This window comes from Equus asinus, chromosome 10 (assembly GCF_041296235.1).
Source record: "Equus asinus isolate D_3611 breed Donkey chromosome 10, EquAss-T2T_v2, whole genome shotgun sequence".
Classification (NCBI taxonomy): domain Eukaryota; kingdom Metazoa; phylum Chordata; class Mammalia; order Perissodactyla; family Equidae; genus Equus; species Equus asinus.
Window position 1 is genome coordinate 10865059 of NC_091799.1, and position 231426 is coordinate 11096484.

Consider the following 231426-nt stretch of genomic DNA (forward strand, 5'->3'; position numbering starts at 1 on the left):
CAACACAGGTTTTGGGTCCCTTCCTCAGTCCTGCTGGACCCAGGACGCTGGATCATGACTTGCCTGTTTCAGAATAGGCTCATTCTGGTACAGCAACATAAAAGCCTGCACCTAAGGAATTTCATTCCATTTGTTTCTTTTTCGCAAAATGATTCTAATTGCAAAACAGTATTACAATCAACAGACCCATTTAGGAGCCACTGTTCCCCTGAGCACCAGGAGCACTGCGGCCCAGCTGTATTACAGTAGAAGATCATCTTTTTCATAGGTTCGGAACTGAAAACACTCCAGTTTTGCAATATGCAACCTAGAGGGTTGCCACTGGGAACCGAATCCAAGTTTCTCATTCTGCACCACCCGCCCCCAGTCAAAACAAATGAGGCCGGAGAGCTCCTCTGTGAGTGAAAAATCTCTAGTCTTGTCAACAAAATTCCTCCCCCCTCAACACACTCCAGTAACCTGGAACAAAACCCCTGAAACAGAGGAAAAGCAACGAAAGGAAAGATAAGCCTTCTGTCAGTTATAATGAGGAAACCCAACAAAAGGATGTGCACTGCAAACCGAACCAAATGGCGCCCAGAGGGCTGCCAGGTGTGATGGAGCTCTGATTACCCATTGTTTCCAGCAGGTCCTGTTGGAAAAGGTTAGCGCAAGGACAAAAACAGAAACTGTCGCTACTTACAAGAGACGGCTTCCCGAGCTTCTTCCACTGTCAAAGGAAAAGCACCGTGGGCCAACAACGTCTGGTCAGCAGCCAGTCGCTCAGGGCTGTCCCTGACACAAGGGGGTCGGGCAGCTGCAGGACAGCTTCCAAGAGAGGCTCTCAGCCAGAGGCCAGTGTGCCACCAGCAAGACGTCCACCTGGGACTAGGTCCCACCTGGGGTGCCAAAATTTGTCACCAAACCTTGAGTGAGTTCGCTCTCGAGTCCTGCAGCAAGCCAATCTCTGACACCAGGTATAGTGGAAGAAAGGACTTTATTGCAAAGTGCTGAGCAAAGAGAATGAGGGGCTGGGGGGTGGCTAGAGCTGTCATCCCAAACTCCTCAGAAAGCTAGAAGCAAGGGTTTTTATTTGGGGTTTTATGTAGGCAAGGGGAAGCATGCGGCCTTAGGAGCTGAAGTTGAGTCCTCCACGCAGGCGCGACTGTCTTTCATATTTCTTCATGGGTTGTATGTGCAAATTTGGGGGGTTCTGTGTATTGCTGTGTGCAGCTTATCATCCATCATTTTAGCTTCTCCATGGTCCTGCGCGATGCTCGGTCAGGCGGGGGCTGTCAGCAAGCAAGCTCCTCTCTTACCTGGGTCCCACTGCTGTTCTGCAAGGCGAGCTCAGAAACTTTGCTTACCGTGTCTCCCACCTTAACCTTGTGGGTACAGGCGTGGTTTCACCCGAATCTAGGGAAATTTCAACTCCTGTGTCCTCAGCAGCTTCCTGGGCCGCCTTCCCTGGAGTCGTTGGGCTACAACAGGATGGGGGCTCCTCTCACTGCCTGTTGAAAAGGCGCTCTCTGTGGGGTGAGAGCAGAGCCGGGCGGCCGGCAGCTGCAGTCACTCCCGCCTGGAGGTGGGGCCAGCGGCGCCTCCACGCGGGAGGCGCACGGTCAGACGGGGTCTCTGTCCAGGTGTCTGCATGAGTGACCGGCGTCCTGGGTGGGTGCGAGGAGGGTCAGGGTGGAGGTGCTGAGAGCCCCCTACCCAGCAGGCCAAGCCGCGGGCGGTCGCCATTGCTGGGCTCTTGATTCACCAACAGCCCAGAGCCGGGGCCCCAAGGAGGTCCCTGTAGGACTGAGCCCCCTCCCACCATGAAGCCCTAGCCCCAAGGGCGCGCGGCCCCGGCGCGCACGGGTTTTCTAGCCATTAAAGAGCCCCCCTCCTTTTTCTCAGTGTTGCGAGCGCTCGGTGCGCCGCGATGGAGGCGGGTCCCGGGTTGGGGATGCGGGCGGACCCCCGCCCACCCAGCACGCCCGACGCCGCCGCGGTTCCTGGCGCCGCCGGCAGGGGGCGCGCCCTGACCGGCACCCGAACCCCGACCCTGGAACAGGCTTTTTTTCCCCTTAATCTGAGAAAGGAAAGTGTGTGTTTGGGGCAAAGCGAGGAAAGAAGCCGCCTGTCGCTGCCGACTCGCTGCTCCTTCGGCTCCGGGTCCGAGCCGCCGGCAGCCCGCATGCCGCTCCCGGACGGGGCGCTCAGCCCGGGGGACGTCTGCAGGGGGGCGCGGGCGGGGTCGCGTGGGGGGGGCCACACCAACCGGACCTTCGTCTTCGACGACGGCCGATGCGCCCCCAGGTACAGTCGTGCGCCCTTTCCCACGCGGAGGGACCGCGGTTCCGGCTAGCACCACCCCCTAGGACTTCCCAATCCCCAGGACCCCCGGGCCCCGCAACCCCAAGATCCCCACTTCCCAGGTTATCCACCCCCTCCCCGGACCCAAGAGCGCCCTCCCTCCACCACCGTGGGGTGCAGGGGCGCCCCTCAGGACCAGGCCAGGAGACACTTACTCCAATGACCAGCAGGTGCCCTTAGCGCGAAGGTGGCGGGAGCGCGGCCATTTTCAGATGCGGGGCTCGGAGCATCTGCCAGGCGCGGAGAGGTGCGGACCTGGCGGGTGGGTGCAGCGTGGGCCTCCCAGCCCCACTCCGGCGGAGCCTGGCGGGGGCATCTGGGGTGCTTCCGCGTGGGGGTGGCAGTGCTGCACCTAAGTGAGGCACACGGGCAAGGGTACCCTACATAGAAGCAGGTTTTCAAGGGCAGTTCTTCCCAGGAAGAGCCCTGACTGGGGTGTAAGGGTGCAGGTGAGCTGTCAGATGAAGGGCAGGGTCCTGGTGGGTGATTTGGGGCCGGTCACTTCTCTTTGAGGGGTCTCCATTTGCCCATTTGTGTGAGGAGAGGGTCAACTGACAAGCACTTCCAGGTGGCCTGTGCAGTGTCCCGGGATGCCACTCGGCTCCTGCCCATCCAGGCGACTAGCACAGAAGGCACAGGGCTGGTGCAGGGACCGAGGAAAGGCAGAGGGTGACAGTTGGACAGGGGTTTGCCCCAGGGTCCTAGTCCTCCGGGCCCTCTCCCCTCCCCCATCAGCCCAGAGGACAGACACAGATGTCTGCCCCTTACCTGTGCCAGGAGCCAGACTCCAGGTGACCCACAGCCAGCCCCTGCCCTGTGCCACTCTCCCCAGCTGGGCGAAACCCTGCCCTCCGGGTCCCACTTAGTCTGGCTGTCCTGAGGCCAGAGAAGGGATGGACAAGCGTACCTGAAAGGCGGTGGCCTGAGTTCAGGGCCAAGGTCTGCTGCTGACCATTTCTTCTGTGGGACTTGGTTTCCCCTATGCAAAGTGTGGGCTGGAGGGCATGGACTTTAAGGGCCATTTCTGGTGAGGGACCAGGCTCAAGAGGGGAGGTTTGCAGCCACATATGGTAGGGACGGGACCGGCCTGGCAGCCGGGTTATGGGGTCCGGCTTAGGGATGAGGAGCAGGTGCTCTGCAGGTAGGCTGGCTGTCACTGCTGGTGTCCTTGGGGAGTGAAGTTAACCCTGTGAAGTAAGCACAGCTGGACATCCCTTGGGCCGCTCTGAGGGGTCAACCAGGTGACATCCATCAGGCACAGAGTAAGTGACCTCAAAAGGGCTTGTGATTTCTGTCATCTTTTGTGATCTGGCCGTTCTCTCTGCCCATCTCTTTCCTCAGCCGGTTGTCGCCCTCCCTGATGACCCATCTCCAAGTTCTCCTGCCCCACTTAACCTGCTCCAGATGAGGCGGGAGCTCTGTGTCCTCAGGGTCTGGGACCGGTGGGCTCAGTCCCCCCAAGACCTCCATCTCCCCCCTGGCACCACCCGCCCGCTGGGGACAGCCCCTCCTCCCCACCAATCGGAGCTGGCCTTGGTCCCTACACATCCGGTGTCATGCTGCAGGTCTGTCTGGAGGGGCTGACAGGGCCGAGGGGACATCAGCTCGGAGAAGGAAGACCTTTCTTGGGCCCAGCGGGGATCTGCGTCGGGGGAGTTCTGCGGGGTAGGCTTCTGCACGGGTTTCACAGCAGGGTCCACCCTGAGTCCAGCAGTCTTGGCCTTGCTCCCTCCCTGGACCTTGGCTGGGTCTCTGTCCTTTAAAGGTGCTAGATGATGTTAGCCATAGTGCCATGGTTCTGGGCGGGGGAGGGGGTGCTGCTATACCCCCCCAGGGTCTGCTCCAGCTCACATCCCCAGCCTGCCCCGCTCTGAAGCCAGGCAGTGGGGGTCCCAGGAGGGCTCCCAGCTCTCTGGGCTGCAGGAGTCTTTGCCCTGGTGCCTGACCCCCTGTTTGGACCCCATGCTTCCCCTGTGTGTCGTGGGGTTCCAGGCCCCAGCCATACTTCACAGTCACTGGGCACTGCCCTTCTTGCCCTGTTCCTTCCCCAGGTCCAGATGCCTCTGCCCTGGAAGTGACAGCTGTTGTGGGAGAGAGAGAGGGACTGGGAGGGCCCCAGCTTCCCCAGAGCTGGCCAGTGCCCGCCTCCTGCCCAGTTGCCTTCCCATCAGAGCCCCCAGCCTGGCCATTTCCGGAGCTGCCATTCCCAGAAGCCCTGCCCCCCAGGGCAGTCAAGGACCCATTGGGCCCTGATGGCGGAGGGCGCAGAGATCTGGGGCTGGCAGCCTGCCAGGGTACAGGCCTGGCTGGAGGTCCCGGCCAGCCCTCCAAGCCCATATTAGGGAGCGGTGCCTGCAGGGCAGGGCAGCAGGAAGTGGCCCAGGCCCCGTGGGAAAGGTTCTCAGGGCCTGTGGTACAGCCCAGCCCTGGCCAGCAGGAGGGACGGCTTCCTGGTCTGGGGCCTGGAGGGAACTCAGGGGTCTGCCTTTGGCCAGGGGAGTGACCACAGCAGCAGCTCGGGGACAGAGGTGAGTGAGAGGGGACCGGGATAGGGGGCCTGCTTGGAGCTCTGCTTCTGTTGCGTGCCGGCCGTGGGTGTCACCTGTGTCCTCATGCCCAGCTCTGCCACAGCCAGTGGCCACGTGGATGTCCCAACCTGTCCGAGCGTGTCTGATGAACCCCCGAAGGTGCTTAGGACAGTCCTGGTGAGACAGAGGTCATGCTGCGTTATGATGACCTCTGCTTTCCTTGAGGGTTTCGTGACTCGTAAACTCTGCCCCGAGGTTTCTCCTTCAGCTCCCGAGGACGTGGGGATTTGCAGGCTGTGCCCCAGGTGCGGGGGCCCTCGGGAAGGCGGCGCTTCTGTGCCCGCCTCCAGACAAGCCAGGGCGTCTGCCTGCACATGTCCTGGGCCCTCGTGGGTGAGGGGTGCTGATGGGGGGGTAGGGTGCGCACACCTGTGTCTTTGGACCTTGGCCCCAAGCACCTGAGGCTGGCTGTGCAGGTGCATGCGTGCACATGTGCAATTCATGGGAGAGAGCCGGGGCAGGGTGGGTGGGGCCCACCAGCCAGCCTGCATGTCTTGGGGTGCCCCCACCTTGAGTTTGGGGGAGGGCCCTGCCCCTGCCTGGTGCTGGGGTGGGGAGCAGTGTGCCTGATAGCCTCTGGGTGGAGCCCCAAGATGGGTGCTGGCCCAGGAGCAGCACCCCAATCACTCGAACGATTTTAAAGGCGCTGGGAACTCTGGGGCTGTGTGTGTGTGGATGAAGCCACCATATTCACCCAAAACCTCTTCCTCCTGTGGAACTGGGGAATGAGTGGGGACCTGGCCCCAGGAGGTGAGGCCCATACGTACTGGACACTGGCAAGTTTAAGACGCTTGCAGAGGACAGAGGCAGGACCGAGGGCCAGCTCCCTGGGCTGAGGTCCCTGGAAAGGGTTTTCTGCATGGTCTGCTTTGTTGTCTGGACCTCCCACGGGGGGCAGATTTGGGGGCTGCCATGCAGTCGCTCGGACTGTGGCCAGCCTGTCCTGCATGGGGCAATGAGGCCTGGAAGCCAGAAGATGTGCTGGTCACCCCACAGACTCAGGCCACCCCGAGGCTTGTCCAGTGCCAGCCCTGGCTGGCCTGTGATGCTGCCCCACACGTTGACAGTGACATGACCAGAGGCTCCCTGCTGGGGACTTTGGCTGGCACTTATCTCTTGGTCCGCTGCTTCTGCCACCTCCTGGCTGGTGGAGGGTGTCAGGAGCCACAGGGGACCCAGCTCTGGGCTGTTAGGTGGCCGGGAGGGTGCTGTGGGCAGGACCCAACCAGCACGTGTGACAGTGCAAGCCCCACAGGAGACTCTGTGTGGGCAGGGGCCAGCTGCCCAGCCTTCCTGTTGGCTCCACCCCTGCTGACCGGCTGGAGCTGTCTGTTGTCTGTCACACAGGGACAGAGCATGAAACCTTGTTTCTCCCGTCGGGGTCACTATGGGAAGCTGGGAGCAAGAGAGCAGGTCGGGCCCAGATCTGTGGCATCTGTGAAGACCACACAGGAGGCTGCAGGGAGGGTGGGCACTACAGCATGACGTGAGCTCCCACAGCCTCTCTCAGGGCCAGCGGCAGAGGACCCGAGGGGACCCGGTGGCCTGAAGGGGTCCCCTGTGTGCTGCCTTGGGCACCCCGACCCTGTGTATTGTGGGGGCAGTGAGGCCCAGGGAGGTCGAACAGCTCCACCGCCTGGTGACAGCCTGTTCTCCTGGCTGCTGTGTGGACACCCTGGCCACAATGGGGCTTGGGCTACCCTCTTAGGAGAGCCCCCACTGCTCACCCCCCAAGTGGGATGCTGCCTGCCCAAGTCATTGGATGTCAGGCGGCAAGTCCATGTCAGGATAGCAGGGCCCAGCACTCACCCCCTGGGTGCCTGGGACCTCGTCTGGTCCTGCCCACGGGCTGCATCCCATCCTCTGGCTGAAGCTGCCTGAGTACCCGCCCTGCTGGCTGGACACACGGTGGCTGCTCGGAGGTGCCTACTGACCACACATGGGCCTGAGCCGAGCTGCTGAGGGCAGTACTGATCCCACAGCTGGAGCCGGCGTGCAGGGATGGGGGGCCCTTGGGAGCCTACCAGGACAGACAGCCTAAGCGGGGACACAGCATCCCCTCTGTGACAGCAGGGTGTGGGGGTGGCAGCTAGAGGAGGAAGGTGTCCTGTCTGCCCCATTCCAATGGCTGCAAGAGGCACTACCATACCCCTGCTCGGCCCCCCGGGAGTGGCACCACGTCCCCGTGCTGGCCACGTCGAGCGGCTCCAAGCAGCCAACAGAGGCACTCCAGACCTTATCTGGAAACTGAGGCCTAAGTGAGGACACCATCCTGTCCACACACGGCACCTTATATCCTGCAGATCCCTCGCCCTTCAGAGCCTCGTGCCCCCAGCATCCCAGAAAATCCAGCTCCCTGGCCAGCTCTCCCGCCTGCGTCCTCTGACACCTGCCAACGCCTCCAGGCTCACCTCTATCCCCAGCACTCTAGGGCTCCCCTGTGGGCCAGGTGGGGTGAAATTCTGTGCTCGTCCGGCACCGAGGACCTCTGCCACTGATTTGAGATTCTGAGACATTTGCCAAGAGGCGCCCATGGTCTCTGTGCAGATCTCAGGCTCAGGTGGGCAGCCAGGTGCGTTAGGGACCACAGTACCCTGTGGCTTCTGCCTCCCCGTACATCCTTAGGGTGGACTCGTGGGCCCTGTGTCCATGCCGCTCCTGGGCCCCTCCCATGGGCTCGGGCCTGTGTGTGCGCAGACAGCGCGGCCGTGAAGCGTCGGTTCTGAGGACTCGGGGGTGAGCTCAGCTCAGCGATGCGCACAGCTTTCACGGTGGGACCCGATGCGCCTCAGAGATAATGATGAGTGGCCGTCCACAGCGCTGACTCGAAGCCCCTTTTCCTAGGAGAGGATGGATGTTCCCCAAAGACACCCGCCCACCTGCTCAGCAGCTGGCGAGCTTCAACAGCCCCGGCTTTTTAATTGTTGTGCAAAGGAAGCACTCAGCTTTTCTGCCGTGGTCAGCAGAGGGATTCAGCAGCTTCCGCTGGCTGGGCACCGAGCCCAGCACTGAACTGGCCCCACCCAATGAGGCTACAGCGTCTGCGGGCTCTCCTGGACCCTGGGCAGGGACGAGTGAGCATCTGCACACACACACAGACTTATGCTTGTGCACGTGAACACACACCTCCATGCACACTCACACACGTCCCCACACATACACGGACACACATGTGCACACCTATGCACATCCATGCTTGCCCGCACACACATTGCACACGTCTCCCCTCCCCAATCCCTCTGTCAAACGTGTCTCCAGGCGCCTTGGAAATTCTGAACTGAGCATGAATGATCAAAGAGTGCATCTTAGGAGAGGGACCGTTCCCTTAGCCAGCGGGGGTGTCCCTCAGTCACACTCGGGGCCCTGGATGGTCGTTGTGAGCATTAGGAGCAGTGTGGACTCCTAACAGGAACCCTGGGGGGAGAAGGAACGTTTTCCCAGGTGTGTATGTCCAGCCTGAGGAGCAGGCCCCTCCTCCCAGAGGCCCGTCCAGGGCTGGGCCTCGACGAAGGCTGAGCTTGGGGAGGCAGGCGATCCCGCGGCTTTCTCACGTCCGGTAACACGAGTCTCATACGATACAGTTTCCGCGTCTGGTGTCGTGGATGAGACTCTACCTCTCACCCCCCTGCCGCCTCCCAAACCAAGGTCGCGGTGTGCTGGCTCAGTGAGTGCGTCGTGTGTGAGCCGAGTGCCCAGGGGGCCCCCCTCACGGGGCCCTTTCAGAGCAGAGCTGTGTTTGGTCTTTTACATAAATAGGATCCTGTTGAAAGGGTTGTTTGCATTTGTAGAGATGCGTCCACACGGGTCACGTGGACCTGCTCGGTCACAGAGCGGCACTGTCCTGCATTAATGGACATCCAGCGTTGTCCTAAGGCTGTGATGGAAATCCGTGCCTGGGCCTCCCTGGGCTCAGGGTGAGGATGTCCCAGGGAGAGGCTCCGGGTCAGGGAGGCTGCTGTTATATCACGGGCTCCCGGCGGCTCCACTGGTGTCACGTGACAGACACGGACACAAAGCCCGGCTTCCACACGCTCCCCGCCCTGGACGTTCTCAGACCGCACACGGCTGTCAGCACGTGAGAACCACTCGGCTCCGTCTCCTGAGAGACCAGTGAGGCAGAAAGCCTGTTCCCATGAAGGCTCATTTGTTCATTTTCTCTTCTTTGAGCTGCTGCTCGTCCGTCCTTTGCCTCGTTTTCCGCCGGTTTGTCTTTTCCGCATGACTTTCGGGCATTCTTGCAGTGACCTGCCTATCGTGGCTGGTGTGGCTGTGTCCTCCCTGGTCACTGCTATTCTCTCCTCTTGCCAACGAGTCTTCACTTAAACAGAAGCGTCTTGCTTGATGTGGAAGCATTTGTAAGTCTGTTCCTCTACGCATTCTGGTTTTCGTGCATTGAATAAGAGGCCTTCTCGAGGCCAAACGTGATTCCCCTGTTTTCTCTTGCAGTCTCTTCCTCAGCTTGGGGCTGTGAGCTGGGGTCTTACTTTAGCTAACGGAAGGCACGCAGCCGTAGAGCAGAGCCACAGAGGTACCTGGGTTCCCGCACTGGCCCTGCCAAGGTTAGGTGAGCTCCTTCAGGCCTCGGGGCCTCCACCTCCCCACCAGCCAAGGATGCTCTGAGCATCCCGGTGGTGGCCCTCGGAGGGTGAGCTGCCTTGACCCAGCACCGCGCTACTCAAGGCCCCCCCACCACCTCCTTTCTCACGACCTAAATTTTCCTGCTGTGTGTCCTTTCTTGTGCCAAATCCTCCAGTTTCCATTGCTGTGGCTATATAAATTAGTCCTGACAGCCGGCAAGGCGAGTCCCTTCTCTCTGTTTTTATTCTCACACTCGTTTTGGCTGTTCTTGCACAATTATTCTTCGGGATGTATTTTGGAAATGATTGGTCAGGTTCTGAGAAAGTGACCGTGCATGTTGATGGGAGCTGATTACCTTTGCCCCTTTTTCTGGAGAATGGACTCCTGAGCCATGGGGAACGTGACCTCCTCCCCCTCCCGTGAGTGACAGCTTCCAGCCCATCTTTCAGGACCGACATCCGATGTCTCCCAGTGGTCCTGAGGTTTGTGGCGAGTGGAGCTCCGGGTCCTTGGCTTTGGCAGCTGCCATGAGCAGCATCTTCCCATGATGCTCGCTGCTTTGCTCCTGGTCTGCGTGACACTCTCAGATCTGGCTGCATCCTTAGATGCTCTCATTTGTTCCAGTAGTTTCTCAGTGGATTCTCTTGGGTTTTCCAGCTAAATGATTATTCCAGCTGCAAACAGAGCCCATTTCTTCCTTTCAGTGCCCGTTGTTCTCCTTTTCTTGGTCTCAGTGCACAGGTCGGACCTCCCTTCACGGCCAGCAGACCCGTGCTCCCACCTTGCGTGGGAATGCCTCCAATGTTTCACTAGAGGCAAAACCGTTTGCCTCGACTTCTTGGAGATTCCTCTTGGTGTTGTTAATCAAATTAAGAATGTTTCCCTCCATATCTAATTTATTATTGGGTTTGACTCGAGTTTTTTTTTTCTATATCTACTAACATGATCATACGGAATTTCTCCTTTAATTTCTTAGCATAATGAAGCACATTGCATCTTTTTTTAGATAAGTCCTATTCGACTTCGCGTTGTGGTGTTGTTTTAATACACTGCTGGATTCCACTTGCTAAGAGTTTATTTAGGAATTTTGCACTTAGAGTCATATGGGAGATTGCCTAGTGCCTCCATTGGCGCTGTCCATGCCTGGTTGGTGATGGGATCAGGCCAGCCTTGGGAGATGAGCAGAGTAGCTTTCATTTCTTCCTGTGCCTTGGGACCGTTTGGCAGAGGTGGCAGAACTTGGCCGTGAAACCATCGGGGCCTGGTGCCTTTGGCGGAAGAAGCAGTCTGACCACTTTACCTTCCTCAGTCCTGACTCCTTGACCACTAAGGGACAGAGAGGCAGAAATCCCTGGCCTTCAGAGGGGTTCCCCCACCGCCCAAAGGCAGCTCAGCCTGGAGGTAAACAGGACGGCTGAGCATCAGGCCGACCTGGCCTCCCATCCCGCGGCCCCTTTCTGGGCTGCGGGACCTCAGTGAAGCTCCTCAGGCTCCGTGAGCCCACGAGTCCTCATGTCACATTACGGAGAGGGAGTCCTGGCTCCATGCCGCCACCCTGCAGCCCCAGTCCCCACACTCCGCTGGGCTCTCCCTCCCCTGGAGTTGGTGGGTCAGGGCACAGGACCACGTGTGCACAGACTGCTGGGGTGGGGCTCCCATTGTGTGTACTGGGTGTGGACCTCCTTTCTCATCCTGGCCTCTCTGGCTGGGTCCCATAGATCAGCACCTGAATCCAAGCTCCCCAAAGGGACCTCCAGCTGACCGGGGAGGGCGTGATGGGGAGCTGACCATCCCAGGGACCTGATGCTTGCAGTCAGAGCCTTTGTCCACCAGAACTCGGCCAGACCGCTGGCTAACGGGCCCCAGATTAAAAACTGACATTGATTAAGCACTCGTCCGCTGGGTACTATGATGAACACCTCACACTCACCATCTCTTTACATCTTTACAATCACCCCGTAAGGACAGAAGACATCAGCATAGTCATTTACAGATATGGAAACAGACTCAGAGAGGTCAAGTGACTTTCCCCGGGCCAATCAGCATGGACTGGTAGGGCAGGGCCAAGCCACACTCGAGTCATCGGGACCCTAGGCTGCTCCCTGGACCTGGCAGTTCTGTGCCCATGGGCCCCCCAGAGTCCCCAAGAGGAGCAGGGGCTCCCCCAGCCTTGCCTGGGAGGGGGGCTGCTCTGCCCTGGCTCCAGGGGGCGGCAAGTCCCACAGGTGGGGCTCCACACTTTGTGCTGAGGGTGAGTGAGGGCTGGGGAGTTGGACGCCTGTCTCGAGTCACCAAAGCACTGAGTTCTTGTAGAAATCAGCAGTTCTTTGGTGCAGCCGTCCACACAGAAGATGAGGAGATGACAGGCGTGGTCTCGGGGGTCCCAGACTTCCTCCTGAACCTTTCAGGTCATGCAGGGAGGAGGGGGTGGGAAGGGGAGATGAGGAGGCAGAGACTGCGAGGTGGGCCCCCCGTGTCCAGACAGCTGTACCAGGGTCGTGTTCTCACCCCACCCGGACCATCTCAGCTTCTGCGGGGATAGGACCCCCCACAAACCCACATGTCCAAAAGCTCTCAGTGACACCGTCCTTCAGGCTCAGGGAGAGGCCTGTACCAGACCCTGGCAACACAGGGAGAAGCTGCACAGCCATGTCCATCCCTCCTGCCATGGGCACCTTTCCAGGAGACCCCAGGGCCCTCGGCCAGCACAACAAACAATCAGCTCCCCGTCGGCTTTTGGCTCTGCTAGGGGAACAGGGAGGATGCCAGGAGGTCTGTGGGGTGTCGGTTCAGGCCCTGTGCTCACTCGATTGTCCAGTGTCGCAGCAACACCGCAAGGGAGAAGGGGCAGTGTACCCTTGTCACCACCCCCCCCCCCAGCCACATCGCAGGGGCCCAGGCCAGGCCTCCTGACTTCTGGTGCATCCCCGTGTCCCCCTGAAGCAAACGGAGGTGTCACCTCTGAGCTCCTCCATGGGCCCTGCCAAGTCTGGGCCTCGAGACTGGGAGAGAAACCTGAAGCAGCTGGAAATGGGAGGATGGGAGCTGGCCGCACCTAGGGAGCCGGCAGTCCCTTGAGGTTCTGCCGTTGAAAGAGGCTTTCAGCAAGCAAGGGGCAAAACCAAGGAAATACAGCCCCCACCTCCGGCCATGTGCTCCCCTGCCTGCCCACTCCGCCCCACGGCCCGGCTAGCTTGTGACTCAGGAAAAACATGCAGCCACGCTGATGCAATTAGGAAAATGTTATTTCTCGAACGCTGCCAGGCCCTCGAGGCTGACCCCATGACCTGGGAAAACAGTGGGCGGCATGTTGGGCCTGTGCCTGCCACTTGCAGCTTCAGTCTGGGACGGCCCTCAAGCCGCTCCTGATGGCTCTAGGATGGGGGTGCCGACACTCGCCTGCTGCTCATCCGGGGGTGGGGGATGTGGGACGGGCCCTGGGTGGGGCCTCAGGGAATGTGCCTGCCCTTCCCGGCTTGAGGAAGAGAAGGGTTTCGTTGCACCTGTCTGCCTGCGTGGACCTCATGCCCCAGGTGAGTGGCCCTCGTTCCCAGCCTCTGGGCACAGCCTGCCCTCCCTCAATTTCCGGCGTGGGGAGCTGAGTGTGGTCAGCTGACTCCTACACTTGCTCCAGGCGAGCTGGGCTCCTCCACCCTCCTTGCTGCCCTCCTGCCGGTCACAGCGCCTTAGGGGTCGGCCCGATGGGGTGGAGACCTCCCTCTCCCCCAGCCCATTCTGCCCTCCCTGGAGCGACTTAGAAGGGGTCCAGGAGGCCCCTTTCCTGGTCCCCTGACACTAAAGGATCATAACCGTGTGCCACCCTCGTGGAGGGTGTCAGCTCTTAAAGGAGCCGGGTGAAGGCGATGCTCAGCCCAGCACAAGAATTCCTGCCTCTTCACAGGCATCCCACTGTGGGCTATCTGAGGGGCTGCAGTGATGGGTGGCCTGGGGATGGACTCACCTGGAAGGTCAGGGGGATACCAGAGGCCCAGGAGTCCAGGGCGCAGATTGGGGTCAGGAGCCCTGAGGTCTGACCTGAGTCTCCCCCTCTCGCCGATGGCCCAGACCTCCATTTTTCCATCTGTGCTGTGGACATAAGTGTCTCCAGGGCATCCAGTTAATGGATGTGCAGCTGCTCTGCTGGGTCAGGGGCCGCGTTGCTGGGACGGGGCTCAAAGGATAGTGATCCTCTGATTTGGAGGGCTGAGAGGTCCTGGCTAATGCCCAGAGGGCTTGGGGGCTGCTGCCCCAAGAAGCTGGGAACCAGGAGCCTGGAAGTTGCTCTGCTGGCCCCTGCCCCAACTTGCTGCATGTGGGGGCAGCTGCAGCCAAAACTCACCTTGATGTGGGGATGCAGGCAGGAAAGACGCAGGAGCCCAGAAGGTGAATGCTTGGACCCCAAAAGTCTGCACACCACCAAGGACCCTCCCAGTTTGCCTGGCCTGGCCCTGTCCCCCTGCTCTGGCACTGGCAGGCCCTTTAACTCAGGTGACTGGGATGAGGGTCTCTGTGGCCCCAGAGTCCTAGTGACACTCTCAAGGGCAGCTCGGGCCCAAGGGAATCCTGCCTTCCCCCACAGACGACCCCTCCCAGTGTCTGATCTGACCTGAGCTGCCCCCAGGAGGCGGCAGACAAAGGCCTCTTCTTAAGCATCCTGGTCACCCCCTGCCCCGCTCCCAGCAGCCTGAGGGTCTGAGAGGAGGCCTTTGGGCAGAGGCGGGTGTTGTGGATCCTGAGGAAGGCTGAGCAGCCAGCCCTGGCAAAGGCTGTGCGTGGGGGGAGCTGAGAGGGCTGGCATGGCCCTGGTGGGGGTCCAGGGGTGCTGTGAGTGCCTGCCCCTGAGCTGGCAGTGACAAACCTCCCCGTGCCCTGCAGGCACCTTGGAGTGAGCCTCCGCCCACCCAGCCCGCGCAGCTGGGGCGGGTGCGGCAGGTGCGGTGGCGGCCGGCTGGGCTGCGCGGGCTGCGCGGCGGGGCGGGTGGGCGGGTGGGCCAGGGGCTGGCCGTCCCCGCGCGGGCGCGGGCTGAGGGGGTGCTGGCGTGTGCCCGCAGGCAGCCGGGCGCCGGGGACGGCGTGCTCCTGGACACCGCCAGCCTCAAGATGAGCGACCTAGACTCGGAGGTGCTGCCCTTGCCGCCGCGGTACCGCTTCCGGGACCTGCTGCTGGGCGACCAGTCCTTCCAGACCGACGACAGGTAGGCGGGGCGGCCTGGGGTCCGCGCGCCGCCCCCCGAGGCTGCGCGCTGGGAGCTGTCCGCGGTGCTGAAGGCCGTCCGCGCGCCCGCGCCCTTCAACTTTCCCGGGCTGCCTTCCGGGCGGGAGAAGTTCCGCGGGGGGGATGCGGAGAATGCGAAGCGTTTTCCCGGGAGGGGCCCTGGAGGATGGGACGGGATGCTCCGTGCTGGGGAGTCTCCCCAAGACCGATTCCCGGGTCTGGTCTCCCCAGTCTGCTCCCAGCCCCCCAGACCCGCTCGCAGCTGTGTTGATTTGGGGGACAAGCCAGGGCCGGAAGCACTCTGATGGCGGAGCCCCACGGTCTGGCGGAGGCCTGGTGTCCTCCGGACTCTGGCCGTGGTCATTTATTATTAATTGAGGGACAGCGTCCTTCAAGCTCATGCCGTGGTCACTTATTGAGAGTGACAACGCTCCTTCACTTCGTATTCTCCTGGGCGGAAAAAAGCAAAATGAATTTGAGTCTTTCCGTAAAGGACTGGCAGAATGAGCCCGTGGGAATAATTCATACGCTGAGGGGGCTGGCAGGAAGCTGGGAGAAATGTTGCTTTTCTCTGCCTTTTCCCCAAATAGCTGTCTTGGGTAAACACCCAGCACTTTAGCTCCGTCAGCCTCAGGGGAGGCGTGAAGGCGAGCGCCGAGGACTCACGCAGGGCTCTGGATCCTAAACACTTTCCTTGCAGAGTATGGTGGGGGTGCGGCCGGGGCCAGTGGTATCTGTGGGCTCCTTCCCCGCCCAGCCCTGGACTGGGTGAGCGAATCTGCATTTTCCCCCAACAGTGCAATCATTCAAGTTAGCACATAAAGCACATGAGATTGAAAATTGTCAGGACACAAACTGAGCTCTCAGAATAACCCACTGCTGATGCAGCTGGGAAAAAGTCATGTTTGTGAATAAGGTCAGTACGTAGGGAATGTGTGTATGAGGAGCTGCCAAAGCTTGTGGAGAGGGATCTTAAAATCAGCCTGCTGCTGGAAACAGAACATCCTACCAGACCTCACATGACATTCGGGTGCCTTCTCCAAGTAGAATCAGGAGGGGAAATTGACCCCAAAGTCTTCATCCACGTAAAGTCGAGGATGGAGTCTGGCAGAGGGCCTTTCTAAAGGTGATCTTGTTTTATCTTGTTAGGCTGAGTCTTATAGCAATAAACAAACCCACCCAAGAACACCTGCCCAGGTAAAGAGTTTACTTCGACCCCCTGCATGAGCCGAGGTTAGGGAGGACGGGCAGGTCCTGGCATGCGTCTGTGACGGGAGGCTCTCCTGCCCTCCTGGAACTCGAGACAGGGCTGGGGGCTTCCCTCGGCTGAAGCCGTGTGCTCAGCACCTCCCAAGTCAGCACCAGCCCCTTGGTGCTCACTCCCCTGGAACTTGGCTAATTCTCGGAAACAGCACCCGGAGAGCCTTCTGATCTTGGGCAAGAAACGACGTCCGTCTCCCCGAGTGGGCCCGGGGCCTCTGGCTGCCTCGATAAATGCCAGTGACTGTGGTTGATGTAATTGGAGTGACACATCCTCAGTTGTCAGAGGTGGATAGCAAATGTCTTCGCCGTGGGCCATGGGTGGGGCGTGTGTCTGCTGGGCAGGAGCTCTCCCTGTCCCCTGGGGTGTGGGAAGCTGGCCCTGACTCCTCCACAGTGTCCCAGACCCTGTGGTTTGGGGTTTCCTGATGTGGTAAAATATACAGAACATGAGATTTAGGACATTCACGACGTCGTCTACCACCACCACTGTCCAGTCCCAGAGCACTCCATCCCCCCAGAAGGAAACCCCATGCCCATCAGCAGTCACTCCCCACTCCCCACCCCACCCCAGCTCTAGGCAACCCCCAGTCTCCGTTCTGCTCCACCTTGTTTTCGGTGGAGAGCCTCCTGTGTGCCAGGCTCAGGGGCCTTGTGGCTGTATGTGGATGGTGTTCAGAGGTGAGCTGTGTGTGCATGAATCCTTCAGAGGAAAGACCCCTGTGGCCCCATGCGTGGAGACACTGCACTGGTGTCTACAGGACTGGCCAGCCCTGGAGGATGTCAATGGGAAGGAAGGAGCTTGACCCTGCCAGGCCATTTGGGAAAGATCCCCCTTGTTGCCCCAGAGCAGAGGCATGGGGCCCGGGTGGAGGTGGGTGGCCCTCAGAGTGTCCAGGGCTCACAGGTGGGGAGGGGGCTCTGGCTTGCACTTCTCCAGCCAGTTTCTGGGTGATACTGCCACTGCACCCATGAAAGCTGGAGGGGAGCCTGTGAGGCACAGTGCTGGCTGCACGGCGTGCCCAGGGCCAAGCGGGCAGCTAGGGGTGGGGCATGGGGAGCAAGTGAGGTGGGGGCCTGGAGGGGACCATGGGGCCCGGAGGAGGTCTCTCCACTCACTGCCAGCCACATCAGTAAACACAGTGCAGGGAGCCCCATCAGAAGAGTTTCTCTTTTCTCAAAACTTCTTTGCCCAAAGGCAGCTGTGCAGCATCTACAGCAGGGCCAGTGAGTCTGGCCTGGCCCCTTTCGTGAACCCCCAGACTCTGGAATGCCGTCTCGTGCTCACAGTCTGTGCTCCCAGGTCTCCTCAGGGCAGGCAGTGCAGGGAACCCGGATGGGATTCCTGGGGGTCGTGAGATCCCCTGGGCCCCATTCATGAGGATATACACGTGGAGGCCCCGGCAGGGCTCCCAGCTGACACTCAAGCTCAGGGGGAGGAGGGGACAATGGCCTGGCTATTGGAGGCCCCCTCCTGGGTGCCTGTGACATGGGCCCCTAGAGCCCCTGTGTCCCTCCTCCCCCTCAGCCCCTCTCTCACCTCTCGAAGCCTGTGCCCCCATCACTGAGTCCCCAAGTGGAGGATGGAGGGGCGCCTGGCCTGTCAGGACCCCTCTGCATGTATGGAGGGGGGTGAGGGACAGGGAGCAGGCTCTGGGTCTGAGAGGCTGTGGGGCACAGAGAGGTTTGAGACCAAGAAGATGTGCTTGCCCCCCACTCAGGCCCCGTGTGCGCTCACGTGGGCTTGGAGTGCCCTGGGGACAGTCCCAGAACCATGAGGGGGAACCTGGGTGGGGTCCTGGGGCTGCCAGCTCACAGGCTGATGGCCTGGACAAAGTGGCTCGGCCAGGGGGCATCTCAGGTCTGGGAGATAAGCTGTGCTTGCCCTCCTTCTGCATCATGAGGGGCGGGGGGCACAGGGAGACCCCCACCACCACCAGCAGCAGAGGGCTGGCTCCCTGCCCTGCACACCCTCCACCACATTCGCCTGGATTCCTGCCGCTGGAACCTTCCCTCCTCCCTGTTCTCCACCAGTCCTGCTCACAGGCCCCAGGGCAGGCTCTGTGGGGTGAGTGGGGGTGCTGCCACCCAGCTCCTGGCAGGCAGTGAGCAGGTGGGCAGGGCTGTGGGCTTCCTGTTCTCCAGGGGAATGAAGCCATGAGCAGTGAGTCACCACGGCCTCACACACTGTGGCCTTGGCAGCGGGAGGAGGCTCGGCCCACGTGGGTGAAGGAGGCTGCACTGCTTCGACCAGTCTCTCCCGGGGGCAGCCAGGCGGGGGAGGCGAGCAGAGGCAGAGCTCGAACACCTTCCTGGGGCAGCCAGGTCCTGGAAGGACCCTCACTGCTGCCTGCAGGGCCAGGTCTCAGGGCCCCAGGGAGCAGGGCTCTCAGCAGAAGTGCACCTGGACCCTCCAAGGCCTGGGGCTCGGGGCTCCCTGCTCCATCCCAGGACAAGCTCACTGCCCCTCTGCCCCAGGATTCCAAGCCCCTCCCCATCTGGAGCTGACCCTCTCGCCTCCCTGGAATCCTGAGCACATGCATCACGGTCCTGGGGGGCAGACTCAGGGTCCGAGTACCTCCTCATGGCTCAGCTCGAGGCTGCAGGCCCTGGCGAGGCTGTGAGCCCTCCTTCCGAGGGGGTGCAATGACACCCCAGGACCCAGCCCCGCAGGGTTGCCACAGCTGGAGGCGATGTTGGGGTCGCACCCTCCCCTCACTCCCAGGCATCTGAGTGGAGGAGGGGCAGGTGGCGAGAAGCATCCTGGCCAAGGAGCATCCCGGCCGAGGCTCCAGGCTCTGGGGAGGTCGCCAGTTTGCTGGAGGAAGGACATGGAGGCCAGGCCTCCCGGGGTCAGAACGCTGCCCCGAGGGCCCCCTTCTGCTGTCTGCCTTAGATCCTCTGACAGCAGAGGAGGGAGCTTGACTTGTTTCTCTGGAGTTGAGCAACACCAAATATTGTTTCACACAACAAGCTGAGGAGTAGGAGCAGGTAGGCCACACTGTCAGGAGAATGGGGGCCCATGAGGACAGGCCCCTGCCCTGCCCTGTGGAGCGACTGTTGAAGCCATGGCCCTGGGCAGTGGGGGGGAGCTCCTCCTCAACTCTCGTCCAGCAGGGACCCTCCCACTGGGCCAGGGTGCAGGGAGGAGCAGGTGGGGCGGGCCCCCAAGGGGCTGGGGTCTCTGCAGGAGGAGTGCCCTTTCCCACTGCCCCCTGTCAGCTGAGCAGAAGTGGATCAGGTTGCCCCTGGGGACCAGGGAGTTGAGGGACAAAGCCAGGCTCCTCCCATGGGGTGAGGCCTGCCAAGAGGTGGGGGTGTCTTGGAGCAGCCCCGTTCTCGGAGCCCCTTGCCTGGGTTTGTGGATAATGGAAAGCTCCTGAGCTGGGCTGGAGGGCAGGTGCGAGGGTTAGAACCATCCCCGGGTGCACAAGTGCTGGGGCTGCCCCCTCCCCACCCAGCCCTCCATCCAGCCCATGCCTGCCCCTCAGTGCCCCACCGGGGTCTGTCCTCCTTGTCCTGGCCACCTTCCCCCACCCTCCTGCATCCTCCCTGCCCGACCCCTGAAGGCGGGAGGAGTGGCCTGGGAGGGGGCAGGATTCAGAGGGTGGGGACATCATTCTCTGCTCACTGTGCAGGACCCCAGACCTTCCTGAGGGCAAGCACTTGTGGGGGGGTCTCTCAGCTGGGAGGGGGTTCAGGGAGGACTGGGGGCTCTGGGGGTGCCTGGGGCCATGGGGGGCGATGTTGACCTCCGAGCATCCTGCAACCTTCTACCAGCCCCCTCCTGCCCACTGGCAGGCACCAAGAGGAGCAGGCAGGAGGAAGGTCGAGGCCAGCCTGACCCAGGGATGAGGATGCGGCCAGGGAAGACACCCCCGGCCGAGAGCTGGGGGGATGGTGGTGCTTTAGGGACAGGGGAGGTTAGAGAAGGAGGCAGGGAGCTGCTGGGGGTGAGGGCCGCAGAGTGTGGGGTTTGGGGAAGCGTGTCCCCCTGGTGGGGCTGTGGACCCCACAGTCTCACTGGGTCTGAGCCACGAGGCCGGCCCAAACCTTGCACATGCAGGTTTCACGTGGACTGGTGGGAGGGCGCTATCACAGTGTCCTGCGGAGGCCCAGGATGTGGCCCCCACCTGTGCCAAGCAGGCTGAAGGGGAGCTGGCTTTGGAGCAGCCGAGCCCCACTGCTCAGGCCCCTCTGCCGGCCCCCGGTCCCTGGGGTCCTTCCTGTGCGGGGTTGCTGAGCTCAGGCCTCCTGGGGCTTATAGATTTATAACTTTGCCAGCCGCCCACCCGCCCCAGGGCCTTCCTTCTGCGCTGCAGATGACTACCTGGGAGGGGCTGAGCTGGTGGCTCCACCCCAGCCATAGTCAGGGTGGGGCCAGCTGGGATCTCAGCCCCTCCCAGGCCCTTCTCCTTGCCCCGCCCTGGCTGGGGGTGTGTGTCCATGGCAAACCCACAGGCCTCAAAGGACATGGCTAGCCAGGGAAGTGGCCCAGCCTGATGGGGCCCAGGCGAGGCTGAGAGTCACCTGCCACCTTCAGCTCCACGCAGAATAGGATTGGATGGCGTCTGTGGAGGGAACGCGTCACGAGGTACCCAGGAGTGCTCAGGTCTAAAGCCAAAAGGCTCATCTCCCCTGTCAGGCCCTCCCGGGCCCAGAACAGCGCCCTGGAGCCTGGGGGTCCTCCCGGACGCTCCTCCCTGCATACAGGTGGTCACTCCTGGGGCAGCTGCTTCTGCCCCATGGACAGCTGCCCCCCTCACAGCAGCCTCTGATGGGCCACCAATGCTCCTAACTCCCTCCTCCACCCAGACCCAGAATCCCTCCGCCCACCTCAGCTCTGCCACCTGCACCCAAGGCCCTTCCCGTCCCTGCTCTGGCATGGCCTCCACGTCCTCCCGGCGCCTGTGTGCCGTCTCTGCAGTTCCTGGCTTTAAACTATCAACAGAACAGTGACGAGGACACTGGGCTCATGGAGGCTGCCAGGCTGCCTCCTCCGTGTTCCTCTAGGACTCGCCTTTCCGCTGCTGCCGGACAGAATCAAGGGAGGCCTGGGTGCTGCCAGGTTCTCTAAGATGTCCTGAGGAAGCAAAGTTCGTGTCATGGTTTCTGGTCACTTTCTGGGGCCAACTCTACTGTGAGTGGGGCCGGGGCCAGGTCTGACTCTGCTCCCCATTGTCATTTGGGGTCCCCAGCAGGGAGCAGAGGCCTGGGAGGGGATCCCTGGGTCATGGCGGGGAAAGAGAGGGGCAGCCAACCCCACTCTGGAGGCTGGGGCACCTCCTACCCCTCGCCCGTCCCTCCGAGAAAGGGTTCAGGGGACTTGGGTCACCCGCAGCCCTGGGAGGCCAGGAGTGGACAGGAAGAGCAGTGACCGGATGAGGATAGAGGGACAAGAACACGGGGGGATGGTGGCGAAGGGGGTAGTCATCTCCACACAGGCCTGTGGGCGCTGAGGCAGGTCAGCGGGGCTCTTGGACCCGTGTCTGCACGTGGCCTCACCCCTGCCGGGAGCTCGGGGCAGCTCAACCAATGTATTAGTATTTCTGTGCAGATTATGGGCCCTGGCTCCCCTGTGCCCACACCCCAGGGATATTTGGGGAGACCCTGAGATGGCGCGCCAGGCGTCCCCCAGGAGCCGTGTCCCACCCTGGGCTTGCACGTCTCAGCCCACCACGTCACCTCTATGCCTGCATCCTGGGACTTGCGTGTGTGACTCAAAATTAAATTCCTCCCGAATCAGCGCAGAGCAGACACAGATGCCCAGTGAGGGGCACCAGCATCCTCAGTGTCATAGAAACTGTGATGAGTCTCGATTCAAACTGTAATTCCCCTTCGTGGACTCTCACGGGGGTCAAGGTCATGAAGGATGCAGCCCCCCACTCTGCAGGCAAGGAACACAGCTCAGTGGGGTCACTTCCGTGAGCCCCAGCAGATGCCCACCTCAGGCCTGTTGAGAGGGCCAAGTGAGGTGACCTCACCCACCCAGCCCCTGCAGAGCCTCAGACCCTACGGAGGCCACCCTGGCCCTGCTCCCACCTGGCTAATTAGCCACCGATTCTGTCTCACCCCTGCCCGCCCCTGGCCTGCTTTGCAGAGCGATTAACCAGGGCCCGGATGGAGGGGCTGGGAGCAGGGAGAGGGACCCTAACCCTGGGTCTTCTCCGAAGCGGAGGGTGGCCAAGGCCTCCACCTGTACCCGGCAGAGACTATAATGCCCTGAGGGGCAGGGAGGCATTGGGACACAGGCAGCCACCTTGTGCAGGGCCCGCTCCCCAACACGCCAGCCCTCTCACACCCTGCTGGACTCTCTCGGCAGGAGGCGGGGCACACAGGGAGCTGTTGGGGTCCACCCGGGCTGGGCACAGTCAGGCACAGCCAGGATCCTTTCCCAGTCGGCTGACAATGGTCCTCTGACTACGTCCACACCTAATATGCGGAGCCTCTGCACGTGACCCTATATGGCGTCTCTTCCCCAAGAGCTCAAGGAGCCCAGGTGGTGCCCATGAAGTGATCAGAGAACCTGGAGGCGAGTGAGCAAGGGATCCCCAGGCTCTGGGCCTGCAGCCAGGGGCAGGGGTCCGGGAAGTGGCATAACCCAGCTTCAGGGAGACATTCCCATTGGCCCCCAACCTGTCCTTCACCGTTGGTTTGTTCCATCCAGGAATATTGTGTTGTGTCTGGTTTTTAGGATTCACAAACTCCTTTTAATCCAGAACGACTGCTACCAGATATGGCCCCCCAAGATCCCCCACCCTAATCCCCAAGACTGTGAATAGGATAAGATGTCACACCTGGGAGTACATGACATTACACAGTGTTAGGAGACGAACTGCGTCCCTCCGAAATTCTCATCCCCAGCACCTCAGAACGTGACCTTATTTGGAAATAGAGGCTTTACAGGAAATAAGTGAACGTGAGGTCATGGGGGGGCCCTGATCCAGTGTGACTGGTGTCCTCTTAAAAAGGGGAAATTTGAAGACAGGCAGGCACAGAGGGAAGACGTCCATCTGGGAGCCGAGGAGTGAGGCCTGGAGCAGACCCTCCCTCACAGCCTCAGGAGGAACCAGCCCGAGACACCTGCGTCTCAAACTTCCAGCCTCCAGAACTGGAGACAATAAGTTGCAGTCGTTTAAGCCCCACCTGTGGTACGTTGTTACCACGGCCCTAAGAAACTGATACACGTGGCAAAAGGAGTTTTCATAATTAAAGTTACCAATCCGTTGACTTTGACCGAATCATAAGGAGATTATTTATCTAAATGGGCGCAATCTAATCATGAAAACCGCCTTCAGCTGGAAGCAGAAGATGCCGTCAGAGACTCGGGGCTCTGGGGAACCTGACGCCCACTGCTGGCTTTGAAGATGAGGGGCCACATGCCGAGGAAGGAGGGTCGCCTTTAGAAGCTGAGCAGCCGACAGCCCACGACCAGCAAGACAAGGGGGACCTCAGTCCTGCAGCCGCCAGGAACTGAATCCCGCCAAGGACTGGACAGGCGCAGACGCATGTCTTCCCCTGGGCTCCAGGCAGAGCCCAGCCCGGCCAACACTGACTTGAGCCTTGTGACACAGTAAACGGGCTGCTTTAAGCCGCGAGGTCGGCAGTCATCTCACACCAGGCCTCTCGTCCCACGGAATGTTCCACCGCCTGCGTGTGACCTGCTTCCTCTTCGTGGCTTTCGGCTTGTTCGTCTGCCCCCAGTGTGCCTCGTACACTGAATTTTGGGTCTGAAGGCCTGGTGGTCCGAACTCGAAAGACCTAGGCAAGAGGACGTTTTAAGCGTCTCCATGCTGCGGCACGTCATGGTTGTCCCTCCATTGGAGATGACGAGAGGGACACCCTGGGTCAGCAATGACAGCCCCACCCTCGCACTGGGCAGTTATGCTCCCCGCTTGTCACCTCAAGGTGATCCGTCACCCTGGAGCATCAGTTCCCCTCCCCAGTGCATCGGCGATCGCAGCCCCACGGCGCGTCCTTGCTGAGCCCACACCTGCTGCAGCTGGGGACGGACATGCCGGCCCCCTCGTCCTGCCCCTCCCTCTGTGAGAATCAGCCACCTTCTATGAGCTGCGCATCTCCTTCATCAATGGGAGCTAGCCCTGTGCCCTGAAGTCTAATTCCTGCTGAAAAAGCAGGAAAGCACTCCTTCCTCTGTCTTTAATTACTAGTTTCCAAAGGAAGGCGGCGTATGACGGCAGCTGCAGACGGTGAGAACCGAGGGTGGTGGTTTTTTTCTGAATTCCTCTTTCCGGGTCTCATGTATTCATGGAGTTACATAGGTTCACCGTGTGTGGTGGGCTGACGCCCCCTCAAGATGTCCACACCCTCATCCCCGCGCCTGCGTGTGTTTCCTTAGGGGGAAAGAGAGACTTTGCAGATGCGATGAAGTTACAGATCTTGAGGTGGGGAGGTGATCCTGGATCATCTGGGTCGGCCCAGATCATCCCAGGGTCCTCAGAAGAGGGAGACCGGAGGGCCAGAGTCAGAGGAGAGGTGAGGACCGGAGCAGAGTCAGAGCGTGCGAGGTGGGGCCCGAGCCAAGGAGCACAGGGGCCTCGGGAAGCTGGAAAAGGCAGGGAACCGTTCTCCCCTGGAGCCTCCAGAAGGAGCCGGGCCTGCCCACGCTGAGATTGTAGGACTCTGACCTCAGAACCACACGAATACATCTGTGTCGTTTGAAGCCACTAAGTTCATAGTAACGTATTTAGCAACAACCGGAAGCCCATACACCGCGTCTTAACCTTCGTCCCTTCCGATGCCCAGTCGTCCCCACTTGGGCCAGTGGGACCCCTTCCAGCTGGATTCTGTACCCTTGTCTCCAAATTTTTTTTTTTACTGTGGAAAAATAAAACTCACCATCTTACCCATTTTCGAGTGCACAGTTCAGTGGCATTAAGCACATTCTCATTGTTGTTCAACCATCACCACCATCATCTCTAGGACTTTCTCACCTTCCCAGACTGAAGCTCTGTCCCCATTGAACACTCACCCCCTCCCCTCGCCCAGCCCCAGCACCACCCCACTTCCTGTCTGTATGGATTTGACTCCTCTAGGGACCCCATGTAAGTGGAGTCCTACAGGATTTGTCCTTTGTGTTGGGCTCTTTTCAGTGAGCACGATGTCCTCAAGGTCTTTCCCTGTGGTAGCACGTGTCAGGATTGCCATCCTTTCTAAGGCTGCATAATATTCCACTGTGTGGATAGACCACGTTTTGTTAATCCATTCCCGTTGATGGACACTTGGGTCGCTTCCACGTTGTGGCTGTTGTGAATAATGCTGCTATGAACGTGGGTGTCCTATGAACACGGTCTTCGAGACCTTGCTTTCAGTTCTTTGGATAAATTCCCAGGAGTGGGATTTCTGGATCCTATGGTAATTCTGTTTTTAACGTTTTGAGGAACCTCCATCCTGTTTTCCACAGCGGCAGCACCGTTTTACATTCCCACCAGCAGTGTCCGAGGGTCCCAGTTTCTTCACGTCCTCGCCCACATTTGTTGTTTTCTGTTTGGTTGATAGGAGTCATCCTGAGGGGTGTGAGGTGGGGCCACACTGTGGTTTTGATTTGCATCTCCCCGATGGTTAGTGGCGGTGAGCATCTTTCGTGTGCTTCTGGGCTCCTGGGCAGCAGCCTGCAAGGCCTCGTTTCGGTCCGAGGGTCAGTCCCAAGTCTTCCAGCAGACAAGGACAACCAGCACAGCCCCTGCCTCACCTCTCCCCACGTGGGGCTGTGGGCGAGGATCCCAGCACCCCATGGGTGCACCAGTTCAGCTTCAGAGGGTGGGAACAGGGTTGGGAGGGGCCTGCCCTGCCCCTATGGTTCCCCTGGACTCTGTTTCGGAATGTTTGGATGCCAGCCTGTGCCCCTCTCCTTGCTGGCTTCTGAGGTATTCGTCACTACTGTCACTATGTTAGTTCATCTCTCTGGGTTTGGGAGGCTCCTGGGGCAGCCCTCACACCTGCCCTCGCACCTGTGGGTGTCACACCGCCCACCCTGCAGTCGTCCCCGCTCCTGGGTCCCTCTCCAGCCCAGTCACCCCACCAGGGTTCCTGGTAGGCATGTTGTCTGGCAGGCACTCTGACACTGTCCAGAATGGATCTGGTAACCCACCCCACCTGCCCCGTTGCTCTTCCCATCCTTCCCAACTCAGGGTGTCACCAGCTACCCAGTCCCTCATCTTTGATTGGCCCTCCCCTTTCCAGTCCTCCAAGAAGTTCCACCTTCAAACACACCTTGGATTCCATCTGGTCCTCCCCTCCTCTGCCCAGCAGGCAGTCCCACTGGGCACAGATGACACCAAGTGACGACCCCTGCCCCCGAGGGCTGCTGTGGGGCAGGGATGGGCAGCGTTGGTGGGAGTGTGCTTGCTGAGAGGAGGGCCTGTATTCTTTCCTCTCCCCCCCACCGAGGAGCGAGGGACTTTAGGTTGTCTGACCCCCTGGGAGTGGGCGGTGCTGGGACACCTCAGGGCCTGGGGTTGGGGGCCTGCCCTCCCTGCCCCACCTCCCTCCGGCCCATCTGGCCTGCCCGCTGGACACTCCTCACAGTGGCCCAAGAATGGGGATCACGGAGCCTTGGGCCACTGCTCCATGCAGGAGGAGTGTCCGTCCTCTCCGCCCAGGAGACGCACCACTCGACTTGTATGCCCAGAGCGGATCATTTCCAAAATAAATCAGACCTGAGATAAAAGCAGCCAGTTGAAAATGCCCTCCCACCCCACTCCCAGACGTAACCCCCCGACTGCTGGCTGGTGGTCCTTCCGTGCACATCAGCCAATAGTGTTCATTAGATCTTACCAAAAAAAAGTGTTGGATACCCTGCCCTTGTCACCTGACTCTGATCCTGGACCTCAGACGCCATCGGGATCTGAAGACAGACTGCAATTTCCAAAACCAGGAACAGAAGAGACACAGCATTCGTGGCGGCTGGGCCAGATGCGCTGGGCCTTCCCCACTGACGGACGTGCCACGCCGGCCATTCTGAGCTCCTGTGGATGTGGCTGCCTAGAGCGTGCTGTTTGTCGCCATTGCTAGACGGATGCAAGCACCACGTTCTTCGTGAAACACAAGTTCTGAGGGTCCCGCGGCCTGAGCCCCACTCCTGAGGGGCCTCTTGTGCCTCCTGGGGCACATGGGCAAGCATCCCTGACGGCCGGCCCTTCTTCTGTGCATTGACAGACACGCGGAGGGACCTCGGCGTTGGCCCGGTGGACGGCGCCCCCGAGTTTGTGCAGGGCGCTGCCCGCGCCTGTTTTATGCACATCACAGAGTATGTCTCACTCACCAGCCAACCCAGACACTTCCCGCTCTCTGCAGCCGCTCCATGTCACTCCCAGGAAGGGCAAGGAGTGGCTGCCGTGTGCTCGGCCCTCTCCCAGGGGGCAGGCAGGGGCTTGGCCAGTACAGACACTTCCTTCCTCTGGGGCAGACACGACATGAAACGCCCCAGGGGAGATGCACATGTGAGCCTTTGCTGAGACCCTCACTGGCTTCACACGGGATGTTCGGCACTCGGAGATGTTGGGGGAGGGGCTAGGCCCGGGGCTGGTGTCCTGAGCCCCACCTTCCTCGTACAAACCTGTCTGCGCCAGGCCCTGGTGGTTTGCTGGGCCCCAAGTCGGGTAAAGGAACAGAGGCAGATGGGCAGGCTGGAGCCTGGGGTCAGGAGTCAGGTCTGGGCGAGTCAGGAGGGCCGGGAGCCCTGGCAGCTGTTGAGGGTTGGGGCCTCGTCCGTCCGTGAAACGGAAGGAACTGGACAGAAAAGCTGCACAACGTGGCAGTAGAGAGCCGAGGCTCGGCCAGCCAGTCCTGGGTGGGAGTCCTGTTGCCCTCCTTGCTGCCTCTGTCTCCTGGGGAAGCCACTTCCTCCCTCAGCGCCTCTGTCTCTCCACTTTGCAAGGCGGGCAGGAATCTGCACTGCCTTCTCCAGTTGTCTGTGTTCAGGGCGACGCTCAGAGCTCTCGGGGCAGGTCGCTGGGCGCAGACAGCGCCCCCAGTGCAGTAGCCGCTACATCCGCGGCCTGGCATCCCGTGCCCCGCGCAGAGCTGAGCCTGGCACACAGGCACTGACAAATGGGTGCCCCTTTGGGCTGCCTGATAGCTTTGGGGGCAGGAAATGGGGGGAGGGAGAACTCTGAGTGCCTGCAGGAGGGAGGACAGACAGCGACTTCCCACCTGGCCAGGGGCCTGGACCACCCAACCTGGGCAGGTACCAGGGGTGGGGGCTGGAAGGTGGGCACTGCCCTGGGCAAGTCATCCTGAGCCTCACCCATGTCCCCAGGACCCACAGGCAGGTGCTGACTTGGGCACGCGGCTGAGCACCAATGGCTCTCCCCTCTCCAGCAGCTCCTGCCTGCGGAGGTGAGTAGCCAAGAGCCACCAGCTGTCACCGCGCCACTATTCCTCCCCTCCCCCAGCGCCGTGACTGCCGCTATGATTATTACTACTACTTCCCTTATAAGGCAGCCCCTAGCAACCCTAGGGCCCTGAGAGCCCACCTCCCACATGGGGTGTCCTTTGCCCACACACGGCCTCCTGGGGTGGGGAGGGGACTGAGCCTGGACGTTCCCGCCGGCGGTGGGGGGAGCCCGGCCGCCTGCCCCCCAGCCTCCCAGCCCCCCTCGGCCGTTCCACTGCGGCGGCGGCGCGGGGAGGGCGCTGGGCGGTGCGCGGAGTTGGTAGCGCCCGGCGCCGCCCCCGCCTCCCGCCGCCGTGCGCTCCCGCAGGATGGCGCGGGCCAAGCTGCCGCGCTCGCCGTCCGAGGGCAAGGCGGGCCCGGGGGGCGCCCCGGCCGGCGCCTCGGGTCCCGAGGAGCCGCACGGGCTCAGCCCGCTGCTGCCGGCCCGCGGCGGGGGCTCCGTGGGCAGCGACGTAGGCCAGAGGTAGGGGCGAGGGCGCGGGCCCAGGGACCCCTCGCGCCGCTGCTGCCGGGAGGGGCTTTGCATCTCTGCCGCTTGCGCCCTGCACGGGTTCCGCTCGGCTGCACCTGCCGCGTTGCCTGCAGCCCCGGGAAGGGGGGGACGGCCGGAGTCTCCCCTCAGATCCCCACCACCCAAGCGCCCTGACCACCCACTGTGTCTCCAGCCAGCCTTAGGGAGCCTGTGGGACCCTCCCCCCCACTCCCTCCCGCTCTTGGAGGCTGAGCACAGTGGGCCTGCAGATAAGACTGGAGGGGAGAAAGGTAGTGGGGACCTGGGCGCTGTGCCAGGTGGCTTGGTGACCCTAGCTTGAGCCCTGTCCGGCTAGAGACCACACTCATGTTCGTTCCAGCGGCCACTTGGGGGGAGGCAGGTCCAGCATCTGTGTCCCCACTTGAGAGGTGAGCAGCGTGAAGCTCAGGGAGGTCGGGGGGCTAGCAGAAGGCTGCACAGCATTTCAGAGCTGGGACACAGTCAGGGCTGAGGCTTCCTGGGGGCTTGTGCCTGGAGCTGCTGTCAGCTAGGGTGCAGGAGGCCAGTTCCCTGGAGAGGGAGGCCCCTGGACAGGGAGGCAGTGCCGGCCCCTCTGAGCACGGGGTCGAGCGCAGCACCCCCATTTCATGGATGAGGACACTGAGGCTCGGGCTGCGGCACTTATCCTGAGCCAGCACCTTCCCTGTGCCGGGAGCCCTTCTAGATGCTGCGGGGGAAACAGAGATGAATCAGACCCACCCGGTGTGGGCACACGTCGTGGGCACAGAAACCTGCGCTTGGCAGAGAGAGGTGCAGGCTGGGCGGGGGAAAGGAGAGCGGGGGCTTCCCAGGGCGCCAGCCCTTCTGGGAGGAGCCCAGGGAGATGCACAGGGACCTTCCAGGCAGAGGGCACAGCCAGGGCTGAAGCCTGGGGAGGGGGTGCCGTGCTGTGTCGGGGTTGGGGCAGGGGCTTGGCAGAGGCTCGGCCTGGCAGATGGCAGGACCAAGGGTGCCTGGGGAGCCTCTCCCTGCCCCCTCACTTGGTCACAGGCTGTCTGGGCCCCTCGCCGCCCTCACACCCCATTTCTTGCTCCTTGAGGCACCCCCCGGGGGGAGGCAGCTGCCCAGTGGTTACTCCCATTTTCCGGAGGAGGCTGTTAAGGCTGGACGTTAAGTGCCTCTAACAGGCCCTCGTAGTGGCCCTTGAGCAGCTAATGGGCAGACCCTGGGCGGGAGGGAGGCAAGTGCTGGCCGAGGCCCTGGGGACCAGGTTCCTCTCCTTTCCATCCTTTTCCTGGACGCTATAGGGGCAGTGATTCCAGAGGCTCTGGTTACAGCCAGCCTGGCCCCTGCAAGGGATTGGCTCCCTGCTGTCCCCATTCCTGCAGGGTGGCAGGGATGGCAGGTCATAGCCAGGCTGCATCTGAGCCCCAAGTGACTCATGGGAGCTGCAGTGGCAGGGCTGCCTCCTCCAGGAAGCCCTCCCCACATGCCCACCCCTGCCACACCCTGTCCTGTGCTGACCCATCACGTGGGTGGCTTTGCTCGGTCCCCTCTGGCAGCCCCTGAGGGACAGGGTCCTTACCAGCCTCCTTTTGCAGAGCAGAGATAAGAGAGCTGCCTGCAGCTGCACAGCTGGTCTGGCAGTCCCGGGACCCGGTGCCCTGCAGCCTCCTCGCCCAAGCACTAGATGCACATTGTGGAGCTTGCTCTGGACCAGAGCAGTAGGGAGCCACAGCAGGTTCCTGAGCAAGAGGACTTGCAGGGTTTGTTCCATAGGAATGTGAGTCTGACGGAGATTCGGTGGGACAGAGCAGTGACGGGGTGCCATGTGTCAGAGGGAGCCAGCGGCCACTGTTCCCGTGGCTTCCCCCGTCCTGCATGCCTGGCTGCCTTCTGGAGCCAGCTAGAGTCAGGGCTGGCTGGACTCTGAGGCCTCCACCCTCTCCAGGGTGGCCCAGAGCCTCCTGGAAGCCTCATCATTATTGGGGAGGCAGTGAGGCAGAGGGAGTGGTCTCCACGGCCCCCGAGGGACAGGGCCACAGGGGGCTACCTGCTTCCGATGCCGTGCTGAGCCCCCACCCACACTGCAGCCCCATCTCCTGGCTGCTGTGGGCCAGCGTCCCTCCCCCCTGCCCCCTGCCTGGGCTCCCGGGCTCAGAGCTCGTGGGTCCACTCCTTCATTCTCTGTCCCGCCATCCCCCAAAGTGTGGGGTGGAAGTGGGTGGGGGATGGTTAGAAGGTGTGACCTGGGGTGGGGGTGATGAGGACCATCATTCGAGAGGTTTTGAGCGAGAGCCCAGCGAGGGAGGGGCTGGTCGTGTGATGAGCTCTCCCAGTGGGTCAGGGCTGAAGGGGGTCCCTGCATGCCCCCAACAGCCCTATGTGGCCTCGCCCACCATGGATGCTGCCACACAGCTTCATGCCTGCCTGGGGGTCCCAGTGACCCCTCCCTGTCTTCTCGCTGGGTGGCTCCCTCAGCCCTGATCTCACTCCTCAGCTGTGCAGGCCTCAGGGCAGTGAGGGAAGCCCGCACCTGCTAGCGGAGGGGGCACGCCGGTAACAGGTGCAGGCCTGGCCAAGACTTCTGGAGGCAGAGCTGTTCCCATATATGCCCTCATTAGGAGCTGGGCCTCACATCAGGGCTGGGGATCCTCACTGCAGCAGAACTCAAACCCGGCGGGGGGCGGGGGGGCGGGGCCGGTGGGCGAGTAACCAGCCGCTTCCCCCACTTCCTCTCCTGCCCCGCCCGCCCCACCCCTCCGCCCCACCCCTGCGCCTCATCCTTCCCTCCAGGTTGCACACCTGGGCTGGGACCTGAGCTGTGCCTGGAAGCCCCCACCCACCCCATCTGGGGGCTCTGTCCCCAACAGCCTGGGGCTCCTTGGGAGCAGGCCCCCCTCGCCTTCTGCAGCGGTGTCCCCGGGAGCCAGGGGCAGACCGTGTTGGGTGGGGGGCGGGGCCTGGGCAGGGCTGGGACAGGTGGTGTGGCACCTGGCTGAAGATTGGAATCAGCAGGAGTCCCAGGTGGGGGCTGCAGAGAGTGGCCGCTGGGGGCTGCCCGTACACGCAGGGCCCTAACTGAGGGCTGGCCTGGCTGCGGAGTGTCGTCATCCACTGAGGATGGCCTGGAGGGTCAGGGCTCACCTCTGCGTGCAGGGCAGGGGGGTCTGTGACTTGTGGGAGCTGGGGAGGGGAGGGGACTCCTCGCTGCCAGCAGCCCGCTTGGCCAGCGCAGGACCAGCTGTCCACTTTGCTCTGCGGGCTGAGTCTGCACGCCCACGCCGGGCTAGCCCCCTGCACCCTGAGCCCAGCAGGTAGCCCCCAGGCCCCTGACCCTCAGGGTTCTGTCTGGCCCTGCCCTACAGCTGTTCTTCCCAGGACCCCTGCCTTTAGTGCCATGTATCTGCGGTGACCTGAGGCCTGTCAGAGTTCAACTGCGCAGACACAGCCCGCTCCCCGCCCTGAGCCTCCACGCGCCCTGGGGTTCCTGGGTTCAGGAGGTGGCCCCCGGAACCCCCCACTGGGACCCTCCCTGCTGCAGATCCACAGCTTCATGCGCCCCTCTCCCGTCCAGGAACCAGGCCACTCTTCCCGTCCCCCACTCCTCTCCCCCGACAGCACCACTCACTCGCGCTCGGCGAGGTCCTGGTCCCACTGCCACGGGCTGTGTGCTGCTACTGGGCTCCTGCTACCCCCAACTCAGACCTCAGGGCAGGGCCCGGGCCAGCCAGAGGGCACCTGAGCCAGACAAACACGCAGAACCTGCCAGAAGCTCCCAGCGACTCCAGGCTCAGGCCCGGTTAAGGCACCACACCCGACCAAGACCTTGCCCACCCAGGCACCAGGAGCTGTGGGCTGGAGGCCCTGGGAGGGGAGCCTGCCCACTCAGAGGGCCCTGCACAGGCAGGCAGGCGGGCGGTGTGTGCCTGTGACCCCGCCCCTGCAGGCCCACTCCCTCTTCCCTGCCTGTGGCCCTGGTCTTCTCTGAACCTTGGTTTCCTCTTCTAGAAAATGGTTTTTGAGGATGAAAAGAGAAGCTCCCTGAAGTCCCTCTGTGGAGTAGCTGGCCCAGGGCAGGTGCATCATTAGCAAAGAGCAGACCCTCTACACCCCAACCCTGCCCAGCCCCCACACGGGCCAGTCCTCAGAGCTCCCAGCTCCGACCAGCCTCCCTTCAGTGGAGGCCACACCCACCTTGGTGTCAGCTGCCTGTGGCCAGTCTGGGGAACCCTAGGCCAGGCCGCCCAAAGGCCAGCAGGCATGTGGTTACCGGCCCAGGGGGTGCCCCTGGGGGTACCCCAAAGAGCATCAGCTCCCAGCCTCAGCCCGTCCTGACCAGCAAGCTGAGGGGCAGGGCCGAGTGCCATGGCCCGCAGAGGGCAGGGGAGCAGTGGGGAGGTCGGCAGCTTGAGGACAAGGAGCCCTGACTGTCGCATCCGTGGCCCCGTGCAGGGACTGCCCCTCACTGCCGTCAGCTTCCTGGGTGTCAAGTGGGGCCAATAGTGCTCCTTCCCACCCCGACTCAGGGCCCCAGGGCACACGTGGCGTGGGGCCAGTCCTGCTCATTGCCGCCTGCTCGCTTGGCTGACGGGGTGGCCCTGTCCCTGCGTGTGGTCATCCCAGATGAGGTCATCACCTCCTTCTGGCCCGGGCAGGGGGGTGCATGTGCCTGCACTGAGCTGCTTTCTTGAGCCCTGAAGGGGTCCAGGCCCGGTCAGCATCCTGGCCTGTGTGGCCTGCTCCCGGTCTCCTTGGACCCTGCCTGGAGCCTCCCTATGTCTGTGCCCCCTGGTCTGGGAGTCCACGCCCTCCATCTGTCCGTCTGTCTTCCACGTTGACGTGTCCACGCCGTGTCTGTCCCCAGGCTTCATGTGGAAGATTTCAGCCTGGACTCTTCCTTGTCTCAGTAAGTTCTCTGCAGGGGTGGGGCTGTAGTGGGGACAGACAAGTGTCCTCGCACCCCCTGGGGGGAGGGCGGCGCAGGCCCCGCCAGCCCAGTGGGCAAGTCCGCTGCCCAGCACCGCCTGCCTTACAGCCGGGCGAGAACGGGTGCAGTGGGGTTGGCCACCGCCTTCCTGCACCGGCAGGTGCCGCTAGGCCTGGGCGGCAGGGCTAAGCCTGGGGACAGGACAGAGGGTGTCCCCTGGGGAGGAGCCCTCGGGTAGGAGATGGGGCTATGCAGAGGCGGATACTCCACAGCCCCTACAGGAGTGGCCACAGTCCTCAGGAGTGGCCAGACGATGGGAGCCAGGACCCCACCATGGCTCCTGTGTGGGGACAGGCATGTGGTGACTGCTGGGACCCCGGTCTCAGCCCACATCGGCTGCCTGTGCAGCTCAGGCCCTCAGGTGCCAGCCTGGGCTCTTCCTGGCTTCAGTTAAGATTTAGGTCAGGCAGAGGGCAGCTTTGAGGCCAAGGGACAAGAGCCCCCTCAGAGCAGCCACACCAGTGCATTCCTGGGAAAGCGCCCCCACCTGCCTGGGATGGTGGCGTTCAGTGTGGCCACCAAGTGGGGCCTGATTATTAGTTTCAGTAATTAACGTCGTTGTCAGCAACAAGCACAGCTCACTCCGTGCTCCCAGCGGCTGCACTTCTCCATGTCGTCCCCCTGCAGCCTGTGACTCGGGGCCTGTTATTTCCCTGGCGGGAGCACAGAGCTGAAAGTCTGGGCCACACCCTGTGCTCCCGTGTCCCGAGCCCTGTGCCCCATGGTGCAGTGGGTCGTGGGTGAGATGGAGGGCACCCCCACCACCCACAGGGTGCTCCTGGCCCTGCGCTGGGCTCCCCAGGAGCGAGTCTGAGGCCCTTGGGAGGAAGCGGATGGCCTGCAGCCACCCACCTGAGGGGCCAAGGCTGCGGGTCCTGCTGCCCTAGACTTGTCACAGGTACAGCAGTCGTCCCTCGGAGGCCCAGCCAAGGGCGCCAGGACAAGGAGCCCCTCGGACATGTGTGTGGTGGACGGCCCTCTGGGGGAGGCCCAGGCCAGGGTCGTCTGTTGGCGTGAGAAGTCCCTGCCCACCTGCCTGGCCACTTAGAGCCCTCCCTTTCCTCGGTTTCCCGGGCTGCTCTGCCCCTTCCAGGTGTGAGGGATGATGGACAGAGGGGCTGTCCATGGCAGCGGGCTAACCTCGGGCAGCAGGTGGCCTGTGTAAGCTAACCTGCGGCAGTGGACGAGGAGCCAGAGGAGAGCATTGCACCCCCCACCCTACCACTCACCCCTGGAGATGGATCCAGAGCCACCCTGAGGAGGGTCCAGGAGTTGGGGGATGTGCCTGGCAGGGGTCTCTGTTGACACCCCCACAGGCTTAGTGTGGAGCCGAGGGGGGGTGGCAAGGCAGCCTCCACCGCCCCCCAGCTTGGTGCCCCCCCCACCAACAGGTCACTCCTGCCAGTCCCCTGTGCCTCCAAGCCCAGACCAGCCCCAAGGTGACCTGCCTCCCAGCCCCAGCTCCTTGCCCACCCACCCATAGGTGGAGGTGGACTGAGGGGTGGAGCGAGCCAGGTGTCTGTCCTCATCCAGGCCCCTGGCTGGTCCCAAGCTCTGCCCATTCTCAGAATAGCTGGCCTCGGCACCGGCAGTTGGGCCTGGGCCCTGTCCTTCCTTCTCGCCTGCTGGCTCTGTGGGATCCACTTGGAGCTCCCAGGCCCCTCCTGGAGAGCCACCAGCACAGTAACAGACCGAGGGAGACAGTTGGACCTCAGCCCCAGGTGCGTGGCCACGCAGGTGAGCCTGCTTATGGCCATGTGCCCAGTGCCTGGCCACCCTCCCCGCCTGGGCCCGGCTGCCTGGCCCTGCGTCTGGAGCTTCCCGGCACAGGCCATCTGTGCCAGGAATCCCTGGAAGGTCTGCTCCCCCAGCCTGCCTGTCAGCCTGCCGGTCAGAGGGAGGGCTGCAGGTCCCAGCTCCCACCTGCCCAGCTTGTCACTGGGCAGCCACCCTTGCCTGGGCAAAGTGGCTCCTTCAGCATGCCCAGACCTCCCTGCTCTGGCCTCTTGCAAAATGAACGAATGAATGAGGACAGACACATGGGATGCAGACCCTTTTGCCCTGCCCTTGCCCATGACCCAAGCCCATGTTTGTAGGCCGCTGTATGCCCAGGTCTGGGGCCACTCACCATGTGAGTTCTTGGCGCCCCAGCTCCTGGGGCTCCCCGCCCAGCCCTTCCCTGGCTCCCGAGAGCAGCTTCCTGTGAGTTTCATCACCAGCTCCACCACGAGCCTCCAGCCACAGCTGGACCGGCCATGGGGAAAAGGAGGTGGTCCCGCCAAGGGACACACCTCTGCCCAACACCTGTGGTAGGTGTCAGCCATGCACGATCTGCAGCCACACGTGTGGATTTATGGCACGGCGGGGGTGCGTGGTGGGCCCTGATGGCCAGCACTGTCTGAGCTGACAGACGCCAGGCCCCGAGCCACAGGCTGGGGCAGTCTCTCCCTTAACCCTCCACCAGAAAACGAACCTTAGCTCGATTTCACAAGGCAGGAGCCTGAGACACAGAGGACGTTTTAATTTCTCTGTAGCCACAGCACCCCTGCGAGGCACCCTCACAATGCCTGTGGCAGGCAGTTCCTGTCACTGCCTGTCCCCTGGTGAGCAGGCCCAGGCCCAGGCAGGTCAGGGGCAGGTGAGGGGCAGGGCCTCTGACTGCCAGGCCAAACTGTCCGTGACCCTGGGACTGGCTCGCTTCTACCTACGAGCTTGCTGAGCTGAGAGCACACCCTTCAACCAGGCCCAGCCTGTGCAGGGAGCCCCGGGGGCTGCAGGGGTCCAGGCAGCTCCCTGACAGGTTTGCTGTCGGCATCAGCTGGGTCTGCCCAGCGCCCCTTTGGGCCAAATTACACCCATCGCTGTAAACACATTTCAGGGTAAATGGGTAGTTTGTAATTCACTTTTTGTGGTGGTGCTAGAAGAAGTGGGCGGCCGCAGCTCATGAAAAATTAAAAGTGAAGGAGGCTTCGTGACTTCCTGGGCACTGCAGGCTCCGCTTCTCGGGGCCAAGTCTGCCGGCCCGGCAGCTCCCCCACCACCCCTCTCTCTCCCCTCCCTCTGTGGGCGGATGCTGCTGCTGAGCACGTGGGGAGGCTGTCCAGACGAGTGTCACCTGGGAGAGGGGACGAGGGTCGCTGGGCCTTCCCCCTCTGACAATTGACTCAGGCTTCCATTTCGGGGGGGCCAGGGAGAGGCCAGAGGATCTCTAAGGGAAGGCATCTGGGCATGCCTAGTCCTGGGCCAGGAGTCCTGACCCCACGGGCCCTGGGCAGGGACTTCCAGTGGGCAGCGGGGGAGGACCATGAGAGGCACATGTGCCGGGAGTAGCTGGCCTGCGACGGGGAGGGCTAGGGTTCAGGTTAGGCTTGGCATTGGAGACCCCAGGGAAGGAGCTGGGAGAATTTCCCGGGGTTTCCTAGCAGAGAAGGCAGGAGGAGCCAACCGATGCTGGCTTCCTGGTCTTTGCCTCAGTTTCCCTGCTCTGGTCTTTGGTCCCGGGAGGTGACAGCAAGAAGCAGGGGCCAGCCCTGGAGGGTGGGGCGACGGTGTGGGATAGAGCACTGGATCTGAGGGCAGGTGTCGGGGCTGAGGTCAGGCCCCGATGAGGGTTGGCCAGGCAGGACAGGGCCGGGGCTGTGCTGCCCTCACTCCTGGGGGTGGGAGGTCAGAGACGAGCCCTCCTGGGGGCCGAGTCATGGGAGATAGACGGGCAGGTGGGCGGTCAGGGACCTCTTACCTGGTGATATCCAGCTGTCCAGCAAGATGGGGCAGGGGAGGCAGAAGTGGGTGGGACCCCGAGGAGAGCCTGGAGCCTTTGGGTTGAGGGCTCTCAGTGGCAGGGAGGGCTGAGTGGGGGGCCATTCAGGTGGCCGCGGGGGAAGTGGGAATGTCTCTGGGACTTGCCGATGGGTCTGGGGTCTGACATGCGGAGAGTAGAGTGGAGCGGGGTGCCCTGCGGTCTGAGGGGGAGGCCTCCTGCGTGGGGAGGGGCAGATTCTGCTTGGTCTGGTGAGCAGCACCCCTGGAGAGATGACCCAGGGAGCGGGGGCAGAAATGCGCTGGGGGGCTCCGAGCAGAGCCAGGGTTTGGAAGCCACCTTGTGCAGCTGGGGCCAGGCGGGCGGTGAGAGGGTGCCCCCCATGCAGGGTTGGGGCAGGGGAGTCAAGGAGACTGGAGGAGAGACGAGGGGACCAGGGCGGGCGGCAGTGTTCCAGGAGGCTGAGGAGGAAGGTGCGAGGCTCGGCCACCACCCGCGTGGGCCAGGCAGGGCCCTGCTGGCCAGATTAAGGTCCGGTCGGGGGAGCGCCTGGGTGGAGGGGCACGAGTAGGGGAAACCCCTCCATTGGGGCTTTGCTGTGACCGGGCAGGAGAGTGTCAGGGAGGGTGTGTTTCTGAGCTGGGTGCTTTGGGGACCCATGTGGTCCCCCAGTAATGTGGTGGGTGCTGCGGGAGGGCATGGGCTCCACTGAGGGGCATCTGTCCCCCTGACCCCTGGGCCCAGGCCCAGCCTAGCTTGTCTGACCAACTCCCCAAAGAGACCCTTGGGGGCTTCTCCTTACCCAGCTCCAGGTGGCACCTTCAGAGGAGCGTGGGACTCAGGGGTTCAGAGATGAGCTGGGAGGGTGTGGGGAGGGCTTCAAGGAGGGAGGGGAAAGGAGTCTGTGCTGGGGTACAGTGGAGTATGCTGAGGTGCAGTGGGAGGTACAGTGGGGTGCGCTGGGGTGCTGTGAGGTGTACTGGAGTATAATGGGATGCAGTGGGGTACATTGACCTGTGGCTCTGGGTTTGGACCCTGCTGGCCAGTGGGAGGCGTGTCCTGCTGCCCTGGCCCCAGGAGTCCAGTGTGTGGCCGAGTGATTGCACTACACCAGGACCCAAGAGTGGGGGAAGGGCCCCATGCCACCACACTTCCTCCTGGGCCCTTCCTGAGCCCTGTGCCCAGCAGAGGCCCCTGGGCTCCAGCCTGGGGCAGGTCAGGGAGGGGCTGGGGCTCTGCCCAAGGCCCCTCCTGAGGGCCCCTCAGCAGGGCAGGTCCAGACAGCTGCTGCCAACACGTTGTGTCTATCACTTACTTTGCCTAAAACAGGCTTTGGGGAACGATGAATATTTTAGACGCTTTCTGGAGATGTTGGGGTGGCCAGCCCCAGGCAGAGCAGCGCCATTAAACTTTCAAGGCAAGAGCGGCGTTAATTTCTGCGTTGACGGGAGCAGGAGCCTGGTCGGGGGGGAGGAAGTCCCCGGCTCATTGCCCGGGTGTTGGAGCCAGGGGACGATGACAGGGAGGTGGGTGGAGTGGATGGCCGTGTCTGCTCCATCCGTCATGCTCCATCCATCCTGCCTGCTGTGAACACTGGAACTGTCATTCTGGTGGAATGTTAAGCTGTCGCCTGGCTAGCATGCTGGGCACAGCCGGCCACAGCAGGCCCATGTCCAAGGCAGAGGCAGCGAGGGCAGCAGCCCATGGCCCCAGGCCCCACATGACCCTGGTGACCAGATGGCCCTTCCCCATCCACCTCCCCCGTTTGACATACCCCGCCAACTCCTGCTGGGTCCACTCTGGTCTGTTCCCAGGATGCTGGGAGCCTGGCAGGAGCTCAGAGTGTCTAGGGGTTGGCTGGGGTGCAGGCCAGCCAAGGGAAGGGGAGCGGCCTTGGCTGGAGGGGCCCCACTGCTGGCCTGCGGACTGATGCAGGAAGGCTGCTTCCTTCTGGCCCATCTGCCGTGACCATCCTGCCAGCTGCAGCGAGCCTCAGGGCACAGCCACCAGGGGCCACCAGACAGAGCAACTGACCCTGGGCTTCTGGGACATTCTATATAGATAATATGGTGTGTTTTGAGCCCCACGCTATAGGCCACCCAGGGCACACAGGGTGGTTGCCTATGACAATTGGGCCTGAGAGAGTGGCGTCCAGCGAGCACCCAGATTGCCAAGTGGCTTTGGAAGGGCTGGTGAGCAGGTCTGCTGGAGACTGGGGGGCACTCCTGGCCTGAGTGGAGGCGTCAACCCGGCCGCCACCATCCGTCTGTCTGTTTGCTCGGCACCTGAGGTGCGGGAGAAGCCAGTTGGGCCGAGCCCCCGCTGGCCTGGAGCCCCCATGCACCTCTCCTGCCCCCCAGGGTCCAGGTGGAGTTCTACGTCAATGAGAACACCTTCAAGGAGCGGCTCAAGCTGTTCTTCATCAAAAACCAAAGATCCAGTGAGTGGCGCCTGCGGGGAGGGTGGGGCGCCAGGACTGAACTTCCCTGGAACGGGCAAAGCGTGTGCCCGGTGATGGCTGGTGTGGGGAAGGGCCTGCACAGAGAATGGGGCTGTGTCGGTGAGAGGTGGGCGCGGGGGCCCTCATCTCAGCTTCACACCCCCTTCCACCTAACCGGAGATGGGCCCTGGAGCCTATGGGGATGCCGCCCTCCTGCTGGACACTGGGCTGGGCTCTGGCAGTCTGGGGCACCAGCTCACCTCCTCCCCTGTGGCCCTCCGCCCTCCGGCCCTCACCCTGAGGGGCTCCCTGGCCCCCTCCATGCGGTCCCACCCTCCTCCCTGCAGGCTGCCCCCACTGGCCTTCCCAGCAGGAGCTTGACCACCTCAGACCCTTCCTGGGATGCAAGGCGGGGCGTGGAGGTTGTGCCCTTGGATCCCAGCTCATCCATTTGCTCCCCCGACCCCCACCTGTTCTGCCCCAAGGAGCAAGTGGCTCAGGGAACCCTCCGCACCCACATCTATCACGTGGGACGCAGATGGAGCCTCTCAGAGAGCAGCCCAACAGCAGCTGCCCAGGCCATGCGGAGCACCCCATCAGCCCTCTCGGGAGCGGCCCAGCCCTGGGGGGCCGAGAGGTGGAGAGAGGAGCTGTTAGCGGCAGACGATAGTGGGACCCCGGGCAGCCCAGGAGCCCTGACACTCCCCTCCCCTCCCCTCCCGCAGGCCTGAGGATCCGGCTGTTCAACTTCTCCCTGAAGCTGCTCACCTGCCTGCTGTACATTGTCCGGGTCCTGCTGGACGACCCGGCCCTGGGGATCGGATGGTGGGTGACCTGCGGAGCTGGGAGCTGAGGGGCCCTGCTGCCATCACAGAGGCTGATGGGGTCAGCATGGGGTCTGTGCCCTGCGCCCGATGCCCAGGGCCATGGGGAGTCCCTCCTTCCCTAATGTGACCCCTGTCCCAGTGTCCGCCCCCACCGAGCTGAGCCCAGGACCCTGCCCTCAGGCTCCAGCTGACCACTGGCTCGATGTAGGCAGAAGAATGGACAGTGGCTGTGTCTGCAGCTGCTCCTTGACCTGGAAAGATTTCTCCTGAGGGTCTGGGGTGCCCCCCCACTGAATGGTGCAGGGAAGGGGCTCAGCAAGGGGCTCTGTGCTCCCGTCAGCTCCTGTGGGGTGGGGACGCCCGCCCCCAGTGCTGGCAGGGTCTCCCTCTTCTTGAGGCTCAACCTGGTTCTGCCTGCCCCTCCTGGACCCCCCGGTGTCCTCTTCCTCAGTCACTTCTGTGCTGCTGTGACTTCCAGGGAAAGACGGTGGGAATAAGCTGCCTGCCGCCTTCAGGGCTGAAGTCTGGGGTGGGCCCACAAGTGAAGGAGCGGGGCCTCGTTCTTCCTCTTGCTGCATCGTCTTCCTGCTGCCCTGGCTGCTGTTAGGATGTCCCTGCCCTTTCCACTCATGGTCCTTGTGGGAAGCACAGTTTTCTTTCCTGGAAGCCAGTGGAAGCTTCTCTCTGGGCCCGTGTCTGACAAGGCTCCATGACACCATGGTGTGGTCCCCTTCTCATCGCCGTGTTGTCCCAGTGGACACCGAGCTGGGTCCACTCAGGGCTGGACTTGTCTTGAATTAAGTCTTTGGAAATACCTTTCCCATCTCCTTCACATGCTCTCTCTGGACTTCCCGATATTCCCATGTTGGATTCTGGAATGATCCTGTACATTTTTTATCCTCTCTCTCCTATTTCCCATCTTTTGCTCTTTCTGGGGAATTTCATTAGCTTTATTTTCAGCACTCTGAGTTTTTCATTTCTGCTCTCATGTTTTCTAATTTCCAAGAATTAAGATTGGTGAGGCAAATGGATGGGTGAAGGGGCTGGTGGATAGATGGGTAGATGGGTGGATAGGTGGGTAGATGACTGGGTAGATAGATGAATTATGGATAGATGGATGCATGGGTGGTGCATAATGGATGGATGGTGGGTGGGTGGATGGTAGATAAATGGATGGATGGAAGGTAGATGGAGAGATGGTGAATAGATAGATGATGGATGATGAATGGAAGGATAGATGGACAGATGGGTGAGTGGGTGATAGATAAATGGATGATGGATGGTGGTTGGACGGGTAGGTGGATGGATGGATGGGAGGATGCATGGTGGATAAGTGGATAAATGGATGGATAGATGGTATCTAAATTGATGGATGGATGGTGGACGGATAGATGGTATATAGATGGATAGATGGATGGATGGATGGATGGATGGTGGATGGGCAGGAGGACAGCCAGCCACTTCCATGGGTGTTGAGTTTATAACAACAGCCCCAATAAGGCTCAGAAGGAAGTGAAGTGGTCAGTTGAGAGAAAAGGGGGAGAAAGCTTCTCGTCACCATGGGGCTCTGTGAGAGTGAGGTCCTCTTGATCAGCGACCCTGACACTGGCTGCAATCTCAGGCAGAACTAGCATGTCTGCCATGCCCCTGCCGCCGGAGCATGCCCCAACCAGCAGCCGGGTGTCCAGGTGGCTTGAGGAGGCTTGTCATTAAGAGTGACTTAGGGACCTAAATCTTGGAGTCAGTACCTTGGAGTGAGAGCTCGGTTTTGTCTCTCAGCTCTGTCTCACGGGCATTGTCCAGCCTTGTTTGCAGCAGCTCCGGCCTCCAAGAGGCCCTGAGTGCTCCACGGTAGTGCCGTGCACAGCCCTTCCCCAGCAGCCTGCGGTCAGGCCAGGCTGCATTCCCAGCTCTCTCTTGGGCTCCACCTCTCACGTCCCGGAGTGGGTGTGTCCTCATCCAGCCTGCCGGCCCCTCCTCCATTAGAGACTCTCTCTGGGGGTCTGCAGGGCGGGGCAGGCTGCCTCTTCACCCAAGGGTTGGAGCACAGATGCAGTCTAAGATGGGGGGTTGGCCCTGGGTAGGTGCACCCCACACTCCCTGAGCCCATGGCAATCCTGGGAAGGGTCCCTTCAGGGGCCGCGCTGGGAAGGGCGGCCGGGCCAGCTCCGTCTCTCCACAGCTGGGGCTGCCCAAAGCAGAATTACACCTTCAATGAATCATCCTCCGAGATCAATTGGTAAGTTCACTGCCCAACTGGAAGACCTTTCCCTGGCCCCACTCCCGCTCAGAGGCCCAGGGCCAGAGTAGGGTGAGGTTGATCTTGTCCAGCCCGACCCCGGGCCCAGGCTGAGCAGTGGGCAGCGCTGGAGATATCCCTGCAAAGTACCTTGAGGGCCCACAGAGCAAATTAAGACTTACAAGTGTCACTGAAAGCCGGCCTGACCCACCCACCATGTCTTCCCTCCTGGCAGTGGGCAGCCCCTGCCCCTGCCTCTGGTGGGGGCAGTGCTCAGTCGCTGCTTCCCCAACTCTTGATGCTCTGAGCCAAGGAAAGCGGGCGCCCTGGTCAAGCAGTGGGAGTGACCCAGAGCGACTGGGGACTCCCCGTCCAGAGGTTGGGATGTGTCCCCAGGGGCTTGGCCACCTCCTGGTGGAGGAGCTTCCACCTTCCAGCCTCACACGCTTTATCCCCAACACCCAGAGCCCCCGTGTTTTCAGCCGAGGAGGGACTGCCCCCTCTCAGCCCTCGTCCTGCACCCACACCCCCTTGGCACTCCCTGCCCTGCCCTGCACAGCTGCCACCCTCCGTTCTTCCAACCACCAGACTGGCCAGAGGCTGAGTCTCGCCTCTCCATTCCCCTGCATCTCTCCTCCCTGTTCCTTTCCCCTCACGGTAGCCCTGCCCGTTTAGGGGTGAGGAGCTCAGGTTAGGAACACCCAGAGTGGGGCTGGTCAGCACCTCCCCAGCAGCCCCACACGTAGAAGCCCCGTCCCCAGAAGCCCGGGTGAGAAGGGGAGGCTGCCTGGGCCTCAGGCTGCCCTTGTCTGAGCATGTCCAGGGTGAAGAGGCCTCTGAGCCTGCGGCCCTGCCCCACGGCAGGCACCTCCCAGGGCGGCCCTACTGACCTTCTTTCTGGGGACCCCCTCCTTCCCTCCACATTCTCCTCCCCTCCGAGGGCAGGGTAGTACTCTCGGTCCAAAGGAGGAGGGGCTTAGGGTCAGCGGAGGCCCCCAGAGGTGGCTGGGGTACGCCCCCCAAAGCTCACCTCCCTCTCTCCCAGGGCGCCCATCCTGTGGGTGGAGAGGAAGATGGCTCTGTGGGCGATTCAGGTGAGTGGGTGGGTGGGCGGCCCTCTCCACCCCCTCCCCTGGCGCCACTCAGAGGCTCCTGTCCCTGCCCACTCCCAGGTCATCGTGGCCATAATAAGTTTCCTGGAGACGATGCTGCTCATTTACCTCAGCTACAAAGTGAGTGCCCGCCTCCCACCCCGACCCCTCCCCTCCGTCCGTCCCTCCTCCAGCCCCCAGCCCCATCCCCTCACCCCAGGGTTGGTCTGTCTTTCTCCCCCTCCCCTCCCCCACCCCCAGGGCAACGTCTGGGAGCAGATCTTCCGCGTCTCCTTCGTGCTGGAGATGATCAACACGCTGCCCTTCATCATCACGGTGGGTGAAGCTGCTGGCTGAGGAACGGGCCGCCCAAGCCCCCAGCCCCCTGACCCGTCTTCTCTGCAGATATTCTGGGCGCCACTGCGGAACCTGTTCATCCCCGTGTTTCTGAACTGCTGGCTGGCCAAGCACGCCCTGGAGAACATGATCGTAAGCCCCACCGCATGCCGGCCCCCCAGCCCTCCCGCCTCGCCTCTGGGCGGCCCCCCAGGACCCCCGGGGCCAAGGCTTGCCACATCCCGGCCCTGGCCAGGCAGAGCCAGCCAGCTCCACTCGGTGCCCCAGGAGGCCGGGTGACAAGTGGAAACACATAATCTGTCACCGTGAATGCCCAACTCCAGCCCTCACGTCCCCTCCCTGAGCTGCACTGAAGCTCAGTAGTGACACAGAAGGAGATCCACCCAGAGCTTTCTTGATCCTGGAGATGGGGGAGGCGGGGAGTGCAAGGTGAGAGCAAATAGGGGCCACGGAAACCAGGACCACATGGCCCAGGGCCACAGGCACACTGGGGCCACGGGCAGACCCTCTGCTAAGCATCTAGGCGAGGTCCCTGTCGCAGAACGTCAGCAGGCAGCGTGACCGCCCCCTCTAAGCCCAGGCTCACACCCCATCCTACTTGTAAAGTGAGGGTACGGTGCTGAGGTCACGGCCTCTGACCTGTGCCCAGGGCCCTCCAGTCCTGGGCCCTTAGCCCTCACCCGCCGTGGTGGAGGCAGGATGGTCTCCTGAGAATGAGAGTGGAGGTCGGGGTGACTGGCCATGGGGCCCTGTGGCTGTCCCCCAGGATGGAGCCGCGGCCGCACCCCTCGCCTCTCCCTTCCTTTACTCACATGTGTATTTGGGACATGTGGCCACAGAGGGGCCCTGGGCTCTGGGGCGGGTCCCCGGCTCTGCCGCTGACAGCGCCCATGTCCCGCAGAACGACTTCCACCGCGCCATCCTGCGGACGCAGTCGGCCATGTTCAACCAGGTGCTCATCCTCTTCTGCACCCTGCTATGCCTGGTCTTCACGGGGTGAGTGCCACCGCCCACTGGGAGGCCCCTCGTGGATCCAGAGGTCCTGCCAGGTGGCTGGCAGACCTCTCCTTGGGCAGAGCCAGGCCCTGGCATCTAAGACGTCAGGAAGGCCTCGGCCCTGGGGTGGCGGATGGCAGCCTGGCCAGGACCGAGGACCAGGAGGCAGCTGGGAGCCCATGTTCCCAGACAGCAGCAGATCCAAGTCCGGCTCCTCTGGGGCCTGGGGAGACCCAAGTCTGACTTCCTGGTTGGTGCCTTGGGAGGCAGGTCTGAGGTAGTGGACTGGCCCCTGGCCCAGTGGGGACCCTTCGGTTTGGGGCTCGGCTGAGAGCAAGGTCTGGGAGCAGTCAGTGGGAAAGGTGGGGGCTCCTGGAGCCAAGAGCCCCCCATGCTTCTGCATCGGCCCCCTTTCCCACAGAGGTGCTGGCCTGGCCGGGTCCTGGTGAGACTGGTTACCACCTCCTATCCCCCGGGCAGGGATGCAGGGCAGGCACCAAGGATGGGGAGGGAAGGAGGACCACATGCTTCCTGCCTTCCCTTCCCACTCCCCTGACACACACAGACCTCAGCAGAGCAGGCGGGGCGTCCATGGGGTGGAAACCTCGAGGGCAACTCACCAGCTCCCTCCAAGCAGCCAGCGCGCCCACCTGTCCACCCCAGGGGAGGGTCCCTGAGCACTGCTGTGTGCTGCCCCATGGCGTGTGCTGTGGGCCCCCAGGCCCTGCCGTCAGCACCTCCCAGTCTGGGGATGGGAACACCGGACCCCAGGTGGGAAACAGGACCATCCAACTCTGTGCCGGGCAGGAGGCTGAGTGTGCCCTGTCTGACCTCCTGGGTGAGGATGAGGCCTTGGGGGCGGGTGGCATGCAGGGGTTCACAGCCTGGGGGCCACACCTGCTCCCCCTGACTCCCAGGCCCACACTCAATCCACACAGCTCTGTGTCCTTGCTCCCAGTGAATTTTTCAGGAGCCTCGAAAGAGCCAGGGAGCAGGAGGGAAAGTCGGGGGAGATCTGAGTGCTGGGTGTCCTGGCTCTGGCAGGCCACAGGCGGGATCCACTAGGGACCTCCTAGGGGTCCACTAGGAGCCCCAGTGGGCCAAGCTGCTCACACCCCCTACTCCTGGCCAGGACTCAGGCCCAGGTTGTGGGGGTCCCCCGTCAGTGATGGGGCCCCCAGGCTCGGCCTGTGTCTCTGGGTGACCCGGCAATGCTCCATCTCCGGGTGAAGAGGTCCCCTAGGCAGGCAGAGCTGTGAGATGGCTGAGGCCCCACCCACAGCCCCTGATCCCCCGGATTCCAGGACCTGTGGCATCCAGCACCTGGAGCGAGCCGGTGAGAACCTGTCCCTCCTGACATCCTTCTACTTCTGCATCGTCACCTTCTCCACCGTGGGCTACGGCGATGTCACGCCCAAGATCTGGCCGTCCCAGCTGCTGGTGGTCATCATGATCTGTGTGGCCCTCGTGGTGCTCCCGCTGCAGGTGAGCCCTGCCCCCCATTCTGGCCTTTGGCCCCAAGCCCAGCAGGGAGGCGGCCACCCGGACCAGGCAGGAGAGAGAGGGGTGACACTGATTCATGGTGGGCCCTGCCAGGGGCCTGCTGGGCAGTCTGTGGCCAGTGAGGCCCGGGGCCATCAGGACAGTGAGCAAGGGACAGTAGTCTCGGGGTGCCACGTGCCAGCTCCCTTTCTGGACCTGGAGATGGCGCAGTGTATGAGCAGAGGGGCTGTTGGGGTGGTCGGTGCCCCATTTCCCCCCATGCAGGGGTGGGGCTGGCCGTCAGGAGCCCTCAGCCGGTGCAGCAGCAGCTGTCAGGACCACATGGGGCACACCGGCCTGCTGCTTCCCTGTCCCCTGTCACCTCGGTTGAGCCGAGGTGGGGCAGTGTGGGACCAGAGCCCAGCCCAGCACCACCTGTGTTAGGTGTGAAAGGTGGAGGCCTGGAGAGGGGACCACCTGGCTTCAGGCACTGCTCCCCCAACCCTGCCCTGGGCTCGGCCCTGTCGGGGAGGGGAAGCAGGGGAACACCCTCCCCTAGGGACCCACACAGCAGCTGTCAGCTGCTCCAGGAGCTGTGGGGGAGGGCACAGCACACCTTCAGTCAGGAGGAAAAGGCCTGGAGAGGGGACTGGGGGGGGGCGGGCACTGGTGGGGAGCCAGATGCCAAGGTGGACACTCAGGATGTGGAGGGCACCCAACTGCCGCCATGATGGGGCCAGTGCACACAGGGGGACCTCTGCTGACCCTGAGCTAACGCCCTGGCCCTCAGCCCCCACCACAACCAGCACCCCCTCCTCCCTGCTTCCACCCTTGTCCAGAGCACAGCCCCCCTGCGCAAGGCCTGCCATGTGCCAGGGACCCACACGGGGCCGAGAGCCCTGACAGCAGCCTCGCCCCCACCCCTGTGCTCGCCAGAACTTCCCTTCCTGGACCTGCGTCAGCAGTGGCCTCCTCCGCAGGCTCCATCCGAAGCCTGGTCCTCCCCACACTCCATCCCGCCCCATGGCCACCTCTCCCTCATACCCGCTGGCAGAACCCCCTCGGGCCACAGAGCCCCGGCCACCTTCAGAATCTCAGTTCAAATTATATTAGATTTTTATACAATTGTGTTTTCTAAATCGTACTTTTAATATTCTTTAGATTGTTAAGGTTTTAAGTTTATATTTTCAAAATTATGTTTTGTATTATATTTTAAGTTATATTTTAATTATATAATTATAAATTATGAACATACTTGTTTTGAATTATAATTGAATTATTCATATTTATTTTTATTTTTTAAGTTTAAAATTATACTTTTACATTACTATTCCGAACTCTTTCAAGCATGCAGAGAAAGTCTGTCCCGCTCAGGAAATACGTCAGGAGAGAAAATGGTCAGTCCTGCAGCCTCCCCCTTCCCATGGGAGGGGCTGGGGCTGTTGTCCAGTCCGTGTGCCTGGGGGACACAGATTCGTCAAGGGTGGTTTCAACTTAAATGGTGCAAGGCGCCCAGGCTCCCTGCCTGATGGCGTCTGGACCCCTCCCGCCCCCATCTCCAGCTGAGGCTGTGCTCCTGTTCCGCTGCTGGGGAGCCAGGCACTCAGGCCCGACACGGGTGAGAAGGAGACCTGCAGGGCCTGGCTTCGGGGGAGCACATGCATCCCCTCCAAGGCCGGAGTGAGTGGTGGGGACGAAGGACGCAGCTGAGTCACTGTTGGGGCAGCTTCCTGCCCCCTCATTAACTTGGGAAGGCTGGCTGTCTCGTCAGTGACAGAAAGGGCTGGTCCCAATTACCTTCCGGTATTCTTCCACTCGACTGCATCCCCCCGTTAGCACCCCTAGAGAGGAGACAAGGAAGTGCCCGCTGTAAATGTCCCTCCCAGAAGGTAGTTGTGATGACAGCTGACAGCATCCTCCTGGCTCAGGGCTGAGTGTCCTCACACATCAGTGGTAGCTTCCTGGGACCACCACAACGAAGTACCACAAACCAAGGGCTTAAAACAATAGAAATTTACTCTCCCAGTCTGGAGGCCAGGGTCTGAAATTGAGGGGTAGGCAGGGCCAGCTCCTCCTGGAGCCTCTGAGGGAGCGTCTGCTCCTTGCCTCCCTCCAGCTTCTGGTGGTGCCGGTGGTCCTGGGCATCCCTGGCTTGTGGCTGCATCGCTCCAATCTCAGCCTCCTCCATCAGGGGGCTTATTCCTGTGTGTCTCTGTGTCCTCTCCTCTCCTTGCAAGGACACCAGTCATTGGATTTAGGGTCCGCCCTAATCCCATCTGACCTTATCTTAACTAATTACATCTGCAAAGACCCTATTTCCAAATAAGGTCATGTCCGGAAGTTCCGGGTGGACATGAGTTTTAGGGGGCCTACTACTAACAGTCAGATCATCTACCTCTCACCGCAGCCCTGGGGGGGAGGCACCATCATGCCATTTTGCAGATGAGGGGCCTCAGCTCAGAGTCATACAGCTGGGACAGGTGAGGCTGAAGCCCACGGTGTCTGCCTTCAGAATCCCACCCTGCACGGCCTCAGGGATCACCTTGGGGTCTCAGACCCCTCCCAGCTATGGAGCCAGTCCTGTGCCGCAGAGCCACGGGGTCTTGTCATGGGAACCCAATAGGTGCTGGATAGATTCGTTTCAGCAAAATTACACGGCACGGGTGGGCACCACAGAGGGTAGCTGCTGCTGTTCGTTTTAAACCGTGTTAAATAATGAATGGCCTCAATGCTTGAGACAGAAACAGTTGGCGACTTTCACAGGGTCTGGCTCCCACCTACAGACGTGGAGTCAGACTGCAGCGAGAGACTGGCGAGTCAGCACCCCGGACAGCTCCCCGGAGCCCTGGCAGCAGGCCCTGTGACGTAACGCCCACTTTTACATATCTGTCGTTTTCTAATTTAAAAGGAGTTCCGACATCCAAAGCTCATATCCAGGAAGTGTAGGCCGGGGCGGGCAGCGTCCCCAGACCTCGAATCACCCACACCCTTGACGTTGGCTAGTAACCAGGAGCACGGGAAGTGTTCCTTCCACGCCCAGAGTCTGTTTTCCTAATTCTGTGGCTTGAGAACATCAGTAGGCTAAGATACTTCCAGGCTTCTCCAAAATGGGTCTCCGGTGCTGATGAGAGACGCAAGGTCTCATAGTTACCTGGATGTCCAGAGTGCAGACCTCGCCATCCACTAACAGTCGTTTGGCTGCCTGAGGCGGGAGCTGGACGTGCCGCGTCTCCCGCTATCCCACCCGCCAGCCGGGACGTCCCCATGTGGCCTCTCGCGTGGCCTGTGCCGCGCACACTGCGTTCTTCCGAGTCGCGGTCGGGATGTGGTTCCATCCTTGCCAGACCTCCTTGGTCCTGCTCCGGCCTCTGCCCGGGCTGCCCCCTCCTCTCTTCGTCCCCTGCTCTGTGCTGCCTGGGGCTCCACGTCTGCTGCTTCCACGAGGGAAAGGACCCCCCTGAAGTCGCCGTCACCCCACTGCTGGCCCCGCCCCAGGCCACCTGGCACTCACCTGCTCTTACCTGCAGTTTGAGGAGCTCGTCTACCTGTGGATGGAGCGGCAGAAGTCAGGGGGCAACTACAGCCGCCACCGGGCCCAGACGGAGAAGCACGTGATCCTGTGCGTCAGCTCGCTCAAGATCGACCTGCTCATGGACTTCCTCAACGAGTTCTACGCCCACCCCCGGCTCCAGGTGAGGCCCGCCCACGGCCCCGCCCCGGCTCCAGGGGAGGCCCCGCCCACGGTCCACCTCCAGGGGAGGCCCCGCCCACACCCCGCCCCTGCTCCGGGGGAGGCCCCGCCCACAGCCCCCACTCCTCCCGGCATTGTCCTGAGCGCTCTGGGCCCGGTTTCCCCACCTGTGCGGTGGAGCGTGGCAGCCACGTGGTTTCCTACACTGTAGAGATGGGTCCGTGGGGGTCCCACCTTTCCCTCCCGTCAGATACGCCGTCACTGGGGTCCGGAGAGGCAGTGGGTGTGACACCCCAAGAAGGCAGGGCCGGGTGAGCTCACCACGGGGCTGACTCTGGCCTGCCTGCAGGACTATTACGTGGTCATCCTGTGCCCCACCGAGATGGACGTCCAGGTCCGCAGGGTCTTGCAGATCCCACTGTGGTCCCAGCGGGTCATCTACCTCCAGGGCTCAGCGCTCAAGGACCAGGACCTCATGCGGGCCAAGTGAGGGGGCCTGCAGGCTGCAGGGGAGGCCTTAGCCCTGGGGGCGGGGGTGTGGTCCTGAGCCGGTCCAGCAGTGGCCTTGAGGGTGGGCGGGGTGCAGCGGGCCATCGGAGTGGCAGCAGCTCCAGCCCTGTGCCCACCACCGCCTGGGCGATTCAGACCCTGCACTGACCTGGCTGCGGAGCCGTCCGGGCAGGCCCAGCCTGGGTCAGCCTCCAGGACGTCCTCCCACCCCTGCTGTCTGGGGGATGTTCTTTGTCAGGTTCCAGGAGGGGCTCCGAGTAGATCAGGGTGGGACCATCGCTGCACAGTGTCGGGTGGGAAGACACGGGCTGTGGGTGGGTTTTCTTTTAAAGACAAGCTGACAGAGTGATTTGAGGTAAGAAGACTGTTGGCAGATGGAACTTTCCAGAATGTGCTGGTGCACACTCTGGGACACCCCACGAGCCTTGCCCCACCGCTGACGCGGTCACGATTTCATTCTAGGAACCTGAGGCATCCTTTGTGGTGAAATGTGGGTTGTGGAGAGGCTGGGGAGAGGCAGGAGACCCAGCCACCCACCTCCTGAGCCCTGGGCCCCAACATCTCGCCCATAAAATTGGGGACAGGAATCAAGTCCCCTGTCGGAGGCGGCTCTGACCAAGGGGTGCAGCCTCTCTTGTGATCCGCTCCCCTGGGGAGACGCAGTGGCCGGGAGGAACAAGGCGGGCATGCTGGGTGACCTGAGGGGACAGTTTCTCCAACACGCCGTCTGCGGCCAGGACTCTCGGGGGATGGGAGGGGAGTGGAACTGGTCGTGGGTCCCCAGACCTCGGGCCATCTGTCCCAGGGGGACAGGCCAGCAGGTACAGTCCACATCTCTGCCATCAAGTGCTCCCCTCCCTCCCGCACCCCAGCGCCGCCGGGGTTAACGGGGCACAGAGGATGGGCCCCACAGTGGTCAGGGCCCCAGTGCTAGGTCATTAGCGCAGACCGAGGTGGAGCTTGACAGGGCCCCCCTTCTGGCCCCTGCCCCGAGCCCCCGACGGCAAAGACGGAGCGTGGACGGGTCCAGGCAGTGCTGAGCCCCGTGCTTTGCAGGATGGACAACGGGGAGGCCTGCTTCATCCTCAGCAGCCGGAACGAGGTGGATCGCACGGCGGCAGTGAGTGCCCCACCCCACCCAGCCCCGCGTAGGGCCCACTGCTGCCACCCACCACGTACCCACCTGCAGCCAGAGCTGGAGGACACCTGAGGGCAGAGAGCCGCCCTGCAGCACTGACCACACCCCCCCTACCCCCAGGACCACCAGACCATCCTGCGTGCCTGGGCAGTGAAGGACTTTGCCCCCAACTGCCCCCTCTACGTCCAGATCCTCAAGCCCGAGAACAAGTTTCACGTCAAGTTTGCAGGTACATGCATTTTGGGGAGTCACGTGTGTGCACACAGGCGAGTGTGCACCTCTGAGGGCTGAGGCGGGAGACTGGAGCTGCATGCACCAGGAGCACGCAGGGGCGAGGCGGGGGACAGCTGAGCTCCGTCCTCACCAAGGGGGATGGAGGCAGAGCCCACACAGGTCTGGCCGTTGGATGCCGGTCCTGCACCTGGGGGCCCCGGGGTCAGTGAGGACAGGAGCCGAGGGCAGGGGAGGGGCAGGTACATATGATGAGCACTCTATGGGCATGCACCAGCTGAGACCTGGGGGTCAGGTGAGCAGGCCCCATGCTGGGCATCCTGGGGGACAGGTGAGCAGGCCCCAGCCAGCTCTGGAGCTATCAGTCAAGCTGCAAGACAAGCACAGAAATGCCAAGAGAATGAAGAGGTTCCCGGGGTGGGTGCTGGTCAGGGCTGAGCAGGAGTTCATGGAACAGACACGGGGGCTTCTATGAAGGGTGCCAGGCAAGGGGGCGTCTGCTGTAAAGACGGCAGGGAGGCCAGCGGGTGACCCCTGACCCTCCTGCCTGCAGACCACGTGGTGTGTGAGGAGGAGTGCAAGTATGCCATGCTGGCCCTGAACTGCATCTGCCCGGCCACGTCCACCCTCATCACCCTGCTGGTGCACACGTCCCGCGGCCAGTGAGTGCCCGCCCCCATGGGACTGCCACCCAACCACGTGGTGCCCACCATGCACCATACCTGGGAGACCAGGCAGGGGGTGCGGAAGGTGGCGAGGAGACCTGGGAGGGGATACATGTAGCTGGCAAAGGTCCCGCCCGGGTATGGGGGTGAGCCCAGGGGAAATGGCAGGGATGCCACGGACGGGTCACGGGCTCTGGACGCAGCTGAGGATGTCAGGCTCATTCTGGCAGCAGTAGGTGCCGGGGAGCTCTGAGCAGCCCAGTGAGGGGTGGGAGCCAGGAGGGGCGGCCAGGGGGCTGCTGGGAGTTGCAGACAGGGCCCACATAGAGCAAGGGCTGGGTGGGGGATGGGGAGAGCCCTGGGTCTTGAGCACAGTGACCAGGCTGCTGGGGCTCGGTTTGGGGAGAAGGTGCATTTGGTTTGCGGCACCTGGGCCTGGGGCCCCGGGCAGAGCCCGAGGCAAGAAGCGGCCCTGGAACAGAGGAGGGACCAGGCAGGGGAGCAGGGGACTGGCCCAGGGTTCCTGGGAGGACCCACAGGCTGCTGAGGCCAGTCTTGACTCCAAACATTTTGGCATCCCCTAAAAATCAGACCATTGTGTTTATAGCTTTTTAAAACTGTCCTTTTTAAAAGGCTCGGGCAGACGGGGAGGTGTCTGGGGTCAAGCTGGCCATGCTGGTGTCCACCCACCACTGTCAGAAGCCATTCTGTGGGGGGGGGGGAGGGGGATTGGCAGCCCTGAGCAGGCGGGAGGGGCGGCTGGCCAAGGGGACGACCCGCCCCCCCCAGGGAAGGCCAGGAGTCGCCGGAGCAGTGGCAGCGCATGTACGGACGCTGCTCGGGCAACGAGGTGTACCACATCCGCATGGGCGACAGCAAGTTCTTCCGCGAATACGAGGGCAAGAGCTTCACCTACGCTGCCTTCCATGCGCACAAGAAGTATGTGGCCCGGGCAGGCGGGCGGGCCCGGGGCTTGTCCATCCTCCCTCCGGTCAGCTCAGGGCGGGTGGAAGGCTGGGCGGGGCGGCGTGGACAGGCAGGGAAAGCCGCAGGGTTTCACATAGAGTCCACGTTTGGATCCGGGTCCATCCACACCGCCGTGAGACCCGCCACATGGCCCCTCCTGTCTGAGGCTCCCGTGAGGCTGACCTTGGGTCTTTGGGTGAAGTGCAAAGGGGTCCCGACACCCATGAGGGGAAAGCTCGACTGAGGGCCGGACCCCAAATGGGGTCCCTGAATCATCAGCATACTAGGAGCCCAGGAGGGGGACTCTGGGGCCCGTTGGTTGTTCAGAGGCAGAGCGGAAAGCGAGGGTCCTGAGGGTGTGGGGTGACGGCCCCGTGAAGCTGCCCGTGCCCCGTCCGCCCAGGTACGGCGTGTGCCTCATCGGGCTGAAGCGGGAGGAGAACAAGAGCATCCTGCTGAACCCGGGGCCCCGGCACATCCTGGCTGCCTCCGACACCTGCTTCTACATCAACATCACCAAGGAGGAGAACTCGGCCTTCATCTTCAAGCAGGAGGAGAAGCAGAAGAGGAAGGGCTTCTCGGGGCAGGGCCTATACGAGGGGTCCTCCCGCCTGCCCGTGCACAGCATCATCGCCTCCATGGGTGAGGCCCGTCGGAGGCGGGTGGGACGTGCTCCTGGCCATGGTGGTGGGGGGGGGGGGGGGGTGGGAACCCTGCCAGCGCTGGGCTCAGGTAGGGAGGGGCCGGAGACCAGCTCTTCTGGGCCTGCAGGGTGACCTCGGGCAAGTCACGTCTCTCTGGCCTCAGTTCTCACACCTGTCCGGTGGGTGTATCCCTGCCTTCCTGTGGGGACTTTGTCGGCATCGGTGTCCAAGTGCCTGCTGGTGTGAGGCTGCCCTGGGTCAGGGGTCACTCTGTCCACCTCCAGTCCAGAACCAGCCACCCAGGAAAGCCTAGGGAGGGGCTGCCAGCCAAGTCCAGGCACTCTGTTCCAGGGACAGTGGCCATGGACCTCCAGAACACAGAGTGCCGGCCGCCACAGAGCAGCAGGGGCAGTGGGGGTGGAAAGCTGGCACTGCCCACAGAGAATGGCTCGAGTAGCCGGCGGCCCAGCATCGCACCTGTCCTGGAGCTGGCCGACAGCTCGGCCCTGCTGCCCTGTGACCTGCTGAGTGACCAGTCGGAGGACGAGATGACGCCGTCAGACGATGAGGGGCTGTCCGTGGTGGAGTGAGTGCTGCCTTCAGGGGACAGAAGCTTGCAACTTCGGGCAGGGAGAGGAAATGGGTCGCTGGACAGAGAAGGAGGGGCTGGTGGCTGTGGCCGCATGGGGGAAGGAAATGTCCCATGAGAGCAAGGTGCCCAGGGAGAGGTGGGCCTGGCCAGCGTTGGCGCTGTGCCCTGATGGGTGGCTGCCCTTGGGCTTGCCCCATTCTCTGAATCGTGGCTCCCAGGCAGCTTTATAGGAGACCTTGTGTGGCAAGTGAATCTTCTGGGGACCCCAACAGGCAGACACAAAAGCCAGGCTGTGCCCGCCCACCCCCTTGTCCTCCTCGGCCTCATGCCTTGGTACCACGGCCCGCTCGGTCGGGGTGGCTGTCCTCTGAGCATGGTCTGCAGAGGTCACAGATAAGGAGGCCTGAGGTGAAGTGCAGGGTAGGCCTGCAGACCACTGGCCCATCTGAGCTGTCATCTTGCCCCAGGTTTGGGCCCAGGTCTCCCCACTGCAATTATGAGATGGGAGACACCTCAGTCTGTTCTGGCCAGGAGAGACAAGCAGCACCTGACGACAGGGCCACGGCCAGCCTCCGGCCTGTGCAACGTGTTCTTCCCAGCTGGGCTGTCACCGCCACCACTCCCGGCTCCTGACCTTTGCCTCTGGGTCGGAATAAACATGTTTTACAGATAGACCAGCTCCTGAGATCCCCGGGGACAGGCCAGGGGTCCTGGACACCATGGGGCAGGTGGCAGGGCTGGCCTCTGAGGCCATGTCCCTTGAGCCAACTGGAGACAGAGCAGAAGGCCAGCCCCTCCCCAGGCTGCCCGGGCCAAGGCCATGGCAGGGTGGCCAGCCCCTGCGTGGCGTGCACTGGGTGGGACACCTGCAGGGGACAGCCCGCTGGGGAGACCAGTGTGGCCCAGCGGAGGGAGTAGAGGAGCGGCCGAGGGCCAGTATCTGCCCACTGACTGGGGTGCTGGGGGCCTCAAGGAGGGGGTGACTGGGGGAGCCCCTCAGGGTTATACTTCCAGGCCTTGTGTAAGCTCGTGTATGAGTGTTGGGGAGGGTATGCATGTGTATGTTTTGTGTGTCTGTTGTGTGTGCACTTGCATGTTGCATGAAATCTCACCCCAGACCCCCAGGGAAAAGACAGCAGTCCCGGACACAGCCCTCCTTCCCGCCCCACCCCGGGGTGGCTGGGGCTGATCACGGGGTCCTGGGACTTCCTGGGTGGGAAGGGGAGCAGCATCGAGGGACGCCCCCCCCCACGCATGGCTGGTGGGCAGGGCTGGGTCTGTGGGGTTTGGCGCCCCCGTGTGGCCGCCCGGGGTGGGCTCTGCAGCACACACTTGGTCCCGGATGCGGGGCTGGGGACGACCACGGTGCTGAGGGCTCCTGTGCACCCCTAGGTACGTGAAGGGCTACCCCCCCAACTCGCCCTACATCGGCAGCTCACCCACCCTGTGTCACCTCCTGCCCGTGAAAGCCCCCTTCTGCTGCCTGCGGCTGGACAAGGTGAGTGGCGTCCAGCAGCGCTCCGCGTGACTTTGCGTTCCCACACGATTGCAAACTTATGGGACGCTGAGAACATGGGGATGAAACCCCGGAGCCTCTACCCAGACCCAGACGGTTCCATCCCCCTCTGTTGGAAGCGTGTTTTTCTGAACCGTGCAGAGCAGGTGGGACCCCCGGCCCCTCCTGCACCAGTGTTTCCTGAGAACGAGGACGACACTCTTGTGACCACAGTTCACGCGCCAAAATCAGGACACGGTGTCCGTCCGACCCACGGGCCACCCTCAAAATGCGCTGACTGTCCCCATCGCGCAGTTGTCTTCATGGCTTTCCCGTCAGGAGCAGTCCCAGTTACACTCTGCATTTAGCGGTCATGTCTTCATCTCCCTCAATCTGGAGCATTCCTCGGCCCACCCTCGGGCCTCTTGGGTTTGCAGATGTTTTCTCATAAGAAGACTGAGCTTGTGCATTTGGGGCTGGAATGCCCGCAGGGGACGTGTGTCCCTCTCGGAGGCGTCCTTGGGGTGCAGCTTTGATCACATGGTGCAGTGGCGCCCCCCAGGTTTCTCCGCTGTGGAAACTACGCAGTCTCTGCCTTTCTTATTAAGCCGACCGGGGGAGACGTGGGGACTCGGTCCACCCAACTCCCACCCGCTTGTCCCAGCGTCAGGTGGGGCCTTTCTGTTTCCAAATTCCCTTTGCATGTGTTAGCAGCCTGCTGGGGGAATTGCTTCCCCTCCTCCCGCGTGGACGGTTTTCTTCATTTATGTCTATCAGCGTGCAGCCCGGATCCTTGTTGTGCAGAGGGTTATACCCATTACTTGTTATGCAGTATCGTCATCTGTTACAGATGATTATTGATTTTGATGCTTGAACCTTCCCGGTTCTGCTGGTGGGGGCCCTGCCGGCTGGCTTCCGGGTCCTCCCATGAACACTTCATGTTTTCACACCCACGATGTTCCCACCCATGTAGTACTTGCTGCACTCCGGTCCTGGGACCAACCACTTCTCCAAGGAACCCTGGTTCTCTTTAGTGGAGAATGATGTTTAGAAACCAAAATCTGGGCGCTGGGCATGCTCAGTGCTGGGGCGTCCCTGCGTCTGGGCCTCTCCGCGGACCGAGCTAGGAAACGTGCTTACACACACATGACATATGTCTGTTCATTTCCACATCTGCTAAAACCACATGTTCACACGGACGACTCCCTGCCCTGCCTGATACGGCTGTCGCCACCGCGGCCCCGCTCGCCGCTGTGCTCTGTGGGGAGGGCTCACACGGAGCAGCGCGTGTGGGCGAGGACAGGGGTCTGGTGGCACGTGGAGCTCCCGTGGGGCTCGTGCGGGCCATGAAAGGACGAGGCCGAGCGCCTGATGACCAGGTGTCCCAGGCACCGTCTGGTGAGCTGGCGTCCCCGAGGCCCCCGTCACCGGCGGCCGGCCGTGGCAACATCAACCCCTCCCCACAGGGCTGCAAGCACAACAGCTACGAGGACGCCAAGGCTTACGGCTTCAAGAACAAGCTCATCATCGTCTCGGCGGAGACAGCAGGCAACGGGCTCTACAACTTCATTGTGCCACTGCGGGCCTACTACCGCTCCCGCAAGGAGCTCAACCCCATCGTGCTGCTGCTGGACAACAAGTGAGCCCCCCAGGCTGTGCAGCCAGCGTCCGAGAGGAGGCGGGCACCCCACCACCACCACCACCAAGTCCCAGTCAGCACCGCCTGGGCCTGCAGTCTTAGCCTGGGACCACGAGTCTGCAGACCCCACCAGGGTGGAGGGAGGCCACAGAGGGTTCGCCCCACCCTGCCCACCCTGGGCCCCTGACCTGCCTGGGTCTGCCTCCCACCTTTGAGGCGGGGGGACTGGGAACCGCCCTGGGCCCTGGGCCTGGTCCTTTCCCCCTAGAAAGCCCATCCCTTGCTCCCCACTTGCAGCTGCCCCCAGCTCCTCCCTGGCTCCAGCTCCTGTGCCCTCTGGCCCTTGGTAGCAGCTGTGAGCCCTCTGGGAGGCCTTCCCCCCAGCACCTTCACCTCTGGAGGCCAGGGTCCAGCCTTGGCTATCTGACCTGGGCAATTCCCACCCCTGGGGCCTTGGGTTCCCCTTGGGTAAAATAAAGAGCTGCCCGTTGTCCTCTAAGGCTCCCAGACCTGTGCTGTGGTCCTGGGGGAGCCCTGCTCTGCCCAGCCTGCTCACCCAGGGCAGGCCCGGACTGGGTGTGGAGGGGGGCGGCAGAGCAGGACAGGCACCACCAGGGCCTGCTGTCTCCACAGGCCTGACCACCACTTCCTGGAGGCCATCTGCTGCTTCCCCATGGTCTACTACATGGAGGGCTCCGTGGACAAGTAAGGCCAGGCCGCCACTGCCTCCTGCAGAGCCTGGAGTGGGTGGGGCACCTGCCCATCTCTTAGCAGGACCCCTGTCCTCTCCCCTCCTCCTCCAAAATATCCTCCTCCCAGGGTGTGGGGAGGCCAGGAGGTCACAGACGGCCCCCACTGAGGGCTAGGGAGGGCAAGGTGCACCCACAGGGAGTTCCCGGGACCCCCAGCCTGGCCCAGGGAGCCTGGCCACGTGGCTCTCCCCGGCAGCCTGGACAGCCTGCTGCAGAGCGGCATCATCTACGCCGACAACCTGGTGGTGGTGGACAAGGAGAGCACCATGAGTGCCGAGGAGGACTACATGGCCGACGCCAAGACCATCGTCAACGTGCAGACCATGTTCCGGTGAGGGCCATAGCGGGGGTGGCCTCTGGGCTCAAACCCAGTCCTGAGCCAGCCCCTCGGCCATGGGGGGCCCTCTGTGACACCCCTCCCCACAACATGAGCATGGGACCCGCCCTGAGCCTGCTCCTCATGTCTGTGACCAGGGGACCCACCCTGAGACCCAAGATCAGTGACCAGGGGACACCCCCCAAAGCCCCCCCCATCAGTGACCACAGGACCCTCCCATACCCCCCTACATCAGTGATCATGGAACACCCCCCAGAGTCCCCCCACATCAGTGACCAGCGGACACTCCCGAGCCCCCACATCAGTGACCACAGGACCCCCCCCATGCCCCCCCTACATCAGTGATCATGGAACACCCCCCAGAGTCCCCACATCAGTGACCACGGGACCCCCCCCATAGCCCCCACATCAGTGATCATGGAACACCCCCCAGAGTCCCCACTCAGTGACCTGGGGCCCGCCCTGAGCGCCCCCTCCCCCCCCAGGCTCTTCCCCAGCCTCAGCATCACCACGGAGCTCACTCACCCGTCCAACATGCGGTTCATGCAGTTCCGCGCCAAGGACAGCTACTCTCTGGCTCTTTCTAAATTGGAAAAGGTGAGCGACCCCCGTCCAGCCTCCTGAGCTGTGGGGGCTCGGAGCTGGCACCAGAGCTTGGGGGCAGCGGGTGAAAGGGGCCGAGGGAGCCTACGGGGAGTGGGGGCTACAGGAGGCCTGCCGCCTGCCCCCCTCTGACCGGGAGCTTCAGAGTCGGGGCGGCTCGGCTCCCGTGTGAGGTTCTTGGTGGTGTCGCCCGGAGCTTTAGGGGCATGGGCCAGGAGCAGATACTGTCCCCTAAGGCAGCGTCCAGGCCTGGCCATGTCTGGGGCCAAAGCTACCTTTCAGGTCAGTAACTAACACAGGTGACACCGGCCACTTGTTTCCTCCACCTCAGACACCCTGAAACGTGTCCATTCTGTCAACTGCCCGGCAGGTGCGTGTGCTCACCCCTGGTACAGACGAGGGACTGGGGATCAGAGAGGGGAGGAGCTTGCCTTAGGTCACACAGCAGAGCCGTGGCAGAGCTGGAATCAGCTTTTCAGGGCTCCATGAAGGGCATCAGCCAGGGTTGGGTGTGGAGCCCAGGGGCTTGGGGGTCAGCCATCAGTGACACAGGCCTCGAGCAGGGGCACGGACAGCACAGCCCCGGGTGGTGTCACCTCATACATTCACTGACTCAGGCTTGTGCTCAGGCCAGTGCAGCACCATCTTCCACAGCGAGGGGCAGGCCCGCGTGTCAGCGTGAGGGCAGCGATCAGGCCGCCCCGGGCAGACAGGGAGCAGGCGAGTCTCCAGAGGAGGCCCGGTCCCTGGGGGAAGCAGCAGCCGCTCCCTGTGAGCCCCACACACCCCAGCCTGGGCTGAGGTCCCGATCAGGGAGCTGCTTGCCCCGTGCCACACGAGGGGAGATCCCGGGGCTGCCGCCACCCAAGCCAGCCTGCCATCAATGCCAGACAGAAGGGACGCGCCCTGGAGCTTCATCCACCCTGAACCCAGATGCACGGTGGACGTGCGTCCCACCAACCGTGGACTGGCAGGCCCTTGGGGGCCCTGGAGCTCCACTGCCGCTGCTGCCAGAGGGGCGAGCGAAGCCGGGCAGGTGGCCTCGGGGCCCTTGGGGGAGACAGAGCCTTGGAGCCAGCAGCCTGAGAGCTCAGCTCAGCCGCCACTGTCCTGCCCCAGGAGAGGGCTGTGCCCACACCTCCCCTCCCACCAGGCCCTCCCTGGAGTCTGCCCGGCCCAGCACTTGGGGCCGGCTCCTGGTCCTGAGCCCACAGGACAGCCCACCGGGCCGCTCAGAGGCCCCCTCCCACAGCCGTGGGCTGAGCTCCGTCACTCGAGCTGGAACTGTGGGAAGACTGGAAGGTGGCAGCTAGCCGCAGCAGCCCCAGCACGCCGGGGTTCCGTGTCCAGAGGCTGGGCTGCTTCCCTGGATCTGCGGGACGCTCAGGACCTGGAGGATCCAGTCTGACCTGAGCCTGGATGGGGTGACCAGCATGGAATCGGGCTCAAGGCCACCCAGTCCTGGATGCTGTCCTGGCGCTGGCCCTCTCTCGCCACCTTCCCTCGAGCTAACACAGCTCGTCCCGGGCCTCCCGCCTCCACCACTTCCAGGAGGTGGCCTTGAAGGAGGTCAGGTCAGCAAGCACTTGGCAGATGTGCTCCCACTTGCCTTCCTTCCGTGGCAGACATCAAAAATCCATCTCCCACTCCCTTCCCTCTGTGGCAGGCATCACCAATCAATCACTCCTTCCCCCGCAGCATCGCCTCCAGTGGCAGGTGCAGCCACTCCTCCCCGCCTCAGGATGGCGAACCCAGTCGTGGTTCCGCGATCCAAGCCTGGGGAGAAGTCAGGAAGTCGGCGCGGAAGGCCGCCTCGGGAAGCAGCCCCGGGCTCCTGCTGGCTGATGTGGGGCTGAGGTCCCCGTGAGACGCTGGATGGTCAGAGCCACCGTCAAGCCCAATACAGATTCTACTTCAAGGAACACTGAGATGTATAAAGAAGAAAATAAGAAAAGTTTCCTTAGACGCAGCCGGCATCTCTGACACCCAGGCACGGTAGCGGCGTGGAGAGGGCATTCTCCAGAAGAGCGGGGAGGCAAGATGCTCTCCTGCAGATCCCCAAGAACCGGACGTGAGAGAGACGATGGGCTGCGCCCACCGCTGCCCCTCCCAGTCCCCAGGACCCGGCTCCTCCGTGGCGCCGTTGCTCTAACGTTCTCAGTGCACGTGGCATTCACCTCCGGCCAGGAGCCCGAGTTCTGAGAGGCTTCCCCTCAGCCGGGGCTGCCCCGTCGGGTCCTGCCTCTGGTTCCCGCTCTGTCCCCGATGCTTCCTGGCCCCATGGTTCTCGGGAAGGGCTCGTCCACGCATGTCCATGTGTCTTGCTGTCGCTTGTAACCTTGAGGCTCCAGGTAAAGCCCCAGGTCCCTCCAGGACGGGCTGCAGCATTCGGAGGGTCTTGTGCAGAGTGAAAATGTGGGCCCCGCGTTCAAAAAGCAGGGAAAAATTTCTGTGAAAGGCACTAAAATTCCAAGCTTTTTCCTCCCTTCGGTGGTCTCTGGACCTGTCACAGTTCTGTTCTTCTCGATTCATCAGTGTTGCTCTGAGTAAAGGAAAGTTAACATTTCTAACGACCCCAGGAGTCTCACCATTCGCCCTGTGCCATGCCACGCGAGCTCTGAATGCGGGTGTGAGGGTACGGAGATTGGGGTCACCACGGCTCCACGTGGGTGTTCCGTGGCCCACACACATCTCGCTCTTACCAGAACACGAAACGCTGCCCACAGCAAACCCGCTGTTAACACCACATTCTGCCAGGCCTCGCCTCTGGACGTGCTGAGACACCCAGGTGGCTGTCCGCCCTTCCCTTCCATGTCGTTTGCAGCCAAGAGAGTGGCCGATGAGGAGGTAGTGTGAAAGAGAGGACTCAGTGTATTTCTTACCTGCTTTCCGGTTCCAGCGGGAGGTGCGGCCTCAGGGGGCTGTCAGAGTTCCTGAGTCCGGGCCGGGCCATGTGCGGTCCAGCAGGGCGATGCCCCAGAGACACCCCGCCCTAACCACCAGAACCAAGCAGAAGGCACTTCGCAGATGGACTGAGTTGAGAACCCTGAGATGGGCTGATCCTGGGCTACCTGGCAGGCCCAGAGATCAGCAGGGTCCTGAGAAAAGGGAGACGGGAGGGTCAGGGTTGACATGGGATGGTGCTACGCTGCGAGCTCTGAAGACAGAGGAAGGGGCCACAGGCCAGGGAAGGTGGTCAGCTTCCAAAAACTGGAGACAGCGAAGCGAAGAATTCCCACCAGAGCCGCCAGAGGGAGGGCGGCCCCGTGACACCTGGGTTCCTGCCCTGTGACACCCGCTTCCGACTTCCGCCTTGCAGAACTGTGAGAGAATAAATCTGTCTTGTTTGAAGCTGCTAAGTTTGTCACTGGTTCCAGCAGCCGCAGGAAACTCACACGGAGCCACTGAATGAATTCCATGCTCACGGAGCATCGGGGACGCCATACACAAACGGGGAGGCAGGAACGGCACGCGTTCCCCCGTCCCATGGGACTTCAGTTACCATACACAAGTTCAAGGATAAAACTACTGAGATTATTAAGAATTTCAGGGTGGCAACAGCAGAGCATTAAACCAAGCATGGGGCCCCGTGTGACTGCCCTGGTCACACGCCCTCGGGCCGGCCCTGGGCCTCACTTTCTTCTCATCAGAGCCCCAGATCCTTACTCCTGAGTTCTGGCCCTGAGTGTGTCCATGGGGGACGTGTGGGTGGGTACTCAGGCTGGTAGTTGAGTTGCACTCAACGCACACGAGTGCACGTGCATATGCTTACCGCCCGCACACGTCCCACACACGCGTGTGCCCCCACGCCTGCTGCCCCGCGCCTCTGTGGCCGTGGACACCAGCCAGCCCGGGGCGTCCCTTTCCTGCAGAGGGAGCGGGAGAACGGCTCCAACCTGGCCTTCATGTTCCGCCTGCCCTTCGCCGCCGGGCGCGTCTTCAGCATCAGCATGTTGGACACGTTGCTCTATCAGGTCAGTGGGAGGGCAGGCAGGGAGGGTCTGCGATGCCCGGCCAGCAGCCCTGGCTGTCTCTCGATCTCCAGCCAGTGTCAGGCCCTAGTTCTGAGCGACGTGCCTCCCTCTGAGAGTCCCTCCCCAGGTCCCTGTGAGGCTGGCCAAGCCTGAGTGGCTCTGGACCCTGCCCCTGTCCACCTGTAAATGTGCCCAGTCCCTTTTCTCCCAGAACGGTGCTGCCCTGGGCTCGGCTCCCAGCAGCCTTTGGGTTTCTGATCCCTTTTGACCTAACGCACTTGGCCGAGTGAATTACTGAGGACGGGAAAGCCTTCCCAGCTTCCATCTGCTGGTGGAGCTGTGCTCTGGGACCAGGCAAACAGGTGGCTTCTGTGTGAGTGCCCGAGAGGCTGTGGGCACCTGGCAGGCGTGTCCAGGGAGGGGGAGAAGGTGTGCCCCTGGGGTGCCGCTGCGGATCTGGGCCTGCGGAACTCTGGCCTCACTGCGGCCTCCCCCCCCGGCCAGTCCTTCGTGAAGGACTACATGATCCCCATCACCAGACTGCTGCTGGGCCTCGACACCACGCCGGGCTCCGGCTACCTGTGTGCAGTAAGTGACCGGGGCCAGGCCGGGTAGGGCGTGTGGGCCGTTCTCAGGGAGGCTGGTCACCCAGCAGCCGAGGGATGCCAGACACCGCCGCCCGCCAAGGCCGGCCCCCACACAGGGCTCCCGATGTTCCAGATGAAAATCTCCGAGGACGACCTGTGGATCCGCACGTATGGCCGCCTCTTCCAGAAGCTGTGCTCCTCCAGTGCTGAGATCCCCATCGGCATCTACAGGACCGAGTGCCACGTCTTCTCCACCTCGGAGGTGCGCAGGCGGGCAGGGGCTCCTGAGGAGCTGGGCGGGGAAGTGGCTTGGCACCGAGGTGGCACCCGCATTTCTCTGTGACCCATTTTGTTTGGGGTATCTGGGCCTTTGCTGTCGGCCCTTTTGGGGTCAGGTCCACGTGCCTCCATACGTGGGGCATCTGGTCAGGCGGCTGTGACCCCCGAATGGGAGAGGGGAGGCTCAAGGGCGCTGTGGGGCCTTGTGCCCATGAGGGGCTCAGGCAATGTTGGGGGCAGGGCCTGAGCCCCCACAGGTACCCAGGCTCCCCTGGCTTCCTTTGCAGCCCCACGACCTCAGAGCCCAGGTGAGTGGCCCCTTCAAGCCACACGAGTTCGCTTCACATGGAAGCATCTTGGCATGTGCAGTCCTGCCTGTGCCTGCACCCACCCTGGCCTGGGAGGGACACAGGGCCCCAGGCAGCAGCAAGGTCAGGGAGCAAATGCCCAGGAGGTCAGCCACGATGCAGCTCTGAAAGGGCTCATGGCGTCACCCTCCCATACAGACAGGGAAACTGAGGCCTGCGGTGGGAAGCCCAGGCCCCTCCAGCCCCACATGCCATCTGCATGTCCTGCCGTGGCCCCCATCATGGGAGGTATCCCCCTACTGGTCTGGCTGACTACCATGCCCTCAGCCCCCACCCTCTCAGGGGTGCTGCCTGGGTGAGGGTCCCCACATCACCCCCAGAGCCCCACTCACCCACTGAGCCACCCACTGGTCCTGGGGCTTCCCAGTCCACCATGCTCCCTGACCCCCTCTATCCCATCCCCCCAAGATGGGGAAACTGAGGCACAGAGAGGGGTGACCCTCCCATGGCAAAGTCAGGACATGCAGGAGCCCGGATGGGACCCACAGAAACGAGGGCCCAGAGAGGTCGCGGGAGCTGCTCTCACCCATCCAGCAATTTGGGGACGGACCTGCATCCAGGGCCGAGGTGGGCGGTGGGGGCTCCAGAGGAGGGCTCCGGCCTGGCCAACTCTCCCAGCTGGAGAAAGGACACTGGCGTCCCTGGGCCCTAGAGTCCCCCAGCGGGGGTGGGCTGTTCTGTCGCCCCAGCCTCTGACCCGCCCCAGCCCCGCCCCGACCGCGCCCCTCCGTGACCACGCCCCTCCCGTCCCCGCCCCCTGCACCCCACCCTACAGGCCACGCCCCTATAGGCCACGCCTCCGGCCCCACACTCTGCATTCTAGCCCTGGCCCCGCCTCTCTCAACCCAACCCCGCCCCGTCCCTCTGTGGCGAAGCCCCCTGCCGCGCCCCGCCCTCCCTCCCCTCCCGGCCGCGCCCCTCCCTCCCGCGCCCCGCTCTCCCTTCCGCGCCCCGCCCTCCCTCCCTCCCGGCCACGCCCCTCCCGCCCCGCCCTCACCCCCCGCCTCGCAGTCGCAGGTCTCGGTGAGCGTGGAGGACTGCGAGGACACGCGGGAAGCCAAGGGGCCCTGGGGCGCGCGGGCGGGCCCCGGCGGAGGTAGCGCGCACGGCCGGCACGGGGGCGGCGGCGACCCGGCCGAGCACCCGCTGCTGCGGCGCAAGAGCCTGCAGTGGGCGCGGAGGCTGAGCCGCAAGAGCCCCAAGCCCGCGGGCAAGGCGGCGGCCGCCGAGTGGATCAGCCAGCAGCGGCTCAGCCTGTACCGGCGCTCCGAGCGGCAGGAGCTCTCCGAGCTGGTCAAGAACCGCATGAAGCACCTGGGGCTGCCCACCACCGGCTACGGTAAGGCCCGCGGGACCGCCCGCACAGGCCAGCACGGCCACAGCGGCTGCCGCGCCCAGGCGCCGGGGCTCCCGTCGGTCCGCCTCTCCGTCTGCCTTGCTGGCCTCCGCTCACCCGGCTCCAGGCACCCACCACGAGGCCGGGCAGAACCCCTCTGGTGTGAGGAGGATGCAGGATCCCCCAGAACTGGTGCCCAACCCCATAAGGAAGGCTCACCCCTACTACTCTGGGGCCTCAGCTTCCCCACCTGTAAAAAGAGGGCTGGAGCTGGCTGTGCCTGGCACGCAGCGCTCCTGAGGAGGAGGCTGTGGGGTGGGGAGAGCCAGGCTGGGCTCCCTGACAGCCCAGGGCACAGGCTTGGTTGGGGACAGACTGGTCACCTCCAGCCAGTCCTGCTGGGATCAGGAACGTCCGGGGAGACCCCAAAGCCCCCAGCAGACAGAGTGCAGGGGGCGTGTCGGAGGACAGCTGGGCAAATGGCCCGGCACCAGGACACTCCTCCATTGACCACGTGGGACCCACTGTCATTCTGGGCCACGGCCACCCCATTTCTGCTGCTTCATGGTGACACCCCCCACCAGGCATTCATTTTGTCAGCGGATTCACACAGCTCCCTTCTCTCTGTAGCTTGTTTTGGGGAGGAGTTTGTTATCTTGACCAAGAACAGGCCTGGGGTGCCCTGGCTGCTCAGAAGAGAGAACCTCATCCCCTCCCTCACTCTAGAGACTGCCTCTGTTGATGGGGCCGAAGGGGACCCAAGCTCCCCACTGCTGTCTGGCCGCGTCCACACCCTGGGCTGGGTCAAGGCTCTGGCCTGCATTGGGTCCATCTTGGGACCTCTGCCCATCGCTCAGGCCTGGCTCTGTCCTGCAGCGGGCGCCTGCTCTCCCCATCCTGCTTCCTGCCATCTGTCGCCTGGGCCAGGGTCCTGGAGCTCCCCTCCAAGTGGGATCAGGTGGCTCAGGGCTCTCCCAGGAGCTGCCCAGGGGTCACCTGGGCCACACCGTCTGCTGGCCATGCATACCTGGGCCTCAGGAGAGCTCAGAGGCCAGGGGCTTGGGGCCAGGTGACCCACGAAAGCCACCCCAGCCCTGTTCCCACCACACCGGTGTCCCTGCCCAGGTGGGTACTCTCACCCCCTTTCCGGTGGGCACTGATGCCGAGGCTCTGAGTCGGGTATCCAGCGTTTATGGCCCCACAGCAAGTATGGCAGATGGAGACTCCAGCCAGGTGACCCCCAGAGCTGGCACCTGCCGCTCAGCGTGCCCCTCGGCCTCCATGACCCCCGCCGCCCCACCCGAGCTTGGCAGAGAAGAAGTGACTTCCATTCAGTGACAGACTCACTTCCCAGGTGGCCAGTGCTGGCTGCTGCCAGTCCCGGTGTGGACGGCCTCCCGTGTGCAGCTGGCTGCCCCCACCCCGCTGTGCCGGCTGCCGCGCGCTGCTTGCTGACCTCTCTCTCTCTCTCTGTTTCTGTCTGTCCCTCTTCCTGTGTGTTCTGTAGAGGATGTAGCAAATTTAACAGCCAGTGATGTCATGAATCGGGTAAACCTGGGATATTTGCAAGGTAATTCTGCTCCGGCGGACTTGGGCTGCCGCTTAAGGGGGCATGCCAACCCTTCGCTGACAGGCAGCCTGGTGCCCGCCCTGCCCTGGCCAGGCAGGCAGACAGGACAGGAGACGAGAGAGGGTCCCTGCAGGCAGGGCCTCACGTGCTCCCAGACTGCCCCATCACGGGGGCTTTGACACCTTCCTCCTCTATTGATGACGGGACTGACCCCGAGGAGGCACGTGGCGTGTGCTGGAACCCAGACTGTCACTGTGGCTCCAGCTCGCCCCAGTACTTCTAGTCTGTTGTTTGAGATAAGCCCTGCTGTCCAGGTCTGCCCTGACCACACAGGCGGGCCATCCAGCCTGCAGCAGCCCCCTGAGATGCCCAAGGACCCTGAGCCCACCCAGCTCTCGGGAAGCATCCAGACAGATGGTCCCAGCCAGGGTCCCGCACCCCGGCACGGTGGAGCATGGTGAAGCCCAGGAGCTGGAGTCTGCTCCGCCCTGAGCCTTCATGGGCCGAGCCAGGTGGATGGTGACATCACTGCCTGCTGGGGCTTCCAGAGGGGGTCTCTCTCTTCAGTTGAGACTAAGCCTGTCCACACCGCATTTCTCATCTAGGGCTCAGGTGCTGCCCGGGCACCCCATTTCTTCCAAGAAGATGCCCCACAGTCCCCAGACCCACCCCGAGACCCTGACAGAGGTCAGAGCAGAGTCCAGGCCACAGGCCCTGCTGCTGAGACCTCTTCCTTCCCTGGGGGCTCCCCGCGGCCCCAGGGGAGCTCAGAGCCTGCATGCTCAGGCCCCCTGGAGCCGCCCCTTTCTTCAGGGGTGACCCCAGCTGATGGGGCCTCCTGGGCCTGGGCAGGCATTAACTCAGGTGGGACCATTTCTGTGGCTGGCTGGGAGCCGTGTCGGGGCAGACCCAGGCCCGGGAATGGAAACCTCCGTGGTTCGCAGCCTGGCTGGGCCTGTGCAGGTGAAGTGTTGGCATCTCTCCGGTTCCTGTGCTCTTCTTACCCGCAACCCGCAGCAGCGTTCATGGAAGACCCCCGAGCCAGCACGGGTCCGAGTCTGGCAGCTTCCATGAACGGGACAGCTGCATCGCCCCCTCCCTGTGCCCAGCTGCACCCCTGCTTCCCGCCAAGGCTCCAGCAGGGGTGGCCTCGCCTGCACAGTCACCAGCACTCACTGGGTGGTGTTTCCCGAGCTCCCCCTTGTGTGGACGTCAAGAGGCGCCTGGGCCAGGACATTAAACCAGGGAAGAGGCGTGATCCTGGGGGGAGGTGACCCCAGTAGCCAGGACGGCAGGGCGGTGCCCCCAGGGAGGGTGTCGTCACGAGGCCCCTCCGGCCCACAGGGCCTGCAGCTGCACGCAGATGAGGGAGGAGATGACCCAGCCCCAATGCACAGACACGACCCCTTCCTCACAGCCACCCTCAGAGGGAGGTGCTCCCCCAGTTCGTAGAGGAGGCTGAGGCTCTGGTAGGTGCGGGGATGGGACCCAGGGCCGTGGGGCTGGGAGTCCGGTCTGCAGGGTCAGGGGGGAGGCGGGGGCCCCCATGGGGTCCTGGAATACCAGGCAGGGGGACATGGAGACTTGCTGGAGTGAGGTGGCATAGCCCTGGGTCATCTGCCAGGAGAGCCATTGCCAGCCCCTGCCCCAAGCCTGGGCCCTCATCAGAACACAGCAGTCATGGCGAAGCTGGCCCGTCCTGGGGAAACGGGGTCAGTGCCCTGTGACTGACCAGCACCTCTCAGTCCAGCCCCCAGGAGCACAAAGCCAGGCCTGGCTCAGGCCAAGCTCTGCTAGTCTCGGGAACACCCGTGGTCAGTCCCCCCAGAGGGAGAAGCAGGGGCCCAGGCTGGGTGGGGAGGGCCCTGGCCTGATGACAGCCTCTCCATGGGCATTGTCCGGACTGGCTGTGTCTCAGGATGGCCACCCTGCTGGCGGCTATGGTCAGGAGTGTGGGGGCCCCAGGAGCCTTCGAGAGCTGCCTCTCTCTCCTGCCTGCGTCACCTGCCACTGCCTCTGTGCGCTCCCTGTGCCCCTCCTCCCTGCTGCCCACCCCGGAAATGCATGCCGGGTGCCAGGGGCTGGGTGGTGCACCTTCTGCACAGCCTCCGGCAAGGGCCACCGGGTCGGGGGCCAGCCGCTTCCATCTAAGGGCCTCAGCCACGGGTTTGGGTAAAAGAGCCAGGATAGCTGTGGCCAAAGGGCAGAGCAGCTCACCCTCACGTCCTGGATGCGGACATAGAGACTGGCACCAGGTGACTGCCAGAGGGTCTGCGCATGTCCACTGGTCCCCCAAGTCCCAGCCTGTGCCCCCCGCCTGCCTCCCAAGAAGCACGCTGTGCTCGACCTGCCTCTGTGGGGATCCCGAATCCAACACCAGATTCGGCTCCGAACTCCCCATTCAGAGAAACAAGACACACCCCCAGAGGGCTGGCCAACCCGCAGCTTCGCTGGCTTCACAGAGAATTCTGTTCCTTTGGCAAGGACACTCCTGACAGGAGGGGATGGTGCAGAGAAAAGGAAATGGGAGGAGCCAGGGGCAGAGGCACCCAGAGCTGCCACCCCTCTGGAGGGCTGTCCCCTGATGCCCCAGACTGGGTCAGGAGGTGCCTTTGACATCATCTGATGGGTTAGCTGAGGCCACAAGCCATTCATTTCCCTGCCAGTGAACTCGGGGTCACTGCCAGCACGGTGCCGAACCCCATCCCTGTATTTGGCCAGGGAGACATCCGTGAGATGACCGCTGTTTCTCCAGAACCTATTCCGGCCACTCCATGAGCTGGACACTGGGCTGTTCTTGTGACGGGCAGCAGCCCAGGCCTTACATGTGCCAAAGGGACCCCTCCTCTGGGCTGACAGCCGCAGGAGGAGGTTTTGGGAAACGGAAGACATGAGTCCAAAGCAGAAGGCTGAGTAAGGGGAGCAGAGGTGGCCTGCCCAGGCCAGGGACCCAGGGCTCTGGGGGCTCGGGGAGCCTGAGGGCTGGGCTAGGTGTGTGTACTGAATATAGGTGTGCACAGGTGTACACAGGTTTAGGCAGGTGGTAGGTGTGTGCAGGTGTGCTCGACGCCTCTGCTCAAGGCCACCACATCATAAGATTCAGGCTGCTGGGGCTGAGCAAGCTGCCCGGGGTGTGGGTCGGAGCCAGTGCCCTGCGCCTCGTGGCTGATCCCTGCCTGTGCAGGGCGGGGCCCGGGGCAGGTGTCTGTCAGGGACGACCAGCCCTGGATGGGTTCCCCAGGACAAGAGGCTCAGGCAGGATGGCCGGAAAGGCTGGGAAGATTCTGCAGCTGGACCGGAGCTCTCGGCTCCTCCAGGCTGGCAGGCTGGCAAAGCGGAGGGGAGCGGGGTCTGAGTGGTAACCACCCACTGGGGCCCTGTCTCCTTTGCAGATGAGATGAATGACCACCAGAACACCCTCTCCTACGTTCTCATCAACCCCCCACCTGACACGAGGCTGGAGCCCAACGACATCGTGTAAGTACCGTGTCCCCGAGCAGCGCGGACACCGGCCCGTCCACCGCTCCTTGTATAGACGGTGCACAGCCTCGCTGGGCGTCCCAGCCAGGCCCACTCGTTGGCCTCCCTGGGTGGGAGGGCAGCATCCAGGCTCCTCCTACCCCCCCACAGGTATCTCATCCGCTCCGACCCCCTGGCCCACGTGGCCAGCAGCTCCCAGAGCCGGAAGAACAGCTGCAGCAACAAGCTGGCCTCCTGCAACCCTGAGACCCGAGACGAGACGCAGCTCTGAGCCAGCCCTGCACGGAGCCCCCACCCTGGAGCAGACCTCGTGCCCGCCCCCGCCGGCATGCGGCGTGATGCATGGAGCCTGCAGGGCCCTCACGCCAGCCTGGCCCTCCCTGCAGCGCTGGCCCGGCCCCCCCACCCTGGGCAAAGCTGCTCCCGAAACTTGACAGAGAGAGGAGACCGAGCACCACTGGCAGGAAGCCTTTTTTAACCTGTTTTTTACAAATCTATACAATCTATGTCTCTTTACACATATGTACCGCAACTCGTGACCAGGTCTGGCTGAGGTGGAGGGAGGGCTGCATGGGGAGGGGACAAGCCCTGGGCCAGAGTCCTGGGCCCCAACATGCACATGCACACAGACACACCCAGCTCATGTGGGGAGTGGGGACACGTGGCATCTGGCGACTCTTGGAGCCCGTGCTTTCACTGCCATGCCCTCGTGTCTAACTTGAGTCAGGCCGTGCCCACGGCTCTCGTGGGTCCCAGCTGGCCCTGGGCACACAGCTGTGAGCTGTGAGGGGAACCTATGCTGGTAAGCTCTCCAGAGCCGCACGGCGGGAGAACACCTTCCGGAAGGCAAGGCAAGGCCACTCGGTGGGGCCGAGGGCTGGAAGTGTGCCTTGGCAGCCCCGGCCTGTGAGGAGGGCATGAGGCTGCCACAAGACCCCCGGGGGCCCTGTGACATGTCAGCATTCTCACAGCCAGTGACCCTGTGGGAAAGAATCAGATGCCATTTCCTCTGTTTTTACACTGAACTTCTGCAGCCGCGGCATTGGCGGGGCGTCAGGCAGAGGACGGTGCATTTCCACGGACCATTGGACACCCCTTTGACCCCGACCTGAAGCCAGCCCCAAGCTGACGCGCTGGCCCACATCTCTGGATCGGAGATTTGTCTCCTCGGCACAAAAGGGGTTCTGGGAGGCCAGCCATTCAGACTGCTGCCCTGGTTCCTCTATGACTGTTTGTGACAGGTTTTGCACGGTCAGCATTGGGACCTTCTATTAAATAGATGCATCCTGCAGACACGAGCATTGGTTATAAGGCACCCCCTGTACAGCTTCACACTCCAGGCCTGGGTACACCCCTCCTGTTTGACCCATTTCAAGGGTTAGAAACACCACCCTCTAACCCCACATGGGCAAGCCCCTGGTGCGCCGAGAAAAGCCACTGGTTTGGGCACACCTGATAGCAGGGCCCTCCTGGAATGGGGAAGCAAGTCCTAGGTGGCCGTCTGGTGATTGGGTCCTGGTGGCAGGGAAGCATGGCTGTCGGGGGTCGGGGAGTCCAGGAGGGCTCCCTGGCAAGCTGCCTCAGCCCTGGAGCCCGGACGTGCCCCTGGGGTGGGCACGGAGACCCCAGGCCCTGCCCAGAGTCATGCGCACTTGTGTGCGTGCATGCAACTCCCTGACACCACCAGCTGTCGGGGGCCCTGCATTAGGGGCAGGGCTGCCCCAGGGGATGTGTGCACCACGCCAGCACAAAGTCTCTCGGGTTCGTTTTGTGGGGGAGCTCTTGAGTACCCCAAGGCTGGAAGGGGAGGGATCCATGCAGCTGCCAGGGCAGGGTGGCATGGGACGACGGCAGCTGGTAGAGGGGCCTCCCTGAGGGAGGGACATGACCCAGGGGTCCCCCTCTCCTTCCAGCGCCCTGGCCACAGGTCCAGTTCGTCCCCTGACCTGGCCACCTGGGACCCTCCCACTGAGAAAAAGCGTGTCTACAAGCACTTGGTGTGGGGCGTTGGGGACAGGCTAGCCATGGTGGTCAGGAAGGGGCTGCTGATCAAAGTGGGGAAACCCCAGGGCCCTTGGAGTGACAGGCTGTCGACGTGGGCCAGGGTGGCCTCTGGGGACCAGGGCCCGTCCCAGTGGGGTGTCAGTGGCTCCCAGGGTCCTGCCAGTGAGGGCCCCTCCTCTGCCATCACCCCGCAGCAGGGACATCTCTCCTCTGCGGGCACCCACACCCCAGCTCCCTGAGGGAGGGGCCCCACCTGCCGCTGGGCCGGGGCTCCATCTAGGTGGGCTGCAGCCCCTCGAATCCCAAGTTGGGACGACAGCATCAGAGAGGCATCCCGGGACGTCACCTGACTTCAGTTTGGGATTGACAGGACCGGGGGGTGGGGAGCGAGTTTTGCCTCCAGACGGGACGGAAGAAAGGGGTCTGAGCAAAGGCTGAGGCGCTGAGTGCCGGGGTCAGTGCTACCTTGAACGGGCAAAGATGAGTCTCAGTGTTTTGTGGCAGAAGTTCTCAGACAGAAAATTTCAAACATATGAAACTTCTATTTTCTTTATTCCTAAACTAATAGAAAACTGTTTGCTCAAAATACCAACAATGCATCGGACGCTTCTAGCTTACACGTCAGTGAAATGAACGACAGCGATGCTCTCGGGGCGGCGGGTGGGGGTGGGGGGGTGTGGGAGGGGGTGGCAGGAACGCTGGGCTTCAAGGCACCGCGCCTGGGAGGAGGCTCAGGTGTTTACACACCGCGAACTCCAGGCACCAGAAAGTCTCAGAAAGCAGCGTGACTGACGAGCTGGGAGAGGAAGGGGGTGGAGGCACACAGGACACTTCCTGAAGCCACAGAGGCAGAGAAACGGAGAGACTAAGGTCGGGCAGGGGGCAGCAGACCCCCATGGAGCTTGCCAGACAGGCCCACGGAGTGGACAGAGAAGCAAGGCCCCAAACTAGTGAGAGACACACGAGCCCCGTGGCCAGGGCACAGGAGGAACGCTGGCCCATGGGCCCCCCGACTCGGGGACACGGGTTTGGGTGGCAGGATTCTAGTCCCAGGTCACACTCGAAGCCATAGCCAGGCCTTCCTCTGGCCTCCACAGAACCACAGAGGCAGGCCTCCCCGCCCATGTTGTCGGACCCCATCCTAACCCTGGTCCAACCCTGACAGTCTTGAAGGTGCCCTTTCCTCCTGGGAGCGCAAGCAGAACTCTCGTACACTGCACGCGCTGTGAAGGGGCCCTCTGTGCTGGGAGCCGCAGCACTTTCCGGTGAAACTGGTGGCGAATGCTTCCCACAGGCGGGGCAGGGCCTCAGGTGGAGGGCACCTGGGGGAAGAGGCTGCTGAGGGCAGGCGGGGATCCAACAGTCATGAGGGTTCGATGCACGCTGAGGTCTGTGGTCCCAGGCGGTGGCCATGAGCCACTCCAAGTCCAGGACCTCAGCTGGCCTGCCTGGGGACTAGGGGCTCGGCTGGGGCTGGGGGAGTGCCTCCTGGCATCCCTGGTCCCCTGGGTAGCCACCTTGCCAGAGCCACCTTCGTCCCCAGCAAGGTCAGCAGGAGCTTGAGGAACCAGCAGGGTGGTCTTGGGGGCCTCAGGGACACCCCAGAGCAAGGCCTCCAGCCAGACACAGGCCCGGCAGCATGTCCGCAGAGCCCACAGCATCTCAGGCACCTTCCACCCCGCCCTGGTCGTACAGCGCTCAGCCGGGAAAGACACCAGCGGGTCTGGACTGACAGCCCCAGGCCTGGCCCAGAGCCTGGGGGTCCTTAGGGGAATGACCATCCATGCCCGTGACGCCCTGCAGGGGCACCTGCCTGGAGCAGGGGCAGCTTGCACAGCCCGCACAGGCGGCCCCTGGGGTCTCCGGCTCCCAGAAGCGGTGGGCCCAACACCCTCTGCAGTGGGGGGACCTCCAGGCCCCCACCTGGCACATCCCTGTAGGCTCCAGGAGGCCCGCTGGACCCAGGAGGCATGGACCAGGCTTGGGGGTGCCTCGTCTCCTCAGAGAAACGCCCTTCCTGGCAGCTCTGCCTCCACTGGAGACAAGGCTCAAGAGCCCCAGCCCCGTTGGGCAGCGACGTCCCCGCAGGCCCCAGAGACCCCACCCACTCGCGGCCAGGACTGTCTCTTTGTGGTTAGCAGCTGGGGGCTTGGACTCGGGCCCCTCCTTGAAAGACGCAGGAGCAGCAAAAACTCTGAGGCAGACCATCTGTCAGAGACAGGCCCCCGGTTATCAGGGACTGTGTTCCCTGTGGATGCCCCATCCTAAGAGCCTCAGGGAGGGCCTGCGAGAGCAGGGCGACCCCCAGCCCCAGTGCCACGGATGTGGAGCCTAGTGGGGCTGGGTGACCAGGCGGCCTTTCAGGGGCGTGCGGTTGCCACCGGGGGTGCAGTGTGAGTGTGCGCATGTGCAAGCATGAGAGTGCACACGTGTGAGTGTTGCAAGTGTATGTATCAGGCACAGCACACAGAGCCCAAGGGTTCTGGCCCTCCGAGGCCATGGAGGGAGGCAGTGGCGGGGGCCACCTCCTCCTCCGAGGGTCTCATCACAGTGTTCTAAGACCCAGCCCAGGAAGGTGCCCAGGGGTGTGATGGCCAGAGGCCTGGGAACCAGCCTGGGGTCCCCATCACCCCAGGGCCAGCCCCTGCCCAGACACTTGGGCAAAATGTGCAGCATGGAGCCTTCACGGGCTGTGCCAGGCCTTCTGGCGGTCCCCCAGCCGGTCAGGCCCTGAGGCTGCAGCACTGCCCCAGGTCCCACAGTCGGCCCGCTGCCCCCCAGGAGGCTAGAGCCTCGGGCTGCAGTTTCATCCCTTGGAAGACTCGGTGTGGGCGGGGGAGCAAGACGTGTTTTTGATGGAGAAAGCATCCCTGCCCGAGACACTTCCACACCAGCCCCCCAAAGTCTAGGTGACTGGAGCCCAAGTGAGTAACTTGTGTTCTCAGCAGCACCCCATTCTGGCCCTGATCACCTCCAAGGGACCACCCAGCCCCACTGGTCCCTTCTCTGGTGAGGACCCCCATTACCTGGAGCGGCTCTTTGTTGGGGGAGGGGGTGTCCCCAGGAGGTCTTCAGCGCACCTGGCTCCCAGGCAGAGGACCTCATGACAGCCAGCATCATGCCTCCAGGGTCTCGCTGTGGTTGTGGGGGGAGAGCCCACCCATGCTGCTCTCCTGCTGCCCTGTCCTCGACCCAGGGACCCAGGCCACAGCCCCCTGAGACATCGCGGGCTCCAAACTTGCTCTGGGCATCTGCCACAGCCCCCTCTTCTGTCCCATCTCAGGGCCCTGGACCTTCAGGCCTACAGCTCCCGGAGTCCAGGACAGAGGGGCACATGGGGGGGGTCATCACCCGCCTCGGGCTCTGAGGTGGCTGGTTCCCTGCTGTACATATGGGCTCGGGGGTCCTCCCTGAGAGCTGGTGCTGAGCCAGGGTCCTCAGCGAAAGGGGCTGAGGGGGACGGAGGAGCCGCAGGCCACACAGAGCCAAGCACACAGGGGCCTCAAAGCCCTTCTCCAAGCCCAGAAGACAGGGCGACAGCAGGCACCCAATTCAGGGCTGGCTCATCCTCAGGCCCAAATCCAAACCCAGCTGATCAAACCAAGACAGTCTTCGAGGCGTCTTGCTCGGGGCTGCGTTCCAGCTGCAGACTCCTGAGAGGAGCTGGCGTCTCAGGGGCTTTGGCTCTTACTCACACCTCCAGGGGCATCCTGGGTGACCGTGAGCTTCCTGCACATTTGTTCCTGGGCTCTCCTGTGACCACTTCACCCGGTGCGTTTCCTGACGCAACTGGCCACGAGTGGGCCCAGAAACCCTCTGCTTCCTTGTTGGTCTGTCACCCGGCCACCGCTCTGCACTCTGATACTTGTCACCTGTTCCTGTTTGTCTAGGAAGCTTTCATATTTCTGCAAATAACGACCATTTGGGCTTTTCCTTCTCTCCCAGTCTTGTTACAATGGCTCAGACGCCAGTAAAACCTGACCAGGTGCTGTGACTGCCGGCAGCCCGGCCTCCGTCCTGACTTAACTCGGAATCCTTCTAGGGTTCACTGTGAAATGTGGAGTTTGCTACCTAGTGAGTTATAATTGCAAATTTATCATGAATACATATTGAATGTTAACTTTTTTTAGTTTACAAAACTTTTTTTTTTATCACCAATGCATATTGAATGTTACTGACTTTTTTTACATACGGTTTTTCTTTTTTACATGACTACTGTGAACGGCACAGATACGTTTTCTCAGACTGCAGCTTTTATTCCCGGTGGAATGCTGTTGAGCAGGTTTCAGTCGCCCCAAACCCCGCGGGATTCCCTTTAGTACCTGTGCCAGCCTGTGCACACGCGTTCACCGCAACGACCTGGACGTGGCCTTCTGTCCGTGCGCGACTGTGGCCGGGTTTGCGCAGAGTAACACGACGGTTTCACCGAGCAGCTCCCCTGTGTTGTTTTCTGTTTCATAAATGTCAGCTTTCTCATTTCGAAATTCTTCCTTCTACTTTCATTTTTATTATTATTTTAGCCTCCTTGGCTGAAAGCTCATTTCATTTTTTTCAGTTTCCTAATTTTTAACAAGTACATCCAAGACTGCAAATTTCTCTCTGAGGACAATTTTGGGAGCATGGTGCAGGTGGTGACATGCGAAATGTTTAAGACACCCCTGAGAGGAGCAGTGGGTCTCCCAAACGCCAGGACCTGTCACCAGGCTGCAGGGAGGAGGCCATGCCCAGGTGTTGCAGAGATGGACATGCGGACGACATGCGTTTGCTGCTGCCTCTGTAAACCGCAAACTTCACGGCTTCAAACACCACAGATTTACTATCTTAACAGTTCTGCAGATCAGAAGTCCAACATGGACCTCAAAGAGATAAGATCAAGGTCTGGAGGCTCCACGGAGAAGCCATGCCCTGGCCTTGCCCAGCTCCCGGAGGCCGCCCCCACTCCTCGGCTCCTTCCTCCATCTTCCGAGCAGCAACGCTGCATCTCTCTGTGCCTTTCCTCGGCCGCCCCAGCTCCTTCTCTGACCCACTCCTCGGCCTTCCTCTTACACTTTCCAGGACCCCTGTGATCACACTGGGCTCACCTGCATAAGCCAGGATCACCTCCCATGTCACGGTCGGCTGAGGAGCAAGCTTAATTCCCTCTGCAACCTCCATGCCCCCTTGCCATCAACCACACATATCATGGGCTCTGGAGAGGAGGACGTGGACGTCTTGGGGGTCATTACTCTGCCTCCCACACTGACCAACAGGCCCGAAGAGAGCACAGAAACACAACCACGGTGGGGAGAGGGTGGTATTTCCCAAGACAGCCCTGGGATCAGTGGATAGCCACACAGAAAGATGCTACGGGCTTCTACTTCACACACAACCCATAAAAGCCAGCTCTAGGTGCACAAAGGCCCAAACTACACAGGCTGCAGAAGTTCACCTCAAAACTCCCTCATGACCTTGTGGTAGCTCTAGTGAGAACAGTGATAAGTGGGCCAAATAAATCTCAAGAACTTCTGTTTATCATAACACCAAAAAGAAACTGAGGGAGCTGGCCCAGTGGCACAGTGGTTAAGTTCGCGTGCTCTGATTCAGCAGCCCAGGGTTCACAGGTTCGGATCCCGGGCGCAGACCTAGCACCGCTCATCTGAGGCAGCGTCCCACATAAAACAGAGGAAGACTGGCACAGATGTTAGCTCAGCGACAATCTTCCTCATCAAAAAAAAGAGAGTGTGAAAAGCCACAGAATGGGATATTTATATTATCTTCCGTATATTCATTATCTTTGAAAAACTTATCTTCTATAAATTAGAAAAAGACAGACAATCCAGTCAAAAAAGAGACAAAACAGTTGAAGAGACATTTCACAAAAGAGGAAGACCCAAATGACCAATAAGGAGATGGAAATGTGCTCCACTATGCCTGTAAGCAGGGAAAGGCCAATTAAAAGCACTGAGATGTTGGGGCCAGCCCGGTGGCGCAGCAGTTAAGTGAGCACGTTCCGCTTCGGCAGCCCAGGGTTCACCGGTTCGGATCCCGGGTACGGACATGGCACCGCTTGGCACGCCATGCTGTGGTAGGCATCCCACATATAAAGTAGAGGAAGATGGGCACGGATGTTAGCTCAGGGCCAGTCTTCCTCAGCAAAAAGAGGAGGATTGGCAGTAGTTAGCTCAGGGCTAATCTTCCTCAAAAAAAAAAAAGCACTGAGATGTAGTTCCAAAGACGGACACTAACAGCACAAAGCAGCCACAACTTTGCGTATGTGCCACTCAATCAAAGAATCTTGTCTAAATTATTTAAAGAAGTTCTATGAAGCAATAAGAAAAGGACCGCCCAATTAAAGCAACCCACTTAAAAACAAGCAAAAGAACTGAACAGAATCGACAAACATTTGAAAAGACGACTCACCCTAATATTCAGAGGAGGCACTCCCGCCAGGCGGGCAACCGTCCCACAGCCTGGATGCCCCAGGACTCCATGAGGCCACCATGCCAGGAGGCGCAGGCCCTGAGCTGGAGGCAGGAGCGGAGGGCCCAGGACGAGGCCCAATCGCCCCTCTTCCTGTGCTGACACCCCAGGGCTGCGGGCTCCTCTCCTGAGTCCCTGGGAAGGATCCCTGGCCGCCCCAGAGGGGACCCACCCCAGGTGGGTGGAGATGAGTTTCCTTGCATAGCACCCTGCCCCCCAGACTTTGTTGGGCCCGAGATGTACTCTCTGGACCTCCCGACACACACCTAAACATCTGTGAAATCAGAACATCTTAACATCAGTGGCATGGCACAGACTCATTGGCATAATCTCTGTTTCTCGGTGGCACAAAATAATGGAGCATCTTAAAATTGACATCTTAGGTCAGTGAATATGGTCCTTCTACTTACAAACTCCGTAGGCTCCACGAGGGCAGGCATGCACATGGACTGCGGACCCGGGGCTCAGGAGGAACGCCTGCTCACACTGAGTCTCCCCTGAGTGTGGCGTCCATGTCTGCAGACCCCTGGGAGTCTGGACCCGTGAGCAGCGACCTGTCTGTGCAGGGCAGCGGGTGTGGCGGCTTTCAGCTCTCACCATGTGTGTCTGAACCGTTTACACGTTTGATAATTGCAATGCATGTATTCTTTTTTAAACAAAAATACAGTAAAATGTAGTGGTCTGGAAGCACGGATTGTTTCATTCAGTTGATCCGTTTCTAGTCCACAGCACGGAAAACAACTGCAAGCAGGAAGCACACCCGGCATCTCCTAAAGGGGGGTGCCTTCCGGGCTGAGCAGGCTCCAGGCGGCAGCAGGGGCACTCGCCAACTGCCCACCGCCCACCTGGCAGGCCCAGCTGGCCACCGTGAGAGCTGCCCGCCCTTGAGCCAAGCCCCACTTCCCTGGCCCGTTTCAGGGAGAGGCCTTTTGTCCACCCCCCCAATTCCCCACGGCTGAGGTACAACCTGGGCTTCTGAAACAAGGTCTGCCTGTGTTACCAGCTTTTACTCGAAAGTAAAAAAGTCAGGGGAGTGACGTCAGCATCACGGTGGAGTGAGTTCTCCAGTGCTCTCTCCGCTCCACCACACAATGAAAAAGACATCCGCACGCCAACAGAGTGTCCACATAACACAAGAGACGTCTGAGAGACCCACACATGTCAGAGGGCGGAGAGGCTGGGGCCCCCCTGGAGGAGGTGGAATGGGGTAAGAAAAAACTCCACTCCCTCCCCCAAAAGACTGTGATCTGGGACTGCGTGCAGCCTCCAGGAGGAAAGGACGGGGAGGGGATGCTTGTTTGCCGGAGCATCAAAGATCCCCAAGGGCCCTCGCAGCCTAGAGGAAAGCCCCTCCCAAGGTGAAAGCTAACATGGGGGTGACCTCATCAAGCCAAAACCCCAGGGGAGCAGACAGCGGGGACAGAGGGAGAAAACCCCGAGAGCATGCAGAAGAAAGCGCCCCTCCCCCCACCCGCCCAGCACAGGCTCCAGCCCCTGGGATCCCAGATCACAGAGGGCTCAGATTACGCGGCTCTTGACCCCCACCCAGTGGCGATAGGTGGTAACTACAACCAAATAACACCACGATACACAAAAACAGAGCCACGCCCTCCAGCAGTATCAAAAATTATATTAAATCTCCAGACCAGAGAGAAAACGACAAATACCCCGAAATCAGTCCTGAGGACACAGAAATATGTAATCTAAGTGACAGAGAATTCAAAATAGCTATCATCAAAAAACTCAACAAGATAAGAGAGAACACAGAGAAAATTCAATGAGTTCAGGAGCTACTTCGCAAAAGAGATTGAAACTATAAAGAAGAATCAATCAGACGTATTAGAGATGAAAGACACAATCAATGAGATAAGACAAAATATGGATTCCCTGGGGCCAGCTCCGTGGCCAAGTGGTTAAGTTCGCACGCTCCGCTGCAGCGGCCCAGGGTTCGGATCCTGGGCGTGGACATGGCACTGCTCGTCAGGCCACACTGAGGCAGCGTCCCACATCCCACAACTAGAAGGACCTGCAACTAAGATATACAACTGTCTACGGGGGGGTTTGGGGAGATAAAGCAGAAAAAAAAAAACTAAAAAAAAGATGGGCAACATTTGCTAGCCCAGATGCCAATCCTTAAAAAAAAAAAAAAGCAGATTCCCTGAAAACTCGAGTGGACATCATAGAGGAGCGAATCAGCATGACTGAGGACAGACATATTGAAATGCTCCAGATAGAGGAGGAGAGAAGACTAAGACTAAAAACAAATGAAGAGAATCTCCAAGAAATATCCAACTCAACACTTTCTAACACATTCTACAAGGCCAACATCACTCTGATACCAAAGCCTGACAAGGACAACACAAAGGAGAACTACAGGCCGATATCGCTGATGAACAGACGCAAAAATCCTCAACAAAATATTGGCAACCAGATACAGCAATACATCAAAAAGATCAGACATCATGATCAAGTGGGATTTATACCAGGGACACGGACAGCTCAACATCCGCAAATCAATCAATGTGATACACCACATCAACAAACTGAGGAATAAAAACCACATGTTCATCTCAATAGGTGCAGAGAAAGCATTTGACAAGATCCAACAGCCGTTTACAATAAAAACTCTTAACAAAATGGGTATAGGAAAGTACCTCAACATAATAAAGGCCATATATGACAAACCCACAGCCAACATCATACTCAGTGGGGAAAAACTGAACACCATCCCTCTGAGAACAGGAACAAGACAAGGATGCCCACTATCACCACTCTTATTCAACATAGTACTGGAGGTCCTGGCCAGAGAATTACACAAGAGAAAGGAATAAAAGGAATCCAAATAAGGAGGGAAGAAGTGAAACTCTCACTATTTGCAGATGACATGATCTTATATATAGAAAACCCCAAAGAATCCATCGGCAAACTATTAGAAATAATTAAGAACTACAGTAAAGTTGCAGGGTACAAAATCAACTTACAAAAATCAGTCGCATTTCTATACTCTCATAATGAACTCACAGAAAGAGAACTCAAGAATACAATTCCATTTACAACCACAACTAAAAGAATAAAGTACCTAGGAATAAATTTAACCAAGGAGGTGAAGGACTTATATAATGAAAACTATAAGACATTATTGAAAGAAATAGATGGTGAAATAAAGAAATGGAAAGATATTTCATGCACAGGGATTGGAAGAATAAACATAGTTAAAATGTCCATATTACCCAAAGCAATCTACAGATTCAGTGCAATCCCTATCAGAATCCCGATGACATTTTTCACGGACCTAGAACAAAGAATCCTAAAATTCCTATGGGGCAACCAAAGACACCAAATTGCTAAAGCAATCCTGAGAAAAAAGAAGAAAGCTGGAGGCATCACAATCCCTGACTTCAAAATGTACTATAAAGCCATAATGATCAAAACAGCATGGTACTGGTACAAAAACAGGTGCATAGATCAATGGAACAGAACTGAAAGCCCAGAAATAAAACTGCACATCTATGCACACCTAATCTTCGACACAGATGCCAAGAACACACAATGGAGAAAAGATAGTCTCTTCAATAAATGGTGTAGGGAAATTTGGAGAGCCACATGCAAAAGAACGAAAGTAGACCATTATCTCATGCCATGCACAAAAATAAACTCAAAATGGATCAAAGACTTGAAGATACGTCCTGAAACCATAAAACTCCTGGAAGATAATATAGGTAGTACACTCTTTGACATTGATCTTAAAAGGATCTTCTCAAATGCCATGTCTCCTCAGACAACAGAAACAAAAGAAAAAATGAACAAGTGGGAGTTCATCAGACTAAAGAGGTTCTGCAAGGCAAAAATAACTAGGATCAAAACAAAAAGACAATCCACCAATTGGGAGAAAATATTTGCAAATCACATATCCGACAAGGGGTTAATCTCCATAATATATAAGGAACTCACACAGCTGAACAACAAAAAAAACAAACAGCTTGATCAAAAAATGGGCAGAGGATATGAACAGACATTTTCCCAAAGAAGACAGACAGATGGCCAATAAGCACATGAAAAGATGTTCAACATCACTAATCATCAGGGAAATGCAAATCAGAACTACAGTAAGATACCACCTTATGCCTGTTAATATGGCTATAACCACTAAGACTAAAAGTAAACGTTGGAGAGGGTGTAGAGAAAATGGAACCCTCACACACTGCTGGTGGGAATGCAAACTGCCACTATGGAAAACAGTATGGAGATTCCTCAAAAAACTAAAAATAGAAATACCACAGACCCAGCTATCCCACTGCTGGGTATCTACCCAAATAATCTGAAACCAATAATCCAAAGTAACATATGCACCCCTATGTTCATTGCAGCACTATTCACAATAGCCAAGACATGGAAACAACCCAGGTAACCATCAACAGATGATTGGATAAAGAAGATGTGGTATATGCAATGGAATACTACTCAGCCAGAAAAAAGACAAAACTCATCCCATTTGCAATAACATGGATGGATCTGAAGGGTTTTGCACTAAGTGAAATAAGCCAGACAGAGAAAGACAAACACCATATGATTTCACTCATATTGGACTATAAACAAACACACAGAGAAAGAAAATAGCTCAGTGGTTAACAAGGGAAGGGGGGTGGGGGTGGGGGTGGGCACAGGGGGTGAAGGGGAGCACCTATGTGGTGACAGACAAGAAATAACGTACAACTGAAATTTCACAACGATGTAGACTATACGAACTCAATTTTAAAAAAACGTCAGGACTGCCGCTGCTCAGGAAATAACTGCTTACAAACTCTCAGACTAAACGCAGGTTCATCTTAAGAGAACGAAACCTCTAGCCCTTGATGTCCAGAGGACTGACACGCAGTGTCCAGACCTGACTAAGCACCTCCCAGGGGCTTGGTTCAGGAGTGGGTTTGCCTGGTGCTGTCTCTCAAGGACGCGGCTGCCGGACAGACGGACGAAGCGTGGGGAGCTAACAGCGATCGTCCACCATCACCCCCACCTAAAGCACCAGTTCAAGGTCAACACACGCTCATGATAAATGCTCCAGACGTCAGACATCCGCACACGTGGAGATTTCCACAGCAAGTATTGGTAATACTGCTCTCTTCTACAAAAAACGCCATCCCCAGAACATTGTCAAACACTTCCCGGGTACTGGCTGTTTGCGCCTAGAATACACCCCCCACCCGCTGGTTTTTCACTCCATGTCCTGAGGGTGCTCAGCATCAGAATTCACCCTCTGTACTGAATATGCGCACGGCTGATGCACGGCCAGCCTCCGAGGGCCTCCTCTCACCATCTCCAGATGGGAGCAGGCCCAGATGTGCCACCCGCCTTGTCACTACGTGAGGCCACTTAAGGCCTAGCCTGTTTACACCACAGCCCTCCACACAGCCCTCTGGACGCTCCTCCTGAGCTCTCAGAATTCGCATCTGTCTGGGGGAGGCCTACTTGGCTCGGCACCACCAGGTGCGCTCTCTAAAGGCCCGGGTGCTCAGACAGCCAGACTGTCCAGCCATGGCCCTCCCACTGCCCAAATGACTCCTAGGTCTCTTACAGACCGATTCTGCCCCACTACCCCGTGGCTGTCCCTTCCCACCCTGAAAAACGCCCTCGACCTTCCTGTGGGACTCTGCCTGGCAAGTCTACAGCAAGTACAAGTCCAGGTAAGAAGAGGCCCTACCAAGGACACGGGGTATTCTGGAGCCACGCCCCCCAGTATATGTGCCTCCTTCCCTCCTGGTGGGACCCCCATCCACGTCTGACATTTGCCCCCACACTGCCCAGGGTGGAGACTCTACTCAGCCACCGTCCTGTGTCGGCCATCCACATTCCTGTCCTCTGGTCCCCAGAGTTCAGTGTGGTCGTCCCCACTGATGCCCTCCCCCACACCACCTGACGCTCACTGGTCACATGGGATTTCTAACACCCAACATCCCTCACAACATTTTAAATCAGCTACAGATGCAAGGACTCGGGGTCCACCCGACTTCAACCCAATAGGACGCTTAACAAACTTTTACTGAAAGCCATCCGGTGCCACAGCATGGTCCGAGGCTAACAAAGAAGGAAGACGTCCCTCCACTGTCCCCCGAGAGAGGACTCTAGGTCTGCCCCATGTCCCCTCACCAGGCTGTCCATAACCTGGCCCTGGTCTGACCACTCCACTCTCTAAACACCACACCTCATATGCACCCAAGAGCAGCAGCCAGTGTCATCCTACGGAGAAGACGCACTAACGACCGTCCACCTCGTCCAGCACTGAAAGGATCTACAGTCGTCAGCGAGGTCCGCCTCCCCGGTCATCGGGGTGTGCCCAGCAACGTATCTTTCCCTTGGATGAGGGAACTTACTCCCCATTAACACAGGGGCGTTTGTGAGCTGAATGAGAGTTTGATTTGAAGAAATACACACAAAAATAACTTCAGCACTAAAATTACGAAATCGTGGTGCCCAACATATTTCCAACGCTGCAAATCGTCTACCACACTGGGCCTCTCCATCACCTCAACGTGGCAGCAACCGTCACCCAGCTCACCGCCTGCACAGCTGGATACAGGCGGTTGGATAAAACTGTTGGATAAAACAGTTATTAATAAATATAATTTAGGAGCAAAAAATTCTAGGGAGAATATTGGGAATCACTCATTCCAAAATCAGAATCAGGGGCTGGCTGGTGGCACAGGGGTTAAGTTAGCACACGCACTTCACTTTGGCAGCCTGGGGTTCACCGGTTCGGATCCTGGGTGCGGACATGGCACCGCTTAGCAAGTGCCATGCTGTCATAGGTGTCCCACATATAAAGTAGAGGAAGATGGGCATGGATGTTAGCTCAGAGCTAATATTCCTGAAAAACAAAATCAGAATCAGCACTTTGTGAAAACATATCAAGCTACATACTTGATTCATTTACTTCTCTTTAAGAACGTTCTACTTCAACTCAAAAAAAGAACAGGACTGTATTGGAACGAAAACAACAAAAACTTACTACCTGGAATAAAAGGGCAAAAAATAAATTTCGTTTCTTACAAAAGCAGAAACTAGAGAGCTTTACAGTTCAAGTGAAAATAACTGCTTAAAAAAAAAAACACATGCTTTAAATTCCAGTCCTGATGCTTCAGCTAATGGGACTGCTAACGCTTCCAGAACGCTCATGCACATTCAGCCACAGGACCCAACCCAGAGGAACAAAGACCAGACCACGGTCATCTGGGTTCTCTGAGCCCCAAGTTCAACGCCTGGTACTTCTGGCAGCATGCCAACTGCACAGAAGTCTCTACTCTTGACCCATCATATCAAAAAGCACTTCAAACTATAAATGTAACTTACTCTTCATGATGCCATGAAGCAATGAGAAGGACATTTTTGTTCCATTCTTTCGAGAACAAGAGAGGAATGAACACGATCATTTCCTGCCAGAGTCAGCAAGCCTGGTATCACGTCAGCCTGTCTCCGCCTGTGTCCTGTGGGGGTACCACCACCACCTCCGGAGAACACCGTCACCTGTGCCATCTGTGTGAACTGTGCATGTGCAGATGCCCCAACAGCGTGTCTCGGCAACCTCAACACTGGACAGCCGTGCTCAGCTCAGAACCTTTATCCCTCAAAGGCTGCAGCGTGCACAGGCTGGAGCGCACACGCGGGGTCACTCGAATGGCGCAGCCTGGGTTCAGAGCAAAGGCATCCAGTTTCCGATCAATCGCCAGCTGGAAACACAGGCCCAGAGAGAGGATTCCAAGGCCAAGTCTGCTGGCTTCTGACACTAGCCGACTTCATTTTATGGGAAACATGGTTTGAATGCTGTTGTGCTTTTGCACCAGAAGCAACCCAAATTTCTCATTGCCAAGAAATGTTTTCTCCTGAAACAATCTTTCACATAATTGCATGCCTGGGCTTAACTATGTGGAGTTCAGACCAGTTTTTACTACATTTCTTTGCTCTATTATTCATTTTCATTATAAGTGGCTTTGGCAAAATACTTCCCTTGCTATTTAGGAAATAATTCAGAGAATGTAACTTGCTCTTTCTGAAGAAGAGAGGACATGTGAGGTGGGGAGTGGAGACCACCCGTCTTCTAGAGGTCACATGAGCACGCTAATTTCCATGGGGGTGGCAGACAGGGAGAGATGGAAGGAGAGAAGAGAGAGGGAGGAAAGGAGCGAGAGGAGGAGGGAAGACAGGGAGCCTGGGCTTATCAGGGCAAGCCCCACCCTCTCAGCCGTCACAGTGCTTGGGCCTTCAAATGCGATAAATTACAGCAAGTAGAATTTACGTGAAAAGAGGGAACACCCAACACAGCTCTGCTGGTGATGCCAGACCCACAGGGCACTGTCATGGAGACAGCCCAGGAAAGGACTCCAGGCCCAGAAAGGCCCTCCCCCAGCTGCTCAGGAAAATGCCTGCGACGAGAGACGCAATCCTGGATGCTCTGCTGCCCAGCTAATGCTGATGGACTTGGCTGTGACGAGGATGCAGAGTGCAGCACTGTCCTTCCCATGTCACAACACTCGGACAGAGACGCCCGGGAGATGAACGGTGACGGGAAGCAGCTTAAAGACGCTCCTTCCTACCTTTCAAAAGTCAAACCCCACTTCACAAAACGAATCAGCATCAATTATAAAAGGCTATCCAAGGTAATTATAACAGAAATTTTATTTCAGGTAAACACTTTTTCTCCCCAAATAACAACTACAGTTTCAAGGAATGTAAGTGTAACCTAGGAGCAACTTTAGAATTATTCTACTTTTCAATTTTGGCTGATTGAAAAATACAGTTTTGGCCTAAAAGACCCGATTGGATCCTGCTCTGCAGTAACAGGCTGAGAAAGTCAAGTTGAAGGGCACACGTGGAGACAGCCCACCCTCAGCACGTGCACGCACGCACACTCACATGCATCCACACGTGTGGGTGGGTGTAACACGTTTGCAAAATGGGACTCATTCAGGTTTCATTCATCTTTCTTTTTTTTTCCCTGCTTTTTCTCCCCAAATCCCCCCAGTATACAGTTGTATATTCCAGCTGTGGGTCCTTCCAGTGGTGGGCATTCATCTTACACACCAAGCCTTTGGGGCTCCCAGGATTCCATGTCATTACCAAGGACTTAGATAAACTTCATCACATGTTCAATCATTTGGTTGATACTTTCTTTAAAAGATTAAATTCTGGGGCCAGCCCAGTGGCACAGCGGTTAAGTGTGCACGTTCCACTTCGGCAGCCTGGGGTTCGAGGGTTTGGATCCCGGGTGTGGACATGGCACCGCTTGGCACGCCATGCTGTGGTAGGCATCCCATATATAAAGTAGAGGAAGATGGGCATGGATGTTAGCTCAGGGCCAGTCTTCCTCAGCAAAAAGAGGAGGGTTGGCAGCAGATGTTAGCTCAGGGCTAATCTTCCTCAAAAAAAATTTAAAAAATTTTTTAAAAAAAGGTTAAATTCTACATGGGTAGACAAGAGCAACTTGTCTTAAATAATACCACCAGAATTCTGAAAGGCAATGAAAAATGTACATTACCATCCTTAGAAATTTGCAACATGACACAAATATTGCAGGTGCTTTGCAAAATGTGAAACGTTTATAAAGACAGCTCCAACTCAATTCTATAAACTGAAAAATTCTGTCTTTACCACATCCAAGCCAGAAAGAACTAAAATCCTGTGTGTCCAACGTTTTTCACAATAAAAAAGGTTGCTATGCCAATCAATGCGCAGAGAAGACAGGGAACACTTCTTTCGGCCATTTACGGAGCGCTGGCTTACAGACCTGGGACATCAGAAACGTCAGCTGCTGTTAGTGGTGGCTGACCTAACACAGCGCAAAACTGCACGCAAACAATTCTCAGGATGCTCCATACATTGACTAATTACATCAAGAAAATCCAGAAGTTTGGCAGGAATGTTTATTTTCCAGCTCTATGCCAGAAGTACCTCTAAATCTTCATTAAATCAAATTCCACTTACCTCAAGAGGATTACGTTACAACACGACAGAGAAGTTGTCACACATTTGGACTTCATAAAGGAAGCAGTTAGCAAGCCTCACTTCTCTGGAAGACAGAACAATGTGATTTTCTAGGAGAGGAAAGTTAGTTAACTAACACCAACGTAAAACTCCTCTAAAGCAAGGAGCTGTGACACTGAACGACAAAATGAGCCATGACAACCTCACACACGTGTGATCAATAAAAGTAAATTAGTCAATGACTTTATTACATTTAGTGCTTCCTTAAAATAAATATAATAATAGAATACCAAGCGTACAGTGAGAATCCCACACGAGGGTGAAAGCAGGGCAGCAGGAGTTCACAAAGGACCTGTCACACTCGGCACTCAAGGGCACGCAGTCTCCACCAAGACGGGTGGAGCACAGCTGCCTCCAACACAGCATGTACACAACTGCAGAGGACAGAGGGGACGAAGAAAGACCCACAATTCCTTCTAATGTTTTATACCTGTTTCCTCGTTACCTTTTTTATCCATCTAAAATTATGGAACAGTTAACACTCGTTTAACTTTTTCTATTGATCTTTATTTTTCTCTGCAGCTTGAGATTCAAGTAACACTCCCCAAAAATATGTGCAAAACTAACAGAAGTGACTCCAGAATCTTCCGGCAGGTGGATCAAACGCAGACTCGGGGCAGCTGGTCAGTCACAAGGTGTCAGCAGAGCTGCGGCCCCGCGAGGGCGGGCACAGGGAGGCGGGTACGCGCCCAGGCCGGACTGGCCACAACCGCTCCCAGGGACCGTCTGGTCTGGAGCAGTTTCCTGCCCGTCGGGACGCGCGGAGAGAGCCCAGAGCCACTCCACTCACTCGGAGTTCCGAAGCAACCGCAAACGGCCACTGTGTTTCTAAACAGGCGACAACACAAAACTATCGATCTAAACAGAGAACCGCACGCTCCTCTGAGGGCGAGCTGCTCTTCCAGAAGCAGGAATCAGGCGGGGCAGGTCGTGACAAAACGGAACACTGTAAGAACTGTCAGCTTGAGTGCATCACCTTTTACAAGAAACATGCTCAGAGTGAAAAATATTCTACTTTACCAAAATCTGTCTTTATTAAAGTGAACAAATCATTAGAGTACTATCCAAAACTTAACGAACAAGGGCTGTAATCTGCTCAGCTTGCCCGTTTTCAGTTAGGCAAACGCTGGCTAATAGTACCATTCACCATCCTCATGATTGCGGGTCAGCAAGGGTCAGCTCCGTATTTGTAAACCTTACTTTAGCAGAAGACAGACTTGCAGATTTCAGTGCTTTTAGTGAACTGGTATTTTCAGTAAACTTTTTCTGAGCAGCAAGGAACAAGAGTTTTTTCAGAAATCTTAGAATTGGATATAAACGTTGGCAGTAGACACAATCAATAAATATCATACAATTTCTCAAATGAAAAAGATTTCCCTAATACGAGTTCCTTTCCTAAAGACATTCAAACACCCTGACCTGAGACCCGAGTCTCAGTCCTATAATCTCACGAGATTACAGCTGGCCAACATGAGGGTGTCAGGTCACGTGCAACGGGGGTGAGGTGAGAGGCGAGAGAGCAGAGTAAATCACTTTAATTCACACTGAAGGAGAACTTCAAGTAAAAGGAATCCACCGCCTACAGGCACATCCCCCGTCTGAGGCCTCCGTGGTTAGCAGGGACCCCGGCAGCCAGGAGTAACTGCAAACGGTGTTTCTCCCTCCATTCTTGCTCCACCTGGCATCCTCTGTGTGCTGGGAGCTAAGGGAGGGTTTTCTTTTGTTGTTTAGAAGCCTCTTCGTAAAAGGTCTGTGACTTTGCACACTTCGTACCCAAATGGATTAAAATAATAAATATCGATCCCCTCGGCACATGTTCAGACGCAGCCCGCGCCAGTGTCATTTACGAGTCTGGGTCTTCTTTGGCGCTGCAGGCCGCTTGGGCTGCCACAGGTGGTTGTGGATAGTGAGAGCATCCACACTGACGGACATGGTTTTGGCTGGGATCAGGTTAAACTGTTTCCGGTCTGAGCTGTACTTATACAGTTTGTCGATCATTTTCTTGGTAATGCTCTTTGGCCCCGTGCCAGTTAATTTGTAGATTTCCTCAGTGTCTGGATAATAGCAGTAAAGTGCCCTGAACTGGCAGCCGGCATCACGAAACAGTATGATGTAGTGATTGGCGTCACACTTCTCTAGCTCCTGTATCGGGGAGTAAGGGAAAAGAAAGGAGGACTTGAGAGTGGCACCCACAGTCACAGCATCTACAGCGTCCCACGACCAAGAGGCCAGTGGCTGGTAACACCCACTCCTGAAAGCTGACTGATACACCATCTGTAGTCTCCTACTCTGAAATTATGGGTCATCCATTCAGTGGAGCATCAGATGCCATTGAGATTTACTCAAGTCTAGGTATGCAAGGAAAAAAGTGCTTTTAAACTTAAGTGAAAAATCACAAGAAAAGTGCTCAACATCATTAGCCAACAGAGAAACGCAAATCAAAACCTCAAAGAGATAGCACCTGACACTCATAGGGATGGCTGCATCAGACAGACAGACACTAATAAGTGTTGCTGAGGGTGAAAGAAATCGGGCCCTCATGCACTGCTGGTGGGAATGGAGGATGGTGCAGCCGCTGCTCAAAATGCTCAACACAGACTTACCGTGTGACTCAGCGTCCTCCTAGGGTTCACTCAAGAAAATTTAAAACACGCATCCACACAAAAACTTGTACATGAGCGTGCGCAGCAGCATCATTCGTAACAGCCGAAAAGTGTCCATCAACTGAAGAATGGGTAAATGGGGTCCATCCATAGAATGGAGTATTACTAAGCCACAAAAAGGAGTGAGGCACTGACACATGCTGCAACATGACGAGACTTGAAAACATGATGCTGGGGCCGGCCTGGTGGCGCAGCAGTTAAGTTCACACATTCTGCTTCTTGGCGGCCCGGGGTTCGCTGGTTCGGATACCACGTGGGGACATGGCACCACTTGGCAAAAGGCATGCTGTGGTAGGCATACCACGCATAGAGCAGAGGAAGATGGGCCTGGATGTTAGCTCCGGGCCAGTCTTCCTCAGCAGAGAGGAGGACTGGCAGCAGTTAGCTCAGGGCTAATCTTCCTCAAAAAAATAAATAAATAAAATAAAATGTACAACTATGTACTGGGGGGCTTTGGGGAGAAGGAAAAATAAAAAATAAATAAAATCTTAAAAAAAAAAAAAAGAAAAGAAAAAAAAACAAAACATGATGCTGACTGAAAGAGCCGGACACCAAAGGCTGCTTAATGGATGAGACCCTTCACATGAAAGGTTCAGAAATGGCCCATCCTAGAGACAGACAGCAGGTTCGTGGCAGCCAGGACGGGGAGGGCGGGAGCCTGGGGCTGGGCTGACCGGTGCAGGGTTTCTGTTCCGAGTGACGAAACGTGCTGGAACGAGCAAGCTGCGGCGGCTGAACTGCTCTGTGAACAGACTAAACCACTCAACTGCCCCTCGACAGGGTGGGGTTTTCTGGTGGCAAGTGGTCCTTCAGTGACGAGCCACAAAGAAGGGCCTGAAGCAAACATGACGGTGCGTCCTGGGAGTGTCTGCTGTATGGTGGTCTGGGAGATGTCTCTGTATTAACGTTTTTTTAAAACAGGTGCTCCTCCTGCCTCAACAGACCTAGTTTAACTTCCTACCCAGCTGCTCTCAAGCACAGTCCGGGGGTCCTGAAACCCTCTCGGGGCCCCGAGGCCCACACTCCTTCCACAGTAACTCTGAGAAGGGCTCTGGCTGCGCCCTCTCCTCGCGCAGTGGACAGTGGGGTTCTCCAAGACTGCAGACATGTGCTCTCGGAACAAACCGGCTGTAGAAGCGGATAAGGATCGTCTTCTACAAAGCCAGGAATTTAAAAGATTTGTAAAAATGTAAAACAACGCCAGTCTTCTATTGATTTTTGCTTTAGAAAATAGTTATTCTTCAGGTCAGCCTGGTGGCATAGTGGTTAAGTTTGCCCACTCTGCTTCGGTGGCCTAGGGTTCACAGGTTTGGGTCCCAGGCAGGGACCTGTGCACCACTTATCAAGCCATGCTATGGTGGCATCCCACATACAAAATAGAGAAAGACTGGCACAGATGTTAGCTCAGGGACAATCTTCCTCAAACAAAAAAAGGAAGATAGGAAAGAGATATTAGCTCAGGGCCAATCATTCCTCACCAAGAAAAAAGAAAGAAAAGTTATTCTTCATAAATGTATTTTGTTCTTGTCAGCATATAAAGAGGGTCTGTTACTATTTTGAATAAATTAGTAACAAATACTACTTTAAAAGATCAAGAAGAAAAAGTAGAATTCAAAGTGGATATATATATATATATATATATATATATATATATATAAAATGCTGATTTCAACTACATAAAAACTGTGTTCAAGCATGAATAGAATTAGCTGCAATAAGTCATGCATCCACACTCCAGGCCCTTCCGGCCCTCCCCACTCTGGCAGCCTGGTCCCAGTCAGCGCCCTCCCCTCTGGCTTTTGTTACTCGGCTCCCACTTACACCCTCACTCTCTTCAGCCTATTCTGGACCTGGCAGCCAATGTGGCTGTTCAGAAGGCGGGTCACCTCACAGCCTCCTCTGTCCACACCTGCGTTCATGCAAAGCAAAGCTGGAGTCCTGTCCTACGGCCACCTGCACCCTCTGACCTCCCCTCAGTCCCTGCTCCAGCCCACTGGCTCCCACGAGCTCAGCGCATGCCCCCTCCCGCTTGGTGCCTCTGCACAGTGCACTCCTGCTGCCTGGAGCTCTCCCCAAACCTCCCCTCGTCCAGGTCACTTTCTAGGAGGACCTCCCTGACCCACCCACTGACCACCGCATCCTCTGGACCCTAACCCTGCCCACCTCTCCCTCTTTTCCAGATTACTAATCACTTTCCAACCTGGGGCCGCAGGCCAAACGCAGTCACCACCTGCCTTTAAACACAGTTGAGGGGGACAGAGCCTCGTCCGTCTGCCCACACGCCGTCTGCGGCCATTTTCACATCAAGACGTTGGAGCTGAGCAACAGGCTGTGGCCTGCAAAGCTGCCATGCCTAGGCAAGCCCCGCGGCCCAGCTTTTGGGTGTGCTCCCTGACCCAGCCCCGGGTGCCGAGGCCCCTCAATGACACTAAAGGAAGAGGAGACCCCCTCACAAAGCAATAAGCCTCCTGCGCAAACCATCACAACGTTTTCTTTTAGAAAGAACACTTAATTTATAAACACCTCCCAGTCCACATACAAACTTAGTGGTAGAATTTGATACTTGCCTCTAATATCGAATTCTTGTGAGGTTCATTCACTTTTCCAGCCAGACAGCAATGGGACACAGCATTATGAATGATCGGTTTGTTGGATTTGCTACTAGGCTCCTTAAAGAGCTTGGGACCTGTGGAAACCAGGCCAAGGTCTGTAAAATTAATATTCTAAGGCACATCACACACATGAAAGAAGCCAAGAATTCCTTAGAGCCACACAACAGGCAGGCTAAATTAGGGATGCTTATGATTTTCTGAAAATGGGAAGTAACAGCTACTTCAAACCTATCTGAAAAAAATTGCGAGCTATGAATTTTAAATAAACCAAGGAAGACTAATTAATAATTTATCCTCTTTCTAATTTCAGTTTGGTATTAAAAAAAGTAAAACCAGAATATAATAATTTTTAAAAACCTAAGGTTCCAAAGTGCCAAGGACACAGTACCTGGCCACGGGGCTGTGTGGACACAAAGGCACGTCAGCCACCACTGAGGCAGCGAGAGGGCCAAGCACTGCCTCCCTCACACAGATGTGATGCGCCCGTCACCGCCCCCCGCGACATCGACGGCTGCCTATGACCTCTACAGAAAGCAAGGCTGTCACCTGTGTACTCGGCCACGGAGGCGAGGGAGGACGCTGCGGACGCCGTCTCCCAGTCTCTGTCTGTGCTTCTGCTCGGGTTGCGGCTTAATACGGGCAGGGCTTCCAGGGACTCGACTCTGCTGAAGACAAGGACGAGGGGCATGCAGGGATGGGCGGGGCACACCTGTTTTGCCCATGCTGGCTGCTGCCTTGCAGAATCCCACCCCGAAACAGGCCAAGCTGCCCCACGAGTGCAAGGAGGAACACCCACTGCTAGCTCAGGGCGAATCCTCCTCAGCAAAAGAAAAAAGAAGAAGGAGGAGGAGCATCCACAGTGGGAGGAGGCTTCTGGCAACGGTCTGTTCCTTGTGGAACACAATTACAAACTCTAGGCAAGATACAAAACCCAACACTTCAGGCAGTACAGAGTGAGGAAAGCCGACGGCCGAGGGGAGCTGAGGTCCATCAGAGAAGGTACACCTGCAGGTGGCCCTTGGCCAATGGCGCCGCCCCACCGAGCAGGGGAGCCATGCTCGGTGCCCGACTGTTTGGGAAGCTGGAGGATGAAGTATGAATCTGTGCTGCTGCCAAATGAGGGACCAGACCGAGGGAAGGAAGGAGGGGACCGAGAGGGCCGATCCAAAAGCTCTCCTTCTCAATGGCACTCTCATGCCCAACAGGCCCGAGCTGTCCCCCTGCAGGGCAGCCTCCACTCAGCGAAGCAGATTCCAGTGGTCGCAAGGCTGGGCACAGGTGCTCACACGTGGGAGGCAGGCAGGCAGGGCTGGAGTCAAATCCAGCCCAGGTAACCGACCACCAGAACAAAAGTCCAACCAGAATCCAGAGGCCCTGAGAGGTGGCCTCCACAAAGCCCAGGCAACCAGAAGCCACTGGACATGTGAAGAGGCAGGACAATGGGGCTACAGCCACAGGATGTGCACACAAAATGAGAGACAGGAAGGGGGATGTGCCTACCAGAAGAGGCCAACAACACACATGGAAGAGGTGACGGAGGGGATGAGCGGTGGTTACCAAGGCCCGTGAGCAGTTCAGTGGGATCAACAAGGTCCCCAGCACCTCTTCCCAAATTGCTTTTTAATCACAAAGGGAAACTGTTCAGTACCAGTGGCAAACACTCAAGTACTTACTTAACTCAAGTAAACGTGACACGCCTGACAGGCTGCACTGAGAACAGTGCACACCGAAAACGCACAGCCTCAACCTGATTGTGGGGAAAGGCACACTGAGGGACAGTCAACCAAACAACCGGCCTGTACTTCTCCAAGTGTCAAGGTAAAGACAGACAAAGGAGGGCTAAGGACTGTTTCAGACTAAAGAAAACAGCGATTCAGGGTGAGGCACTGAACGGCTCCTCAACTGTGGAAACACGGTTCTCAGGACACCAGGGACAGCTGGCGACAACTGAGCGTGGGGAGAGCACTCGATAAAAGTGTGGGTTGGCTAACTGTGGTAACACGAGAAGTCCCTGTTCACAGGAAACACACACTGACGTCTCCCGTTCACTCTTAACTGACTGACAACACAAACACACACAGGGCTGGGGAGAGAGACAAAGCAAACTGTCACCAAGTGTAACCAACTGGGGACCCCAGGTGAAGGGCATTTAGGAGTTCTTGTGAAATTACCCCAACTCTTCTGGACATCTGAAATTATATCAAAGCTCAAGTTATGAAACCATCTCCCATACAATTTTTTTTTAATCTGAAAATTCCGTTGTCCCCTCCCCTAGCCTCCTTACCGCTGGGAAGGCGTGCCCCCTGAATGAACGCTCTCGGGCTCAGTCGTTGCTGCGGAGGCCAAGGACAGGCTGGAGCCCGACTGGGCCCGGCTCAGGTTATCAGCTGCCGGAGACAAAAAGAAGCTTTCACAAGACGTGTATTTGTCCCCCATTGTATTTGCGTAGCTTCTCCCTGACCTGTGGTACGGTAGAAAGAACCAGGGCCCAAACGCCGATCCTGTGGTATCCAGCACTCTGCAGCTCCATCTCCCGTCAAGGGGCAGCACACGTACACCCCACCGTGGGGGAACCACCTTGCACACCACACATCTTACCACCTGAGGACATGAGCACTTCATCTCAACTTTCCCATCTGTAAAATGGGGGTAACGCTCCTCACCACATCACCTCACAGTTGTTGGGAAAATTAAAATGAGGTCAAGAACGTGAGAGCGCTCTGCCGCCAGGGGCAGCATCTCACGTGGGAAAGAGGACCAGGGCCGCCACTCCCAACAGAGCTGCTTACGGGTTGAGGAGCACTTGGTTCCCGAGTCGCTACACGACTCTTCCCGATGGACTGACTTTGGCCGCGGCTTTTTTGGCTTCGATTTAGGTTTTCCCAGTCCTTGTTCTTCTAAAATCTGTTGCTGCTTCCTCCGCAAGTATTCCTGTTTGATGAGCTCTCGTCGCGCCTTCTCTTCCTCCTTCCGTATCCGATCTTCTTCGGCTTTACGCCTGAGAGAAAAATATGGTCAAGACAGTCCTGGTTAGAAGGATTCATCTGGAGAGTGGCCAGGCACCACCTCCGGCAGTGGGGACAGAGGGGGGCCAGCACTCGTGCGGTGGTGCGGGCCCCGACCCCCACCTCCCCATGTTAAACCCAGCCTCACCGCAGAGCTGCGTAACCATGGCCAGCACACTTCCCAGGTCGCATTACGACGGGGATAAAGTCATACAGCTCCCACTGTTGTTGTGGAGATGAAGGGAGACAGCCCACAGCAAGTGCTTAAGCCAGAGCCTGGCCCAGATGACAGCACACAAGACGCTGTAACCCAACTTCGGCCTGAGACACAGGCACTAGCAGCCTCACCCAGCAGCACTGGTCTGGCTGGACATGGCAGCCCCGTCTCCCTCCCCGGCACAGTGGGCGGGGCGGCAGCCAGAGCCAGCTTACCTGGCCTCGTCTCTCTTGAGCTCCACTTCTGCTTCCAGCTGCTGCTTCCGCACGCGAGCCTCCTCGGCCTTGCGCTGCTGCTTCAGGAGGAAGGCCGCCCGCTTCTTGGCGAGCTCATCTTCCGCCTTTTGTTCATCCTACAGAGCAGACACCACACAGAATGTTAGAGGACACGACCCTCAGATAACCCACAAACACCTGTTTCAGCCCACCAGCAGACTTTAACATGAAAATTTTAATGCAGTCCAAAGATTTTCATACTCTTTTTTTACCTGATGAACAGCATATGTTTACAGATGCTAAAATACAGAAGGAAAAAAACCATGCCACTCAGAAAGCACTCATAAAGTTTGTCAACTTTCCAAATGTCTCACACTGGATTCAGTTTGCCTTGAAAACTACATCTATTTCCACAATATGAGGTAACACCCAATTGATTATTCATTTGTTTACATTATAAAAGCATAAACACCAAACAAAGTATGCATCTTTCGACAAGAAAATCTGACGACTCTGAAGTACGCCATCCACCCTCACAGCTGCCAGAAGGAAAGCAGACACTATTAAAACAGAGAAGTTCTCACAATTCCTTTTTCTCTTCTCCCTAAGAAAAAATTACAAGAAAGGAACATATAGAAACAAAAATGTTTCTTGAAGTTTCTATATCTATCTAGACTCTGTAACAGGTTCAGCAAACTTTGGCCCAAAGGCCAAATCTGACGCACCACCTGTTTTTGTGGCAACTACAAGCTAAGAACATTTTTAAATGGCTGGAAAACCATCAAAAGAAACACATTTTGTGACACATGAAAATTACATGAAATTCACGTTTCAGGGGCCTTGGTTGGCACACAGCCATGCTCACGTGAGCAGGTGTGGCCTGTGGCTGCTCTGGGTAGAGCTCAGTGCTTGCGACAGAGACTGCATGGCCTGCAGAGCCACAGAGCCACTCTCCGGCCTTTGTAAGAGAGGTCTGCCAGCCCCTGCTTTGAATTTAAGTTCTTCATAACACCCTCCCCACAAAGGTAAAGTGACATCCCTGACAACGGCTTGATACAAACGCTACCAGTAGTTTACCTTGAAGAAGAAGCCGACTCCCGGCTTCTGATCGCCGTCAGTGCTGAGGTCCACAGAGCTCTCATGGCCTTCCGTCTCTCCGTCCTCGTCAGGGGCCTTCAGGTCTGAGAGGTCTACCTCGATGAGGCTGGCCTTGCTCCTCGGGGGCTCGTCCACAGGCCCGTTCTCCTTGCCGGAGCCAGCCGGGGCACTGAGCCCCGCCTCCTTCTCGCCGCCGTCCAGAGCCTCTTTGAGGCTCGTCTGTTCCAATATAATGTTTGCATCTTTGGAGGAGGACAAGACAAATGTCCGCTGATTGCTCTCATCATGGAGCCGGTAACTGTCGAAGAAGCACTTCTCCTGAGGGTCACTCCCTGGGTCTGCACCACCGTCCCAGCCCGGGTCAGAGGGCGTCCGAGGAGGGAAGGACCGTAAGTGGGGGAGGGTCTCTATACTGGGCGTCGGGGTCTTGCTCCGGGAGGAACCCTGCTGTCTGTCTTTCGGGACCTTCAGGTCAGCCGGTCTTCCTGAACGGGAATTCCGACCCTGACCAAGACGAGGGGGTTTGCGGTGACCCGTCACTCCAGTGGGAGAGAGCGGCTCGACGAAGTGGATGGCTGTCTTGACTCTCTGGTCCTGGGAGTTGTTCTTAGAACCTGGAGCTGGTGCTGTGGGGGATTTCATAAGCAGCTGTTCTTGCTGCTGAGAAATCTTCAGAATCGCCTGCTGCAGTGTGCTGATGGTCTCGTTAAGCTTCTCAATAGAAAGGTCGCACTCGCTCACGTCCCCCACCTCGCCAGCGCTGTCTTCCAGGAGAGCAGCAGAGAGCGCTTTGTGCTTCTCCAGTTCGTGGAGAGTGGCAGGGTCTTTCGGTTTATGCTGCTGAATGAAAGCCAGGCTTTCCCTGTCCACATCTTGAGACTCACTAAGGAGATCCTCTCTCCCCTCTTCCTTAACAAGAAATTCTTCCATCTTGGAAACGCCACCATCAAAGTCCTCTCCGTTGTGCTGAGAATACTCTCTAGCGAAGTGTTCTGGTTTAAGCGGCTGAGGGACGACATCGGCCTTGCCTTTCTTGACCACATGCAGGAAGGCTGCCTTCCCCAGCTTCAGTCGCTGCCTGGCGGACAGAGTCTCCATCTTCTTCTTCTGCGCTTCGATGGCTCTCCGTTTCTCCTCCAGCTGCATGTGGAGCTGCACCAGCTCGGACGCCAGGAGGCTGGCGTGATCCTTGCTCTGCCTGCTCGGACTCTGCTCTCTCCTCTGCTTCCAGGTCGTCAGTGGGGGCGGGCAGCTCTCTGAGCCATCGGGCGTGGTCTTCTGGGAGCTGCTGGTGCTGGACTTGGTCTCACAGCTGTTGAGCCTCTGGAGCTTCCTTTCCGCGAAGCTGGTCATCTTCACGCTCCCGCTCGCCATGGAGACGCTGCTGATCTGAGAGACGGTGCTCAGACATGGGCTCGAGCGGCCACTGGCGTCATCCTTGTCCTCATGCTCTTTCACTTTCAGATCCTCCTGCAGCTTTGCCGACTCCTCCTCACCGACATACTTAGTGATCACCACAGGGTGGTCCTCACCAAGTAAATCGTGCTCAGCTTCCTCTAGATCTGCAATGTCCGAGTCGGAGTCCTGCCTCAGGACAGTCCATGGCTCTGGATCGTGGGCGTTGGGACTTTTTGCACAGCTAACATAGAACCTGCCCTCCGTGTCTTCCTCGGCTCTGGCTACATGAAGAAAGAAGCCGTCGGCAGACTGTCCCTGAGACAATGGATCAAAACCGCCACTGGCCAGAGGCCTACCACAGGTTTCCCCCACCACCTGCGGCCCCGCCTCAGCGGGCACAGGGTCCAAACCCACAGGAAGTTCTGAACAGATGGGAGTGAAAGTCCTATTCAAGTCTCGACTGACATGACCGCTGGATGCCTTCTTCCGCAGCAGAGGCTGGTAGCCCTCGCTGGACCTCTTGGAGGTGAAGCTCCTTGGCCGCCCTTCTCCGCACTCATCCTCCTTGGTAATCATCTGCTTCTCTTTAGCTGGCCTAAGCACGGCTGGCATCAACGGCTCCAAGAAGAAACTGTCAGGCTTACTTTCTAAGGTGTCCGCCAGTCTCTGGGGAGATCTGGCACTTGCCATCAGGCCCAGGTCACCGCTGTGGGGAGCCACATCCGTTCTAATGATGGCCACAAGCTCTTCATCCTCGTCCTCAATATCGACATTGTTCAGGAGGCTTTTCCCATTGGTCTTTAGGGCTGTGGGGTGCGGCTGGTTCTGTGGGGTCAGATTAACGATATTGGATGCCAAACTATCCTTGCTGATGGAGCGGGCCAAGCTGACGCTGTCACCAGAGCCAGGGTCCAGATCGCAGCTCGCAGCATGATGAAGAGCAAAGGGTGCTGGCTGAGACACAGGCCTGCAGCGTGGGGAAAGAAGCCCGTTGGACATGCCACTGACTACACGAGAGGCCATGCAAACACAGTGAGAGACAACTAATTATGAAAAGAGAATACGAGTGTGAAATCTAGGAGATTTAAACAAACTCTTCCCCAGGGCAAAAGAAAACCAGAGACAATTTTAGTTTAGCAATTCACAAACATTTTGGTCCCAGGACTCCTTTTACCCTTAAAAATTACTAAGAACCCCAAAGAGTTTTTATTTATTATATTTATCAATATAAATCAATATTTATCATACTAGAAATTAAAGCTGAGACACTTTTAAAACACTGATTAAAAACTACAATAAGAACCTGTTACATGACACATGACCATATATTCTAAAACAAAAAAGTTTATAGTGTTAAGAGTGGCACTGTTTCACACTTTTGCAAATCTCTGATATATTGGATGGATTCCCTCCGTTGACACCCAGGGGTCCTTGGACATCTGGAGACCTGCTGCGTTAGGCTAATGGACATTTCCAGTAGAAGCTTATCTGAAACCTAGAGAGGTCACCTGTTCTTCTTCTCCGCCCACGCTGCTGCTGCGCCTCGCGGCTGGCCATCGACTCGTGTTAAAGAATTAGATCGGTGTCGCTGATCTGCAGTTCAAAGGAAGAGTGCGTTCAGCGTTAAGCAACCAATTTTATATCATTTGAAATTCTTTCAACATGTTAGCCATTTCTCAAGGAAATTCATAATTTGGTACACCAAAACTGCTCACGGAAAGCAGATAATCACAATACAATTTTCAATACTTTCAATACTAAGTAACATGTAATTCAATAGTAATCAGTCCAAATCATGAAATAATCAGCACTTTAAGTGAACGTCAATATGTAAGTTCTTGCTTAAGTACAATACAGCAATTTTCTGTATACTTCATATAATTTATTAGATTTTAATGATATGTTTACTATAAAGACTATAAATTCTAGGGTACATCAGTACAAATTAAAACTTATTCTGCCATAGTCTTCTTAACTAAAATTACTACATCATAATAAGAGTATTTAATTTTGAGAACTGTTATTTTAATACATATAGTAAGAAGAAGTGAGGAAAAACGGAAGGTACCGAGGAGACAGCATCCTTACCGGGGCACTCCTCTCCCTGCATCGTCTTTTGCTGTTTCTGTCTCAGTGGCAACAAAGGATGTGATGGGCTAAAGGCAGAGGCCCCTTTCCCCCTAAATGGAAAAAGAACCAGAGAGAAAAATCACGAGTCTATCAACCTTCAAGTTCAAAAGCAAATGCAAAAGAAACTACAGAGACTGTCAGGAATTCACACGAATCTGTGAGAAATAGATTCTCTAGAAAAATTAATAACTATAAAAATGAATGAAGGGGCTGGCCCAGTGGCTCAGTGGTTAAGTGCACATGTTCCACTTTGGTGGCCTGGGGTTCGCCAGTTCGGATCCCAGGAGTGGACACAGCACCGCTTGGCAAGCCATGCTGTGGTAGGCGTCCCACATACAAAGTGGAGGAAGCTGGGCACCAATGTTAGCTCAGGGCCAGTCTTCCTCAGCAAAAAGAGGAGGATTGACAGCAGATGTCAGCTCAGGGCTAATCTTCCTCAAAAAAAAAAAAAAAGAAGAATGAAAAGAATACCAACAACTTCAAACTTGGGATAAGTATCCAAAAACTGCAACTAGGGGACACACTAACTTCTGGTTATAGTCTGTAAAACACGAGTTTCCAATGTTAGCAGCACACGGCTCAGGTGTGCAGTCAAAGTCATCCTCCTTGCCTCTGGGGAGGGGAGGGGCGGGGCCAGGTGGGGACAACCTCTCACTACAACTAAAATTGGATGCTAACAAGCAAAGGGGAAACAGGACGGTGACTTAATTCCGAGGGCAGACACGCTTACAGATGCTCAGACTCTTCGGGGTGCAGGTGGTGCCTGGGACAACCCTCGGCTGGCAGCTGGGTGGAGGACTGCAGATCAGCCGGGCTCGCTGCCGCGGGGCTGCCCAGGAAGCTGCGCTTAGTGGCATTGGAGATAGGAACAGGAGGCCGACTGCTTTTTTGGTGTGACACTGTTTTAGCTGCAGAAATAGCAATTTTATAGAAATAGTCATATTATTTACAGTTCCTTACAACATTAGCAAGAAGCATCTTTAAAAAAAAAAAAAGACAGCTTATAAAAGCTAAAAGCACTAAGAATAATACAACTTTTACTTGAAACCAAACTTCTTCAAAAAAGCTGGTTTCAAGTTTAACAAATGTATTCTGTAATAACAAGTACTACAAATATTATACCAAAATTAAAAGGTAAGACACAGATTAGAAGAACTGAAACCAGCAGTGTGTCTCTGACCACCAACAACCAGCCTCCACCATGGGGCCCCCTAAGAGGAGTGCCCAGGACGCCCTGCTGCCCAGCCCTCAAGGAGGCCTGCTGCCTCAGCTGCAGAAAGGCCTGGTCATCTGGGCCCAGCGTATGACCCATCACCCCAGCGGTCCCTTCAGCTCAAGTCCCCAAGGAGTAGGATGAGGAGGTCAGGCCTGGCCCGTAGCTCCAGTTTGGAACAGGAGCCCCATCTCTGAGGCTGCTCCCCAGAGAGCTGCCTCAAGACAGGTGGCCTAAGGGGTTGTCCAAGGCAGTAGGAGCTGGACTCTTCACTGCCCGGCTGGCAACAACGACCCAGCACCAAGGCAGCTGGAGCTCAGACAGCTCTGGCACAGGTGGCAGTCCACTGGGGGTGGCCGGCAGAGGCGACACAGTGGCTGATGTGATGAGAGAGTGGGGAGGGAGTTTCCAGAATGACAAGACTGGATGGCTGCACTGAGCCCACTGGAGCTCAAGGAGACACAGAAGGAAAGACTGAGCCAGCACCAGGTGGCCAAGAGCTGGAATGAGGGCTGAGGACACAGAACTACACTCTGCTGCAGCTGGGGCCAGGCCCAGGACTAGTGGTCAGAGAAGGTCGTTGCCAGGGAGACTGCTACGCAGATCCTGACACACGATACAGGGACTTCTGGGCCTTGAAAACCTCGAAATTCCCAGATTCCCTGGAACTGTGTGACCCAGAAGAGGGTGCCCTTTCCTGTTAAGAGCTGGTAATCCCCCCGGCTGAGTGCTCAGAGACATGCAGAGGCCTCTCGCACGATGACATGTGCCCCTGCAGGACCTGCCCCCACTTCCCCTCTAGGCCACCAGGCCTACAAGCATGGGCTGGACCTGACAGAGAGGAAAGGGCTACCCGGGGTGCAGTGGCAGGGACCAGCAGTGGCCAGGGGCGGGCCTGAGTCAGAGAGAGGGTGCTGACTTGGGAAGACTGTGAGACACACAATTCAGCAGGGACCCCGATGCGTGCTGTGCACAGTCTCATAGCACGGCCCTCACCAAGTGAGATGAGCTACCGGGACTGCTGAGGGACAGCTAATACGCTACAGAAGGCCAAGGAGGCCAGAGGACAGATGCCCTGGCACATGGAGGCATGAAGGGCCCCCTCTTCAGCACACCATGGCTGCCCATGATCACTGCCACTGGGAAGCCAGGCGGCTGTGCAATCTGGCAGAGTCCACACGGACTTACATAATGGCCTGCACGGCAGGAGTGGCAGCCATGTGGCCTGGCAGCAGAGAGTCATGGGAATGAGAAGGGAACCGAGCTTGCCTAGGGGCAATGCAGACAAGCAGCTACAAGATGGTCCTGGTCAACTTGTCCCATGAGAAGAAACCAAGGATGGGGTGATGGGGTTGCCAAGGGTGGTCCCCCCGATAGAAACTCACCACTCCATGCCTCATCTCTGGGCCTGAGCCAAGGCCAGGTGCCTGGAGATGAGTCCCCAGGAACCAGGACCCACAACACTAAACCAAGAGCCCACAGCAACGACCCCTGAGCGCTTCCCCACAGGGACAGATGCCATCCACTCAGGTGCCTGTGCACTACGGAAAGGGGCACCTAATGTGTCACAGACTGCTGGACCAAGGTAGTATCGAACTCGGAGAGCCAAAGCATCATCACAGCCCATCAGAGCAGAGAAGTGAAGGCCTGGCCAAGATCCAGCTGCCAGTGGGTCCACCGCATCCACAGGCCCAGCTGGGGGTCATGCCCCACTCTCCAAATGTACACTCGGGAAAAACATATTCGGCAGCTGATACAAGAGCCACACTGGGTGTTAGGAAGGCCGAGGGGAACCTCAGAAATGTGTCTGTCCCCCTCACCCCATCAAGATGGTAAATCAGAACTTATCCCATCCAGGGATGGGGGAAATTAGTGCCTCCTCAAGGATCTAAAGGACACATGGGTATGGCCCCTGTATCTCCATTCGATCCCCCAGGCTGCCCCTGAAGAAACCAGATGGATCCTGGCCAAAGTCAGCCAAGCAAAAGGCCCAGGTATAGGTGCCCTGCCAGAGGCCTGTGCAGTGACCTCTGATCTCTAGGCACTGAACAAGAGTGGTCCCTGTGATGGCCAGCAGGGAAATGAGACCTCAGTCCTATAGCAAAAAAAAAAAACCTGAATTCCACCAACAGGAACGAGCTTGGAAGCAGTCTCCAGACAAGAACTTGGCCCAGGCAACACCCTGATTTCGCTTTTGAGACCCTAAGCGGAAAACCCAGCCGCGCCATGCCTGCACAGAGACTCACCGGCTGCCACACCAGTAAAACTGTCAGGATCCAGTGGTCAGGGGCATGCCAGATCATCCCATCCAAAGGCCCCCTCGCGCCTGTTGCTGGTGTACCTGGAGTGCCGCTCCAGCTGAGCGGCACAGAGGCTCTAAATGGGGCGCAGAGCAGGAAAGGGCTCCTCTGCAGGCCCAGGCCACAGAGTCAGGCAGACCCTCCGTACTGCAGCTCTCAGTGGCGGGAAATGAGCCACGTGGTCTAAAACAAGTCCCTGTGGGAGAAACCCAGAGCAGGACCCTGGGATTCTAGACCAGGGCCATGCTAGCTGCCACAAAACACCACACACCTTCACAAACAAGCCCTGGCATGCACAGGGCACGGTGGAGACTGACTGAGTGCCTTGCTCACAGGGCAGTGAGTGACCAAGTGTCCAGAACTATACATCACGAGCGGAGTTCTGTGAGACACTCCTGGTCACAAGGGAAAGCCGTCCATCAGCAATTGATCACAGCAGAAGTGGCACCTTGAGACTGAGCCTGTGCAGGGCCAGAGGCCCCAAGCTGCATGTCATCTACCACCACGCACCAGCACCCTCCCAGCTCCTATCTGCAGCCACAAGGGATGCCTGATGGCCAGCTGACGGAAGAAAAACCCAAGCTTGGCTAACAGACCGTCAATTCAGAATGTAGTGGCCTGTCATCAGCCACTGCTATGCTAGCACAATGGGCACATGCAAGAAGTGGCCAGAGGCAGGGATGGACCCACACATGGGAGGCAAGAGGTACCCACTCCCACCTACCAGGCTCCCCAGGGGCCAAGGCTGAGCCCCTAGTGCAGCACCAGTCCTCGCAGAGGCCAACCAACCCCTCGGTGGCATGTTATCTGGACTGGGCCCACCCTGAGAGGGCCAGCAATTCCTTTTGGGGAGACGGGCCATATTCTTCCTGGAGTGTTTGCCCTTCCGTCCACGGGGCTCAGCCATACCTCTAGCCAATGGCTTACAGACAGCACCACCTCGCTGTACAGGACCCCACACAGCATGCGTCAGACTGGGGACATGCCTTATAAAAGTGGGTCCATGACCACAAGACCCACTGGTCGTGACATCCCAGAGTGTACCCTATCTACAGCTGCTTCCTGGGCTTTCTGACTGCTCATTCCCAAGAGCCAGCAGGCGAGAAGAAGGGTCACCAACAAGACACTGCAGGCGCTGGTGGTTTCACGAATGCTGTTTCCTCTCCCTGCACTGATGCCTCCAAGCCGCCCCACCCCGTGTTGCCTTAAAAAACCACTCATCCTTCAGAGGTCAGCTCCTCCAGGTCACAGCACACATCACGATGCTCCACAGTTACCCAGGCTGCACTTTCCAATGGACTGTCCACCTCTGTGCGACCAGGGCCAGCCGGCCAGAGTGCCTGCTCCCAGCTATTGCTCGACACACGCCTGCTGTGTGAGCTCACGAGGGAGAGAGTCAGAGGCTCCCAGGAAAGCACAGTGAGGTGCAAAGCACACAGAATCGGGCACAGCAGAGCATGATCTCACAGGACATCTGCAGGAAGGAGAGCATGCCACACAGGTGGGGCCCAGCTGGAAGAGGCAGAACAGGCTTACTCAAGCAAGGGAGGCGCCGTGGCTCTGGAGCAGGACTGTGTGACGAGGGTAGAGAAATGCCCTCCTCACCCCACCAGCCTCGGCACAGTGCCACTGTCTGCTGTGCCAATCTGGTGGGGTGAATCTGCGTCTCATTTCTGTTTTCACTACTAATGAGGCTAAGCATCTTTTCATAAGTTTACTGGGCTCTGGAGTACTACTTTCAAGAAGTACCTGTTCAAGTCTTTTACTCATTTTTGTATTAGTTTTTCTTTTTCTTATTGACATGAATTAGCTTTTTATATATTCTGGATACCAGTTATCTGTCGTAGGTATCACAACTATCTTCTTTCCCTTGTAGTAGCTGATTTCTTTTTTTACTCTTTTTATCATCTTTTAACGAAAAAAAAGCCTGAATTTTAATGTGGTTGAATTATCAATCTTTTCCTATGTGGCTAATATTTTTAGATTCTTTATAAGAAATCACAAGGACACAAAGACATTCTCCCATATTATCTTCTTAAAGCTTTATCAATTCTCAAGGCTGGAAGATAATTCTACTCTATGGTAAGCACACATATTTTTCTGCCTTGTTTCAGGGGCAAAAATTAAGAACTCTGAAGGGTGAGAATGGCCATCACAGACGAGAGAAGGGCTGTGATTCCTCACCAAGGAAGCACGTCAGAACCACCTGGAAGCTTTCCTCCAAACAACCCGTTCACCCCTGGATTCTGATGCTACAGGACAAGGACAGGCCCAGTGCTGGACAGTGGGGAAAGACTCTTCAAGTAACCGCCATGGACCACGATAGAAAAGCACCAGACAGGCAGCTAAGAAAACAACAGTCTCTGTACCTTAAAGAAACCATCTAAACTTAACCAGCTCTTTGTACAAAAAGTTAGGAGCCAATTACAGACATCTTCAGAGGACTGCACCTGGAATCTCTCAGAAGAAACAGCCATCATTTTATGGAAACTCTGTCACTCACCATCTTTCAGTTCCTGAACATCCCTGGGTTGAACGAAATCTGGTTTGACATTCTCAAACCACCAGAAGAGTTCAGCAATGAAAACCATAACATTGGGCTAAAAGAAAAAACAAAAAAACCAAGGACACAGTAAGTAGCTTATTCATACATGGTTTTAAAAATGTGTGTTTAATAATTCATTATTACCTTCAACACTAAGGGCGCATACAGCATATCTTCTAAGGTGAGATAAAAGCATTTGTTAAGATATTCATTTGAGAATTCTCTCAGAAGCCGAATATTATACAGACTGTCAGCCATCGATGTTACCTCCTTCAAGCATATATCTAATAGATAAAAAAAAAAACTACAATTTACTATAAAGATATTCTGATTCATAAGTATGTGTATATACATATAAAATTCTGAGCTGCAAAACACTTCAAATGAAGGTAGTGGTGATATTTAAAAAGGTAACAACACTAAGAGATTTAAAAATTACAGTAAGTATTACAAGCAACACTAAATACAGAAATAAAACACTCCAGAGACAGAGCTGAGAAGTCTCCAGGATCTGTACTGAATTGTTAACATCTAAAAAGCTAATAGAAATTACTTAAGACTGGGCTTCCAAAGTGGACAGTAACAATCACCCTGCAGTTTATAAAAGGACCTTTCTACATTAAGCTGGTTAACGTCTACCCAAGTCTCTTCCACCAATCGGAAAGCCTCTGCACAAGGCTATCTCCACGAGTGCAAAGGAGCAGGAGGGATGATAAAATAGGAAGCATCAGGTTTATCCAAGGAATAATACAGGAATACTCCTCATCACAAAAATCAGGAGACGAAGCACAGCCAAAGTCTCCCCCGTGAAAGAGGTGGGGACTCTGGCTACTGGCATCCGGTAGGACAGTGTTCCATTCCACACTGCCTTGCAGGATGCCAGCAGTCAGTCAGTTCCAGCACAGGCATCGAGCCCCACGACTCTGCGTGCTTAGTGGGGGAGGGGAAGGGCTCTCAGACAAGAACCACCAGATCAGCTCGACTCAGCTCAAGACGAGATGAGAAGTGGCTGTATTGAGGACTTTTTTGCCTGTAAACAAATAAATACAAAACAACAGGTTTGAGAAATATAACATTTTAAAATAACTGTATTTCTAAGAGGAAATCATTTTCAAGGGTTTAGAAGTGTGCACAAATTAGATTCACAGCATCTCAGATTCACTTATGACTTCTGTCCTATGCAACGCCCTGGCACTATTCATTCTCAAGAGAAACCTGTTATAAGCTGAGTAACTGTGCACATCTATATTGCTAGGTAATGTCTCTTTTTTAAAAATTTTGATTATAAAATCTATAAATATAAAGATGAGACTCCCATGTACCCTCTACTCAAATATCAACATCATACCTTACCTGAGTCAGATCTTGTTTTCCTTCAGTGACAAAATACCACAGCTCATGCTGAAGCCCACCTCCCCGCAAAGGCGACGACTGTCCTACAGCCCCGGGCCGCCCTCCCACGCAGGCGTCAGTGTTTTCAGCACACACGGTCTGGGCCCATGAGCAATGTGCCCATAAACAGTACACCGCAGACTTGGCTCTCTTAAATTTACATTAATGATGACAAACTAGGCCGACCATTCTGCAGCCTGTTTTTCCCCCCAATTCAGTATTAGCTTTCCAAACAGATCTATGTTGATGTGGCTCGAGTTCAGTCGTTCATTTTAACCACTATATAGTGTTCCACGATTTTCACTATCACAAAAAATGCTGTAAACACCAAAACTGTGTGTCCTCTCTGCACTTGCACACTCAGAGAAGGGGCTGGCAGGGCCACAAGCTACACTCCTCACACCTGGCCAACACCTCTTCACAGCCCACCACAGACCTCTGGAGCTTGCTCCTGTCCTACCTCCACCCTGGCATGATCAGGCCTTCTAATTTTTGCCAATTTGATGGGTGTGAAATACCCCTTTCTGAAACAGCACATCCCTGGTGACTGGAGTGGTTTTACCCCACTTCCTCTCCCTGAAAAGCCTGTTCTTATCCTGCCTCTGGGTTGTTTGTCTTTTTCTTAATGATTTATAGGAATCCTTTATGTATTACTGTTACAAAAGGACTGTGTGACAATTCTTTATCAATTTATATTTGTTGCAAATATTTTTTACGGATATAGTTTCTCACATAATTTTGTTTATGACATTCCTTTGTCACCATATTGAATTTTATTATGGTTAAATATGCGAATCTTTCCTATTAATTGTGGTTTTTTATAACTTAAGTAATGCATCCCAACACCAAAGCCATAAACACAGGGAACTGGCAGACGGGAGGAGGGAGCAGAGAGGCCTGGGGCCGCCTCGAGCTGGAGTGCCAGCGCCAGGAGAGGTGAGCTCCAGTCGCGGCCCAGAAGCGGCCAGCTGAAGAAGTGGCTGCAGACCACCCAACAAAGCCTGCAGAGCCCTCCGTTTTGGATTTGCCACAGGCAGTGAGACGACAAAGAGAGCCTCAGCTGTATCCACCAAACTTGGATCAAGTGAGCCTGAAGAAACTTCCAAATCTTGCTCCAAAAACCCTTTCGGGAGCAGCAGCTTTTTATGATGAAGACGACAGTGAACCAGAGGACACGCCCCCAGAAGCAAAAAGGAGGATCAAGAACACTGGCAGGAAAGGACCAAACTCCTTCCATAAAGGAACACATGGGTTTCCTGACAACCGGAAGCTACGGGAGTGAAACAAAGTCTCGTCTTGGAAATGTCCATGAGCAAACAAGTTAAATGATGTGTTTTGAAACTGGAGTATGGGCTGAGTGCAAACTTAAAAGGAACAGTTTCCTTTTTCAAAGAATGGTTTAAGATTATCTTAGAAGCTGCCCTTCCTTTTTTTTTAAGATTGAGTGGTACACTAATAAATGAGAGTTTGAAATGAGAGCCAACTTATGTTTTATATACAGATTTCAAGACATTTACTAATTTTGTAGTTTCATGTGATTAGTTTTCAAAGGTTTCAAATTAAAAAAAGAGAAAAAAATATTTTCTTTTCAGAAATTTTCAGAAGCAAAATTTTAAATTTTGCTTTCAGGTTAGGTCTTTCACCCAAGGAGAGGGGCTTCTGTCTCACGTGGAGTGAGATCTCACCATATCTCCCCAATAGGTGGCCTTGCATCCCCATACTCTGGACCCAGCCCTCCCTCTCCCTGTGAGCTGTGGGCCACCTCACAAAGCACCGGGTTCCCCACAGAGCATCCTGTTCAGGCTCTGTTTGCCACGAGAGTGAGCCCCCATCTCCCGAGGGTGTGGGGAGGACGCCATCACTACCTGACAGAGGAGAAGGGGACATGGGCTCTTGCTGCTCTTCCAAGTGACTTTCAAAGAACCCCCACCAAGTCCTCGCTGTCCCTGCCGTCCTGGCACGTCCGTTCGGTGCCTTGCTGAGATTCCACGGGAGGAGCCGGCTTGCTGCTCTGGCTTGCCCTCCTTTTACCACTCCTTGATTAGGCGGCTTGTCATTCAGGGTCCAGAGGTCTCCCAGTTTCCTCCCAGGTGGAATGTGCAATTCAGTCCCTTCTTCTCCTTGTATCGGAGTGATTTTAGAGAAGGAAACAGGAAGCTACTCTTCGTTCCCTTTCCTTCGATTCTTTGGGTTTACTTCTAAGTTCTCTTATAATGCACTGAGATCAACCTAGTTCACTAATTTTAAAAATTCCTTCTTTTCCAGAATATGCACTGAGGCTACAAATGGCCCTTTACTGGCCACTCTGAGCTGCATCCACAAGTTCTGGCACGTATGTCATTCACTCACTTATTCAACAAGTATCTACTGAACACCAGCTCGTCCAAGACACCTTTGCAGAGGGCTGGGATCTGTCAGTGAACAAGACAGACAGGAAATCCCTGTCCACGTGCAGCTCAGACTAGAAAATTCCACTATGGTTTCTACTTTGACCCATGAAATATTGAAAAGTGTCTTCTTTGGTTTCTAAGCATTAAAGACTTCAGAGGTTTAGAGAAAGGGGCTGCATGTTTTTGTTACTGATTTCTCATTTTACTGCACCATGGGAAAAGTATCAATTCTTTGCAATCTGTTGGTTTCCTCTGTGGCCTTAACAAGTCCATTTTTGTAAATATTTCTATGCTTGCTTATTTTGAAAGAGCATATTCCATAATGGCTGGTGCCCAGGACCAAGCTTGTTAATTCTGGGTTCAGATCTTCCGTGGCCTCACTCTTCTTATCTGCTTCTTCAATCACTTTCCACAGTGTAAGTGAGGAGTGTGGCTCTGTTCATTTCTCCCTGTAATTCTGTCAGCTTTTAAAATATCCATATTGATATTCTGCTATTAGATGGAATGAGCTTCAACTGTGGGTCATTCCAGCACCAACACTGACTCCCAGCCTGACTAATTCTTTTTGTCTTTAGATCCCAGTGGACATGCTGGAAGCAGGCTGGATACAACTGAAGCAAGAACTAAGTGAACCAGTGAACCAGAAGGTAGACTTCAGAAAATATCCCGAATGCAGAGGATGAAAGACATGAAAAGAGAAGAAAACGCAAAAAAGGTGCTGAGGATAAAGGAAAAACTCCAGCAAACAGGTCCCTCCCACTCCTCTAACGCCAGCACACAGGAAACACACCTGTAACTCCAAGACACAGGTACCACTCCTGTCCTTGTCCTTCTTTTGTTTTCTAGTTCTTCTCTTACGTCTTAATCATTTTAAACACTGCGTTCTTGTTCAGATGTTCTTTTTCACCGACGTCTTGGTGCCAAATACGTCATATCTGCAGCTCTGGTGAGGCCTCTCTCCTTGTGTGGTTCTGTTTTCCCACAAGGCCCATGTTCCGGCCGTAGGGTGATTGTTCTCTGCGGTGTCCAGTGGGCCCTGGCACGTGCAATCACTCCTACACAGCAAAACTCTGCTTTAACTCCTGCCAGGGCCCGCGAACTTCAGGAGTCCTGGACTCTACTCCACACGAACCTCCCGGTGGCATACAGCAGGCAGCATTCATTTCAACCTCTCTCCCATCAGGAGAGGCCCCTGCCCCTCCCCCACCACAGGCATCTGACCAGCCTCCTGGTTTTTTCCTGGACAGGAGGTGGAGATTTTCTCCTCCTTCCCAGGGTCCTGGTGCCAGCTCCAACCACAGAGCCCCAAGGCCAAGTGAGCATGAGGCCCGGGAGGCCCGTCAGCTCACAGGTTTTCACTCAAAGACAGAGGCCCTCTCCTAGACCCCGAGACTCCCCTTCCTTTCAAGTTCAGCTGTGCATTTTAAAAACTATTTTATCTAGAAAAACTACAAGATCCAGCATTTTTGTACCTGGAGCAGGAACAGGACCAACGTCAGCTCAATCTCTAGCGCCGGAGTCTAACACAAATACTTCACGTGTGGGGCAGCATTCCGGGCATTCTCTAGCCCTTGTACCCCCTTCCCTCAGAAAGAGGGTGCTCAGCCAAGCCTAAATCAGAATTCCAGTTCCCACGGCCCCCTGTATAGACACCCACTGTCATGCTCTTCACAGAGTCATTTGCATCTCTCTCTCCCCACCACCAGTCTGTGAGCGCCTCAGAAAGATGCACTGGCATCGTAACGCCACCAGTACCAAGCACGCAGGAATCGTTCATAAATGGTTTGTATACAGACTGTATTCTTCACTCCTTTTCCTATCCCCAAACTAAGTTCTAGATGTAAAACAAGTGTAAGGGGACTGAAAATATCCTAACTATTCTGGGACTTGAGTAAAGTCACAAATATTTAACACACCCAAATACTTTCAAAATACAATTTCTTCCTCAGATAAAACACAGGTTAAGTGTAAGGACATCCTCCTCAAATCTTTTCATCTATATGCCAGCATCCCAGTGGGTATTAAGGACTCAGCGTGTTACCTTCTGGTTTTTTAAACGTTTGGGTCAGTGTATTATAACATCTTTTTAAGGCGTTAGGTCTGTTCAAGGGGAGCCTTCTCCACTCACCATCCAGCTTCATCTGCTCTGGGCAGTAGAAGTGGACCACGGCCAGGAGAGCGGCCCCATCGCTGCTGTCTCTCATCAGGTCCTCCAGCAACGGGAAGCAGGGCGGCTGCCTCGCAGACAGGTGCTCTCGGCGATAGCGCACCTGCAGGCGATGAAAGGAAAACGCTCAATACGTGACGTGCCTTCACTAGGGCCTGCATCACAGGCAGATGGTTAAATCGAGAGCTAACATAACGCCCGTGGACACTGTGTGGAGTAGCAGCAATTGTAGGAAAAAGCTCAAAACGCCTGGATTACATTCTTTGCCTGGAACATGTATGTCACGATCCAGGGAACTGGGCTTCACGGCTACACTGGGTGACAGCAATCAGCTGCTAACGACACAGGGCCCCTCACTCTAAAGTGCCGTGACACACACAGAAAAGAGAGCAGAAGGCACGCCTACACTACCAAAAGCTGGTATACGGTAAAGAATGAGAAACAAGTTAAAAGGTGAACATCCTAACACATGGAAGATCCAAGTTACTGCTACTTTTCTCAGTATTATTGGCATTACCCTCAGCTATTGAGAAAAATACAAAAGAGTGTTAATATATAGGTTGAGAAATTTCAGAAACCAGGCTAGACAAAATTTCGTACAATACATCAACCAGCCCCTCTAGTAAGCGCAACAAAGTGTCAGGAAACTGAATGCAGGCCAGGTGCTCTATAAACAAGTATCTTCTCAAGGTCTCCAGACTCCTGCCTTTGGGGAAACCATGTGCATGCATGTGAGCTGCCCCGAGCCCCTCAGCACCACGCCCATAACTGAGGTCAGCGTCCAAGCACACAGGCCGCCACTGATGCCTGAGGTGGGTCAGCACAGGTGCCTGTCCCAAACGCCCTACTGGACGCTCGTTCTTTCTGTGTTCACAGTCACAATATGGCTTTAAAATATGGCATTTCCTGCAAGCCACGTTTTCTTGAGAGGAGGAAGGTACAAAACCCAAACTAGAGGAAGAGAACCACAGTCTGTACCAACAACTATGGATTTCTGAGAGTTCAACCTAAAGAAAAACTCTCTCTCAGCAATCTGGAATTTAAAGTCGTAATCTTAGTAAGCATAGAGAATAGAATAATCAATACTCATATTTGATTTTATATATATATATATATATATTTGTGTGTGTGTGTGTGAGGAAGATTGGCCCTGAGCGAACATCTATGCCAATCTTCCTCTATGTAAATGTGGGACACTGCCACAGCATGGCCTGATGAGTGGTGTGGAGGTCCACACCCAGGATCCAAACCGGCAAACCCATGGCCGCAAAGCAGAACACGCAAATTTAACCACTAGGCTACCAGGCCAGCCCCTCAATAATGATACTTAGTATAAAACATTTCTAATACATTCTTTTAAAATTAGGAATAAGGCTTATTTCACATCACTAAAATCTGTTTCGACATAGACTTTAACTTGTTTCTCAGGGCTCACAGCCTTGGCTACAACATGTAACATGCCCACACTGCGCCGGGGGCCAGGTCCACGGGCTCCAGCATGCAGAACACGAGGGCATGCGCCAGGCCAGGCTTCCACACAGACAGACAGCACACACGAGTGACCGACCACAGCATGCAGTAAAGCAAATGTTTCCTCGACTGAAGATGGATGGTATGCGTTTAAAATCAGGCAAAACACTCAACTACAGGGTCCAGGGAGCTTTTAGAATCACCTTCAAGTCAGGTCTGTCAACCCTCCAGGCTGGAGTGTTACGGTGAAACCTCTGGACCTGCCAATCTGACCAGCCCCAGCCACACTTACGCTCTCCAGCCTGTCTGCTGGACACTGCAGGCAGCGCCGTCATGAACTAAAGGACTCCTGAGGGGTCACTGCTCTTGGTCACAGTTCCAGTTCCTATAAAACTCTCATCTGAAACCTCACTTCCTGTAGCACAGCTGAATTTCTGACTCTATCCTCACTACATCACCTAATTGTTTTAATATTTGCTGTTTGGCTTTCAGGATTCAAGAAGCTAAAAAATATGTAAATATTCATAAAGATGTTTTCCTTTTCTTTGTTATTACTCTATTTCAGAGAAGCAAATTCTCCATCAGCCGGAAGGCAGACCACATCACTGCTCACACGGATCTCACTCACCAGCTTCTCCCCCTGGTGTCTCCTACATCACAGAATTCCAAAGATAATCTGGCCCAAACAATTAAACTAACGGAAACAGGCCATCAAAGGAGTAAGCAAAAAGATTTGTGCTCTAAAACTTCATTTTAAAATGTACCACTTGGAGCGCCAGGTATTTTCCCACAGGAACAGTGTAACAAACTCGTTCCTATGCAGAACGGGCACCACGTGGAGCACAGCTGGACTGACTACTTTCTGACTTTCTTTTTATGGGAAGATTCACACAACATTTTATTTAAAGGTCCTTGGGGAGCGAGTCCTTCTCCATAGCCCACGAGCACCCTTTCACAGGGTGCACCGTCTTCCTCATCAGACGGTCCACGCTCCAGTTACTAAGACGTGTCCTATTAATATCTCCATTAGGGAAGGCAGGATCAGAAAGAACAAAATATAAAGAATAACTTGGGAAATTAATTATTTATCATTCCTTCTGACTTCCATTAGAAAAGAGAATAGATCCTATCGTTTACTTTTCCTTTCATCACGTAAAGAAATAACTAAGTTCCATAGGAAGAAACACAAAACTCTATCTTTAAAATTACCTAGGAAATTGGGCAAAACCAAACTCTGTGTGTTATCTATGAAACGCACCTTAGAACTCCCAAGTGCCACATTATGGAGCCTACTCAGCCCAGAATCAGGTTATCGCTCGTACTGGACAAAGTGTCATAACAATACCGAGGAGGACATTTGAAAAAAGAAACAGGTTCGGGTGCAAGCGACTTTCAATGGAAGCAAGTGATTGCAACAGGATGGCTGTTGATGGCAGCGGCGCACGGAGCTCACTTACAGGCACTAACTTCCAGTACCACTTGGAGGGAGACTGCCCGGAGCAAGGGAAGGAAGGCAGGAGAGGAGCGTCAGCAGGGAAGGTCCATGTGTGGAGGGACGTGACACCACGTTCACACAGCATTTACAAGAGAGGCGGGACGTCTCTGAGAAGGAAGATCTGTCCAGCGCACGTGGCCTGGACATTCTGTATTCTCAGATGACTCAAGTGGAAGGTCACAGGCACCTCTACAACACTGGCCTCTGCAGGAGCAAAGAACACTCCGGAAACTTGGTAGAGGCTGGGCATCGAAAAGGACAGAGGCCAACCAAGACTCAGTGCCTCATCTGTGCCCCTCGGAGGAACAAGGAGGTTCACAAGCAGGCCCAGTGTGTGGTGCCCACAGCATCCCCAGAGTCCAGGAGCGAGCAGACGCCGAGCGATGGCAGACATGGCTGGGCCACGTCGTGCACGCGTTCAAGGGACGCAGTCACACGTGCTCGGCAAAAAATGAAATAACGTCAGGGGAAGAAAAGGACAGAAATGACCGGAATGCCTAAGGCACCGTCAGCATCATTTCATTAGACAAGTAATATTTATCCACCTGAATTCCACACTGGGTTTGAGAGATCTACAACCAGTTGCATAGACCCCAGTGTAAGGGATTGTCAAGGGGACCCTTGGCAGTAGGCAATTCACTCCGCATTTGCTGACTTCTGGAAGTAACTCCTGGGTAGCCCTGTCACCCCTTACTTTTGAGCTTCCCAATACCTCCCAACATCTCCCTCACCCTCTCAAGCTAAACACAAGACTACTCCGGGCCAGGGGGAAAAGGGGAGCCAGCTGCCAGGGGATCGAGGAGACCCACTCCTTTCTTAGTGAGTAAAAATAAAGACTAAGCAAGGAGTACTATGATGTGATTCTCTAAGACCAGGGGCACAGAACTCCGTGCACAGCAGAGCGGTTAAACTAGCCCGTTACCTTCTGACGGGCCGGGCTCTCCAACAGCTGCTGCTTTAACTTCACTTCCTTCTCTGTTATCTCTCTCATTTTAAGATTTACCTAAAGTAGAAGAAAAACGCATTAAAAAGGCAATTGCTTTCCGACACTGGTAGCCATATCTTTACTTTGCCACCCAGAGACCCCACTTCCCTTGTTTTAACTCTGGACTCTTAGACACAGGTGTTCTTTAGGCCAATTACACACATGCAGAAATATACGGACCCCACGTGGTCTGTGACTCAACGTGGACAAGGTCAGCCTGCTACTCCAGGAAATACTCTGTGCCTCCAAACGCTCGCGCAATGCTTCCAGCTCACGACAGATCAACAAGCCCCATCACTGGACGTCTACGGTGCACAAGCAGCACACGTGCTCCGTCAGCATCAACAAACACTGCTGATGAACAGTCTGGCTGAGATGCCCCCTGCAGAGCCTAAGGGGCGGCTCACCCAGGCCCCCGAGCACACAAAAATAACACTTGGTAACTTTAATCCCAAAGCTTTAACTGCACAGCGCTTAGATAACTAACACAACTTCTTGGAAATTAAAGCATTCTCTCCTGGAATTATTAACTCAAAGATAAAACCAAAATTGCAATTATAAAATACCATGAAGAAAAATATTCATCAATGGTTAAAAGGATGTGGTCGAAGCTATAATCAGAGGAAAAGGCAGATTTTATTACTAAACAAGAATATAGCTAAGTGAACTCAAGCAAATCAAATCAAGGAAGTAGAAAGATTATTTTTTAAAAGAAAAATCAATATAGAAAAACTTAAAAATAAATGAATTAGAATGGATGGATAAGCAATAAAGCAAGTACTGTAAAATATAAAATCTAATGTAAAATGTAAAACATTGTAAAATCTAGGGGGCGGGGACATGAGTGTTCTTTATTTCTTTTTTTTTTTAAAGATTGGCACCTAGGCTAACAACTGTTACCAATCTTCTTTTTTTTTTTTTTTTTTTGCTGCTTTATTCCCAAATGCCCCCCCCCGGTACATAGTTGTATATCTTAGTTGCAGGTCCTTCTAGTTGTGGGATGTGGGACGCCGCCTCAACGTGGCCTGACGAGCAGTGCCATGTCCGTGCCCAGGATCTGAACCCTGGGCTGCCGCAGCGGATTGCACGAACTTAACCACTCGGCCACAGAGCCGGCCTCCAAATTGTTTCAACTTAACTGCATGTTTAAAATTTTTCAGAATAAGATACTGGAAATAAAAAAAATTTTTAGAAAATATGTTTCTGCCATAAGCTAGACAGCTTTCAAATATGGAAAAGATTTTCTTTCTTTTTTTTTTTGAGGAAGATTAGCCCTGAGCTAACTACTGCCAATCCTCCTCATTTTGCTGAGGACGACTGGCCCTGAGCTAACATCCATGCCCATCTTCCTCTACTTTATACATGGGATGCCTACCACAGCATGGCTTGCCAAGCGGTGCCGTGTCCACACCCAGGATCTGAACCGGCGAACCCCGGGCTGCCAAGAATCGGAACGTGCAAACTTAATCACTGGGCCACTGGGCCAGCCCCAGGAAAAGATTTTCTGATTAGATTGGTGGTGACATTAATGAATGTAATTTTTGATACTGTATCATGAAATGTGACAACACTGGGAAAATCTATGCAACTCAGTGGAACACTTTTCCAAATGACCAATGTGTGATGTCACAGAATTACAGGCCAGCAAAAGAGCCAGGAAGGACGCAAAGAAGATACAATGACTTTAATATAACAGAGTACAAAAAGTTCACTGACCTAGCATCAAGAATACTAGATAAAAGAATTCTTAGAACAATAAAAGGACAAATAATCCATTTCAAAATGGGCAAAGGATTTGAAGAGACGTTTCTCCAAAGGAGATGTACAAATAGCCAATAAGCACATGAAAAGAGGTCCCCGTCATTAGCCATCAGGGAAATGTGAATCTAAACCACAATGAGATGCCACTTCACATCCTACAGAACGGCTAGAACTGAAAAATCAGAAAAACAAGTGTTAGCAAGGATGTGGAAAGTGGAAACTTCAGCTACTGCTGGTGGAAACGTAAAATGGTGCGGTCGCTGTGGACAACAGTTCGCCACTGCTTCAGAAAGTTAAACAAAGAGCCCCATACGACCCATCAGTTCCACCCCGAGAGACACAGCCAGGAGAAACAAAAACGCATCCTCACAAACACTTGTAACAAGTGTTCACATCAGCACCATTCGCAACAGCCAAAAAGCAGAAACACCGCAAATGTCCCTCAGCTGAGGAACAGACAAACAAAACGTGACATAACAAGTATTACTCAGTCATAAACAGGAATGAGGTGCTGATAAACGCTACAAGATGGCTGAGAGTTGTGCTGAGCTGAAAGAAGGCAGACGCTCAAGGCCACCTGCTGTATGACTCCAGGCATACGAAGTGTCCAGAAGAGAAGAATCCACAGAGACAGAAAGCAGATGAGTGACCAGCAGGGGCTGGAAGGGGTGGAGAGCGAGAACTGACGGGCACAGAGTCTCTTTCAGGGTGCGAGAAAACGTTTGGAATTAGTGGTGGGAGCTGTACGACCTTCTGAATATATTAAAAACCACTAAACTGCACACTTTAAAATAGTGAGTGGGGGCTGGCCCCATGGCCTAGTGGTTAACTTTGGCACACTCCACTTCGCCGGCCTGGGTTTGTGGCTTTGGATCCTGGGCATGGACCTACACCACTTGTCAGCCATGCTGTGGCAGCGTCCCACATGTGAAGTAGAGGAAGACTGGCACGGATGTTAGCTCAGGGCAAATCTTCCTCAGCAAAAGAAGAAGAAGACTGGCAACAGATGTTGGCGCTGGGCAAATCTTCCTCAGCAAAAAATAAATTAATTTAATTAAATTAAATAGGGAGTTTTCAGCATGTCAACTGTATCACAATTTTTTAAAAAAAATTTAATTGATAATGGTTTCAAATTCCACACTGCAATTAACCTTTGAGAAACTACCACTTATCAAGCTTCAGTGTAGAATCAAAATAAGACGTGGATAATTTTCTGAAAAGATTATGAAATACTCTCCCCTCTCCCAACCATATACCATTTGGAGCCAGATTTCCTTCATATACTTCAATAAATATAACACATTATAACAGATAAGATGCAAAAGCAGGGAAGAGAATCCAGCTGTTTTCTAGTAAGCCAGATATTAAAGAAGCTGACAAAATTGTAAAATATCACCATTTATTTTTGAAAAGTTATTTTTCATAAAAAGTACATTGTTCATATTAACATGAAATGAGCTGTTATTTTTAAGTGAATTAATAAATATTTTTAAATTTTCTTGCTTTTAATTTCTAATATGGTACATAGTGATAATTTTTTTTTTAATTCTTGGGGTCCACAGTAATTTTTAAGAGTGTGAAAGGGTCCTGAAACCAAAGAGTTTGAGAACTATATCTGTACAAAGGAAGAACAACACAAATGGAAAATACGTGGGTAAATATTATTCTCTGTTTTTAATTCCTTTAAAGGGAACTGACTATTGAAAGCAAAAATCACGTTTCGGAGGTTATGATGAAATGAATGACAAGAGTAGCACAAAGGTCAGAAGGGGAAAGGACATTTCCGACACAATCCATGAAACGGTGTCACTCTGCTTGGAGGTGGAATGTGATAACCTGAAGATGTATATTGTAAACCTTAAAGTAGCCTAAAAAATACTGGAGAGAAAATGACACGAAATAAAATAAGACACTAAATAAGATAAAATTGGGCACTAAAAAGTACTCAATCCAAAATAAGTCAGAAGAGAAGAAAGACAAAGAAAAACTGAGATAGAGAGAAAGCAGACAAGATGGTAAAACCCAGACACCTCCATAATCACATTAAATGTAACTGCTGTAAACATTCCAATGATAAGGCACAGACTGTCAGACTGAATAAAAAAGCAAGACCAACTTACAGTATCCATACGAAACTCACTTAAAATAGAAAGACAAGAGGTTAAAAATAAAAGGAAGGGAAGAGACACACCATGCACACACTAGTTATAAGAAAGCTGGAGCAGCCATATTAGTATTAAATGAAGTAGACTTCAGGACAAAGATTATCACTTGTGATAAAGACAGACATTTCATGATGACAAAAGGGTTAATTCATCAAGAAGATATAAAAATTCTACAAGTGTGGGCCGGCCCCGTGGCCTAGTGGTTAAGTTCGGTGTGCTCCACTTCAGTGGCCCAGGTTCAGTTCCCACTCATCAGCAGCCATGCTGTGATGGCAACCCACATAAAAAATAGAGGAGGACTGGCACAGATGTTAGCTCAGGGCCAATCTTCCTCGAGCAAAAAGAGGAAGATTGGCATCAGACATTAGTTCAGGGTGAGTCTTCCTCAGCAAAAAAAAAAAAAAAAATCCCACAGGTGTATAAATGTAGTAACAGTGTGGAAAGACATAAAGCAAAAACTGAGACAACCAAAAGGAAAAACAGACAATATTACAGCTGGAGATGTCAACTCTCCTCTTAGAGTAAGTGACTGACAGGGCAAGAAGACTCCAGAAGATGCAAACACCACCAACCACCAATCTGAAGTGACAAAGAGCACTCTACTCAACGCCAGGACAAATATTCTTTTCAAGTGCACAAGAAACATGCTGCAAGACCATGCGCTGGACCAGAAGACAAGTCAATAAATTTAGGACTGAAATCACACAAAGTATGTTCTCCGACCACAACAAAATCAGAAACCAAAGCACTAAAAGATATTTAAAGCCTCTCCCCCTTACAAATTTGGAAACTAAACTACAAACTTGTAGATGACTCCCTGATTAAACAACAGTCTACACGTGAAGCTGGCAATCTTGAAGAGGATGATGGAAGCCACGACACATCAGATGTGTAAGGCGCAGCTAAGGCCCTACTCAGGAAGACGCAGCCTTAAACGTTCATATTCCAAACCAAGACGGGTGGAAAGGAACTAATCCTCTACCTTAACTAAAAGGAGAGCAAATTAAACTCAAAACAAGTAGAAAGAAAAAATAATAAGGCAAGAGGAGAAATTAAACAGAAAGCAACAGAAAAAAAGCAAGTCTTTTAGGAGATTAATAAAGTCGATGCGCCAGATGAGCCAAGGGAAGGAGCAAACACGCAGTCGCCCAGAGCAGGGACAAGCAGGGACAGCGCCACAGAGCACACGCTAAAGGGTGACAAAGAAACACTACGAACTTTATGCCAATCAAGTCAACAATTTAAGGAAAACTGACAAATTCCTTAGAGTCACGAGTTACCAAAACTGAGCACCAGCGCTGGAGAGAGCCTACCGGAAAGCAGCGGAGCGAGAGCCCCCGGCCGGAGCTCACAGCTCACCCACATCAGACGGTTCACATGAGGGAAACTCCATTAAGTGCCAGAAACTTAAATTCACATGGAAATGCTGAGAAAATTGCAAAACATGGAAAACATTGAATAAAAATGTAAATACTGGGTAAGGGGAAAAAAGGTCATGAGAAACTGAAGCATTAACTCCAGGAAAAACAAAGCACGGCTCAAGACAAGGGGCGCGTGGTAACGTCAAGTCCGACCACTGACCTGGTCCAAGCAGTCCACGTGACCATGCAGAAAGACGTGGACCAGAGGGGAGGGTCACGTGAGCCATGATCAACATCTGTAATAAGAGTAAGTCAGAAGGCAACATCTTCTGGAGCCAGGACAGGCCCCAAGTCAGAGACAGAGTGCGTTTCTTGAAAACATGGAGGGAACTACCAGAATTCACATGCCAGAGCACCACAGTGACGCTGCTGGTCTGTACGAAGGCCACCTTCTACATGGGAGCCAAGTCCACAGGGAAACAGAGGCGCCGGTAACCTGGGAAGGCATTTAAAACAGAAGGCAAATGGCTAACACCCTAAATATATGTATGAGAAAACTGATGAGGGGGGGAAAAAAGGAACGTACCCTCCCACAAGAAATACGGCCAAAGATAAACAAAGTAATCTACCAAAAAGACAGACAAATAGCCAAACATATACTCTATTTTTTAAGTTTGCCAGTGAATGAAGAAATACAAGTAAAAGACGAGACTATTTTTCACCTTTTGAATTGGCAAGTATTTTTTAATAATATCCAATATATGACAAGACATGGAAAAAAGACACATGGACTAAGAGTATGAAAAAAAATGGTACAATCTTTATGGTCAGAAATTTGGCAAAAACCAATCCAAAGCCTTTAAAAAGGAACCTCGGCTAAGGCACAACCACTGTCCACCAAGAGTAAGTGGAAGGGAAATAATTGTGACCATACACGGAGACCCCTGCACGGAGCGTGAGGACAGCTCAGCCTCTCACGCACTGAGACCGCAGCAGGCAGCGGCCTGCTCACCACATCCTGCCAAACGCAAACCTCGGCCGCCGCTCCCGCATCTGGGAAGACCCAATGCGCTTTCAAGTCGATATGTTACACTGAACAAATGAGAACTAGGAGAATGCATCAGAACACCACATCTACAGGTGGTAAGCTTAAGGAGTATTTATATCTTGTTCTGTCTGCTCACCCAAGTTCTCTAAATTTTTTATAATAAGCATGTCATTTCTTTTATAAGGAGAAAAATTAATAAAAGTCGTTAAAGAAAAAAGTTGAAACTTGAACTTCTGGTCATAGGAAGCTCATGCTAGGATTAAAGAAATATCACCCAAAGGTTCAGTCTCCTAGTGAAACATGCACCTAAACACTACATTTTAACCAAATTCTTGCGGAGCACCTCCCACATGCACAGTATTATTCTAAGCTGGGGGAAGAGTCAGATGTGATACCCACCACCAAGATGTGACCTTAGGGGCACTGAGCCCACACCAGGACCCAGAGGTTCCACTGAGTCCTAGAAAAGCCCTCTACCTCCCCACGGGATCAGAGATGTAAGGCGGTCTGCCCATCCACCTGACTCCCCAAACCCACACCTGGGTAGGAAACCAAGGACAGCGCAGGGCAGTTGTCTTAGGAGCCACAATGCACACCTGACAGAAAGCTCGCCTGTCACAGTGATGCAGGAGGCCAGCACACAGGGAACCCACACAGACTCTGGCCTGGCTTTGCCACGTTCTTCAACAAATCCCATGGCCACTGGATTTTTATTTCACCTCTTATAAAGCCCTTACATTATAAAGAATACACGTGCAAATGGTATAATGAAATAATTTAAAAATTCTTGTACACTTTACAAGGAGCTGCTTAATCTTCTATGTCCTTTGTTTTGTTAGCAAAGTGTCCCCACTGAACGCCTCTTTGCAAATAAGGAGGCTAAATACCCAAAAGGCTAAAGTAAGGTAACCCTATAAATAATCACATGCTGCTAAAATAAACATTCTCTATACACACTGTACAAAAGATGACACTGTAAGCTTTCGAAAGCAAAGGGAGAAAGCAGCATTTAGGAAGATACCATTCTTAATGCTCAAAACGCCGTTTAAAACTGAGAACTCCAATGCATATAGGTACTTAAGATAAAAATAAAAAGAATTTACTAATTAAACCATAAACATGCCCGTATTTTCAACTACAAGCTCATCAGCCCCTGCTCTGCTCCTTCCTCGTCCCCTTCAGGAGGGACACCTGCTTGCTTCTTTTGTTTGAACCACAGCAGACACATTTCCGGTCACAGCACATTTACCTGCTGGGGTCTGGTGTCAGCAGGACCCACAAGGGAAGTGCCGCTCTCAGGGGGAAGAGGACCAGCCACCCAAGGAGCACCCCGGCCTGTCCACACTGCCCGATGAGGGGATGACCCACAGAGTCACATTCTCGCTCTGGGCACGGCTGCAGCACTCACCTTGTTGACCCAGAACACCATGGCATCCTCGAGGTCATACGGAAGCTCCTTCGAGGCACTGAATGTCGAGAAGCGCTTGACGCTGGCCACGACCTTCTCGATGCTGATCATCTCCACGGTGTAGGCCATCATGAGGGCGTCCACCATCGCCATATGGGCACTCTGGGAGCAGAGGCAGCAGTTAATTGCCCAAACCTGCCTCTCCTACCAGGTTCAATGCGGAGACCCTACTCAGACTCCAAACTCTGAGGTTCCATTGTTTTTCTCCTGTCTGTGTAAGGAGATTTTACGATCTTTATCCACACGTTGCCCCTCCTCGGGGTGAGCCAGCGCGGCCCCCTGTAGTGTGGAGGGCTTGATGCCTCCTTCCTCATCTCCCTGACAACCCTGGGAGAGCCCGGACGGGGTGGGCGTATCTTTCCTTTGCAGCTGAGGGAAAAGGTACGGGAGGGCAGACAGACGTGCCTGAGGCCACAGGACCCTCAACAGGCCCTGGGTACCAGTCAGGAGCTCTGCACACTAAACTCATGCCGTGCCTTACCCCGTTCCTTCCCAGAACCTGAGTAACATTCTCTTGAGCCACAACACGTCATCCACAAAGTCCAAGAGTGAAAAACCACAGAGCATAAACGCCAGTGAACAGCCCACACAGAAGCAATGTAGGAGGCACCAGAACTGGCTTAGACCTGGAGCGGCCTGGAAAAGTCACGTCAGTGGTATGGCTTTCAGAGAAAGATGGGGAGGGGGATGCTTAAGGGAGAAAAAGGCATATTTATTTCTTCATTTTGGCACAAAAATACAAGATATACATGAAACAATCTAATAAAATGGGCTCAACGATTACATGTCACACCTGCAGAAAAGCCTGCCTCCAGATGTTCTTATTAACGTGCCTCGACTCAGCCTCCTCTCTCACACGGCACGCACAGGAGAAAAAGAACTGAGAGGAAGCTGTTTTTTCCCTGTTTTCGAAAACAATCACTCGCACTTAGAGAAATATATCACTCAAGACACCACCGCACACACTCAAACCTCGGCCAGCTTGTGGACACTCGTGCTTACACCATCTTGTGCCTGAAGTTTCAGGGCCAACTTTGCCTCATCCATGCAGCCGAGCTACACATGGACAGCTGGCGACATGACAGGCTGGGGCGCCCATGAGTGCCCATTGCACCAGAGGCTCCTGCCAGCGGGTATGAGACAAACGGTATCCCTGGCAAATGCACCCGACACACTGGAGGGGGGGGGGGGGTACAGGCCACTCACCATCTTTATGGGTGCGCGGCTGAGGTCAGGGTCCATCACGGGGGTGTCATCGCTCTCCATCACGTAAATCCCTTTCCGGGACAGGGCCTGGATGACAGACTGATGTCCCTGTAAGGCGGCCACCTGGTCACCTTTCAGGATGAGGCTGCAGACACGGCAGTACAACTCGCTGGACAGCAGGAGCTTGATGACAGGCGGCTTGATGTGCTCCTGCTCATACTGGTCGATGTAAAAGGGGTCCCTGAGGTCCTCGGGGATGTTATCTGAGCCAAGGAAAGATTACCATGTGAGCACGACACCCACTGCAAAATGCTCCCAGAGGACAAGGTGCCATTAATTACGACGGGCGCCTCACAATATACAAGACCCCAGCTAGTCCATAATCCCATCATCTCCTCCACTGGCAATGGGAAACTCACTCCTCATCCCCCATGGGGACACGGCAATGCACATCACTTAGTAACCTCACCACCTCATGGAGCAACTCTCCTGACGTAGGACAGTGAGAAGCAGGGGCAGGAGCCCTGAGGGGGTTGGTGGGGCTGAATGAAACCAAGACGCAGTCAGGCTAGGACTGCACAGCGCCTGATCCACCACAGGACAGCGTGTGGCACACAGAACAGGGACCTGGTCACACTGTGGGAACAGCATGTGGCACACAGAACAAGGACCTAGTCACACTGCGGGGACATTGTGTGGTATACTCAGCATCACCCCTGGGGAGGGAGCCAAGCGCGTCCTCTTTCTGATGTCAAATTGGAGACAACAAGCAGGCCAAACACCATGGTCTTTGCAGAACAGAGTGCCAGGCCTGCTGCCGCTGTGACCATGACAACAGAACAGCGGCAACAAGCCTTTACTATCTTTGGACCAGGTGGCATTAAACTCCACTTGAGCCATGTTACTTAAGCACACCACAATTCTATCAAATCAAGACTGTCCCTACGTTACAAATGAGGAAACTGAGGCACAGAGAGAGTAAGCAATGTGCCCAAGGTCACAAGAGGCAGGAACCAACTGTGGACACAGTCCAATCCACAGCATCTATACTGCCTCCTGCACCAACACACCAGCCACATGTGTGCAGCTGGGGACGCCCACTTTCTGGACAGCTGTAATGGTCTCCCCAATAGTGTCCTACACGTTTGCTCTGCAAGATTGCCAACTGCCGCCCCCCAAAATGAGGGGGAGACTCTGTAGTCCAGCACATTGGGAAACACCAAGTTAAACAGAGTAGGCTGATTTCTTCACATGAAGACCCCTGGACCTTTAACACACTCCACGCCCTAAGACCTCCCCCACCACAGCTTTCTGGAACTGTCCTCACCTCTGGAAGAGTTCAGAAAAGCCTCGTATCTGCAAAAATGCTAGAGTGGGAAAGCCATGACACCAAGCACTGAAACCCGCGGTCACACTGGTGCTGTGCACAAGGACACTAGCAGAGTTCTCCTCATATCGGGGGGCCAGGTGCTTCACGCTCCACCCAAGGGAAGAGGCAGCTTTGCAAAGGCTCTCCAACAGGACCCCGGCTCCTTCCACTCTCTTCACAGGCGTTACTGTCTGAGCCCTGGGTCAGTTAACCACAGGGCTGGGGGCCCTCTTCATTTCCTGGCACTCCGTGCTTGGTTTCTTATTTCTAACAGCAGCTGCTAATAGTGACGCTGCACTTCAGTTTTTAAGCATCATTACACATATCTCAGGGCCGGCCCGGTGGCATAGCGGTTAAGTGCACACATCCCGCTTCAGCGGCCTGGGGTTCACAAGTTCGGATCCTAGCTGCGGACGCGGCACTGCTTGGCACGCCATGCTGTGGTAGGCGTCCCACATATAAAGTAGAGGAAAATGGGCACAGATGTTAGCTCAGGACCAGTCTTCCTCAGCAAAGAGAGGAGGATTGGCAGTAGTTACCTCAGGGCTAGTCTTCCTCAAAAAAAAAGAAAACACATATCTCATGAGTGCCATGGCAGCCCTGTGGGTGGACAGAGTGAGCATCAGCTCCAGCTCTACAAGGCTGGTGACACACCCCTGGCTCAGGGGACAAATCTGATCCAAACCCCACACATGTCAATCACATCAGGAACCATCCTGTCTTGAAACTGTTCGGAGTTCTGAAACAGAACAGATCATACCAATAATAAAAAAAGTAGGTTCCACCAAAAACTCCAGTGGGAAGATCTCTGCTTTCTTTGTAGGCAGTCAAGGTGACACATGAGTGGGGAGCCAAGGGAGGAAAGGGAGCCAGCTGCACACAAACCAGAGTGAGCTGTCCCAGGGAGTGGACGGTAGCCTGGGAGGACACGCACAGAGGACGTGGGACCCGGTTCTGAGCCAGACGGGAGGCAGGGTCTCCCTGAGTCAGGGAGTTCCACGATCATAGTACATTTTCAGAAGTTCCTGCCAGTTATGGGGAAGGATACAAGCGTCACTTTGGGCAGCAGCAGCCCAGCCAGCCAGGGCCCCAGTGACAGGGTTGAGACACCTCTCGCTGCCCCCTCCCGTCTCTCAATGCCTGCCCTGCCTCCATCTCCTCTGCTAGTTCCCCCTCATTTCCCCAAGTGCTAGAAGGGGGCACTTTCCAGTTTACTGCCCAGGTGACCTCAGTCAGTTTCATGGCCTGAAGGACCACGTGTGGGCGGTCATTCCCAAATGCACATCCTAAGCCTGGCCACTTCCCTGAGCTCCTCCATCCCCGTTCCTTGAGATCTGCATGTGCAGGTCTGGGGACCTCGAGCCTAATGTACCCATAAGTGAACTCTAACACCTCCCAAAACTGCCCCTCCTGCGCTTCATCTCCAGGTCAGCTGCTCAGACCAAAAGCTTCAGGGTCATCTGTCTCTTCCCTTCCTGGCAACCCACTGGCAGCTCTGGCTGACTTTCCATTTAAAATGTATCCAGAAAATGACAACTTCCTGCCATGCCACAGCCACCCACCACATCACTGCTGTCCCCCTAGTCTAAGCCACCTCACTTCTCACTTGGCTGACAGATGGGCTCCCCTCTAGGACAGCAGAGACCTGCAGGACTCGGAGAGGAAGATTCCTCAGGGTCACAGCCCTAGGAAGAGGGGACAGAACACAGGCACAGGTGGAGGGTTGGCCCCAGGAAGGATGAGCATCCATGGGCACAGGTGTAGAAAGACACAACCTCCTGGAACGCAGGAACGTGGTAGGCAGGAGGTCAGCAACCACGGCTCTGAAGCAGGCTTCTCCTGACAGTCCACCGGGGAGAAATGTTCTCCAGGGGGTGGACTGCTTAGTGAAACTTTCAAAAACAATCAATACAAATTGATTCACATAATCAATTTTTAAATTATATATAAATGTGAATCCTGCAATTGGTTCACATAAATTTCAGATTCAGGATAAAGAGAGGTAAGGGAAACGACGCAACCACTGAAGACACAGGCTCCGGACTTTAACGAAGCCCTCCTAAGTGTACGGGATCCCTCCGCTCCAGCTGTGGGTGCCCCGGCCTCGAGCTCCCCACTGAGTGCCTGAAGCCGTGCTCCTGCACAGGCCCTCCATGGCAGCCGCTGCCCTCAGACGTGAGCTTAGTCACCTGATTTGCCTCAGTACCGTTAACTACTGCAGGTCTGAAATTTCTCATCAGTCATATCAAAATCAAAGACTGCTTAAAAGCAGACAACTTTGTAAATGCCTTGAACCTATTTCCAGTGGCTTATTCTTCAATTCCTCTACAAGCCAGTAAGACAGTTTGTTAGAAGTTTTCCTTTGTTCAGCAATTATTTACTGAGCACCGCCTGTGAGCCACAAAAAGCACGAAACGTGGGGGTCAAGAGGATGAGACAAGTCATTGCTCTCAAGGAGGAGCCTTTGAGGACGACCGAAAAGTCACCAGGCAATTCCCACAAACGTGGCGGGTGTCACACAGGGTAGGGGGTGCACTGGGGTGCCGATGAGCCATCCGAGCAGGACTGTGGGCTGGGGAGGCCAGCGAAGCTTCCCAGGGAAGGAAGCAGCCAGGCTCTCAGCAGCTGATGGAGCGGGCAGGGGGAACACGAGGAAATGCCCCTAGTGAGAGAATTCTAGGGAAGCGCAGCAGGTCAGTATCACACGGAGCAACCACCCGGCCGCATTAGTCCTCCCTCCCTTCCTTCAACAGCTTCTCAACTAAGCACCTACACAAGCCTGCACTAGGAGGGTTTGAGGACATCAGCGGGTCTAGCAAGGAACAGGCAGGCTCAGGTGATCTGAGGGCCTGTGACAAGGGAGGGGACCAGCCCAGGTGGGGTGAGGGGTCAGAGAAATTGGAGGACAATGAGACACTATCTGCTCAGGTCCCAGGGCAGGAGGGTGGTGGACAAGCCTGCAAAGCAGGAGGCCACTGCAGTCACCAGACTGAGTGACAACTGGAGGCAGGCAGCACTGGGAAAGGGTGCAGACACCCAGGAGGTGTCAGCATCAGGGCTTGAGGTGTGACCAAGAAAGACACCAAAGACCCCATTTCACCAACCAGGTGCAGGACAGTGCCTTTGACTAACACAGACACCTGGAACATGGAGGAGGACAGTCAGGCGAGGACATCCCATTCTAGATGTGACACTGTTGAGGCGCCTGTAGGACCCAAGCTGAGATTTGCGAGAGCGAGAATATGGAAATGGAGCACAAGAGAAAGGGGCTAGCCAGAGACGTAAGTTTGGAATCTATTCCCTCTGAATAATAATCTATACCCACAGGGATGGATTAAGTCCTCCAGGAGGAGAAGGGCACAGTGAGAACAGAAGCCGGTCGGGGAAACCTAGGGACACCCCGTGCATGGGGCAGACATGGGAAGAGAAGCCAGAGACAGAGGCTGAGCAGTGAGCATAGAAGGGGTGCGACAGAGTGTGGGGTGTCTGTGGCCGCAGAAAGAACGTTTCAAAGTGGGAGGACAAGAGAGGAAATACAAGGAGGACTTCAAGATTTCCATGGATGTAGCAACCAAGTGGTGGCCAGGGCCCTTGCAAAAAGCGGTGGGAAGTATGGTGAAGAGCGAATGGATGGGAGTGAGGAGTGAGCTGGTATCTCCTTTCGGTTTGAAGGAGAAAGTGGGGTCAAAAGACCTGAGTGCTTGAAGGACTGGGGAACCATGAGCAGGTTTAGCTGGTGATGGAAGAAAAGCCTGCCAAGAGGAGGGGCTGAAAGCCCGGGGGTGGGAGGGAACAGAACCAAGCAGGGGGTAGCCATGTCTCTGGCTGTGACAGGGAGAAAGGGAGGAAGGATGGGGAAGAAGCAGGTGAGTGTGTACAGTGGCTACTGCTTGAGGGAATTCCCATCGGATGCTCCTGGAAAGCAGGAGGTAGGGCATCCGCGAGTGGAAGGCCCTGGGCGGGAGGACCCTGACTTGGGACCGACCCTGACTCGGGACCACGAAGGATTGTGGGCAGGGGTCTCCAGATGGACTAAGAGCCAGACACTGCACTCTCTGAGGGGCACTGCCTGAGGGATGGTGGTCTGAGGACACTGGTCTGACGGAGAGTGGCACAAGGGTCAGTGTCAGAGGGACACTGGTCTGAGGATATTGGCCTGAGGGACACTGGTCTGACAGTCAATGTCTGAGGGACACCGGCCTGAGGGAGATTGGCCTGAGGGTCAGTGTATGAGGGACACTGGTTGGAGGGACACCAGCCTTAGGAAAAGTGGCCTGAGGATCAGTGTCTGAGGGACACTGGTCTGAGGATATTGGCCTGAGGGACACTGGCCCAAGGGAGATTGTCCTGAGGGTCAGTGTATGAGGGACACTAGTCGGAGGGACACCGGCCTTAGACAGAGTGGCTTAAAGATCAGTGTCTGAGGGACAGTGGACTGAGGACAATGGCCTGGACACATGACCTCAGAGAATGATCTGCAGTGACACCAGTCTGTCATCCTCCAAGAGCATCAGTAGCCAAAGGGGCGCGTTCACTGTGGCTCACTGGAGAGACCTAGGCTGAGGCTTCAGCGTGGACTGATGGAAAGGCAACGTGAAGGATGAGAAGACTATGCAGGTCTGCGGTCAAAACCAGGCCGAAGCTAAACGCAGAAGGGAACAGGAAGGGGCGGCAGCTGCCGGTGAACAGAGGGTCGGCATGCGGTCTCATGAAGGCAGGACCACGTGCAGCTGAGGGCAAGGCCTGAGCACTGCGGCCTGGCCTTGACCCAGTGCACTCTGACTCGGCCCCTTTGCCCCCAGGCCCAGGTGTAAGTCACGGGCACTAAGAGCCGTCTCCTGGGGTGGGTGAGGATTAGTTATGGCATGAACACAGGTCATGGCGCAGAGAGCAGAGCTTGAGCTCAAACTCACGCACATTTTAGCTCTCATTCTGTTCTCGATACCATCGTCACAAGACTAAAAGGATGCATCAAGGAAGCACTGTTCTGCTGCTGCTTCTGAGGCCATCATGCCATGCCCCATCCAGTCAACCGACGCCACAGCACTGCACCCAGGGCCGGGCGAGGGAGATGTGGCAGCACACGGTAGGCAAGGACCCCAGCAGGCGTCCCCTCATGGCCACCCCAATCTGAAGCCTGGGACTTCCAGAGGCTCCAACTCAGCCCGAGGAAAGCAAAGACTGTGCAGCCACAACGACACAGCAGCACAGCGAGTCTCAATCACGGGTGTCCAGCCCCACCCTGGACCGACCACCAGAAGGGCCTGTGCCTCCGCAGTATCAGCATTTGCACCACTCACTGAGAATCACCTGCAGAGGCTCCAAAGGTGGCTGAGTCTCTCCATCGAGAAGACGCTTCTAGTTGTGGAAACAAGCACTCACAAAAATAACTATACGGTGAGGTGAAAATGACCAAGGGGTCTTCTAACTCTGGACCCCTACCCACACTCCAGCCCAATGCTGGAGATGCCAGACAGAAGAAAAAGAACACAGCTGACATATGGCCCCCACCAGGCAGAGCCCACTGACTTTCCTGCCCTGTACAGGCGAGCACCAATGACAAAACCATATTCCAAGAGCAGCGGGAGAGACGGCACCCCTGGGCCCTTTCCTCCCCCTTTGCTGAGGCAGGGGAAGTGCATAGGCTCAGCTTCTAGCCAGAAGACCAGGAAGGGAGACTCCTGGGAACTCCCAGGGTGGGGTGTCGCAGAGAAGAGGGGGCTGGGTAAGAGATCCTACAATCTGTGGTTACTGTCCTGGACGACCCTGAGTGGCCCACATGTGACAACAACTAAAATCAGAACAATGACTTTGAGAACTAAACTAGGGCCCAGGTTTCACACTGGGATCCCGTGGAAAGGCCAGAACGGCACCAAAAAGGCCCTGAAGACTGAACCAACCCTGAAGCACAGCCCACAGAAGGTGGGTCATCAGGACTTCCAGTCTCAATCTAACTGGCTTGACCACCTATCTAATAAAAAACAACATTCTGCAGCTTTTAACAGGACAGAGTGTCACAGAGAAGAGTCAGAGTGTCCAAGACACAATCCAAATTTACTCACCAAAGAAAAGAGAGAAGAAAATCTACAACTAGTGGGGAAGGCCATCAACAGACCCCAACCCCATGATGACCCAGGTGCAGAATTACCTGACAAAAATGTTAGCAGTTTTCATAACCACACTCCAAGAAGGACATTTTTTTTTTTTAAGATTTTTTTATTTTTGCTTCGTCTCTCCAAAGCCCCCCAGTACGTAGTTGCATATTTTAGTTGTGGGTCCTTCCAGTTGTGGCATGTGGGATGCCGCCTCAGCATTGCCTGAAGAGCAGTGCCATGACCACGCCCAGGATCCAAACTGGTGAAACCCTGGGCCACCAAAGCAGAGTAGGCGAACTTAACCACGGCCATGGGGCCGGCCCCCCAAAGGACATTTTTTAAATGAACAAAAAAACTAACACAAAACTCTAAGAAAACCTTGGAAAGACGTTCCAGAACAGAGGGGAACCGAAGACTAGGGCCAGGCAGTGGCGAAGAGAAGGGCAGGCAGAAAACCTCGCAGCACTGCCTGAACTCTTCCACGGGCTGCTCAACACTGGCCCCACGCGACGGCGGCGGGTACCATAAGGATGCCGTGGAACCTGACAGGGGTGAAGCAGATGGATTGACCCTCCACACGTCTCTCCTCCGCCTCCCCTCCATTGCAAGGCCCCAAGTACAACTCGGGGAATAGCTCTTACCAAGGACAGTGCCTGCGCAAGGGACAGACTTCCCAAGGGGCAAGATGGTTTAGCGGGAAGGTGATAAACGGGAATGGCACAAACTTGAACACCAGGGCCTCTCCAGCTTGAGGCAAGACCCTCCACATTCACACCTCAAAGACTCACCAGGAAGGGACTAACTCCAGTCCCTCTCCCTGCATAAGGGACACCACACGCCAGTGTAAAGGAGATGCAACTGAGTCACCTCCACCTGGAAAGGGACGAGTACCCATCAAACAGATGACCAAATAAACAGTATCTTCAAGGACCTACATGGAGAGGAGTTCTTCCGGGAATGACGGAGAGACAACTACAAGGGCAGTACACACACAATTAATACCTGTGAAGGCTAGGGCCAGCTAACAAGATGGTGAAGGGTCACCAGGCCAAGATCAAGGAGAAATTGCAATCGAAAGAGCCCAACATGCTGACACCACTCTGGCCCAAGGGCGCGGCCCACCTTTCTCCCAGGAGGCTCCATCCCTTCTAGAGGAGGCAGTGAAGAGGGTAGGCTGCATTTCTGGCCCCACCCAAGTTGTAAGGACAAAATCTGGACTCCAGGGCCTGACAAAGGGAGCAGGGGACCCTGGTAATCTCCCACACACTCTGGACGGGAACCTCAAGGGCTGCGCCCTAAGAGCAGGAGTGTATCTAAGTAGAGCAGCCCTCGAAAGCACTGCAGTATGGCTCAGAAGCACCCCAACCCATGAACTGGAGCAAGGGGTCACGGCCTGTTGGTGTCTAGAAGCAAATGTAACTTCCGCCTGGAGGAAGGCCTCAAGCGATTTCTAGAATCTTTCAACTATTTCATACATTCCACACAAATGAAAACTAAGCAGATAAGCAAATGCTAAACTGAACAAAAGCCAGCAGAAAACAACAAACAACAGAAACAGGCTCAGAAACAGGCTCACAGACTTGTGCTGCTGCCAAGGTGAAGTCAGTCCAGCACAGCCTCTCCCCAACTGATAACTAAAACTCCGCACAGAAGACCAAAAGCAACAACTGGGGGTTCTAAACACAAACAAGGGCAGGCAACGTGGGGAGGAGAGGCAGAGCTTGAAGAAGCAACACTGGTAGGGTCCCCAGCTCGGGACCGGGGGGCCATGGTTGGGATAGTGTGGTGAGAGAAGGAGGAAAGCAGTAACAGGCACCCTCATGCTCTCTGGGCAGTGAGATGAGTTCCTTTTAGAGCTCTGGCTGCCCGCACTGTCACTGTAGTTCTCCACTGGGCAGGCTGGAGGGGAAGAAAGGGATGTAAAGCCCAGAACTCTCCCACCCTCCAGCTGGCAGGGCCCTTTTCCTGGTGCTCTGGCCAGAGAGATGGGGTTTCTCTGACTCCTGGCTAGCTGTGCCTGCTGCACGGTGCTGGGTCTGGGCTGCCCTCAGGTCCCAGCCGGCAGAGACTTGTCTCTCCCTGCCCCTCTCCACTAAGCACAACTGTAACCTTGGAAATGATTCAAAAGACAACCAGAGGAGAACTCTGAAAAGTGGAAGGGAAGGGAAACTGCTTTGGGACCCCAGGATTGCAGGAACAGCACAGCAACAGAGTGTCTGACGACCTCCCATCCAACAAAAGGTGACCCAGGCCTGGTATCTCCCGACCCCTGGCCTAGCAGGTGAAGGCACGCCAAGTAGGCTCCTTCCTGCCCCGGGTGGAATGGGGAGTCCCACCTACTACACCAGGCCAGCCTGGCCCAGGCAGCAGTGGATCACCAGGAAGCCCAACTAACAAGCATCCTGGGATGCCTACCTCAACACTGCACTCAGCCCAGAAGCAGTCTCCTTCCCCACAGGGCCTGAGACACATCCTCCCACCCCAGACACCTTGCACCAGGGGAGTGCAGCAGTGGGACCACACCACAACAAGCACTCGGCCCAGGAATGCTCTGCATCCCCCAGAGGCATGGGGTACCCTGCCATAACAAGCACCCAGCCTGGAAGCTCTTCATCCTGCAGGCAGAGAATCTCACCCCACCCAGGACACCAGACAGTACAGTCCTGGGAAGCTCCTCTGCCTCCTAGAGCAACACCAGCAAGGGCAGTAGGAACCCCAGCAGCGGACACACCAGGCGGATCAAAATGGCACCACGCAGGCTCTGAACATTAGGCTGTCTCTGGAACCAGCCACAGAGGTCGGTGAGGACCTGCTGACCCTAAACAGGGAGACTGCCTGATACAACCAGAGGTTTCCAGGGCACCCAGTCTCCCGACATAACAGGGAAAATGCCCAGGAAACAGCCCAAACTCACCTGTCACACCCAAAAGAAGGAAAACCATGACTTTAATGAGAAAAGACAATCAACTGACACCAACACCAAGATGAGTCAAATGCTGGAACTATCCTGACAGGGATTTTAAAGCAGTCTTCATAAAAACGATTCCAGAAGCAATTACAAATTCTCTTGAAACAAACGAAAAATACAAATTCCAGCAAAGAAAAAGAAGTTACAAAAAGAACCAAACATAGGACTGAAACTAAGAGTAATAAATTTTAAAACTCACTAGATGGTCTCGACAGCAAAGTGGAGACGACAGAGGCTAAAATCAGTGAATGCCACACACAGAATCTGCCCATTCCGAACAACTAACAGAAAACACACGGAAAAAATGAAATGAACAGAGCTGCAGGGACCTTGGGAGAATAAAAAAAGATCTAACATTTCCATCACTGGAGTCCCAGAAGAGGAGAGAGAGTGGGGCTGAAAGAATATTTGAGGGAATAATGGCTTAAAACTTCCCAAATATGGCAAAAGATATAAACCCAGATTTCAATAAACTGAGTGAATCCCAAACAGAATAAACCGAAAGAAATCCACACCGAGACACATTATAATCAAACTTCTGAAACCTAAAGGCAGAGAGAACACTGTGGAGCAGCTGGAGAGAAAGGACGCAGTGCGACTAGGGAACCACCAACTCAACTGGCAGTGCGCGTCTCCTCTGAACCTGGAGGCCAGAGGGAAGCGGCACATGTTCTTCAAGGGCTCAGGGGGAAGAACTGTCAGCCAGACTCCACATCTGGCGAAACTATCCTTAAGGAATGACGGAAAAATAAAGACCTTTTCAGACAAAGGAAAACTAAAAGAACATGTCCTTCGCCAACCTTAAAAGATGGCTAAAGGAAGCTCTCCAAATAGAAAGAAAATGATAAAGAAAGAATCTTGGAGCATCAGGAAGAAAGAATAATGGAAAGAAATGGGTAACATGGGTAAATACAACACACTATGCTCCTCATGAGTTTTCTAAACTACATCTAAAGACAAACAAAAACTACAGCACCTTCAGATACTCAAAATACAGTATTTAAAAGTCCCAGGGAGGGGCCAGCCCGGTGGCACAGTGGTTAAGTGCACACATTCCGCTTCTCGGCGGCCCTAGGTTCGCCAGTTCAGATCCCGGGTGCGGACATGGCACCACTTGGCAAAAGCCATGCTGTGGTAGGCATCCCACATATAAAGCAGAGGAAGATGGGCATGGATGTGAGCTCAGGGCCAGTCTTCCTCAGCAAAAAGAGAAGGATTGGCAGTAGTTAGCTGAGGGCTAATCTTCCTCAAAAAAAATAACAAAAAGTCCCACAGAGAAGGGGCTGGTCCAGTGGTGCGGTGGTTAAGTTCACGGGCTGCGCTTCTTGAGCCCGGGATTCACAGGTTCAGATCCACATGCCGCTCATCAAGTCATGCAGCGGCAGCAACTCACATACAAAACAGAGAAACACTGGCACAGATTTTAGCTCAGGGCCAATCTTCCTCAACAACAACAAAAAAAGTAGGGAGAAGGAGCGACATCAGCAGTATAGAGGACTAAGTTGTTCCCTTTTGTCTCTCCCCTCCAAGTTACAACTAAAGGACATGCATTAACCAGCAGAAGATTGCCTGCACAGCGTAATAGGACGTCTGAGAGATCCACGCAGCCATGCGTCTGAAGGTGGGAGAGCAAGATCCCGGGGAGGGAGTGGAAATAGACGAGCACACCCTTCACCCCTCCAGGGGCAGCAACCTAGGTCTCAGGTCCTCAGACAGCAGCTGGCATGACTGTAAGAGGAGGCGGGGGCAGCCCACAATGTGGGGACACTTTCAGAGTTGTAGCCAGGCCTGCGGGAGTACCCACTGTGCTGTGGCAGCCCACCCGTGGGAACGCTCCCCGCCTAGTGGCACAACGCAGTGCCCATGAGGGAGCCCTCACCAAGCCCAGCAGCTCAGCCAAGCCAACTGCAAGCACAGAGCAGCACACAGGAAAGAAAGTGCCCCCTCCCCTCCTGCCCTGCACAGCAGCTCCACCATCCCCTGCTGAGCACAGTGGTCCTGCACCAGAGTGACCATCTGTGGAGCACAGAGGCCCCACCTGCACGTGAGTGCGTGACCTGCCAAGCAGCTGTGGCCAGTGCGCAGACACAGAGAAGCCCTACCGGCACAACTTCCCACAGATGGCGTGGGATCAGAAAACACAGCTCCTGCCCCGCCATCCAGAGGTGGCAGGTGGCATCTGCAACCTGATACTACACAAATGCGCCAGCAAAGGGTCAATTCATCAGACACCATGAAGAACTACTGTAACACTTCAGAGCAGAAGGAAAATGAGCAGTCTCCAGAAACCAACCCTGAGCCCACAGAAATTCACAATCTAAATAACAGAGAATTGAAAACATTATCATACAGCCAGCCCTTATGGCCCAACTGCTACAGTCCGACACGTTCCACTTCGGGGGCCTGGGTTCAGTTCCTGGCGCAGAGCCACACCCCCCGTCTGTCCACAGCCATGCTGCGGCGGTGAGGCACACAGGAGAACTGGGGGACGCACACCTAGAATCTACAGCTACGCACTGGGGCTTTGGGAGGAAAAACACAGAGAGGAAGGGTGGCAACAGGTGTTAGCTCTCAGAGCAAATCTTTCAAAAAAAAAAGAAAAGGCAAAAAGAAAATTATCACAAAGGAGCTCAACAAGTTACAAGAAAACTCAGAAAGACAGTTCAATGAGCTAAGGAATAAAATTGATAAGCACAAAGAATACTTCACCAAAGAGATTGAAACTCTAAGAATAAAAAAAAAAACAGGGGCTAGCCCCATAGCATAGTGGTTCATTTCAGCGTGCCCCACTTCAGCAGCTCGGGTTCTCAGGTTCAGATCCCAGGTGTGGACCTACACCACTCATCAGTCCTGCTGCAGTGGCAATCCACGTATAAAGTGGAGGAAGACTGGCATAGACTTCAGCTCACAGCTAACCTTCCCTCAAGCAAAAAAAGAGGAAGACTGGCCACAGATGTTAGCCCAGGGCTAATCTTCCTTAGCGAAAAAAAGAGAAAAATCTGGATATGAAGAACACAATTAATGAGATAAAAAATAATCTAGAATCCATAAAAACTAGAGCTGACAAGGAGGACAGAATTAGTGATTTAGAGGACAGAAAAATAGAAATGTTTCAGCTGGAGGAGAAGAGAGAACTGAACTAAGATTTTTTAAAATGAAGAAATTCCTTGAGAAATATCCAACTCAATTAGGAAAAGCAACATAAGGATTACAGGTAGTCCAGAGCAAAAAGCGTGGGAGAAAGGAGCAGAGAGCTTGTTCAAAGAAATAATAGCTGAGAACTTCCCAAACCTGAGGAAGGAACTGGACTTACAAGTACCTGAAGCCAAAAGAACTCCTAAACACATCAATGCAAAAAGACATTCTCCAAGGCACATAATATGAAAACTGACAAAAGTCAAGGACAAAGAAAAAATATGAAGGGCAGCAAAGCAGAAGAAAATAACCTAAAAGGAACCCCTATCAGGCTTTCAGCAGGTTTCTCAGCAGAAACTTCACAGGCTAGGAGAGAGTGGAATGATATTTTTAAAATACAGAAAGACAAAAACTTCCAGCCAAGAATACTCAATCCAGCAAAACTATCCTTCAGAAACGATGGAGAAATAAAAGCTTTCCCAGACAAACAAAAGCAGAGGGAGTTCATCACCACTAGATCTCCCTTACAAGAAGTGATTAAGGATGCCCTCAGACCTGTAACAAAGAGGCAAAGGGTTACAAAACCCTGAGCAAGCAGATAAATAGACAGAATCAGAAAACTGCAGCTCTATACCAGAACAGATCAGTAAACACTTAATTATAACATAAAAGACAAAGCAAAGGAAAGCATCAAAAATAAATATAAACACTTCAATTTAGTCACAAACTCACAACACAGAAAAGAACAATTTGTGACAACAATAACTCAGAAGGGGAAGAGGAAAGAAGGAACCAGCTTAGACTAATAGAGATAAGAGGCTATCAGAAAATGGACTATCTTATCTATGAGATCTGTTATACAAACCTCATGGTAACCACTAAATAAGAAATCACAGCAGAGCTACAAATCATAAACAAAAAGAAAACTCAGAAAACCACCAAAGTGAAATGGCAGTCAGAAATACAAGGGAAGAGAAACAAAGGAAATATAGATCAACCAGAAAGCGAGATAAAATGGCAGCATTAAGCCCTCATATATCAATAATCACTCTAAACATAAATGGATTGAATTCTCCAATCAAAAGACATAGAGTGGAGGGATGGATTAAAAAACAAGACCCAACAATATGCTGCCTCCAGGAAACACACCTCAGCTCTAAAGACAAACAGAGGCTGAGAGAGAAGGGATGGGAGACAATACTTCAAGGAAACGGCAAATAACAGAAAGCAGGTGCTGCCATCCTTCTGTCAAACAAAGCAGACTTAAAGATAAAAAAGACAATGAGACACAAAGAGGAGCAGCATACGTGCTAAAAGAGATGCTCCACCAAGAGGACACAGTACTTATGAAGACACAGGCACCTAACACAGGCACACCAAAGTACATAAAGCAACTATTAACAGACCTAAAGGGAGAAACTGACAGCAACACAAAAAAGAGTAGGGGCTTCAACATCTCACTTACATCAATGGACAGATCATCCAGACAGAAAGTCAACACGGAAACAGCGGGCTTAAATGGAAACCTAGATCAGACAGACTTAATAGATACATATAGAAGTTTCCATCAAAAAGCAGCAGACGGGCCGGCCCGGTGGCACAGTGGTTAAGTTCGCACATTCCACTCCGGCAGCCCAGGGTTCACCAGTTCAGATCCCGGGTGCAGACATGGCACCGCTTGGCAAGCCATGCTGTGGCAGCATCCCACATATAAAGCAGAGGAAGACGGGCATGGATGTTAGCTCAGGGCCAGTCTTCCTCAGCAAAAAGAGGACTGGCAGCAGATGTTAGCTCAGGGCTAATCTTCCTGAAAAAAAAAAAAAAAAGCAACAGAACACACATTCTTCTCAAGTGCACATGAAACATTCTCAAAGAGAGACCATATGTTGGGTAACAAGGCAAGCCTCAATAAAGATAAGGAGACTGAAATCCTATCAAGCATCTTTTCTGACCACAATGCTAGGAAACCAAAAATCAACTACAAGAAAAAGCTGGGGAGAGACACAAATACGTGGTGACTAAATAACATGGCTACTGAACAACCACTGGATCGATGGAGAAATCAAAAAATACCTGGAGAGAAATGAAAATGAAAACACAACATACCAACTCTTACGGGATGCAACAAAAGCAATGCTATAAGAGGGAAATTGATAGCAATACAGGCCCACCTCAAAAAGAAGAAAAATCTCAAATAAGTAAACTACACCTAACAGAACTAGGAAAAGAACGAAGCCCAAAGTCAGCAGAAGGAGGGAAACAAAAATTAGAGCATAGGAGCTGGCCCTGTGGCCGAGTGGTTAAGTTTGCGCGCTCTGCTTCGGTGGCCCAGGGTTTCGCCAGTTCAGATCCTGGGCACAGACATGGCACTGCTCATCAGGCCACGCTGAGATGGTGTCCCACACAGCACAACCAGAGGCACTCACAACTATAATATACAACTGTGTACTGGGGGGCTTTGCGGAGAAGAAAAAGAAAAAAGAAAAGATTGGCAACAGTTGTTACTCAGGTGCCAATCTTTATACAAAAAAATTCGAGCATAAATGAATGAAATAGAGACTTAAAAAGCAGTACAAAGGACCAACAAAACTAAGAGTTGGTTCTGTGAGAAGACGAGCAAAACTGACAGACCCTTAGCCAGACTCACAAAGAAAAAAAAGAGAGAAGGTACAGAGAATAAAACTAAAAATGAAAGAGTAGAAATTACAACAGATACCACAGAAATACAAAGGATCATAAGAGAACACTATGAAAAACTAAATGCCAACAAAGTGGACAACCTAGAAGAAATGGATAAATTCTTAGACTCATACAACCTCCTACCACTGAATCAAGGAGAAATAGAGAATCTAAATAGACCAAGCACAAGTAAAGAGATTCAAACAGTCATCAAAAACCTCCCCAAAAACAAAAGTCCAGGACCAGATAGCTTCTCTGGAGAATTCTACCAAACATTCAAAGAAGATTTAATACCTATCCTTCTCAAACCATTCCAAAAAAGTGAAGAAGACAGAACACTTCCTAACTCATTTTATGAGGCCAACATCACCCTGATACCAAAACCAGACAAGGACCACACAGAAGAAGGAAAATTACAGGCCAATGTCGCTGATGAACATAGATGCAAAAATCCTCAACCAAATACTGGCAAATCGAATACAGCAACACATTAAAAAGATCTTACACCACAATCATGTATGATTTATATCAGGGACACTGGGATGGTTCAACATCTGCAAATCAATCAATGTGATACACCACATTAACAAAACAAGGAATAAAAATCACATGATCATCTCAATAGATGCAAAGAAAGCATTTGACAAGATCCAGTATCAATTTATGATAAAAACTCTCCATAAAATGCGTATAAAAGGAAAGTACTTCAACATAATAAAGGCCAAATACGACAAACCCACAGCCAACATTATGCTTAATGGTGAAAAACTGAAAGCCATCCCTCTGAGAATAGGAACAAGACAAGGTTGCCCACTCTCACCACACCCATTCACCATAGTATTGGAGGTTTGGGCCAGAGCAATTACGCAAGAAAAAGAAATAAAAGGAATCCAAATAGGCAATGAAGAAGTGAAACTCTGTTTGCAGATGAAACAATTATATATATAAAACCCTAAGGAATCCACCAGAAAGCTATTAGAAATAATCAACAACTACACCAAAGCCACAGGGTACAAAATCAACTTACAAAAATCAGTTCATTTCTATACACTAATAACAAACTAGCAGGAAGAGAAGGCAAGGATACAATCCAATTTACAATTGCAACAAACAGAACAAAATATCTACAAACAAATTCAACCGAGGAGGTGAAAGACCCATACACGGAAAACTACTAAGACATTGTTGAAAGAAATCACAGAAGACATAAAGAAATGGAAAGACATTCCATGCACATGGATTGGAAGAATAAACAGTTAAAATGTCCATATTACCTAAAGCAATCTACAGATTCAATGCAATCCCAATCAGAATCCCAATGACATTCTTCATGGAAATAGAAGAATCCTAAAATTTATATGGAATAACAAAAGACTCCAAATAGCCAAAGCAATCCTAAGAAAAAAGAACAAAGCTGGAGGCATCAAAATCCCTGACTTCAAAATATACTACAAAGCCATAGTAATCAAAACAGAATGGTACTGGCACAAAAACAGACACCACAGATCAATGGAACAGAATCAAAAACCCAGAAATACAACCACACACCTATGGACAGCTAACCTTCAACAAAGGAGCCAAGAACACACAACGGAAAAAGGAAAGTGTTTTCAATAAATGGTGGTGGGAAAACTGGACAGCCACATGCAAAGGAATGAACGTAGACCATTATCTTACACCATACATAAAAATTAACTCACAACAGATTAAAGACTTGAATGTAAGACCTGAAACCATAAAACTCCTAGAAGAAAATATAGACAGTACACCCTTTGATATTGCTTTTAGCAGCATCTTTTCGAATACCATGTCTACTTAGGCAAGGGAAACAAAAGAAAAAATAAATGGGACTACACCAGACTAAAAACCTTCTGCAAGGCAAAGGAAATCATCAACAAAATGAAAAGACAACCCACCAACTGGGAGAAAATATTTACGAATCATGTATCTGACAAGGGGTTAATTTCCAAAATATATAAAAAAACTCATATCACTCGACAACAAAAAGACAAACAAGATGATCAAAAAATGGGTAGACGCTATGAACATTTTTCCAAAGAAGATATACAGACGGCCAACAGGCACACGAAAAGATGTTCAATGTCACTAATTATCAGGGAAATGCAAATCAAAACTACAATGAGATGTCACCTCACACCTGTCAGAATGGCTATAATTAACAAGACGAGAAATAGTAAGTGTTGGGGAGGATGTGGAGAAAAGGGAACCCTCGTACACAGCAGGTGGGAATGCAACTGGTGCAGCCACTATGGAAAACAGTATGGAGATTTCTCAAAAAATTAAAAACAGAAATACTGTATGATCCAGCTATCCCACTACTGGGTATTTATGAGAAGAATATGAAATCCACAATACAAAGAGATTTAAGCACCCCTATGTTCACTGCAGCATTATTCATAATAGCCAAGATGTGGAAGCAACCCAAGTGCCCATCAACCAATGAATGGATAAAGAACATGTGGGGTGTGTGTATGTATACATATACACACACATACACAATGGCATACTACTCGGCCATAAGAAAAGACCAAATCGTCCCATTTGCAACAACGTGGATGACCTTGAGGGTATTATGTTAAGCGAAATAAGCCAGACAAAGAAAGACAAACACCGAACGATTTCACTCACAGGGAAGATAAACTAACACATGGACAAAGAGAACAGTTCAGTAGTTACCAGAGGGGAAGGGGATTAGGTGGTGGGCAAAAAGGGTGAAGGGGCACATAAGTATGGTGACGGATCAAAACTAGCCTACTGCTGGTGAGCAGGATGCAGTCTATACTGAAGCTGATACATAATAATGTACACCTAAAATTACACAATGTTATAAACCAATATGACCTGAATAAAATTTTTAAAAATAAAATAAAAAATAGAAGTGGGGAGAGCAAAGGGACCTAAATGGAAAATAGGTTTCCACACTTCACCCAAAATAGTAAAACAAGATGTGTCAACCATTGTAAATCACATCTGTACACTGTAATACCCAGAGCAACCACTAAGAAAACTATACAAAGAGAGCACTCAAAACAATATAAATAAATCAAGACGGAATCCTAAAAAATAGTCAAGTAATCCATAGGAAGGCAAAAAAAAAAGAAACAGGAACAAGAAACAGAGAAAACAGAAAACAATAAAATGTCAGACTTAAGCCCTAACATAGCAACAATTACATTAAATGTAAATACCTAAACACACCAAGTAAGAGAGACTGGCAGAGCAGATAAAAAACTGACACAACTATATGCTGTTTACAAGAAACTCACTTGGAATTCAAGGACTTAGGCAGCTGAAAGTAAAGAAATAGAAAAGTCTATATCAGGCAAACACTTAAATTTTTTAAAAGGCAGGTATAGGGGCTGATCCCGCAGCGTAGTGGTTAAGTTCGGTGCACTCCACTTCAGTGGCCTGGGTTCATGGGTTCAGATCCCAGGCACGGACATGTATCACCTGTCAGCCATGCTGTGGCAGCGATCCACACATAAAGTGGAAGAGGACTGGCACGGATGTTAGCTCAGGGCTAATCTTCCTCAGCAAAAAATACAAAAATAAAATAAATAAAAAGGCAGATACAGCTATATTAACATCTGATAAAGTAGAAGGAAAATTACTAGAGACAGAGGAACACTACATAATGGTAAAAGTGTCAGTCCACCAGGAAGACCTTACGATCCTAAATGTGTATGTGCCAAACTACTGAGCCTCAAAACACATGGAAAAAATGAACAGCGCTGCCAAGAGAAACAGACAAGTCTTCAAGCACAGTCAGGGACTTTACCACCCCATGAGCAACTGACAGTACCGCCAGACAGAAAAGCAACAAGGCAAGAGATCTGAACAACTCAACCAACCAACAGAATCTGACTGACATGTACGGAACACTCCACCCCACAAAAGAATGCACATTTCTTCACATGCCCAGGGCACAGTCACCAAAATAGACCTCATCCTGGGCCACAAAACAAACGAACTTAAAAGAATAGAAATCATACAGAGTAACTGTATGTCATCTTACCATAAGAGAATCATATTAGAAATAATAACAAAAGAGGAAAATCTCAACACTTGGAAATTACACTTCCAAATAATTCATGGGTTAAAGAGAAAGTATCAAAAGAAATAAAGAAAAACACAAAGAACTTAATGAAAACGAAAATACAACACAACAACATATGTGGAATGCAGCGAAGGCAGTATTGAGTGGAAAATTTACAGTACTAAATGCTTATGCTAGACAAGAGGAAAGGTCTCAAATCAATAATCTAAGTTCCTACCTCAAGAAACTAGACAAAGAAGAGCAAAATAAACCCAAAGCAGGCAGAAGGAAGAGGCAGGTGCGGTCATAAAAGGGCAACAGAACAGAAAAGGTCCTTGCAGGATGGATTGTTTTATAGCCAGATGATACAATGTCAACATCCTGGTTGTGAAGTTGCCACTGGGGAAACCAGGTGAAGTGTGCCCAAGACTTCTCTGTATGATTTCTTACAACTGAATGTTAACATACAATTATCTGAAAATAAAAGTTCAATTTGTAAAAAAAATTGGCCAAAGATCTGAAAAGATATTTCATAGAAAAAAGATTCAAATGGCCAATAAGCATATAAAAAAATGCTCATCATCATTAGTCATCAGGAAAATGCAGACCAAAATGACAGTGAGATAGCACAATCCATCCACTTGAATGGCTAAAATTAAAAAGACTGACAACGCCACATGTTGGCAGGGATGCAGAGAAACTGGAACTCTCACACTTTGCCGGTAGAAATAAAAAATGACACAGCCACTTTGGACAACAACTGGGCAGTCACACAGGTATGACCCAGTAATGCCATGCCCAGGTATTTACCCAGGCCGATGAAAACACATGTCCACACAGACTGGTACATGAATGTTCACACAGCAGCTTTATTCCTGAGACACAAAAACTGGATGCAACTAAGTGTCCATCAACAAGTGAATGAATAAGGAAAATGTGGGCAGCCAAACAATGAAGATTACTACCACCACTCAGCAAAAAAGATCTACACACATGGGTGACTCTCAAAAACACCGTGCTGGGTGAAGAAGCCAAAGAGGATGTGAGGTATGATTAGAGAGCAATGAAACGCCAGAAACCCAACTAACCCACAGGGACAGGGGCAGGTCAGCGAAGCTCTGGCTGGGACTGACTGGAGGGGGCGCAAGGGAAGCCTTGGAGGTGATGAAATGTTTACCTTGATTGTGTCCTGTTCACAGGTGAGTAGACACTTGTTTAAACTCATCAAACTATACTCTTAAAATGTGTGCATTTTATTATATGTAAAGTACCTCAATAAAGCTGTTTTTCTCAAACGTCCAAAATAAAATTCTTCACATATATCCAACAATGGGTGTTAACCTACCCTACAGAGACTTCTCCAGAAAGCCAGGGTTCACCTACCTCCTCCCGCCTCAGAAGCCTTCAGCGGCTCCCCAATTCACACACAACAAAACTTCAACTGATCAACAGCCATTGAGGGCATTCCAAGACCTGGCCCTAGGCATTCTTTCCAATCTAGATTGTTCCACCTCTGCTGCAGCTCAATTCACATTCCACCCCAACTAGAACACTAACTAGCCTTTCCGTCAGCATGAAGGACACCACAGCCCTCCTCCCCTCCTCATCCTGGTTTCTCTGTTTGTTCCCTTACCTTCACCTGGTTCTTACCCACCTAAGCCACAAACTCAGCTTCACTTTCTTGAACGGAACCTTCCAGATTCCCTCAGGGGAGTTTCTCTCTCTCTCTTACCTGTTCTGCCATAGCACCTGCTGCTCTCTCAGGCATCATCGGTCTTTGTGAGCGTGGCCGTGTCCGGCACTACGTGACCCCTGAGAAGCACATCGAGGACCCCACAGTCCACAACACGATCCTCTGTTGAACTGACAGAAGTTTAATTTTGACTGAGTTTGAAGTGGAGTCACCGGAGGACAGTGACTAAGGGATATTTAAGTGAACCAGTTAGCTTGAACAATAAGAAAAACAGGGCTAGGCGAGAGCTTAGGAAGGAAGTCAGAAATAGAAGTAATTCAAAGAGTGTCTTTCCATATGTGATAACAAAGCCATGAAAGAACAGCTCTATGGAATAAAGATTATAAATGTTCCCGCCAAGGGTACCGCAAGCTCAAGGTGGCCGTCCCTGCTGCCTCTTCCTCACGCTTGCCCAGCGCCCACCTCCCATCCCTGCCATCAATCAACCAGTCTCAGGGACTCTGCCTTCCTGGGACCCATGGGCTCAATCTACCCTTCTCATTCTCACTGCAGACAAACTAGGCAAGGCCTTGGCACTTCAAGCCAAAATGACATCAGCTCTGCTACGGACTCAACGTATGTGTCCCCTCTCACCCCCAAGGTGAAGATATAAGGAGATGGGGCCTCTGGGAGGTGATTAGGTCATGAGGGTGGCGCCCTCATAAATGGAATTAGGGCCCATATAATGAGGCTCCACAGAGCTCCCTGGCCCCTTCTGCCATGTGAGCACATAGCAAGAAGACAGCCACCTATGAAGCAGGAAGCAGACCCTCACCAGACACCCAACCTGCGGACACCAGGATTTTAGAATTCCAGCCTCCAGAACTGTGAGAAATAAACGGCTGTTGTTGGTAAGCCGCCCAGCGTACGGTTTCTTGTTATAGCAGCCCAAATGGACTAAGACAAGCTCCCGGCTACTCCAGCTGACTAGAGCCTCTACCCGCTCCAACCTGCTAGAAGAATCTTGCCAGGCTACCTCTCTCGTCACACCACGCCCTACACAAAAACCTTCCCAGGCACACAGCATGAAAGAAATCCCCAGCCAGCTCGGAACACCACGAACAATCTGGCCCAGACTATTCCCCAAACTAATCACCTACTATTTCAGTCCACAAATCCTCTGTCACAACGAGGTTAATCGACTCAGTGCCCACAAACACTTCTTCCTTGCACGGAACCTGGCCAGATGCGCTCCCCTCTACTCTTGTGGGGCCTACCCAAACCTCACCCATCCATCAAAGCCTATCACCTCTGAAGCCTCCCGAGGGAGCCCTCTCACAGCCACCAATGCCCCCTGCGGCCCGTGCACTGTGGTCCCCACTCGCCCACCTGACAGCTCCATATTCTGCCTCAAGACAGCTCTGGCACTGATGTCATGCTGCCATTTCTCAGTGCCTGCACTATTTCATTTTCCTTTGTATATGTCAATAGTTCATGTGGATTCTAAGCAACTGAGGAGATGGCACCATATAACTTCCCCCCTGTATTTCCTGTAGTGCAAAACACAATCATACACATGAGAGTTCTGGGATTATTACTGTATGAGTGAATGTAATATTGGCTCCATCCTGGTCACCTTCAGATTAGAAGAAAAATGACAGCAACCTGAGTTTTTCAAGAGTTCAACTAGGAAGTAAAAGAACACTGGCACATATAATGGTGATACAGCCACAAAAAAATCAAACAGGAGAAGCCTACAAGCCACTATGAAGACAAACGCAATCCAAAGAACAAAATACTAAGGGCCTTTGGAAGAAGATTTGCATAAACTGAACATGCAGAAGCACAATAGTGGCCAACTCTTTCGAGAGTCACTCAAATTTAAAGGATTAGGACAGTCTGAACTCAAAGACGGATTGATATTCTTTGTTAATATTTAACTTGTGGCATCAGGACAGGAAAGAGAACATGTGCAAAATGGTGTATCTTCAGAAATACAAATGCACCCATGCATGGCCACCAGGACAGAATCACAAAGCACATCTTTCTAGTCCACCTGTTCCGAAGGCATTTCTAACTCTTTTTATCCATTTGACAAGTATTTGAGCACTGACTCTGATCTGCACACACGGTAGTAAACAGGACAACCATGACCCCTGACCCCACAGACACCAGGCAGTTCTCAGTGCACCCAAGCAGAGAGAAGGTCATGTTACAAGACCAACCAGTGACCCCCACAGCACCCTGTACCACCTAGCGGGTGCACCTAGGGTGCTCTGTAACCTCTGTCTCAGAAGCACCCAGATGCCTTACTAAGAACAGAAGACTATTATGAAATACTATTCAAATTCATAAATAATCTGAGCAAATCACACAAAAAACTTGATGGGGGGCCAGCCCAGTGGCGCAGCGGTTAAGTGTGCACGTTCTGCTTCGGCAGCCTGGGGTTCGCCGGTTCGGATCCCAGGTGCAGACATGGCACCGCTTGGCAGCCATGCTGTGGTAGGCGTCCCACATGTAAAGTGGAGGAAGATGGCACGGATGTTAGCTCAGCGCCAGTCTTCTTCAGCAAAAAGAGCAGGATTGGCAGCACATGTTCACTCAGAGCTGATCTTCCTCAAAAACAAAAAAAAACTGATGGTATGCTTATGAACGAGGGCCTCCCCACCAAGCCTTGCACGGCGGCTGTTCCTGCTAGTCCAGGGACAAGAGCGACAGCTGGGTTTCATTTCCAGTCCTGGGACCTGAGAGGGGTTCCGAGCACTCGATTCATTTTAGCCGAACGTCACTATAACAAAGCAAGGTGGTCCCCCCCAGAGTTGACAATGAAGGGCTTTTGCTCCTCATATCAATTAAGCAACAGAGAATCCAAGCTATTCTTGTGATCTAGATAATGAGACAGCTGGCAGCGGCTCAATTACAGATACCTCGTCAATGGCTGCACAGATTTTCCATCCTACAACACGGTTTCCTAATCAGTAGTTTAATTACTCTAACGAGAGACTGAGAGGACGAGCGGTAATCCCTCACTAGCAGTGGGCTCTGGACAGCCTCGTGGTCTCTCTCCATCCCAGTTTGCTGCCGGTAAAAGGAGAAGGTTGATCTTAGTGGCCCCTAGGGCCCCGCCCAGGTCAGGGAAGCTCAGCTCCATGGTGAGTCTCAACTTGGTTTCCAGGGCTCCTCAGAGGGTGACAATACCAGCACTGAGCTACATAGCAACACGCTTGCAAAGAGCTGAGTGGCTTCTCGTACTTTCCCTGGGTTGTCTGTTCAACATTGTCCTTGAGAGTTAGCAAAAGCTATTACTCCCCCACTGTCCCCTGAAACCAAGGCCTAGAAACCTTTAAGTTTCCTAAGCTTGGGGACTAAAACAAAAGCCAGGAATGCCACAGCCCCAGTCCAGAGCTCTATTCTGTAAAATAAATGGTACTTCAAGTCATTACTTTAAACTTTTTTACCAATTTATTACAACTTTCAATCAAAAGGACATCACAAAATATTCCAACTAAGCAGACTACACCTTCTCACAGACACTTTTAAATGAATAGCTTTCAACATGTCCAATATATTATTTCTAAAAAAAATAATTAAAACACTGCCAATGAAACAAGAGTTACCCCAAAAAAGGAGGGGCAGAATCTAAAAATAAAAGCTCAAGACAGCCCACAGTTCTTGGCTGTGGCACCAGAGATGAAGAAGTTGGAGGAAACATTTCTGCATAACCATATGCCACCCCAAGGCCGGGCCAAGGGTGAGCTCTCGGAGCCTCCCCACTTACTACAAACAGCAGCCGGTGGCCCCAGGGACACACAGAGTCCCAAAAGGCAAACACAAACAAGAAGGCAGCCTCAGAGCCCCTCGCCTGAGTGTCTGCATGCTTTCAATTCCTACACAAAGAGGAAAGACTCCTTGGTTTCATTTAGCTCCTTAATGAACAACTGTAGAACGAGGAAAATATTTAGGCCACTTTCACCATCACACCCCTCAAACTGACTTACAATTAAAGCGTGCAGACTGAAAGGATCGTGTCTAATTAACTGAAAAGTAAGCTGGAGAGGCACATGGGGACGTCCAAAAGGAGCAACAAAGAACAGGTCCCTGGGTTAGGAAAAGAGGTGAAAAATGCATACTGTCCTACGAAATCACTCCCCGCCCCGAGTCCTGGAAGACCAGAGCCCTCAGGCAGCATCGAGGCTCCCACAGGGCTGCAACCCCCATGCCAAGAGCATGCACGAAACCACTTCAGGTGAGCGGAGGTGAGGCTTCTTGGTCATCTGAATTGGGATCTCCTAAATACGTAAATTTAAAGCGAGATTTTCACCTAGAAAAAAACTACATCTGCTGCCCTTCTTGAACCACAGTATCGAACGGAACGGCCTTCTCATTCAGCAAAAATGAACGGACAGCAGACCTCCTAAAATCCATGTTCAATGAGCACACCTCAGCCAAGGGATCGTGACCAACGGGCGACACGCAAGCCAGTCTCAGATCCTCAGACGGCATCCAGCGTCCTTCAGCTCCTGCTCACGTTCTGTTCTAGAAACACCCACCTTTAATAATTCAAAACCCTAAAGCCTATTTTAATATCAGCTTTTGAATAAATTATCTGATGACAACAGGTATCAAGCAATGTTCTGGTACTGGAAATAAAACTCGACTAATCCAATACCAACACTGAGAGGGCTGCACGTTTGTTTCCAGATAGCTGACAGATCCCACGCTGAATGCCAAAGTGAAAGGCAACAAGATAAAAATGCATTCACTTTGCTAAAGAAATTGGAAAGCAAATAACAAGAGGGTTTTTTAAAAGTATCTGCGTCTATATAGCATTCATTACTAGAGCCTTAACCATTTCCATACGCAAAATCTTAAAAAATACACACCAGAGTGAAACCTTGCACATGTGCCCCAGCAGCTGAGAACACACTGTGCTTAAGAGCACAGACCTGCAACCCAACCAGCGCCACGAACAGAGCACAGGCCTCTGGGGAAACACTACACAGCAGTGAAAAAGCAAGGAGAGGAGCTGGGACGAAGAGACTAGGAGGAACACGGAATAAGGCAGTCTCGGGAGAAGACCACTATGAAAGGCGCAAAACACAGAAAACTAAACCATACAGCTCAGTGATGTAAACGTACGTGCCTGAAATATAAAGAAAAGCAAACCAACCACCAACGCAAGACGTGAGGCGGGTGGACGGGGAGGCTGCCGGCTGAGGAACCCGGCCCACTGCCCTGCAAAGGCGACCGGTCCCAAGTTTTTCCTTAAACTGACTGCCACATACCTGAGCAGCTCCTCTGGTATGACTCTTCACACCTTACTCTAAAATTTTATATATGCTTTTGATCAATTCTGTATTTTCCCCAAAATCATGTAAATTTGTGTATGTGGCAATGCCTCCCTAGCATACTACAGGGAAATTGAATAAAGCTCGACAGAGTCATAAACACGGACTGTGAAACTGGTAACTGCAAAACAGGAAAACACTCCCCGTGCACACCGTGAAATCAACCTAAAACAGGGGCTGCATTGAATCCCCGTGACCTGCAGAGCCTGTTCATCCTCATGACTAACTGAGTCCAGCCAGGACACAGGCCACCTCAACCGGGGCGAGCCCGTCGCCGGGAAACGCCTGCCCAGCGAGTTTTCAAAACTGGTCCACCCAACTCCTCCTTGAGAGGCTTCTCTCTCCACTTGAGTCCCCCTCTGGAAACAAAAATGTCCTCACCAGAATAAAGGCAATTTTTTTCAAACGCCTTAAACGAAGAGAAGACAGACTACCCAGGATTAACCCAATCTTGTACCTAAAACAAAGGCACCTGAAATCAATAAAGCAAGCCTCCGAGCCCAGCAATTATGAGAAGCACTTGGCCTGTAAAATTCCGAGAGCTGGAAACAGGAGAGTCTTAATCCACTAAGAATATCAGGGCCTAGCAAATCGGGCTCGCCGACAAGGTTACCCAGTTCTTCGAAGCACAAATTCACCGGAGGGGAGGATGCTGATTAAGACGGTGCATTGAGCAGCAGCGTCTGGTCGGGGAACCGGCGCTCGGCGGGTGAGGATGGAGACCGGCCGGCCATCAGGGGTGGCACCCGGCCCCGCGCCCCGCCCGCGCTCCGGGGACGGTTCCGCCGGGCCGGCTCCGGCTGCACCTGCGGGAGGACCTCGCCGGCACGGGGGCACGCTGGGCACAGACCCCGCCACCCCGCTCGGTCGCACGCGGCCAGTCCACGCCGGAGGTGACCCCAGAGCGCCGCGCACCGCGCGGGACCCTGCGCGGCCGACAGCGCACAAAGGAGCCCCCGGTCCGCCCGCCTCCCGGCCTCCGGCTCCAGCTCCGGCCCCCGACCCCGCCAGCCCCCGCCCGGGCCCCCGCCCGCGTCCCCGCCCGCCCCCGCCCACCGATGCCGTAGGCCTTGGCGCAGATCCACTGCAGGTTGGCGGCGATCTTGGCGCGGGCCGGGTCGTAGCGGTCCAGCGGCACGATGTCCACGGCGCCGTCGGGCGCGGCCTCCATCCTCCGCCAGCCCTCCCCGGCCGCGCCGCCGCCCGCGTCCACCATCTGCACACAGAAAGGCCGCTGCAGCGCGGGCGGCACCGGCGAGGCCGCAACAAAGGCGCCGCCCCCGCCGCGCCGGGAGGGACCCGCGTGGGGCCGGCCCCGACCGCCGGCCGGAGCCCCCGCCCGCCCGGCCTCACCTCACAGCCGCCGCCGGCGCCGCCGCCGCGGGTGCTGCTGCCGCATGCTGCGGGGCCGGGCCGGGAGGCCGGGGCCCGGGGGCCGGGGGCGGCGAGGCGGGGGCGCGGGCCGGTCCGCGGGCCGGGGCGGGGGACGCGCGCGCGGGCCCGGGGGCGGCGGCGGTTGAGGAGGCGGCCAACCGGCGGGAGCGCGCGCACCGCCGAGGCCCTGCGCAAGCGCACTGGGCGCGGCTCGCCTCCCCGTGCCGGCCCGCGCTCGCCCCGCCCCTTCCCGCAGGCGCAGTGGGCGCTGCCCGAGGCCCCGCCCCCGGCCCGCGCTCGCCCCGCCCTTTCCCGCAGGCGCAGTGGGCGCTGCCCGAGGGCCCGCCCCTTTCCGCGGGCGCCGGGCGCGGGGTCGCGCGGGCTGACGGGCCCCGGCTGGCTCCGCCGCAGCTCTTTGTCTGGGCCGCGCCTCCTCCTCCCTGGCACTGGGTCGCCCGGACGAGCGTCCCACAGCCGCCGCACGACGGGGCCGAGCCTCTCGCGGAGGCCCCCGCGCGGGCCGACTGCGACCTCGGGAAGGCGGCGGACGGGAGGGCTCGGAGCCCCGGGATGCAGCCCCGGATTCCCCCTCCTGGAGAGCAGTGCTGGGAGCCCGGGGATGCCCCCTCCCACAGTGGGGCTCAGAGGCCGGGGATCCCCCCCCAGAGCAGCCCCGGGGATACTCCTCCACCTCCCGCAGCAGCTCTGGGGGCCCGGGGACGCCCCCTCCCACAGCGTCCCTCGGTGCCTAGAGACCCCCGCAAAGTAGCACTGGGGGGTTAGGGGTGCCTCCAACCACTGCGGGGCCAGGAGCCCCGGGACACCACCCCGAGAGCAGCCTCAGCATCCCCTCCCCTCCGCCAGCACTGGCAGCCGGGGCGCACCCCTTCCCCTGCAGCCCCAGAGGCTGCGAGGAACACCTGTGCCTGGGCGCCCCAGCAGGCCGTAGCCATGGTGTCCGGGGCACGGTCCTGGGAAGGTGGGCTCTGGACACCTGAGACACACTGTACATTCTCACCCCCCAGCGCGGCCATAGGTATCAGCCTCAGGCACGTCCCCCAGAAGGGCCTGGCTTCTCCTGATAAAGTCAGCGTCCCAGGGCCTATGTTGGGCTAATAATTATAGTAACACCGTGAATCCTCAGCACGTGAAACCTCCTGCGTACGTGGTGCCCATCTGAGGACCTCACAGCCGGACTGAGAAAGGGCTGCTGGCTTCTGTGCTGTGCACTAGGGTCCAGAAACCCAAGGCCTTGAGGAGAGCAGGAAAAAACAGTTTCCTATGAGGAAAGTGTCCTGGGAGTGAAGGCCAGGATGGCTCCTAACCTCCACTTCACCCAGCCATCCTAAGCCAGAAATAAAACCCAGGTTGTAAGGTGATGCAAGCTCAGAGTGATGCGGGGTCGGTGAGCCAAGGAGTCGAAAGAAAGATTTCTTGGACTCTCAAGGTCTGGCAGTAGTGCTCTTTTATTTAGAGAATAGCATGGAATAGCATGGGGACAGGACCCATGGGCAGGCAGATCTGCTGCGTGGGGACAGGACCCACGGGCAGGCAGAGCTGCTGCGTGGGGACAGGACCCACGGGCAGTCAGAGATTCTGCTGCTACTGCTGGCATGGGGACAGGACCCATGGGCAATCAGAGCTGCTGCATGGGGACAGGGCCCACGGGCAGGAGGAGCTGCTGCTGCTGCTTCTGCTGCAAAACATGGGTGGAGAGTAAGGCTAAATTTAAGGCATAGGTATGTGAGTTATCTCTTTACAAGACAAAAAAAGTTAAAATGGTACTAGTGCCGGCAGGGTCCGGCCATTGGGCGGTCCCACAATTTTTAGATAAGAATCAAACCGGATTGAGTAAATGGCAGAAGCCATCGCTTAAATATCATCTTCAGCTAAAGACAAAGGAGGATTTTGGGGGGGGGGGGTCAGTTACATGAGGTTGCCAGACAGTAAACAACTTAAGTTCTTGCCTTCCCCATTAAGAGTTTTCAGAGATAAGGCCATCCCCCCTTCCTTCACAAATGCAAATATCTCTCATCAAAGAGCAAGTAAATTCCAGTCCTCGGAGCCTGCTTCTCCTCTGCAGTTTTAAAATTAACTAGCCTAAAATCCTCATCAAGAGGACCCAGCCAGTCATTCAACAAACGCTTATTCTTGTGCAGGCATGAGCCTCCCTCTGGCTCACAGCAGAGAACAAAACACAGTCCCCACCCGCCCACCCGCCTTCAGGGAGCTGAAGTCTAGTGAGGAGGGAACGTGACTCCATGTGTGGAATGGGAGGCAGTGAGCAGCGCTGGGGGAGCAGTCAGGGAAAACTAAGGGGGCGTCTGAGCAAAGATCTGCAGGGAGCAAGGGGCAAGCGAGAGCGTGTCTGGGAAAGCGTGTTCTGGGCAGGGGTGCAGCAGGCACAGAACCCCTGAGACAGGAGTGCCTGGTGCACAAGAGACCGCGAGGCCGCTGCATGCAGAACCCAGGACAGAGAGACACTGGGAGGAAAGTCAGGGGAGGGGAGGGGAGTGGCAGAGCTTGCACAGTAAGAACTTTGGCCTCCTCTCTGAGCGAGATGGGAAGCCATAGAGGGACTTTGAGCACATGCAGGAAGGAAGGGTCAGAGGACTGACCCTTTAGAAGGAACACTCTGGTTCCCGGGTGCAGAATATTAGGTAGGAAGGAAGCAGGGAGACCATCCTCTGATAGGTGGGATGTGGGGTGCTCACGAAAGAAAAGGGTCGATCAAGGGAGACTCCAAGGGGTTTTAGTATTGATCTTGGTATCCTGCAACCTTGCAGGACCCGTTTATTAGTTCTAACAGTCTTTTAGTGGGTTTTCTATATATAAGATCATGACATCTGTGACTAGAGACAGTTGTGCCTCTTCCTTGTCTGGCTGGATGCCTTTTATTTCTCCATTACAATGTAGAATAGAAGAGCAGAGCAGACATCCTTGCCTTGTTTCTGCTCTTAGGAGAAAAGCATCCAGTCTTGCACCAGTAAGTATGATGTTATTTAATTTTTTTTTTTTGAGGAAGATTAGCCCTGAGCTAACATCTGCTGCCAATCCTCTTCTTTTTTGCTGAGGAAGACTGGCCCTGAGCTCACATCCGTGCCCATCTTCCTCTACTTTATATGTGGGATGCCTAACACAGCATGGCTTGCCAAGCGGTGCCATGTCTGCACCCGGGATCCAAACCGGTGAACCCCGGGCCACCGAAGCAGAACGTGTGCACTTAACCACTGCGCCACGGGGCCGGCCCCTAAGTATGATGTTAAATGTGGATTTTTCATATTTATGAGGCTGAGGAAGTTCCCTCTATTCCTATGTCATTGAGTGTTTTTATCATGAAAGGGTGTTGGATTTTGTCAGACTTTTTTTGTGTGACTTTTTGTGACTATTGAGATGATCATGTGGGGTATTTTTACTCGTTCTGTTACTCTGGTGTATCACATTGATTGATTTTTGGATATTGAACCAGCTTTGCTTTCCTGGGATAAATCCCACTTGATCATAGCGTATAATTTGTTTTTCAAGTTTGGCAAGTCATTTTTTTTTTTTAGCTGTATTGAGATATAATTGACATAACATCGTGTAAGTTTCAGCTGTAAGACGTGATGATTTGGTATATGTATAAGTATATATTGTGAAACGGTTACCACAATAAGTTTAGTTAACACATCCATCACCTCACCTCGTTACCTTTGTGTGTGTGTGTGTGTGTTTGTGTTGAGAACATTTGAGATCTACTCTCTTAGAAATGTTCAAGTATACGATACAGTATTGTTAACTCTAGTCACCATGCTGTATATTACACCCCCAAAACATAGTCATCTTGTAACTATAAGTTTGTACCTTTTGACCAAAATCTCCCCATTCCCCCCACCCAGCACCTGCCAACCACCAATCTACTCTTTGTTTCTATGTTTGGTTTTTTAGATTCCACATATAAATGAGTTCATATAGTATTTGTCTTTCTCTGATTTATTTAACTTAGCATAATGCCCTCAAAGTTCATTCATGTTGTCACAAATGGCAAGATTTCTTTCTTCTTTACGGCTGTACTCATATATTTCATTGTATATATAGACCACATTTCCTTTATCCATTCATCCATCGAGGGACACAGGTTGCTCCCATGTCTTAGCTATCGTAGGTAAGGCTGCAATGAACATGGGGCGCAGGTATCTTTTTGAGTCAGTGTTTTCGTTTCCTTTGGATAAATACCCAGAAGTGGAATTGCTGGATCATATGGTAGTTCTTTTATTTATTTATTTATTTTTTTGAGGAAGACTAGCCCTGAGCTAACGTCTGCTGCCAATCCCCCTCTTTTTGCTGAGGAAGACTGGCCCTGAGCTAACAAACATCCGTGCCCGTCTTCCTCTATTTTATGTGGGATGCCTACCAGAGCGTGGCTTGACAGGCGGTGTGTAGGTCCACACCCGGTATCTGAACTGGCGAACCCCGCCGCCAAAGCGGAACGTGTGAACTTAACCACTGCGCCACCGGGCTGGCCCCGACATGGTAGTTCTATTTTTAATTTTTTGGAGAACCTCCATACTGTTTTCCAAAGTGGGTATCCCAACTTCCATTCCCACCAGCAGCACATGAGGGTTTCCTTTGCTCCACATCTTCACCAATACTTGTCATCTCTTGCTTTTTGACAATAGCCATTCCAACAGGTGTGAGGTGACAGCTTGTTGCAGTTTGATTTCGTTTCTCTGATGATTGTGATGTTGAGCACCTGTACATGTGCCTGTTGGCCATCTCGATGTCTTCTTTGGGAAAACGTCTATTCAGATCCTGTGTGCATCTTTTAAATGGATTTTTTTTTCTATTGGGTTGTATGAGTTCCTTATATATTTTGGATATTAACCTCTTATCAGGTGTATGGTTTGCAAATATTTTCTGTGATTCTGTAATTGCCTTTTCATTTTGTTGATTATTTCTTGGGCCGTGCAGATGCTTTTTAGTGTGATGTAGTCCCACGTATTTTTGCTTTTGTTGCCTGTGCTTTTGGTGTCACATAAAAAACTCATTGCCAAGACCAATGTCAAGAAGCTTTCCGCTATATTTTCTTCTAGGAATTTTATGGTTTCAGACATTTAAGTCTTTAATCTATTTTGAGTTAATTTTTGTGAGTAGTATAAGATAGGGGTCCGTTCTTTTGCACATGAATAGTCAATTTTCCCAACACCATTTATTGAAAAGACTGTCGTTTTCCCATTGAGTATTAGTTGACCTTATATACATGGATTTATTTCTCGGCTCTCAATTCTCTTCCATTGGTCTATGTGTCTGTTTTTATACCAGTACCATACTGTTTTGATTTCTATAGCTTTGTAAATATAGTTTTTTTATATTTATAATGTTATCATTTATATTATTATATTTTATATTTATTATATATTATATATTTTATTAAAATATAATATAGGAAATTTGATGACTCTGGCTTTGTTCTTCTGTCTCAAGGTTGCTTTGGGGGCTGGCCCAGTGGTGCAGTGGTTAAATTCTCACATTCCGCTTTGGCAGCCCAGAGTTCACCGGTTTGGATCCTGGATGCGGACATGGCACTGCTTGGCAAGCCATGCTGTGGCAGCGTCCCACATATAAAGTAGAGGAAGATGGGCACGGATGTTGCTCAGGGCCAGTCTTCCTCAGCAAAAAGAAGAGGATTGGCAGCAGATGTTAGCTCAGGGCTAGTCTTCCTCAAAATAAAATAAAGAATATATTTAAAAAATTTTTTTTTAAAAAAAGATTGCTTTGGCTATTTGGGGTCTTTTGTGATTCCACATGAATTTTAGGATTTTTTTTTCTCTGTGAAAAATGCCATTGGAATTTTGCTAGGGATTGCATTGAATCTGTAGATGTCTTTGAGTAGGATGTACATTTTAACAATATTAATTCTTCTGATACATGAACACAGGATATCTTTCCATTTGTGTCTTTAATTTCTTTCATCAATGTCTAGAGTTTTCAGTGTACAGATCTTTAACTGCCTTAGTGAAACTTATTCCTAAGTATTTTATTGGTTTTGATGCTATTGTAAATGGGATTGTTTTCCTTATTTCTTTTTTAGATAGTTTGTTTTTAGTGCATGGAAATGAAACTGCTTTTTGTATGTTGATTTTGTATCCTGCAACTTTACTGAATTTGTTTATTAGTTCTAACGGTTTTTTGCTGGAGTCTGTAGGATTTTCTATACATAAGATCATGTCATCTGCAAACAGAGATCATTTGACTTCTTCCTTTCCTATTTGTATGTCTTACTTCCTTTTCCTGCCTGATTGCTCTGGCTAGAACTCCCAGTACCATAGGAATAGGAATGGTAAGAGTGGGTGCCTTGCCTTGTTTCTGTTCTTAGAGGGAAAGCTTTCAGTCTTTCATTGTTGAGCAGGTTAGCTGTGTTCATCAGATGTGGCCTTTATTATGTTGACATACATTCTTTCCATACCCAATTTACTGGGAGCTTTTATCACGAATATGTTGAATTTTGTCAAATGCTTTTTCTGCGTCTACTGGAATGATATGATTCTTGTTATGAATGTGGTTGTCACCTTGATTGATTTCCATGTGTTGAAACATCCCTCATCGCAGGGATGCATCCCGCTTGATGATCACGGTGTATGATCCTTTAACGTGCTGTTGAATTCACTTTGTCTTTTGTTGAGAATTTTCGCATCTCTTTTCATCAGGGATGTCAGTCTGCGGTTTTCTTGGAGTGTCCTTATCCGGCTTTGTATCAGGGTAATGCTGGCCTCCTAAAGTGAGTTTGGGAGTGTTCCCTCCCCTTCAAGTTTCTGGAGGAGTTTGAGAAGGATTGGCACTAAGTCTTCTTTAAATGTTTGGTAGAGTTCACCAGTGAAACCATCTGGTCCTGAGCTTTTCTTTCTTGGGGGATTTTTGAGTACTGATTCAATCTCCTTAGTCATTACTCGTTTTTCAGATTTTCTGTTTCTTCGTGATTCAGTCTTGGTATGTGGTATATTTCTAGGAAAGTATCAGTTTCTTCTGGGTTATCCAATCTGTTGACGTGTAATTGTTCACAGTAGTCTCTTATGATCCTTTGTATTTCTGTGGCATCTGTTGTAATGTCTCCTCTTCCATTGATACTTTTGTTGATTTGAGTCCTCTCTCTGTTTTGCTTCTCTGCGGCCCCAGGATTGCCCAGCAGGCAGGACCAGGCTCTTTAGAAAAGAAGGCATGAGCCAGCCCTGATAGCCGAGTGCTTAAAGATCAGCACGCTCTGCTTCAGTAGCCCAGGTTTGGTTCCCAGGGGCAGAGCCACACCACTCGTTTGTCGGTAGCCATGCTGTGGTGGCCAGTCACAAAGAAGAACTAGAAGGACTCAGCTGGAACACACAACTGTGTGCTGGTACTGTGGGCGAGGAAAAAGAGAGAGGGAGGAAGATTGGTAACAGATGTTAGCTCAGGGTGAATTTTTCCAAGCAGAAAAGAAGGCCAAAGCTCAGTCATCTCATCACAAGAAGGTAATCCCAACACATCACCATTTTCTCTAACAAAGTTCTAACCATATTCTGCAGGTCCATTTTTGCTTTGAGTTGTGCTTTTCTTAAACTTTTTTATTATTACTGTTTTTCTGTGAGGAAGATTGGCCCTGAGCTAACATCTGTTGCCAATCTTCCTCTATTTTATGTGGGATGCCACTACAGCATGGCTTGATAAGCCGTGCTAGGTCTGTGCCTGGGATCTGAACTCATGAACTCAAGGCTGCCAAAGTGGAGTGCATGAACTTAACCACTGCGCCACTGGGCTGGCCCCTTGACTGGTGCTTTTTAAAGAACTGCATTAGGTTGTCAGAGATGAAACACATTCATCACATGGCAGGCAGGGCCTTCTCAGGGCCAAGCTGGGGAGGTTGGTCCCAAACGACCAGCTTTGCTTTAGGATTTCCCTGGGTCTGGGAGTCTTTTCCCTCCTGTGAGAGAGGAGGTCAGCATGGGGTCAGGTTGCCCTGCACCCACTCCTATGCACAGACTCTGCATGCTGATTCCCCCACAGCCCCCAAGCTGGGTCCCAGGAGCCAATGTGGGGGGTCCCAGGTGTGGAGGCGATCTCCCACACCCTAGTAGCCCCTTCTGGTTCAGGCTATTTATTCTGTCCACGACAAAAGTCTGTCAATTTCCAGTTACTTCCATGTCTAAACGTGTAAAACCAAAACCACGCATGCCTGCCTGATAGTATTAAAATATCAGTATTAGGGGCTGGCCTGGTGGCCTAGTGGTTAAGTTCACGTGCTCTGCTTCAGCAGCCTGCAGTTCGCAGTTCAGATCCTGGGTGCGGACCTCACACTGCTTATCACGCCTTGCTGTGGCAGGGGTCCCACATAGAAAATAGAGGAAGATGGGCACGATGTTAGCTCAGGGCCTATCTTCCTCAGCAAAAAGAGGAGGATTGGCAGCAGATCTTAGCTCAGGGCTACTCTTCCTCAAAAAAAAAAAAAGTATATATATATATATATATATCACTATTAGAAACGTATTACTAGATAGTGTTTGTCTATAATGAAACATGCGGGTTACATTTTTTTTTTTTTTTAAAGATTGGCACCTGATGGGGCTGGCCCCCTGGCTGAGTGGTTAAGTTCCTGCGCTCCGCTTCGGCGGCCCAGGGTTTCTCCAGTTCAGCTCCTGGGCGTGGACATGGCACCACTTGTCAGGCCACGTTGAGGCGGCATCCCACATGCCACAACTAGAAGGACCCACAACTAAGATATACAACTATGTACCAGGAGGCTTTGGGGAGAAAAAGAAAAAATAAAATCTTTAAAAAAGGTTGGTATCTGAGCTAACATCTGTTGCCAATCTTCTTTTTTTCTTCTTCTTCTTCTTCTCCCCGAAGCCTCCTGGTACATAGTTGTATATCTTAGTTGTGGGTCCTTCTAGTTGTGGCATGTGGGACGCTGCCTCAGCATGGCCTGATGAGCGGTGCCATGTCCGCGTGCCCAGGATCCGAACCAGTGAAACCCTGGGCCGCCAAAGCAGAGCACATGAACTTAACCACTCAGGCATGGGGCCAGCCCCTACATTTTCTGAAATAAACCATTCCGATGATAACGTACTAAAGGCCCAGTGTGGAAAACTTGAAAAATCACAGACAACTATAAAGAAAAAAATGATTCTAACTACAGCCTGTCCCCAGGGAGAACAGCCTCAGTGCAGTGCTCGTTCCAGACTTTCTGCTCTGCTGTTTCCCCTGCAGAGGGCACACGCAACGTGGGTTCTCACGCCCTGTCCCGTGAGCCTGCCCCACATCCCTTAGGTGGCAGTGGCCTGTCCTCTCCACCTGGGTGTCCTCACTGACCCCTCCAGTCCCCTGCTCCGGCCGTGGGCCAGCTCCCATTTTCTTGATGGATAACGGAAGCCTGGTGGGCCTGACGCTCCCCAGAGAGGCTCCTGGACACGGCACCTCGGTCCACCCCTCCTCCCAGGGGCTGGGCTCTGGATTTCTTCCCAGTGAGTATTTTTCATTGAATTTTCTGGGAAATTGAATTTGTTCATTTGGTGGCATTGATTAGTCAATAGAGGAAGAAAAAATACGGTGGAATGGGTTAAATGCCTTAAAAATCATAAAGGGTATAACTGGAAAGAGTTGGAGGCAAATTAGGGTTTTTTTCTCTTTTTTTATATTGAGTTGAAATTCACATGACATAAAATCAACCATTTTAAGTGCACACTTCAGTGGCATTTAGTACCTTCACAATGTTGTGCAACCACCCCCTCTAGTTCCAGAACATTCTCGTCACCCCCGAAGGACACCCATCTCCATCAGCACTCACTCCCCATTCCACCCCCAGACCCTGACGACCATAGGTCCACTTTCTATCTCTGTGGATTTGCCGATTCTGGACACTTCAGGTTAATGAAATCACACGATGTGTTTCCTTTTGTGTCTGGCTTCTTCCACTCAGCATCAAGTTTCAAGGTCCTTCCAGGCTGCAGCACATGTCAGCACCCGTTCCTTTAAGGCCGACACTCCATTGTGCAGGGACCACATCCGGGCTCTCCCCCAGCCCACCCGTGCACACTGGGTCCTCCCACCTTTCGATAGCGTGACTCATGCTGTTTGGAGCTCCTGGCATTCTGAACTTGCAGATGCAATCTTGGCATTCTGGGGTCAAAACACCAGGCCATTCAGAATTGGCAGAAGATGGAAGAAACCCATAGTCCTTGGGAACCACGCCCTGGGCAGCCTGGTGGCCCAAAGATGACCCATGGGTCACACTTGCCGTGTTCACCATGGCCAGGCAGGGTCAGTGGAGCACCCCCAGGCACTGGCCATCCCCTTGGCCACTGCTGCTCAGAACACAGACCACCAGCTCTCCAAACACATGTGCAATGAGGCTTTCCTGCCCCACCTGGGCTTCCCTGGGTGTCACCTCAGCCCAGAACGGCCCTGAAGGTCACATCCGGAAGGGCCGATTCCCACCAGCATCTCAGAACTCCCCAGCCAGGATCTGTGAGCTGCTGGGTTTGTCACACCGCCCCCACCCCACCCGCAGGCGTGCCGGGAAAGGATAAGCAGATCGCAGCTCAGGAGCAGGAGAGAACTACTGGTACCAAGACCCAAAATAATTATGCTGAGAGCAGCCCACCATGGGTGCACAGCTGGTACCCCCCCATTTCTGTAAGGGCCTATGAAGCGCAAACTACCCCACGGTTGACAGAAAGCAGCTCAGGGGTTGCCTGGAGAGGGGACAGGGAGGGACAGGGAGGGGATGGGGACAAGGAGGAGAGGGTCTCAAAGGGGCACTAGGAGACGGGCGACGGACACTCTCAAATTTGAGGTGTGAGGGTTTTGCAGGTGTGTTCATGTTAAACACGTGAGTTTATCATGTCAGGCACACCCACAAAGCCGATCCTATCAAGGCTGGCCTGGCACCCGCAAGCAATGGCTGAGGCCAGCAAGATGTGCACCCGGAGGAGGAGAGACAAGAGTGAGCTGGGTGCTGGGCCGCCAGCAGAGACAGGTGTGTGTTGTCAGCAAAGGTAGAGGGGGCTGGGCTGCCGACCTCGGCTGGGGTCCCAGGGCCCTTTCCCTGGGTTCTCGGGGCTGAAGGGGGCGCTCTCGAGGAGGAGGGCTCTGCTGAGAACATCCCCGCCATGGCCTCTGCACAAACATGGCATGTCCCACCCTGACCACTTTCCTGTGCAGGAGAGCCTACCACAGAATGAAGGCGGCTCTCCTTGAAGGGGAAAGTGCAGCCCCTGCCCCCACCCTAGACAAGAAGCCCAGGGCTGCAGGACAGAGCTCCCCACAGCCTCACAACCCCCTCCCCGGCCTCTCAGCCCAGGCCTGTGCCTTTAAGCTGGACTGGCCAGACCTGGGGGGTGGGGAAAGCTCATGCCAACCCAGGGTCCCCATGGTGACCTGGTTACAGGGTGTCCCCTGCAGAGATGTTACTCTGTGACCGTGAAATTCACGTCCACCCAGAACCTGTGCATGTGACCTTATTTGGAAAAAGGGTCTTTGGAGATGCAATTTAGGGTCTTGAGATGAGATCAGCAGGGCACTGGAAGGGGGCAGAGAGCTGGGAACTGCCAGCTTTGGTTCAGCTCCCAATGTCCCTGAGTGGGGGTGGGGCGTCTATCACAGCGACACGTGGGCAGGTCGCCACCCAGGCGGGCTACAGCAGGCATCAGTGCCGCTCTTTGGGGCCACAAGACCGAGGTCCTCCCTTCGGAATAACTGACAGTACTGCCCCACCCCCCAGTACGGGCCTCCTACAGGAGCGCCCACACATATCTCATGAGCTTTTGTGAAAGTATTTACAAAAAAGTTAAAGATCTCGGAGAAAGTCCCTAGCCATTAGGTTTCCTATGTTGCAGCATCTCTGCCCACCTGCACTGCGCCTGCCTGGGAGGCCTGGGGCCCTGCCTAGACCTGTGGCAGATGGCTCCTGCCCCTCCCTGGGCTGCAAACCCTGCAGCCCTCTCTGAGTTGCATGGCCACCCCTCAGTGTGTTTGCCCACCCACCTCTGAGGCCCTGGAGCTGGGCTGCAGTGCCGGCCACCCCATGGGTTAGTACCCCAGGCAGGCAGCTCCGGGGCTGGCAGGGCGCGGGAGGGCCAGCTCTGGGGCACATGGGGCAGCCCTGTGCAGGGAGCAGCCAGGGCACCCTGGTACTCCGAGGGCCACGTTGGCCTGTGGTCGCTCCAGGTCAGGGCCTGTGGAATCAGCCTGCCACAGCAAGCCCCAGGGATGACGCAAGCACAACCTTCTCTGAAAGCCATCATCAGATCCGTGGACCAGTTTCAGAAGCCTCGGTGCGAGGGCAGCCACTTGGAAACTGAGATTACCTCGGCGTCACAATGCAGGGTGTGGGCGCTGCCAGGAGCAGCTCAGAAGGTTCAGGAGTTTGGGGGCGGAAGGGAAAGCAGCTCATTCTCTTCTTAAAACGAGAGTGACATTTGCTCTTAGGAAAGAGCGCCCCACAGGCCCCTCTCCCCAGGCGGCCTGGGGGTCCACAGCAGGCAGGCGAGCCCACACTCATCCTGGGCTAGCCCTTCCCAGATCCCCGCCCCGGGGCACAGCCATTCCCCTGTCTGTCCAGGCTGGAACACTCCCTCCTGGTGGGGACACGCGCTCCCCGTGCATCAGATGACAGGCCAAGCCGAGCCTGGCCCCCTCCCAAAGTTCCATCCTAAAAGCCAGGGAGCGTTCACTTGGGGTTGCAGGGACTGCCCTGTGACCAGTGACCCCGGAAGCAGCAGCTCCGGACAGCCTTTAGCATGCTGGCGGACCTGGGGTCAGGACAGGACCTGGTGGCAAGGTGGTCCCCGCTCGTGTCTGGAGCCTCAGTGGGAAGAATGGCCTGGTGACCTGAGGGCTGGGGTCAGAATCACCAGGAGCTTTCCTCACTCACTAGTGTGGTGGTGTGGTGGTGGATTCTGGCCACTGCTGCCGCCCCCACCCCCCGTCGTCATCGTTGTCGTCGTCCCCCTCCCACTGCCTCTGCATGGCGCCTCTGCATGGCCCCTCTACGTGGCCTGGGGTTCCTCACAGCATGGCTGCCGCAGGGTACTAAGGCTCCTTGCATGGCAGCTCAGAGCAACAAAAGCAAGTCCTGGTGGGAAGGTGGGGGCTGTAGGGCCCCTCTGACTGGCCTGGAGGTTGTCAGTCACCTCCACTGACCCCACTGTTCAGGAGTGAGTCACGAGGTGAGCGAGTCAAGGACCCTGCTCCACGAGGCTGTCCCAGAATCTGCGGCTGTGCCGCCCACAGTCCCTGGGTGGAGCAGGAAGACGCTGGATTCCAGTTCTCAGGAGGGGTCCTGGGAGGGGCTCCCTGCCCCCAGGGAAAGCCAGTGGGTGGGTGTGCTCCAGGTGAGCTGAGCACCAGCTCCATCCTGCCTGCCCCCAGGCTCCAGTCCAGAAAGCCCGTTTGCAGCAGCCACACCCAACCCAGCCCCTAATCCCAGGAGAAAGCCTGGGGTGGGCAGGGCACCCTGCAGCCCCAACCCTGGGAGGCCCTCTGAAGAGTCAGGAGGCCTGGATGGCCTGGGCTCACTCCAGGGGGTCCTGTTTGTCCTTCCCCTGGCCAAGGCTCAGCGGATGCAGACACAGACTTGCAACAGATGTGCCACCTGTCACAGGAAGATGAGCATGGAGGAGACATGGAGCACTCAGCACGGGACAGTGCAGGGCACAAGGCACAGGGCATGGGGAGCAGAGCCCACAGCAGGGGCCCAAAGCTGACCAAGCAGGTCCCACCTGCTCCCTGCAGCAGTCTGGCCGCCACACCCACTGAGACCATACCCTGGGCACAGGCCCAAGGCCCCACACGCTCGGCAGCCTGCTCATCCCATCGAGTGTGTCCTGAGGGCCACCAGGACCAGGAGGTCCTAGAATGGGGACACGGCAGAGGGAGCTCAGCCCCTCCCGCCCTCAGACTACTGATCTGGGAGTCCTGTGGCCATGCTGTCTGCTGGAGTGGCTATGTCGCCTCTCCACGTGCCAGAGGGCAGGCCTCAAGTGCTGGGTGCAGGAGCAAAAGTCACACCCAGCTGCACTGATCATCAGCAACAAAGCACAGGATGATTCATTTATACCCGCACAGGCACCACCAGCTGCCACTGAGGGCTCACCGGAGACGTTTATTTGCCCCCTTCCCAGAACTCCACAACCGTGTGCAACCACGCTGTGTTAGAACACGGACCCCTCCCCGCTGAGAAAGACAGGCCCAGGGAAAGAATACGCGTGACCGGAAGGGTGAGCCGTCCAGGAAGCAACACGAACCTGGGAGAACCCGCGTCTTAAGGAGCCAACACCGGGACAATGAATCATTCTCTCCAAGCAAGGAAGGCTCCTGCCCCACAGGAAGTCACAAACTGGGGGGCGTCCGCTCAGCCACTCCTCTCCTCACAGGCACTCAAGTCACAGCAAGAAGGCGATGCGGGCAGCAGATGACCTGCCCGAGGCCTTGGAAAGCCCACGGTCCCATCATCTCCAGCATGGGCAGCTGCCTGCGTGACCGTGCTCCCAGGACCACCTGTCCGGAGTGGAGTCACTTCCTTGACTCTTCGCCCACCGAAGACAAAGTCCTCTTCCAACCCAGAGTCTGCTAAGAGCTAAGAGCAGAGCAGGTGACGGCCTGTGCCACCCGCCCCTCGCGGGGCCGGGCCCTGCAGCCTCCCCAAGCAGGACGCTCATGCTCTGGAGGCAGGAGGGCCAGGGCACCCTGCACCCAGGTCCCAGAGCAGCAGGACCAGGCTTGGGAGGCCACAGTTTGGCCTAAGGTCACATGGGGCCATGGCTGGGCCTTCCGAGCAGCCCACCCATGCAGGGAGGGTTCTCCAGGCTGACTGCCCACGAGAGGACTGTAGCCATCTCCACCAGCTTTCTCGCCTTCTCTCCCCTCCCAACACCAAACACACTCAGAAGACCGAATAGCCAATGCTTTGGGTGGAAACGTCACAGGGTTTCCACACTGGCCATGTGGCTTTGAAAGCAACTCCTATCAAGTTGGTATGTGTGGGAAGCTCTGAGGGCAACTCTTCACGGGAACACGTCTATTAATAACGTCAAGCTCCGCAAGCTGGAAAAATAAAGTACCCACCTAACTTTAAGAATAAAGTCAAGACCACCTCCAATGATGCCCACAAAGAAGTCCTAACGTCCACCCGCGCGAGCCTGTATGGCCAGGTGCAACAAATCTGCTGGGAAGCATGTCGGGCTGCACGGGAAGCTGGAGGACCCGCCCCCACGTCCATTCTCGTCTCCAGCACTGGGATCCTCAGCGCCCCTGCCCCTGCCTTGGGCTTTCCGAAACTGTGTGGACACCTTGTCCACCCACTGAAGGAGTTTCCTTTTCCCCCCGGCTTTCCTCAGGCCGCCGGGCATCCGGCACCTGGGGCCTCGCACAGAACCATCTGCACCTGGAAACGAGCTCCGTCTTCATCAGTGTAGTTTGCACACACTCTTAACTCCGAGTTCTCTAGGAAAGCTGCTACCGTGTAAATCGAGGGAAATTGTCCTTTGCCGTGTGTGGAACTTTATCAAGAACTGCGGCCACTCCTGAGAGTCACAGCACGATGGCAGTGCCCCCGGGGTGTGAGAGACAGACCCACGTTGTTTCAGTCTGAACGGGTAACTCGCAAGGGCGGAGCAACTCTACTCACTGGCATAAGCAACTGACCTCATTTTTCCTTCTATGACCTGACGGTCGTGGCTGAGAATCTAGTTTCAGATGTACGTTTTATTAAAATTCTTACCTTTATTTCTCATATTCCTATTAAGGCATTAAGTTGATTTTTTAAACTAGGCATGTAATTAGGTTGTATTTTCTGGAACTTTCATTGCAGACAGTAAGGGAGGCATTATAGGATATTTGTTACAGAGGGAGCCGGAGTCCAAAGGGCTGAGAAGCCCCAGCCCACCCTGACCCCGCCCCCAGGCCTAGCCCTGCCCAGTGGGAGTGGACTGGGGCAGCACTGGCACTGTGGCCACCCGTGGACAGGCTGGGGCGTACACAGCATCACCTCCTGTCACCTTGGACAGAAACCTCCCACACCAGACATGGCTTACGCTGTGGGCGTACTGCTGAGGTCTCCCGGCAGCCGTCTTTCCCACACGGCCCAGCTCCACCTGAGAGCCAGCGTGAGGCTCAAACGGAGGCGGACCACGGCAGAGAAGGGCTGCCACCCCAGGGTTCCTGCCGGGCCAGCCCAGGTCTGCGTGGAAAGCCACAAACACCACACACGCACTAGCAACACGCACAGAAATCCTCCTGCAGGCGAGTAGGGGCAGCCCAGCCCTGCCAACTTCCCCGGGAGTCCTGATCGCAAGGGGTGCACCGCCCATGCCCACCCTGACAGAGCACCACCGGGCAGCCATGCAGGCCCCAGACAGGGAGGGAGACCTCACGGGAATAAGAGTCCCACACCTAGCCCCATCGTGCCCTCCCTCAAACCTAAAAGACGCACCACGGGATCGTGTCTGAGGAGCGTTGGCGCCAAGGCCAGAAACTGCAGCTCCATTTCCAGGTGTGTTAAAGGTACGGGGTTTCTTCAACCACAACTAACAGCTGAGGCTGCTCCGGCAGCATCCTAGTTACCTGAGAAGTGGGCTCAGGGCTGTGCACTGAGGTCCTTTTCTTACTGAGGGACCTCCTTAGACCCCTGACAGAGAAGGTGTACTCCTAAGTCTGAGGCCACTACACACGCCCGCAGCAGGCACACACAGGGCCAGCCCCTGGGATGTCACCGCTGGTCTACTGCCGACCAGGGACTTTGCTTCTCCATAGAACATGCAGACTGCACAGCCACTCGTGCCTGGCCAGGCCGTGCTCTACACAGCAGGTACACGAGGCTGTGGCCCCAAGGCCACCGCCCTCCTGCTGCTCTGTGGGAGCAGCACGACCAGCAGGGGGACAACGAAGAAGAATGAAGACATCAGGCCCGAGAACCATGCTCAGTTGGCCATTTTAAAAACAAAAGAGATCAAATAACAGTAAAAGAATGCAGAGCACACCCCTGAAGGTCCTAAACCTATGGCCTTGGGGACAATTATAACTGTCTGAACGTGAGGCTTAGGAGATGTGAGATCTCACCCTTTTGAAATTAGTTTTAATATTTCTGCCCAGAAGTTTTAAATCTGAATCGCAAGAACAATGAAAAAACCTCAATCTGTGAAAAGACATATTTTCCTCAAACACCCTCCCTCAGCTGAGACGGGCCAGGAGCTCAGCAGGGCCTCCCTGAGCAGGGCCGTGCCCAGCACCTGCCACTCGGGGCCAAGAGCCCAGCAAACCAAGCCATCGGCTCGGGCAGGTGGGGTTGCTTCAGAAGAGAAGTTTAAAAAACGTATGAGAACTAATTGCTTTAAGCAATGAATAATGAGCAGAGTTAAAAAAAAAAAAAAAGGAAACCCACTTTCTCCTTTTAAAACACCAATAATGCCTAAAAAAAGGCGCACAGGGCAAGCGCCTGCCGGAGCCCAGCCTCCTCCGAGGGGAAGCAGTGCCTGGCCCCAGGCACCAACTCCATCAGACTCGAGATCCTGTCGACCAAATGCTCGCAGGGCAGCAGCAACGGCTCAGCGAGGCGGCGAGCAGGTCACTGACACCAGGACACACGCAACTTCTTCACTAAAATAACACTAACACAGAAACTAGGAAAAAGGGGATTGATTTATTAAAGAAAAGTCATCTGTGAATTCCTCTACTTAAATTAGTACGCGTGACATTAACACTTTGGGTTAAAACATGCCTTCTCTCAAACAGCAAGCGGACTCTCCAAGCAACGCCTGCGGGTCAATCCCAGCAGCAGTCAAGGCCCAAAGCGACGCTGCGGAGGGCGGCGGCCCCCTGGTTTGTAAACACTGGCAGAGGCTGGACAGGGAGCCTTGCACACTGCCGTCAGCCGGCGCTTTTAAGCAGTAAGATCAAAGCACGAGAACAGCGGGCCCCCTGACCATCTGGGCAGGGGCTCTGAGGGTGGGGTCCCCTCCGGCCTGACCCTTCTCCTCTCCCCAGCCCAGCAGAACCAAGGGGTCTTCACGCTCTTCCCACGACTTGGCTGAGAAGTAAGAAGAAGAGGGCCTCGCTGGAACCCGCCCCCACCCCGCCCGGGCAGGCTGCAGGAGCAGCAGAGCAGAGGGCCAGGCCCGCCTACGCGCGGTTGAGGGTCTGGAAGATCCTGGAGATCTGCAGCATGACGGGGCCCGTCTCCGGGTCGTTCATCCACTGGGTGCTGCTCAGCGGGTTTTCAAGCATGTCTTCAAACGCTGCGGGAGAAGAGAGCAAAGCGGAGTGAGGGCAGCTCCCACGCAAACCCAAAGCAGCACCTCGGAGGGCCTTTCCTGTCCAACAGCCGCTTCACAAAAATGGCCACGCAGAAGTCCCTCTACGCAACCAGCCAACAGCGCCTGATCTCCTTATCAAATCAGCATCTGAAACCCGAAGGTAGTGTCTTGAGTTCTGATAGGGTGACATGGCTGTGTGTTCGCTGACTCTGGAAAGCAATCTGGCAACTGCTGTGAGGAATCTTCAAACAGTCGCAGCTTGTGGTCAGTAATCCCACTTCCAGTGCTCCCTCACGCACAGTCTGATGCAGAAAGACCTAAGTCTGAAGACACCTGCAAATTGAGTAACGTCTAATTGGAAAAATCAAATCTTAAGGCAAAGACCCTTAAAAAAACACTAGCCCATTTCTTCAAGGCAAGGGAAAACAGGATTGAAACAAAAAAACAAGCCACTAGTTGGGAAAAAATATTTACAAGTTATTTATCCAACAAAGGGTTAATCTCCATAATATATAAAGAACGCACACAGCTCAACAACAAAAAATCAAACAACCCGATCAAAAAATGGGCAGGGGACATGAACAGACATTTCTCCAAAGAAGATATACGGATGGCCAATAGACCCATGAAAAGATGCTCATCATCCAGAGAGAAATGGGAGAAATAACAGATTAGGGAACTAAAACATATTGTCTAACAAAATGATAAGTAATGATAATAATAATTAGTATTGTTATAGTTGTTCTTTATTAAGAGGTTACTAGGTGCATGTTTATCTGCACCATTATATTATTTGCTTAATTTAGGCTCTCCCAATCCTTACAAAAAATATGAGGGTACTATTGTCCATATTAAACGAATAGTGAAAAGGAATCTTCTTTTAGGGAGTCTAAATAATTTGCCCAAAGTCATATGTCTTTTAGGTAGCTAGATCAGGACTTGCATCTAGGTTTATCTGATTCCAAGTTTGTTTTCTCAAAAGTTCTATTGTATCTTCACTTCTCTTACATCCTGTCTTCCATCATTGTAAACTGCAGTTCCAAATAGCGTCACAAGCCAAGATTTGCCTTTTACATGACAAATATATTTTGTTCAAAAACCGGAAAAGTTTTATAATCTGCTTTGAATAATGCAAAAATCACAAACAATGAATCCTTCCTAGCTAGATTTTTCATGTTGACTTTATTTAATCAAACAGGGTAGAAGAAATCTCAAAAACAAATATAATTGTTTTTAGAGAGTGGAAGATAAAGAGCCTTAATAATATTTATGTCTTGTTATAGACTAATATCCTTGCCACTGACTAATGTGAAAATTTGAAAATTATCATGTCATGCTCATTGATTTACTTACTTCAGCAAACTTTTTTTATGTTCCTACAATATGCCAGACGTTGTTCTGAAATAGATAGTAATTTCTATTGCATGCTCTTGAAAAACTACTGTAATACAGCCTCAAGGAATTCAGCAAGTCGTGTCTCTCAGTAATGTCAATGAATAATAAATATGCAGATCTCTATTTAAAAAAAAAAAAAAAAAAGATGCTCATCATCACTAATCATCACAGAAATGCAAATCAAAACTATACTAAGGTATCACCTTACACCTGCTGGAATGGCAAAAATAACCAAAACAAAAAGTGACAAATGTTGGAGAGGTTGTGGAGAAAAAGGAACCCTCATACACTGCTGGTGGGAATGCAAACTGGTGCAGCCACTATGGAAAACAGTATGGAGATTTCTCAAAAAATTAAAAATAGAAATACCTTATGACCCAGCCATCCCACTACTGGGTATCTATCCAAAGAACCTGAAATCAGCAATCCCAAAAGTCCCACGCACCCCTATGTTCATTGCAGCATTATTTACAATAGCCAAGACGTGGAAGCAACCTAAGTGCCCATCAACTGATGATTAGATAAAGAAAATATGGTATATATATACAATGGAATACTACTCAGCCATAAAAAGGATAAAATCGTCCCATTCACAACAACATGGATGGACCTTAAGGGTATTATGTTAAGTGAAATAAGCCAGATAGAGAAAGATGAACTCTGTATGACTCTACTCATAGGTGGAAGTTAAACATAGAGACAGAGAACTGATTGGTGGCTACCAGGGAAAAGGGGGTTGGGGGGAGGGCACGAAGGGTGAAGTGGTGCACCTACAACATGACTAACAATAATGTACAACTGAAATTTCACAAGGTTGTAAACTATCATAATCTTAATAAAAAGTTAAAAAAAAACCTAGCCTATTAAAAACGTAACCAAGCAGTTCTTTAAAACGAAAACTTTGACTTTCTAGACAGTTTTACAAAATTGTTTCCCCAGCACACAGAGGTGCCTCCTAGCAGAAGGCTCTACAAGCCAAATGCTGGCTGGCACAACGGGCAAGCCGACACAGGGCCACGTGCCCTGCGAAGCAGAGGCAACACCAGACCTTGTCCCAGCAGCACAGCCTCAGTCACGTCAGTGACAGTGGCCCCAGTTTCCAGGCTTCATGGAAGCATTTCCTCAAGGAGCTCATGGCTACTCAGGGTCCCACGCTGACGACCTGGCAAGCCTCCCATCCTTAAGCAATCACGGGGTCCTCCCGGGTAAAGCCCTCTGACAACTAGTTTGCAACATCAGAAAGAGAACCCAGAAAGACAGCTGGGCACATAACACAACGGAACACAAAGTGTGGCAGCAGCATGGGCTTAGTGACCTTCCAGAAGGGCTGTTCCAGAAAGGTGCCAGGAGCCCATGTCCACTTCCGCCAGCAAACAGCACAATAAACTCCAGAAGGAGAAGAGCTGAACAAAAAGACGAGAAAAGCAGTTAAATATGAAAAACTGCACAGACGAATATTTACCCGAAGAGGACTTTCTTCTGCACGTCTTGGCTTGTGAATTAGAAACAAAGGCCACACAAAACAAAAGGGCAAATAAAAGTCTGCAACGTGTGACAAAGGGCAGATATTCTTAACACACAAAGAGTTATTAGCAGAGCTCCAAGATTAATACACCAGTGAAAAACAGACCACAGACAAGACGTGAAAGGAGACGCAGCCAGCCCACAGGCGTGTCCTGGAGGTGACTGGACAGAGGAGCACAGCGGATGCCCCCAGGTCTGTGTGGTGCAGGCTGCGGGAGAGCGCGCAGAGGACAGAGGCCCTGGCAGCAGAGACACATGAGAGCAGGCCACTGAGATGCTCATTATCAAGAGTATAAAACGTTCCACGCTGACTTGGTCATTTGACTCCCAGCTATTTATCCTTAGGAAATATGATCTGCAGCCAAAGAAGCAGGCACAAAAATGGTTTACTGCAGCAGTAGGTCCAAAAGCCACAAACTGAAAACCAATTTAAGTGACCAGAAACAGAGGAACAGTATTGTTAACCAGTTGCAGCCTGGCTACAGAATCACATACCTGCACCCGTGGAAAGCTCTTGTTAAAGCAGCAAAGACAGGAGAAGACACATCAGACGTGACGTGAAAAGAACTGGACTGTGGTGTGGGGGCACCGTTACACACAGACCCTCAGGAGGAAACCCACCAAAGAGGGGATCAGAGGAGACTTCTGCTTTCTGCCTCATTCTTTCCTGCATTTTCCAAATTTCCTATACAAATATTTTACTTCATCTAAAACAATAAGGGTCACTAAAAAACCCTATCAGAAACGTCTGAACACAAGCTGGAGAGAGCCCCAGCAGGAGTCAACCTCCGCACCCACAGGTCATGATTCTCCACTACAGGGAGGCCGAGTGCCAGGCCTGAGCCGGGCAGGGCCTGCAGGAGAGGACTCGGCTGGTGAGAGCCCCTCGCCCTGCGCCCCAAGCGTGAAGGCCTGCTGTGCTGCTGCAGGCATGGTGTCGCCTGCCAAGTGCAGCCCAGGCGCCATTCCCCCCATGTGTTTGTTTCAGAAATGCGGGAAGGGCTCAACCTCAGCAAATGTACAGCCACACAACAATCCCCAGAGCGAGGGAAAAAGCAATCAGTAGAACTAACCACCCTTTCATGATGAAAAACCGTAGCTTCTAAACTGGAGGAAAAAGGGAACTTCCTTAATCTGACCAAATATATCTTCAAAAATTTTTTTTAAAAAACCCTACAGCAAATGGCAATCTCAGTGGTAAAGTATTAAAGAAAGCCCCTGGAAGAGCCTGTGGACAGCCCGGGCGGCATGTACTAGCGTCCTGGGGTCCACAGGAGCAGGAGAGACGGGCTGCGCTTTCAGGCAGAAGGGACGCTAAGCGCCTGGCAACGAAGGACGGACATCAACTCCCAGTAAGACACGTCACCCAAGCTCAGAATTCAGTACAAAGAGAAAAATTCTCCCCCTGACACCACACACACACTTCCAGGTAAATTACAGACTTAACAAGAAAAGCAAAACTTTAAAACTTCTAGAAAAAAATAAAGGTGAATGTCTTCCTGACCTTGGGATCGAGGGTTTTCTTTCAGGGATTTATGTCATAAATGAAACAGATAGATTCAACCACATCAAAATAAGGGACTTCTATTCATCGAAGTGAGTCCATAAAGAAACCAGAGACTGAAAAGCAACATCCGAGACACAAACAACTGATAAGGGATCAGTGTGTGGCGCACCTGAAGAACATTCTCAAGGAATGAGAAAAAACAAGTCAACAGACAAGAGGCCAGCAGATGAGGAGGCCTTTCAGAGCTGAGGGTCTATGAGGGGTTGAAACTTCTGGAAGGGGCTGAGCCTTAAAGATGAGTGAAATGGCAAACACCAGAAACACCAGTGCCTGCCAGGGGGCAGTGCCCCACCTGATGTCGGGGCCACTGCTCCCGGGGGGGGGGGGGGAAGGAGCACCGAGCGCTGCTGGGGGACGGGTGCAGCCCTTGGGCAGAAGAGGCTCAGCAGGCACATGCCCGGGGTCCCTGCCAGCCTGGCCCCAAGTCACGGCCTGGAGACCCTCCTGTGTGCACCAGGATGGCGCGGGACAGCCAGAGCAGCGCTGCACTGAGGAAGCCACGAGGCGGTGCCGCCGGGCAACAGAGCAGAGCCAGTTGTGGTGCAGGCACTTGGCGAGACTCAGCGAGGTCCTTCCCACACTCCGTCCACTTAGATGGAGGCAAGAACCAATGACAGGTCGTCTGGGGACACGGACACAGGCAGCAACACCCCAGGGAGAGAAAGGCATAATAAACACTCAGGCCCAGTCTCTGGAGGGAGGAAGACGCCCGGAGGCCCCAGAGGGCCTGGAATGCTCTAGGCTTTTTTAAGCTGAATGGTAGACCCATGGTGATTAGTTTTATTCTTTTTTTTTTTTCAAGATTTAATTTTCCTTTTTCTCCCCAAAGCCCCCAGGTACATAGTTGTGTATTTTTAGTTGTGGGTCCTTCTAGTTGTGGTGTGTGGGATGCCACCTCAGCATAGCTTGATGAGCGGTGCCATGTCTGTGCCCAGGATTCCAACTGGTGAAACCCTGGGCCTGAAGCGGAGTGTGCAAACTTAACCACTCGGCCACGGGGTTGGCCCCGGTTTTATTATGATTCTTTAAGGTTACAAAAATAATAAACACTTTTATATGTATGTTATATTTCACAGTCAAAACAAACACCAAAGAAGCCCCTTACAAATAGCAAAAGCAAAAGTCAACCCCAGCTTCTCAGAGGGTCCTAGCCTGCTGGGTGCTGTCTACACTCTCCCAGGCCTGGATAAGCCACTATAACTGGTTTTACAAAGCTCGTATGGAGTCATCCGCACAGGAGGCTGTCAGAGCACAAGCAGAGCCTGATCTCCGGGCCCAACTGTGACTCAGGCAGAAGGTACCCTGGAGGATGCTGCAGTGCAGGTGGGGAGAGCTACGAGGCACGCCGACAGCGATATCACTCAGACATCTGCGTGTGAGGGCGCGGCCCACCCATGAGTAAGCGTAAAGAAGGCACGTACCTAGTAACGTCTTAGGGTTGGTCAGCCCCAGCTGCACAACTGGGTTATCCAGGATAGCTTGAAAGAGAGGGCTGTCGGGGTCGATGCCCTTGTCCAGCTCCTCGGGAGAGGGCTTCCGGTCTCCCAGCAGCCACTCGCACTGCAAATGCAGGAGCAACAGACGGCCATTAGTTCCTCCTGGGACCCACCATCAACATCAGACAGGGAGGCTGAGCACTCCTGGTCAGCCTCAGGGCTGCTCGAACTTAAGGGACCTTAACATCAGAACAGACCCGCTGGACCCAGGTCTGCGCATGTTAGAACAGGCTGGCACAGGGGAGGAAGTGCTGACCTGGTTTTCTAGCAGGTCCTGGCACCACAGTGATTCAATTTAATGGCTGCAACTTCTCCACTCACTGAATGGGGCCTGCATGATGGCCCAGAATGTTGGGAGGAGAATTAAGAAATGCACTGGAACTTTGTTCCGGGAAGCAACCCTGGGCATGACTGAGCTCCTGCTATGGCCACTCAGTGAGTCCGGAAATGTCTAGCACACAGACACCTCGTATCTGTCTCGTTCACATGGGCCATCGACTCTACCACCCCCAGGTGGATGTGCCGTCGGCCCACCAAGGCCCTGGCCAGCTGCACTCCGCCCACAGCTGGCGTGTGCACAGAATGGGAGTCAATCTTAGGATTAACCGAACAAAGTAAACAAACTACACTCTCACTCATGGAATATGTACTTTTTCAGAAAGGCAAAACCCAGCACTTTCTCAGTATTTAAAGAATTTTATCTACCCTGCTGCTTCACTTGGAAGCGGGGATAACCGACTGCACCTGGCAGGCGGCAGACGCCGGGACTCAGGGCCCGCCCACCGAGGCGGCGAGAGTGGGAGCGGGACGGAAGGCTACTCACGGCGGCGGTCTGCTGGTTGTTGTTCACTCTGAGGGCATCTATCACCTCCTTTTCGTCGAATCCCATCTCCATCAGGGAAATGACAGCCTAAAGGAGAAGCGCGCAGACCGTTTAATGCTGCTCACTGCGAGCACGGCAGCAGGTCCGAGCAGCCAGGCCCTCTGGAGCTAAGCCGCGTTTCCCGGACAGCATCTCAGCAGAGGGCGATTTAAAATAACATCACAGGATCTTCTATTTCAAACTCTGCGTCCTTACAGCTTCACTGAACACTTCTTGGTTTTCTGAACAGAGGGACTAAAGCCAGGGAGGTGGAGGGCCGGCCTGCACTTGGCAAGACCAGGATGTGTCAGGGTCGCAGGTGGCCATGGCCAGGAGCCGCAGACGGGAGCTGAGAGGCTCGCTCACCAAGAGGCTAGGGGGAGGCCAGACTCACTGCAGCTCAACTCCAACCGAAGTGAGACAAAGATGTCATAGTAATTTGTGAAAGATGAAGATTTTCTTCAGGTTTTATCTTAAAAAAAACTAAAATTAATTTTAAACATCTTATATTTAATAAAATTTAAGCTAATTCCTGGAGGGAACAATGACCCAATGTTCAATGTTTGGGGGTGGGGTGCACATTTTCAGGACAAAAATCATATAACTAGATAATATACCCTTTATTCTTGACTTTTATCATACAATCTTTAAAAGGGTCAATTTTGCAAAAAAGGGTAAAGGTTTCATCAAATTTTCAGGCTTCTCTTAATTCTTTGAGGGTCAAATCACGCTTTTGAAGTCCCTAACGTCTCCTTCTTTCTGACGTCTCAGCGTTGTTGACCGGTCTAAGCCTGACAGACCCTCGGGTGTCGGTGCTGCACAGTGACGCGCCCAGCTCCCCAAGCACCCTCTGGTCCGACAAGACACTGCACCTCTGCAGGACCTCTGCAGGACGTCCACTTTCACTCTGCCATCAGTCTGGACTAGACTGTCAGATGTTTCAAAGAGAAGCCAAGAGAAAAGGCAGGCAGCTGGGGGTGGTAATCAGGAAAGACGCTTAACTGGTGCCAAATGGTCCAGCGAGTTGACGGGTCAGTACTGTCTGCTCACGCCCTCTTCCCTCTGCGTTCCTAGGCCACTGCCTAACTCCGACTCCATCAGGGCATGCTGGGAAAAGAACCTATCAGGCGGTGGTTTGATACTAGAGCTGCTAAGAGCACTAGGACCTACTGCTAAATTCAAGAAGAGGGTGGCCTTTTCTGTTAATTTCAATAAAAACTCTCCTCTCTCCTCATTTCTATCTCGGCCCAGGAAATGATGCCTCAATTCCTCCAAAGGATGATGCCCGGGGACACTCCCCCTGCCCTCCTTCCCAGTCTTTGAGGAAAGACCTTCTCATGGGCAGCACCGGGCGGGTCCTCACACTCACAGCTGCAAGACCAAGGGCTCTGCCAGCTCTGCACACTGCATGTTCCTTGTCCTGTCCACAGCTGGTAAGGGGCGGGGGGAGGACAGGGGGCAGCAAAAAGTCTGTCTGAGTCTCAAGTCCAAGCTTTGCCCTTCCCAGGAACCAAGAAACATCTCAATCTTCATGGGACTATTCTCCTCACTGGTCCAGGATCAGAGGGGAGGAGGGCTGATGTCCTGGCCCCAAGGGCTCCACAACCTTTTATAACCATTGTTTTAAGACAAGACATCTACAGGACGTTTCTGCCACAAAGAAGTAAAGGGCAGGGGCCAGCCTGGTGCAGTGGTTAAGTGAGCACGTTCTGCTTCGGCGGCCCAGGGTTCGCCTGTTCGGATCCCAGGTGCAGACATGGCCCCACATGGCAGGCCATGCTGTGGTGGGCATCCCACATATAAAGTAGAGGAAGATGGGCACGGATGTTAGCTCAGGGCCAGTCTTCCTCAGCAAAAAGAGGAGGATTGACAGCGGTTAGCTCAGGGCTAATCTTCCTTGGCGGGGCGGGGGGAAGAAGTAAAGGGTGATAGACACATATCTTGGTTAACTGAGCACATGAAGACTGTGACCAACCGAACCTGTACAGAAAGGGCTCAGAAGCAACAAAAACCACAAACTAACCAGCAGCAGCCTGATAGGACCACGCAGGACCTCAGAAGGGAGCAGGGGCCTGATGGGACAAACAGGACCCCATAAGGGAGCAGGGCCCTGATAGGACCACATAGGACCCCATAAGGGAGTAGGGGGCTGATGGAATGACACAGGACCCCACAAGGGAGCACGGGGCCTGACTGGACCACTCAGGACCCCATAAGGGAGTAGAGGTCTGATGGGACCACTCAGGACCTCATAAGGGAGCACGGAGACTGATGGGACTTCTCAGGACCCGTAAGGGAGCACAGGGCCTGTCTGGACCACTCAGGACCCCATAAGGGAACACGGGGCCTGACGGGACCACTCAGGACGCCATAAGGGAGCACGGGGCCTGACGGGACCACTCAGGACCCCATAAGGGAGCACAGGGACTAACGGGACCACTCAGGAGCCCATAAGGGAGCACGGGGCCTGACGGGACCACTCAGGACCCCATAAGGGAGCACGGAGACTAATGGGACCACTCAGGACCCCATAAGGGAGCACAGGGCCTGACGGCACAGCACAGGGGTCCCACCCAGGGTTCCAGTACCAGACATGGATTTGGCTCCCTGGGAGACTAAGATTAATGAGACACACTTCCCTCCAGACCTAGAAACACTAGACTAAAATAAAACAGAAATATTTTTAAAAGCATAGCTGAATCCCTAAGAAAGTTAAATGCCCAAGCGACAGAAATAAAAAGGCACAGCAAACCAGCCCGATAAGAGGGTGTGCCCTGGGAGGGGCAGGAGGCATTATCAGGGCCTGGGGTTGGGATCTAATGTCCACACACTGACAGGACATGGACCTTAGGTCCACACGAGCTGGCGAGCTAGAGTTCAACATTAGGACTCTGAAAAAGTGTGCACCCCCAGAGAGAAGAGGAGCTGGAAAAAGCACTGCCTCTGTGCAGGGAAGATCAAGCCCAGCGCCGTGGAGCTACACTTTATGCATGGCCAGGAGCCCTGCCAGGACGGTTAGCATGAAAACCAGCCCCTGGCTGGAGGTCCCGTTCAACCCTGCAGAAGCAAGCTCAGAATCATCCGAGATGGGTACCCCACAACCCGGCCACACGCGGTCCCCATGGAAACACAAGCCACAGGTAAGCCCATGATGGAGCATCACACCAGAGAAAACCAGGCCACAAGCAGAAGGAGAACACAGGGAATCCAAGCCCTAACACTGGGAGCTCACAGATCTACTATCTGAAAGAAAATGTAGCACACTTAAAATGATGAAAAGTGCCCGAGAAGAAATGAAAACCCTAATAAAAGAACAGAGCGGTGAAGAAAGACTACGAAGATGCAAAAACATCAAAAATGATCTGACAACAGAGAGGCGGCCATAACAGTCTGCACAAATGTCAGCTGGCCAAGCTCAGCCAGGGACGCCCTGCACCCTTGGTCCTTCAGCCCAGATGCCACAGTTACAGGATGGTGAGCAGCCTGACCAGCCTCCCCCATTCCCAAGGCAACCCCACACAGCGCCTGATCCTCCAGGCCGTGGGCGGCACCCAATCAACCCCGCAGCTCAAAGACTGCTGTAACACCGACAGGAACCTAATGTGAGTTTTTCAGGAGATGACAGACCTGTCACCTAATTATTCACAGGAAAATACAGCCGCCTGAATTCAAGTGAGGATAAGTTAAAACTGAACCTGGGAACTCAAGTCTGCCCCCCAGGCCTGACTATAAACTCCTCACTCAGCTTTACATTCTCCAGGGCGGGGCCCACTCAGTTTGTGGTCGGGGACAGGGCCCGAGCGTCCTCTGTACAGTGTGGCCTCAAGAGGTTCTAGAAACGGCAACTCTACCTGGCTGGATCCAGGTCCAGGAACACATACCCGAGAGTCAGCCCGAAACTCCCTTTTCCTCCGGATCTTCTTAAAGATTTCCGTCAGCTCATCTCTGGGCTCCTCGTCTCCCGTGCTAGTCCCAGCAGCAGCCTCGGACGCCGCCTCAGCCTCGGCCCCCGCCCCTCCTGACGAGGCTTGGCCTGGAAGAGGTGCGTCTATGGTCGGGTCCTCCGCGTGCTCGATTAGCCACTCCATAGCTTGAGGTACCGACATGCTGAAAGGTAAGGAGAGGCACTTTCCAACTCCCAGGACGACTAACAAGGGTCTTTTATTCCTCGACATCCAAGGAAAGCCTCTCAGATTCTAACAACTTTCCAGCGTTAGCTGGTGACCCCTTGTAATGAGCATCTTAATATGGGTGGGCCTGAAGCTCTGGCCCTTGCCCCAAACCACCCCAAGACCCTGGCCGGAACACAGAAACCCACCGACGAAGTAAAGGGAACCCAACCCATGGGGTGCACGTGAGAGCGCAGGTCTGAAGCCAAAAAAAAGAGCCCAATGACCATCCTTGGTTTGCAGGTCATTTATTTTAGATCTGAACGCAGACGCGGAGGCAAGTACTAAAGATAAGAACCTGCAGGAGACTACTGAAAGTGACACCACACGCACCCCGGGGTCACCAGTGTCCCTGCCACGAAAAGCCTTCCATTTGCATTCCCAGAAAACGACAGCCCGATGAGGATTTACAGAACAATCACTACATGTCAGTTCCCAGTAAGAGTGGAGCGACTTCAAACTGTCCTGGACACTCTGAGGTGCCCAAATGAGTGACTTCCAGGACGTGCACTTCGGGTGCCCCTTTAAAAACTCACACATGTCACAAACGATTCGATCATGAGTTTGAGGTGGAAAGATGTCCCTGATGGGGGAGCCCCACAAGACTAAGCCCCCCAGCATCTGCGGCAAGGGAAGGTGGCCCCGGACGTACTGGTTCAGCCGCAGGGCCTTCACGGCTCTGTTCTCGGGAAAGCCCATCTCGGTGAGCTGCCGCAGAGCTGCCTCATCCACTCGCTCGTCCTCGTCTTCATCCAGCATGGCTGCGGGCGAGAGACGCGCAGCCGTGAGGGCCCCAGGCAGGCCTGGCCCGCTGGAGGGGTGCTTCCCTGGGCCCCCTTGGAGCTCAAACACTTTGCCTGAGCACCAAACATTCGTGACAGTTCTCTTAAACCTCAGAAAACCTGAGACACAACCATCAGCTCTCACACATATAAACAAGGAATAACGGTATAAGCAGTGCACTGACCCCACGTCAACTGAAAGCAGAAACACAGAGAACTCGGAACTTCTCCAGGTTCACTGCTGAGGGCCCTGGGGGCGGGGAGCTGCAGGCGGGAGCTGACGCGCTCTGAGGCAGGGCGAGCAGCGGGGCCGCACGCAGGGCATGCAATCTACCTGGGGCTCGCTCGTACCATTTGCCTTCTTAAACAATTCGACTGCGTCGGGGTTCAGCGCTAACAACTTTTGTGCCACCTCAATGAGAGACACCAAGATTTTCCGGAGTTCTGTCTGGAACTGCAGTGAAAGAAAAAACAGGATCTCATTTCTCCAATGCCCAACAAATCCACTTGGATCTGTAACTACACTCCCCGTCCTAAAACTCCAGACCTGTGAGTCAAAACTACGTTGCTTTTCATTCAAGAATGTTGGGGCCAGCCCAGTGGCACAGCAGTTAAGTGCGCATGTTGCGCTTCGGCGGCCTGGGGTTCGCCGGTTCGAAACCCAGGCACAGACATGGCACGGCTTGTCAAGCCATGCTGTGGCAGGCATCCCACATATAAAGTAGAAGAAGATGGGCATGGATGTTAGCTCAGGGCCAGTCTTCCTCAGCAAAAAGAGAAGGATTAGCAGCAGTTAGCTCAGGGCTAATCTTCCTCAAAAAAAATAAAGAATGTCAAGATCAGCAGAGGAAGAAGAGGGATTAGACTGGAAGAGAAACACTACGTCTCAGGAGGGGCCTGGAAAGAGGACAGGAAGGAGAGAGGCTCCTGTTGGCACAGGTGCACTGCACACACGGGCTCCTGGCTAGCGACAGAGAAAAAAACATCTGGGGACATTGCTCAGCCCTTTATCCAACGAAGAAAGCATCTGGCCCACTGGCAGCAAAGCAAGCGAAGAGCCGTTCTTTGGCTCCGCTGGAGAAAAGCAGACTGATTCGGTGGGCTCCAGAGACACGGGTCTCAAATTCTCGTCTGTCTGCAAGGATGGCTGGCGGGAAGAGTCTGCTGCAGCCAGTTCATCTTCTCAACAGAAAGAGAGGCTGCTGGGAAGGCATCAGAAACCGCCACAGACTGGCTCCCAGCACCAGGGCCCAGAATGGGGGCCAATTGTCCCCTCTCCCACAACAAGCCTCAGACCTCCTGTGGGAGACGCCACATCGAGGCAAACACTACAGGCCAGGGAGGCACCTGTGCCAGAGTTCTATGCCCTGGTCACTACAGAACTCTCTGGAAGAGACCCTGAGAGCGGCCTGTGGCTAAAAGGCGGGGCTGTGGCAAAGCTCTCCGATTAGACGGCATCAAGCAGGGGGAGATAGCCCTTCTCCCCCAGCCTGTGTGGCGGGGGCTCCCCAAGTCCTGGACTGGCCCCCAGAGCCTGGAAACAAGCTGCTCTGTTAACTCAGAACGTCCCAATCCAAAGTCACTCTGAGCCCGTGTTTCTAGCTAAACTCAGGGCAAAGCTCTACCATTTTCCCAATAGCATCTACCTTTCAGTCCTGCCTTCAGATGTCTTTTTTAAACTTATTTCAAAATAATGTTGGTTTGCAGGAAAGCTGCACATAGGACCCGGGGCCTGCATGCCTCCCTCAGCTCCCCACGTGCTTCTCAGGAACCGCACAGGCCCTGCAGCTGCAACGGCACACCTGTGGCCCTGCGGCCGAGCACTCACGTCTCTCGTGCTGGTCTGGACCGCGGCCCGGTCCATGTTGTAGGAGGGCAGGTTGGCGGTGGCTTGGAGGATAGCGTCTCTGTCGGGGGCTTTCTGGTCTTGTTTTTTCTACACAGAAAAGGAACAAGAAAGTCAGAAATGAACGTAAGAGCAATGAGAGGCAGGGTTATGTACACTGAGTAAAGAGAACTCTACCCAGGGAGATTCCGTGTCCTCCAGGAGTTGGAGCGGTCCACCCCTGGATGAGCTGGGAGGGTTCTGTGCACGCCTCCCTCAGGGATAGGAGACTGGACGTGATGCCTGCTGTAACGAGAGTGTGGCAGTGCAGGACGGGGAGACGACGGGCATCACATGGGCACGCAGCTGGGCAGGGGTGAGGCTGACTTCAGGGGAGCCACACCGGCCGGCAGGTAAGCCCAGCTGGAAACAGGTGCTCACCTTTTGCTCCTTCTGGAACCTGCCTGACAGGACAGTAAAGGGATAACATTGGTAGAACTCCCGAGAACAAGAAGAATGCGGGAGGAGACAAAACCAGGAAAGACAGCAACCAACTCTTAGAGACAGAAAACAGACGGGCTCAGCAGAGCCATGAGCGCCATGGCCAGGAGTGTGCGGAGCAGCCAGGCCAGGCCTCTCCACAGCCCCTGGGCGGGGGAGGTATTAGCGGCACTGGGACAGGAGTGAGTTGTAGGCACCGACAATGGTGTTCCACCACCCTGCTCAGCTGGCAACCACCTGGGAGAAAGCAAAATCGAGAAGCCATGAGCCAGGGACCCCAGGCTCAGCGACAGAAGGAGGCATCATCTGACTCTTGGCAACAAGATGCAGCCATGTGCCACTGAGCTAAGGACAAGGGGCAGGAGAGATGCAGCCAAGGGGCGGGAGGGGCCCTACAGTGAAGCCACCAACAGGCACAACCCCCCAGGCTCAGAGAGTGGCCAGTGAGCGTCCCGTGCCTCTGACGGGGACAGACAGCCAAGGAGCACCAGGGGGGTGAGGAAGGCCTCCCCACAAGAGGCAGCGATCAAAATAAAGAGGCACAGGGGCTGGCCCCGTGGGCGAGTGGTTAAGTTCGTGCGCTCTGCTGCAGGCGGCCCAGTGTTTCGTTGGTTCGAATCCTGGGCACGGACATGGCACTGCTCATCAGACCACGCTGAGGCAGCGTCCCACATGCCACAACTGGAAGGACCCACAACGAAGAATATACAACTATGTACCGGGGGGCTTTGGAGAGAAAAAGGAAAAAAATAAAATCTTTTATAAAAAAAATAAAGAGGCACGGACAGGAGAGACATGCAGGGAGAGAAGAATGTTCAAACACCAGAGCACACGGCTTCGCCACACTCAGGCAACAGGATGCTACGAAGAGCATCTGAGAACAGAGATCCAGTTGGGAAACTTAAAAATATTATAGCCAGATGAAAAAGGCTGCAGAACAGTCTGAAGATAAAGTCAAGGAAATCTCTCAGAAAGCAGCCCCACGTCCAACGAACAGGAGTCCCAGAAAGAGAAAAGAGAAAACGAGGGGAGGAAATTATCCAAGAACAATCCAGAAAAACTTCCAGAACCAAAACATGTGACTTCACCATGAAGGGAAGACCTGCATCAAGGCAAACTGCAGAACCCCGAACTCTAAAGAGCACCAGGGGACCCCGAAAGATCCCAGGGGGAGGGGAAGAGGAAACAGACCACAGACAGGGCAAGGGGAACGAGCCGACCCTGCGGAAGCCACGGAGATGGGGACCAACGCCTTCGTCACGCACAGCACACAGCTAACGCTCACGCACAGACGCTGAACGCTGGAATGCGCGGCCTCCAGAGCTACCTCCCCTCCTAGGTGCTGGAGGAAGGCAGGCTCCCCCAAACCAGGGGGACAAGTAAGGTGAGACACTCCATTCTGCAGGAGGGAGCAGTGCCCCAAGCCCCCACCCGTGACAGTCCCCCTGCATGGTCCCCGGGCCCTGAGCAGGGCAGACTGCCCTCTGCACTTAGATCGTGTCATAGGGCACAGCCAACTTTACGAAAGGACACAACCCTCGGGAGGCCTGACCCAATCAGGTGAATTCTTACAAAGGATGGGGCTCTTTCGGGCTAGAGAGATCCAACACGGGAGAAATCCTGGTACTGGTTCTGAAGACGCAGGGGACCGTGTGACAAGGAAAGTGGTGGCCTCCAGGAGCAGCCAACAAGAAAACAGGCCCTCTGCCCTTCAAGTGCAGGAACGGGGCTCTGCTGACCACCTGAGGGGCCCGAGGCAGACCCCCAGCGTCTCCAGAGAGCAACACAGACCTTGATCTCAACTCTGGAAACCCCGAGTGCAGGGCCAGCTGAGCCCACCCACTGCAGCCGACAGACCTGCAGGCTGAGGGCTGTTTGAGCCGGAAAGTCTGTGATAACATGTCAGGCAGCAACAGGAAATGTACACAGACTTAGAAGATTTAGAAGGTTCCACCCCAGGAGAGGGGCAGGGAAGCCCACACTGAGCAACAGGCCTGGAGGCAACAGATGCAGAGGGACGCGCCGGAGGAGCTGGAGGGACGCCTCCAGGAAAGCAGGAAGGGGAAGACGGCCTCATACATGTGACCCCATTTCCAGAGGGATTTATCAATTCTGGTGAAAAATTTGAAAAAATGAGCAATAAGCCTATTGAAAACAAAACAATGAGGAAATTACTGACTCCAAGAAAAAGAAACTTGTATGAAACAAGGATAGATGATTTTAGTACACTTTGCTCACAGCCAAAAACACTCACAAAATGATAGTAATGGTAACTCTGACATCTTCTTCAACCAACATCACGATCTAACAGTCATGCGGGGAGAGAGGGTGGCAGGGCTGGGGGAGGGGCTGTGCCCAGATCATCAGGAAGCCGACAGAGTCTGACACGGATAATCCAAGAAATAACAATATATGCGTGTTGTTTAGAGATCAGAAGCAGGATTACTGAAGAAACAGGGAAAAGAGCTATGCAAGGTCGCCTTTATGGGGCATTACTCAGGCGGGATAGGAGGCTACTCATTTTTATTAAAAGATTTGTAGTTTTATTTGCGTTTTTCAATAAATGTGTTACTTTCACTTAAAAATTAATAATAATTTGGGGCCGGCCTGGTGGCACAGTGGTGGAGTCTGCGCCCTCCGCTTCAGCTGCCCAGGGTTCACAGGTTCAGACCCTGGGCAGACCTACACACTCCTCGTTAACCCACGCTGTGGCAGCATCCCACACACAATAGAGGGAGATGGGCACAGATGTTGGCTCAGCAACAATCTTCCTCAAGCAAAAAGAGGATGATTGGCAACAGATGTTAGCTCAGGGCCAATCTTCCTCACCAAAATAATAATAATAATTCACAAAAACAGGCATTAACATCTCACAATGTTTCATTTTGCAAATACGTACAGAGAAAAGGTGAGCAGCCAAGTGAAGCCTGCAGCACCCTGCAAGTTAAGGAGCCACAGTGACGGAGGGGACCACCATTTATATAACTGTAACTTGAGAGCTACGATCCGCCCGCCCGCAGTTCTCAGAAGCGGCCTGACTCAGGCCCAGATCTGGCTGCTGGAGATTGGGTGAGCAGCTTGCCCGCGTGCGTGCCCGTGCTGTGGCCAGGTGTGGCCACAGATAAGAAGGCAACCAAGCCCAAAGGCACTCCTCCCATGCCACTTGTCCCAGAGAAGACCCTAAAATAGCTCGTTCCACCATCAGACCCATGGCCCAGGGCCAGAGTTTGGCCTGTTTTCTCTGGGGTGAATGCTCTTCCTAGCATTTCAAAGCATGAGCAAGAAACTCTTCCCCCTTGAGATAAGCAAAGAAAAAACTGAAATTAATGTGGCTGCCCCTTTAAAACAGTAACGCTGGTCTGCACCTGGGCACAGGCACGAGATCTGGCGCAAGAGGAGAGCGAGGCCACTCACAGACAAACCCTGCACTGTGCACTGAGCCTTCCAGACCAAGCTTTCTGGAGCCGGGCTTCTGGGGTAGCCACTAAACAAACAACAAAGCACACGGTTTCCCTACGGCACCTACATCCGTGGGAAGACGCAGACAAACGCAAACTCCAGGGGACATCCAACTCTGTCCCGAAGAGCCAGATGGGACAGGCAAGCCGGCCTCCCTGGGAATTACTCAGTGAGGGCGACGCTCCAGGCGAGGCGCAGAGTGCCCTCCGTCACCCCTCTGCAGGCATCTTCCTGGTTTCCTGGGGTGGTCTTGATCAAGTTTCTGACCTCGTTCTGTCAGGACTTGCTTGAGGAGAGGGGGACGGCAGCTTGAGAGTTAAACCCTCCCTCGTGAACGTGCCGGCTCTCTCCTCTGCAGCTGGGAAAGCAGAGCGAGGCTTCTGTGTGTGCCGGACACTCACCCAGCAGCCAGGATGGGCGGTGGTCAAGGGGCTCAGCCTCAACTGAAACCCCCAGAAACCCTCTCTCCTGTAACTACGGGACCATGCTGGGTCTGTGAATCAGGAGACAGACGCCTCTTCTTAACAGCCTTAATTAACGTGGAAGGCTGTCACTAACAAAGATGACCAGTGCCAAACTCTGACACTTACCTTTTCTTCTGCGGAGACATCAGCCATCTTAGGAAGTGGAGTTGGAGCACGTTTCTTTATCAACAACAAGACATCTAGGGAAAAAAGTATGTCTATGAAGCTGGGTACCATCTCACCTCCATAAAATGGCATAAAGGATGCTACGTGACCCGGGCAGAGAAACAAGGGTCCCCCAGTGCCTCCTACACAAGCCTACCCTTCTCTCAGTCTTCATGTCTGCACGCCCCTGCTCACGTACAGGGGCTCCCAAGCCTGCAAGGACCGGGCTGTGGGTCACCAGAGGTGACTGGTGGCCCAGGAGGCAGACACAGCCCAGCCCTGACAACTGTGCAAAGAATTGGTGGAAATCTTGCAAAACGTTCTCATTTCTGAAAGCCTGTGAGGTTGGAGTTTGGTCTTCACCCTCAGAGCTGAACACCTGGGGTGTGGTGACACCACAGTCCACAGTGCTGGTGAGCTCCACCTTGTTCTCAGCTTGACCCTCACACTCAACAGAGGTCTGTACACACTACTTCCAATATTTTCAAAATATTATTTAAGGGAATCCCAGAATTAAAACTGTCCTTTGAATGACTTGTAGAAAACCAAGGTTTTCTCCCCAAGCACCTCCAGACATAAAATGCTACGTGACTAAAGGAATGTGTGGACAGTAAGCATGTCGAGGGCATCCGAAAGCAGCACCACAACTGGGCTCTCCAGCCCACAAACAAAACCCGCAGTGGCTCTGGAGGCCTTGGTTTCACTCCGAAACACAATTAAGAATAAAGTTCACGTTTGGATTCTCAGATGGATGCTGCTTGCTCAATTTCAGTTTCTGCTGTTTTCCAGGAGTAATCCATATGTGCACTTTGTTTAACACAGGGAAACGAAACCATTTCAGCCAAGCCACTTTTCTCACTCAGACCCAGCCCAGAACACGGGCGTCCACATGGAGGCACCTCCGCCTCTTGGCCCAGCCCCGCACCGGCCCCCACCGCTGCCCGGGGCCCTTACCTTTGTCTTGAATGCACTCCTCCAGGATGGTCTTGGAGTCACTCAGCACCCTCTCAGACGCAGCATGGATTAATTTGTGATGGGTCACACTCTTGGGGTCTTCTAAACTCCCGTGAGCACACTAGGGGAAAAACCATTTATTTCAAGACAGGAAATAAATGAACTGTAACACTAATAATATAAAACCTGACACCCAGGCCACACCAGGAATTTACTGCTTTTTCTTACTAGCTAAGAAATTAAGGCATAGATGACATCAAAGAATCCCTGTAGACGGTGGAAGCCAAACGACATGCACAACACCGATCCCCGAGGGCGGCGATCTGTCCCCCAACCCACTAAGCACTCATGGACAGGGTCACAGCTCTGACATAAAATACCCTGCTGCAACTGTGCAACCTGAATCGCTTTCCTCACCTGGAAAGGCCTGGAGAGCAATTTAAAAATGAAAAGACCAGGCCCGTTGTTTCCCAAAAATCTAAAGATCTAGATGTGATTTCTGCACTTGTTTTTCTTCCTTCCACAGACACATGAAACGGAGCTGAGAGATAAGCAAAACGAGAAGGCTGGGCCAAAAAGAGCAAGAAACAGGGGCCTGACCATTCAAACGTCCACAGACCCCAAGAAGACACAACTAGCCTCAGCTCAACCTCCTGCCCACCAAGCGACGGTCACAGAGACCCCAAAGCCAGCTCCAGACGCCACTGGCTCCCCTCCTGGGAGCTCAAGGGGGAGCGACTGGCACACAGTTGTGCCTCACTGACCGGGGCCCTAGAAACTCCAGACCGGGGACGGGCACCGCGTCCTCAGCCACGTGTGAAAGGCGTGCGGGGCAGTAGAGGGCAGGACGGAACCAGCGGCGCACTCCCCAACACACACACGCTCCTCGTGGCTGCTCTCCCCGACCCCAGGGGCACCCACCTCAACGGCTACTGACTTCCAACTCCAGAAGGGAGCCCGAGCAGAGGCCCCATAGACCCCAGCCAACCCTGTCGTCAACATCTAAAGATCGCAGGCGAACTACAGACACTGATCATCATTTCAATCAGGGTTGTCTGCAAAACAACACAAAACATGCACAATGCTGTGGCTACGTGCATGTCACTGGATGACGGGTTCTGCCTTCCTTTGCTTGCACGAGGCTTTCTGATCGCCAAGCAGCTTACCATTTTGTGAAGAGCGAGCAAATGCTGACACCCCAGGTGGTGAAGAGTCAGGGGAGCACACTGTGCCTGCTCCTTCACGCGCTGTGCATGCTCACCTGTCTTCACCCTGCTGTCCGCTTCAGCACCCACGGCGTGCACAACCCCACGCACACAGCACACCAGACAAGGGCACCCACCTAATCAACTGTGGCCCCTCCCCCTGAGCCAGAATCTGGGGGTGAGGGGAGTGGGGTCACACCTGAACACCTCGGTAGAATCCACAGATGCTTCTATAGCCCGGGCTGAAAACCCCACAACTCAGAGGAGAGCCGTAACTGTCCCCTGGCTCCTGCTGACTCCCCGACGATATCAGATGGTGGAGTCAAGTGAGGACCAGGAATGCAGCAGCCTGGCCAACAGCTCCCTGGGTGCTCTCTCGACACCTGTGGGTGGCAGCACCAGCCAGGCGCGAGGGAGGCTGTGGCAACACTCAGGACGTGCCCACCGCAAGGCCCCAGCGTCAGGGTCCTCGTGGCCTTCCTTGGGTCAAGCAGGACTCCCTCTCGAGCAGCTCGGCAGGCCCCACTGGCGGATTCCTCACCACCTCCCTCCGCCACCATGGAGACTCAAAGATACGCAGCACACACACTGCGTACCAGAAAAGAAGGAAAGATCTAAGGACGTACTTCACCTCACCTCTCAACACTCGCATTTTAAGTAGAATTTTCGGGAATCTAACACTGAAAACAGGAAAAGAAGATCATGAAGCTTTCAGGGGTCGTCAGACATGCCCACAAAACTGGCGAGGCTGGGGGTGGCGGGAAGGTGGAATTCAGCCAACGTAAGGTTCACTGTCACCACTCAGGACGGAGCAGAGAAACGCCACCCCCGTATCCCCTGAATCCGACTCTGGCTCTGCTCCCAGAATACTGCTGCGCTGCTTCTAACTCTGAAATTGGCAGGCTAGCTGATCTGCCAAGCTCAGGATACAGTCTATGAAACACAATACCGCTTCCTAAAAACACTGAACTCCGAGGCGTGTCGACTGGGTGCCAGGAGCAGAACCCAAGCATGAGTCACCCCACTGCAGGACGACTTCGCTCGACTCTGTTCTCACCATGCTGGGGGTGGCAGCAACAAGCCCAACGAGGCCCAGCGCCAGAGCAGGGAGCCTCTGACCCCGCCCAAGCCCGCCTCCTCCCAGAGACGCACAGCAGTGGGTCCTCTTACACTCAATGGAATCTGTCATCTGAAGACACGCCTTCACATGACCTAAGAAATGTTAAGAGCCACCTGGCAGGTATCATGTTCCATCTGGCCATTTCATGAACTCGCACCATACAGAAACCACCCCACCGCATCACAGGTATAACTTTCTTAAGCTCATTAACCTCCTCTTATACAAGACGGTTGACTCTGCCCATTCCCACTCCCGGGCAACAGGGGCTGGAGACCACCATGGCGACCCCAATCCGCATAAAACCAAAAGGCCAGGCAACAAAGGCAACCCACTTCTTTAGGAGTCATGATAATAAAACCCCCTTTAAGAAAGTAATCCACTCCCAGGAGTACTGGGGAGGAAAGAACCCCACATTGTCCCCTCAAGGTAGAGGGGAAAGACGAAGGAAAAAACAAAGCCAGCTTAGCACACATCAGGGGAGCCTGCGGAGGAGGAACAAGCTCAGACATCCATGTGGGCCGCACCGTCTGCAGCAGGGACTGGTTTCCAGGGTGACATTCAAGCACCCAACTTGAGAATTCTCTTTCCTAAGTAACGCATTCTGCCAGCTCAAGTGGAAGCGCACTCTGCCTACAGAATGGCATGGGCGCCGAGGCGGGAATACTTTCTGATGACTTCTGGTTCCCAAGTCCCATAATTTATGTCAGCTTTTTGGGTGTGAAAGTCCCCTGCTGATCGGATCCTCTACACCTGGAGAGACTGCAGAGTGGAATAAAATCTCAATTTAAAGTAGGATAATGCACCCAAAGTTCCCAAATGATACATCTTAATACTGACTGGAATAATAAATATCGGGAACACAATAATTAGCATCACACCAAAACTGGCTGCCTAATGAACCTCCAGTGCTCCCAAAATTCATTAGCAAGCATCTGTGGATCAATCAAACAGTTCTCACTTCCTGTTCCTCTTCATAAAATAATATTATGATAGTCATGTAAATCCATACTATTAGTGAGTTAATCTAAATACCACACTAATTTACCCACTGACTTCTCCCTGCTCGCCTCAGCAGATGACATGCCACGTCCATGCAGCTCTGAATCAGCAACCCATCTATTCTGTTAACCCACACGTTAGTTTTGACCCCACTACAAGCCTGGCCCTGGATGTGTGGATACAAACCCAGCCCTCAGGAACTCCCGCCCTGGGGAGGGGAGAACACGGAATCTCAGGCAGGTTTTTAAACAACATGCGACAACTAGACAAGCTGCAGTGCCTGGCTCTCAGTCGACACGCCCACAGAGCCCCCGCCTTCCAGACGGCAAAATCACACCACCTAGGTCAGAGGAAAACAAAAGTGGCCAAAACACAGCTGCTCCTCCAGTGTGTGAGCCCAGGGCCCCCTCCTCCTTGGTGTATCACTGAGGCCAAGGCAGCACTGGTATTCACATCCTGCTGTTCCAGAAGGGGGCCAGCTCTCACAATCAGATCGCTCTCTGGCCAGCCCCGGACCCCGGACAGCTACACAACAACTCCATGGAACCATACTCACAAAAGTGACTCAGAAGGATTTGTGGGTAGTTACTGTAACTGGAAGTTTATCCTTGGAGAGCACACTTAGGTTTATTTTAACAGCACACCTTATCACAAATACAGATAGCTAATTTATCACACTAAACATATAACATCGCACTAAAGGACTGTGGCCTCCTCTAACCTAAACTCTGACAAGGAAACAGCACATCATGCCAAGTACAGAGCTTCCTTAGGCAGCTGGAGGCAGCCAGACAGAAGTTTTAGCCCGCCTTACAGAGTCGAGAGGTTACAGAGATGAAGCCATCAAGAACTAGTTCCAAAAATCAGCGACCTAAAGAACTAACTCTAGGAGGAGTATTTCACGTGAATAGACTTTAAACAGTGGCTCTCTCAGGAGGAGCCCCCCTCCTGGACCTACCCACTGAGTCAGTTTCGAGGCCGCGGGCGGGCTAGCAGGGGCGCCGGGACGGCCCGCAGCGGCACTGTCTTAAGGGATTCCAGCTAAGAGGCCCAGGGCCAGAGCCCGTGTCGGCCCACACGCCCGCCGGCAGGAGACAGCTCCGACGCCGGCTGTGCAGGGAAAGGTGAAGGAAGGGACCTTCTCCCGCGGGCATTCGGGGGCCTGCTGAAAAACCCAGAACCTCACCCCCAACAGCCGGTACACACAAGCAGGGGAACACCAGGAGGCCTCGCTCCCCGCGGCGGCTTCGCCTCTCCGAGCCTCAGTTTCCCGATCCGCCCTCCCCCCAGGGCAGCCGTGGAAGTTGAAGGAGAGGATGGCGTGCAAAGTGGTCGGCCGGGAGGCGGCGCGGGGAGCAGCGTCCAGGAGCGCTGGGGTCGGGCAGGGGTGGTGGGAGACGGGCGGGAGGCGCTGCCCGGCCCCGGCGGAGGGATGGACGGACGGGGGTGACGGAGGCCGGGGCGCGGCCGGCCTTACGTGCTTGAGGCAGCGCTCCTTGAGCTGCTCCACCGTGCTGTCCTCGGTGACCTCCTCCAGCCACTCGGCGCCGTCGAACGCACAGATGTGCAGCCGCAGCACCTTGCCCGCGAAGATCTTCTCCTCCTGCACGAACATCGCGCCGCCGCCGCCGCCGCCGCCGCCCGGGCCTGCGCCTGCCGCCCGGGCCGTGAAGGTCACCGGGGCGGGCGGGCAGGCGGGCGGGGCGGGGGCGGGGCCAGGCCGCCCGCGCTCTCCCTCGCTGGCCGCCGCCGCCCCGCCCCGGCCCCGTCGGCCGGCCGCCCGTCACTCGCCGCGGCCTGAGCGGTCGCCTGATGCCGCCGCCGAGCCGCCGGGGGCGCGCTGTCGCCGCCGCGCCGGAAGTGCGTCCCAGGGCACGCCCGAGGCATGCCGGGAGATGTGGTTCCTCCCCTGCCGCCTCGCTCCCGCCGCGGCGCAGAAAGTGCGTCACAGGGCGCGACCGGAGCATGCCGGGAGGTGTAGTTCTCTGGTTGTTCCCTTCCTGCCGCTGTTGGCACCTGGGGGCCACTAGCCACGCGGGACTGTTGAGCTGCTAGTGGTTTTGGGATGGGCGCTCAGTGTAAATACACACCGAATCCCTCAGGGTTAGCAGGAAAAAGGAATGTAAAATATCCCAATAAGATTTTTATATTGATTACATGTTGAAATAATTGTTTGGGTGTATTGTAAATGTGTATTATGTATTTGGGAGTATTAAGTAAAATATAATGAAATTGACTTCACCTGTTTGTTTTTACATTTTAATGAAGTGGCCGCTAGAAATGTTTAATTGTATATGTGGCTGCTATTGTGTTTCCTTTGGGCTGCACTGCTCTGGAGCAGTTTCTCAAAGTGCGGTCCCCAGACCAGCCGCAGCAGCAGCCCCTGGGACCCTGGTAGAAATGCGGGTTCTCCCCGGCACCCCAAGCCTCGCTATCAGAGACACGTGGGGTGGGACCAGCACTCGGGCTGCAGAACCGATGAAGGACACTTAGGGGAGCTGGTGGGCACCTGGAAGGAAGGAAGCTGTCCCGTGAGATGCCGTGCACCCCTCTCCTGTAGGGGTGGCGACTATGAATGCTGCGGTTGGGGCAGGACCGAGACCTGGTGACTGACCGCACTCCCAAGTTTCGTTCATTCCTAAAAGCTTTGCTGAGCAGAGGTGGTTACAGGCGGTTCCTGTTCTCGAGGCTGGCCGTCTGCATGAGGAGGTGGTGCCAGCGTCTCCCACCCACAGGCCGCTCTCCACACCGTTTTGTAAACATGTCCTCATTTTCCTCCATGATCATTCCAATCATGTCCGAATTCAGTTTGTCGGGTCTGGCCTGGCGTTTACTAATTGCCTCCATGGGCCAGACCCTGCGCTACTCACTGAAAACATAGTAACAATTCAGGCTGGTCCTGAGAATGGGGGTTCTCATGCAGGAGATGGAAGTGCTGACTGTTGAGCAGATGTGATCTCACAGGGCAGGAGAACCCGGGCCAGCAGGGCCGGGAGGGGGTAGTACCAGGGAGGCCTATGGGACACAATGACACAGGAGGGCTGAGGAGGAGTTAGAAATGGGAGCAGGGGCTGGCCCCGTGACCGAGTGGTTAAGTTCACGTGCTCCGCTGCAGGCGGCCCAGTGTGTCGTTGGTTCGAATCCTGGGCGTGGACATGGCACTGCTCATCAAACCACGCTGAGGCAGCGTCCCACATGCCACAACTAGAAGGACCCACAACGAAGAATATACAACTATGTACCAGGGGCCTTTGGGGAGAAAAAGGAAAAAAGTAAAATCTGTAAAAACAAATAAGAAAAAGGGAGCAAAGGATGTGGGAAAGGATGGAGCAGCATGTGAAGTGCTGCTGGACAGAGTCGGGAGGGGAGGGGGAAGGAGGAGAGAGGGGAGAGAAGGGAGAGGAGAGAAGAGGGGAGAGGGGAGGGGTGGAAAGGAAGGGAGGAGAGGAGGGAGGGGCCGAGTGGAGCCGGGTCAGAGGAAGCCCCAGTAGAGCACCTGGACTTGGTTGTGGGGCCACGGGGAGCTGCGGTGCTCGCGGCGGTGACTGACAGTGCCTGGGGAGGGAGGAGGACCCGAGCCAGCCCGGAAGCAGGAGAAAGTCAAGGAGCTCCTGCCTGAGTGAAGACAGAGGCAGGTGAGGCGGGAAGCGAGCGGGTTTGGGAACGCCTCTGACCAAGGGCAGGTGTAAATGAGAACAAAATCAAGGATGACATGAACCCCTCCAGCTTGGGTGGCAGGGCACACGGCGGTGCCACCACCCGAAGGAAGAGGACAGGAGGTGGAGGAGAAGATGGGCTGGGAAAGGTGCTGAGCTCAGCCCTGTACGTGTGACCCGGGGATGCAGGGGGCATCCGAGTGGACGTGGCCGGGAGGCGGTGGAAAGCCCAGGGCTGAAGTCCAGGAGAGAGGCCTGGGCTAGAGACAAAGACTGGGCAGCTGTCACCACATCAGCTGTGGCTGGAACTATGGTGCTGCCCACCCTCCACCCCCTTTACACAGAGGAGCCCATGGAGAAATCTGAGGAAAAATAGTACCAGAAAGTTCTAAGAGCATGGCCCTGTGAAGTTCAAAGCGGGGATTTCAAAAAGGAGAAAATGAAAACCATGGGAGAACTGGAAAAGCCACTCATCCTCTCAGAGAGCATGACTTCAGGGGTCGGATGTGGGCAGGTGCAGCCCCAATGGTAGAATCATCTAGAAGGGGCTCCTCGGAGTGTCCCAGATCCTGTTGGCATCATCGGCCTCAGTTGTTCCAGTGTTGTCCTTCTTGGTATGTGGGCCGAGGGCCCAGGAGCCCCCTTCCCTTCGCTATGTCAGTAATAAGCTGTCTGAATCTGAAAGCAGCTCCCTGTTCCTTTATCAGCCTTGTCAGTCAAGCCTGGCCTTGGCCTCGCCTCATCTTGTGTGCCCAGCCCAGCGCTCTCCATCCGCTAAGATTCCCCACTGACTTATGGCTGCCTGTGCGAACATAGCCTGTTCCCTAGAGCTCAAGGCCTCCTTCTCCAGGAAGACCACCCTGGTTGCGCCTTCTCTGGGCCACCACGCGGCACGTGGTGCATTGCCCACCCCTCTAACGGCCAACCGCATAGCCAGAGTAGACCCCTGCAGACTGGACGTCCTTGCAGCGTGTTTCCGAGGAGACCAGATGTAAATAAGCAGTCTCCCATCATGGCAGCTCTCCTCAGGGCAGAGGCCAGTCAGCGACAGTCCTCCTCCGACCTCCCTCCACCCCCGGGAATGCAGGAGGAGCGGGCAAGCTGCCCCAGAGGGCCTGGGACAGTGGCTCCCCCTCCCGGGAGCAGTGACGGGGGCTGTCCTAGGATCCCTGGGGCGAGGGGGCCACTCTGTCCCTGAGAGACCTCGAGGGCTCCTCCTTCTGTGAGCCTCCACTTCCCCTTCTCTGTGAGGGCTGGGCTTCCGTGTGGACACGGAGAGGGCCCCCTTCAAGGGGGGACCTGCGCCCGGCTGTGGGGAGCGGTCAGCAGCCCCTCGACCCCTGGTCAGCCCCTCTGCCCGGGCCTCAGCGCAGAGAGCTGCCTCCCGAGGTGACACCCAGAGGCCCCATCCGGCAGCCTGCACCCAGATCAGCTTCCCCCTGGCCCGGCCCGCTGCCTCGTCCTCCCAGGCCCACCGGTGCTGGTCCCTAAGCACTTCGTGCCCCGCGAACTCGGCTCAGCCTCTGCTCCCAAGACCCAGACATGGTGCGCCAGCCTGGGGTGGGGTGAGGGGGACAGCCCGTGTTCACTGGGTGCTGGGCGCTGCTCAGGTGCTGGGGGGCAGCGGGAGTGAGGCGGGGAGGGAGCGCACACCGTGACCCCCTCCACACGGTTCTCGTGGTTGCTGTCCCTCTCAGGAAGAAGGCCGGACTGGTCTGAGTGTGGCAGGCCAGGGCCCAGCCGGGAGTCACGGGCTCGAGGTTCCCCCGCGTGGGCAGAGCCGGCCTGGGCTTGGAGGCTTGGGTTGAGCTGGCAGGGCCCACCCTGGTCCTGGCCCGTGCCCGGCACCGACAGTGCCCGGGAAGAGCCCCAGTGGCCCTGGATGTTGGCAGCCCAGGGGATGACGGTCCCCTCCATGGTCTCCCCACCCCTGCCAACTGCCACCCAGACTCAGCCCCCACTCTAAGTGGGCATGGGTGGGCCGCAAAGGCTGGGGAGGGTCTCGTGGCAAGAGGGGCTCCAGGTCTGGTCCTCTGGGCCCCAGGGCTAAGCACCCCAGGAGGCCCAAACCCTCAAACAGCATCCACTCAGCGGTGCCTCCAGGCAGCCACTAGGGGGCAGGGACGAGCCATGGTCCTGCGGGCGGCGACAGCGGTCGGAGGGCTCCGGCTGGGAGACTGGGAGGGGGCCCGACGATGTTGGGGGTGCCAAGCTCTGAGGACACAGCAGCTCGGCCAGCATCCCCCTTCCCCCAACACCAAGGGTAACGGGAATGGCCATAAAGAATGACTAAGCTCTCCAGACAGCAGGAGGGAGGAAGTGGTGCGTGCAGGGAAACTGAGGCACTCCAACAAGAGGAAACAGCTCCCACCGCTCCAGGGGGTGCATGGGGAACCCAGTTTGAAAAGCACAGGTCTGGCCCAACCCCCTGCGGTGGGGAACCTCAGGCCCAGAGAGAGGAGGGGCCAGCATCTGGTCACTTACCCTGTTTGTTGTGAAAGCCAGCCCCAGGCCCCCGGCTGCCATGCTGGGGGGGATCCGGCTCCTCAGGCCTCCTCAGCTGCCCTCCTGCCCCACCTCCCAGTGGTCGCTGGTCACCATATGTGGGAGTGTCCTGGGGCAGCCGTAACAAAGCCCACAAACCAGGGGCTTCAAGCAACAGGAATCTACCCTCTCCCGGTTCTGGAGGCCTCCAGCCTGAGCTCAAGGTGTGGGCGGGGCCGGTTCCCCGGGGGCTGTGAGGGAGGATCTGGTCCAGGCCTCTCTCCAGCTTCTGGCGTCGCCAGGAATCCTCGGTGTTCCTCGTCTTGGAGATGCGTTGCTCCAGTCGCTGCCCCATCTTCCCTTGGCTTTCCCCGTGTGTCCCACATCCCCCACTCCTCTCTGTGTCTCTGTGTCCCCTCCTCTTCTTAGAGGATACCAGTCACTAGATATCGGGCCCACCCTGATCCAGGAGGATCTCACCACAAGATCCTTAAGTAAGTACATCTGCAAAGCCCCTATTTCCAAGTAAAGTCGTTCTGAGGTTCCAGGTGGACCTGAGTTTTGGGGGTACCCTAGTCCACCCCCAGTCGAGAGGTCACGGGCCTTTACTAGTGCGGGGGTGTCCCGTGCCCAGAGCTGCCCACCCCGCCTCCACCAGGGAGCCTCCCCCCAGCTTTGGCCTGGTCCTCTCAGCTCAGGTCAGTTCTGAGTGGCCGCCGTGTGCGGAACTGGGATGGAGAGCCGGCCGCGCCCCTCGCTCGGGAGCCTGGGAAATGTGAGCGGTCCCAAGGTTAATTAATTATCACATTAAAAATGCGCCTGCGAAGGGGCCCCGCAAACAGGAAAGGATTAATCTCCCGTTTCCTGGGAGTGACAGGCGCGCTTCCCCAAATTCCTCTGCTGCTGACTTAACCAAGGATGATCTCCCGGAGGCTGAGGCTGCCGCTTCCCATGAAGTCACAGCTCATGAATATTCTGGCGTCGCAATTTGCTTTTTAAAAGGACAGGCTTATTATTTCATTTTTAAGTTTGCTGTCATGAATAATAATTTTCCAGGCCCTAAAATAGTAAAATGGCGGTGAGTGGTCAGCCAGATGGTTCCGGGGAGCCAGTGCCTGTCCGGATAGGGAGGGGTGGGGGTGCCAGGCCTTCCTGCCACCAGCTCCAGACTTTCGGTCAGCCCTGGGGAACACCACCAGGTGAGCAGTTCATGTGCTGCAACCCTGCCCGCCCCGCCTCAGGCACTTCATAGTTTATGAGCAGGTCCACCCTGCAGCTCCTGGGTCTCTGCAGCCACCCCTGGCACTGACCACTACACTATCCTCATCTGTGAGTCAGGTGAGGAGGTGGGAAGCTTAGCTGAGGAGTCAGACGCTAGTTCCAATCCTGACGCTGCATGATCTTAGGCAGGTTGCTTAACCTCTCTGGGCCTCAGTTTCCACATCTATGAAATGGGAGTCCCGAACTGGGATTTGATCCCAGGCTTACTCAATGTCAGAGCTGGTATCCTACTGCCCCAGGGGTGGAGAGACAGAGCAGCAGGACCCCCTGGCCTGGAGTCTGGATCATCTCTTTCCATGTAGCAAAAATGATGGTACCCAGAGTGGACTGAGGACCGGGGCCACCCAGGAGCATCTTCCTGGTGCAGTTTCCCTCTCTTGACGCAGTCATAGGCCATTCCAGATGTCACGACTCTTCCATAACTGTTCATGTGGAAGGAGCTCCTGTTCAGGGACGGGGAGATAGTGGGTGGGAAGGGCCCTCCTCCTGAGGTGCAGTGCCATCTCCGTGGCTGGCCTCTCTGCCCCCAGCCTGTCACCAGAAGGACTCCTAAAGGCCCCCACCACGGCTGCCCCCACAGATTGGGGGGCGCCTCCTCAGCCTGGCCTCCAGGTTGGCCACTGGGGAGGCCCAGCCCATGCCCCCCAGGCCCGTGTCCTCACCGACCTGGGTTTTCTGCCCTTCTGCACCCACAAAGCCCCCACCCCAGCTCCTACTGCCTGCCCCCAGCCTGGCCCCCAAGACTCGACTTGAGCATCACTCTGCCACAAAGCCCGCCTGGCTGCCCTCACCAGGCTCAAGTCTGGGGCCCTCTTGGGCTCCCCCAGACTCAGGTCCTCTGGGATCAGGGCCCAGCTCTTCCTGTCCCCACGTTCACCCCTGCCCCTCCCTCCTTGATGACAGGTCTGGCTGTTTCCTGGGCCCCAGCCCCTAACACAGTGCTGGTGTGGCATGGGCAGTCGGCCCAGTTTTTTTTGCTTTGAATGAAGGAACAAACTCATGTTGGAGGGGCTGTGAGGTAGCTTTACCCTGGAAATAATACGCATTTACAAAGCGTGGTACACTAAGAGAATTCCGCATGGTGAATTACATCCTGCCTCACTTTTCCAGAACAGCAATAGAGACAGTGGGTAAAGAAATGGGATTTCACCTCCGGCGACCCCAGTGCCCTCTGCTGGCCACCCAAGTGTTACCACACAGTTTGGGGATGGGGGGACTCATAAAGTCAGCATCTTATGGGGCCGGATGCTTCTAGGTGCTCAGAGGGTCCTCCTCTTACCTCCCCCATGTGAAGCACATGCCACTGCAGGGTAAGCACATGCCAATCGACCAGGGGACAGCATTGTGCACACAACCCCGGGTTGAAACTACTGAGTCAGCACCAGAGGAGTCTTACTGTAACCCGACATCGTTGACCATCCCTGGGAATCTTGTCACAGAGGATCTGAGTGGCCGGGGCCTCCTGAGGCTCAGTTTCCGGGAGGCTGTGTGCTTTTTGCTGAAATGGGACGTGCAGCCATTTTTCACAGGGACACCGGCTATAAGGATTCGCAGGCAGAGCTAGGTCATCCAAGTGACATTTCGAGTCCTGGTCCCAGGATACTAAATGCCAACAGTACTCCCCTTGCCTCCCTGTGACAAGGACAAGCTCTCCTGGGGGCCAGGGGCCATACCCACCCAGGCGAGTACATTGGTGTAGGGAGGACTCAGGCCAGGTGCACACAAGAAAAGAAACCAGTTCCTCCCTCCTCCCTGTGCTGGCCTCACCCCTGTCCTTCCTGCCCTCGGCACCTATGGGCACCCTGGTTCCAGGAAGCCCAAGGGGCTGTGGGGAGACTCCAGGGGCCCAGAGAGGGACAGGAGCCTTCCCCAGGTCATGGGGGGTTGGTGCAAGGCAGGGCAGGACCCAGGCCCCCGAAGCTCCATGCCAGGGTCTTTGCAACAACTGTTCGCCCCCGCCAGGCTGAGGCGGCCCTCCTGTGCACAGCCCCAGAAAGGAACCTCCGCCCCCTGCCAGGGGAGCCCTGCAGAGCCACAGGTGCAGAGTCCCGGGAAGTCTCACCGAGCATCTGCCTGCTTCCCCCAGAGCAAGGAGGAGGCACCTCCAGAGGGGCCTGCTCAGCCGCCCCTGGACCCGGGTCCACAGCTCCCCAGCCCTCAAGGTGCGCGTCTCTCTCCGAGGTGCTGAAACACACTGGGACACCGGGCCACCCTCCCGGGTGGCGTCATCCTATCCACCACAGGCTGCCTGTGGGTTGCTGTCTCAGCTTCTCACTGGATACACACGGGCCCTTCACCCACACTCTTACCATCCTCATCTTATTTTAAATTTTTATCTTTAAAGTGGTGGTAAAATACACGTAACACAAAATTTACCATTTTAGCCATTTTTCAGTGCACAGTTCAGTGTCATTAAGCATGTTCTCATTGTTGTACAGCCGCACCACCACCCATCTCCAGGACTTCCTCATCTTCCCGAACTGAAGCTCTGTCTCCATTAAACACTCACCCCCCCAACTCCCCCAGCCCCCAGCATCACCCCACTTCTTGTCTCTGTGGACTCCACTCCCCTGGTCCCTCAGATGAGTGCAGTCCTACAGGACCTGTCCTTCGGTGACTGGCTCATCTCAATCAGCATAACGTCCTCCAGGTTCATCCATGTCGTAGCGTGTGTCCAGATTTCCTTCCTTTTTAAGACTGAATAATATTCTGCTGTGGGGATAGACCCCGTTTTACTTATCCGTTCCTCTGTCGGTGGATGCTTGGGTTGTTTCCACTTTTTGGCCATTGTGAAAATCCTGCTATGAACATGGGTGTGCAAATACCTCTTCAAGACCTGCTCCCAATTCTTTGGGTGTATACTGGGAAGTGGGATTGCTGGGTCACATGGGAGTTCTATGGTTACTCTTTGAGGAGCCCCCATCCTCTTTTCCACAGTGGCGGCCCCATTTTGCATCCCACCAGCAGTGCATGAGGCTGCAATTGCTCCACGTTCTTGCCAGAACTTGCTGTTTTCTGTTTGTTTGATAGGAGCCGTCCCAACGGGTGCGTCCTCGTCTTCTTTCCACCCAGAGTTTTTTTGTTTTGCATCATTGTGTTTCTTCGGTGGGGAGTTGTGCAGAGGAAGGCAGGATGGTGGTCGAGAGCACGATTTTGGGGCAAACAGATGTGGATCCAGATCCTTGCTCGACGCCCCCCAGCTGCATGGTCTTAGACTGCTGTCCGGACGTGGTGAGAGAACGCCCGTGAGGGGCCGAGCAAAGTGCAGATGGGAAAACATGGCCGTTCTTTAACTGTCATCGTTACTGAAGGCAGGACTGCATGGTTAGGGAAAGACTTGAGGCCAGAGGATTGCTCACACAGTGACTGAAGAGCAGCCACAGAGGTGCAAGCGAGGCCACGCGGAGATGGGGCTCCTCCATCTGCCCGCCATCCTCTGGGGACAACACCCCAGGGCCCGGGAGCTGGGCCATCTGTGTGAGCCGGAACCATGGGGGCAGCTGGGGGAGCCCCAGGAGCACACATGGAGGTGGTGGCACAGGAGGGAGGCAGGGCCGCCACCCCAGGAGCGCCCTTCCCTCACTCGGTCCTCCGCCCCACACGAGGCTGTGTCTGCTGCAATGATCTCATGCTTGCCAGTTCTGAGATAATAGCCTCTGAAGATGCACAGCAGAGCCGATGTTCGGGCGCCCCTGATGCAGGAAGCGCTCGGCACCATTTCTGGGAACACAAGACTTCTAAGCGACTTCCTCACTGAATATTTCATGATTTACATTAATGGCTTTCTGGTGTTTTTCATAACAAAACTGTCCACGTTATGATGGGTTAAAATGTGGTTTTTCCGGCCACTCTCCCTCTCAACACCCCCGCCCTGGGCGTCTGGCCCACTTGTCCCTCTGTCTGCCCAACTCTTCTCCCCAAGAGCCCACAGGACCCTCAGGTCTCCTGTGTCCTAAATGAGGTGCCCCTCCTCCAGGACAGGCGTCACTTGGCTGTTCAGCCAGCGTGGTCCTGCACGCAGAAGGGCTCTGACGTGGGGATGGAGGTGCACGCAGCGGCTCTGTGCCACCAGGAGGGTGGGGGACAGGGGCCCACCCCATCCGCCCCTGCAGAGTGGCCTGGGTTCTGGGGCTGGAGGGCCCTGCAGGCCCTGGTCCAGGTGTCCAGCCTTCAAGGCGATGACCCGCCCAAGGTCACATCTTACCAGAGAGCTGCCTGGCACTCCCAGAAAGACATTTTTTGAGTTAAAATCCACACTTTATCAGATTTTCTTAGTTTTTCCCTAAGTCCTTCTCTGTCCCAGTATCCCATCCTGGACCCACTTTCCATCCAGCCATCCTGTCTCCCTGGGCTCCTCTGGGCTGCGACATTTCTCAGACTTTCCTTATTTGTGACGACCTGCACAGTTTTGAGGCCAACTCGCAAAAATGGCAAGACTGTCCCTCCGGTGGGAATTGTCTGGTCTTCTCCTCACGACTGGACTGGGACGGTGGGTTGGGGGGCAGAGCACAGAGTGGGGCCCTTCGCTGCACGAGGCATCGGGGTACACACCGTCACCATGACCCGTCACAGGACCCATGATCCATTCCCACCAGGTGGGTCCTGTGCCGGGTACAGGTGCCTACACCTGGGCCCAGAGATGGCCGTTACTCCCCAAGGACTCAGCCAGCAATTGATGGAGCTGGCCTTGAACAGAGTCAGGCTGTCTCTGAGGACCTTGCTGATCCTCCCGGCTCCTCCTGGAGGCCCTCGGGGCCCGCTCACGTCTGCCCGGGCCAGGGACCAGTTCCAGCAGGGGCCTCCACACCCCAGGATGGTGCCGTCCCCTCCACCACTGCACTCTGCCGGGCAGGAGGCCAGGTGCCCAGGCACGATAGACCCAGTAAAGACACCAGAAGATGCAAGATGGTTTCTCTTGGGAGTAACATTCCCAGTTGTTGGAAGAGCACGTATGGCCTGGTCTCACCACAGAGCCTCTGAAGGCAGCACAAGCAGGAGGGAGACTGAGTTCCAGGCAGAACGTGACTGCCCAAGGCCCCAGGACACCAGTGGCAACGCCCGGCCAGGGGGCGTCAGTGAGTGCCTAGCAGGCTGCACCATCATCCTGACTCATATCCATGCAACGCCCTGGAATTAGGGAGGGTGGTGGTGGTGGCACCTAGGCAGAGAGTGTGGGCCCCTCCCAGAGCCCCTGCCCCATAGCCTGGGGGGAGGGACGGGCAGAGGCCATGGGGTGCTGGGGGAGGGGGGTGGGAGTATGTCCTTCCCTCCTGGGCCGGACCCTGCCAGAGCCCCCAGCCACCATCTCCTGGATGGCACCTTCCTGTCTCCACCACAAGGCTCCTTGACCCCCCGCTTTGTTGGACAGGAGAGCCTGAGGCGTCAGCAGCCGAGGACATCAGGTTTCCCCAGAGCCTCAGGAACCAGTGGGCTCAGCGGGGGGCCTCTCATCAGTGGTCAGGGTCCCCCACGTGTAGCACAGTCCTGAGTCTACAGACGGCCTGGGTTGGGGCCAGGACACACCTGCCCTTCCCCAGTGACACGTAGCCCGGCACCTCCACCGTATGCCCATGGCCCAGCACGGCCCCCTCCAGGCCCCTGAGCCCCTCCAGGGGTGCACATGGTGTCACCCCGTCTTCGTCTGCTCCCTGTGCTGAAAGCCCATAGGCCTGGCTCCCTGGAGCCCATCTCAGCCACGGGAGCACCAGCAGTCCATCCCTGTTTTACGGGCAAGGTCACAGAGTCCTGCCCTGGTCAAATGGCCACCAGGGAGCGGAGGCAGGGCGTGTGCCCAGGCCCCTCGGCCCTCCTGCACCCTGGGCACCCAGTCTAGGGGGCAACGACCCAGGCTGGGGGAGGGGCTGACCCACTGTGGTGGGGAGGGGGCTGGAGACTCAGCGGGGTGGGGGGCCAAGTGCTGTGACCTCAGTCCCACATTTGCTGCAGCTGTGCAGTCCCTGCCACTCATGTGCTCACCACTCCTGATCTGGGGAGCAAAGCCCACCAAGAAATGGGGAGACTGAAGCACAGAGAGGGGTGGTGACTACCCCTCCCACTCCTGCCCTGACCCCCCAATCCTCCAGCACGACCAGAACTTTCAGGGCAGGATTCTGAGAGGCCCACTTCAGAGGCCCACAGCCAATTCTGCTGTGGGGGTCACCCCCACCCCCAGGACAGCCACAGGGCTTGGGTCGGGGGGCGATAGTGAAGGGTCCACAGCCTCCCCCATCCCCCAGCCTCTCCCCTCCCCCAGCCTGGCATCACTGGACTCAGGCAGCACTGCCGCTGAGGACACGCGCTGCATTCAGATCGGGTCCCTGCCGAGGAGGTGGTGGGAACACGACGTTCCCTTGGTGCCCGGCCAGACGGCCTGTCCCCCACTCTCCCGCCTCCGCGTGGGCACTGTCAGCAGCAGCAGCTGAGTTCCCGCACTGCCCGCCTCTAGACGCACACTGCCCACAGCCCAGGCCCCGAGGACGCCCTGGCCAGCCTGTACGCCAAGGAGGTGACAGAGGCAAGTCCCGCCTGCCCTGGACGGTGGGGGCCAGGAGCCCCAGGGGGCTCAAGCCTGGCCACTGCTGACCCACCTGGGCTGGACTGGGCAGTGGTTCCAGGTCATCCCTCCTTCCTCTGGGTCTGGCCAGGCCCTGGTTCAATGCTGGTCCTGCCTCCTTCTGCCTCACGGGTTGTGGTGAGGCACCTGTCACTTTGGATGTCCAGCTCTGAGCATGGGTGTGGGGCTGTCCCCAGGCGGGGCTTCATAAGTGTCCGTGCTTGTTCCTCCAGGCACACTGTCCTCCTGCTTGCTCCAACCCCACGCCCCATCCTTGCACCACTTCCTCCAGGTTTGTTCCTTGCCCGCCCTTGCTTATGCGGGACACAGGGCCTTCTCCAGAGCCCCTCCTCCAAGAAGCCTCCCCTGACTGCTCCTCCAGCATCACCTGGCCAAGGTGGATCTGGGGTGTCCTTCCAGAGCCTGGGGACGGCTCTGGCCCCACCTACCCTCACTCATCAGGACCCCCTGCAGCCCTGCCAGGCCAGAAGGTGGGGTGGTGGAGGACGTAGGGTGCGGCTTGTCTGAGGCTCCAGATGCTGGCTGGTAGAGTCAAGACCTGACCCAAGTCTTGCGTGGGCCCTGAACGTGGGGTCAGTGGGCCCCACCTCTGTAGGGAGGATTCAGGAGCGGGAGATTGGAGAGCCCCCGGCCTGGGCCTGCCAAGGGGTCCCGGCTGGGGGGCACTGGAGCCTTGTCATTTGCAGGCAGGTTGGGAGGTGAGCGGGTTGGGTGGACTGGACAGGAAGCGGGGGGCTGGGCCTTGGAGAGAATAGCTGTGGCTGCGTCTCGGCTGTGTGAAGTCTGAAACAGTGAGTAACGGGTGTCATTACCGGTCTCAGCACAAGGACATGTACCATTTCTACCATTGACCATTGATCAGCTTCTGTGTGATGTCCCCAGAGTCATTTGAACACCCCTCCAGCTCGGGAGACCCTTGGAGTCCCCCAAGGCCCTGGGCCCAGGCACCCACAGCTGAGCTGAGATAGTCCGAGATCTGCACCCTGTCCAAGAGCAGACAGGCCCCCAGGACCGCCATGCAGGATGACCCTGCCAGCCAGGAGGAGGGGACCTGAGAGAGGTCCCCGTATTGTACTGTCATCAGAGCCTGAGCAGCCTGAGGCAGCGTTGACCACCCCGCAGCAGGGCAAATGAGCCAGGGAGGGGTGGAGGAGGGCAGAGGGGCACAGCTGGGGGTCAAGGGACCACCACCTCCCACAGCCTCGCAGGGAGGTGACCCTCTTGGCTCTGAGGTGGGTCCACAGCAGGGGCTGGAAAGAGAACTTTCCAGGTAGAAACTGCCCCTACTATGTCTCCCTTACTATGGCGAGAGGACAGGCAGGCTCACCCCAGGCCACCCAGGAAGGAGGAGCAGTCCAGAGCTGGCACCCTGTCCTCCGTTGCCCCCTGCTTCCAATAGGGCCCCACCCTGGCTGTCCCCACCCCCGGGACCAGGCCCCCACTGCAGCTGACCCTCAGCCCATCCTCCACTTTACACCCCAGTGGCCCCTGTGATCTTCTGGGACCCAGACACTCGCTTGGTGCTGCCCTGGCTGACGCCTCTCCCAGAGACCCCAAGACCCCTCAGCACCCCCTCAACCCCCTAGGCGGGCCAAGAGGCGCTGCATGTCCCAGCTGGCACCCATGAGTAACACCAGTGTAGTAATTCCTAATTAAAGACAACACAAAACTGGGGACTGGGGAGTGACTACCCAAACCGATTGGATTTTGGAGAACAAACATCCCGTTAGCACCACTTCTGTCGAGTACACACGCCTATGAAACAGGGACTGGAGGGAGCCTGGCCATGAATATGGAAACTTCGTCTCTCGCTTCCTGCCCCCGCCTGCTCTGTAGGCAGCAGCGAGGTGGCCGCGGGAGAGGTGGCGGGGGAGTGGTGCTCAGGCCTGATTTATCTGCGCGCACGCTTTGTAGTGCTTCGGATTAATAAAAATATTTAATAAAGAATCAAGATGGTTTATCTGTAATGCAAAGAGAATCACATCGCCTATATTTTTATTACTGAAAAATTGGGAGCAGGAAGAAATAATGATGTAAGCTACTGCATAAATGACAAAAGTACCCACTCGGTTATGTGCTCCGCTCTGCCATCTCGCTCTCCCTATAAACCTCATCTATCGGCTCGCCCCTTTCGGCAGGTTCCCGAGTCTGCTCTGCGTGGCGCAGTTTAATGGCACCCTGTTCTCAACGGCACAGGGAAATGATTAAATAAGAAATAAATTTGGCTGTCATTGCATTTAAAATCAAATCAAGGATCGTTTGTTACCCCAAATGAACCGGCTCTCCTTCCCAGCCCAGAAGCGGGCTGCCGTTTGCCGAACCATTTAGAAATGTGTCTGCGGTAAACTCGGCACATAATGGCCTGTACTATAATGCAATCTTTATGGGGCTCCCGCGAGCTGCCAGGAACCCATAAACAGCACGTGCGTTTTTAATTTAAAGTTATAGGTATGAGGCTCTGCAGGCTCGTCTCAGATCCATCTGAGTCTCATTGGCGGAACCCACGGCAAGATGTAGGGGTGCTGCCCGGGACCCCATCTCCACCCACACCACCTGCCCTCGAGCCTTCGGGGCCACAGCAGGTGTGCGCCCTAACCCCAAGCCCACCCTCGGGGCTGGAGGGCTTGGACCCACTTCGGGAGGCAGGACCTGGCAGCGGAGGCAGCCTGCGCTCGCTCGGCCGGTCTGCAGCTCTCTTCGAGCAGAAAGAGCGGCCAGGACGCCCCAGACCTGGGCCGTCTTCTCAGCTGGAGTCAGCGTCTCCGGGCTCGGCCCCCAGCCCGTGCCCAGCGGTGGCTGAGGAGTAGAGGGGGCCGGAGACAGTCAGGGACATGGAGGAGCCTGGCACTCGGGCCCATCCACGGCCCCTCCTGAAAAGGCAGGGCGCCGGAAGGAGCTTCTAGAAGAGTTTCCAACAAAAACGGTTCAACAGGGCTTAGTCCGAACAGGGCTCAAGTTTCAGGACAGGCACTAACCTGCAGCCCTGGTCTCCAACCCCAGTGCCAGATGAGCCCCGTGTGAGGGGACAGCAGAGCTCACCTGAGGTGCTGGGCAGCCCTCGAGCTCAGGTCAGAGAACTCACCCAAGGCCCGTGAAGCCGGGCCAGGAGCAGGCCTGTCCCCACCCTAGTCCCCAGGCCCCAGCTGTCCTCTCCTTCCTTGTGTCCCTCGGGCCAGCCTTCAGGGCCTGCTCCTGAATCGACTCAGCACAGTCTCTCTGCTCAGGCCTCCGGGTCTGAGATGCCACCACAAGTGTGTCGTCTTCTGCATTCATGCGGCCAGCGAGCCACTTCTTTTAAAGCCGACCAAGAGACACTCTCTCACGTCCTCCTCCCCCGTCATCCCAGGCCCCTCCTGGGGGACAGCCGGCACAGAGCCTGCAGAACAAACCCTGGGGGGACGGCGAGAGGGGGTCAGGGCTGGGGAGATCCCCATGTGGCCCCACCTCCAGGGCTCTCTGAGCTGTGGTTAGAGCAGCGTCCCCTGCCCTAGCAGCAGGTAAGGGTGGGAGAGGACCCAAGAGACACCTGGCAGTCCAGAGGCTCCCAAGCCGAGAGACTAAAGCCCAGGGAGAGGCAGGAGCAATGGCCTTGCAATGAGACTGGACGGGAACAAATGCCAGCCCTGCCCACTGTGACCTTGAGCCCAGCACAGCACCCTGGCCTCTGAATCCTACCCTGGAAAGTGGGGCTGCTGGGAGGAAGCACTGGAATTGCCATGCCCAGTGGACGTCATCTGAGTGGGGTCCCGGGGCCTGGAGCCAGGACAGAGGCATCGCACAGGGTGACCATAAGCCTCCACTCCCCCAGCACGCCCTGTGCCGGCTTCCGGGGCAGCCAGGGCTCTCAGAACTCTGGGTCATCGACCAGGCCTTGACAGAGGCACCAGCTCTGTCTCTGACCTCTGACCCTGGCTCCTGACAGCCCTGACCTCTGACCCCACCCCAGTCTGAGACCCACATTCCCCTGGATGCTCTTCTGTGTCTGTTGAGCTGTTGGACAAGCAGGCGCAGGAGGGTCTGTGCAGCCCACGCCCACCCAGTCCATCTCTGGGGCGGACGCCATCCTCCGCCACCCCTGCACCCGCCCTGGTCTCGGGCCCCACCCCTACTGGGCTGGACGTGGGGGCTGGGGGCCCTCTGCTGGGCCGTCAGGGGAGGGTCCCGTGAGTGTCCATGGCTGTGTTTGGCAAATGTGTGAGGGTTAATTTCACCACCTCGTTAACGGCTCGCTGTGCTGTAATGTGCCATATAAACTTAAAAATTAATTGCCTCACCTTCTGAAGTGTCTTTAACTGCTTCTGAAGGGAAATATGGCTAATAACCATCATTTTAAAGTCAATTCTTGTTAGAACATTATGTTTGACCAAATTCTTTTGTTAGCTCATTATTTCACATTTTCTCCTCCCTCAGAAAAATCTCTTTTATGTGTGTTCTGGTCTAATGTTTAAGATGCTCAAAGGAAAGTGGATTAGCCCTCTGCCCAGGCTACATCTGCAGGTGTGGAACTCAGCCCACAGCCCCGAACAGCTCCTGCCGGGCGTGGTGCGGGTGACCGCAGGCCCCGAGCCGAGCCCCAGCGCAGCCCCGGCGGGCTCAGACCCTGCCGGCCTTGGGCAGTTCCGTCCTCGTTCTGCCCACCACCGCAGGACCCCAGTGTCCCTCACCCCTAGGAGGTCACCCCCTTCCTGATGGTAGAGAAATTGAGGCACAAGTAGGGCTCCTAATGGAAGACCAAGACTAACCAGGCCCCAAGACCCCCAGCGACGGCTCTTCCCCCAGCCCTGGGGAGCCAACATTGAGCCTAATGAGCCCCGTTCACATCTGTGTGTGCACATGTGTGTGTGTGCACGCGTGCAAGTGAATTGGGACACAGTACCCAGGGAGCCGTCCACATTCTCTCCCTGGGCCCCAGAGCCTGAGGCTGCCCTGGGTCCAGGCTACCTGCAGCCCTCCCAGCACTCCTACTCTGCCTGGTGGCCCCCAAATGCAGTAAGAAAGTCCCGGGCCACCTCCAAGCCGCTGGAGTGTCTGGAGAGAAAGCCAAGGCTGAGGGTGCCGCGGCCAGAGAGACGGGCCCCTTCCCGGGGGCTCCTGCTGCAGGTGGAGGGTCCAGCTGCTCCCAGGCCCCTGCCTCCAGCAGCTTGATTTTTCTTGCCCAGAGAACAACAAATCTCTCTCTGACAATAATCAGGATGAACAGACACTTAATTAGGAGGCCACGAGACAGCATGATTATTAATTTTAAATCGTGCCATCCAGTCTTGAACGCTCAGCCTGGAGAGCCCGTGGGGGTTCCAGGGGGGCCTGGGTGCCGCTCAGCAGCCGGGGTCTCCAGGCACCAGAGCTAGGGGACTTCCAGGCGGCCCCAGACCCCTCCCTCCCACCAGCGGAGGGTCCAAGGAGAAGCGTCTGCAGAGCCTGGTGCAGTCTGGGCTGCAGGGGAGCCAGTGGGGCCCTGGCTGGGTGTGGCTGGGTCTCACTGGGGTGTGACCCAGCCAGCCTCTCACAGAAGGGATGGGGGTCCTCACCCAGGGGTGGTCGTCCCGGGGCGGGGGCTCGGGCTGAGAAGTGTCCCGGCCTGTGGCCCCTCCTGCAGCCAGAGCGGGTGTTGGTGTCAGTGTCTGTGGGAGGGAAGGGACACCCAGGAACTGCAGGTACTTGTGACCTGATGAGCCACCAGGGGCCAACAGAGGGGACTGCAAGGACAGACGAGGTCAGGGCTAGATGGAGGGACTCAGGCATCGGCAGGGGGCTGACCTCAAGAGATGGCCTGTCCCCAACGCTGGGGGACACTTGCTCCCTCCTAGCGCTCCTCAGCTCTTCCCAGATTTCCGGTCTCCCCTGAGTTCTGTAATTCCTCCCACGGGGTCTCAAGCTGCAGGGGCTCCGGGTTCCTCTGGGTCTGTGAGGCCTTGGGGACTGCAAAGGCCACGGAGGCGGGGGTCAAGGACAAGGCTGGGGGACACTGCGGGGCTGGAGCCCTGTCGTGAGGCTGCGAGACCCAGCGCGCAGCGGGGACTGCCCTCCCCGGCTGCTCAGGAGGGAGGCGGGCTTGGAGCCCGCGCCAGGCCGGCAGCTTGCGCGAGCCGGTGCGAGCCAAGCCGGGGGCGGCGGCGCTTGGCAGGCGGAGCCGCGAGCGGGAAGGATGTTTGCAGACTGCCGCCGACAGTTTCCCCGCCGGAGCCGCGCGGGTCCAACAGAAGAAGTGAGCAGCGCCGCAGGCAGATCCCACCGAGTGAGCGGGACAGCGCGACATGGAGGGTGCGCTCCCTCCCGCCCCGCCCTGCGGCCTGGCCTGGGCTCTGGGGCCAGGCCACTGTCCACGCCGCCTCCAGGCTGTCCCCCTTCCCATCTCTGGGGACAGTCAGCACGGCCGCCCTCAGGCAGCATCGTGGGAGAGTTGGGGGGGGGGCCTTGGATCCCTTTGACGGGGTCCCTTCTGGACCCATCCTCCTGGGTGGGCTGCCAGGCTGGGCTGGGCTGACCGACCTCGCCTAGGCAGGTATTTACAGCAAATCCTTCTTGGCTTCCCCAGTCTGCCAGGGCACCGCTCTCTACGGAGCCCCCATCACACTGCACATGGTGGGTGCCCACTGCCCACCTGGCCCCTAGAACGGGAGGGCCTAGAGGCCTCAGTCCCCAGGAGAGGGCCTCGTGGGGAGTGGAGTAGGGCAGAGGAGGAGGGAGAGAAAGACAGGAAGGGGTGGGGGCCCTGGCTTCCTCCGGGCTTCTCTTCCTGGCCTCAGTCCCCCAATCTATAAAGTGGGTCAGCAGTGGCCCCTCCTGGACAGGTTTCCCACTGTGACCCAACGTCCCCATTCTTGTAAGGAACAGTCCACAGGTTTGCAGTTCTTCAAAGGGCTGTGTCCCACCCCCAGCCCCGCCTTACCACACCCTGCTCCTTGAAACTTGAACCCCTACAGCTCGGAGACACAGGAAACTGTCACCTCAGGAAGATGTGCAGAGCTCTGGGGAGGGGGCCCCTTCGGGGGAGCTGAGGAGCCCTGTGGGTGGAGACCCTTCAAGCAAAGACGGTGCTGTGGGTCTGGAAGGATCCATGTGTGGGAGCATACAGCAAGCACTCAAGAAGTGATTGCTGTTATTATTAGTTGGCATTATTATTAGTATGTTTTAATTTAGGAAAGACAATAAAATCACAGACACGGGAGCCGCTTGGTAGAGTAAGCGACATCACCTCATGCACACGTCTTGGCCTTGGTGGGGCTCAGAGTGGGGCCTCCTCTCATGCAGGGAGGCAGCCTTGGCAGAGGGACTGGCACGGGCAAAGGTCCTGTGGCAGAGATGGAGGGACGGGCAGGAGGCCAGAGCACAGGGAGTGTGGGGTCAGAGCAGGGAACAGACTGGAGGTAGGGGTGGGGTCAAAGGGCAGGAGCAACCAACAAGCAGGGAGGGAGGGTTGCCAGACAAAACACAGATCTCCCAGTTAAATGTGAATTTCAAAGAAACAATGATTTTTAAAGTATAAGCATGTCCCCCAATTGTGTGAGATATACTTGTACTAGAAATTCCTTGTTGTTCCTGTGAAATCCAGATTTAATTAGGTGCTATGGACTTTTGGTTGGGAAATCTGGCTGCCTCAGCCGGGAGCAGACGCTTGGGGGCGCCCACCTGGCTGCAGGGTGGACCCCGGCCCACATCTTGCTCTTGCCAAGGGCTCCAGCTTGGTAGATGCCAAGAGCAGCCCCCATCACACGCCTGGCTCTGGGGCTCCTTCCCCAGAGCTCCTTTCTTGGAGGTGACAAAGAAGCCAGGAGGCAAGTGCTTTCACAGGGGAAATGCGTGGCCCCCTTTGTCCCCAGAGGCCTGGCTCCAGGTATCAGGTGGCCAGCCTCCGCCCAGACACGCTGCGGCCCCAAGCCAGGCCGATAGGCGTCCCCTGCCCCCGCCCGGCCTGCACAGACCCCACCCGGACAGGCCGCCCGCCGAGGTCCCTCTGCTTCCCCCAAAGTGGGTGATAAACGTCCGCTTTTAGGGCCAAATGGATTGATTATTAATAGTTCAGCTGCCAGTTACAGGAACTGCAGTGAGGGGCGTTGATCTGAGGGGTGGGGGTGCTGGTTTCCTCCCGGCTGGAGGCTGGAGGGCCCTCCCCGCTGTCTCGAGAGGGACAGAGTGACCAGATTTATTGCGGCCACAGGAGACCATCATGCACTTAGCAGCGTCCGGCCCCTGGTTTGAGGGGAAGTGGGGGGCACTGGGGGCTGAGATGGGCTGGCCTGCGGGGTCATGGGGGCCGGCCTGCTCCCGGAATGGCCCCTTCCCAGGGCTCCTCTCTCCCCTGCAGGGCGGGCTGCTCGTTGGAGGAGGAGGAGGAGGGGAGAGCGGGAGAGGCCAGTGTTGGGAGGGAGCGGCCGAGGCCGGGAAGTGCTGCACCCCCCACCCTGCCCCTGCTCAGCAAAGCTTTTCGCATCAGGCCGCGATGTCCAGGGGCGTCCCGCCCCCAGCAGGCTCCCCCGCCCCGCCCGGCCTGCGCCCTGCCACTGCATCTTCCTCCCTCCCCTCGTCTCCCCCTCCCCGAGCCCTGGCCATCCACACTGCCAGAGTGGCACTCCCTTCCCCTCCCTGAGCCTCAGTTTCCTTTCCTGCAAGATGGACAAAGTAAGAGACACTTCTGGAAGATTCCATGACATCCACCAGGTCAGCCCGGGGATGGCACCTGACCCTTGCTGGGCTCAAACAGGGGAGCTGCCATGGGCCCTGGGGTCGGGCTCAGAGGGACGAGGCTTCGGAAACTGAAGGTCCCAGCAAGGTGGGAGGCCCGGGCACTGCGACTGTGCAGTCCATGCGATTAATGCGATAAGGGATTGGACCTCAATACTCAGAGAATAATCAATGGGTCTTTAATTTCCATACAATAACTGTCTTATTAAATCTAAATTTAATGTGCTTTTGGAATCCTGATTTGAAGTGTTACTGCACGCGCCATCTGCTCCGCTCTCTAAATACAAACGCAGGGAGCACGCGACTCAGAGGCGCCTGGGGCAGCCGAGGTACCGCGAGCGAGTAGCACGCACAACTGTTAACTGTCGCTCCGGGGGCTGGCCCCCTCCGCCTGTCCAGGCTCCTCTCTCGCCGTAGCACAGCCCCAGAACCAGCGGGGAGCCTGACGAGAGAGACGTCGCAGGTCCCACATTCAGGGCCGAGGAGCCCCCGTCTCCCAGGGCTGAGGCCCCCCCCCAGCCCCGACGCACCCCAGGCTCAGAGCAGCACTGACCCCGGACCACCGTCTTTGTTCAGGCTGTGCCTCTGCTCGGAAGTCTGTCCTTCGGAGCTGGCTCCCTGGGGGCATCTCCAGCAGGAGGTCTTTCCTGACCAGGGGCGCCAGTGGAGCTGCTGCCGCCTCCCTCTGCTGACACGTGCCGGGGCAACCAGTGAACTCATCTTGGGTGCCTGTGGGCCTGTGGCCTCTGCGGCGACCCCCACAACGTCCCACTCTGGACTCTGGACTCAGAGCCCTGGCTCAGCACCCGTGCGGCTGCAGGCCGCTCACCGACTTCTCTGTGAACCACGCCTCTGGTGGGTGGGGGCATGGCAGCACCTTCCTCTCACAGTCTGGAGAGGGCGGGTCCACGAGTGGATGACTGGGGGATTGGGAAGCGCGTGGGGACATCTTGGGGGTCATCGGGGTGGGGAGTCTGCTGGCTCTGTGGTCCCTTCCCTCTCCTTACCCTTCACGTGCTGGCTGGCTCCTTGCCCTCCACTTCTGTGGCTTTGCCTCACCCCCCCCCAGGTTTCTAGAAGTTGACCTGGAAACCCGCTTCTCACCCCAGTCACCCCTGGTCTGGAACGGGGCGTCAGGCAGCCCCTCCTGGGACCAGAGCGTCCTGGGCCAGGTCCATGCTCCACCACTGCCTCCTCCTGTTACCCCTGGTCCACCTGGCTCCTCCCAGTGACTAACCACGTCCCCTGTGCCCTGTGTGGGCCAGGCGTGCCCCTCCAGGCCACCTGCTGGATGAAAAGCGCAGTCACCTTCAGCTGTTGGTTTGGATGCTGGAGCTCTGGTGGGCGGACTTCACAGCCCAGACCCTCCCCACAGCCTCGGCTCAGTGAATAAAGACCCACATCTCACTGCCAGGCCCGCCCGCCCACGTCTGCCTGCTCACGGCACAGAGCCCGCCTGCGAGGTGGGCCTCCAGCACCAAACCCTGTTCAGGACAGTGTCAGGGGGACAGCAGAGCCTGGGCAGGCCCGCCTCGGGTTCCCACGTCATCTCCACCAATCACTGGCCATGAAGTTTTTCTTTTTAATTGTGGTAAAATACACAAAACACCAAATTTACCGTTGTAACTGGTATAGTTCAGTGGCATTAAGTACATTCCTTGTGATGTCGAGCAACCAATGTCACTGTCTAGTTTCAGCAGTCTCCTCCAGACGGAGACCCTGCACCCACCGGCACCCACTGCCCGCTCCTCCCCACCTCCAGCCCCCGCAGCCACTGACCTGCTCTCTGCACGGATTCGCCTCTTACGGACACTTCCTGCAAGCGGAGTGGGACCAGACGTGTCCTCCTGCATCTGGCTTCTCTCCCTGAGCGTCATGTTTTCCAGGCTCATCCACGCTGTGGCTCTGTCCGGGCTTCATTCCTCTTTATGGCTGAGTCATATTCCACCGTGTGGACGCACCACATTTTGTTCATCCATCGTCTGCTGACGGACCCCTGGGCCGTCTCTACCTTTTGGTGACTGTGAACGTGCTGCTGTGAACACGGGCGGACGAGTTTTTGGGTGAGCATCTGCCTTCCATTCTCTGGGTGTAGGCCCGGGAGCGGCGTTGCTGGGTCATAGACAACTAATTCTGTGTTTGGCTTTTTGAGGAACTGCCAGAACTGTTTTCCTCTCGGCTGCCCGGCTTCCCAATCTCGCCAGTGGTGAGATTTGAGCAAGCACCCCCCAGCCTCGGACGTTCCACACTGTCAGATGGAAACCGTCCCCTCGAGCACACGCGCACGTGAGGAAGAGCGAGGGCGGGGTGGTGTCCGCCATGTGGAAGGCGCTTGGCGTGTGGCTCTGGCGGTAGGAGTGCAGGTGCTGAGCATCTGCCGCGCACCAGCCCCTGAGCTTGCGGCACGTGGTGGATGCTCCACAAGTACTGAATGGAGAGGCGATTTCTGATTTCCATCAAGCCCAGCAAGGTAGAAACTATTATCTCTGTTTTACAAAATCTCACAGAGGTTAAGTGACTCTGAGAGTCCCCAGCCTGAGGATGGATCTGGGACCCCGTCACAGGCCTGTCTGGCTCCTGAGTGGAGGGCTGCAGTGTACACACATGCAGGTTGTTCACTGCACAAGGGTGCCCAGCTGAGGGAATGAAAGGGGTGAATCTCCAGTCCCCATTGTGTCTTCCCGTGAAATGTACCCAGGCACCTGCCTCTGTAGGGGGTGCCTGGTTGTGATCAGCACAGAGGCACTGAGCCGTCTGTCTGGCGGAGGCCAGGGCAAGTCCTGCTGGGGGCCCATGCCGTGCCAAGCCCACCTACGAGCCCTGGGACCACCCCCCACCGCACATTCGTAATAAGGGCCAACTCGCCTCTGTTGCAGGGGTGGGGCCAAGGCCAGAGACAGGCCTGCCTCTCTCACCGGTCAGTCCCTGCTGGAGGGATCACCAGGAGAAGGCAGCACAGAGTGGCACCAGCCTCCCTGTATGGGGTGAAGGCTGAGGGTCCAGACCCTCCGTGTTCCCACCGTCAGCAGAGGAGGACCAGAGAGGAGGCTTCTGCGACCGGATGCCTGCAACGTGCCACACCCCTGATGGACATTACCCCAGATCCCTGACGGCTGTGAGGTGGGAGTTACTGCCTCGTAGATAGAGGAGGAGACTGAGGTTCAGAGAGGCCAGGCCAAGGTGCCGGGGACACAAGCCCAGGCCCATCCCTCCACAGGGCCTGTCTCCACCAGACCGGGCCTGCTTCTCAGATCATTGGCTGCGGCTGCTGGACCCAGCTTTCCGTGGATGCTTGGTACAGAATTAACCCCTGAGGCATTCCAGGGTCCGAGCATGCACGTGCTGGGGAGCCTGCCCGAGTCAAACCTGCCCGGCCAGCATTCCCCGCGTGTGTACTGTGCACCACACACCAACGAGCACTGGGTAAATCCAGCCTCATGGAGGCCCCCACACCCGTGAGGCGGTGTCAGCATGACTATTTAATGGAGGAGGAACTGAGGCCCAGGGGAGCCCAGCACACACCTAGGCCGAGCAGGGAGTAAGCGGCAGGGACAGGGCCTGCGTGCTAGGGGCTCTCTGGGAGCCACGGTCCCTCCCGCACGGAGGCCCCTCCACAGCAGGTGTCTCCGAAGAAAGTGCCACGTGCTCTGCAGAGCTGGCTTCGCCCAGATCACAGCCTGGGGCCTCACAGTAATTGACCACTCTCTAATCAGATTGATTTCCATTCCGATGAGTGCCGCCTCCGTTCCAGTATTTTGAGCACAGACGCATAATCCAGCAGTAAAAAGCAGAGGGCACCCGGGCCCCTCTGCGGAAGGAATAAAAGCGAAACAGCCAGGGCTCTCAGGCGGACTCACTCACACGTTCCCGCTTGGGTGGCTCTCTAGCAAAGCTGTCTGGTCACAGGCCCAGAGGGACCTGCACACTTGGGCCCCTGGTGGGAGTGACCGCATTTCCCTTGCAGCCGGGCCACCCTGCCAGGCTGACCCCGCTCTGCTCTGCCGGCCGGATCAACCCCTTCCACACCCACATCCAGCTTCTCCTCCGGGAGGGGGCTCCACCGCTCCAGGTCCAGCATGGGGCAGTCCACAGCCCCCCACACACCCCCTGGGACCAGAGTAGACGTGAAACCTGAAGCCCCCACGGGGCTGAAGCCGGGGCGCTGAGTCAGCACCCCAGCACGGGCTGCTCTGGGTCTGCACAAGCCCTGGCCTGGGGGAGCTCGGCAAGGGGTGGTGTGGGGGCCTGTGTGGAAAGACAGACCCCTGAGGCCTTAGCTCTGCTCCTCTCCACAGCCCCCAGGAGCCCTGCCACTGGGCCCGAGCCCCAGAGGGACTCTCATCAGCCCCCGAAGTGCCTCTGGGAGGGGATCCAGCTTTACCCTCCTCCTCTGCCCACCACTTCCTGCCTCCCACCCCACCCCCTTGCCCCACACACCTCAGGCCAGAGATCGGGGGTCATTTTCACCCCCACTTAGATGGGCAAGAAGAAGGGCAGCCAGTCCAAGGCCCAGGGCCCCCCACAGGGACAGAGTCCACCCTGGCCGGAGGCCACCCCTCCCACCCAGCTCCCCACCCAGCACCGGGTCCTTGAGGTGCGGGCGCCTGCAGACAGAGAGAACTGGTACACTGGTCCCTCTCGACAGCTCGTCCACCCGACCTGGCAGCCCTCAGGGCCGGATGCCTGCTTATGACAGGCAGGGGCTCGTGGGCTTCTATGGGGGCAGGCAGGGGTCAAGGGCACGGGCTCTATCCCAGCCCCACTGTGTGCTGACCGGCCGTGTGCCGCAGCCACGCCCCTCCGCAGGCCTGGGCTCCATGCCTGCATGGTGTAATGAGCAGTGTGACCACAGGTGGTTGCTCCCTTCTGAGGGACTGGGGAGTCTTGAGGAGCTGGGGACTCCTGGAACTGATGGGGGACCCAGGGGGCTGAGTGGCAGGGGTCTCTGCCCACCAGAGAGAGCCCTCGGGCTCCCCTTGGTGTTGTAACGGATGCAGTGTCCCCCTCAAAGCATCACCACTGCCCCCCATTACTCCCTGCTGACTCTTGGTTGAGCCCTCAGAGCTTGGGGGCTCACTCTCACCGCTTAAAGACTCTGTCCCCAGAGGCTGAAGCTGGAGTAGGGGCAGGTGCCTGTGCAGGGTCACAGCTGAGGCTGAGCTGCCCGCACGTGCTCCATGCCCTGGGACACGGGCGGGGCAGGGGCCATGTCCCTTTGGACTTCAGCCCTGACCCTGCCTGTCTCGTCCGGCCTCTCCTGGGATGTGCAGACGGCTCATGCCTCCCGAGGGCTCTGTAGAGGCCCGCCTGCAGTGACACTAAGATGGGTCTGGACCAGCCGGCCCTTCCCTCTGGGGCAGGCAGCGCCGAGTCTATTGCAAATGGCTCTAGGGCGGCGCTCTGGCTCCAGCCCCACAGAAAATCCTGTTCCCAAGTCAGCAAATGGATGAGAAGACTCTTCCCCAGAGGGGGTGCCTGGTCCTCCCTCCCACCCGAAGGGGCCCGCAGCACAGCGACAGGGACAGCAGAGTCAGATCCCAGAAGAAAGCGCGGGGCAGGTCTCTGTCGTCCTGGGGCCGGGGAGGGCTGCACAGCGAGGGGGCTGGAAGTTCAGCACTTCTGTTTGACCACAACCCCTCCACCACCACCAAAGACGCAGCGGGCAGGGGCAGGCCAGCGGCCTTTGCACGGAGCGCTCCTCCTCGGTGAGTAAGGACCGGGGACAATGCCATCAGACAGGGGCGAATATGCTCCCTAGAGAGGAAGGTTGGGGCAGATGTGAAGGGTGGCGACACCAGCGAATTTTAAAATGCAGATTAGAGTGCACCTTCTGGGCCTACCGGAAATTGGAACCACTCCTGAGCCCTGCTTGGGTAAGAGGGCGGACGCCTCCACCGGGCGCTCCCCGCAGCCCAGCCAAGAGGGCCGGGCAAAGATGTGTGTCCTGAAGCAAGTCTGGACGAGGCCTCCAATCATTGCTGGGGCCTTGGGACCCAAGTGATGGTGCCCGGTGCTGCTGGGTGGCCGCTCAGGGCAGTGTGGACTCGTGAGCTGTGGCAGAGATGTCTGTGACACGTCGAACGAACACACACACGGCATTCACGGGGGGCTACAGTCAGTATGTGTAGGCTCATGTGTCCTCCGACAAATAAGTGTGAGTCCGTCCACCGGACAGCATGGCTGTCCTCTCAGAGCCGGACATCACTCACAGTGGTCCGTGGGCCAGGGTTTTGGCAGTGTTAAAATGCAGAGTCCCAGGCCCACCCCAGACCTACAGAACCAGCACCTGCATGTTATTCAGATGCCCAGGGGATCTGAGGCCCCGCAGAGTCTGAGAAGCACGATCTAGTCCACCTTCCTTGCTGAGCATGTGGGGAAACTGAGGCACAAAAGGGTGGCTTGGGACAGGTGCTCCAGTGCTCAGCTTGGGGTGCCTCCCACTGTACTGGGCTGTCTCTCACAGAGGAAGGGGGGCTGCGGGGTGAGTGAAGCTGTGGGGGAGGTGTCACTGGAGGGGGGACACCTGGGAGGCCTGAGGGGAGGGCAGGACTCCAGGGAGCCGACCCAGGGCTGGCATGTGGCCCTGCTGAGAAAATGCCTGGCCTCTGGGGTGTAGGGGCTCATGGCCCTGGGTGGGGCAGGGGGTTGCTCTCCCCCCAGTTCCATCCACCCAGGCTACCCAGAAGGACCCCAGCACGGAGGCCTCCAGAAGGGGAGGAGTCAGGGCTTCCCACAGCCCCTCCTACAGATTCTGACTGGGAAAAACTCCACTGCCCGGTTGGGGCTGGTTTGTCTGAAAGAGTCCCTGAGTGGCCCTTGTCACTGGTGCCCAGCCCCGGCACGCTTGGAGCCCCTCAGGGTAAGGGCTAGGCTGAGCCAGGCGGCCTGCCCCCTCCTGTCTGCAGCCTCAGGTGGGCCCCCAGGACAGGCGTCTTTGGTCATCCTGCGGAGGGGCGAGCCAGGCGCTGCATTCTCTTCTGTCCTCGGAGGGAGGGCCGAGGGTGCCACTTGTGGTGGGAGAGGGACACGGGCAGTCCACACCCTGGTCTGACCGGCGAGGCAGTTGGACGGGTGGCACCTGGCGGTGGCACCCCTCTGCTGGGCCTGGCTGAGCCTATCTGATCTGTCAACCTGGCGATACTTGCTCCCCTCAGCCAGGGTGCTGCCCAGGGCCAGGGTCAGTGAGGTCAGTGCTGAGCAGGGACCCAGTTCAAATCCTGGCTCTGTCACCTTCTAACTGTGACCTGGCCACTCCCTAAATTTCTCTGAGCCTCAGTTTCCCCATCTTAAAAATGGGGCTACAATCGGCTTACCTCACACAGTTGTGATGGACCTCAGTGAGGCCCCGCACAGACAGCAGGTCAGCAGAGGTCAGTGGGGTCAAGTTCACCCCAAACTCATGAGGCCCGAGGTAATGTTGCCTGCAGCACGGGAACCAGGAGGCACATGGACAGGGGGTCAAAGGCAGGGCCATTCTTAAATGCTCTCCAGCCCCATCCTCCCCAGATCCCCGGTGTGGGATCCCGGCAGTCTCTGCGTTCCGTGATTCTGTGTGTCATCCCCACGTGCAGTTCCCCACCAGAGGCCAGAGCCTGGCAGCCTTCACCCTTTAGATGGGTGATGGGGCTCTGGATGCTGTGGTCAGAGGGGGAAGCCGAGTCCCAGGGACAGGCAGGCGTGCGCACCTCTCTCACACCTCAGGGCATCAAGCCTGACCTGGAACCCGGGTCTCATCCAGGCTGGAGCCCTTTCAATGCGATGTCAGCGAGGGGTCGAGGACCTGGGCTCCAGGGAGGGGCCCAGATGGGTGAAGGAAGGGGACAGTTGAGCAACCAGGGTCCCGGTCTGCAGAGAGCGCCGTGAGTGTGAATTCCTGGGCGTTTCCGGGTCCGTGGGCTGCTGGATCCATCAGTTCAGGAAATCTTCTCCCAGCCCCAGGCTGTACCCTCCGTGGGCCGAGGGAATGATGGGGCGCTGGACAGAGACAGTGCAGGATGGAGACCCAGACCGCTGGGCCACCAGAGTCCAAATTCTCCACCTGTCCCATCCTCATGGACAGTTCCCAGAGGGCCCAGGGATCCCACCCCGGGGCCTGTTTTGAACACCCTGCACTGGTGCCCTCGCTGCCTCCCTCTGGAGTGCAGCCTCCAGTTGGGAGCCATGCCTCCTTCCTTGAGGGGGAACCTCTGCCCCTGCCCCGACTCCAGGATAACGGCTGGCCAAGGCCCCCAGGAGGGGGAGGCCACAGAGCTGGAGGTCCGAGGGGGCAGCTTGTAAGCAGGTGCGGCCCATCTAGGGCAGCAGTGTGGGGCACCCTGGAACTTCCCATGCCAGGGAGGGCCACCTCCTGGTGCCCCTGCAGCCCCGCACGAGGTGCCCACTGCTCTCCAGAATGCCCAACCTCAGGAGGCCAGAGGGACAAACACAGCTGGCTCCTCCCCGGGGTTGCTGTGTCCTTACCTGATGGAACCAGGACAGAGCCACACATCTGGGCCAGCCCCTCCCTCCCGTTGGAGGAGAAACCGAGGCCCAGAGCCAGCCCAGGACACATAGGCTCTGCCCCAGCCTGGCTGGCCCTGGTCAAGGCCTCACCCCTCCCTGCCCATGATGGCCAGCCCTGGAGAACCAGGCTGCTTTTCCTGGAAACTGGGGCCTCTGCATTCCTCCCCTCGAGGCAGCGCCATCCATCTCCCAGCCCTGGGCGTCTGTCTGGAGCTGTTAGTCAATTATGGGTCCCAGGAGGCTGGGACCAGCTTCCCCTGAGGCAGAGGCTGCCTCTCTGCTCAGCGAGGCCTGTGTCCCAAGGTGGGGTGGGGGTGGAGTGTGGACAAGACTCGAGAACCTTTGCCACCTGGGCCAGAATGTTGCCTACCGTGGGTCCTCCACTCCATCCACATTCTTCTCTCTCTCCAGGCCCCCAAACCCCAATCTTGCAGCTGAGCCCCACCCGGCAGAGGGGGCCCAAGGAGGCTGGGTGGGACCTCAGATCATGGGGAGCCACTGCACCCCTGGTCCACCCAGAACAGGCCTCCCTCAGACTGTTGGAAGCCCTTCCACGGCGGCTCCAGCCCTCCCCCCGGCCTGCCCAGGAGATGGACAGACCTGGGCTGGAGGTCCCTGTCCAGTCCTGCTCTTGGGGTCTCATTTCCCCTGGGGCCACCTGGAGCATCCCCCACCCCCACTCTGACAGGCTCCTGGGCCCCCTCCCAGCTCCAGCCCTCACCACTGGCCACAGACACCTGAGGGGAGGCCTAGAAGCTGGACCTGAGGGGGAGATGGCCTCATGCTTCCCCATGGGTGGAAGGCCCCCTCCACTCTGTCACAGCAGGAGTCCTGTTGACACACTGTCACCAAATCCACCTCCTGCCTGTCCCCACCCCCACCTGGTATGCTCAGACCTGTGTGGGGCCTAGGAGCCAGGTGCCTCTGGCAGAGAAGCCAGCGGCCCCATCCCCCTTCCGGTTCCCTCCTTTCCTGACCAGGGCCCTAACCTGCTGCCCCCACCCACCGCTCTCCTTTCTTTTGCTGATGAAGACCTCCCAGCAGTGCCCTGACAAGTGTCTGTGTCCACTTCCCAGTGGACCCTCCCTCCTGGGGCCACTTGATGGAATGGACCTCACACAGAGCCATGACCTACTCATCCCAAGCCTCCTTCGTAACAGGGAATAGGCCACGATCTCCTTCTAGCTGGGCTGTTCCCAGCATGGCATGGGGTGCTCAGCGCGGGGTGGGAGTGGCTGGCGACTCCCCACCCCACGGAGCCTCAGTCTCCCCCTCTGGGGAGCCAGTGGGGGTGCCCATCCAGTTCGGGTCGTGAAGAACAGGTGACTCAAGGTTTGTCAATTGCAGGCTGGAGCTGGGAAGGTGGCCAATGGGCCCCCCCAACCCTCCCACCTCCCGCTCACCCCTGTGCTGGCCAGGCCCACCCCCCCAAGCCTCCACACGGCTGGTCCAGCAGGCGCCCCTCCCCTGCAGGCTCTGGACCCACCCCACCCCCACCCCAGGGGCTCTGACCCTTTGTGCCGGAGGACAAAGGGCTCGGGCGGTCCTGCTGACACTGCACCGTCCGCCCGGAACAGGACAAAGCAGGGAGAGGAGGCTGAGGCTCAGAATGAACGGGCTGATGCAGAGGTTCTGATGCCTCAGCCCGTTTCTGTCGGAGGCTGCAAGGGCAGGAGGCCGGCTGAAGGACGAGGCCGGAGGGGGCAGAGCACAGGCTGGCAGGTGCCCAGCTCCCATCTTCCTGGAAAACCGGGAGGGGGCTGGGCTGGGCGGCCCATCCCAGAGGAATTTGGTGGGACCTTCCTCCCAACAACCCCCTCCCCACAGGCCTCAGCTGTCCCGGCTGCTGAGGGGGTTAGGGGCTCAGCTGGGAGGGGGCATTTGGAGGCCACGATGGTGCTTTGAGGCCTTCACGTGTGCAGCCCGTGGCCCAGAGGTTGGATGTCTCCACCAACCCAGGCGAGTGACTTGGAAATACACTGCGCCCAGTGGCCTTGAGACCCCGGCTGGTAAGGGGTTTGCATGGGGCAGAGGTGACTCTGGTGAGCCGGGCTGGGGTGGCAGGGAGTGGCTCTGAAAACAACACCGGAAGCAGAA

General features: G+C 55.6%; 4 protein-coding genes across 12 annotated transcripts; 1 reads left to right on the top strand and 3 right to left on the bottom strand.

The window, feature by feature from the left end:
- Positions 1 to 2149: 2149 nt before the first annotated feature.
- Positions 2150 to 74513, top strand: KCNT1 (potassium sodium-activated channel subfamily T member 1). The gene is made up of 31 exons (XM_070518334.1): positions 2150 to 2286; positions 14561 to 14704; positions 39985 to 40064; positions 40790 to 40889; positions 43074 to 43130; positions 44176 to 44224; positions 44303 to 44362; positions 44483 to 44557; positions 44627 to 44710; positions 45480 to 45574; positions 46879 to 47059; positions 50584 to 50748; positions 51097 to 51233; positions 52314 to 52377; positions 52516 to 52624; positions 53180 to 53288; positions 54081 to 54230; positions 54661 to 54899; positions 55253 to 55487; positions 56886 to 56991; positions 58455 to 58627; positions 59261 to 59332; positions 59576 to 59710; positions 60202 to 60313; positions 64192 to 64293; positions 64798 to 64881; positions 65014 to 65142; positions 65447 to 65467; positions 66539 to 66866; positions 71826 to 71910; positions 72064 to 74513. The coding sequence occupies exons 1-31, from the start codon at positions 2165 to 2167 to the stop codon at positions 72182 to 72184; spliced, it is 3723 nt and encodes a 1240-aa protein (XP_070374435.1). The 5' UTR covers positions 2150 to 2164; the 3' UTR covers positions 72185 to 74513.
- Positions 74514 to 90893: 16380 nt separating this feature from the next.
- On the bottom strand, positions 90894 to 157548 carry CAMSAP1 (calmodulin regulated spectrin associated protein 1). Of its 8 annotated transcripts, none has more exons than XM_070518340.1 (19): positions 157389 to 157548; positions 157092 to 157251; positions 128713 to 128975; positions 127447 to 127608; positions 119641 to 119721; positions 118681 to 118713; positions 115715 to 115856; positions 109949 to 110088; positions 109763 to 109859; positions 104477 to 104654; positions 103705 to 103796; positions 103125 to 103209; positions 100198 to 102583; positions 99121 to 99257; positions 98473 to 98681; positions 97968 to 98070; positions 96230 to 96348; positions 95639 to 95757; positions 90894 to 92550 (listed from the first exon to the last, which is right to left on the bottom strand). In XM_070518340.1, exons 2-19 carry the CDS (start codon positions 157249 to 157251, stop codon positions 92248 to 92250), a joined length of 4809 nt encoding a protein of 1602 aa, XP_070374441.1. In that variant the 5' UTR covers positions 157389 to 157548; the 3' UTR covers positions 90894 to 92247. The 8 variants fall into 8 exon arrangements, with proteins under 8 accessions (XP_070374441.1, XP_070374436.1, XP_070374439.1 ...); XM_070518335.1 differs by having other exon boundaries at positions 96230 to 96345; positions 157389 to 157522; XM_070518338.1 differs by lacking the exon at positions 118681 to 118713 and having other exon boundaries at positions 96230 to 96345; positions 157389 to 157522.
- Positions 157390 to 158362, bottom strand: LOC139046488 (proline-rich proteoglycan 2-like). Its single transcript, XM_070519935.1, has 2 exons — positions 158294 to 158362; positions 157390 to 158157 (listed from the first exon to the last, which is right to left on the bottom strand). The coding sequence occupies exons 1-2, from the start codon at positions 158360 to 158362 to the stop codon at positions 157390 to 157392; spliced, it is 837 nt and encodes a 278-aa protein (XP_070376036.1).
- A 16669-nt stretch (positions 158363 to 175031) lies between these two features.
- Positions 175032 to 199910, bottom strand: UBAC1 (UBA domain containing 1). 2 transcript variants are annotated; one of them, XM_014863790.3, is made up of 10 exons: positions 199628 to 199910; positions 194827 to 194947; positions 193834 to 193907; positions 189287 to 189394; positions 187810 to 187912; positions 187329 to 187437; positions 186389 to 186614; positions 182469 to 182555; positions 181571 to 181709; positions 175032 to 175645 (listed from the first exon to the last, which is right to left on the bottom strand). In XM_014863790.3, exons 1-10 carry the CDS (start codon positions 199763 to 199765, stop codon positions 175530 to 175532), a joined length of 1221 nt encoding a protein of 406 aa, XP_014719276.1. In that variant the 5' UTR covers positions 199766 to 199910; the 3' UTR covers positions 175032 to 175529. The 2 variants fall into 2 exon arrangements, with proteins under 2 accessions (XP_014719276.1, XP_044634309.1); XM_044778374.2 differs by having other exon boundaries at positions 175032 to 175996; positions 199628 to 199904.
- Positions 199911 to 231426: the final 31516 nt, after the last annotated feature.

Excerpts from the sequence above, each read along its gene's own strand:
- CAMSAP1 (XM_070518340.1), bottom strand. The coding sequence starts at position 157,251 with ATGGTGGACGCGGGCGGCGGCGCGGCCGGGGAGGGCTGGCGGAGGATG. Across the intron at positions 109,860-109,948 it reads ATGCGCCCTTAGTGTTGAAG|CCCAATGTTATGGTTTTCAT; the intron begins GTAATAATGAAT and ends TTTTTCTTTTAG. Across the intron at positions 103,210-103,704 it reads GCAGGGAGAGGAGTGCCCCG|ATCAGCGACACCGATCTAAT; the intron begins GTAAGGATGCTG and ends TTTGAACTGCAG.
- LOC139046488 (XM_070519935.1), bottom strand. The coding sequence starts at position 158,362 with ATGGCTACGGCCTGCTGGGGCGCCCAGGCACAGGTGTTCCTCGCAGCC. Across the intron at positions 158,158-158,293 it reads CTGGGGCTGCAGGGGAAGGG|GCACCGAGGGACGCTGTGGG; the intron begins GTGCGCCCCGGC and ends GGGGGTCTCTAG.
- KCNT1 (XM_070518334.1), top strand. The coding sequence starts at position 2,165 with ATGCCGCTCCCGGACGGGGCGCTCAGCCCGGGGGACGTCTGCAGGGGG. Across the intron at positions 40,065-40,789 it reads CATCAAAAACCAAAGATCCA|GCCTGAGGATCCGGCTGTTC; the intron begins GTGAGTGGCGCC and ends CCCCTCCCGCAG. Across the intron at positions 54,900-55,252 it reads CAGCATCATCGCCTCCATGG|GGACAGTGGCCATGGACCTC; the intron begins GTGAGGCCCGTC and ends ACTCTGTTCCAG.
- UBAC1 (XM_014863790.3), bottom strand. The coding sequence starts at position 199,765 with ATGTTCGTGCAGGAGGAGAAGATCTTCGCGGGCAAGGTGCTGCGGCTG. Across the intron at positions 193,908-194,826 it reads GGAGTGCATTCAAGACAAAG|ATGTCTTGTTGTTGATAAAG; the intron begins GTAAGGGCCCCG and ends TTTTTTCCCTAG. Across the intron at positions 181,710-182,468 it reads ACAACCAGCAGACCGCCGCC|TGCGAGTGGCTGCTGGGAGA; the intron begins GTGAGTAGCCTT and ends CTGCATTTGCAG.